The sequence below is a fragment of the Tachypleus tridentatus genome, unplaced genomic scaffold, assembly GCF_004210375.1.
Source record: "Tachypleus tridentatus isolate NWPU-2018 unplaced genomic scaffold, ASM421037v1 Hic_cluster_1, whole genome shotgun sequence".
NCBI classification, from domain to species: domain Eukaryota; kingdom Metazoa; phylum Arthropoda; class Merostomata; order Xiphosura; family Limulidae; genus Tachypleus; species Tachypleus tridentatus.
Window position 1 is genome coordinate 30,192,546 of NW_027467777.1, and position 288,358 is coordinate 30,480,903.

General features: G+C 32.8%; 3 protein-coding genes across 3 annotated transcripts; 1 reads left to right on the forward strand and 2 right to left on the reverse strand.

Annotated features, from left to right (window-relative positions):
• Window positions 1-24,196: 24,196 nt before the first annotated feature.
• Window positions 24,197-57,483, forward strand: LOC143241631 (uncharacterized). The gene is made up of 18 exons (XM_076484812.1): window positions 24,197-24,335; window positions 27,365-27,514; window positions 30,095-30,215; window positions 31,589-31,743; window positions 32,819-32,929; window positions 36,405-36,494; window positions 42,087-42,216; window positions 42,541-42,656; window positions 43,097-43,160; window positions 43,392-43,503; window positions 46,032-46,126; window positions 49,056-49,171; window positions 49,392-49,464; window positions 50,406-50,651; window positions 52,753-53,007; window positions 53,399-53,656; window positions 56,455-56,493; window positions 56,863-57,483. Exons 2-18 carry the CDS (start codon window positions 27,437-27,439, stop codon window positions 56,958-56,960), a joined length of 2,157 nt encoding a protein of 718 aa, XP_076340927.1. The 5' UTR covers window positions 24,197-24,335; window positions 27,365-27,436; the 3' UTR covers window positions 56,961-57,483.
• Window positions 57,484-66,948: 9,465 nt separating this feature from the next.
• Window positions 66,949-155,491, reverse strand: LOC143241781 (uncharacterized). The gene is made up of 24 exons (XM_076485013.1): window positions 155,318-155,491; window positions 144,848-144,928; window positions 144,410-144,501; window positions 142,442-142,571; window positions 141,579-141,718; window positions 139,919-140,018; window positions 137,173-137,330; window positions 106,659-106,799; window positions 105,790-105,877; window positions 102,241-102,392; window positions 100,057-100,164; window positions 98,578-98,667; window positions 96,757-96,889; window positions 96,230-96,345; window positions 94,186-94,249; window positions 92,960-93,086; window positions 92,072-92,175; window positions 86,962-87,080; window positions 86,661-86,709; window positions 86,028-86,291; window positions 85,216-85,461; window positions 84,557-84,812; window positions 73,601-73,681; window positions 66,949-67,559 (listed from the first exon to the last, which is right to left on the reverse strand). The coding sequence occupies exons 2-22, from the start codon at window positions 144,915-144,917 to the stop codon at window positions 84,691-84,693; spliced, it is 2,613 nt and encodes an 870-aa protein (XP_076341128.1). The 5' UTR covers window positions 144,918-144,928; window positions 155,318-155,491; the 3' UTR covers window positions 66,949-67,559; window positions 73,601-73,681; window positions 84,557-84,690.
• Window positions 155,492-162,636: 7,145 nt separating this feature from the next.
• LOC143241744 (SCY1-like protein 2) lies at window positions 162,637-237,175 on the reverse strand. Its single transcript, XM_076484969.1, has 17 exons — window positions 237,158-237,175; window positions 236,032-236,192; window positions 225,445-225,592; window positions 218,142-218,288; window positions 215,550-215,765; window positions 213,632-213,748; window positions 212,573-212,698; window positions 206,968-207,144; window positions 206,462-206,584; window positions 202,521-202,634; window positions 186,794-186,944; window positions 171,364-171,482; window positions 170,660-170,763; window positions 169,010-169,176; window positions 166,837-167,051; window positions 166,138-166,287; window positions 162,637-163,589 (listed from the first exon to the last, which is right to left on the reverse strand). Exons 1-17 carry the CDS (start codon window positions 237,173-237,175, stop codon window positions 163,566-163,568), a joined length of 2,277 nt encoding a protein of 758 aa, XP_076341084.1. The 3' UTR covers window positions 162,637-163,565.
• Between the last annotated feature and the right edge of the window lie 51,183 nt (window positions 237,176-288,358).

Sequence of the window (288,358 nt, forward strand, 5' to 3'; positions counted from 1 at the left end):
GCAGGTCTTTATAACGTGACATTACAAGGAACTATTCTCTTTCTAACAAACCTTGCAGGTCTTTATAACGTGACATTACAAAGAACTATTCTCTTTCTGACAAACCTTGGAGGTCTTTATAACGTGACATTACAAAGAACTATTCTCTTTCTAACAAACCTTACAGACCTTTAAAAGATGAAACTACAAAGAACTACTTTCTTTCTATAAAACCCTACAGTTCTGTATAACGTGACATTACAAAGAACTATTCTCTTTCCAACAAACCTTGCAGGTCTGTATAACGTGACATTACAAAGAACTATTCTCTTTCCAACAAACCTTGCAGGTCTTTATAACGTGACATTACAAAGAACTATTCTCTTTCCAACAAACCTTGCAGGTCTTATAACGTGACATTACAAAGAAATATTCTCTTTCTGACAAACCTTGGAGGTCTTTATAACGTGACATTACAAAGAACTATTCTCTTTCTGACAAACCTTGCAGGTCTTTATAACGTGACATTACAAAGAACTATTCTCTTTCTAACAAACCTTGCAGGTCTTTATAACGTGACATTACAAAGAACTATTCTCTTTCTGACAAACCTTGCAGGTCTCTATAACGTGACATTACAAAGAACTATTGTCTTTCCAACAAACCTTGCAGGTCTCTATAACGTGACATTACAAGGAACTATTCTCTTTCTAACAAACCTTGCAGGTCTTTATAACGTGACATTACAAAGAACTATTCTCTTTCCAACACACCTTGCAGGTCTTTATAACGTCACATTACAAAGAACTCTTCTCTTTCCAACAAACCTTGCAGGTCTTTATAACGTGACATTACAAAGAACTATTGTCTTTCCAACAAACCTTGCAGGTCTTTATAACGTGACATTTCAAAGAACAATTCTCTTTCCAACAAATCTTGCAGGTCTTTATAACGTGACATTACAAAGAACTACTTTCTTTCTATAAAACCCTACAGTTCTTTATAACGTGACATTACAAAGAACTATTTTTTCCAACAAACCTTGCAGGTCCTGATAACATGACATTACAAAGAACTATTATCTTAACAACAAACCTTGCAGGTCTTTATAACGTGACATTACAAGGAACTATTCTCTTTCTAACAAACCTTGCAAGTCTTTATAACGTGACATTACAAAGAACAATTCTCTTTCCAACACACCTTGCAGGTCTTTATAACGTGACATTACAAAGAAGTATTCTATTTCCAACAAACCTTGCAGGTCTCTATAACGTGACATTACAAAGAACTATTCTCTTTCCAACAAACCTTGCAGGTCTTTATAACGTGACATTACAAAGAACTATTCTCTTTCCAACAAACCTTGCAGGTCTTTATAACGTGAAATTACAAAGAACTATTCTCTTTCTAACAAACTTTGCAGGTCTTTAAAACGTGACATTACAAAGAACTATTCTCTTTCTAACAAACCTTGCAGGTCTTTATAACGTGACATTACAAAGAACTATTGTCTTTCCAACAAACCTTGCAGGTCTTTATAACCTGACATTACAAACAACTATTATCTTAACAACAAATCTTGCAGTTCTTTATAACGTGACATTACAAAGAACTATTCTCTTTCCAACAAACCTTGCAGGTCTTTATAACGTGACATTACAAAGAACTATTCTCTTTCCAACAAATCTTGCAGGTTTTTATAACGTGACATTACAAAGAACTACTTTCTTTCTATAAAACCCTACAGTTCTTTATAACGTGACATTACAAAGAACTATTTTCTTTCCAACAAACCTTGCAGGTCCTGATAACATGACATTTCAAAGAACTATTCTCTTTCCAACAAATCTTGCAGGTCTTTATAACGTGACATTACAAAGAACTACTTTCTTTCTATAAAACCCTACAATTCTTTATAACGTGACATTACAAAGAACTATTTTCTTTCCAACAAACCTTGCAGGTCCTGATAACATGACACTACAAAGAACTATTATCTTAACAACAAACCTTGCAGGTCTTTATAACGTGACATTACAAAGAACTATTCTCTTTCCAACAAACCTTACAGGTCTTTATAACGTGACATTACAAAGAACTATTGTCTTTCGAACAAACCTTGCAGGTCTTTATAACGTGACATTACAAGGAACTATTCTCTTTCTAACAAACCTTGCAGGTCTTTATAACGTGACATTACAAAGAACTATTCTCTTTCCAACACACCTTGCAGGTCTTAATAAACGTGACATTACAAAGAACTATTCTCTTTCCAACACACCTTGCAGGTCTTTATAACGTGACATTACAAAGAACTATTCTCTTTCCAACACACCTTGCAGGTCTTTATAACGTGACATTACAAAGAACTATTCTTTTCCAACACACCTTGCAGGTCTTTATAACGTGACATTACAAAGAACTATTCTCTTTCCAACAAACTTTGCATGTCTTTATAACGTGACATTACAAGGAACTATTCTCTTTCTAACAAACCTTGCAGGTCTTTATAACGTGACATTACAAAGAACTATTCTCTTTCCAACAAAGTTTGCAGGTCTCTATAACGTGACATTACAAGGAACTATTCTCTTTCTAACAAACCTTGCAAGTCTTTATAACGTGACATTAGAAAGAACAATTCTCTTTCCAACACACCTTGCAGGTCTTTATAACGTGACATTACAAAGAACTATTCTCTTTCCAACAAACCTTGCAGGTCTTTATAACGTGACATTACAAAGAACTATTCTCTTTCCAACAAACCTTGCAGGTCTTTATAACGTGATATTACAAGGAACTATTCTCTTTCTAACAAACTTTGCAGGTCTTTATAACGTGACATCACAAAGAACTATTCTCTTTCTAACAAACCTTGCAAGTCTTTATAACGTGACATTACAAAGAACTATTCTTTTTCCAACAAACCTTGCAGGTCTTTATAACGTGACATTACAAAGAACTATTCTTTTTCCAACAAACCTTACAGTTCTTTAAAACGTGACATTTTAAAGAAGTATTGTCTTTCCAACAAACCTTGCAGATCTTTATAACGTGACATTACAAGGAACTATTCTCCTTCTAACAAACCTTTCAGGTCTTTATAACGTGATATTACAAAGAACTATTGTCTTTCCAACAAACCTTGCAGGTCTTTATAACGTGACATAACAAAGAACTATTCTTTTTCCAACAAACCTTGCAGGTCTTTATAACGTGACATTACAAGGAACTATTCTCTTTCCAACACACCTTGCAGGTCTTTATAACGTGACATTACAAAGAACTATTCTATTTCCAACAAACCTTGCAGGTCTTTATAACGTGACATTACAAAGAACTATTCTCTTTCCAACAAACCTTGGAGGTCTTTATAACGTGACATTACAAAGAACTATTCTCTTTTCAACAAACCTTGCAGGTCTTTATAACGTGACATTACAAGGAACTATTCTCTTTCTAACAAACTTTGCAGGTCTTTATAACGTGACATTACAAAGAACTATTCTCTTTCTAACAAACCTTGTAGGTCTTTATAACGTGACATTACAAAGAACTATTATTTTTCCAACAAACCTTGCAGGTCTTTATAACGTGACATTACAAAGAACTATTCTTTTTCCAACAAACCTTACAGTTCTTTATAACGTGACATTACAAAGAAGTATTGTCTTTCCAACAAACCTTGCAGATCTTTATAACGTGACATTACAAGGAACTATTCTCCTTCTAACAAACCTTGCAGGTCTTTATAACGTGATATTACAAAGAACTATTGTCTTTCCAACAAACCTTGCAGGTCTTTATAACGTGACATAACAAAGAACTATTCTTTTTCGAACAAACCTTGCAGGTCTTTATAACGTGACATTACAAAGATCTATTCTCTTTCTAACAAATCTTGCAGGTCTTTATAACGTGACATTACAAAGAACTATTCTTTTTCCAATAACCTTACAGTTCTTTATAACGTGACATTACAAAGAAGTATTCTCTTTCCAACAAACCTTGTAGGTCTTTATAACGTGACATTACAAGGAACTATTCTCTTTCTAACAAACCTTGCAGGTCTTTATAACGTGACATTACAAAGAACTATTCTCTTTCTAACAAACCTTGCAGGTCTTTATCACGTGACATTACAAAGAACTATTCTTTTTCCAACAAACCTTGCAGGTCTTTATGACGTGACATTACAAAGAACTATTCTTTTTCCAACAAACCTCACAGTTCTTTATAACGTGACATTACAAAGAACTATTCTCTTTCAAACAAACCTTGCAGGTCTTTATAACGTGACATTACAAAGAACTATTGTCTTTCCAACAAACCTTGCAGGTCTTTATAACGTGACATTACAAGGAACTATTCTCTTTCCAACAAACCTTGCAGGTCTTTATAACGTGACATTACAAAGAAATATTCTATTTCCAACAAACCTTGCAGGTCTTTATAACGTGACATTACAAAGAACTATTCTCTTTCCAACAAACCTTGCAGGTCTTTATAACGTGACATTACAAAGAACTATTCTCTTTCCAACAAACTTTGCAGGTTTTTATAACGTGACATTACAAAGAACTATTCTCTTTCTAACAAACCTTGCAGGTCTTTATAACGTGACATTACAAAGAACTATTGTCTTTCCAACAAACCTTGCAGGTCTTTATAACCTGATATTACAAACAACTATTATCTTAACAACAAACCTTGCAGTACTTTATAACGTGACATTACAAAGAACTACTTTCTTTCTATAAAACCCTACAGTTCTTTATAACGTGACATTACAAAGAACTATTTTCTTTCCAACAAACCTTGCAGGTCCTGATAACATGACATTACAAAGAACTATTATCTTAACAACAAACCTTGCAGGTCTTTATAACGTGACATTACAAGGAACTATTCTCTTTCTAACAAACCTTGCAAGTCTTTATAACGTGACATTACAAAGAACAATTCTCTTTCCAACACACCTTGCAGGTCTTTATAACGTGACATTACAAAGAACTATTCTATTTCCAACAAACCTTGCAGGTCTTTATAACGTGACATTACAAAGAACTATTCTCTTTCCAACAAACCTTGGAGGTCTTTATAACGTGACATTACAAAGAACTATTCTCTTTCCAACAAACCTTGCAGGTCTTTATAACGTGACATTACAAAGAACTATTCTCTTTCTAACAAACCTTGCAGGTCTTTATAACGTGACATTACAAAGAACTATTCTCTTTCTAACAAACCTTGCAGGTCTTTATAACGTGACATTACAAAGAACTATTGTCTTTCCAACAAACCTTGCAGGTCTTTATAACCTGACATTACAAACAACTATTCTCTTTCCAACAAATCTTGCAGGTCTTTATAACGTGACATTACAAAGAACTACTTTCTTTCTATAAAACCCTACAGTTCTTTATAACGTGACATTACAAAGAACTATTTTCTTTCCAACAAACCTTGCAGGTTCTGATAACATGACATTACAAAGAACTATTATCTTAACAACAAACCTTGCAGGTCTTTATAACGTGACATTTCAAAGAACTATTCTCTTTCCAACAAATCTTGCAGGTCTTTATAACGTGACATTACAAAGAACTACTTTCTTTCTATAAAACCCTACAGTTCTTTATAACGTGACATTACAAAGAACTATTTTCTTTCCAACAAACCTTGCTGGTCCTGATAACATGACATTACAAAGAACTATTATCTTAACAACAAACCTTGCAGGTCTTTATAACGTGACATTACAAAGAACTATTCTCTTTCTAACAAACCTTGCAGGTCTTTATAACGTGACATTACAAAGAACTATTCTCTTTCCAACACACCTTGCAGGTCTTAATAACGTGACATTACAAAGAACTATTCTTTTCCAACAAACCTTGCAGGTCTTTATAACGTGACATTACAAAGAACTATTCTCTTTCCAACACACCTTGCAGGTCTTTATAACGTGACATTACAAAGAACTATTCTCTTTCTAACAAACCTTGCAGGTCTTTATCACGTGACATTACAAAGAACTATTCTTTTTCCAACAAACCTTGCAGGTCTTTATGACGTGACATTACAAAGAACTATTCTTTTTCCAACAAACCTTACAGTTCTTTATAACGTGACATTACAAAGAACTATTCTCTTTCTAACAAACCTTGCAGGTCTTTATAACGTGACATTATAAAGAACTATTGTCTTTCCAACAAACCTTGCAGGTCTTTATAACGTGACATTACAAAGAACTATTCTTTTTCCAACAAACCTTGCAGGTCTTTATAACGTGACATTACAAAGATCTATTCTCTTTCTAACAAATCTTGCAGGTCTTTATAACGTGACATTACAAAGAACTATTCTTTTTCCAACAAACCTTACAGTTCTTTATAACGTGACATTACAAAGAAGTATTGTCTTTCCAACAAACCTTGCAGGTCTTTATAACGTGACATTACAAAGAACTATTCTCTTTCTAACAAACCTTGCAGGTCTTTATAACGTGACATTACAAAGAACTATTCTCTTTCTAACAAACCTTGCAGGTCTTTATAACGTGACATTACAAAGAACTATTCTTTTTCCAACAAACCTTGCAGGTCTTTATGACGTGACATTACAAAGAACTATTCTTTTTCCAACAAACCTCACAGTTCTTTATAACGTGACATTACAAAGAACTATTCTCTTTCAAACAAACCTTGCAGGTCTTTATAACGTGACATTACAAAGAACTATTGTCTTTCCAACAAACCTTACAGGTCTTTATAACGTGACATTACAAAGAACTATTCTCTTTCCAACAAACCTTGCAGGTCTTTATAACGTGACATTACAAAGAACTATTCTTTTTCCAACAAACCTTGCAGGTCTTTATAACGTGACATTACAAGGAACTATGCTCTTTCCAACAAACCTTGCAGGTCTTTATAACGTGACATTACAAATCACTATTCTTTTTTCAACAAACCTTGCAGGTCTTTATAACGTGACATTACAAAGAACTATTCTTTTTCTCACAAACCTTGCAGATCTTTATAACGTGACATTACAATGAACTATTCTCTTTCTAACAAACCTTACAGGTCTTTATAACGTGACATTACAAAGAACTATTCTCTTTCCAACAAACCTTGCAGGTCTTTATAACGTGACATTACAAAGAACTATTCTTTTTCCAACAAACCTTGCAGGTCTTTATGACGTGACATTACAAAGAACTATTCTTTTTCCAACAAACCTTACAGTTCTTTATAAAGTGACATTACAAAGAACTATTGTCTTTCCAACAAACCTTGCAGGTCTTTATAACGTGACATAACAAAGAACTATTCTTTTTCCAACAAACCTTGCAGGTCTTTATAACGTGACATTACAAAGAACTATTCTTTTCCAACAAACTTTACAGTTCTTTATAACGTGACATTACAAAGAACTATTCTCTTTCAAACAAACCTTGCAGGTCTTTATAACGTGACATTACAAAGAACTATTGTCTTTCCAACAAACTATTGACATTCTTTCCAACAAACCTTGCAGGTCTTTATAACGTGACATTACAAAGAACTATTCTCTTTCCAACAAACCTTACAGTTCTTTATAACGTGACATTACAAAGAACTATTCTTTTTCAAACAAACCTTGCAGGTCTTTATCACGTGACATTACAAAGAACTATTCTCTTTCTAACAAACCTTACAGTTCTTTATAACGTGACATTACAAAGAACTATTCTCTTTCTCACAAACCTTACAGGTCTTTATAACGTGACATTACAAAGAACTATTCTCTTTCAAACAAACCTTGCAGGTCTTTATAACGTGACATTACAAAGAACTATTCTCTTTTTGACAAACCTTGCAGGTCTCTATAACGTGACATTACAAAGAACTATTCTCTTTCCAACAAACCTTGCAGGTCTTTATAACGTGACATTACAAAGAACTATTGTCTTTCCAACAAACCTTGCAGGTCTCTATAACGTGACATTACAAGGAACTATTCTCTTTCTAACAAACCTTGCAGGTCTTTATAACGTGACATTACAAAGAACTATTCTCTTTCCAACAAACCTTGCAGGTCTTTATAACGTGACATTACAAAGAACTATTCTCTTTCCAACAAACCTTGCAGGTCTTTATAACGTGACATTACAAAGAACTATTCTCTTTCCAACAAACCTTGCAGGTCTTTATAACGTGACATTTCAAAGAACAATTCTCTTTCCAACAAATCTTGCAGGTCTTTATAACGTGACATTACAAAGAACTACTTTCTTTCTATAAAACCCTACAGTTCTTTATAACGTGACATTACAAAGAACTATTTTCTTTCCAACAAACCTTGCAGGTCCTGATAACATGACATTACAAAGAACTATTATCTTAACAACAAACCTTGCAGGTCTTTATAACGTGACATTACAAAGAACTATTCTCTTTCCAAAAAATCTTGCAGGTCTTTATAACGTGACATTTCGAAGAACTATTCTCTTTCCAACAAACCTTACAGGTCTTTATAACGTGACATTACAAAGAACTATTCTCTTTCCAACAAACCTTGCAGGTCTTTATAACGTGACATTACAAAGAACTATTGTCTTTCCAACAAACCTTGCAGGTCTTTATAACGTGACATTACAAGGAACTATTCTCTTTCTAACAAACCTTGCAGGTCTTTATAACGTGACATTACAAAGAACTATTCTCTTTCTGACAAACCTTGGAGGTCTTTATAACGTGACATTACAAAGAACTATTCTCTTTCTAACAAACCTTACAGACCTTTAAAAGATGAAACTACAAAGAACTACTTTCTTTCTATAAAACCCTACAGTTCTGTATAACGTGACATTACAAAGAACTATTCTCTTTCCAACAAACCTTGCAGGTCTGTATAACGTGACATTACAAAGAACTATTCTCTTTCCAACAAACCTTGCAGGTCTTTATAACGTGACATTACAAAGAACTATTCTCTTTCCAACAAACCTTGCAGGTCTTATAACGTGACATTACAAAGAAATATTCTCTTTCTGACAAACCTTGGAGGTCTTTATAACGTGACATTACAAAGAACTATTCTCTTTCTGACAAACCTTGCAGGTCTTTATAACGTGACATTACAAAGAACTATTCTCTTTCTAACAAACCTTGCAGGTCTTTATAACGTGACATTACAAAGAACTATTCTCTTTTTGACAAACCTTGCAGGTCTCTATAACGTGACATTACAAAGAACTATTGTCTTTCCAACAAACCTTGCAGGTCTCTATAACGTGACATTACAAGGAACTATTCTCTTTCTAACAAACCTTGCAGGTCTTTATAACGTGACATTACAAAGAACTATTCTCTTTCCAACACACCTTGCAGGTCTTTATAACGTCACATTACAAAGAACTCTTCTCTTTCCAACAAACCTTGCAGGTCTTTATAACGTGACATTACAAAGAACTATTGTCTTTCCAACAAACCTTGCAGGTCTTTATAACGTGACATTTCAAAGAACAATTCTCTTTCCAACAAATCTTGCAGGTCTTTATAACGTGACATTACAAAGAACTACTTTCTTTCTATAAAACCCTACAGTTCTTTATAACGTGACATTACAAAGAACTATTTTCTTTCCAACAAACCTTGCAGGTCCTGATAACATGACATTACAAAGAACTATTATCTTAACAACAAACCTTGCAGGTCTTTATAACGTGACATTACAAGGAACTATTCTCTTTCTAACAAACCTTGCAAGTCTTTATAACGTGACATTACAAAGAACAATTCTCTTTCCAACACACCTTGCAGGTCTTTATAACGTGACATTACAAAGAAGTATTCTATTTCCAACAAACCTTGCAGGTCTCTATAACGTGACATTACAAAGAACTATTCTCTTTCCAACAAACCTTGCAGGTCTTTATAACGTGACATTACAAAGAACTATTCTCTTTCCAACAAACCTTGCAGGTCTTTATAACGTGAAATTACAAAGAACTATTCTCTTTCTAACAAACTTTGCAGGTCTTTAAAACGTGACATTACAAAGAACTATTCTCTTTCTAACAAACCTTGCAGGTCTTTATAACGTGACATTACAAAGAACTATTGTCTTTCCAACAAACCTTGCAGGTCTTTATAACCTGACATTACAAACAACTATTATCTTAACAACAAATCTTGCAGTTCTTTATAACGTGACATTACAAAGAACTATTCTCTTTCCAACAAACCTTGCAGGTCTTTATAACGTGACATTACAAAGAACTATTCTCTTTCCAACAAATCTTGCAGGTTTTTATAACGTGACATTACAAAGAACTACTTTCTTTCTATAAAACCCTACAGTTCTTTATAACGTGACATTACAAAGAACTATTTTCTTTCCAACAAACCTTGCAGGTCCTGATAACATGACATTTCAAAGAACTATTCTCTTTCCAACAAATCTTGCAGGTCTTTATAACGTGACATTACAAAGAACTACTTTCTTTCTATAAAACCCTACAATTCTTTATAACGTGACATTACAAAGAACTATTTTCTTTCCAACAAACCTTGCAGGTCCTGATAACATGACACTACAAAGAACTATTATCTTAACAACAAACCTTGCAGGTCTTTATAACGTGACATTACAAAGAACTATTCTCTTTCCAACAAACCTTACAGGTCTTTATAACGTGACATTACAAAGAACTATTGTCTTTCGAACAAACCTTGCAGGTCTTTATAACGTGACATTACAAGGAACTATTCTCTTTCTAACAAACCTTGCAGGTCTTTATAACGTGACATTACAAAGAACTATTCTCTTTCCAACACACCTTGCAGGTCTTAATAAACGTGACATTACAAAGAACTATTCTCTTTCCAACACACCTTGCAGGTCTTTATAACGTGACATTACAAAGAACTATTCTCTTTCCAACACACCTTGCAGGTCTTTATAACGTGACATTACAAAGAACTATTCTCTTTCCAACACACCTTGCAGGTCTTTATAACGTGACATTACAAAGAACTATTCTCTTTCCAACAAACTTTGCATGTCTTTATAACGTGACATTACAAGGAACTATTCTCTTTCTAACAAACCTTGCAGGTCTTTATAACGTGACATTACAAAGAACTATTCTCTTTCCAACAAAGTTTGCAGGTCTCTATAACGTGACATTACAAGGAACTATTCTCTTTCTAACAAACCTTGCAAGTCTTTATAACGTGACATTAGAAAGAACAATTCTCTTTCCAACACACCTTGCAGGTCTTTATAACGTGACATTACAAAGAACTATTCTCTTTCCAACAAACCTTGCAGGTCTTTATAACGTGACATTACAAAGAACTATTCTCTTTTCAACAAACCTTGCAGGTCTTTATAACGTCATATTACAAGGAACTATTCTCTTTCTAACAAACTTTGCAGGTCTTTATAACGTGACATCACAAAGAACTATTCTCTTTCTAACAAACCTTGCAAGTCTTTATAACGTGACATTACAAAGAACTATTCTTTTTCCAACAAACCTTGCAGGTCTTTATAACGTGACATTACAAAGAACTATTCTTTTTCCAACAAACCTTACAGTTCTTTAAAACGTGACATTTTAAAGAAGTATTGTCTTTCCAACAAACCTTGCAGATCTTTATAACGTGACATTACAAGGAACTATTCTCCTTCTAACAAACCTTTCAGGTCTTTATAACGTGATATTACAAAGAACTATTGTCTTTCCAACAAACCTTGCAGGTCTTTATAACGTGACATAACAAAGAACTATTCTTTTTCCAACAAACCTTGCAGGTCTTTATAACGTGACATTACAAGGAACTATTCTCTTTCCAACACACCTTGCAGGTCTTTATAACGTGACATTACAAAGAACTATTCTATTTCCAACAAACCTTGCAGGTCTTTATAACGTGACATTACAAAGAACTATTCTCTTTCCAACAAACCTTGGCAGGTCTTTATAACGTGACATTACAAAGAACTATTCTCTTTTCAACAAACCTTGCAGGTCTTTATAACGTGACATTACAAGGAACTATTCTCTTTCTAACAAACTTTGCAGGTCTTTATAACGTGACATTACAAAGAACTATTCTCTTTCTAACAAACCTTGTAGGTCTTTATAACGTGACATTACAAAGAACTATTATTTTTCCAACAAACCTTGCAGGTCTTTATAACGTGACATTACAAAGAACTATTCTTTTTCCAACAAACCTTACAGTTCTTTATAACGTGACATTACAAAGAAGTATTGTCTTTCCAACAAACCTTGCAGATCTTTATAACGTGACATTACAAGGAACTATTCTCCTTCTAACAAACCTTGCAGGTCTTTATAACGTGATATTACAAAGAACTATTGTCTTTCCAACAAACCTTGCAGGTCTTTATAACGTGACATAACAAAGAACTATTCTTTTTCGAACAAACCTTGCAGGTCTTTATAACGTGACATTACAAAGATCTATTCTCTTTCTAACAAATCTTGCAGGTCTTTATAACGTGACATTACAAAGAACTATTCTTTTTCCAATAACCTTACAGTTCTTTATAACGTGACATTACAAAGAAGTATTCTCTTTCCAACAAACCTTGTAGGTCTTTATAACGTGACATTACAAGGAACTATTCTCTTTCTAACAAACCTTGCAGGTCTTTATAACGTGACATTACAAAGAACTATTCTCTTTCTAACAAACCTTGCAGGTCTTTATCACGTGACATTACAAAGAACTATTCTTTTTCCAACAAACCTTGCAGGTCTTTATGACGTGACATTACAAAGAACTATTCTTTTCCAACAAACCTCACAGTTCTTTATAACGTGACATTACAAAGAACTATTCTCTTTCAAACAAACCTTGCAGGTCTTTATAACGTGACATTACAAAGAACTATTGTCTTTCCAACAAACCTTGCAGGTCTTTATAACGTGACATTACAAGGAACTATTCTCTTTCCAACAAACCTTGCAGGTCTTTATAACGTGACATTACAAAGAAATATTCTATTTCCAACAAACCTTGCAGGTCTTTATAACGTGACATTACAAAGAACTATTCTCTTTCCAACAAACCTTGCAGGTCTTTATAACGTGACATTACAAAGAACTATTCTCTTTCCAACAAACTTTGCAGGTTTTTATAACGTGACATTACAAAGAACTATTCTCTTTCTAACAAACCTTGCAGGTCTTTATAACGTGACATTACAAAGAACTATTGTCTTTCCAACAAACCTTGCAGGTCTTTATAACCTGATATTACAAACAACTATTATCTTAACAACAAACCTTGCAGTACTTTATAACGTGACATTACAAAGAACTACTTTCTTTCTATAAAACCCTACAGTTCTTTATAACGTGACATTACAAAGAACTATTTTCTTTCCAACAAACCTTGCAGGTCCTGATAACATGACATTACAAAGAACTATTATCTTAACAACAAACCTTGCAGGTCTTTATAACGTGACATTACAAGGAACTATTCTCTTTCTAACAAACCTTGCAAGTCTTTATAACGTGACATTACAAAGAACAATTCTCTTTCCAACACACCTTGCAGGTCTTTATAACGTGACATTACAAAGAACTATTCTATTTCCAACAAACCTTGCAGGTCTTTATAACGTGACATTACAAAGAACTATTCTCTTTCCAACAAACCTTGGAGGTCTTTATAACGTGACATTACAAAGAACTATTCTCTTTCCAACAAACCTTGCAGGTCTTTATAACGTGACATTACAAAGAACTATTCTCTTTCTAACAAACCTTGCAGGTCTTTATAACGTGACATTACAAAGAACTATTCTCTTTCTAACAAACCTTGCAGGTCTTTATAACGTGACATTACAAAGAACTATTGTCTTTCCAACAAACCTTGCAGGTCTTTATAACCTGACATTACAAACAACTATTCTCTTTCCAACAAATCTTGCAGGTCTTTATAACGTGACATTACAAAGAACTACTTTCTTTCTATAAAACCCTACAGTTCTTTATAACGTGACATTACAAAGAACTATTTTCTTTCCAACAAACCTTGCAGGTTCTGATAACATGACATTACAAAGAACTATTATCTTAACAACAAACCTTGCAGGTCTTTATAACGTGACATTTCAAAGAACTATTCTCTTTCCAACAAATCTTGCAGGTCTTTATAACGTGACATTACAAAGAACTACTTTCTTTCTATAAAACCCTACAGTTCTTTATAACGTGACATTACAAAGAACTATTTTCTTTCCAACAAACCTTGCTGGTCCTGATAACATGACATTACAAAGAACTATTATCTTAACAACAAACCTTGCAGGTCTTTATAACGTGACATTACAAAGAACTATTCTCTTTCTAACAAACCTTGCAGGTCTTTATAACGTGACATTACAAAGAACTATTCTCTTTCCAACACACCTTGCAGGTCTTAATAAACGTGACATTACAAAGAACTATTCTTTTTCCAACAAACCTTGCAGGTCTTTATAACGTGACATTACAAAGAACTATTCTCTTTCCAACACACCTTGCAGGTCTTTATAACGTGACATTACAAAGAACTATTCTCTTTCTAACAAACCTTGCAGGTCTTTATCACGTGACATTACAAAGAACTATTCTTTTTCCAACAAACCTTGCAGGTCTTTATGACGTGACATTACAAAGAACTATTCTTTTTCCAACAAACCTTACAGTTCTTTATAACGTGACATTACAAAGAACTATTCTCTTTCTAACAAACCTTGCAGGTCTTTATAACGTGATATTATAAAGAACTATTGTCTTTCCAACAAACCTTGCAGGTCTTTATAACGTGACATAACAAAGAACTATTCTTTTTCCAACAAACCTTGCAGGTCTTTATAACGTGACATTACAAAGATCTATTCTCTTTCTAACAAATCTTGCAGGTCTTTATAACGTGACATTACAAAGAACTATTCTTTTTCCAACAAACCTTACAGTTCTTTATAACGTGACATTACAAAGAAGTATTGTCTTTCCAACAAACCTTGCAGGTCTTTATAACGTGACATTACAAGGAACTATTCTCTTTCTAACAAACCTTGCAGGTCTTTATAACGTGACATTACAAAGAACTATTCTCTTTCTAACAAACCTTGCAGGTCTTTATCACGTGACATTACAAAGAACTATTCTTTTTCCAACAAACCTTGCAGGTCTTTATGACGTGACATTACAAAGAACTATTCTTTTTCCAACAAACCTCACAGTTCTTTATAACGTGACATTACAAAGAACTATTCTCTTTCAAACAAACCTTGCAGGTCTTTATAACGTGACATTACAAAGAACTATTGTCTTTCCAACAAACCTTACAGGTCTTTATAACGTGACATTACAAAGAACTATTCTCTTTCCAACAAACCTTGCAGGTGTTTATAACGTGACATTACAAAGAACTATTCTTTTTCCAACAAACCTTGCAGGTCTTTATAACGTGACATTACAAGGAACTATGCTCTTTCCAACAAACCTTGCAGGTCTTTATAACGTGACATTACAAATCACTATTCTTTTTTCAACAAACCTTGCAGGTCTTTATAACGTGACATTACAAAGAACTATTCTTTTTCTCACAAACCTTGCAGATCTTTATAACGTGACATTACAATGAACTATTCTCTTTCTAACAAACCTTACAGGTCTTTATAACGTGACATTACAAAGAACTATTCTTTTTCCAACAAACCTTGCAGGTCTTTATAACGTGACATTACAAAGAACTATTCTTTTTCCAACAAACCTTGCAGGTCTTTATGACGTGACATTACAAAGAACTATTCTTTTTCCAACAAACCTTACAGTTCTTTATAAAGTGACATTACAAAGAACTATTGTCTTTCCAACAAACCTTGCAGGTCTTTATAACGTGACATAACAAAGAACTATTCTTTTTCCAACAAACCTTGCAGGTCTTTATGACGTGACATTACAAAGAACTATTCTTTTTCCAACAAACTTTACAGTTCTTTATGACGTGACATTACAAAGAACTATTCTCTTTCAAACAAACCTTGCAGGTCTTTATAACGTGACATTACAAAGAACTATTGTCTTTCCAACAAACCTTGCAGGTCTTTATAACGTGACATTACAAAGAACTATTCTCTTTCCAACAAACCTTACAGTTCTTTATAACGTGACATTACAAAGAACTATTCTTTTTCAAACAAACCTTGCAGGTCTTTATCACGTGACATTACAAAGAACTATTCTCTTTCTAACAAACCTTACAGTTCTTTATAACGTGACATTACAAAGAACTATTCTCTTTCTCACAAACCTTACAGGTCTTTATAACGTGACATTACAAAGAACTATTCTCTTTCAAACAAACCTTGCAGGTCTTTATAACGTGACATTACAAAGAACTGTTGTCTTTCCAACAAACCTTGCAGGTCTTTATAACGTGACATCACAAAGAACTATTCTCTTTCTAACAAACCTTGCAGGTCTTTATAACGTGACATTACAAAGAACTATTCTCTTTCTCACAAACCTTGCAGGTCTTTATAACGTGACATTACAAAGAACTATTCTTTTTCCAACAAACCTTGCAGGTCTGTATAACGTGACATTACAAAGAACTATTCTCTTTCCAACAAACCTTGCAGGTCTTTATAACGTGACATTACAAAGAACTATTCTCTTTCCAACAAACCTTGCAGGTCTTATAACGTGACATTACGAAGAACTATTCTCTTTCTCACAAACCTTGCAGGTCTTTATAACGTGACATTACAAAGAACTATTCTCTTTCTCACAAACCTTGCAGGTCTTTATAACGTGATATTACAAAGAACTATTCTCTTTCTCACAAACCTTGCAGGTCTTTATAACGTGATATTACAAAGAACTATTCTCTTTCTCACAAACCTTGCAGGTCTTTATAACGTGACATTACAAAGAACTATTCTCTTTCTAACAAACCTTGCAGGTCTTTATAACGTGACATTACAAGGAACTATTCTCTTTCCAACAAACCTTGCAGGTCTTTATAACGTGACATTACAAAGAACTATTCTTTTTCCAACAAACCTTGCAGGTCTTTATAACGTGACATTACAAAGAACTATTCTCTTTCTCACAAACCTTGCAGATCTTTATAACGTGACATTACAATGAACTATTCTTTTTCTAACAAACCTTGCAGGTCTTTATAACGTGACATTACAAAGAACTATTCTCTTTCTCACAAACCTTGCAGGTCTTTATAACGTGACATTACAAAGAACTATTCTCTTTCTAACAAACCTTGCAGGTCTTTATAACGTGACATTACAAAGAACTATTCTCTTTCCAACACACCTTGCAGGTCTTTATAACGTGACATTACAAAGAACTATTCTCTTTCTAACAAACCTTGCAGGTCTTTATAACGTGACATTACAAAGAACTATTCTCTTTCTAACAAACCTTGCAGGTCTTTATAACGTGACATTACAAAGAACTATTCTCTTTCCAACAAACCTTGCAGGTGTTTATAACGTGACATTACAAAGAACTATTCTTTTTCCAACAAACCTTGCAGGTCTTTATAACGTGACATTACAAGGAACTATTCTCTTTCCAACAAACCTTGTAGGTCTTTATAACGTGACATTACAAAGAACTATTCTTTTTCCAACAAACCTTGCAGGTTTTTATAACGTGACATTACAAAGAACTATTCTCTTTCTCACAAACCTTGCAGATCTTTATAACGTGACATTACAAAGAACTATTCTCTTTCTAACAAACCCACAGGTCTTTATAACGTGACATTACAAAGAACTATTCTCTTTCTCAGAAACCTTGCAGGTCTTTATAACGTGATATTACAAAGAACTATTCTCTTTCTCACAAACCTTGCAGGTCTTTATAACGTGACATTACAAAGAACTATTCTCTTTCTAACAAACCTTGCAGGTCTTTATAACGTGACATTACAAAGAACTATTCTCTTTCTAACAAACCTTGCAGGTCTTTATAACGTGACATTACAAAGAACTATTCTCTTTCCAACAAACCTTGCAGGTCTTTATAACGTGACATTACAAAGAACTATTCTTTTTCCAACAAACCTTGCAGGTCTTTATAACGTGACATTACAAAGAACTATTCTCTTTCCAACAAACCTTGGAGGTCTTTATAACGTGACATTACAAAGAACTATTCTCTTTCCAACAAACCTTGCAGGTGTTTATAACGTGACATTACAAAGAACTATTCTTTTTCCAACAAACCTTGCAGGTCTTTATAACGTGACATTACAAGGAACTATTCTCTTTCCAACAAACCTTGCAGGTCTTTATAACGTGACATTACAAAGAACTATTCTTTTTCCAACAAACCTTGCAGGTCTTTATAACGTGACATTACAAAGAACTATTCTCTTTCTCACAAACCTTGCAGATCTTTATAACGTGACATTACAAAGAACTATTCTCTTTCTAACAAACCTTGCAGGTCTTTATAACGTGACATTACAAAGAACTATTCTCTTTCCAACACACCTTGCAGGTCTTTATAACGTGACATTACAAAGAACTATTCTCTTTCCAACACACCTTGCAGGTCTTTATAACGTGACATTACAAAGAACTATTCTTTCTGACAAACCTTGCAGGTCTTTATAACGTGACATTACAAAGAACTATTCTCTTTCTGACAAACCTTGCAGGTCTTTATAACGTGACATTGCAAAGAACTATTCTCTTTCTGACAAACCTTGCAGGTCTTTATAACGTGACATTACAAAGAACTATTCTCTTTCCAACACATTTTGCTGGTCTTTATAACGTGACATTACAAAGAACTATTCTCTTTCCAATACACCTTGCAGGTCTTTATAACGTGACATTACAAAGAACTATTCTCTTTCTGACAAACCTTGCAGGTCTCTATAACGTGACATTACAAAGAACTATTCTCTTTCTCACAAACCTTACAGGTCTTTATAACGTGACATTATAAAGAACTATTCTTTTTCCAACAAACCTTGCAGGTCTTTATAACGTGACATTACAAAGAACTATTGTCTTTCCAACAAACCTTGCAGGTCTTTATAACGTGACATTACAAAGAACTATTGTCTTTCCAACAAACCTTGCAGGTCTTTATAACGTGACATTACAAAGAACTATTGTTTTTCCAGCAAACCTTGCAGGTCTTTATAACGTGACATTACAAGGAACTATTCTCTTTCCAACAAACCTTGCAGGTCTTTATAACGTGACATTACAAAGAACTATTCTTTTTCCAACAAACCTTACAGTTCTTTATAACGTGACATTACAAAGAAGTATTCTCTTTCCAACAAACCTTGCAGGTCTTTATAACGTGACATTACAAGGAACTATTCTTTTTCCTATATCCATTTATAGATCTTTGTAACGTGAGCTCGTTGTCATCAATAAAGAACCCATTTGACGATCTGTGGATGGATAAAGAAGATGACCGCGTCATTCTCGGACCTTCAGCCATGTTTCGACATGCGTATCTCGAGTCAAAGAATGGTTATGTGGTACGTGAACGTTTCAATTTGAAATTTATAATGTTTAAACAGCAGGAGAGAGGAAATATGTAATTTTTTAGTGCATGTTAAAGAGAGAGATATACATTTGTATATGTTATTAAGTAAAGAGTTACGTCAATTGTGCGACGAAAATTAGTATAAAAACAGAAAACACATATATTAAATATGACATTCCAAGCTAAAAACAAAAAAGAATATGACAACTGCTAACCCTTTTCATTATTTATTAAATCATGGCGGGAAATGTCCGTTAGTTTTGAGATTTTACTTTTATGTTATAATCTCGTGATTTATATCTGTGTTTATTTTATATAAACACCTAATCTAGTGGACTGGTCTTTATGTCATAATCTCGTGATTTATATCTTGGTTTGGTTTATATAAACACCTGTTTCTACTGGACTGATCTTTATGTTATAATCTCGTGATTTATAACTTGGTTTGTTTTATATAAACAGCTGTTTTTAGTGGACTGATCTTTATGTTATAATCTCGTGATTTATATCATGGTTTGTTTTATATAAACACCTGTTTCTAGTGGACTGATCTTTATGTTATAATCTCGTGATTTATATTGGTTTGTTTTATATAAACAGCTGTTTCTAGTGGACTTATATTTATGTCATAATCTCGTGATTTATATCTTGGTTTGGTTTATATAAACACCTGTTTCTATTGGACTGATCTTTATGTTATAATCTCGTGATTTATATCTTGGTTTGTTTTATATAAACAGCTGTTTTTAGTGGACTGATCTTTATGTTATAATCTCGTCATTTATATCATGGTTTGTTTTATATAAACACCTGTTTTTAGTGGACTGATCTTTATGATATAATCTCGTGATTTATATCTTGGTTTATTTTATATAAACACCTAATCTAGTGGACTGGTCTTTATGTTATAATCTCGTGATTTATATCTTGGTTAGTTTTATATAAACACCTGTTTCTAGTGGATTGATCTTTATGTTATAATCTCGTGATTTATATCTTGGTTTGGTTTATATAAACAGCTGTTTCTAGTGGGCTGATCTTTATGTTATAATCTCGTGATTTATATCTTGGTTTGTTTTATATAAACACCTGTTTCTAGTGGACTGATATTTATGTCATAATCTCGTGATTTATATCTTGGTTTGGTTTATATAAACACCTGTTTCTACTGGACTGATCTTTATGTTATAATCTCGTGATTTATAACTTGGTTTGTTTTATATAAACAGCTGTTTTTAGTGGACTGATCTTTATGTTATAATCTCGTGATTTATATCATGGTTTGTTTTATATAAACACCTGTTTCTTGTGGACTGATCTTTATGTTATAATCTCGTGATTTATATTGGTTTGTTTTATATAAACAGCTGTTTCTAGTGGACTTATATTTATGTCATAATCTCGTGATTTATATCTTGGTTTGGTTTATATAAACACCTGTTTCTATTGGACTGATCTTTATGTTATAATCTCGTGATTTATATCTTGGTTTGTTTTATATAAACAGCTGTTTTTAGTGGACTGATCTTTATGTTATAATCTCGTCATTTATATCATGGTTTGTTTTATATAAACACCTGTTTTTAGTGGACTGATCTTTATGATATAATCTCGTGATTTATATCTTGGTTTGTTTTATATAAACACCTGTTTCTAGTGGATTGATTTTTATGTTATAATCTCGTGATTTATATCTTGGTTTATTTTATATAAACAGCTGTTTCTAGTGGTCTGATCTTTATGATATAATCTCGTGATTTATATCTTGGTTTGTTTTATATTAACACATGTTTCTAGTGGACTGATATTTATGTTATAATCTCGTGATTTATATCTTGGTTTGTTTTATATAAACAGCTGTTTCTAGTGGACTGATCTTTATCGAAGTTGTTTTCCTTTTCTTCACAGGATTATATGGGAAAAGTCGTTTTTGATGATAGAAACATGGTCGCAGATCAATGGAGAATCTGTCCTAATTCAAATACTCAAGTTGACTTCTATTTTCTTGGTAGGTAATCTTGGTACACTTCTATTTTTTCTAGGTAATTTTAGTACACTTCGATTTTATTGGTAGATAATCTTGGTATACTTCTATTTTTTGGTAGGTAATCTTGGTATACTTCTATTTTTTGGTAGATAATCTTGGTACACTTCTGTTTTTGTGGTAGGTAATCTTCGTAGAATTCAATTTTCTTGGTAGGTAATCTTGGTACACTTCTGTTTTTTTTTGGTAGGTAATCTTCGTACACTTCTATTTTTTGATATGTAATCTTGGTACGCTTCTATTTCTATAAAGATAAAATAAATTAATTTTGTTTTACCCAAGAGTCGAAAGTGGCCTGGTATTTAGGGATCCAACGTTCATGCCTTGTTATTACAAAAAAAATAGGAAGAAATCGAATACACAATTGGAAATCGTTTCTGCGTTATAAGAGTAACAGTCAATCTCCGCTATTCGGCTACAGGTGAATAATTTTAAAGCTAGTGTTAGGTTCTGTTGACTGTCTGCCTTCCATCTAGGCTGCGAGCTCAAACGTTTGGACAGTTAACAGAAATAGGTCATCTTAGGACGTACAATGTTAAAACTTGGAGTTCGACAAACGTTTGGACAGTTAACAGAAATAGGTCATCTTAGGACGTACAATGTTAAAACTTGGAGTTCGATTACTCGTAGTGAGCGGCGTGATGTTCGTTGTGTGGTTTTCATTGAGAAAACAACGACATTTGACGTGTGTCAGCATTAACATTATGGATCTACAAAACAACGACATTTGACTGTGTACGTGTGTCAGCATTAACATTATGGATCTACAAGAATAACATCTAGGAATCGATTCTTCCGAAGTGGACAGAATGCAGAAAGGTCAAGCTTTACATTAAGGACCTATCATAAACTTCTCCTGTGTTTTGTCCCGCTGTGAGTCAGTTGTAAGTTTAAGAACTTGAAATTATCCGAAGTTTGATTCTCCAAGGAAAAAAAAAGTCCATTGTTTAGCTGTGCATTGAAAATAGCAACAACAACTGAAACGCTTACAGCGCCACTATTGGTATTTCAAAGTATTAGCTCATAACGTTTATATTCCATGTATACATATATACACACAAACTGGTCAGTAAATCACACACTACTAGTCAGTAAATTACAATATATATATCATATACCACTGGTTAGTAAATTACAATATATATATATATATCACACCATTGGTTAGTAAATCACAAACCACTGGTCAGTAAACCATTGCCACGCTGCATTGATCATAATCGGCCCTCGAAAAATACGAAACTGTGCCTATATATATCAAGGAAATTGGGCCATTTTTGACGAAATAATGAATAATAATATTCTACATCTGTCCACCAAGTTTCATCAAAATCTGACCACTTTTGACAGAATAATGAAGAATAATATTCTACATCTGTCCACCAAGTTTCATCAAAATCTGACCATTGTTCACTTATTTATAGAGCACAAATATTGTAAACAAAATCCTCATCTTACCAGACAGGGATTTTTATTTTTATTTTCATGACACTGACCCTCCAAAAGCTAATTAATTCTAAGTTAGGTCACAGGTCAAATGTATATGAGCCCAAATTCGTTCTGCCGTTCACGAGAAATTTTGTTGACAAACAAACTAACACAGAGGTGAACACATAACCTCCGTCACCAATTAATAATGGTTTGTAGGTATAATGCAATACCACCAGATCAGTGGCGCCATCTCAGCAGAACTATACTTCAACGGTTATCTAAGTTGGGATTTTTACGAGCATATCTGCATTAGAATATATATCTCATAGTTACAAACATCTGAAGGGAATCGAATAACAACAAAAAATATAACAGTTTTTACTATGCAGTAAAACTATCTTACTTTGTGGAAACCAATACTTTTACTTGCTTTCACTATAGAGTAAAACTATCTTACTTTATGGTAACAAATACTTTTACTTATTTTTACTATGCAGTAAAACTATCTTACTTTGTGGAAACCAATACTTTTACTTGCTTTCACTATTGAGTAAAACTATCTTACTTTATGGTAACAAATATTTTTACTTATTTTTACTACGCAGTAAAACTATCTTACTTTGTGGAAACCAATACTTTTACTTGCTTTCACTATAGAGTAAAACTATCTTACTTTATGGTAACAAATATTTTTACTTATTTTTACTATGCAGCCCCCCGCTAGTACAGCGGTATGTCTCCGGATTTACAACGGTAAAATCAGGGGTTCGATTCCCCTCGGTGGGCTGAGCAGATAGCCCGATGTGGATTTGCTATAAGAAAAACACACATTTTACTATGCAATAAAACTATCTGACTTTATGGTATCCAGTATTGTTAATTGTTCTTATTATGCAGTAAAACTACCTTACTTCATAGTATCCAATAGTTTTACTTGTTTTTACTATGCAGTAAAACTATCTTACTTCATGGTATCCAATAGTTTTACTTGTTTTTACTATGCAGTAAAACTATCTTACTTTATGGTATCCAATAATTTTACTTGCTTTTATTATGCAGTAAAAGTACTTTACTTCATGGTATCCAGTAGTTTTACTTGATTGTATTATGCAGTAAAAGTACCTTACTTTATGGTACTCAATACTTTTTATTTACAGATCCTAATTGGAACAATCACCTAAACGACAAGAACTTACCGATACCTCTACGAGTCGTACTTCAAACTGAAAACGGTGGAAAACATCAAAAAAACAGTTCGAGTTTTTAAAGTTTATTCCGTTTGTTGAAAACTGGGATAAAACATTTCTGGTAATGTAGGATCGACAGTAAGAAATGAAACAGAATCTTCTGAACAGAATTGTGTTATAAAAGAATTAGAATGTTTTAAAAAAGTAAAAACAAAAATATATATATCATTTTAAATAATTAAAACAAAGTAAAAAAAGTAAACTTTTTCAGGTGTGAAACGTTTTATGAAAATGGTAGATTTTTATTGAGTGAAATCCTTTTGTTGTGATATTAAAGTTATTATTTGACTTCTACGAATGTCATGGTAACAAAAGAGTATGACAGAAAATACCCGTTTTTCAATTTACTAAACGGACCAAGAAGATAAATCCGTACAGATTGGAGTCTTCTTCATTAGAAGTACCAGATGAAATGTTCAGTTTTTGAATGCACTTAAGCTATTTGGATGAGAACGTGGGCTGCTCTAAACAAAACTTGCAAAATGGCCGCCAAAGAACGTAATACACAATAAATAAAGTAATGCACTTTAATCAGTTATTAATAAAGTAAATAACGCTGCACAACAAAGTGTTTGCTTCTTGAACACTGTTGGGTGTTCCTTATAAATGTTTGGCTGCTGATCACGAAAATCACATCCAAATTTGCCTATCACGTACCATTTCATCGAAATATTTAGTTTTGTCATGTTTTTTCCTTATATTTTTGTCCAAAAAATTTCGTTTCTGTAAGAGACCTATGAAGAATGTTTTGTGCAGTCTGGGCATGTCCAGGCATGAAATCAGGCCAGGTTGGAAGATGTTCTGTGGAAGTATGCAGCCCGGACATGCCTGTGCAGGACGTACCCAGCTTGACACCGTCTCAGCAGGCTATAAAAATGGCTTGCATACACAGATGCTGCTCATTGGATTAATATAGAACTTATAGTGTGTACGTATTGTTTCAGAATATAGCATTGCCCCAGTAGCACTGTAACAAGTAAGTTAGATGTTATGGATGTTTTACAGGACGATTGGTGTCAGTCAGAATGTCTTGTCAATGTTGTAACAGCCGCGATACATTCTGCTATATTTGTAGTGAGTATATGCTTGTTCATCAGAGACGCTCAATGACTGCTCTTGTGAAGAAAGTATATCATCTATACTTTGGCTGGAAAATTGATGATGAAGACCAAGAATGGGTGCTTCATATTTGTCATGTGACATGTGCTATCTGTTTGAAAGCTTGGCTCAGAGACACTTGAAAGACAATGCCGTTTGCTGTCCCCATGATATGGCTAGAACAGAAAGACCATGTGACGGACTGTTACTTCTGTTTGACTAATGTATCTGGTTTCTCTGCCAGAAATAAGAAGTCAATTGAATACCTTAATCTGCCTTCAGCAATGAGACCCGTACCACATGACGACAGTCTTCAAATTCCGAAACTACCAGAGGAATGGACCTTAGATGAACCAGATGAAGAAACTGCAATGAAGGGAACTGGCAGTGACATTGATCTGGATTTTGAACCGTGATCCTCATTTCATAACACAGTCAGAATTAAACAATCTAGTCAGAGATTTGGGTCTGTAAAAAGCCGAATTGCTGGGTTCGAGACTGCAGGAATGGTGTTTGCTGTCACCAGGTACGAAAATTTCTGTTTTCGAAGCCGCCAAAATGATATAACCATATTATTTGCACAAGTTGACAGTCTCTGTTTCTGTGTTGACATCGAAGGATTGTTCTCTACTTTGCGTTGTGACCATGACCTGCAAGAGTGGCGTCTCTTTATTGATTCATCAATATTAAGCCTCAAAACTGTTCAGTTACACAATGACAACGTTCACACTTCAATACCTGTTGGCTGTGCAGCACACATGAAAGAAACCTAAGAGAACATGAAAATGTTGCTGAAGCACATCCAGTACAGCAAGTACAACTGAAATATCTGAAAACTGGAGATCTGGAAGACGTTGCTCTGTTACTGGAACTGCAGCTCGGCTATACAAAGTACTGTTGTTTCATCTGTGAATGGAACAGTCGTGCCAAAGAGTCACATTATTCTAGACAGAGCTGGCCACTCTGTAAAAAGTTAGATTCATAATAGAAAAATGTGGCTCATGAACCGCTTGTCGACCCGGCAAAGATTTTTTTGCCTCCTCTTCACATAAAATCAGGACTTATGAAGAATTTTGTGAAAGCGATGAACAAAGAAGGTGAAGGTTTTCGTTATTTAAAACAGATGTTCCCAAGAATAACTGAGGCCAAGATCAAAGTGAGCATTTTTGTTGGCCCTCAGATCAGACATGTTATGAATGACAAGTGGTTAGTTGAGCCAGAAAAGATTGCCTGGAAAGCCTTCAAAGACATTGTTGACAATTTCCTTGGCAATTACAGAGCCCCACATTACACTCAGCTGTAGACAAACTTCTCAAAGCATACAAAACAATGACGAGCAACATGTCACTCAAGATTCATTTCCTCCACTCACACTTGGACTTCTTACCCGCACATCTCGGTGCTGTCAGTGACGAACACGATGAAAAGTTTTATTAGGACATTGCTAGAATGGAAAAACGATATCAGGGCAACTGGAATCCGTCAATACTTGTTGACTACTGTTGGACACTGCAACGTGATACACCGGACATTGAATACAAACGAAAATCAGGAGCAAAACACTTTTAATTATGTTAAACTTAATAACGTATTAGAAACATAAACGCAATTAAATATGTTATTGCCAGTAAACAGTTAACTGTTTGTTTCTCAGAGTTCCTACGTGATGAAACAAAACCAAAACTATATTTGTGTATACCCACCAGGTACCTGTTACAATCAGCAAAAACTTTTCAGGACGCAAATCTTTTCAAAAATTGTTGTGCAGTGTTATTATATAATTAGTGCTTTCTTTGTTTCCATAGCATGTTTATTAATTGTTTTTATCAAAGAAAACCACAAATGTTGTTATGACATGATATCTTGTTCTAGTATAAAACAAGGAAATAAGAGGACCACATATGATATAACTGATGTGTAAATCTAAGTTATATTCTGGTGATGATATTTTCTTACGTTTCATGAAATTTGATTGGTTTATGTACCTTCCAGATTCCAGTTGGTTTCGGGTGCCAGAGACTGGCAAAGGACTTAAAACAACCTGTTGATTTCTCGACAAAAGACATGTGGATTGAAGGAGAGTTGCTCTACACTATGAGAGAATCCACTGCAAACCCTTACAGCTACGCTACGACGTTTTTTGTAATTACTATATTCGTTTTTCTCTTAAATTCCACATTAGTAGTCCTAGTAAACACTGTGATGAAAAATTCAATTTATCACAAAGATTCTCAACGCTGTAACCCGATGGTTTTCTACAGGATGCTCTCTCACTTTCATCAGCTTGCTAACTAATAAAGAAAGTGCTCGGGTTACAGGTTGTGATGGAAGAGGAAAAATAACACGTCGAGAATTAGAGAGTTTTTAAACAATCAAAGTAATATTTTTATTTTATTGTAAAATAATTTCTTGTGGAACAGCTTCAGGTTCTGATAGATGGTTTATCAGTAACAACACTTCTGTGTTACAACATTCAGTGTAACATCCTTTTAACAGTCAACATTCCTATGTCACAACATTCAGTGTAACATCCTTTTAACAGTCAACATTCCTATGTCACAACATTCAGTGTAACATCCTTTTAACAGTCAACATTCCTATGTCACAACATTCAGTGTAACACCCTTTTAACAATCAACATTCCTATGTCACAACATTCAGTGTAACATCCTTTTAACAGTCAACATTCCTATGTCACAACATTCGGTGTAACACCCTTTTAACAATCAACATTCTTATGTCACAACATTCAGTGTAACATCCTTTTAACAGTCAACATTCCCGTGTCACAACATTCAGTGTAACACCCTTTTAACAGTCAACATTCCTATGTCACAACTTTCAGTGTAACATCCTTTTAACAGTCAACATTCCTATGTCACAACATTCAGTGTAACATCCTTTTAACAGTCAACATTCCCGTGTCACAACATTCAGTGTAACATCCTTGTAACATTCAACATTCCTGTGTCACAACTATCAGTGTAACATCCTTTTAACAGTCAACATTCCTATGTCACAACATTCAACGTAACATCCTTTTAACAGTCAACATTCCTGTGTCACAACATTCAGTGTAACATCCTATTAACAGTCAACGTTCCTGTGTCACAACTTTCAGTGTAACATCCTGTTACCAGTAAACGTTCCTATGTAATAACTTTTAATGTAACATCTTTTAATAGTCAATATTTGTATTTCACAATCTTCAATGTAACATGATATTGTAATATTACCTTCGTAAGACATCGCTACGTCTACTTAACATTGTTGTAATATCACCTTCGTAAGACATCACTATGTCTACTTAACATTGTTGTAATATAACCTTCGTAAGACATCGCTACGTCTTCTTAACATTGTTTTAATATCACCTTCGTAAGACATCGCTACGTCTACTTAACATTGTTGTAATATCACCTTCGTAAAACATCGCTACGTCTACTTAACATTGTTTTAATGTCACCTTCGTAAGACATCGCTACGTCTTCTTAACATTGTTGTAATATCACCTTCGTGAGACATCACTACGTCTACTTAACATTGTTGTAATATAGCCTTCGTAAGACATCGCTACGTCTTCTTAACATTGTTGTAATATCACCTTCGTAAGACATCGCTACGTCTACTTAACATTGTTGTAATATCACCTTCGTAAGACATCGCTACGTCTACTTAACATTGTTGTAATATCACTTTCGTAAGACATCGCTACGTCTACTTAACATTGTTGTAATGTCACCTTCGTAAGACATCACTACGTCTACTTAACATTGTTGTAATATCACCTTCGTAAGACATCACTACGTCTACTTAACATTGTTGTAATATCACCTTCGTAAGACATCGCTACGTCTACTTAACATTGTTGTAATATCACCTTCGTAAGACATCGCTACGTCTACTTAACATTGTTTTAATGTCATTTTCGTAAGACATCACTACGTCTACTTAACATTGTTGTAATATAACCTTCGTAAGACATCGCTACGTCTTCTTAACATTGTTGTAATATCACCTTCGTAAGACATCGCTACGTCTACTTAACATTGTTGTAATATCACCTTCGTAAGACATCGCTACGTCTACTTAACATTGTTGTAATATCACCTTCGTAAGACATCACTACGTCTACTTAACATTGTTGTAATATCACCTTCGTAAAACATCGCTACATCTACTTAACATTGTTGTAATATCACCTTCGTAAGACATCGCTACGTCTACTTAACATTGTTTTAATGTCACTTTCGTAAGACATCGCTACGTCTACTTAACATTGTTGTAATATCACCTTCGTAAGACATCACTGCGTCTACTTAACATTGTTGTAATATCACCTTCGTAAGACATCGCTACGTCTACTTAACATTGTTTTAATGTCACTTTCGTAAGACATCGCTACGTCTACTTAACATTGTTGTAATATCACCTTCGTAAGACATCACTACGTCTACTTAACATTGTTGTAATGTCACCTTCGTAAGACATCGCTACCTCTACAACTTATGAAGAGTGTTCTAGTATTACTTCCGTAATACACTGTTACATCTAATTTATTAAGACTGTTTTAGTGTTAACTTAATAAGACACTGTTAGGGTTAGTTTACACTATCAGAAAACGAGACAACGTTACCATTCAAGGTGATAAGTCTAGATGAAACACCTACTAAACTCTCCACGATATTTAAGCTGTCGAACTGAATAATATTTCTCTTCCAGGTGGCGTACGATCAGAAGTCTAAGCACTTAGCTCACTTCTACAATAAATGGGAAGAGGGCACTTCTTCTAAGCCAGTCCCTGTAAAATCAAATTTTATCGACGTATATGGCTTCAACGACAGTGAGATATCCTTTGATTTTACACATCAACACCTAAAGCAGTGTTACGTTTTGTAACTTTTGTTTTTAATGTTGTATAGAATGAAGGGTTGACTAACTAGGTACACATCAACACCTAAAGCAGTGTTACGTTTTGTAACTTTTGTTTTAATGTTGTATAGAATGAAGGGTTGACTAACTAGGTGCACATCAACACCTAAAGCAGCGTTACGTTTTGTAACTTTTGTTTTAATGTTGTATAGAATGAAGGGTTGACTAACTGGGCACACATCAACACCTAAAGCAGTGTTACGTTTTGTAACTTTTGTTTTAATGTTGTATAGAATGAAGGGTTGACTAACTGGGCACACATCAACACCTAAAGCAGTGTTACGTTTTGTAACTTTTGTTTTTAGTGTTGTATAGAATGAAGGGTTGAGTAACTGGGTGCACATCAACACCTAAAGCAGTGTTACGTTTTGTAACTTTGTTTTCAGTGTTGTATAAATTGAAGGTTTGAGTAACTGGGTACACATCAACACCTAAAGCATGTTACGGTTTGTAACTTTTGTTTTTAATGTTGTATAGAATGAAGGGTTGACTAACTAGGTACACATCAACATCTAAAGTAGTGTTACGTTTTGTAATTTTTGTTTTCAGTATTGTATAAATTGAAGGGTTGACTAACTAGGTACACATCAACACCTAAAGTAGTGTTACGTTTTGTAACTTTTGTTTTCAGTGTTGTATAAATTGAAGGATTGAGTAACATCAACACCTAAAGCAGTGTTACGTTTTGTAACTTTTGTTTTCAGTGTTGTATAAATTGAAGGGTTGAGTAACTGGTACACATCAACACCTAAAGCAGTGTTACGGTTTGTGACTTTTGTTTTTAATGTTGTATAGAATGAAGGGTTGACTAACTAGGTACACATCAACACCTAAAGTAGTGTTACGTTTTGTAACTTTTGTTTTCAGTATTGTATAACTTGAAGGGTTGAGTAACTGGACTGACAATTGATTTGTTTACCTTGTTTTTCATTTCTCATTTCTTGGATCAATTATTTGGAAAAAGTCCATTACGTCAGAGGTTTTCACGGAATATGCTTGTTGTAACACAATACAAGATATATATGTATTAAAATTTCAAGTTTTGTATCGTTTGTGTTATAATTAACCGTTGTTTTCTTATCTTTCTGGTCGCCTGTTTGCACTTTCTTATGACCTATAAGTTCCAACATGTCCATAAGTTAAGTTCTAAGCGAAACTGGTGAAAAGAAAATAACTGAACATAATGTTATATTCCCCTATTGGTTACGACGTCTTTTATTGTTATTCAAATGTGTTACAGTTTTATGTAATCGTATCTATATCTTTATTTTATGTCGTTTCTAGATGTGTTATATACAATCAACCAAGACTACGGCAACTGTTCTATGAAAAGAACAAACACGTATGTTCCAAAGGTGTACATGCCTCGTGGGAAAGAACTTATTCTAAGTAGTCCAGACTTTCTTGGCAGCAACGAAGGATTTCATTACTTTGGAGAGGTTTGTGTGTTGTTTGTTAGGATCTAAACTTCCAATTAGGTTTGTGTGTTGTTTGTTACGATTTAAACTTTAAATTAGGTTTGTGTGTTGTTTGTTACGATTTAAACTTTAAATTAGGTTTGTGTATTGTTTGTTACGATTTAAATTTCAGCTCAGGTTCGTAAACTGTTTGCTAGGATTTAAACTTTAACTCAGGTTCGTGTGTGTTTTGTTATGGTTTAAACTTTAACTCAGGTTCGTGTGTTATTTGTTGGGATTTAAACTTTAACTCAGGTTCCTGTGTTTTTTGTCAGGAGTTAAACTTTAAATTTGGTTTTGTGTTCTTTGTTAGGATCTAAACTTCCAATTAGGTTTGTGTGTTTTTCTTACGATTTAAACTTTAAATTAGGTTCATATGTGGTTTGTTAGGATTTAAACTTTAACTCAGTTTATCAATTTATCAGTTTTTAAAGTCTAACTCAGATTAGTGTGCTGTTTATTATTATTTTAAGTAAGGTTTGTATGTTTATTGTTAGGATTTAAACTTCAATTTGGGTTGGTGTGTTGTTTGTTAGGATTTAAACTTTAACTTAGTTTCGTGTGTTCTTTGTTAGGATTTCAACTTTAACTCAGGTTCGTGTGTTATTTGTTATGGTTTAAACTTTAACTCTGGTTCGTGTGTTGTTTCTTACGATTTAAACTTTAAATTAGGTTCATATGTGGTTTGTTAAGATTTAAACTTTAACTGTGGTTCAAATGTTGTTTGTTAAGATTTAAACTTTAACTGTGGTTCGTGTGTTGTTTGTTAATATTTAAACTTTAACTGTGGTTCATGTGTTATTGATGTTTTTCTTTATTATTTAAAGTTTAGCTTAGGTTTGTACATTATATCGGATTATTTTAGCCTGTTTTAAGACTACAAAGTTTACTTTTAATGGCAACATTTGTGACAACGGTAAGACCAAATTTTGTTCTATATTTATCTTAAAATATCTCTTCAACATAATATGTTTATTCATTAAACCAGCTAATCAGCTATTGTCTGATATTCAATATTTTAAAACAAAACAAGTGATAGAGTTGTTCTTCAATGTAGAGTGAAGAACGCAACATTCCTGTGTCAGTGTTTGAAAAGAAGGTAGAAGGCTTCTTACTAGGGCCTGGAATGAAGTCTGCTTTTGCTGTGATCACACGTTATTACACCAACGTAAGTATATAGTACAAGAAATCTGGTAATACTGTGAATAACTGTAAGGATCAGGTGGTTTATAATGTATGGATAACTGTAAGGATCAGGTGGTTTATAATGTATGGATAACTGTAAGGATCAGGTGGTTTATAATGTATGGATAACTGTAAGGATCAGGTGGTTTATAATGTATGGATAACTGTAAGGATCAGGTGGTTTATAATGTATGGATAACTGTAAGGATCAGGTGGTTTATAATGTATGGATAACTGTAAGGATCAGGTGGTTTATAATGTATAGATAACTGTAACAATCAGAAGGTTTATAATATATGGATAACTGTAAGGATCAGGTGGTTTATAATATATGGATAACTGTAACAATCAGAAGGTTTATAATATATGGATAACTGTAAGAATCAGAAGGCTTATAATATATCGATAACTGTAAGAATCAGAAGGTTTATAATGTATGGATAACTGTAAGAATCAGAAGGTTTATAATGTATGGATAACTGTAAGGATCAGGTGGTTTATAATGTATGGATAACTGTAAGGATCAGGTGGTTTATAATATATGGATAACTGTAAGGATCAGGTGGTTTATAATGTATGGATAACTGTAAGGATCAGGTTGTTTATAATGTATGGATAACTGTAAGGATCAGGTGGTTTATAATGTATGGATAACTGTAAGGATCAGGTGGTTTATAATGTATGGATAACTGTAAGGATCAGGTGGTTTATAATGTATGGATAACTGTAAGGATCAGGTGGTTTATAATGTATGGATAACTGTAAGGATCAGGTGGTTTATAATGTATGGATAACTGTAAGGATCAGGTGGTTTATAATGTATAGATAACTGTAACAATCAGAAGGTTTATAATATATGGATAACTGTAAGGATCAGGTGGTTTATAATATATGGATAACTGTAACAATCAGAAGGTTTATAATATATGGATAACTGTAAGAATCAGAAGGCTTATAATATATCGATAACTGTAAGAATCAGAAGGTTTATAATGTATGGATAACTTTAAGAATCAGAAGGTTTATAATATATGGATAACTGTAAGGATCAGGAGGTTTATAATATATGGATAACTGTAAGAATCAGAAGGTTTATAATGTATGGATAACTGTAAGGATCAGGTGGTTTATAATGTATGGATAACTGTAAGGATCAGGTGGTTTATAATATATGGATAACTGTAAGGATCAGGTGGTTTATAATGTATGGATAACTGTAAGGATCAGGTTGTTTATAATGTATGGATAACTGTAAGGATCAGGTGGTTTATAATATATGGATAACTGTAACAATCAGAAGGTTTATAATATATGGATAACTGTAAGAATCAGAAGGTTTATAATATATGGATAACTGTAACAATCAGAAGGTTTATAATATATGCATAACTGTAACAATCGGAAGGTTTATAATACATGGATAACTGTAAGAATCAGAAGGTTTATAATATATGGATAACTGTAAGAATCAGAAGGTTTATAATATATGGATAACTGTAAGAATCAGAAGGCTTATAATATATGGATAACTGTAAGAATCAGAAGGCTTATAATATATGGATAACTGTAAGAATCAGAAGGTTTATAATATATGTGGATAACTGTAAGAATCAGAAGGCTTATAATATATCGATAACTGTAAGGATCAGGAGGTTTATAATATATGGATAACTGTAAGAATCAGAAGGCTTATAATATATGGATAACTGTAAGGATCAGGAGGTTTATAATATATGGATAACTGTAAGAATCAGAAGGTTTATAATATACGGATAACTGTAAGAATCAGAAGGTTTATAATATATGGATAACTGTAAGAATCAGAAGGCTTATAATATATGGATAACTGTAAGGATCAGGAGGTTTATAATATATGGATAACTGTAAGGATCAGGAGGTTTATAATATATGGATAACTTTAAGAATCAGAAGGTTTATAATATATGGATAACTGTAAGGATCAGGAGGTTTATAATATATGGATAACTGTAAGAATCAGAAGGTTTATAATATATGGATAACTGTAAGAATCAGTTTATTATGTAATTTGCTTCCCACGAGCCTATGTTCAACTTTATTTTTGTATCAAATATAAATTCTTTAGTAAAATCTTAAACTTCAGTACTTAAACAGTAAGACGTTTGTTAAACAACAAAGTACCACATAATTTATAATGTGTTTTTTACACACACCCCAGTAAGACGTTTGTTAAACAACAAAGTACCACATAATTTATAGTGTGTTTCTTTACACACACCCCAGTAAGACGTTTGTTAAACAACAAAGTACCACATAATTTATAGTGTGTTTCTTTACACACACCCTAGTAAGACGTTTGTTAAACAACAAAGTACCACATAATTTATAGTGTGTTTCTTTACACACACCCTAGTAAGACGTTTGTTAAACAACAAAGTACCACATAATTTATAATGTGTTTCTTTACACACACCCCAGTAAGATGTTTGTTAAACAACAAAGTACCACATAATTTATAGTGTGTTTCTTTACCCACACCCCAGTAAGACGTTTGTTAAACAACAAAGTACCACATAATTTATAGTGTGTTTCTTTACACACACCCCAGTAAGACGTTTGTTAAACAACAAAGTACCACATAATTTATAGTGTGTTTCTTTACACACACCCTAGTAAGACGTTTGTTAAACAACAAAGTACCACATAATTTATAGTGTGTTTCTTTACACACACCCTAGTAAGACGTTTGTTAAACAACAAAGTACCACATAATTTATAATGTGTTTCTTTACACACACCCCAGCAAGACGTTTGTTAAACAACAAAGTACCACATAATTTATAGTGTGTTTCTTTACACACACCCCAGTAAGACGTTTGTTAAACAACAAAGTACCACATAATTTATAGTGTGTTTCTTTACACACACTCCAGTAAGACGTTTGTTAAACGTACTTTTCTAAATGTCTTTATTAAAATATTGTCTTAAGCTTTGTGAGTGGTACCTGTGAAATATAGAAAACTTAAAACAAAAAGAAGTCATCTCTAAGCTATTAAATTTTCCATTTATCTTTGATAGTTGAGCCACTGACCGATTTAAGTGTTTAGATACGTAATTTAAAATAAAGATTGGACAGACGAAATATTACTTCGTCTTATTTCCAAATATTTTGGTTAAGTACTTTTTCACGTGTGTTAATATCTTTGAAGATAACTGAAAGTTACCAAAAAAAATCGATATAAGTCAGCTGTTGCAACTTATAATGAAACGTCGTCAGACAAACACAGACGTTTTTTGTACTTACGTGGTACGGTTGCTCGTAAGAGCCGTGTTAAATAGGTTTCTGAACAGAGTAAGGTTTTTAGTATTAAGCATAAATGTTCCACATCCTTTCGGAGTGTGCACATAACATAGAAATATTTGTGTTAATGATTTGAAACAAGATTTGAACTGTCCAGATTCTTGTTTCGTTGTAACAGGATGAAGTTTGGTACGACAGTAACACCAGAGAACAGCAAGTGCCAATTCGAATCACTGTTCGGGTTTACAGCAAGGGGAATGTTGCACAGGTATGTTGAGTTTGATAACACAAGCAACATTTGTATTACACCTAAGTGAACATTTCAAAGTGAATATTATTTTTATACACAAACAAGCTGGAAGGTATGAAAATAGGAGACTGATGGTGTAAAGTAACGAGACTGACGGTGTGAAAATATAACTTATGGTGTGAAGATAGGAGACTGATGGTGTAAAGTAACGAGACTGACGGTGTGAAAATAAGACTTATGGTGTGAAGATAGGAGACTGATGGTGTGAAGTAACGAGACTGACGGTGGGAATATAAGACTTATGGCGTGAAGATAGGAGACTGATGGTGTGAAGTAACGAGACTGACGGTGTGAATATAAGACTTATGGTGTGAAGATAGGAGACTGATGGTGTGAAGTAACGAGACTGACGGTGTGAATATAAGACTTATGGTGTGAAGATAGGAGACTGTTGGTGTGAAGTAACGAGACTGACGGTGTGAATATAAGACTTATGGTGTGAAGATAGGAGACTGACGGTGTGAAGAAAGACTGAAGAGTCTGGCGTGTTAAAAAAGAATACTTGTCAGTTCGAGACTGTGAACAAATCGGACGTTAAATGTTTCCGTTAAATTCTCACTGAGGTTTTGGTCAGTTGATTTGTGTAATACCAGGACCGTTCAACAAACTTCAAGAAAATCACAAGACGGTTTCTCACGTCTAACCTTGAAAATAGTTATAATGACCTTGAAAAGGGTTTTGATAAGAGACTGTTCAGTAGGTGTTTACAACAAGAGACTGTTCAATAGGTGTTTACAACAAGAGACTGTTCAGTAGGTGTTTACAACAAGAGACTGTTCAGTAGGTGTTTACAATAAGAGACTGTTCAGTAGGTGTTTACAACAAGAGACTGTTCAATAGGTGTTTACAATAAGAGACTGTTCAGTAGGTGTTTACAACAAGAGACTGTTCAATAGGTGTTTACAATAAGAGACTGTTCAGTAGGTGTTTACAACAAGAGACTGTTCAATAGGTGTTTACAATAAGAGACTGTTCAGTAGGTGTTTACAACAAGAGACTGTTCAATAGGTGTTTACAACAAGAGACTGTTCAGTAGGTGTTTACAACAAGAGACTGTTCAATAGGTGTTTACAACAAGAGACTGTTCAGTAGGTGTTTACAACAAGAGACTGTTCAGTAGGTGTTTAGAATAATAGACTGTTCAGTAGGTGTTTACAACAAGAGACTGTTCAATAGGTGTTTACAACAAGAGACTGTTCAGTAGGTGTTTACAACAAGAGACTGTTCAGTAGGTGTTTACAACAACAGACTGTTCAGTAGGTGTTCAAAATAAAAGACTGTTTTACCTTTTCTTACATTTATTTGAAGCAAAAACTGTGGTTTGAATATCATTTCCTGGTAGTTGGATATAGTTGTTTAGATAGCTGAGAGTTCAATCTAGTCATTCAGTTAGATAGCTGACAGTTCAATCTAGTCATTCAGTTAGATATCTGACAGTTCAATCTAGTCATTCAGTTAGGTATCTGACAGTTCAATCTAGTCATTCAATTAGATATCTGACAGTTCAATCTAGTCATTCAGTTAGATAGCTGACAGTTCAATCTAGTCGTTCAGTTAGATAGCTAACAGTTCAATCTAGTCATTCAGTTAGATAGCTGACAGTTCAATCTAGTCATTCAGTTAGATAGCTGACAGTTCAATCTAGTCTTTCAGTTAGATAGCTTACAGTTCAATCTAATCTTTCAGTTAGATAGCTGACAGTTCAATCTAGCCATTCAGTTAGATAGCTGACAGTTCAATCTAGTCGTTCAGTTAGATAGCTGACAGTTCAATCTAGCCATTCAGTTAGATAGCTGACAGTTCAATCTAGTCACTCAGTTAGATAGCTGACAGTTCAATCTAGTCTTTCAATTAGATATCTGACAGTTCAATCTAGTCATTCAGTTAGATAGCTGACAGTTCAATCTAGTCATTCAGATAGCTGACAGTTCAGTTAGATAGCTGACAGTTCAATCTAGTCATTCAGTTAGATAGCTGACAGTTCAATCTAGTCATTCAGTTAGATAGCTGACAGTTCAATCTAGTCTTTCAGTTAGATAGCTTACAGTTCAATCTAATCTTTCAGTTAGATAGCTGACAGTTCAATCTAGCCATTCAGTTAGATAGCTGACAGTTCAATCTAGTCGTTCAGTTAGATAGCTGACAGTTCAATCTAGCCATTCAGTTAGATAGCTGACAGTTCAATCTAGTCACTCAGTTAGATAGCTGACAGTTCAATCTAGTCTTTCAATTAGATATCTGACAGTTCAATCTAGTCATTCAGTTAGATAGCTGACAGTTCAATCTAGTCATTCAGTTAGATAGCTGACAGTTCAATCTAGTCATTCAGTTAGATAGCTGACAGTTCAATCTAGTCTTTCAGTTAGACAGCTAACAGTTCAATCTAGTCTTTCAGTTAGATAGCTGACAGTTCAATCTAGTCTTTCAGTTAGATAGCTAACAGTTCAATATAGTCTTTCAGTCAGATAGCTGACAGTTCAATCTAGTCGTTCAGTTAGATAGCTGACAGTTCAATCTAGCCATTCAGTTAGATAGCTGACAGTTCAATCTAGTCACTCAGTTAGATAGCTAACAGTTCAATCTAGTCATTCAGTTAGATAGCTGACAGTTCAATCTAGTCTTTCAGTTAGATAGCTTACAGTTCAATCTAATCTTTCAGTTAGATAGCTGACAGTTCAATCTAGTCATTCAGTTAGATAGCTGACAGTTCAATCTAGTCTTTCAGTTAGATAGCTTACAGTTCAATCTAATCTTTCAGTTAGATAGCTGACAGTTCAATCTAGCCATTCAGTTAGATAGCTGACAGTTCAATCTAGTCGTTCAGTTAGATAGCTGACAGTTCAATCTAGCCATTCAGTTAGATAGCTGACAGTTCAATCTAGTCACTCAGTTAGATAGCTGACAGTTCAATCTAGTCTTTCAATTAGATATCTGACAGTTCAATCTAGTCATTCAGTTAGATAGCTGACAGTTCAATCTAGTCATTCAGTTAGATAGCTAACAGTTCAATCTAGTCATTCAGTTAGATAGCTGACAGTTCAATCTAGTCTTTCAGTTAGACAGCTAACAGTTCAATCTAGTCATTCAGTTAGATAGCTGACAGTTCAATCTAGTCATTCAGTTAGATAGCTGACAGTTCAATCTAGTCATTCAGTTAGATAGCTGACAGTTCAATCTAGTCTTTCAGTTAGATAGCTGACAGTTCAATCTAGTCTTTCAGTTAGATAGCTAACAGTTCAATATAGTCTTTCAGTCAGATAGCTGACAGTTCAATCTAGTCATTCAGTTAGATAGCTGACAGTTCAATCTAGTCATTCAGTTAGATAGCTGACAGTTCAATCTAGTCTTTCAGTTAGATAGCTGACAGTTCAATCTAGTCATTCAGTTAGATAGCTGACAGTTCAGTCTAGTCTTTCAGTTAGATAGCTGACAGTTCAATCTAGTCGTTCAGTTAGATAGCTAACAGTTCAATCTAGTCTTTCAGTTAGATAGCTGACAGTTCAATCTAGTCGTTCAGTTAGATAGCTAACAGTTCAATCTAGTCTTTCAGTTAGATAGCTGACAGTTCAATCTAGTCGTTCAGTTAGATAGCTGACAGTTCAATCTAGTCATTCAGTTAGATAGCTGACAGTTCAATCTAGCCATTCAGTTAGATAGCTGACAGTTCAATCTAGTCGTTCAGTTAGATAGCTGACAGTTCAATCTAGTCATTCAGTTAGATAGCTGACAGTTCAATCTAGTCATTCAGTTAGATAGCTGACAGTTCAATCTAGCCATTCAGTTAGATAGCTGACAGTTCAATCTAGTCATTCAGTTAGATAGCTGACAGTTCAATCTAACCATTCAGTTAGATAGCTGACAGATCAATCTAGTCATTCAGTTAGATAGCTGACAGTTCAATCTAGCCATTCAGTTAGATAGCTGACAGATCAATCTAGTCATTCAGTTAGATAGCTGACAGATCAATCTAGTCGTTCAGTTAGATAGCTAACAGTTCAATCTAGTCTTTCAGTTAGATAGCTGACAGATCAATCTAGTCGTTCAGTTAGATAGCTAACAGTTCAATCTAGTCTTTCAGTTAGATAGCTGACAGTTCAATCTAGCCATTCAGTTAGATAGCTGACAGATCAATCTAGTCGTTCAGTTAGATAGCTGACAGATCAATCTAGTCGTTCAGTTAGATAGCTGACAGATCAATCTAGTCATTCAGTTAGATAGCTGACAGATCAATCTAGTCGTTCAGTTAGATAGCTGACAGTTCAATCTAGTCATTCAGTTAGATAGCTGACAGATCAATCTAGTCGTTCAGTTAGATAGCTAACAGTTCAATCTAGTCGTTCAGTTAGATAGCTGACAGATCAATCTAGTCGTTCAGTTAGATAGCTGACAGATCAATCTAGTCGTTCAGTTAGATAGCTGACAGATCAATCTAGTCGTTCAGTTAGATAGCTGACAGATCAATCTAGTCATTCAGTTAGATAGCTGACAGATCAATCTAGTCGTTCAGTTAGATAGCTAACAGTTCAATCTAGTCGTTCAGTTAGATAGCTAACAGTTCAATCTAGTCGTTCAGTTAGATAGCTAACAGTTCAATCTAGCCATTCAGTTAGATAGCTGACAGATCAATCTAGTCGTTCAGTTAGATAGCTGACAGATCAATCTAGTCGTTCAGTTAGATAGCTGACAGATCAATCTAGTCATTCAGTTAGATAGCTGACAGATCAATCTAGTCGTTCAGTTAGATAGCTGACAGTTCAATCTAGTCATTCAGTTAGATAGCTGACAGATCAATCTAGTCGTTCAGTTAGATAGCTAACAGTTCAATCTAGTCGTTCAGTTAGATAGCTAACAGTTCAATCTAGTCGTTCAGTTAGATAGCTAACAGTTCAATCTAGCCATTCAGTTAGATAGCTGACAGATCAATCTAGTCGTTCAGTTAGATAGCTGACAGATCAATCTAGTCGTTCAGTTAGATAGCTGACAGATCAATCTAGTCATTCAGTTAGATAGCTGACAGATCAATCTAGTCGTTCAGTTAGATAGCTGACAGTTCAATCTAGTCATTCAGTTAGATAGCTGACAGATCAATCTAGTCGTTCAGTTAGATAGCTAACAGTTCAATCTAGTCGTTCAGTTAGATAGCTAACAGTTCAATCTAGTCGTTCAGTTAGATAGCTAACAGTTCAATCTAGTCGTTCAGTTAGATAGCTGACAGTTCAATCTAGTCGTTCAGTTAGATAGCTGACAGTTCAATCTAGTCTTTCACAAGTTTATTAGTGAAATTCTTTGAGAAAGTTTTTGTGTGTCACCATCACAGCACAATAATTATCAAAGAAAACAAAAGGTATTTTTGAGTTAAGTGTACTTATGCGAAACAAAGTTAAATAAAGTGTAAGTATTGCTGTTGCTAAGTGATAAAAAGTTTTATATTAATTACGCATAACGATGTTTTCCAATGTACAATGGGCATTCTTCTTGTATAATGTCTTATATTATAGTCTTATATAATATTATATAATATTATAATGTCTTATATTATAATATTTACAGTTGTCTGAAGTACTGACGTTCAATGTTGCTTACTTTTCCACCGAGTTGACCAGCGCAGAGAAACTGTTTGACGTTTCAAGCTGTTTTTTGGACAAGTCCATGTCCAGATGGTTCCAGATTAATTTCCCAGGTACGTAATGGCGTATCTGTCTATCTGCAAGCCTTTCTTGCTGTTTATATCTATCTGTCTGCCACCCTATTTGTCATTTGTAATTGCGTGCCTATTGATTTGTGTCTGTCTGTTTGTATCTGTCTTCCTCTGTCTATTTGTATCTACCTCTATATCTGTTTACATCTGTGTGTTTGCATCTGTTTCTCTCTTTGTCTGCCTCTTTCTGTCTGCTTATATTCAACTGTTCGTTTATAATTAGTTTAGTTATGACACACCTTCCTTCTAGGCCTCCATTTTGATGTGACAGTAGGTTCTTTAATCACTTCTTTCATGTTGTTTCAGTGGAAGCCTACAACATCTTCGTGTCAATGGGATACACAGGAGAGATTAAAGACACTTTTCTGAAGACAGTGAGAACTCTTACTGGGATATCCTCCTTACGAATCCCAAAAGTTCTGGTAAGTTGTGAACTTTCATCATAGCTTGTATTCACTATTATGACCCAAATAAGACAATGTATGGTCAAAACTAATCTTGCAATTATCATTATGTCTGAAATGTCCAATGACCTCAATGAGACATCTTATGGTCAAACTAACTTTATAATTATCATTATGTGTGAAATGTCCAGAAACAGAAAACTAGAGGTCAAGGAATAACTGATGATTATACACTATCCGTGCCTTGACCACCGTAGGGATCGAATCATGAATTTTAACCTTATAGCTCTCAAACTTACTCCTGAGCCCTCTGGTGGCATATTACTGTTGCTATATATATTATTATGTTTTTTGTTGGGGAAAATAATAGTACTCAAAAAGTTAAAAAAATACAGAAATATTTACGTTTTAACTTGCTTCTAATTAATTAAACGAATATTTTAACTTTAACTTCGTAGATTGATTTCGATAAAGACCAGATGTACGTCTCAGCACTGTTGTTGGAGAGACCTCCTTACTTTTGTAAGTAAACATATGTTAAAATGTATGTTTCTTTTCTCGTATTAATGCATACTTAAATAAATGACACCATTCAGAGAGTTGTATAGCATTTTAACATCTGGTTAAGTAACTAGGTTGTTAAGTTGTGTAGCTGAGTTAATGTCTCGTTAAGTAACTGGACTGGTAATATCTTAGCATATTGTTTCACTAGTAATCTCCTAGTCGCCATAATTAAATCGTATTTTGTTACAGATGACTTCAACGTGAATGAAAATAAACGTTTCAAATCTCCCACTTCGTCACTAGGACTGACCACCCCTCAGGATTGTGCTAAGAGCTGTCTAGAAAGCATTGAAATTTGCTGGTATGTCTGTTTCACGTCATATCCATGTGCTACCAAAGGATATTTGTTGGTATGTCTGTTTCACGTCATATCCATGTGCTTCCAAAGGATTTTGTTGGTATGTCTGTTTCACGTCATATCCACGTGCTTCCAAAGGATTTTTGTTGGTGTGGCTGTTTCACGTCTTATCCATGTGCTCACAAAGGATATTTGTTGGTATGTCTGTTTCACGTCCTATTCACGTGTTTACAAATGACTTTGTTGGTGTGGTTGTTTTACACGTCTATCCACGTGTTTACAAATGACTTTGTGGCTTTTGTTGGTATGCCTGTTTCACGTCTTATCCACGTGCTTATAAACAGCATGTTTGTTATGATATATACAAATGAATGTAAGTGTTATTCGATGGAAGAATGTGTTACTATGTTGAGTATAACCCTTCATAATGAAGTGGTCGGGACACCAGGGGCGGGGAGTAAATTTCAAATGACTTGTTATTTTTAAGTCTACTAGAAATCCATTACTTCACCGAACCCGGTGAACCAGGTTGACAAACACTGTAAAAATAACTTTATTTGTTAGTCATAAGGAATAAGATTTATTATTTTTCCAAATTTCTAGCTATGTTTGTATTTTTGCTTATAGTATAAAATACTTTATCGAATCTTCAAATAGGACCATTCAATTTGTTCATTGTTCAATAATACCAGTTGGTTCATTGTTACACAAGTTTGTTCACTGTTACACAACACTAGTTTGTTTATTGTTACACACCAACTTGTTCACTGTTACACAAGTTTGTTCATTGTTACACAACACTAGTTTGTTTATTGTTACACACCAACTTGTTCACTGTTACACAACACTAGTTTGTTTATTGTTACACACCAACTTGTTCACTGTTACACAACACTAGTTTGTTTATTGTTACACACCAACATATTCATTGTTACACAACACTAGTTTGTTTATTGTTACACACCAACTTGTTCACTGCTACACAACACTAGTTTGTTTATTGTTACACACCAACTTGTTCACTGTTACACAACACTAGTTTGTTTATTGTTACACACCAACTTGTTCACTGTTACACAACACTAGTTTGTTTATTGTTACACACCAACTTGTTCACTGTTACACAACACTAGTTTGTTTATTGTTACACACCAACTTATTCATTGTTACACAACACTAGTTTGTTTATTGTTACACACCAACTTGTTCACTGCTACACAACACTAGTTTGTTTATTGCTACACACCAACTTGTTCATTGTTACACAACACTAGTTTGTTTATTGTTACACACCAACTTGTTCACTGTTACACAACACTAGTTTGTTTATTGCTACACACCAACTTGTTCACTGTTACACAACACTAGTTTGTTTATTGTTACACACCAACTTGTTCACTGTTACACAACACTAGTTTGTTTATTGTTACACACCAACTTGTTCACTGTTACACAACACTAGTTTGTTTATTGTTACACAAGTTTGTTCATTGTTACACAACACTAGTTTGTTTATTGTTACACACCAACTTGTTCACTGTTACACAACACTAGTTTGTTTATTGTTACACACCAACTTGTTCACTGTTACACAACACTAGTTTGTTTATTGTTACACACCAACTTGTTCACTGTTACACAACACTAGTTTGTTTATTGTTACACAAGTTTGTTCTTTGTTACACAACACTAGTTTGTTTATTGTTACACACCAACTTGTTCATTGTTACACAACACTAGTTTGTTTATTGTTACACACCAACTTTTTCACTGTTACACAACACTAGTTTGTTTATTGTTACACACCAACTTGTTCACTGTTAACAGTTTTGTTATCTGAATTCCACTTTTAGTTGCTAACAAGTTTACTGTTCGTGTATTAAATCAGTGTCTACAATTTTTGTGTTACCTTTTTCAAGTTATCAAAATAATCTAAACCTAGAATCCAGAGTGAAATGTATCACAATAGAATGTGTAAAAACAGATATTATTTTACATAATCACTAGATTCTTTTCTCAGAGCCCAGTTTGTTCTTTGTATGCTATTCAGCACAAAGATAGCCATTGGGCTATCAGTGCTGTGCCCACCTCTAATATTGAAACCCGCTTTTAATGTTATAAGTCCACAGACTTATTGCTGAACTCCTGGGTGGCTTAACTTATTTTAATAGGTTACAAGAAACATAGTGGGTCAGTGGTAAGTATATGTGTTTACAACCCTGACATTTGTGTTTGATCCCTGACGGTGGACACAGCAGATGGTCAGTGTGGCTTTTCTGTAAAACAAAAACAGACAAGTGCAGGAGAGATAACCTTGAAAATAATCACTAGGTGGCGGTAGTAGCAATTAATGTGATTTTAGTTTAAATTTGTCAAACTCCGAAACGCGAGGTTTTCGCACTTTCAACCATACTGTAATATTTTTATTGTTTAAGGCTTGTATAAATATATCTAACTATACTTTAATCAGTGCACTAGCTTCATTCTTGTATCTCTGCAAGGTAAACATTTGTTTTTTGTTGTCATTCCAGGGGATTCTCCTACTGTGGAGTCACCTGTTACCTAACTTCTAAAACATATTCCGACAACGACTTGATTGAAGACAAAGACTGTAATGTTTATAAAAGTATGCATGTTTTAACAAAGTTATCGGTATATAAATCTAAGAATTCTATTTCTGTATCCTAGATGTCCAAACGATAGTTCTGTTCTGTTTATAGTTACTAGTTCATTTTATTGAGAATTTGGAACGTTAACATGGGTTTAATTACTTTTTATCCCCCATGTGCCCTACGTTAACATGGGTTTAATTACTTTTTATCCCCATGTGCCCTACGTTAATATGGGTTTAATTACTTTTATCCCCATGTGCCCTACGTTAATATAGGTTTAATTACTTTTATCCCCATGTGCCCTACGTTAATACGGGTTTAATTACTTTTATCCCCATGTGCCCTACGTTAATATGGGTTTAATTACTTTTATCCCTCATGTACCCTACGTTAATATGGGTTTAATTACTTTTATCCCCATGTGCCCTACGTTAATATGGGTTTAATTACTTTTATCCCCCATGTGCCCTACGTTAATATGGGTTTAATTACTTTTATCCCCATGTGCCTTACGTTAATATGGGTTTAATTACTTTGATCCTCATGTGCCCTACGTTAATATGGGTTTAATTACTTTTATCCCTCATGTGCCCTACGTTAATATGGGTTTAATTACTTTTATCCCTCATGTACCCTACGTTAATATGGGTTTAATTACTTTTATCCCCATGTGCCCTACGTTAATATGGGTTTAATTACTTTTATCCCCCATGTGCCCTACGTTAATATGGGTTTAATTACTTTTATTCCCATGTGCCCTACGTTAATATGGGTTTAATTACTTTGATCCTCATGTGCCCTACGTTAATATGGGTTTAATTACTTTTATCCCCATGTGTCCTACGTTAATATGGATTTAATTACTTTTATCCCCATCAGCCCTACGTTAATATGGGTTTAATTACTTTTATCCCCTGTGTGTCCTACGTTAATATGGGTTTAATTACTTTTATCCCCCGTGTGCCCTACGTTAATATAGGTTTAATTACTTTTATCACCATGTGCCCTACGTTAATATGGGTTTAATTACTTTTATCCCCCATGTGTCCTACGTTAATACGGGTTTAATTACTTTTATCCCTCATGCGTCCTACGTTAATACGGGTTTAATTACTTTTATCCCTCATGTGCCCTACGTTAATATGGGTTTAATTACTTTTATCCCTCATGTACCCTACGTTAATATGGGTTTAATTACTTTTATCCCCATGTGCCCTACGTTAATATGGGTTTAATTACTTTTTATCCCCATGTGCCCTACGTTAATATGGGTTTAATTACTTTTTATCGCCATATATGGATTACATCTCTTAAACCACCTGATCTGAACTTCTGAAACCACCTTCGTCATTTTCTTTCATTGAGAGACTCCGCACCATAAACACCTTGAACGTTTCGTGTAGTTTCTGCTACACTATTTCCTTTTTTAAACTCATAAAACATTATATGCCCAATGTGCTCCTCAGACACATCCATCTTCATAAAGGTTTATTTGATTAATGATTTGAAAAAGTGGAGTTAAGTTAGTTTCTTTTATTTGTCTGAACATTTTTATACACGTCCTACTACATATTTTATTATTAAAACCTTCTACAAACACAGAAACAACGATGCACTTTCTGTAATAGATTTTTGGACATTACTTATGGGATGACCTGATATATATACACATACATACATACATACACACACAATACATGGCTAAAAGTATGTGGACACCCCTTCTAATCAGTAGGTTCGACTATTTCAGCCACACCCGTTGCTAACAGGTGCATAAAATCAAGCATACAGCTATATAATCTCCATACACAAACATTGGTAGTGGAAAGTATCTTACTGTAGAGCTCGGTGTCTTTCAACGTGGCACTGTTATAAGATGCCACCTTTCCAACAAGTCAGTTCGTCAAATTTCTGCCCTGCTAAAGCTGCCCCGATCAACTGTAACTGCTGTTATTGTGAAGTGGAAACGTCTAGGAGCAACAACAACTCAGCCATGAAGCGGTAGGCTACACAACCTCACAGAACAGGACCGCCGAGTGCTGAAGCGCGTAAAATTCATTTGTCCATAGTTGCAACACTCACTACCAAGTTCCAAACTGCCTCTGGAAGCAACGTCAGCACAAAAACTGTTCTTCGGGAGCTTCATGAAATGGGTTTCCATGGCTGAGCAGCCACAAACAAGCCTAAGATTACCATGCGCAATGTCAAGTGTTGGCTGGAGTCGTGTAAAGCACACTGCCATTGGACTCTGGAGCAGTGGAAACATGTTCTCTGGAGTGATGAATCACGCTTCACTATTTGGCAGCTGACGGACGAATCTGGGTTTGGTAGATGCCAGGAGAACGCTATCTGCTTGAATGCAGTGAAGTTTTGTGGAGGAAGAATAATGGTCTGGGGCTGTTCTTCATGGTTTGGGCTAGGCTCTTTAATTCCAGTGAAAGAAAATCTTAATGCTATAGCATACAATGACATTCTAGAGAATTTTATGCTTCTAACTTTGTGACAACAGTTTGGGAAAGGCCCTTTTCTAATTCACCATGACAATACTCCTGTGCACAAAGCGAGGTCCATAAAAACATGGTTTGCCAAGGTTGGTGTGGAAGAACTTGACTGGCCTGCACTGAGCCCTGACCTCAACACTTTTGGGATGAATTGGAACGCCAACTGCGTGCCAAGCCTTCTGGTCTGTCATCAGTGCCTGGCCTCACATATGCTCCTGTGGCTGAATAGGAGCGAATTCCCGCAGCCATGTTTCAACATCCAGTGAAACGTCTTTCTAGAAGAGTAGAGGCTGTTGTAGCAGGGGGGACCAACTCCATATTAATGCCCGTAGATTTGGAAAGAGACGTTGAACAAGCACATATGGGTGTGATGGTCGGGTACAATACAAGTTTAGGTTTATATCATACGAATTTTATCATAATTCAAATTTTCTATAAACAGGAGTGATAAATCCAGAAAACACGACTCCAACATCGGATATGGTGATATCTCAACTGTACAATTTAGTATCTACTGGAAATTTATTCTTCTCCGTTAAACCCTCTGACAACGATATGGTAAGTTAGAACTTAAAGTGTTTTTGGTGAACTTAACGAATCTTTTCTGTTATATTTATTATTGAAAATCTGAACAAAATCGATATTTAATACTTAAAAAAATATATCTTTCGATCCTAAAGTTGCTCTGATAATTTTAATATTCTAAATACTTTGCTTATTTTTGTCATGGCAATTTGGAATTTTAGTATTTTAGGTTATATTTCATATTTTTTTGCAGATTACATACAAAGCCCTTGAGTTATTCAATGATTTAGCCTCGGGAATAAACGGTTTGGTGTATCGACCTTCAGGTGAGTGTTATTTTAGTTATGAAAACAAATGTGTTTGTGTGTTTGTTATTTAGTACGAAGATACACAAAGGGCTATTCGTTCTCTGCCCTTCGTGGTTATGGAAACCTTATGTTTAGTGCTATAAACCTCCCATAGTTATGAACAACCACAAGGAAGCTGTAAATAGGTACAAAACTGATTATCAATATATTTTGTTTCTAAGAAAAAAAATGTTAGGCCTAGCCAGCAGTCATGAAAACATTGTTTTATTTAAAGAAATTTGAGGCCTAGCCTGCAGTCATGGACAAAGTAGTTTTGGTTTGTATTGAAATTCACGCAAAGCTATGCGAGGGGTATCTTCGCTAGTCTTCCTTTATTTATCAGTGATACAGTGAGTAGAGGGAAGGTAGCTAGTCAATTCAATCCACTCTCAACTCTTAGGTTACTATCTTACCAATGAATAATCGGATTGACCATAAGATTTTAACGTCTCTTTGGCTGAAAGGACGAGCATCTTCGGTGTGACACGGATTTGAATTTATAACCCTAAAGTTGTGAGTCAAGCACTCTAATCACTTGGCCATGCCTGGAAGAAATTATCGTTCTTTATCTCTTAACTAAGAAACTGTTAGGCCTAGCTAACAGTCACAACACTCATTTTCCGTGTATCTTAAAAATATTAGGCCTCGCAAGTAGTCTTTAAAGTTCATTGTTCTTTGTCACTTCATTAAGTTTTAAGCGAACAAAGACATACTAAAATGATTTAATAATTACAAAATCAAGAGATGAAATGACACTGGGACTTTCATTTTCACTTGTAAAATCATTGTGTATCGGATAAGATACTCTTTACATGATACAAAGTAAGACGTTTCGTGTGGTTCTTGTATCAACTGTTTTGTTTTCTTGTAGTAACCATAAGATTTAATTTTGTGGGTATATCGTGTACTTTTTCTTATAGATGACCTAGACAGTAAATTCACGGTGTTCAAGTACACTAGTAAGTTTGACAAGAGCGAAGAACAAAACACGAAAGATGTGGGTAGAGTGTTTTTCGACGACTGCAAGAGAGCATGTGTTAATTTAGAAATGTGTGAGTCGTTATCTTTCTGTGGGTTAACGGGCGAATGTTTACTGAGCACCAAACATGGTAACGAAATTCCAGATGACCACATCAAGAAAGATAGCCAGTGTATCATTCTAACCCGTAAGTACTCAGCACTTATACATACCTGCCTAGTTATTTATATTCATATGTATTTATTTATCTTTATACATATATACTTATCTACGTACCTACCTACGCACACCTATCTACTTATCTATGTACCTACCTATGCACACCTATCTACTTATCTATGTACCTACCTATGCACACCTACCTACGTTTATGTACGCTTATTTCTGTGGTTATTCAGTCTTAAATCAAAATAAGAGAGACTTTGCATACTGATGTATTAAAATCAGTTATTGATGTGTTTAAATAAAAGTGATCCAGTTATAGCAGGTTTCAAACACATAGAAACAAACCTAAAACGTTTAGAAATGTTAGATCATAGTAAGGCCATTTCTAAGGAAACGAACTGGAAAAGAAACATTTAATAACTAGAAGTAAAATTATCCCAGATGTATTATTCTGGTAATTCTGAAACAACTGAATAAAACTGAATCAATCCTGTAATATTTGTGAAAGAAAAATAAAACTTAAAGAAATCGATTATTGTATATCCTATTTTATTCATGTTATATCAAACACCTTGTACACAAAATTATTATTAACAACTTACAAGAATATAGATGGTACAATAACTCAATAATTTATTATTATAAATTGTTATAAAGATTTTACTAAGGAAGATAAACCAAACTAGCGAGTTTCTTTGAAGGCTTAACAAGTTTACCCAAAAGTGCGATGGATTATCTAGTTGTTTCTTTAAAGCTGACAGAAATAATTGCTGTTTATCGATCATTAACAAAAGATAAGTCTTATGCAATTGTTAGGCCTAACCGTTGAGTAAAAAAGTCTCCATGTTCCTTTAAAGCTTATAGAAATAAGTGCTGTTTGTCAATTATTAACAAAAGTCTTCCGAAACTGTGTTAGACCTGACAGTTGAGTAAAAAAGTCTCTACGCCTACAAGCCTTTAACGCCTACAGAAATAATTACTATATTTTAATCATTCACAAAAGATAAGTTTCCTGGAGTTGTTAAGCCTAACAGTTAAGTGAAAAAGTCTACTTGTTCCTTTAATGCTTACAGAATTACCTGTTGTTTCTAAATTGTTACTAAAAGTTACGTTTTTTAGAACTATTAGGTCTAACAGTTGAGTGTTTAGTAAAATTTGGGCGTGAGACTAGCATTGACGGATTTTAAAAAATGACAACCATTATCACTTCTGTGTAGCGATTATAAAGTATTTTCTAAAGCTATAATAAACAGGATTAAATTTGTTTATGAGTCCATTAATTCAACAGAACCAGACTTACTCTGTTATATATCGATGAAGTAACCATAATGTACATGTTATACGTGATATAATAAATCTTGCAAACCAAAATAAGAAATGTTTGGCTATTGAAAATTCAAATTATTAAAAAAAAACATTTCACTGAATAAACTATACCTATCTAAAAAACAACAAAAACTGGTTTTGGTGAAATTATTACAAAAGTGATTGACGAAGCATAAAAAATGCCATATATTTGGCAGCTCACGTGTTGGTTTCAGCATTAACTATTTCTTTTAAGAGAAATATAAGATAAGAAGACACATTAATTTTAATATACGTGAATTAGCTGCAAAACATCTTTACAATTCAAGTACAAGACGAGTTCGTCGTAATAATCACTATTAATGTTTATTATTCAATAAATAATTATCTAGTTATGCTTACGATATGAATATTTACATCAGACAGGAGATAAAAATCAATACTCTTAAAAACGCAACAGAAACTTTAGGTATATTCCCCATCAAAGTCTTTTATACCTGCATTTATATCCGTCTCTCGATCGTTTGTGTTTATTTTAGGCCTAATTTAAAACAGTTACAGCTCTGAACGACCAAACCAATGTGATCTCTTATCCGCTTCTCACCTCACTTACCTCTAAGTGAATGTCGAAGTTAGTTTTCGTTCTTTGGTTAAGTTCATATAAATCTGTTAACAAATCATTACAGTTTTGATGACTGGCGAAACCATGGTCGGAAATAACTGAACTATTTTGAAACATACAGTTGTATCTTGTTTAACCATCGTTCTATAATAACAAATTTGTTCATTCTCGTTGTTTATTGTTCTGTGTAACCTAGGAAACTATGTCGTTTCTTATGAGAGGCTACCCGGCATAACCTCTGGGTCTAAACCCAAGAAATCACTGGCCATTAAAGACCTGAACAACTGTGCTAAAGCATGCAGTACAGAAAAAGACTTCGATTGCAAGTCATTTGATCACTGTCCGCAGTCGACAGAGAGCGACCTCACGTGTTTACTACATGAAACTCATTTCTTGGATGCGAAGGATACTTTTGTCGGTGATAAGGCCAGTGTGTGTGGTCATTATACACGTAAGTCTTTGTTCAGCTCTTGTTGGGTTCAAATTAATTAAACTGTAATTCTTGTTACATTATAGTCTGGGCTAACACTTCTAAAGTCTCTAATGCAACGGTTGTGGTGTTCATTTTTCTATATTGTGCTTTGTTACTTAACTTTCAGTACGTACCCGTTTCGCTATATTTTTGTGTAATTCGGTTCAGAAAATATGTATACTTTTGAGCCAAGGGTAGAAACTGCTAAAATGCTTTTAATTGGTGCTTTACTTTGTAAACTATGTCTTCTGGTTTATTATAGGAGATTATATATTATATGTCTTCTGGTTTATTATAGGAGATTATATATTATATGTCTTCTGGTTTATTATAGGAGATTATATATTATATGTCTTCTGGTTTATTATAGGAGATTATATATTTGATTTTAAAAAAACTGATGGGAAAAAAGAAAATGGCGCCAAAATAGTTGAATTACAGAATGTCACCGCCAAAGCCTGCGCAAAACAATGCGTTGACAATGCAGACTTCAACTGCCAGGGCTTTGACTTTTGCCAAGGAACACCCCTGGGTCAAAGTTCATGCTTCCTGATAGGAAAAGGGAACAGCAATCTGAAACTCATCGACGCACCTGTCTGCGCTCACTACGATTATCTGGGAGGAAATAGTTAGTTCATAACTGAGTTTTTTTATTGATAACGTCAGTGTTCTAATAATGGAATAAATAGCGATAATGTAACAGGTATTAGTAAACGTTTTACCAAACTTGATAACGTTAACCCGATCTGTCCTCATAAGTTCAGCCACAATATTTCAAATATTGACCTTTTACCTTTAGTTTCTATATGAATATAAAGAATTACCAACTTGTTACATTCAATTGACTTTTTAAGAGCTCCAGTGAACTTTGAACCCAAAATAATTATATTCCCCTATTGTATGAGTCTAACAACCACACCTTAACTACTATTACATGGTGGATAACACACCGAAAAACATACACAACTTCACTAAAACACTTCCTTAAAATGTTATCTTATGGCTAAAAGACCAAGGCAATAAACACTGAAAGAAGATACTTTAGTATAATTACTTTGACAACAGTTGAATTAAATAATTTATATTTTACAGTGATACCCTGATAAAACAAGAACTCTGTGGTTAAGATGGTATGATGTATGAACTCTGTGGGTAAGATGGTATGATGTAAGAACTCTGTGGTTAAGATGGTATGGTGTAAGAACTCTGTTGTTAAGATGGTATGGTGTAAGAACTCTGTTGTTAAGATGGTATGGTGTAAGAACTCTGTGGGTAAGATGGTATGATGTAAGAACTCTGTGGGTAAGATGGTATGATGTAGGAACTCTGTGGGTAAGATGGTATGATGTAGGAACTCTGTGGGTAAGATGGTATGATGTAGGAACTCTGTGGGTAAGATGGTATGATGTAAGAACTCTGTGGGTAAGATGGTATGATGTAAGAACTCTGTGGGTAAGATGGTATGATGTAAGAACTCTGTGGTTAAGATGGTATGATGTAAGAACTCTGTGGTTAAGATGGTATGATGTATGAACTCTGTGGGTAAGATGGTATGATGTAAGAACAATGTGGTTAAGATAGTATGATGTAGGAACTCTGTGGTTAAGATGGTATGATGTAAGAACTATGTGGGTAAGATGGTATGATGTAAGAACTCTGTGGTTAAGATGGTATGATGTATGAACTCTGTGGGTAAGATGGTATGATGTAAGAACAATGTGGTTAAGATAGTATGATGTAGGAACTCTGTGGTTAACATGGTATGATGTAGGAACTATGTGGGTAAGATGGTATGATGTAAGAACTATGTGGTTAACATGGTATGATGTAGGAACTATGTGGGTAAGATGGTATGATGTAAGAACTATGTGGTTAACATGGTATGATGTAGGAACTATGTGGGTAATATGGTATGATGTAAGAACTCTGTGGTTAAGATGGTATGATGTATGAACTCTGTGGTTAAGATGGTATGCTGTAAGAACTCTGTGGTTAAGATGGTATGCTGTAAGAACTCTGTGGGTAAGATGGTATGCTGTAAGAACTCTGTGGTTAAGATGGTATGATGTAAGAACTCTGTGGTTAAGATGGTATGATGTAAGAACTCTGTGGTTAAGATGGTATGATGTAAGTACTCTGTGGTTAAGATGGTATGATGTATGAACTCTGTGGGTAAGATGGTATGATGTATGAACTCTGTGGTTAAGATGGTATGATGTAAGAACTCTGTGGGTAAGATGGTATGATGTACGAACTCTGTGGTTAAGATGGTATGATGTACGAACTCTGTGGGTAAGATGGTATGATGTAAGAACTCTGTGGGTAAGATGGTATGATGTAAGAACTCTGTGGGTAAGATGGTATGATGTAGGAACTCTGTGGTTAAGATGGTATGCTGTAAGAACTCTGTGGTTAAGATGGTATGATGTATGAGCTCTGTGGGTAAGATGGTATGATGTAAGAACTCTGTGGTTAAGATGGTATGATGTAAGAACTCTGTGGGTAAGATGGTATGATGTAAGAACTCTGTGGGTAAGATGGTATGATGTAAGAACTCTGTTGTTAAGATATACGGATTAACTCCTGGACTTAATCAAATAATTGTGGAAAAACTGAATTAAATATTTCTGGATTGTTTGCTGAAAGTCGCTAACACGATTTTAGAATGGTAGGGTAGATAAACTGCACTTTTAATGTTGTAGTAGTAGATAAACAGCACCTTTAATGTTGTTGTAGTAGTAGATAAACAGCACCTTTAATGTTGTTGTAGTAGTAGATAAACAGCCGTTTAAGTGTTGTTGTAGTAGTAGATAAACAGCCGTTTAAATGTCGTGAATGTGTTTAAGATATTGGTGAGTGAAGATGTAACAGCGATTAAAATCCGGCGTGAAACTCTGTTTAAAATTGCTGTGTGTTAAAATATAAGCACGACCATCGTTACGAAAGATGGCCGGTTTATTGGGTTTTGCACACATAGTATGAGGAGTTTATTGGTTTTAAAATGCATTTTTTCTAAACTACTTAATCAATACCTTGCTTATGGGCTATGGCTTTATTGAAAAGATGAAAATTAAACCAATATAATATTAGTTTATCAGTTAATCTCGCTAATTATAGGGTTCCCAATGACACACAAGTCAAACAAAACATTAAGCATATAATCAATATATTAATTAATCTAACTAATTACTACTTTCGACCTGGAGCTTTTCACGTAGATAATAAGTAATGATAGAAAACAACAACATAAAATTATAATTACTTACGCTATATATGGTCCTACCGGTTGTAAATGGTATTAAACATTCAGATATATGAAGTTTTAAGCCTAATTGAGAAAAGCGTAGTTGTTCTGGCAAAGTGCCAACTAATAAAATAGTGAAATATATTTAAAAAGATGAATAAATAGTAATGTTCTTCTTTCAGGTGTTGGAACAGGTGACAAGAAAAAACGTTATTCGTCTGGTACGTGGAGATTTTGTGATAAAATGTTACACAGATATCACAAACTTTGCAACAAAGCGTATTTATTTGGAATTAATTAAGTAGATTTTAGGTTTTTGTTAATTTTTTTCATAACAACGCCGATTTATTTGTGATTATTTAACTGAATCCAGTTCTTAGTTAGAGTTTGAGACTAAATACCAACATATCCACATGTATCACTGTAAGTAATCAAGTTATAGGTGTTTTAGTAAACTAATACTTTTGTTTTGGGTCTATAAAATGTGCCAAAAGCACGTGAAAGTGTTACTAAGTAACTCAACCTTCACGTGCAGTCTTCAGTGTCCAACGTAATTGTTTTTTTTCTCTTTTTTTTTTTTTTATCTCTAGGCCTTGCAGCAGGTTTGTCCTTTTTCTTCATTGCTTTAGGAGCAGTTGTAGGAGTAGTTGCTTTCTATATGTATTCATCCAGGAGAGTTAAGAACTGAAACAGAGGAAAGTCCATCTTAAGTTCTCCGACGTTTGATCATTATCCGGCTGGTGTTGAAAGGCTTAAGAGAAGTGAGATGCTCAATTCACGTGCGCAATCCTACAATGTTATAATTTAAAATAAAACGTAAAAAAAAAACAACGGACTAGCAGCTACCATGACTGATTTGATCAATTACAGTTCTTTCTACAAAATTGTTTGCAACTGATTCTAGTTTGAGAAACACCGTTAACGAGAGTAACTTGGCAGAGAAAAAAATAATTCCTGTCTTGACGTCACTTTTCCTTCAATCATTCGGTTAAAATGAACTTCGTTGAGAAATAAATAACTTATAAAAATTGATGTGTTTAATCACATGTTATGTATATAAAAACGATTCTTTGATCACACATTTAAGGTTTAGATAAAAATCTCGTATTCTATTTGTAATTTCTTCCAGAAGATTGTCACTAGGTGTCACTAGCTGCGTGGAATGGACAAATGATTATTTCTTGTTATGAATAAAGAATTATTATTTTTTAGACTGGCAGTTGCTCACGTGAATTATAGTAAAACTACAATTTCACTTTTTTAACTTAACCAGCGTTATTATTAGATATATATTTAACATTAAAACTACACATAAACTAACATATCACATGCAGGTTAACAAAGTAAAGTTCTTTCAGATTAAATTAACCTCAGCTTTTCCATAAAACGTTTAAATGGAAGTATCAGTTTCTTTTAGAGATAACCTTGATTTGAGAAACATTTTTATTGACTAAAAATCCGGGTAAATTATTGTTTAGAAACTTGTAATGAAAAACGCAATCCTACCGGAAGTACGTAATATCTGATATAGTTTGATGATATCCGGGATGTCACATTGATGGCCTTTAACCAGAAACACGTAACAGATCGTAAAGTTTGGTGAAATCCGGGTGACAGATGAAATCAGTTGGAATGGTAGTGAGGTTAAGACAACTTTTATAGTGTGGTACTGGAGTAGTGGTGAGATTAAGATAAATTTCATAGTGTGTAGTTGGAATGGTGGTGAGGTTAAGACAACTTTTATAGTGTGTAGTAGGAGTTCTGGTGAGGTTAAGATAACCTTCATAGTGTGTGGTTGGAATGGTGGTGAGGTTAAGACAACTTTTATAGTGTGGTGTTGTAATTCTGGTGAGGTTAAGACAACTTTTATAGTGTAGTTGGAATGGTGGTGAGGTTAAGACAACTTTTATAGTGTGTAGTTGGAATGGTGTTGAGGTTAAGACAACTTTCACAGTGTGTAGTTGGAATGGTGTTGAGGTTAAGACAACTTTCATAGTGTGTAGTTGGAATGATACTGAGGTTAAGAAAACTTTTATAGTGTGTAGTTGGAATGGTTGTGAGGTAAAGACAACTTTTATAGTGTGTGGTTGGAGTAGTGGTGAGGTTAAGACAACTTTTATAGTGTGGTGTTGGAATGATGGTGAGGTTAAGACAACTTTTATAGTGTGGTACTGGAGTAGTGGTGAGATTAAGATAAATTTCATAGTGTGTAGTTGGAATGGTGGTGAGGTTAAGACAACTTTTATAGTGTGTAGTAGGAGTTCTGGTGAGGTTAAGATAACCTTCATAGTGTGTGGTTGGAATGGTGGTGAGGTTAAGACAACTTTTATAGTGTGGTGTTGTAATTCTGGTGAGGTTAAGACAACTTTTATAGTGTAGTTGGAATGGTGGTGAGGTTAAGACAACTTTTATAGTGTGTAGTTGGAATGGTGTTGAGGTTAAGACAACTTTCACAGTGTGTAGTTGGAATGGTGTTGAGGTTAAGACAACTTTCATAGTGTGTAGTTGGAATGATACTGAGGTTAAGAAAACTTTTATAGTGTGTAGTTGGAATGGTTGTGAGGTAAAGACAACTTTTATAGTGTGTGGTTGGAGTAGTGGTGAGGTTAAGACAACTTTCATAGTGTATAGTTGAAATGGTGGTGGGGTAAAGAAAATTTTTATAGTGTGGTGTTGGAATGCTGTTGAGATAACTTTCATAGTGTGTAGTTGGAATAGTGGTGAGGTTAAGACAACTTTTATAGTGTGGTGTTGGAATGATGGTGAGGTTAAGACAACTTTTATAGTGTGTAGTAGGAGTAGTGGGGAGGTGATGACAACTTTTATAGTGTTGTGCTGGAATGGTGGTGAGGTTAAGATAACTTTTATAGTGTGTAATAAGAGTAGTGTGGAGGTTATGACTACTTTTATAGTGTTGTGCTGGAATGGTGGTGAGGTTAAGAAAACTTTTATAGTGTGGTGTTGGAATGGTGGTTAGGTTAAGACAACTTTTATAGTGTGTAGTAGGAGTAGTGGTGAGGTTAAGACAACTTATAGTGTGTAGTTGGAGAAGTGGTGAGGTTATGGCAATATTTATCGTGTGGTGTTGGAATGGTTGTGAGGTTAAGACAACTTTTATAGTGTGGTGTTGGAATGGTTGTGAGGTGAAAACAACTTTTATAGTGTGTTGTTGGAACGGTGGTGAGGTTATGACAACTTTTATAGTGTGGTGTTGGAATTGTGGTGAGGTTAAGATAACTTTTATAGTGTGTAGTTGGAATGGTGGTGAGGTTAAGACAACTTTTATAGGGTGGTGTTGGAATGGTGGTAAGGTTAAGACACCTTTTATAGTGTGTAGTTGGAATGATGGTGAGGTTAAGACAACGTTTATAGTGTGTAGTCGGAATGGTTGTGAGGATAAGACAAATTTCATAGTGTACAGTTGGAATGGTGGAGAGGTTAAGACAACTTTTATAGGGTGGTGTTGGAATGGTGGTGAGGTTAAGACAACTTTTATAGTGTGGTGTTGGAATGGTGGTGATGTTAAGACAACTTTTATAGTGTGGTGTTGGATTAGTGGTGAGGATAAGATAACTTTCATAGTGTATAGTTGGAATATTGGTGAGGTTAAGACACCTTTTATAGGGTGGTGTTGGAATGGTGGTGAGGTTAAGACAACTTTTATAGTGTGGTGTTGGAGTAGTGGTGAGGTTACGATAACTTTCATAGTGTACAGTTGGAATGGTGGTGAGGTTAAGATAACATTCATAGCGTGTAGTTGGAATGCTGGTGAGGTTAAGACAACTTTTATAGTGTGGCATTGAAATGGTGGTGAGGTTAAGACAATTTTTATAGTGTGTAGTTGGAATGGTGGTGAGGTTAAGACAATTTTTATACTGTGGTGTTGGAATGGTCGTGAGGTTAAGATAACTTTTATAGTGTGTAGTAGGAGTAGTGGGGAGGATATGACAACTTTTATAGTGTTGTGCTGGAATGGTGGTGAGGTTAAGATAACTTTTATAGTGTGTAATAAGAGTAGTGTGGAGGTTATGACTACTTTTATAGTGTGGTGTTGGAATGGTGGTGATGTTAAGACAACTTTTATAGTGTGGTGTTGGAGTAGTGGTGAGGATAAGATAACTTTCATAGTGTATAGTTGGAATATTGGTGAGGTTAAGACACCTTTTATAGGGTGGTGTTGGAATGGTGGTGAGGTTAAGACAACTTTTATAGTGTGGTGTTGGAGTAGTGGTGAGGTTAAGATAACTTTCATAGTGTACAGTTGGAATGGTGGTGAGGTTAAGATAACATTCATAGCGTGTAGTTGGAATGCTGGTGAGGTTAAGACAACTTTTATAGTGTGGCGTTGAAATGGTGGTGAGGTTAAGACAATTTTTATAGTGTGTAGTTGGAATGGTGGTGAGGTTAAGACAATTTTTATACTGTGGTGTTGGAATGGTCGTGAGGTTAAGATAACTTTTATAGTGTGTAGTAGGAGTAGTGGGGAGGATATGACAACTTTTATAGTGTTGTGCTGGAATGGTGGTGAGGTTAAGAAAACTTTTATAGTGTGTAGTTGGAGTAGTGGTGAGGTTAAGATAACTTTAATAGTGTGTAGTTGGAATGGTGGTGAGGTTAAGACAACGTTTATAGTGTGGTGTTGGAATGATGGTGAGGTTAAGACAACTTTTATAGTGTGTAGTAGGAGTAGTGGGGAGGTGATGACAACTTTTATAGTGTTGTGCTGGAATGGTGGTGAGGTTAAGATAACTTTTATAGTGTGTAATAAGAGTAGTGTGGAGGTTATGACTACTTTTATAGTGTTGTGCTGGAATGGTGGTGAGGTTAAGAAAACTTTTATAGTGTGGTGTTGGAATGGTGGTTAGGTTAAGACAACTTTTATAGGGTGGTGTTGGAATGGTGGTGAGGTTAAGATAACGTTTATTGTGTGGTGTTGGACTGGTGATGAGGTTAAGAGGACTTTTATAGTGTGTAATTGGAATGCTGTTGAGATAACTTTCATAGTGTGTAGTTGGAATAGTGGTGAGGTTAAGACAACTTTTATAGTGTGGTGTTGGAATGATGTTGAGGTTAAGACAACTTTTATAGTGTGTTGTAGGAGTAGTGGTGAGGTTATGACAACTTTTATAGTTTGGTGTTGGAATGGTGGTGAGGTTAATACAACTTTAATAGTGTGGTGTTGGAATGGTTGTGAGTTCAAGACAACTTTTATAGTGTGGTGTTAGAACTATGGTGAGGTTAAGCCATCTTTTATAGTTTGCAGTTGGAACGGTGGTGATGTTATGACAACTTTTATAGTGTGGTGTTGGAATTGTGGTGAGGTTAAGATAACTTTCATAGTGTATAGTTGGAATGGTGGTGAGGTCAAGACAACCTTTATACTGTGTATTTGGAATGGTGGTGAGGTTAAGACGACTTTTATAGTGTGGTGTTGAACTGGTAGTGAGGTTAAGATAACTTTCATAGTGTGTAGTTGGAATGGTGGTGAGGTTAAGACAACTTTTATAGTGTTTAGTTGGAATGGTGGTGAGGTTAAGACAACTTTTATAGTTTGTGTTTGGAGTAGTGGTGAGGTTAAGATCACTTTCATAGTGTATAGTTGGAATGGTGGTGAGGTAAAGACAATTTTTATAGTGTAGTGTTTGAATGGTGGTTAAGTTAAGATATATTTCATAGTGTACAGTTGGATGGTGGTGAGGTTAAGACAATTTTTATAGTGTGTAGAAGGAGTGGTGGTGATGTTAAGATAACGTTCATAGTGTGCAGTTGGAATGGTGGTGAGTTTAAGACAAGTTTTATATTGTGTAGTAGGAATAGTGGTGAGGTTAAGATAATTTTTATAGTGTGTAGTTTTAGTAGTGGTGAGGTTCAGATAACTTTCATAGTGTGTAGTTGGAATGATGGTAAGGTTAAGACAAATTTTATAGTGTGTAGTTGGAATGCTGGTGAGGTTAAGACAACTTTTATAGTGTGGTGTTGGTATGCTGGTGAGGTTAAGACAACTTTTATAGTGTGTAGTTGGAATGGTGGTGAGGTTAAGACAACTTTTATAGTGTGTAGTTGGAATGGTGGTGAGGTTAAGACAACTTTTATAGTGTGTAGTTGGAGTAGTGATGAGGTTCAGACAACTCTCATAGTGTGTAGTTGGAATGGTGGTGAGGTTAAGACAACTTTTATAGTGTGTAGTTGGATTAGTGGTGAAGTTAAGACAACTTGTATAGTGTGTAGTCGAGATAGTGGTGAGGTTAAGACAACTTTTATAGTGTGTAGTCGGGATAGTGGTGAGGTTAAAACATTACCTTGAAAAGCATTTGTTTCCATTTTTAGATACTTGTACTTTCTGTAAAAATTCAGGTAATTGAATATACTTCTGTAAAATTCTTGAATACTCGTCTGTAAAAAGTCAGGTTATTATACTCGTACTTTGTGTAAAAATTCAGGTTATTGTACTCGTACTTTCTGTAAAAGTCAAATTATTGAATATTGTACTTTCTGTAAGGTTATTGACTACTCGTACTTTCTGTAAAATTCAGGTTATTGAATACTCGTACTTTCTGTAAAAGTCAGGTTATTGACTACTGTACTTTCTGTAATACGTCAGGTTATTGAATACTGTACTTTCTGTAAAAGTCAGGTTATTGAATACTCGTACTTTCTGTAAAAAATTCAGGTTATTGACTACTTGTACTTTCTGTAAAAGTCAGGTTATTGACTACTTGTACTTTCTGTAAAACGTCAGGTTATTGAATACTCGTACTTTCTGTAAAACGTCAGGTTATTGAATACTGTACTTTTTGTAAAACGTCAGGTTATTGAATACCTGTACTTTCTGTAAAAATGTGAGGTTATTGAATACTTGTATTTTCTGTAAAAGTCAGGTTATTGAATACTGTACTTTCTGTAAAAGTCAAGTTATTGAATATTCATTACTCTGTGTAAAATCAGGTTATTGAATACTCGTACTTTCTGTAAAAGTCAGGTTATTGACTACTTGTACTTTCTGTAATACGTCAGGTTATTGAATACTCGTACTTTCTGTAAAACGTCAGGTTATTGAATACTTGTACTTTCTGTAAAAAGTCAGGTTATTGAATACTCGTACTTTCTGTAAAAATTCAGGTTATTGACTACTCGTACTTTCTGTAAAAAGTCAGGTTATTGACTACTTGTACTTTCTGTAATACGTCAGGTTATTGAATACTCGTACTTTCTGTAAAACGTCAGGTTATTGAATACTCGTACTTTTTGTAAAACGTCAGGTTATTGAATACTCGTACTTTCTGTAAAATGTCAGGTTATTGAATACTTGTATTTTCTGTAAAAAGTCAGGTTATTGAATACTCGTACTTTCTGTAAAAAAGTCAGGTTATTGAATATTCTGTACTTTCTGTAAAAATTCAGGTTATTGAATACTTGTACTTTCTGTAAAAATTCAGGTTATTGAATACTCGTACTTTCTGTAAAAATTCAGGTTATTGACTACTCGTACTTTCTGTAAAAAGTCAGGTTATTGACTACTTGTACTTTCTGTAATACGTCAGGTTATTGAATACTCGTACTTTCTGTAAAACGTCAGGTTATTGAATACTTTTGTAAAACGTCAGGTTATTGAATACTCGTACTTTCTGTAAAACGTCAGGTTATTGAATACTCGTACTTTCTGTAAACGTCAGGTTATTGAATACTCGTACTTTCTGTAAAACGTCAGGTTATTGAATACTCGTACTTTCTGTAAAAAGTCAGGTTATTGAATACTCGTACTTTCTGTAAAACGTCAGGTTATTGAATACTCGTACTTTCTGTAAAACGTCAGGTTATTGAATACTCGTACTTTCTGTAAAACGTCAGGTTATTGAATACTTGTACTTTCTGTAAAACGTCAGGTTATTGAATACTCGTACTTTCTGTAAAACGTCAGGTTATTGAATACTCGTACTTTCTGTAAAACGTCAGGTTATTGAATACTCGTACTTTCTGTAAAAATTCAGGTTATTGAATACTCGTACTTTCTGTAAAACGTCAGGTTATTGAATACTCGTACTTTCTGTTAAACGTCAGGTTATTGAATACTCGTACTTTCTGTAAAAAGTCAGGTTATTGAATACTCGTATTTTCTGTAAAACGTCAGGTTATTGAATACTCGTACTTTCTGTAAAAAGTCAGGTTATTGAATACTCGTACTTTCTGTAAAAAGTCAGGTTAGTGAATACTCGTACTTTCTGTAATACGTCAGGTTATTGAACTCGTACTTTCTGTAAACGTCAGGTTACTTTACTCTGTAAACGTCAGGTTATTGAATACTCGTACTTTCTGTAAAACGTCAGGTTATTGAATACTCGTACTTTCTGTAAAACGTCAGGTTATTGAATACTCGTACTTTCTGTAAAACGTCAGGTTATTGAATACTCGTACTTTCTGTAAAACGTCAGGTTATTGAATACTCGTACTCGTATTTTCTGTAAAACGTCAGGTTCTGTACTTTCTGTAAAAGTCAGGTTATTGAATACTCGTACTTTCTGTAAAAGTCAGGTTATTGAATACTCGTACTTTCTGTAAAACGTCAGGTTAGTGAATACTTGTACTTTCTGTAAAACGTCAGGTTATTGAATACTGTACTTTCTGTAAAACGTCAGGTTATTGAATACTCGTACTTTCTGTAAAACGTCAGGTTATTGAATACTCGTAATTTCTGTAAAACGTCAGGTTATTGAATACTCGTACTTTCTGTAAAACGTCAGGTTATTGAATATTCGTACTTTCTGTTAAACGTCAGGTTATTGAATACTCGTACTTTCTGTAAAAAGTCAGGTTATGGAATACTCGTTCTTTCAGTAATAAGTCAGGTTATTGAATACTTGTACTCTCTGTATAAAGCTGGTTTATCGGATACTTGTTTTTCGAAATTAAATTTCAGAGTTTCTCGATCATACATGGTTTTGAAGCGTTATAAATACAGAGAAACCTTAGAATTTTTCGTTACAGCTACAATAGTTCAAAGTTTCCTGGTTCTTAGCTATAAGCTAGAAAGCTTTGAACACAAGAATTTAAGGTTTAATCCCAGTTGAAAGGCAGTATGAAACCTTGTTCTAAAATTTAGAAAACGAATAAATGAAAAGTTGATGGTGTGTGTAGCATTGCTCTTAGAAATAAATTCTACAAATAGTTCTGGATTTGTAGTTTTATGGACTACAGAAGCTGAACACGCGATACTAAAACGATCGTGGAAACTCACCATGTCGTTACAGTCCACGTCGCCAGGTCTGGTCATTCTCAAAATGATGACCGTGATCCTGACAACAGTCCTGCAACGTAATCCACATCGGAAAAAGTCCCCGTCGTAAGAGTTTCATGTCCAAAAGATAAAGCACATTATTTATCTCTGAATTTTTTTCAATAATTAGTGTCGTGTAAAAGAACGACATTTTACCATTTCAGTCGTCTGATTACACAGAAATCCATAGGCGTTGCATACAGCGACGTGATATTTGTATCAGATAAGAATATATCCAGCTGCTTGAGGTATGCAACGGTTATATTTATATGTTGTAGAAGCAGCCTGTGGATGAGTGAGTTGTATCATTTTTTCCGGACGGAGGTCTTGGCCACGAAGATGACTTTCGCGACGGGCATTTGAATTCATGGTGAGAACCTGTTATCAGACATTTACCCCGACTACATTATGACTTGTTGCACGATTCATAATTTATGGTCGTGACACCCTAAGCTGATCCATATTCTTTTGTTTTTCAATACCATTATATGGAAATTCTGTAGTCACTGATTTGAGCAGATAACCAATCTTCATGATTTCAATATAGGAATATTTTGTGTCAGAAAGGGCTGTTATGTGTCCTCCCATGAACGATCAGTTTCCTGATACATCACACCTCTATTTACAAAACACCAAGCAAAATCATTAAATATACATTTGATACATTCTGCCCCACCCCGACTTTATAATAATTGTGTAGCTTTCTGGTGAAATAATGACTTCCATATTCAAAACTTTGAATTTGGTACGTCATTGTTCTTCTTACCTAAGGCATTCACATTTCTGACAGTCCTTAATATATCAATAAAGTACGCCCGTGGTGGGCACAACGCGGAGAGCCCAATTAGTTTTGCTGTTAAGCTCAAAGTTACACAATGAGTTGTTTGTGTCGTGTTCGCTTTGGGTATCGAAACTTGAACCTTTAGGGTCACGAGCTCTCGAGCTTATGAAACAGATATTCTTATCGGTTAACTACTTACGTCAGAAGATTGTCTTTAGTAACGAAATATCACGTGTCGAGATAATTCATTATTTTTCGTAAACTCACCTAGGTTATTTCAATATTTACCATTGTGACGTTTCTAGAGTTTGAAATTTGTGATTAATAAATTATTATATATCAACTCATTTTATAATTTTGGGTCTTTATGAATTATTTTCTCCCCTTAAAATAATACATTTACTTCGTGATGAGGAGAAACCCACTAGAAGTAAAAATGTATCTCAGGACGGCTGGTGTGGGTTTTAACACTCGCTAATAAAACAGAAAATAACGTTTCGGCCACCTTAGGCTATCTTCGAAACGTTGTTCTCTGCTTTATTAGTAAAAGTGTTAATATCCACACCAGCCGTCCTGAAATAAAATTTATTTACTTATTAATAATAAAAACCAGACACAAAATAAAGAAATAACAAATTATGATAATTTATTTATCATCACTCGGGTATTTTTTTTAAAATCTGAATAAATAATTCAGTACAACTTAATATATATGTATATATATATATATATATAGTTCCAATTTCTCTTAAACAGAATTAAATAATTACCTCCATAACTCAGTTAAAAACACATTATTTTTACGTATAATTAGGTGGTGAAGTGACAAGAGATGATTGTGGTTCTGATGTGTTGTTTGGAAGTGTCTTCAGAGTTTTAACGTTCACGTAACTGTTAAGAACATTTGTGCAAAACAATGAAACATTAATATTTCAAGTTTTGTTTTCTATAAAGGCAACATACACCTAGCTAAGTAAAATCTTTAAACGAAGTATTTACTTACTAAGTACCGGTATTCCTAGTAGCTTTTCGAAACAAAAATTAAAGGCGTTGTCAGTTTAATAAACACATGTTAAGTGTAAGACGTTGTGTCTAAGCCTCACTATTCACAAATTTCACAGACATTCCAACTCCTGGATTCTTTCGATTCTTATAAAACGAATAAACAAAAAATACGCAGATCCCTAAAACAGCCCCGAGAAGCAGCATCCCGATTAATAGGGCGGCTAGTCCTCCTGTTGGGAAAAAGATAAGTTATTAGAAACCGCATCTAAAGTTAAAATATCACAAAATAAGGCTAACATTTCATTCTGACAAAATTTCAAAATACACACTAGAAATTTTTGAGAAGCGTCATCGCATGGGTCAATTCAGGAAACGGTAAATAGGCTTAACATATAGAATTAGAATTCATTAGACTGTGGCCAACACACCAGAACATCATTAGACTGTGTCCATGTGAGCACAACACACCAGAACTACAATACAATTAGTTTAGTTCTTTTGTGTAACGCCAGGAAAACGGGATGCTCTGTTTGTGAAACTGTTAAAATTAACAGGTAATTCAAAATTACTGTCCTTTACTGAGTACTTCAGCTAAGACAAATGTTTTTCTGTAAGGTGTCATTATAATTATCGGATTAGATACAACGTCTAACTGAAAGTTTTTATTGTAACTATCGGATTAGATACAACGTCTAACTGAAAGTTTCTATTGTAACTATCGGATTAGATACAACGTCTAACTGAAAGTTTCTATTGTAACTATCCGATTAGATACAACGTTTAACTGAAAGTTTGTTTGTAACTATCGGATTAGATACAACGTCTAACTGAAAGTTTCTATTGTAACTATCCGATTAGATACAACGTCTAACTGAAAGTTTCTATTGTAATTATCGGATTAGATACAACGTCTAACTGAAAGTTTCTATTGTAACTATCCGATTAGATACAACGTCTAACTGAAAGTTTCTATTGTAACTATCGGATTAGATACAACGTCTAACTGAAAGTTTCTATTGTAACTATCCGATTAGATACAACGTCTAACTGAAAGTTTCTATTGTAATTATCGGATTAGATACAACGTCTAACTGAAAGTTTCTATTGTAACTATCCGATTAGATACAACGTCTAACTGAAAGTTTCTATTGTAACTATCGGATTAGATACAACGTCTAACTGAAAGTTTCTATTGTAACTATCGGATTAGATACAACGTCTAACTGAAAGTTTCTATTGTAATTATCGGATTAGATACAACGTCTAACTGAAAGTTTCTATTGTAATTATCGGATTAGATACAACGTCTAACTGAAAGTTTCTATTGTAACTATCCGATTAGATACAACGTCTAACTGAAAGTTTCTATTGTATTATCGGATTAGATACAACGTCTAACTGAAAGTTTCTATTGTAATTATCGGATTAGATACAACGTCTAACTGAAAGTTTCTATTGTAACTATCCGATTAGATACAACGTCTAACTGAAAGTTTCTATTGTAACTATCGGATTAGATACAACGTCTAACTGAAAGTTTCTATTGTAATTATCGGATTAGATACAACGTCTAACTGAAAGTTTCTATTGTAACTATCCGATTAGATACAACGTCTAACTGAAAGTTTCTATTGTAACTATCGGATTAGATACAACGTCTAACTGAAAGTTTCTATTGTAACTATCCGATTAGATACAACGTCTAACTGAAAGTTTCTATTGTAACTATCGGTTAGATACAACGTCTAACTGAAAGTTTCTATTGTAACTATCGGATTAGATACAACGTCTAACTGAAAGTTTCTATTGTAATTATCGGATTAGATACAACGTCTAACTGAAAGTTTCTATTGTAACTATCGGATTAGATACAACGTCTAACTGAAAGTTTCTATTGTAATTATCGGATTAGATACAACGTCTAACTGAAAGTTTCTATTGCAATTATCGGATTAGATACAACGTCTAACTGAAAGTTTCTATTGTAATTATCGGATTAGATACAACGTCTAACTGTTTGTTTGTTTGTTTTGGAATTTCGCACAAAGCTACTCGAGGGCTATCTGTGCTAGCCGTCCCTAATTTAGCAGTGTAAGACTAGAGGGAAGGCAGCTAGTCATCACCACCCACCGCCAACTCTTGGGCTACTCTTTTACCAACGAATAGTGGGATTGACCGTCACATTATAACGCCCCCACGGCTGGGAGGGCGAGCATGTTTGGCGCGAACCCGCGACCCTCAGATTACGAAGCGCACGCCTTAACGCGCTAGGCCATGCCAAGCCTCAACGTCTAACTGAAAGTTTCTATTGTAACTATCGGATTAGATACAACGTCTAACTGAAAGTTTCTATTGCAATTATCGGATTAGATACAACGTCTAACTGAAAGTTTCTATTGTAACTATCAGATTAGATACAACGTCTAACTGAAAGTTTCTATTGCAATTATCGGATTAGATACAACGTCTAACTGAAAGTTTCTATTGTAACTATCGGATTAGATACAACGTCTAACTGAAAGTTTCTATTGTAATTATCGGATTAGATACAACGTCTAACTGAAAGTTTCTATTGTAATTATCGGATTAGATACAACGTCTAACTGAAAGTTTCTATTGCAATTATCGGATTAGATACAACGTCTAACTGTTTGTTTGTTTGTTTTGGAATTTCGCACAAAGCTACTCGAGGGCTATCTGTGTAGCCGTCCCTAATTTAGCAGTGTAAGACTAGAGGGAAGGCAGCTAGTCATCACCACCCACCGCCAACTCTTGGGCTACTCTTTTACCAACGAATAGTGGGATTGACCGTCACATTATAACGCCCCCACGGCTGGGAGGGCGAGCATGTTTGGCGCGAACCCGCGACCCTCAGATTACGAAGCGCACGCCTTAACGCACTAGGCCATGCCAAGCCTCAACGTCTAACTGAAAGTTTCTATTGTAATTATCGGATTAGATACAACGTCTAACTGAAAGTTTCTATTGTAACTATCAGATTAGATACAACGTCTAACTGAAAGTTTCTATTGCAATTATCGGATTAGATACAACGTCTAACTGAAAGTTTCTATTGTAATTATCGGATTAGATACAACGTCTAACTGAAAGTTTCTATTGCAATTATCGGATTAGATACAACGTCTAACTGAAAGTTTCTATTGTAATTATCGGATTAGATACAACGTCTAACTGAAAGTTTCTATTGTAACTATCGGATTAGATACAACGTCTAACTGAAAGTTTCTATTGCAATTATCGGATTAGATACAACGTCTAACTGAAAGTTTCTATTGTAACTATCGGATTAGATACAACGTCTAACTGAAAGTTTCTATTGTAATTATCGGATTAGATACAACGTCTAACTGAAAGTTTCTATTGCAATTATCGGATTAGATACAACGTCTAACTGAAAGTTTCTATTGCGATTATCGGATTAGATACAATGTGTAACTGAAATGTTCTATTGTTATTATCGGATTAGAGGTAAAGTTTAACTCTTTTGTCGGTACGTTAAGATTAGTAATATTGTATTACTATTGTCAGTAGATAAAATAAGTAATATTGTGTTACTATTGTCAGTAGATAAAGTAAGTAATATTGTATTACTATTGTCAGTAAATAAAGTAAGTAATAATGTATTACTATTGTCAATAGATAAAGTATGTAATATTGTATTACTATTGTCAGTAGATAAAGTAAGTAATATTGTATTACTATTGTCAGTAGATAAAGTAAGTATTAATGTATTACTATTGTCAGTAGATAAAGTAAGTATTAATGTATTACTATTGTCAGTAGATAAAGTAAGTAATATTGTATTACTATTGTCAGTAGATAAAGTAAGTAATATTGTATTACTATTGTCAGTCGATAAAGTAAGTAATATTGTATTACTATTGTCAGTAGATAAAGTAAGTAATATTGTATTACTATTGTCAGTCGATAAAGTAAGTAATATTGTTTTACTATTGTCAGTAGATAAAGTAAGTGATATTGTATTACTATTGTCAGTCGATAAAGTAAGTAATATTGTTTTACTATTGTCAGCAGATAAAGTAAGTAATAACGTATTACTATTGTCAGTAGATAAAGTAAGTAATAATGTATTACTATTGTCAGTAGATAAAGTAAGTAATAATGTATTACTATTGTCAGTAGATAAAGTAAGTAATATTGTATTACTATTGTCAGTCGATAAAGTAAGTAATATTGTATTACTATTGTCAGTCGATAAAGTAATATTGTATTACTATTGTCAGTCGATAAAGTAAGTAATATTGTATGACTATTGTCAGTAGATAAAATAAGTAATATTATGTTACTATTGTCAGTAGATAAAGTAAGTAATATTGTGTTACTATTGTCAGTCGATAAAGTAAGTAATATTGTATTACTATTGTCAGTAGATAAAGTAAGTAATAATGTATTACTATTGTCAGTAGATAAAGTAAGTAATAATGTATTACTATTCTCAGTAGATAAAGTAAGTAATAATGTATTACTATTGTCAGTAGATAAAGTAAGTAATAATGTATTACTATTGTCAGTAGATAAAGTAAGTAATATTGTATTACTATTGTCAGTAGATAAAGTAAGTAATATTGTATTACTATTGTCAGTAGATAAAGTAAGTAATAATGTATTACTATTGTCAATAGATAAAGTAAGTAATATTGTATCACTATTGTCAGTAGATAAAGTAAGTAATATTGTATTACTATTGTCAGTAGATAAAGTAAGTAATAATGTATTACTATTGTCAGTAGATAAAGTAAGTAATATTGTATTACTATTGTCAGTAGATAAAGTAAGTAATATTGTATTACTATTGTCAGTCGATAAAGTAAGTAATATTGTTTTACTATTGTCAGTATGATATTGTATTACTATTGTCAGTCAGATAAAAGTAAGTAATATTGTATTACTATTGTCAGTCGATAAAGTAAGTAATATTATGTTACTATTGTCAGTCGATAAAGTAAGTAATATTATGTTACTATTGTCAGTAGATAAAGTAAGTAATATTGTGTTACTATTGTCAGTCGATAAAGTAATTAATATTGTATTACTATTGTCAGTAGATAAAGTAAGTAATATTGTATTACTATTGTCAGTAGATAAAGTAAGTAATATTATGTTACTATTGTCAGTAGATAAAGTAAGTAATATTGTGTTACTATTGTCAGTAGATAAAGTAAGTAATATTGTATTACTATTGTCAGTAGATAAAGTAAGTAATAATGTATTACTATTGTCAGTAGATAAAGTAAGTAATATTGTATTACTATTGTCAGTAGATAAAGTAAGTAATATTGTATTACTATTGTCAGTCGATAAAGTAAGTAATATTGTTTTACTATTGTCAGTATGATATTGTATTACTATTGTCAGTAGATAAAGTAAGTAATATTGTATTACTATTGTCAGTCGATAAAGTAAGTAATATTATGTTACTATTGTCAGTCGATAAAGTAAGTAATATTATGTTACTATTGTCAGTAGATAAAGTAAAGTAATATTGTGTTACTATTGTCAGTCGATAAAGTAATTAATATTGTATTTTATTGTCAGTAGATAAAGTAAGTAATATTGTATTACTATTGTCAGTAGATAAAGTAAGTAATATTATGTTACTATTGTCAGTAGATAAAGTAAGTAATATTGTGTTACTATTGTCAGTAGATAAAGTAAGTAATATTGTGTTACTATTGTCAGTAGATAAAGTAAGTAATATTGTATTACTATTGTCAGTAGATAAAGTAAGTAATATTGTGTTACAATTGTCAGTAGATAAAAGTAAGTAATATTATTGTTTACCTATTGTCAGTAGATAAAAGTAAGTAATATTATGTTACTATTGTCAGTAGATAAAGTAAGTAATATTGTGTTACTATTGTCAGTAGATAAAGTAAGTAATATTGTGTTACTATTGTCAGTAGATAAAGTAAGTAATATTGTTTTACTATTGTCAGTAGATAAAGTAAGTAATATTGTGTTACTATTGTCAGTAGATAAAGTAAGTAATATTGTTTTACTATTGTCAGTAGATAAAGTAAGTAATATTGTCGGTATTCTGAATTACTAAAAAACTTTTATAATGTCTGCCATTTTAACTCTTTACACTGGCCATGTTATTTATTAAAGTTTTAGTTACATTTTTAGGTTTAGGTTTACTAACTTTTATCACAAACTCATGTCTTCCAACATATCTCTACTTCTAATCAACCTTATGCCCACATGAAAACTGTTGACAAATTCCACTCACCTCCAGAGTAACCGGAAGTATCTGGTTTGTCGTCTTTTTCACTTCCTTTTTTAGTGTTCCAATCATTCACAGCGTCTCTCTCTAATAAACCAAAAAACCTTAAATATAAGAGCTGGGTCTTCAATAAAATCTAACAATACAATAAGAAGAAAACCAACACACCAAACAAACGATATTTTAATACAACAATACAGTAAGAAGAAAATCAATACACCAAACAAACGATATTTTAATACAACAATACAGTAAGAAGAAAATAAATACACCAAACAAACGATATTTTAATACAATACAGTAAGAAGAAAACCAATACACCAAACAAACGATATTTTAATACAACAATACGGTAAGAAGAAAACCAATACACAAAACAAACGATATTTTAATACAACAATACGGTAAGAAGAAAACCAATACACCAAACAAATGATATTTTAATACAACAATACAGTAAGAAGAAAACCAACACATCAAACAAACGATATTTTAATACAACAATACAGTAAGAAGAAAACCAACACACCAAACAAAGGATATTTTAATACAACAATACAGTAAGAAGAAAACCAACGCATGAAACAAACGATATTTTCATACAACAACACAGCAAAAAGAAAACCAATATACCAAACAAAGGATATTAAATACAACAGTACAGTAAGAAGAAAACCAATATACCAAACAAAGGATATTTTAATACAACAGTACAGTAAAAAGAAAACCAATATACCAAACAAAGGATATTTTAATACAACAATACAGTAAGAAGAAAACCAATATACCAAACAAAGGATATTTTAATACAACAATACAGTAAGAAGAAAACCAATATACCAAACAAAGGATATTTTAATACGACAATACAGTAAGAAGAAAACCAACACACCAAACAAAGGATATTTTAATACAACAGTACAGTAAGAAGAAAACCAATATACCAAACAAAGGATATTTTAATACAACAATACAGTAAGAAGAAAACCAATATACCAAACAAAGGATATTTTAATACAACAATACAGCAAGAAGAAAACCAATATACCAAACAAAGGATATTTTAATACAACAGTACAGTAAGAAGAAAACCAATATACCAAACAAAGGATATTTTAATACAACAATACAGTAAGAAGAAAACCAATATACCAAACAAAGGATATTTTAATACAACAATACAGTAAGAAGAAAACCAATACACCAAACAAACGATATTTTAATACAACAATACGGTAAGAAGAAAACCAATACACCAAACAAACGATATTTTAATACAACAATACGGTAAGAAGAAAACCAATACACAAAACAAATGATATTTTAATACAACAATACAGTAAGAAGAAAACCAACACATCAAACAAACGATATTTTAATACAACAATACAGTAAGAAGAAAACCAACGCATGAAACAAACGATATTTTAATACAACAATACAGCAAGAAGAAAACCAATATACCAAACAAAGGATATTTTAATACAACAGTACAGTAAGAAGAAAACCAATATACCAAACAAAGGATATTTTAATACAACAATACAGTAAGAAGAAAACCAATATACCAAACAAAGGATATTTTAATACAACAATACAGTAAGAAGAAAACCAATATACCAAACAAAGGATATTTTAATACAACAATACAGTAAGAAGAAAACCAATATACGAAACAAAGGATATTTTAATACGACAATACAGTAAGAAGAAAACCAACACACCAAACAAACGATATTTTAATACAACAGTACAGTAAGAAGAAAACCAATATACCAAACAAAGGATATTTTAATACAACAATACAGTAAGAAGAAAACCAACGCATGAAACAAACGATATTTTAATACAACAATACAGCAAGAAGAAAACCAATATACCAAACAAAGGATATTTTAATACAACAGTACAGTAAGAAGAAAACCAATATACCAAACAAAGGATATTTTAATACAACAATACAGTAAGAAGAAAACCAATATACCAAACAAAGGATATTTTAATACAACAATACAGTAAGAAGAAAACCAATATACCAAACAAAGGATATTTTAATACAACAATACAGTAAGAAAAAAAACCAACACACCAAACAAACGATATTTTAATACAACAGTATAGTAAGAAGAAAACCAATATACCAAACAAAGGATATTTTAATACAACAATACAGTAAGAAGAAAACCAATACACCAAACAAACGATATTTTAATACAACAATACAGTAAGAAGAAAACCAATACACCAAACAAACGATATTTTAATACAACAATGCAGTAAGAAGAAAACCAACACACCAAACAAACGATATTTTAATACAACAATACGGTAAGAAGAAAACCAATACACAAAACAAACGATATTTTAATACAACAATACAGTAAGAAGAAAACCAACACACCAAACAAACGATATTTTAATACAACAATACAGTAAGAAGAAAACCAACACACCAAACAAACGATATTTTAATACAACAATACAGTAAGAAGAAAACCAACACACTAAACAAACGATATTTGAATACAACAATACAGTAAGAAGAAAACCAACACACCAAACAAACGATATTTGAATACAACAATACAGTAAGAAGAAAACCAACACACCAAACAAACGATATTTTAATACAACAATACAGTAAGAAGAAAACCAACACACCAAACAAACGATATTTTAATACAACAATACAGTAAGAAGAAAACCAACACACCAAACAAACGATATTTTAATACAACAATATAGGAAGAAGAAAACCAATATACCAAACAAACGATATTTTAATACAACAGTACAGTAAGAAGAAAACCAATATACCAAACAAACGATATTTTAATACAACAGTACAGTAAGAAGAAAACCAATATACCAAACAAAGGATATTTTAATACAACAATACAGTAAGAAGAAAACCAATATACCAAACAAAGGATATTTTAATACAACAATACAGTAAGAAGAAAACCAATATACCAAACAAAGGATATTTTAATACAACAATACAGTAAGAAGAAAACCAACACACCAAACAAAGGATATTTTAATACAACAGTACAGTAAGAAGAAAACCAATATACCAAACAAAGGATATTTTAATACAACAATACAGTAAGAAGAAAACCAACGCATGAAACAAACGATATTTTAATACAACAATACAGCAAGAAGAAAACCAATATACCAAACAAAGGATATTTTAATACAACAATACAGTAAGAAGAAAACCAATATACCAAACAAAGGATATTTTAATACAACAATACAGTAAGAAGAAAACCAATATACCAAACAAAGGATATTTTAATACAACAATACGGTAAGAAGAAAACCAATATACCAAACAAAGGATATTTTAATACAACAATACAGTAAGAAGAAAACCAATACACCAAACAAACGATATTTTAATACAACAATACGGTAAGAAGAAAACCAATACACAAAACAAATGATATTTTAATACAACAATACAGTAAGAAGAAAACCAACACATCAAACAAACGATATTTTAATACAACAATACAGTAAGAAGAAAACCAACACACCAAACAAACGATATTTTAATACAACAATACAGTAAGAAGAAAACCAACGCATGAAACAAACGATATTTTAATACAACAATACAGCAAGAAGAAAACCAATATACCAAACAAAGGATATTTTAATACAACAGTACAGTAAGAAGAAAACCAATATACCAAACAAAACCAATATACCAAACAAAGGATATTTTAATACAACAGTACAGTAAGAAGAAAACCAATATACCAAACAAATGATATTTTAATACAACAATACAGTAAGAAGAAAACCAACACATCAAACAAACGATATTTTAATACAACAATACAGTAAGAAGAAAACCAACACACCAAACAAAGGATATTTTAATACAACAATACAGTAAGAAGAAAACCAACGCATGAAACAAACGATATTTTAATACAACAATACAGCAAGAAGAAAACCAATATACCAAACAAAGGATATTTTAATACAACAGTACAGTAAGAAGAAAACCAATATACCAAACAAAGGATATTTTAATACAACAGTACAGTAAGAAGAAAACCAATATACCAAACAAAGTATATTTTAATACAACAATACAGTAAGAAGAAAACCAATATACCAAACAAAGGATATTTTAATACAACAATACAGTAAGAAGAAAACCAATATACGAAACAAAGGATATTTTAATACGACAATACAGTAAGAAGAAAACCAACACACCAAACAAACGATATTTTAATACAACAGTACAGTAAGAAGAAAACCAATATACCAAACAAAGGATATTTTAATACAACAATACAGTAAGAAGAAAACCAACGCATGAAACAAACGATATTTTAATACAACAATACAGCAAGAAGAAAACCAATATACCAAACAAAGGATATTTTAATACAACAGTACAGTAAGAAGAAAACCAATATACCAAACAAAGGATATTTTAATACAACAATACAGTAAGAAGAAAACCAATATACCAAACAAAGGATATTTTAATACAACAATACAGTAAGAAGAAAACCAATATACCAAGCAAAGGATATTTTAATACGACAATACAGTAAGAAAAAACCAACACACCAAACAAACGATATTTTAATACAACAGTATAGTAAGAAGAAAACCAATATACCAAACAAAGGATATTTTAATACAACAATACAGTAAGAAGAAAACCAATACACCAAACAAACGATATTTTAATACAACAATGCAGTAAGAAGAAAACCAACACACCAAACAAACGATATTTTAATACAACAATACGGTAAGAAGAAAACCAATACACAAAACAAACGATATTTTAATACAACAATACAGTAAGAAGAAAACCAACACACCAAACAAACGATATTTTAATACAACAATACAGTAAGAAGAAAACCAACACACCAAACAAACGATATTTTAATACAACAATACAGTAAGAAGAAAACCAACACACCAAACAAACGATATTTTAATACCACAATACAGTAAGAAGAAAACCAACACACTAAACAAACGATATTTGAATACAACAATATAGGAAGAAGAAAACCAATATACCAAACAAACGATATTTTAATACAACAATACAGTAAGAAGAAAACCAACACACCAAACAAACGATATTTGAATACAACAATATAGGAAGAAGAAAACCAATATACCAAACAAACGATATTTTAATACGACAATACAGTAAGAAGAAAACCAATACACCAAACAAACGATATTTTAATACAACAATACGGTAAGAAGAAACCAACACACCAAACAAACGATATTTTAATACAACAATACAGTAAGAAGAAAACCAACACATCAAACAAACGATATTTTAATACAACAATACAGTAAGAAGAAAACCAACACACCAAACAAACGATATTTGAATACAACAATATAGGAAGAAGAAAACCAATAAACCAAACAAACGATATTTTAATACGACAATACAGTAAGAAGAAAACCAACACACCAAACAAACGATATTTGAATACAACAATACAGTAAGAAGAAAACCAACACACCAAACAAACGATATTTGAATACAACAATACAGTAAGAAGAAAATTAACACACCAAACAAACGATATTTGAATATAACAATATAGGAAGAAGAAAACCAATATACCAAACAAACGATATTTTAATACAACAATACGGTAAGAAGAAAACCAACACACCAAACAAACGATATTTTAATACAACAATACAGTAAGAAGAAAACCAACACACCAAACAAACGATATTTTAATACAACAATATAGGAAGAAGAAAACCAATATACCAAACAAACGATATTTTAATACAACAGTACAGTAAGAAGAAAACCAATATACCAAACAAAGGATATTTTAATACAACAGTACAGTAAGAAGAAAACCAATATACCAAACAAAGGATATTTTAATACAACAATACAGTAAGAAGAAAACCAATATACCAAACAAAGGATATTTTAATACAACAATACAGTAAGAAGAAAACCAATATACGAAACAAAAGATATTTTAATACGATAATACAGTAAGAAGAAAACCAACACATTAAACAAACGATATTTTAATACAACAGTACAGTAAGAAGAAAACCAATATACCAAACAAAGGATATTTTAATACAATAATACAGTAAGAAGAAAACCAACGCATGAAACAAACGATATTTTAATACAACAATACAGCAAGAAGAAAACCAATATACCAAACAAAGGATATTTTAATACAACAGTACAGTAAGAAGAAAACCAATATACCAAACAAAGGATATTTTAATACAACAATACAGTAGGAAGAAAACCAATATACCAAACAAAGGATATTTTAATACAACAATACAGTAAGAAGAAAACCAATATACCAAGCAAAGGATATTTTAATACGACAATACAGTAAGAAAAAACCAACACACCAAACAAACGATATTTTAATACAACAGTACAGTAAGAAGAAAACCAATATACCAAACAAAGGATATTTTAATACAACAATACAGTAAGAAGAAAACCAATACACCAAACAAACGATATTTTAATACAACAATACAGTAAGAAGAAAACCAATACACCAAACAAACGATATTTTAATACAACAATGCAGTAAGAAGAAAACCAACACACCAAACAAACGATATTTTAATACAACAATACGGTAAGAAGAAAACCAACACACCAAACAAACGATATTTGAATACAACAATACGGTAAGAAGAAAACCAACACACCAAACAAACGATATTTTAATACAACAATACAGTAAGAAGAAAACCAACACATCAAACAAACGATATTTTAATACAACAATACAGTAAGAAGAAAACCAACACACCAAACAAACGATATTTGAATACAACAATATAGGAAGAAGAAAACCAATACACAAAACAAACGATATTTTAATACAACAATACAGTAAGAAGAAAACCAACACACCAAACAAACGATATTTTAATACAACAATACAGTAAGAAGAAAACCAACACACCAAACAAACGATATTTTAATACAACAATACAGTAAGAAGAAAACCAACACACCAAACAAACGATATTTTAATACAACAATACAGTAAGAAGAAAACCAACACACTAAACAAACGATATTTGAATACAACAATATAGGAAGAAGAAAACCAATATACCAAACAAACGATATTTTAATACAACAATACAGTAAGAAGAAAACCAACACACCAAACAAACGATATTTTAATACAACAATACAGTAAGAAGAAAACCAACACACCAAACAAACGATATTTGAATACAACAATATAGGAAGAAGAAAACCAATATACCAAACAAACGATATTTTAATACGACAATACAGTAAGAAGAAAACCAATACACCAAACAAACGATATTTGAATACAACAATACGGTAAGAAGAAAACCAACACACCAAACAAACGATATTTTAATACAACAATACAGTAAGAAGAAAACCAACACATCAAACAAACGATATTTTAATACAACAATACAGTAAGAAGAAAACCAACACACCAAACAAACGATATTTGAATACAACAGTATAGGAAGAAGAAAACCAATATACCAAACAAACGATATTTTAATACAACAATACAGTAAGAAGAAAACCAACACACCAAACAAACGATATTTTAATACAACAATACAGTAAGAAGAAAACCAACACACCAAACAAACGATATTTTAATACAACAATACAGTAAGAAGAAAACCAACACACCAAATAAACGATATTTCAATACCACAATACAGTAAGAAGAAAACCAACACACTAAACAAACGATATTTGAATACAACAATACAGTGAGAAGAAAACCAACACACCAAACAAACGATATTTGAATACAACAATACAGTAAGAAGAAAACCAACACACCAAACAAACGATATTTTAATACAACAATACAGTAAGAAGAAAACCAACACACCAAACAAACGATATTTTAATACAACAATAGAGTAAGAAGAAAACCAACACACCAAACAAACGATATTTGAATACAACAATATAGGAAGAAGAAAACTAATATACCAAACAAACGATATTTTAATACAACAATACGGTAAGAAGAAAACCAACACACCAAACAAACGATATTTTAATACAACAATACGGTAAGAAGAAAACCAACACACCAAACAAACGATATTTTAATACAACAATACAGTAAGAAGAAAACCAACACACCAAATAAACGATATTTGAATACAACAATATAGGAAGAAGAAAACCAATACACAAAACAAACGATATTTTAATACAACAATACAGTAAGAAGAAAACCAACACACCAAACAAACGATATTTTAATACAACAATACAGTAAGAAGAAAACCAACACACCAAACAAACGATATTTTAATACAACAATACAGTAAGAAGAAAACCAACACACCAAATAAACGATATTTCAATACCACAATACAGTAAGAAGAAAACCAACACACTAAACAAACGATATTTGAATACAACAATATAGGAAGAAGAAAACCAATATACCAAACAAAGGATATTTTAATACAACAATACAGTAAGAAGAAAACCAACACACCAAACAAACGATATTTTAATACAACAATACAGTAAGAAGAAAACCAACACACCAAACAAACGATATTTGAATACAACAATATAGGAAGAAGAAAACCAATACACCAAACAAACGATATTTTAATACGACAATACAGTAAGAAGAAAACCAATACACCAAACAAACGATATTTGAATACAACAATACGGTAAGAAGAAAACCAACACACCAAACAAACGATATTTTAATACAACAATACAGTAAGAAGAAAACCAACACACCAAACAAACGATATTTGAATACAACAATATAGGAAGAAGAAAACCAATATACCAAACAAACGATATTTTAATACGACAATACAGTAAGAAGAAAACCAACACACCAAACAAACGATATTTTAATACAACAGTACAGTAAGAAGAAAACCAATATACCAAACAAAGGATATTTTAATACAACAATACAGTAAGAAGAAAACCAATACACCAAACAAACGATATTTGAATACAACAATACAGTGTGAAGAAAACCAATATACCAAACAAAGGATATTTTAATACGACAATACAGTAAGAAGAAAACCAACACACCAAACAAACGATATTTTAATACAACAGTACAGTAAGAAGAAAACCAATACACCAAACAAACGATATTTTAATACAACAATACGGTAAGAAGAAAACCAACGCATGAAACAAACGATATTTTAATACAACAATACAGTAAGAAGAAAACCAATACACCAAACAAACGATATTTTAATACAACAATACAGTAAGAAGAAAACCAATATACCAAACAAACGATATTTTAATACAACAATACGGTAAGAAGAAAACCAACGCATGAAACAAACGATATTTTAATACAACAATACAGTAAGAAGAAAACCAATACACCAAACAAAGGATATTTTAATACAACAATACAGTAAGAAGAAAACCAACACACGAAACAAACGATATTGTAATACAACAATACAGTAAGAAGATAACCAACACACCAAACAAACGATATTTTAATATTACAATAGAGTAAGAAGAAAACAAACATAATAAAAACAGGGTATTTTACAAAATTAATACAACAATACAGTAAGAAGGAAACAAACATAATAAAAACAGGGTATTTTACAAAATTAATACAACAATACAGTAAGAAGGAAACAAACATAATAAAAACACGATATTTTACATAATTAATACAACAATACAGTAAGAAGGAAACAAACATAATAAAAACACGGTATTTTACATAATTAATACAACAATACAGTAAGAAGGAAACAAATATAATAAAAACACCGTATTTTACATAATTAATACAACAATACAGTAAGAAGGAAACAAACATAATAAAAACACGGTATTTTACATAATTAATACAACAATACAGTAAGAAGGAAACAAACATAATAAGAACACGGTATTTTACATAATTAATACAACAATACAGTAAGAAGGAAACAAACGTAATAAAAACACGGTATTTTGCATAATTAATACAACAATACAGTTAGAATGAAACAAACATAATAAAAACACGGTATTTTGCATAATTAATACAACAATACAGTAAGAAGGAAACAAACGTAATAAAAACACGGTATTTTGCATAATTAATACAACAATACAGTTAGAATGAAACAAACATAATAAAAACACGGTATTTTGCATAATTAATACAACAATACAGTTAGAATGAAACAAACATACTAAAAGAGATAAGAAAAGATGAGAAAACTCGTGAATCGTGTATTAACTGATGTTAATCTTGATCGTAGAGGGCTCTTCAGTCTGATACATGAGATTATTAATTTAAACTGTTGTTTAAAAACGGGTTCTCAACAGAATTTATGTCATATATATGTTAAAACGGTTCATTTGGGTTGAGAAAATATTTTACATAGAGGAGCGAACAACGTTTCGACCTTCTTTGGTCTTCGTCAAATATTTTCTTAACCCAAACGAGCCGTTTTTACATTTATATTTCTCTACAAGTGGGTTTTCTCGACATCACTGAGAATTTACGTCATTTAAATAAGTAATATATAGTAATAATTTGTAACACATTCAGAGTTAAAACATTTAAATATATCGTATGATTGGCTTTAGTTTTAAGAAAGTGGGATAAAAAAAGAGAAGATATGGATGGAAATCTTACACAAAATAGGCTTAGCTCTTGTTTTAGTTTTATCGTGATGTTTTAAAAAGAACTTGAATTTCTCATGTTTTGCTCTGGTGATCTCATGCACATTAGCGCACGTGCCTTTGTCTCTCGTCTTGGTGTGTAAAGTTTATTTTGCGTTTGAAATACTGGCAACAAAGTTATTCTACACAAACGTTCATCCGATATTACGATGGGGTCAAAAGAGAAACAGAACCAACCAGAGAAAACAAATGTTATTTCGCTTAACACTACTTACTAGCAAAGTGCTGGCACTTGACAGAATCTTTAGTCTTAATTCCAGGGCTTGTCAAAGTTTTCGAAGTGAGAGAACATTCAGCATAGGTGGTGTCCTTCTCAGACTCGGAAGGACAGTAATTGAATGACTTGCAGTTATATTCTGGCTGTTCGGAACATAAGCGCGCATTCTTCGAGGGTTAGCGATGAGAACACCTTACTGTCTTTATCGTCTATAAGGGTGCGGCCCATATCTAGGTAGTCCGCTATAAATTTTGCTGAAAAAAAAAAAATGTAAGAGTACTGCAGAACATATGGAAACAAATAATTTAGTTCCCTTATCTCACGATAGGGTACGAAACTATCGTCAAGTAAAAATTAAGCACAGTAAAGACCACCTGGTGTTCGTTGTAATTAGTTAAAATGATCTGAACCGAAACTACGTTTTATAGTCTAGTAAGATATTTCTCCACCAGAGGTCTTGACTCGAGACTATTACAGACTTCATATACATATATAAACATTTGTTACCTTATTCAGAATCAATACATATATTTCTATTTGTTTTTTAAATATTTGTATAAATACTTTCGAGGTTCGTTAGCACTAGTGCTAGGTTTAGTTTTATGAGAAATCAAATTCAACAGTCACATAAAGACTGGCCAATAGCTGTTTACTCACCAGCATAATGGGAACAAGTGGCCTTGGCTGTCACCATATTGGATGGATCAATGTCTAACACGTGTTTTTTATGAAGAATACAAGTGATTTTGTCTTCACAATATTCAAACCCCCGGCACCTAAACTCTGTCTCGGACCGGCACATCTTAGCACATTCCTCAGGGGAACTGGCTCCATCAACAGTCTTGTCCCCTCCGGTGAGAAACACTTTCCCCTCGTACTTGTCGTAAAACATTAGATAATTTCCTGAAGTAAGGAGATTTATTTAAAACAAACTGAACAACGAGTTATCTCTCGTGTTCTGTTAACATCTGATATTAAACAACTCATGTATCTCACACGTTTCGATTAGTCCTTTAGAAAATGCCGTCATGTGTCGTGTTTCTCTCTTTTGTTTTTCTAGACGTGCAAGTTAAATACAAACATTTTTGAGAGTTTCAGTCTGTGTTCCCAACATTAAGCGCAGTATTAAAGATATACATATTGTAGGTTACAGGCTTTACATGTGAATAGAACGTTACGACGTGGAACACTTATTGAACAGAACGTAACGATGTGAAACACTTATTGAACAGAACGTAACAATCAGGCGACAAGACTTGAGAATTACTGCCTAATGTATATACTAATTTAACAGTTTAAAGACTTACGGCTAAGCCTAACAAATTTTTAAATATAACATACTAATTTAACAGTTCAAAGATTGACAGCTAAGCCTAACTCGGTCGTAGGTTTACTGCACAATGTGTATTGATCTAACAGTACGAAAATTGACAGCTAAGACTAACGTGGATGACGTTTTCGCAACCTACTTGAGTACACTTCACAATGGGTGTTAGTTTCGAGGTTCTTTTCGTCATCTTCGTTGTCTTTTCTGATCAGGACAGAGGAGATTCGACAAGTTCTGTCTTTGTCCGTGGCACAGTAGGAAAAGCTGCTACAGACGAGAGAGGTCGCTTCTCGACATCTCTTGAAGCAGTCGGCCCTAGTTCCCACGTTCCCCAAATCTCTCGTGGTTTGAGAGTATCCATCTAACTGGTAGTCCTCAGCTACGGTAATGTAAGTTTCGTCTTTAACTGTGAAAGAAAAGATAGTTCGTCAAATAAAGAGAGAGAAATTATAACATTTTTTTTTCAAGTAGATGGAACACGTTTTGTAAGAGAGAAGTATGCATGCGAAATAGCACAGTAAACCAAGCCAGGAGGCGCATCTACAACCATCGTTCCCAAACCCTTGTTTTCAAGTTTTACCGAAGTTAAATGTAAATAATAAGGTTTCCGGTGTTTCTATAATCACAAATATGTTAAAATCAAATACAGAATTTTAAGTTTACGCAACCCATCTGGTTAAACCTAAAACAAACGTGTTTAACACGTGATTTATTTTGTTAAGTACAGTAATTAGTAGAACCAGAGAAAATGAAATAAACCTCTAACGATACTTACAACGATAATAACCAGAGTTTCTAATAACAGACGTTACTTTATAGTCAACCTGTGGAAACAAAGAAAAATAAAGGATATTTTTAGAACTACACGAATGTTATTATGTGTAATAATCAACAAATAGTGTAGAACTAAAAGTCTTGTCACAGTAGTACTCGTTAAGATGAGGCATTCATTTGTTCTGCATTGGAGAGACCAATGAGATTTTAAAGAAATGGTTTATTTTATCAGAAAGTATTTTCAGCTGATTCTCTGCACTGCGTCCATTGACCTGATGTGTCTGAAATATTGAAATACTCACCGAATCATCAGAGGTGGGCGGTGTGATTCTTACTATAAAACTTTTATTTACAGAAGTCTCCAGGTTCTTAAGGGCTTCCTCGTTTGTCGACTGGAAAACCACAGCATCGGAGACAGCCCCTGTTACACAAAAAAATCAGTTGTAATTGACAGAATTGAAAAAAGTAATTAATTTGTAACAAGCGACAGTAAATCACATGGCCAAGTGGTTAAGGCGCTCGACTCATAATCCGAGGGTCACGGGTTCGAATCCCCCTCACACCAAACATGTTCTCTATCAGCCATTGGGGACGTTATAATGTGACGTTCAGTCCCACTCTTCGTTGGTAAAAGAGTAGCCCATCAGATGGCGGTGGGTGGTGATGACTAGCTGCCTTCCCTCTAGTCTTACACTACTAAATTAGGGATGGATAGCGCAGATATGTCCGGTGTGGCTTTGCTTAGAGCTGAAAAAAACAAACATTAATCCTGCTATTAACATGGTTTAGGTTTACGTAAGAATAGTGTAAGATAACATTTTATCTATATCCAGTTTGTTGTACTTTGTTACCGATGAGGTCTATCGCTAATAGCAGAATCCATGAGGCTTGTCTGTTGAATTACGTGTACAATTACAAACGTAAAACCGTATACGTACATATAAATACATTTTTTGTGAGAGTAGGAGTTGCGACCTCTATCTTTTTGTACTAAAACTCACAATACCCCCTAGTCCCCAATCTTCGTTTCATGCACGTGTTTGCGACTACTCACTCAGACTATGAAAGAGAAAAACTAGGTACTGATATGTTTCTCAGTTTTCTAGTTGAACAGTTAGGATGAAAGTGAACAGGAACATGACTGTAAGAAACAACAGTTTTCTAGTTGAACAGTTAGGATGAAAGTGAACAGGAACATGACTGTAAGAAACAACAGTTTTCTAGTTGAACAGTTAGGATGAAAGTGAACAGGAACATGACTGTAAGAAACAACAGTTTTCTAGTTGAACAGTTAGGATGAAAGTGAACAGGAACATGGCTGTAAGAAATAAAACAACGTGTAGCACAACATATAATTACGTCACTTTTTTTTTTAAATAATAAAGGACGTCAAACAAAACCCGAAAAATTGGCAAAAAATACACGAAACTTGTTCAAGTGGTTTCGTTATCTTCAATATTTTAAGAAACCTTGGTTGTCCGTACGTTCGTGAAAAGCTGTGCACGCAGACAAAGCTCAACATTCACTTGTAAAATGACGATATAACAGACATGAATAATATTGATGTCAAATTTTATTTCACAAGCAGGATATTCTACACTAAATGTTTAGTAGTTAATGTCATTCATGTTTCAAAATGTGACGTAACTTGAATAAAAAAATGTAGATTTAACCGTATGTTACTGTTGAGTGATGCTTAGCCTGAATGAAATACTGAACTAGTACATGTAACAGTTATGAATTTAATAATGAATTTATATTCAATCAAAAAGCACAGCTATGAGCCTCGAGATGATACCGAACTATGCCAACATTTTTATGGAAGAAGGAGACGAAACTTTTGGAAAACTACACAGACAAACCAACGTTTTGGAGACGCTACATCGAGGACTTTATTTTTATTTGGGTAGAAGACAAAAGATTCATTACTTTAACAGACATATTAACACCTTCTACAAGTATATTAAATTTACTCCAGACTGTCCACTACCTAAAGTTTCTGTATGTAACCCTCATATTATAACGAAGATGTTCCACATACTGATTTGTATCGAAATCCAACGGATAAACCCCAGTCCTGACATAATCAAAGCTGTCACCATCCGCACACAACATTACATTCAATCAAGTACTAGATTAAAGAAGATATGCTCTTACAGTAAGAACTGTGAATATTTTATTAATTCGTTGAGAAAGCTAACAATATACCATGTACATCTATCCTGAAACAATGTCCGAAAACCAGTTATTCTCGTGTTCCATTAGTTATTACCTATCAACTATCTACCCTGGACACTGAAGAACCACTTTCACCTCCTTCGACTTAATGATTAAAATCTATTTTTACAGAAGTTCCTGTCGTCTCTTTCAGAAAGAAATACAAAACAAACAAACTTTGTATTCACATTTAGTTCACGATAAAGTAAACTCTAATCCGACACCAGGTGGAAGTCAACCTTTCAATAACAAGTGATGAGGAACCTGCGAGTTCATGTAGGAAACATAATTTTCCGATAAAGACAACCAAACTCATTCAAAATCACCAATTACATAAACAGTTCTAAGAAAAATATTTATTTAATCCAATGTTGAAAATGTAAGTCTCAGTATGTAGGTCAAACCAAAACAACTATACCGAAACGTTTCAATAACCATAAGTCAACAATAAAAACACTTTAACATGCGTGGACACTGTCTTGAATATAGTGAACGTGTGTGTCTCGAGACAAATGTTGCATCTAACAGAAATAGGGAAGTTAAGGAAACTTATTAGATAGCACTGTTAAATACTGTAATACCAAGTGGTATCACTCAAGTGGTATATTATATAGATAAATATATATATATATGTCTTGTTCCGTTATTTAGTTTTAATTTTCTTTCTATTGATTATTTTGATTTTATCTTTATAGAAATTAAATAACAGTTCTTAAAACTATTATGAACATTACACAAAACTAAACCCGACACAAATAACTCTGGGTTAAGATTGTTTAGTTCTTAAGCCTAACTCGTATTGAACATTCGGTTTACGTGACATCTTACATATTTCATCATTCAGTAAACAAAACTTTTTATTCTTCCAAAGAAGACGAACAATCAACTATTTGAAAGATTTGAGGTTTGAGTGTCGTTTTGAAAACATTATAAGTTTTGTAGCTGATTCTGTGTGCTGACTACTTAACCTGAAAAACACAAGTTACTTCCCGTGATGGACAGTCAAGTACTTATGTCACATAAAACATGTAAGTAGGGTAACTTAGAAACATAAGATTGTTCATTGAGTTAAACAAAGGTGAACATTTATTTCAAAGTTTCTAACTTAATACCAGTGTGTAAATTACGCAATATCACCTCATTCTTTAGAGGTTAGCTATGAATGAATATATCCATGAGAGTCTATTAAGTCGATATGAATCATGTTAGCTATGAATGAATATATTCATGAGAGTCTATGAGTCGATATGAATCATGTTAGCAATGAATGAATGTATTCACGAGAGTGTATTGAGTCGATAAGAATCATGTTAGCTATGAATGAATGTATTCACGAGAGTCTATTCAGTCGATATGAATCATGTTAGCTATGAATGAATGTATTCACGAGAGTCAATGTGTCGACATGAATCATGTTAGCTATGAATGAATGCATTCACAAGAGTCTATTCAGTCGATATGAATCATGTTAGCTATGAATGAATGTATTCACGAGAGTCTATTTAGTCGATATGAATCATGTTAGCTATGAATGAATGTATTCACGAGAGTCTATTTAGTCGATATGAATCATGTTAGCTATGAATAAATATATTCATGAGAGTCTATTCAGTCGATAAGAATCATGTTAGCTATGAATGAATGTATTCATGAGAGTCTATTCAGTCGACATGAATCATGTTAGCTATGAATAAATGTATTCACGAGAGTCTATTTAGTCAACATGAATCATGATAGCTATGAATAAATGTATTCACGACAGTCTTTTCAGTCGATATGAATCATGTTAGCTATGAATAAATATATTCACGAGAGTCTATGAGTCGATATGAATCATGTTAGCTATGAATAAATGTATTCACGAGGGTCTATGAGTCGACATGAATCATGTATACAATATAATGTTACAATGTTGAATATGATACAATTCTACTATACGTTGTACTCACAAAAGTTAGACAAAAATTAAAATATTGAAATATATCATTACCACTAACAACTGGTGTAATAAAACATGATAAACTGTAAATGTATCATTACCACTAACAACTGGTGTAATAAAACATGATAAACTGTAAATGTATCATTACCACCAACAACTGGTGTAATAAAACATGATAAACTGTAAATGTATCATTACCACTAACAACTGGTGTAATAAAACATGATAAACTGTAAATGTATCATTACCACTAACAACTGGTGTAATAAAACATGATAAACTGTAAATGTATCATTACCACTAACAACTGGTGTAATAAAACATGATAAACTGTAAATGTATCATTACCACTAACAACTGGTGTAATAAAACATGATAAACTGTAAATGTATCATTACCACTCAACAACTGGTGCAATAAAACATGATAAACTGTAAATGTATCATTACCACTAACAACTGGTGTAATGAAACATGATAAACTGTAAATGTATCATTACCACTAACAACTGGTGTAATAAACCATGATATACTGTAAATGTATCATTACCACTAACAACTGGTGTAATAAAACATGATAAACTGTAAATGTATCATTACCACTAACAACTGGTGTAATAAAACATGATAAACTGTAAATGTATCATTACCACTAACAACTGGTGTAATAAAACATGATAACTGTAAATGTATCATTACCACTAACAACTAGTGTAATAAAACATGATAAACTGTAAATGTATCATTACCACTAACAACTGGTGTAATAAAACATGATAAACTGTAAATATATCATTACCACTAACAACTGGTGTAATAAAACATGATAAACTGTAAATATATCATTACCACTAACAACTGGTGTAATAAAACATGATAAACTGTAAATATATCATTACCACTAACAACTGGTGTAATAAAATATAAAGGGCCTGGCATGGCCTAGCGCTTCGTAATCTGAGGGTCGCGGGTTCGCGCCCGAGTCGCGCCAAACATGCTCGCCCTCCCAGCCGTGGGGGCGTTATAATGTGACGGTCAATCCCACTTTTCGTTGGTAAAAGAGTAGCCCAAGAGCTGGCGGTGGGTGGTGATGACTAGCTGCCTTCCCTATAGTCTTACACTGCTAAATTAGGGATGGCTAGCACAGATAGCCCTCGAGTAGCTTTGTGCGAAATTCCAAAGAAAAAAAAATTAAAACATAATAAACTGTAAAGCGATAATTTTTTTATAATCCTAAAAGTTCCCTTTACTTACGTATATAGAAATCACAGTTTTTATAATTTCCAATCGGATCACCCCACTCTTCAGTCAAATCTTTAGAATTGAGGAAACACTGGTGGTCACAATAATGGATCGACCTGTGATCGAACAGCGACAGACAATTAACATTTCTTTTAATTTAGTCATACAGCTATTAAGCCTAAATACGAAGTGTTAACAAAGAGATAATTCAGGAAAATATAGAATGTAAAAACAGCAAAGGAAAGGCTTAAGATACGTTAAGCTTATTTAACTACCGAATCCAGTTGTTTGTTATGACAAATCGTGAGGAATATTTCTTCACCTAGTTATTTTAATTTATTTAAGATTTGTATTTAGAAGACTCAAACAATGTTGCATTTTTGTTGACTTATTTAATTGCATACGTTAAAATATTTACCAGTTTAAATAAGTATTTACATGAGCTTACGCGATGAAATTTTAATAAAACTTCTACTAATTTCACAAGCAGCCATTTTGTTTCTATCTTAAATTCCAGTTGTGGATTAGATATAGGATGAATAGGGAGTCATTCTGTTTATAGATGGCGTAGTTTATGATGTAGTTAATGCTTAACAGAACTTTTCTTTGGAAGAAAAACAGTTGACTAAAATACACATTAGAGGGCTTCAGATTTTTCTAGATTTGTTTCTAACTGCTCATGTCAATTGTTTTAGCTAACGTTTGTTGCACGTTTCTAAAGCACCGCAGCACATCAGCCATCAAAATTCAGCCTTAAGTCTGAAGGCTTACGACAATAAAAGTAAATTTTCAGTTAATAACATCCAAACGAAGTGTTATATCAGTAACTTGAAAATGTTTCTGTTTTGTTTTTTTTTCACTCATTTCCAGTTGTTTCTACAAATTGCACATGACACTAACTTGCACAGTGGTGATTTTTCCTGAAGACACTTTGTTGCACATTCATCTATGTTTTCTACTCTTCCTGCGTCTTTCTCTGTCTTTCTTGGTATACGGAAGCTATCAACATCAAAGAGGGAGAATCCAGCTGTAAGAAATAAATAATACAATAAATTAATTTGAAATAAAACCACTTTTCAAAGTGTTTATTTATAGGGGGAGCCTCTTGATACCAGCTTTAAAATGTTTATTTATAGGGGGAGCCTCTTGATACCAGCTTTAAAATGTTTATTTATAGGGAGAGCCTCTTGATACCAGCTTTAAAATGTTTATTTATAGGGGTAGCCTATTGATACCAACTTTAAAATAGTTTAAGATTAACCTATGGCCTAGCGCGTTAAGGCGTGCGCTTCGTAATCTGAGGGTCGCGGGTTCGCGCCCGAGTCGTGCCAAACATGCTCGCCCTCCCAGCCGTGGGGGCGTTATAATGTGACGGTCAATCCCACTATTCGTTGGTAAAAGAGTAGCCCAAGAGTTGGCGGTGGGTGGTGATGACTAGCTGCCTTCCCTCTAGTCTTACACTGCTAAATTAGGGACGGCTAGCACAGATAGCCCTCGAGTAGCTTTGTGCGAAATTCCAAAAACATTAAAAAACATTATTAAGATTAACCGTTATTTTGTAAATTAGGTCAACGTGGTTATATGTAAGAAAAATGAGCCAAAGTGAATAGCAACATGCCAAATGCTATAACCACCATATGCAGTAACGAAGGGGCCTTTCGTGTAACACCAGAGGTCTTCAGGCCGGCTGGAATGTCGCAGACATAGACACTATTTGTATAAATAAACTATTTGACAACAACTGTCACAGTGTGGAATTCTGAAGTGTGAGTTTTCATTAGTCGAATTAATTACTAAAAATTAAAAAGTTACGAAAATATTTAAATAAATACAACTGATGTTTCTGATCCATCATGCCCACTTCTCTTACAGTAAATATGGTTTTAATAAGTGACAACTAAGATAACCTCAGTGAATACACTCTTCATTTCTGTTTCTCATGCTTTATCTCCAAATTCAACGAACTGTGTTTTTAAGATTACCATGTTTAGTTCAAAGGAAAACGATTTGAAAATTCGCTGTTTACTTTATAATAAATAGGATAATCATAAAGAATTATACTACACACAAAGACAAAATTTATGCTTATTAAAGTGAATTTTCTTAAAGATGTTTTCATAACTTACTTAGAGATGGTGGCTTCTCTAAGAGTAAAACGCTCACTAGAATAGATGTTTCAGAGTAATCCGCCTGGAAGTAAAGAAACAAAAATAAGATGTGATGACAATCAGAGACCCCTACAATTGAGGCCTAATGTTTAACAACTAACTGAGGGAAAGACAACCAGCCTGCAGCAAATGCTGCCATCAGAGCTTTAAGACAATTAATAGGAATGAATTACATTTTTATAACGCGCCGACGTCTCGAACTTTGCATTTTGACACACAAAAGAACGTAGGCCAGACGGACGTAATGACCACTCCCCATTCGTATATACGTTCTTACTAATCGTACGCCTATCTTCAAGGTGATTTAGTCGTAGCTTTACATAAATATAATTTGAATAACCGTATTTAAATTGGCATAGCACGGGGTTCGAATCTGTTTTGCCTGCTCTGGAGTCCAACGCTCTAACACAGGGTCGGTCTACGGACTATGACAGAATATACGAAACGTGGGTGATGACAAATAAAAATAAGTCATCGTAACATTGGGTCACTAATACTGTCCTGTTACTATTGTTATTAAATGTTCTACCTTTATTATTATTATAACCTGGTCACACGTGAAAGGGTGGAGCTTGAAACGTAGACCTTCTGTACTGGTAGTCTAACCACTTAGCCACCCCCACCCCGCTTACGTAACTAAATAACGTTCCAAGTGTAGTAAACAAAAGTTACATATCGATTTACAAAGAATGAAATTCTTCTCTTAACACAGGTATATTTCAAATTTAAACAGCAGGTAAAACAACTGAATACACTTTCTTAAATATTAGCGTGTTATCATTAAGAAATAATAAACACATAACACTTGGACAGATAGATATGAGTACAGGAATTGAGATATAGAAATAATAAACACATAACACTTGGACAGATTGATATGAGTACAGGAATTGAGACATAGAAATAATAAACACATAACACTTGGACAGATAGATATGAGTACAGGAATTGAGATATAGAAATAATAAACACATAACACTTGGACAGATAGATATGAGTACAGGAATTGAGATATAGAAATAATAAACACATAACACTTGGACAGATAGATATGAGTACAGGAATTGAGATATAGAAATAATAAACACATAACACTTGGACAGATAGATATGAGTACATGAATTGAGATATAGAAATAATAAACACATAACACTTGGACAGATAGATATGAGTACAGGAATTGAGATATAGAAATAATAAACACATAACACTTGGACAGATAGATATGAGTACAGGAATTGAGATATAGAAATAATAAACACGTAACACTTGGACAGATAGATATGAGTACAGGAATTGAGATATAGAAATAATAAACACATAACACTTGGACAGATAGATATGAGTACAGGAATTGAGATATAGAAATAATAAACACGTAACACTTGGACAGATAGATATGAGTACAGGAATTGAGATATAGAAATAATATACACGTAACACTTGGACAGATAGATATGAGTACAGGAATTGAGACATAGAAATAATAAACACATAACACTTGGACAGATAGATATGAGTACAGGAATTGAGATAAAGAAATAATAAACACGTAACACTTGGACAGATAGATATGAGTACAGGAATTGAGATATAGAAATAATAAACACATAACACTTGGACAGATAGATATGAGTACAGGAATTGAGATATAGAAATAATAAACACATAACACTTAGACAGATAGATATGAGTACAGGAATTGAGATATAGAAATAATAAACACATAACACTTGGACAGATAGATATGAGTACAGGAATTGAGACATAGAAATAATAACACATAACACTTAGACAGATAGATATGAGTACAGGAATTGAGATATAGAAATAATAAACACGTAACACTTGGACAGATAGATATGAGTTCAGGAATTGAGATATAGAAATAATAAACACATAACACTTGGACAGATAGATATGAGTACAGGAATTGAGATAAGTCTTTTTTTCTTGTCTACAAGTATTGATACACACGTTATGATCAACACGACATAGTTACCCTTAAAAATGGAAGTCTAATCGGTGACACCCTCATATCCGCCGCTAGAAGGATGACCAGGTAAGTTCGAAACAGTTGGTCATTCATCTCCGCAATGGCTACTTTATTTCTGTCCACTGTTAGGAGCAGAGTCGAAAAAATTATATCTTTTAGGAATTTGGTTAAAAAAAACAACTGATTCCGAACTGTTAAAACTTAAGGTATTTAATTAACTTTCTGCCAATGTAAAAAATAATCGTTTGTTGTTAATGACGTAATAAGTAAAATACTTTAAAAACATTCTCCATGTCAGTTTCATCATTCAAATTTAAGACAATTTTCAATACCAAGTTTATTTTACAATTAATTTATTATAGAACAGACTTGTTTTACATTCAAGTGTTGTAGAAAAATGTCTAACTTATTTTGTCGACATATTGTTAAGTGAAAAAAATATATTTAAGGTAAAACATTGTAGGATTTATTGAAAAATGGGGTGTTATATTGACACCAAACACTGCTTGAAAACTGATACAAGATGTACTTACACTCAAAGATCACTTGGAAGTACTCCATGTCGTCCTCAAACTCACAGTCCTCAATATTAAACTTCTCAAAGAGTTTTAAGTCAACGCCACTGTCTCGGAAAGCAAACATATTGTACTGTTCTTTAAACGTCGGCTGGAACAAAAATAAAACACAAACATTTTGTATTGGAAATGGAGTGAGTGGTGATAAGAAATGATGGATAACATACGTGTACCAGCTTCTGAGAAGCAGAAGGCTTAAAAATCGGTCTTAAGTATTTATACGACCTAATTTTTTCTCGAGGAAACATCTGAATAAAACAAGGTGTAGGTAACATTAAGAATAAAATATTATAGTTGCTGAGATAAAGGTAATTAGAACAAAACCCAAATAAAATCGTCTTTTAGATATTTGCGAAAAAAAAATCATTTCTAGCGTAATTATTTTTAAACGTTACTGAGAACATGACGAATAACGATAGAAGTTTCTCGAAGTATTGTTAAATATACAAGGTGCGGGTTAGAATTGAATAATGGCTGCCATATTAGGATAAATCGACTACCAATGTTTGATTTTTTTTTTTCTGCTTTTTCGGTGGTAATCGTAGATGTTTACCATTACGAAATGTATATCAGGGTAACTAGACAACAAATATATTACCTGTTGCTTACGCCCTCTGTGATATTAGAATAACAACACACAATTTGATATTTTGTAAATATATTATTTAATTCTTTACGTATTTATACCAAAGCTTGATTTCATTTGTTCTAATTTTGCGCAAAGCTATACGGGGTATATCTGCGCTAGCCCTTCATAACTTAGCAGTGAAAGAATAGACGAAAAGCAGCTAGTCATCGCCACTCACCGCCAACCCTTCGGCTACTCTTTTACCAAGGAACAGTAGGATTCATGATCAATTTATAATGTCCCCACGACTGAAAGTACGAGCATGTTTGGCAGGACGGGGATCGAACGTGCGACCCTCAGGTTGCGAGGTAAACGACCTAACCACTTGGCAATGCCGAGCCTTATGGCGAAGCTACTAATACCATCTGCCGCTGTCTATAATTTGAGCTGCTGACTGGAGGGTAGGTAGCCAATCAGCAGTGCCCTATCACTTACAATACAAATCAAGGAACTGACTGTCGTTTTTAGAACGCACTCCAAAGCATAAAGTGAGTCTGTCTGTTTTAGCGCAAATATGAAATAAGTCTCGCCACCAAGAGAAATGATGTCCCTGATTTTGACGTTGAAAGTCCGTAAATTTATTGTTAACCTGCTTGAGGTGTATAAAGTTTGGGAATATTTTATGTATTCGAACCCGCATAATCAGCCCAATAATAAAAGCTTTTCAAAGGGCTAGCCCATATCGTTTTCACCAAAGTATTATTCGTCTATTTTAAATTAACAAGAAATGACAACCAGTAAAGAAGGCCTAACGTATCAAACATTTGAAGTCCCTCTATTAGTCATTTCCAGTAAACTAGGCCTAACGTATCAAACATTTGAAGTCCCTCTGTTTTATTAACTCAATACTTTGAGAAACATTTGAGAATAACTAGTTAAACTTAGTCAAAATATATATTTCAAAATAACACGATTTCTTAGCCTGTTGATAGGAAGTTTAAATTATTTTTCATATTGTTTTGTTACTTTATATTTGAAGTAAGGAAAATACACTCGTTTGTATTATTCACCAAACGTAACTGTACTATGAAACAAAACGTAACTGTTCTATGAAACAACTCATAACATGCAACAGAGTATAAACAGAGAACATTGACTTAGTTTGCTCATACAAACATCCATAAAGAACCTGGAATTAAAAGAATCTTTACCTCAGCATTGTCTTTTTCGTAGCCTGTTATCTGGTAACGAACTGGTTTTTGGTATTGGGGAATACCGTTTACCACTGACTGCCACCATTGCTGAAAGAAAATGAAAAATATAAATAATTGCAAGGACAATTTTTAAAATTAAAGATTTGGTATCTTTTACACTAAGATACAATTACAACAGGTTGTGTAGGGAAACCTGATGACATTGTGTAAAGATGTAGAATATTAACCTGATGACATTGAGTAAAGATGTAGAATATTAACCTGATGACATGGTGTAAAGATATAGAATATAAACCTGATTACATTGTGTAAAGATATAGAACATTAACCTGATGACATTGTGTAAAGATGTAGAATATTAACCTGATGACATTGAGTAAGGATGTAGAATATTAACCTGATGACATTGTGTAAAGATGTAGAATATTAACCAGATGACATTGAGTAAGGATGTAGAATATTAACCTGATGACATTGTGTAAAGATGTAGAATATTAACCTGATTACATTGTGTAAAGATATAGAATATTGACTTGATGACATTGTGTAAAGATATAGAATATTAATCTGATTACATTGTGTAAAGATATAGAATATTAACCTGATGACATGGTGTAATGATATAGAATATTAACCTGATGACATGGTGTAAAGATATAGAATATTAACCTGATGACATGGTGTAAAGATATAGAATATTAACCTGATCACATTGTGTAAAGATATAGAATATTAACCTAATGACATGGTGTAAAGATATAGAATATTAACTTGATGACATTGTGTAAAGATATAGAATATTAAGGCTACTCTTTGCTACCCAGATTATATTGACCCTGAGATATTCTCGAGAAAATTATTCTATAGATCTTTGGAATTTTGTGTTCCTGATTTATCAGTGACTAAGGAAAAGCAAACAGTAAACACCAGCTCTGGGTTAATCTTTTAACAACGAATAGTAGAACTGAAGGTTATGATACAACATTCCCACGAGTGAGAGGGCGAGCATGTAGGGTTCGTGACCCGTTTATAAACTGGGATATAAGTGACTTACTGACCAGGCCATGCCAGTTCAGTATAAAATATTTTGATATTTAAATATAAATCTATCTAAAATGTCTGATCTGAAATATCCCACAAAATTGTAGCTAAGCCTAATTATTACTATTATTAGAGATAACAACAGACAACAACAAACTGTTAATGGTTATCGTATTATACATGTCTAAATCAGTCCCTTACTGACGTGTAAAATATCAGAAACCTAGAATCTGTGATAGTACTTCTAAAGAAACATTTAAATAACTTTACAGCCAAGGATATTATATTTTCATTATTTTTTGTTATACGCAATCAACGTAATATTACTTAGTTAAGCCTACTATTGTTAAGTTATTTTAATACCTCGAGCTTAAAGTAAAGAGAGCTTCTTCTAACAGGCAGTAAGATAGATTAATTTTCTCGGAATTTACTTACCGTCATGAAGTAATAAGTGAGGACATATTTCACATAAGTTTTATCTCCTATGGTTACATTCCTTGCAACACTTTCCCATACGTCACATCTTATTCCCCGTATAAAGTCCTAAAGCAAAGATACGAAACCAGGTAATTACCGAACACATCTAGTTGATGAACAACACAATGTACCAGTAAAAACCAGTTACACAACACATATAGTTGATAAACAACACAATGTACCAGTAAAAACCAGTTACACAGCACATATAGTTGATGAACAACACAATGTACCAGTTATAACTAGTTACACAACACATCTAGTTGATGAACAACACAATGTACCAGTTATAACTAGTTACACAACACACCTAGTTGATGAACAACACAATGCACCAGTTATAACTAGTTACACAACACACCTAGTTGATGAACAACACAATGTACCAGTTATAACTAGTTACACAACACATCTAGTTAATGAACAACACAATGTACCAGTTATAACCAGTTACACAACACATCTAGTTGATGAACAACACAATGTACCAGTTATAACTAGTTACACAACACATCTAGTTGATGAACAACACAATGTACCAGTTATAACTAGTTACACAACACACCCAGTTCATGAACAACACAATGTACCAGTTATAACTAGTTACACAACACATCTAGTTGATGAACAACACAATGTACCAGTTATAACTAGTTACACAACACATCTAGTTGATGAACAACACAATGTACCAGTAAAAACCAGTTACACAACACATATAGTTGATAAACAACACAATGTACCAGTAAAAACCAGTTACACAGCACATATAGTTGATGAACAACACAATGTACCAGTTATAACTAGTTACACAACACATCTAGTTGATGAACAACACAATGTACCAGTTATAACTAGTTACACAACACACCTAGTTGATGAACAACACAATGCACCAGTTATAACTAGTTACACAACACACCTAGTTGATGAACAACACAATGTACCAGTTATAACTAGTTACACAACACATCTAGTTAATGAACAACACAATGTACCAGTTATAACCAGTTACACAACACATCTAGTTGATGAACAACACAATGTACCAGTTATAACTAGTTACACAACACATCTAGTTGATGAACAACACAATGTACCAGTTATAACTAGTTACACAACACACCCAGTTCATGAACAACACAATGTACCAGTTATAACTAGTTACACAACACATCTAGTTGATGAACAACACAATGTACCAGTTATAACTAGTTACACAACACACCTAGTTGATGAACAACACAATGTACCAGTTATAACTAGTTACACAACACACCTAGTTGATGAACAACACAATGTACCAGTTATAACTAGTTACACAACACACCTAGTTGATGAACAACACAATGTACCAGTTATAACTAGTTACACAGCACACCTAGTTGATGAACAACACAATGCACCAGTTATAGCTAGTTACACAACACATCAAGTTAATGAACAACACAATGCACCAGTTATAACTAGTTACACAATACACCTAGTTGATGAACATCACAATGTACCAGTTATAACTAGTTACATAACACATCTAGTTAATGAACAACACAATGTACAAGTTATAACTAGTTACACAACACACCTAGTTGATGAACAACACAATGTACCAGTTATAACTAGTTACACAACACACCTAGTTGATGAACAACACAATGTACCAGTTATAACTAGTTACACAACACACCTAGTTGATGAACAACACAATGTACCAGTTATAACTAGTTACACAACACACCTAGTTGATGAACAACACAATGTACCAGTTATAACTAGTTACACAATACACCTAGTTGATGAACAACACAATGTACCAGTTATAACTAGTTACAAAACACATCTAATTGATGAACAACACAATGTACCAGTTATAACTAGTTACACAATACACCTAGTTGATGAACAACACAATGTACCAGTTATAAGTAGTTACACAACACATCTAATTGATGAACAACACAATGTACCAGTTATAACTAGTTACATAATACACCTAGCTGATGAACAACACAATGTACCAGTTATAACTAGTTACACAACACATCTAGTTAATGAACAACACAATGTACCAGTTATAACCAGTTACACAACACATCTAGTTAATGAACAACACAATGTACCAGTTATAAGTTTTCAACTTACGTATCCAATGTGATAGTAATTTCTGTCCAGAGACAAGAACTCGGTGCTATTTTTCAAACTTCCCAAGAAACCTAACCCATACTTCTCTGCTGGCGAGTTCGTGATAGGCCCACGAGTACAACTTTTCTCCTTGTTAATGTTGTATGAAATACCTGTCAAGAATGTGGTGATATTAAGAACAAAAGTTTTTAATTTTCCCATCTGTGTAAAATTTGTACTACAGTATTGGCTTACGAGTCAGAAAATATCTTTAGGTTTATACTCTGAGAAGAAATAACTGTGAAAAACAATGTTTGACTGTATAACGTATCATCTTTTGCTTCACGAGTTGTTTGTCATTTATCAGTTCATTGTAAAGTGAAACAGCTTCCTTCACGAGTTGTTTGTCATTTATCAGTTCATTATAAAGTGAAACAGCTTCCTTCACGAGTTGTTCGTTATTTACTAATTCATTATAAAGTGAAACAGCTTCCTTCACGAGTTGTTTGTCATTTATCAATTCATTGTAAAGTGAAACAGCTTCCTTCACGAGTTGTTTGTCATTTATCAGTTCATTATAAAGTGAAACAGCTTCCTTCACGAGTTGTTTGTCATTTACCAGTTCATTATAAAGTGAAACAGCTTCCTTCACGAGTTGTTCGTTATTTACTAATTCATTATAAAGTGAAACAGCTTCCTTCACGAGTTGTTTGTTATTTACTAATTCATTATAAAGTGAAACAGCTTCCTTCACGAGTTGTTTGTCATTTACTGGTTCATTGTAAAGTGAAACAGCTTCCTTCACGAGTTGTTTGTTATTTACTAATTCATTATAAAGTGAAACAGCTTCCTTCAAGAGTTGTTTTTTAATAAAATTCTTACGAAAAAAACATACTTTAGATGTAGATGTTATTTGATTATGAACAAAACATACTTTAGATGTAGATGTTATTTGATTATGAACAAAACATACTTTAGATGTAGATGTTATTTGATTATGAACAAAACATACTTTAGATGTAGATGTTATATGATTATAAACAAAACATACTTTAAATGTAGATGTTATTTGATTATAAACAAAACATACTTTAGATGTAGATGTTATTTGATTATAAACAAAACATACTTTAGATGTAGATGTTATTTGATTATAAACAAAACATAATTTAGATGTAGATGTTATTTGATTATGAACAAAACATACTTTAGATGTAAATGTTATTTCATTATGAACAAAACATACTTTAGATGTAGATGTTAATTGATTATGAACAAAACATACTTTAGATGTAGATGTTAATTGATTATGAACAAAACATACTTTAGATGTAGATGTCATTTGATTATGAACAAAACATACTTTAGATGTAGATGTTATTTGATTATAAACAAAACATACTTTAGATGTAGATGTTATTTGATTATAAACAAAACATACTTTAGATGTAGATGTTATTTGATTATAAACAAAACATACTTTAGATGTAAATGTTATTTGATTATAAACAAAACATACTTTAGATGTAGATGTTATTTGATTATAAACAAAACATACTTTAGATGTAGATGTTATTTGATTATAAACAAAACATACTTTAGATGTAGATGTTATTTGATTATAAACAAAACATACTTTAGATGTGGATGTTATTTGATTATGAACCAAACATACTTTAGATGTAGATGTCATTTGATTATGAACAAAACATACTTTAGATGTAGATGTCATTTGATTATGAACAAAACATACTTTAGATGTAGATGTTATTTGATTATGAACAAAACATACTTTAGATGTAGATGTTATTTGATTATGAACAAAACATACTTTAGATGTAGATGTTATTTGATTATAAACAAAACATACTTTAGATGTAGATGTTATTTGATTATAAACAAAGCATACTTTATATGTAGATGTTATTTGATTATGAACAAAGCATACTTTATATGTAGATGTTATTTGATTATGAACAAAACATACTTTAGATGTAGATGTTATTTGATTATGAACAAAACATACTTTAGATGTAGATGTTATTTGATTATGAACAAAACATACTTTAGATGTAGATGTCATTTGATTATGAACAAAACATACTTTAGATGTAGATGTCATTTGATTATGAACAAAACATACTTTAGATGTAGATGTTATTTGATTATGAACAAAACAAACTTTAGATGTAGATGTTATTTGATTACAAACAAAACATACTTTAGATGTAGATGTTATTTGATTATAAACAAAACATACTTTAGATGTAAATGTTATTTGATTACAAACAAAACATACTTTAGATGTAGATGTTATTTGATTATAAACAAAACATACTTTAGATGTAGATGTTATTTGATTATAAACAAAACATACTTTAGATGTAGATGTTATTTGATTATGAACCACACATACTTTAGATGTAGATGTCATTTGATTATGAACAAAACATACTCTAGATGTAGATGTTATTTGATTATGAACAAAACATACTTTAGATGTAGATGTTATTTGATTATGAACAAAACAAACTTTAGATGTAGATGTTATTTGATTACAAACAAAACATACTTTAGATGTAGATGTTATTTGATTATAAACAAAACATACTTTAGATGTAAATGTTATTTGATTGTGGACAAAACATACTTTAGATGTAGATGTTATTTGATTATAAACAAAACATACTTTAGATGTAGATGTTATTTGATTATGAACTAAACATACTTTAGATGTAGATGTTATTTGATTATGAACAAAACATACTTTAGATGTAGATGTCATTTGATTATAAACAAAACATACTTTAGATGTAAATGTTATTTGATTATAAACAAAACATACTTTAGATGTAGATGTTATTTGATTATAAACAAAACATACTTTAGATGTAGATGTTATTTGATTATAAACAAAGCATACTTTATATGTAGATGTTATTTGATTATGAACAAAGCATACTTTATATGTAGATGTTATTTGATTATGAACAAAACATACTTTATATGTAGATGTTATTTGATTATGAACAAAACATACTTTAGATGTATATGTTATTTGATTATGAACAAAACATACTTTAGATGTAGATGTCATTTGATTATGAACAAAACATACTTTAGATGTAGATGTCATTTGATTATGAACAAAACATACTTTAGATGTAGATGTTATTTGATTATGAACAAAACAAACTTTAGATGTAGATGTTATTTGATTACAAACAAAACATACTTTAGATGTAGATGTTATTTGATTATAAACAAAACATACTTTAGATGTAAATGTTATTTGATTACAAACAAAACATACTTTAGATGTAGATGTTATTTGATTATAAACAAAACATACTTTAGATGTAGATGTTATTTGATTACGTACAAAAACATACTTTAGATGTGGATGTTATTTGATTATGTAGAAAACATACTTTAGATGTAAATGTTATTTGTTAACAGTAAATGCTCATGAAATACATATGTTAAAAATGAAATAATGTTAAAGATTTTTTTCGAGCACAAGAGTTTTAACAGGTCTAATATGGAATGATAAGTGACGAGGGTTCTCACCTGTGTTGAAATCTTGTATTTCTACCTCCAGTCCATCATCCCCCCAAGTGTCAAAACGTACCAACTTTAATAGACTGTCGAAATATACCTAGATGGAAAGGAATGTCTTATGAATGGAATACCAAGTACATTTCAAATATTATATTTTTACAACATGAACGACATGCTATCTGTTACCAACACATGGGTTAAACGGACAGACCAGGAAAACAAGCAGTAAATAAAACCTGTCCCTGAATGTCTGACTCCAACCAAATAGCAGTAGTGTCTGTCATGTTTATAACACTCCTAAGGTTAAAAATCCAGAACGTGCTCAACGCCATATCGTGTATTCGAACTTTGAACCTTTGATATGTAGTTTTCATTTATCGTTATAACGTGGGGAGTAGAGGCAATAAAAACAAACAATAGCAATCTCATATGATTAGGTGTATATACATTAACTTTACCAACTTGTCAACTATTGTTAGTTCTGTACAAAATGTATTTGTAAAATGGATACAATGGACTTCTAACAATAGTTTTGGACCAGAAGACGAAGACGTGTTTTAATAATAACCAAACCTGTTGCTTATTCTGTTACTTTCTGGTTATTAAACCCCTAACGACGTTTTCAACACACACCATTTTTAGAAGACAATGACCGACTTGTTCAGATTCAAACCTCAAAGTTTACACAAATTAAATGTGTAACATTACAGAGACTTTTCCTTTTATCCCTCTATGAGGAAAGAATCAAACAAAAACAGTCCATGTATGTCGACAGTACCATACAAAAATGTACGATAGTCGAGCCTCTCAAGTGTGGGTGATGTTGACGCACTGGCCATCTTCATAGAGTGTATAATGATGTAAACAACCTTCCTTACCCTGTAAAGATGGATGAAGGACTTCAAGCTGTCTTCGTGTTCTTTCAAATTATATTCCTCTCCCATATAAAATACCTTGGAACCAAACTTTGGTAGCTTTTTTACGTTTCTACGCCCCGGGCACCCAATACCGACTGGAGGCTGAAAAGAAAAAAAAATATATTTAAATTTGAATATTGCGCCAGGATATATAATATCCAGATATCAGTTTATCTGAAACATCACACTAAGATAACCAGTATCTAGACGTACGTTTAGGTGGTTTCCACATATTGTAAACAGCACTGGAATTTTTCTAGACAAATAACACTTTATAAAAGTCTCTTTTGTTCTTTCTCGATACATTTAAAACAATGGCCTGGCATGGCCAAGCGCGTAAGGCGTGCGACTCGTAATCCGCGGGTTCGCGCCCGCGTCGCGCTAAACTAGCTCGCCCTCCCAGCCGTGGGGGCGTATAATGTTACGGTGAATCCCACTATTCGTTGGTAAAAGAGTAGCCCAAGAGTTGGCGGTGGGTCGTGATGACTAGCTGCCTTCCCTCTAGTCTTACACTGCTAAATTAGGGACGGCTAGCACAGATAGCCCTCGAGTAGCTTTGTGCGAGATTCCAAAAAAATTAAAACAAACAAACAATAATTAAGATGACGTAAACGCACGTGATAGTTTAACAATTTACCTTCTGTGATCATACAAAGTTACACGTATTTTCAGTAGATGTGTTGTACAGAATTTTTGCTTTAAATTCCAAACTTCAAGGCAATTCATCAAGAAATGCGCGACACAAAATCTCCAATTTTGACAGGAATTGTTTTTCCTGATTTTTTCTTCGCACGGAAAGTGAGGATATTTTACTTCGTAGAAAAACTACATCTAATATTTATTAATATTTTTTAAATCTCAATTTTATTAGTCTACAGGCAGGAATTTCATTTGCTGTAAATAAAAGTCACGTGTGCAAAAACCACTCACATTTCACCAAGAGTTTACGCATGCCTATGCGCAACGCACGTGAGCTATCGATGTGACATCTTTATTACAGCTTTAGCACACAGTAAAAGTTGACCATTTCTATTTTTTGTCATTCGGATTAAAGACGGCTGATTCAGAGTAGTAAAACTATATATAGTGTGAAGACGTGAGTACTGGTTAGGCCAAACAAACCATATGAGCAGCTTGAACCTCACGTTTTCATACGGATAAAGGGTTGTTATTGAATTTTATATTGTCATCTTTTCAACACAAATTTACCAACTTTTACAAACTGTTACTCATTATTTAGTATCATTTGATATTAATGTATGTAATGACACTTGATAGAGCTGTACTGAGTATATGCAGTTGAAAACAAGAAACTGTTAAAATGATTTCCATGGGGTTTGCCATAAAGAACGTTATTAACAATGTTTTAGAAAGGACAACCTTCCATCATACAACGTGGTTGGTTCTGTAAAGTATACGATTGTTCCGAATAATAGGGTTAGCATCGTAAAGCTAATATTGGTTACTGTCGGATGTCACTTTCTCTGGTTTGTTGGTGAACTGACAAGAAGTCATGATATCTAAATCAAAAACAGGTGTGAAAACAAGGCTCGATTCAAAATGATTTATTGTGTAACTTAAAAAGATACAGTAAATATTCGTTAATTAGTTAGTATTGCTAACTGTGACAAGTATGTGGGTTAAACAAACTGTCTGGTCCAGCTAGCTAATTATTAACTACTGTAAAACCCATATCAAGTCATACGTGGAGTTACCAGTTTGGGCCCCAATTTTGATTACATTACTTAAGTCACGTCGAATCGCTTTTTAGGTGCATTTATTTTTTCACATCTAAAGATGCTTTTGATAAGAGTCGATATTTGCGTCCTATCGTGTACAACCTTGCTTTATATCTTGTATACATTTTGTAGTGTCCCTAGTTCTACCATTATACGCCCACTAGTGGCACAGCGGTATTTTTACAACTTTAGAAACCCGTTTAACGGTTGAACATCGCACTGCTTACATAACTTCACCCATGTACCCTTGAACGTGATGACTTATACCTAACTGAATAACACTGAAACAGAACAAATAACTACGACCACCCATTTCAAATAACACGATTAACCTTCTAAAAAAACTCACTTTCTCGAAAAGTTTGTAAAATGATAATAAAAACAGATCTATAATAGTGATAGCACAAAAGAAACGTCGGTAGGAAAAGCACAAGTGAGGCACAGCTTTGTATGCAGTGAAACAAGAAACAAGCCAGTCTTTCTACTTAAAAAGGTGAGGCATAGCTTTGTCTGTAATGAAACATGGAATTAGAAACAAGCCAGTCTTTCTACTTAAAAAGGTGAGGCATAGCTTTGTCTGTAGTGAAACATGAAACAAGAAACAAGCCAGTCTTTCTACTTAAAAAGGTGAGGCATAGCTTTGTCTGTAATGAAACATGGAATTAGAAACAAGCCAGTCTTTCTACTTAAAAAGGTGAGGCATAGCTTTGTCTGTAGTGAAACATGAAACACGAAACAAGCCAGTCTTTCTACTTCAAAAGGTGAGGCATAGCTTTGTCTGTAGTGAAGCATGAAATAAGAAACAAGCCAGTCTTTCTACTTAAAAAGGTGAGGCATAGCTTTGTGTGTAGTGAAACATGAAACAAGCCAGTCTTTCTACTTAAAAGGTGAGGCATAGCTTTGTATGTAGTGAAACATGAAACAAGAAAAAAGCCAGTCTTTCTACTTAAAAAGGTGAGGTACAGCTTTGTATGTAGTGAAACATGAAATAAGAAACAAGCCAGTCTTTCTACTTAAAAAGGTGAGGCATAGCTTTGTCTGTAGTGAAACATGAAACAAGAAACAAGCCAGTCTTTCTACTTAAAAAGGTGAGGCATAGCTTTGTGTGTAGGGAAACATGAAACACGAAACAAGCCAGTCTTTCTACTTAAAAAGGTGAGGCATAGATTTATCTGTAGTGAAACATGGAATTAGAAACAAGCCAGTCTTTCTACTTAAAAAGGTAGGCATAGCTTTGTCTGGAGTGAAACATGAAACAAGAAACAAGCCAGTCTTTCTACTTAAAAAGGTGAGGCACAGCTTTGTCTGTAGTGAAACATGAAATAAGAAACAAGCCAGTCTTTCTACTTAAAAAAGGTGAAGCATAGCTTTGTGTGTAGTGAAACATGAAACAAGAAACAAGCCAGTCTTTCTACTTAAAAAGTTGAGGCACAGCTTTGTCTGTAGTGAAACATGAAACAAGAAACAAGCCAGTCTTTCTACTTAAAAAGGTGAGGCATAGCTTTGTATGTAGTGAAACATGAAACAAGAAACAAGCCAGTCTTTTTACTTAAAAAGGTGAGGCATAGCTTTGTCTGTAGTGAAACATGGAATTAGAAACAAACCAGTCTTTCTACTTAAAAAAGGTGGGGCATAGCTTTGTCTGTAGTGAAACATGAAACAAGAAACAAACCAGTCTTTCTACTTAAAAAGTTGAGGCATAGCTTTGTCTGTAGTGAAACATGAAACAAGAAACAAGCCAGTCTTTCTACTTAAAAAAATGAGGCATAGCTTTGTCTGTAGTGAAACATGAAATAAGAAACAAGCCAGTCTTTCTACTTAAAAAGGTGAGGCATAGCTTTGTCTGTAGTGAAACATGAAACAAGAAACAAGCCAGTCTTTCTACTTAAAAAGGTGAGGCATAGCTTTCTCTGTAGTGAAACATGAAATAAGAAACAAGCCAGTCTTTCTACTTAAAAAGGTGAGGCTTAGCTTTGTCTGTAGTGAAACATGAAACAAGCCAGTCTTTCTACATAAAAAGGTGAGACATAGCTTTGTGTGTAGTGAAACATGAAACAAACCAGTCTTTCTACTTAAAAAGGTGAGGCATAGCTTTGTGTGTAGTGAAACATGAAACAAGAAACAAGCCAGTCTTTCTACTTAAAAAGGTGAGGCATAGCTTTGTGTGTAGTGAAACATGAAACAAGAAACAAGCCAGTCTTTCTACTTAAAAAGGTGAGGCATAGCTTTGTCTGTAGTGAAACATGAAATAAGAAACAAGCCAGTCTTTCTACTTAAAAAGGTGAGGCTTAGCTTTGTGTGTAGTGAAACATGAAACAAGCCAGTCTTTCTACTTAAAAAGGTGAGGCATAGCTTTGTGTGTAGTGAAACATGAAACAAGCCAGTCTTTCTACTTAGAAAGGTGAGACATAGCTTTGTGTGTAGTGAAACATGAAATAAGAAACAAGCTAGTCTTTCTACTTAAAAAGGTGAGGCATAGCTTTGTCTGTAGTGAAACATGAAACAAGAAACAAGCCAGTCTTTCTACTTAAAAAGGTGGGGAATAGCTTTGTGTGTAGTGAAACATGAAACAAGAAACAAGCCAGTCTTTCTACTTAAAAAGGTGAGGCATAGCTTTGTGTGTAGTGAAACATGAAATAAGAAACAAGCCAGTCTTTATACTTAAAATAGGGAGGCATAGCTTTGTGTGTAGTGAAACATGAAACAAGAAACAAGCCAGTCTTTCTACTTAAAAAGGTGAGGCATAGCTTTGTGTGTAGTGAAACATGAAACAAGAAACAAACCAGTCTTTCTACTTAAAAAAGTGAGGCATAGCTTTGTGTGTAGTGAAACATGAAACAAGAAACAAACCAGTCTTTCTACTTAAAAAGGTGAGGCATAGCTTTGTGTGTAGTGAAACATGAAATAAGAAACAAACCAGTCTTTCTACTTAAAGAGGTGAGGCATAGCTTTGTCTGTAGTGAAACATGAAACAAGAAACAAGCCAATCTTTCTACTTAAAAAGGTGAGGCATAGCTTTGTGTTTCGTGAAACATGAAACAAGAAACAAGCCAGTCTTTCTACTTAAAAAGGTGAGGCATAGCTTTGTGTGTAGTAAAACATGAAATAAGAAACAAGCCAGTCTTTCTACTAAAAAGGTGAGGCTTAGTTTTGTCTGTAGTGAAACATGAAACAAGAAACAAGCCAGTCTTTCTACTTAAAAAGGTGAGGCGCAGCTTTGTCTGTAGTGAAACATGAAACAAGAAACAAGCCAGTCTTTCTACTTAAAAAGGTGAGGCATAGCTTTGTCTGTAGTGAAACATGAAACAAAAAACAAGCCAGTCTTTCTACTTAAAAAGGTGAGGCATAGCTTTGTCTGTAGTGAAACATGAAATAAGAAACAAGCCAGTCTTTCTACTTAAAAAGGTGAGGCATAGCTTTGTGTGTAGTGAAACATGAAACAAGCCAGTCTTTCTACTTAAAAAGGTGAGGCATAGCTATGTGTGTAGTGAAACATGAAACAAGCCAGTCTTTCTACTTAAAAAGGTGAGGCATAGCTTTGTGTGTAGTGAAACATGAAACAAGAAACAAGCCAGTCTTTCTACTTAAAAAGGTGAGGCATAGCTTTGTGTGTAGTGAAACATGAAACATGAAACAAGCCAATCTTTCTACTTAAAAAGGTGAGGCATAGCTTTGTCTGTAGTGAAACATGAAACAAGAAACAAGCCAGTCTTTCTACTTAAAAAGGTGAGGCATAGCTTTGTATGTAGTGAAACATGAAACAAGAAACAAGCCAGTCTTTTTACTTAAAAGGTGAGGCATAGCTTTGTCTGTAGTGAAACATGGAATTAGAAACAAGCCAGTCTATCTACTTAAAAAGGTGAGGCATAGCTTTGTCTGTAGTGAAACATGAAACAAGAAACAAGCCAGTCTTTCTACTTAAAAGGTGAGGCATAGCTTTGTCTGTAGTGAAACATGAAACAAGAAACAAACCAGTCTTTCTACTTAAAAGGTGAGGCATAGCTTTGTCTGTAGTGAAACATGAAATAAGAAACAAGCCAGTCTTTCTACTTAAAAAGGTGAGGCATAGCTTTGTCTGTAGTGAAACATGAAACAAGAAACAAGCCAGTCTTTCTACTTAAAAAGGTGAGGCATAGCTTTGTCTGTAGTGAAACATGAAATAAGAAACAAACCAGTCTTTTTTACTTAAAAGGTGGAGGCATAGCTTTGTCTGTAGTGAAACATGAAACAAGCCAGTCTTTCTACTTAAAAAGGTGAGACATAGCTTTGTGTGTAGTGAAACATGAAACAAACCAGTCTTTCTACTTAAAAAGGTGAGGCATAGCTTTGTCTGTAGTGAAACATGAAATAAGAAACAAGCCAGTCTTTCTACTTAAAAAGGTGAGGCTTAGCTTTGTGTGTAGTGAAACATGAAACAAGCCAGTCTTTCTACTTAAAAAGGTGAGGCATAGCTTTGTGTGTAGTGAAACATGAAACAAGCCAGTCTTTCTACTTAGAAAGGTGAGACATAGCTTTGTGTGTAGTGAAACATGAAATAAGAAACAAGCTAGTCTTTCTACTTAAAAAGGTGAGGCATAGCTTTGTCTGTAGTGAAACATGAAATAAGAAACAAGCCAGTCTTTCTACTTAAAAAGGTGAAGCATAGCTTTGTGTGTAGTGAAACATGGAACAAGAAACAAGCCAGTCTTTCTACTTAAAAAGTTGAGGCACAGCTTTGTCTGTAGTGAAACATGAAACAAACAAACCAGTCTTTCTACTTAAAAAAGGTGAGGCATAGCTTTGTATGTAGTGAAACATGAAACAAGAAACAAACCAGTCTTTCTACTTAAAAGGTGAGGCATAGCTTTGTCTGTAGTGAAACATGGAATTAGAAACAAACCAGTCTTTCTACTTAAAAAGGTGAGGCATAGCTTTGTCTGTAGTGAAACATGAAACAAGAAACAAGCCAGTCTTTCTACTTAAAAAGGTGAGGCATAGCTTTGTCTGTAGTGAAACATGAAACAAGAAACAAGCCAGTCTTTCTACTTAAAAAAATGAGGCATAGCTTTGTCTGTAGTGAAACATGAAATAAGAAACAAGCCAGTCTTTCTACTTAAAAAGGTGAGGCATAGCTTTGTCTGTAGTGAAACATGAAACAAGAAACAAGCCAGTCTTTCTACTTAAAAAGGTGAGGCATAGCTTTGTCTGTAGTGAAACATGAAACAAGAAACAAACCAGTCTTTCTACTTAAAAGATTGAGGCATAGCTTTGTCTGTAGTGAAACATGAAATAAGAAACAAGCCAGTCTTTCTACTTAAAAAGGTGAGGCTTAGCTTTGTGTGTAGTGAAACATGAAACAAGCCAGTCTTTCTACTTAAAAAGGTGAGGCATAGCTTTGTGTGTAGTGAAACATGAAACAAGCCAGTCTTTCTACTTAGAAAGGTGAGACATAGCTTTGTGTGTAGTGAAACATGAAATAAGAAACAAGCTAGTCTTTCTACTTAAAAAGGTGAGGCATAGCTTTGTCTGTAGTGAAACATGAAACAAGAAACAAGCCAGTCTTTCTACTTAAAAAGGTGGGGAATAGCTTTGTGTGTAGTGAAACATGAAACAAGAAACAAGCCAGTCTTTCTACTTAAAAAGGTGAGGCATAGCTTTGTGTGTAGTGAAACATGAAATAAGAAACAAGCCAGTCTTTCTACTTAAAAAAGGAGGCATAGCTTTGTGTGTAGTGAAACATGAAACAAGAAACAAGCCAGTCTTTCTACTTAAAAAGGTGAGGCATAGCTTTGTGTGTAGTGAAACATGAAACAAGAAACAAACCAGTCTTTCTACTTAAAAAAGTGAGGCATAGCTTTGTGTGTAGTGAAACATGAAACAAGAAACAAACCAGTCTTTCTACTTAAAAGGTGAGGCATAGCTTTGTGTGTAGTGAAACATGAAATAAAGAAACAAACCAGTCTTTCTACTTAAAGAGGTGAGGCATAGCTTTGTCTGTAGTGAAACATGAAACAAGAAACAAACCAATCTTTCTACTTAAAAAGGTGAGGCATAGCTTTGTGTTTCGTGAAACATGAAACAAGAAACAAGCCAGTCTTTCTACTTAAAAAGGTGAGGCATAGCTTTGTGTGTAGTGAAACATGAAATAAGAAACAAGCCAGTCTTTCTACTAAAAAGGTGAGGCTTAGTTTTGTCTGTAGTGAGTGAAACATGAAACAAGAAACAAGCCAGTCTTTCTACTTAAAAAGGTGAGGCGCAGCTTTGTCTGTAGTGAAACATGAAACAAGAAACAAGCCAGTCTTTCTACTTAAAAAGGTGAGGCATAGCTTTGTCTGTAGTGAAACATGAAACAAAAAACAAGCCAGTCTTTCTACTTAAAAAGGTGAGGCATAGCTTTGTCTGTAGTGAAGCATGAAATAAGAAACAAGCCAGTCTTTCTACTTAAAAAAGGTGAGGCATAGCTTTGTGTGTAGTGAAACATGAAACAACCCAGTCTTTTACTTAAAAAGGTGAGGCATAGCTTTGTGTGTAGTGAAACATGAAACAAACCAGTCTTTCTACTTAAAAGGTGAGGCATAGCTTTGTGTGTAGTGAAACATGAAACAAGAAACAAACCAGTCTTTCTACTTAAAAGGTGAGGCATAGCTTTGTGTGTAGTGAAACATGAAACAAGAAACAAACCAATCTTTCTACTTAAAAGGTGAGGCATAGCTTTGTCTGTAGTGAAACATGAAACAAGAAACAAACCAGTCTTTCTACTTAAAAGGTGAGGCATAGCTTTGTATGTAGTGAAACATGAAACAAGAAACAAACCAGTCTTTTTACTTAAAAGGTGAGGCATAGCTTTGTCTGTAGTGAAACATGGAACAAGAAACAAACCAGTCTTTCTACTTAAAAGGTGAGGCATAGCTTTGTCTGTAGTGAAACATGAAACAAGAAACAAACCAGTCTTTCTACTTAAAAGGTGAGGCATAGCTTTGTCTGTAGTGAAACATGAAACAAGAAACAAACCAGTCTTTCTACTTAAAAAAGGTGAGGCATAGCTTTGTCTGTAGTGAAACATGAAATAAGAAACAAACCAGTCTTTCTACTTAAAAGGTGGAGGCATAGCTTTGTCTGTAGTGAAACATGAAATAAGAAACAAACCAGTCTTTCTACTTAAAAGGTGAGGCTTAGCTTTGTCTGTAGTGAAACATGAAACATGAAACAAACCAGTCTTTCTACTTAAAAGGTGGGGACATAGCTTTGTGTGTAGTGAAACATGAAACAAACCAGTCTTTCTACTTAAAAAGGTGAGGCATAGCTTTGTGTGTAGTGAAACATGAAACAAGAAACAAGCCAGTCTTTCTACTTAAAAAGGTGAGGCATAGCTTTGTCTGTAGTGAAACATGAAATAAGAAACAAGCCAGTCTTTCTACTTAAAAAAAGGTGGGGGCATAGCTTTGTGTGTAGTGAAACATGAAACAAGCCAGTCTTTCTACTTAAAAAGGTGAGGCATAGCTTTGTGTGTAGTGAAACATGAAACAAGCCAGTCTTTCTACTTAGAAAGGTGAGACATAGCTTTGTGTGTAGTGAAACATGAAATAAGAAACAAGCTAGTCTTTCTACTTAAAAAGGTGAGGCATAGCTTTGTCTGTAGTGAAACATGAAATAAGAAACAAGCCAGTCTTTCTACTTAAAAAGGTGAAGCATAGCTTTGTGTGTAGTGAAACATGGAACAAGAAACAAGCCAGTCTTTCTACTTAAAAAGTTGAGGAACAGCTTTGTCTGTAGTGAAACATGAAACAAGAAACAAACCAGTCTTTCTACTTAAAAGGTGAGGCATAGCTTTGTATGTAGTGAAACATGAAACAAGAAACAAACCAGTCTTTTTTACTTAAAAGGTGAGGCATAGCTTTGTCTGTAGTGAAACATGGAATTAGAAACAAGCCAGTCTTTCTACTTAAAAAGGTGAGGCATAGCTTTGTCTGTAGTGAAACATGAAACAAGAAACAAGCCAGTCTTTCTACTTAAAAAGGTGAGGCATAGCTTTGTCTGTAGTGAAACATGAAACAAGAAACAAACCAGTCTTTCTACTTAAAAGGTGAGGCATAGCTTTGTCTGTAGTGAAACATGAAATAAGAAACAAACCAGTCTTTCTACTTAAAAGGTGAGGCATAGCTTTGTCTGTAGTGAAACATGAAACAAGAAACAAACCAGTCTTTCTACTTAAAAGGTGAGGCATAGCTTTCTCTGTAGTGAAACATGAAACAAGAAACAAACCAGTCTTTCTACTTAAAAGGTGGGAGGCATAGCTTTGTCTGTAGTGAAACATGAAACAAACCAGTCTTTCTACTTAAAAGGTGAGGCATAGCTTTGTGTGTAGTGAAACATGAAACAAACCAGTCCTTCTACTTAAAAAGGTGAGGCATAGCTTTGTGTGTAGTGAAACATGAAACAAGAAACAAGCCAGTCTTTCTACTTAAAAAGGTGAGGCATAGCTTTGTGTGTAGTGAAACATGAAACAAGAAACAAACCAGTCTTTCTACTTAAAAGGTGAGGCATAGCTTTGTCTGTAGTGAAACATGAAATAAGAAACAAGCCAGTCTTTCTACTTAAAAAGGTGAGGCATAGCTTTGTGTGTAGTGAAACATGAAACAAGAAACAAACCAGTCTTTCTACTTAAAAGGTGAGGCATAGCTTTGTGTAGTGAAACATGAAACAAACCAGTCTTTCTACTTAGAAAGGTGAGGCATAGCTTTGTGTGTAGTGAAACATGAAATAAGAAACAAGCCAGTCTTTCTACTTAAAAGGTGAGGCATAGCTTTGTCTGTAGTGAAACATGAAACAAGAAACAAACCAGTCTTTCTACTTAAAAGGTGGGGCATAGCTTTGTGTGTAGTGAAACATGAAACAAGAAACAAACCAGTCTTTCTACTTAAAAGGTGAGGCATAGCTTTGTGTGTAGTGAAACATGAAATAAGAAACAAACCAGTCTTTCTACTTAAAAGGGGAGGCATAGCTTTGTGTGTAGTGAAACATGAAACAAGAAACAAACCAGTCTTTCTACTTAAAAAAGGTGAGGCATAGCTTTGTGTGTAGTGAAACATGAAACAAGAAACAAACCAGTCTTTCTACTTAAAAGGTGAGGCATAGCTTTGTGTGTAGTGAAACATGAAACAAGAAACAAACCAGTCTTTCTACTTAAAAGGTGAGGCATAGCTTTGTGTGTAGTGAAACATGAAATAAGAAACAAACCAGTCTTTCTACTTAAAAAGGTGAGGCATAGCTTTGTCTGTAGTGAAACATGAAACAAGAAACAAACCAGTCTTTCTACTTAAAAGGTGAGGCATAGCTTTGTGTGTAGTGAAACATGAAACAAGAAACAAACCAGTCTTTCTACTTAAAAGGTGAGGCATAGCTTTGTGTGTAGTGAAACATGAAATAAGAAACAAACCAGTCTTTCTACTTAAAAGGTGAGGGCATAGCTTTGTCTGTAGTGAAACATGAAACAAGAAACAAACCAGTCTTTCTACTTAAAAGGTGAGGCATAGCTTTGTCTGTAGTGAAACATGAAACAAGAAACAAACCAGTCTTTCTACTTAAAAGGTGAGGCATAGCTTTGTGTGTAGTGAAACATGAAACAAAAAACAAACCAGTCTTTCTACTTAAAAGGTGGAGGCATAGCTTTGTCTGTAGTGAAACATGAAATAAGAAACAAACCAGTCTTTCTACTTAAAAGGTGAGGCATAGCTTTGTGTGTAGTGAAACATGAAACAAACCAGTCTTTCTACTTAAAAGGTGAGGCATAGCTTTGTGTGTAGTGAAACATGAAACAAGCCAGTCTTTCTACTTAAAAAGGTGAGGCATAGCTTTGTGTGTAGTGAAACATGAAACAAGAAACAAACCAGTCTTTCTACTTAAAAGGTGAGGCATAGCTTTGTGTGTAGTGAAACATGAAACATGAAACAAACCAGTCTTTCTACTTAAAAGGTGAGGGCATAGCTTTGTCTGTAGTGAAACATGAAACAAGAAACAAACCAGTCTTTCTACTTAAAAGGTGAGGCATAGCTTTGTATGTAGTGAAACATGAAACAAGAAACAAGCCAGTCTTTCTACTTAAAAAGGTGAGGCATAGCTTTGTCTGTAGTGAAACATGGAATTAGAAACAAGCCAGTCTTTCTACTTAAAAAGGTGAGGCATAGCTTTGTCTGTAGTGAAACATGAAACAAGAAACAAGCCAGTCTTTCTACTTAAAAAGGTGAGGCATAGCTTTGTCTGTAGTGAAACATGAAACAAGAAACAAACCAGTCTTTCTACTTAAAAGGTGAGGCATAGCTTTGTCTGTAGTGAAACATGAAATAAGAAACAAACCAGTCTTTCTACTTAAAAGGTGAGGCATAGCTTTGTCTGTAGTGAAACATGAAACAAGAAACAAACCAGTCTTTCTACTTAAAAGGTGAGGCATAGCTTTGTCTGTAGTGAAACATGAAATAAGAAACAAACCAGTCTTTCTACTTAAAAGGTGGGGCATAGCTTTGTCTGTAGTGAAACATGAAAAAAGCCAGTCTTTCTACTTAAAAAGGTGAGACATAGCTTTGTGTGTAGTGAAACATGAAACAAACCAGTCTTTCTACTTAAAAAGGTGAGGCATAGCTTTGTGTGTAGTGAAACATGAAACAAGAAACAAACCAGTCTTTCTACTTAAAAGGTGAGGCATAGCTTTGTCTGTAGTGAAACATGAAACAAGAAACAAACCAGTCTTTCTACTTAAAAGGTGAGGCATAGCTTTGTGTGTAGTGAAACATGAAACAAACCAGTCTTTCTACTTAAAAGGTGAGGCATAGCTTTGTGTGTAGTGAAACATGAAACAAACCAGTCTTTCTACTTAAAAGGTGAGGCATAGCTTTGTGTGTAGTGAAACATGAAACAAGAAACAAACCAGTCTTTCTACTTAAAAGGTGAGGCATAGCTTTGTCTGTAGTGAAACATGAAACAAGAAACAAACCAGTCTTTCTACTTAAAAGGTGGGGCATAGCTTTGTGTGTAGTGAAACATGAAACAAGAAACAAACCAGTCTTTCTACTTAAAAGGTGAGGCATAGCTTTGTGTGTAGTGAAACATGAAACAAGAAACAAACCAGTCTTTCTACTTAAAAGGTGAGGCATAGCTTTGTGTGTAGTGAAACATGAAACAAGAAACAAACCAGTCTTTCTACTTAAAAGGTGAGGCATAGCTTTGTGTGTAGTGAAACATGAAACAAGAAACAAACCAGTCTTTCTACTTAAAAGGTGAGGCATAGCTTTGTGTGTAGTGAAACATGAAACAAGAAACAAACCAGTCTTTCTACTTAAAAAAGGTGAGGCATAGCTTTGTGTGTAGTGAAACATGAAATAAGAAACAAACCAGTCTTTCTACTTAAAAGGTGAGGCATAGCTTTGTCTGTAGTGAAACATGAAACAAGAAACAAACCAGTCTTTCTACTTAAAAGGTGAGGCATAGCTTTGTCTGTAGTGAAACATGAAACAAGAAACAAACCAGTCTTTCTACTTAAAAGGTGAGGCATAGCTTTGTCTGTAGTGAAACATGAAACAAACCAGTCTTTCTACTTAAAAGGTGAGAGGCATAGCTTTGTCTGTAGTGAAACATGAAACAAACCAGTCTTTCTACTTAAAAGGTGAGGCATAGCTTTGTGTGTAGTGAAACATGAAACAAGAAACAAACCAGTCTTTCTACTTAAAAGGTGAGGCATAGCTTTGTGTGTAGTGAAACATGAAACAAGAAACAAACCAGTCTTTCTACTTAAAAGGTGAGGCATAGCTTTGTCTGTAGTGAAACATGAAACAAGAAACAAACCAGTCTTTCTACTTAAAAGGTGAGGCATAGCTTTGTGTGTAGTGAAACATGAAACAAGAAACAAACCAGTCTTTCTACTTAAAAGGTGAGGCATAGCTTTGTGTGTAGTGAAACATGAAATAAGAAACAAACCAGTCTTTCTACTTAAAAGGTGAGGCATAGCTTTGTCTGTAGTGAAACATGAAACAAGAAACAAACCAGTCTTTCTACTTAAAAGGTGAGGCATAGCTTTGTCTGTAGTGAAACATGAAACAAGAAACAAACCAGTCTTTCTACTTAAAAGGTGAGGCATAGCTTTGTCTGTAGTGAAACATGAAATAAGAAACAAACCAGTCTTTCTACTTAAAAGGTGAGGCATAGCTTTGTGTGTAGTGAAACATGAAACAAACCAGTCTTTCTACTTAAAAGGTGAGGCATAGCTTTGTGTGTAGTGAAACATGAAACAAACCAGTCTTTCTACTTAAAAGGTGAGGCATAGCTTTGTGTGTAGTGAAACATGAAACAAGAAACAAACCAGTCTTTCTACTTAAAAGGTGAGGCATAGCTTTGTGTGTAGTGAAACATGAAACAAGAAACAAACCAGTCTTTCTACTTAAAAAGGTGAGGCATAGCTTTGTCTGTAGTGAAACATGAAACAAGAAACAAACCAGTCTTTCTACTTAAAAGGTGAGGCATAGCTTTGTGTGTAGTGAAACATGAAACAAGAAACAAACCAGTCTTTCTACTTAAAAGGTGAGGCATAGCTTTGTGTGTAGTGAAACATGAAATAAGAAACAAACCAGTCTTTCTACTAAAAGGTGGGGCATAGCTTTGTCTGTAGTGAAACATGAAACAAGAAACAAACCAGTCTTTCTACTTAAAAGGTGAGGCATAGCTTTGTCTGTAGTGAAACATGAAACAAGAAACAAACCAGTCTTTCTACTTAAAAGGTGAGGCATAGCTTTGTCTGTAGTGAAACATGAAACAAAAAACAAACCAGTCTTTCTACTTAAAAGGTGAGGCATAGCTTTGTCTGTAGTGAAACATGAAATAAGAAACAAACCAGTCTTTCTACTTAAAAGGTGAGGCATAGCTTTGTGTGTAGTGAAACATGAAACAAACCAGTCTTTCTACTTAAAAGGTGAGGCATAAAGTGAAACATGAAACAAGCCAGTCTTTCTACTTAAAAAAGGTGAGGCATAGCTTTGTGTGTAGTGAAACATGAAACAAGAAACAAACCAGTCTTTCTACTTAAAAGGTGAGGCATAGCTTTGTGTGTAGTGAAACATGAAACAAGAAACAAACCAGTCTTTCTACTTAAAAGGTGAGGCATAGCTTTGTGTGTAGTGAAACATGAAACAAGAAACAAACCAGTCTTTCTACTTAAAAGGTGAGGCATAGCTTTGTGTGTAGTGAAACATGAAACAAGAAACAAACCAGTCTTTCTACTTAAAAGGTGAGGCATAGCTTTGTGTGTAGTGAAACATGAAACAAGAAACAAACCAGTCTTTCTACTTAAAAGGTGAGGCATAGCTTTGTGTGTAGTGAAACATGAAAATAAAAACAAGCCAGTCTTTCTACTTAAAAGGTGAGGCATAGCTTTGTCTGTAGTGAAACATGAAACAAGAAACAAACCAGTCTTTCTACTTAAAAGGTGAGGCATAGCTTTGTGTGTAGTGAAACATGAAACAAGAAACAAACCAGTCTTTCTACTTAAAAGGTGAGGCATAGCTTTGTGTGTAGTGAAACATGAAACAAGAAACAAGCCAGTCTTTCTACTTAAAAAGGTGAGGCATAGCTTTGTGTGTAGTGAAACATGAAACAAGAAACAAGCCAGTCTTTCTACTTAAAAAGTTGAGGCATAGCTTTGTGTGTAGTGAAACATGAAACAAGAAACAAGCCAGTCTTTCTACTTAAAAGGTGAGGCATAGCTTTGTGTGTAGTGAAACATGAAACAAGAAACAAACCAGTCTTTCTACTTAAAAGGTGAGGCATAGCTTTGTCTGTAGTGAAACATGAAACAAGAAACAAACCAGTCTTTCTACTTAAAAGGTGAGGCATAGCTTTGTGTGTAGTGAAACATGAAACAAGAAACAAACCAGTCTTTCTACTTAAAAGGTGAGGCATAGCTTTGTCTGTAGTGAAACATGAAACAAGAAACAAACCAGTCTTTCTACTTAAAAGGTGAGGCATAGCTTTGTCTGTAGTGAAACATGAAATAAGAAACAAACCAGTCTTTCTACTTAAAAGGTGAGGCATAGCTTTGTCTGTAGTGAAACATGAAACAAGAAACAAACCAGTCTTTCTACTTAAAAGGTGAGGCATAGCTTTGTCTGTAGTGAAACATGAAACAAGAAACAAGCCAGTCTTTCTACTTAAAAAGGTGAGGCATAGCTTTGTCTGTAGTGAAACATGAAACAAGAAACAAACCAGTCTTTCTACTTAAAAGGTGAGGCATAGCTTTGTGTGTAGTGAAACATGAAACAAACCAGTCTTTCTACTTAAAAGGTGAGGCATAGCTTTGTGTGTAGTGAAACATGAAACAAACCAGTCTTTCTACTTAAAAGGTGAGGGCATAGCTTTGTGTGTAGTGAAACATGAAACAAGAAACAAACCAGTCTTTCTACTTAAAAGGTGAGGCATAGCTTTGTCTGTAGTGAAACATGAAACAAGAAACAAACCAGTCTTTCTACTTAAAAGGTGAGGAATAGCTTTGTGTGTAGTGAAACATGAAACAAGAAACAAACCAGTCTTTCTACTTAAAAGGTGAGGCATAGCTTTGTGTGTAGTGAAACATGAAACAAGAAACAAACCAGTCTTTCTACTTAAAAGGTGAGGCATAGCTTTGTGTGTAGTGAAACATGAAATAAGAAACAAACCAGTCTTTCTACTTAAAAGGTGAGGCATAGCTTTGTGTGTAGTGAAACATGAAACAAAAAAACAAACCAGTCTTTCTACTTAAAAGGTGAGGCATAGCTTTGTCTGTAGTGAAACATGAAACAAGAAACAAACCAGTCTTTCTACTTAAAAGGTGAGGCATAGCTTTGTGTGTAGTGAAACATGAAACAAGAAACAAACCAGTCTTTCTACTTAAAAGGTGAGGCATAGCTTTGTGTGTAGTGAAACATGAAACAAGAAACAAACCAGTCTTTCTACTTAAAAGGTGAGGCATAGCTTTGTGTGTAGTGAAACATGAAACAAGAAACAAACCAGTCTTTCTACTTAAAAGGTTGAGGCATAGCTTTGTGTGTAGTGAAACATGAAACAAGAAACAAACCAGTCTTTCTACTTAAAAGGTGAGGCATAGCTTTGTGTGTAGTGAAACATGAAACAAGAAACAAACCAGTCTTTCTACTTAAAAGGTGAGGCATAGCTTTGTCTGTAGTGAAACATGAAACAAGAAACAAACCAGTCTTTCTACTTAAAAGGTGAGGCATAGCTTTGTGTGTAGTGAAACATGAAACAAGAAACAAACCAGTCTTTCTACTTAAAAGGTGAGGCATAGCTTTGTCTGTAGTGAAACATGAAACAAGAAACAAACCAGTCTTTCTACTTAAAAGGTGAGGCATAGCTTTGTCTGTAGTGAAACATGAAACAAGAAACAAACCAGTCTTTCTACTTAAAAGGTGAGGCATAGCTTTGTCTGTAGTGAAACATGAAACAAGAAACAAACCAGTCTTTCTACTTAAAAGGTGAGGCATAGCTTTGTCTGTAGTGAAACATGAAACAAGAAACAAACCAGTCTTTCTACTTAAAAGGTGAGGCATAGCTTTGTCTGTAGTGAAACATGAAATAAGAAACAAACCAGTCTTTCTACTTAAAAAGGTGAGGCATAGCTTTGTGTGTAGTGAAACATGAAACAAACCAGTCTTTCTACTTAAAAGGTGAGGCATAGCTTTGTGTGTAGTGAAACATGAAACAAACCAGTCTTTCTACTTAAAAGGTGAGGCATAGCTTTGTGTGTAGTGAAACATGAAACAAGAAACAAACCAGTCTTTCTACTTAAAAGGTGAGGCATAGCTTTGTGTGTAGTGAAACATGAAACAAGAAACAAACCAGTCTTTCTACTTAAAAGGTGAGGCATAGCTTTGTGTGTAGTGAAACATGAAACAAGAAACAAACCAGTCTTTCTACTTAAAAGGTGAGGCATAGCTTTGTGTGTAGTGAAACATGAAATAAGAAACAAACCAGTCTTTCTACTTAAAAAGGTGGAGGCATAGCTTTGTGTGTAGTGAAACATGAAACAAGAAACAAACCAGTCTTTCTACTTAAAAGGTGAGGCATAGCTTTGTGTGTAGTGAAACATGAAACAAGAAACAAACCAGTCTTTCTACTTAAAAAGGTGAGGCATAGCTTTGTGTGTAGTGAAACATGAAACAAGAAACAAACCAGTCTTTCTACTTAAAAGGTGAGGCATAGCTTTGTGTGTAGTGAAACATGAAATAAGAAACAAACCAGTCTTTCTACTTAAAAAGGTGAGGCATAGCTTTGTCTGTAGTGAAACATGAAACAAGAAACAAACCAGTCTTTCTACTTAAAAGGTGAGGCATAGCTTTGTGTGTAGTGAAACATGAAACAAGAAACAAACCAGTCTTTCTACTTAAAAGGTGAGGCATAGCTTTGTGTGTAGTGAAACATGAAATAAGAAACAAAGCCAGTCTTTCTACTAAAAGGTGAGGCATAGCTTTGTGTGTAGTGAAACATGAAACAAAAAACAAACCAGTCTTTCTACTTAAAAGGTGAGGGCATAGCTTTGTCTGTAGTGAAACATGAAATAAGAAACAAACCAGTCTTTCTACTTAAAAGGTGAGGCATAGCTTTGTGTGTAGTGAAACATGAAACAAACCAGTCTTTCTACTTAAAAGGTGAGGCATAGCTTTGTGTGTAGTGAAACATGAAACAAACCAGTCTTTCTACTTAAAAGGTGAGGCATAGCTTTGTGTGTAGTGAAACATGAAACAAGAAACAAACCAGTCTTTCTACTTAAAAGGTGAGGCATAGCTTTGTGTGTAGTGAAACATGAAACAAGAAACAAACCAGTCTTTCTACTTAAAAGGTGAGGCATAGCTTTGTCTGTAGTGAAACATGAAACAAGAAACAAACCAGTCTTTCTACTTAAAAGGTGAGGCATAGCTTTGTATGTAGTGAAACATGAAACAAGAAACAAACCAGTCTTTTTACTTAAAAAGGTGAGGCATAGCTTTGTCTGTAGTGAAACATGGAATTAGAAACAAGCCAGTCTATCTACTTAAAAAGGTGAGGCATAGCTTTGTCTGTAGTGAAACATGAAACAAGAAACAAGCCAGTCTTTCTACTTAAAAAGGTGAGGCATAGCTTTGTCTGTAGTGAAACATGAAACAAGAAACAAGCCAGTCTTTCTACTTAAAAAGGTGAGGCATAGCTTTGTGTGTAGTGAAACATGAAATAAGAAACAAACCAGTCTTTCTACTTAAAAGGTGAGGCATAGCTTTGTCTGTAGTGAAACATGAAACAAGAAACAAACCAGTCTTTCTACTTAAAAGGTGAGGCATAGCTTTGTCTGTAGTGAAACATGAAATAAGAAACAAGCCAGTCTTTCTACTTAAAAAGGTGAGGCTTAGCTTTGTCTGTAGTGAAACATGAAACAAGCCAGTCTTTCTACTTAAAAAGGTGAGACATAGCTTTGTGTGTAGTGAAACATGAAACAAACCAGTCTTTCTACTTAAAAAGGTGAGGCATAGCTTTGTGTGTAGTGAAACATGAAACAAGAAACAAACCAGTCTTTCTACTTAAAAGGTGAGGCATAGCTTTGTGTGTAGTGAAACATGAAACAAGAAACAAACCAGTCTTTCTACTTAAAAGGTGAGGCATAGCTTTGTGTGTAGTGAAACATGAAATAAGAAACAAACCAGTCTTTCTACTTAAAAGGTGAGGCATAGCTTTGTGTGTAGTGAAACATGAAACAAACCAGTCTTTCTACTTAAGAAAGGTGAGGCATAGCTTTGTGTGTAGTGAAACATGAAATAAGAAACAAACCAGTCTTTCTACTTAAAAGGTGAGGCATAGCTTTGTGTGTAGTGAAACATGAAACAAGAAACAAACCAGTCTTTCTACTTAAAAGGTGAGGCATAGCTTTGTGTGTAGTGAAACATGAAACAAGAAACAAACCAGTCTTTCTACTTAAAAAGTTGAGGGCATAGCTTTGTGTGTAGTGAAACATGAAACAAGAAACAAACCAGTCTTTCTACTTAAAAGGTGAGGCATAGCTTTGTGTGTAGTGAAACATGAAACAAGAAACAAACCAGTCTTTCTACTTAAAAGGTGAGGCATAGCTTTGTCTGTAGTGAAACATGAAACAAGAAACAAACCAGTCTTTCTACTTAAAAGGTGAGGCATAGCTTTGTCTGTAGTGAAACATGAAACAAGAAACAAACCAGTCTTTCTACTTAAAAGGTGAGGCATAGCTTTGTCTGTAGTGAAACATGAAACAAGAAACAAACCAGTCTTTCTACTTAAAAAAGGTGAGGCATAGCTTTGTCTGTAGTGAAACATGAAATAAGAAACAAACCAGTCTTTCTACTTAAAAGGTGAGGCATAGCTTTGTCTGTAGTGAAACATGAAACAAGAAACAAACCAGTCTTTCTACTTAAAAGGTGAGGCATAGCTTGTGTGTAGTGAAACATGAAACAAGAAACAAACCAGTCTTTCTACTTAAAAGGTGGGGCATAGCTTTGTGTGTAGTGAAACATGAAACAAACCAGTCTTTCTACTTAAAAGGTGAGGCATAGCTTGTGTGTAGTGAAACATGAAACAAGAAACAAACCAGTCTTTCTACTTAAAAGGTGAGGCATAGCTTTGTGTGTAGTGAAACATGAAACAAGAAACAAACCAGTCTTTCTACTTAAAAGGTGAGGCATAGCTTTGTGTGTAGTGAAACATGAAATAAGAAACAAACCAGTCTTTCTACTTAAAAGGTGAGGCATAGCTTTGTGTGTAGTGAAACATGAAACAAGAAACAAACCAGTCTTTCTACTTAAAAGGTGAGGCATAGCTTTGTGTGTAGGTGAAACATGAAACAAACCAGTCTTTCTACTTAAAAGGTGAGGCATAGCTTTGTGTGTAGTGAAACATGAAACAAGAAACAAACCAGTCTTTCTACTTAAAAGGTGAGGCATAGCTTTGTGTGTAGTGAAACATGAAACAAGAAACAAACCAGTCTTTCTACTTAAAAGGTGAGGCATAGCTTTGTGTGTAGTGAAACATGAAACAAGAAACAAACCAGTCTTTCTACTTAAAAGGTGAGGCATAGCTTTGTGTGTAGTGAAACATGAAACAAGAAACAAACCAGTCTTTCTACTTAAAAGGTGAGGCATAGCTTTGTGTGTAGTGAAACATGAAACAACATGAAACCAACCAGTCTTTCTACTTAAAAGGTGAGGCATAGCTTTGTGTGTAGTGAAACATGAAACAAGAAACAAACCAGTCTTTCTACTTAAAAGGTGAGGCATAGCTTTGTGTGTAGTGAAACATGAAACAAGAAACAAACCAGTCTTTCTACTTAAAAAAAGGTGAGGCATAGCTTTGTCTGTAGTGAAACATGAAACAAGAAACAAACCAGTCTTTCTACTTAAAAGGTGAGGCATAGCTTTGTGTGTAGTGAAACATGAAACAAGAAACAAACCAGTCTTTCTACTTAAAAGGTGGGGCATAGCTTTGTGTGTAGTGAAACATGAAATAAGAAACAAACCAGTCTTTCTACTTAAAAGGTGAGGTCTGTAGTGAAACATGAAACAAGAAACAAACCAGTCTTTCTACTTAAAAGGTGAGGCATAGCTTTGTCTGTAGTGAAACATGAAACAAGAAACAAACCAGTCTTTCTACTTAAAAGGTGAGGCATAGCTTTGTGTGTAGTGAAACATGAAACAAAAAACAAACCAGTCTTTCTACTTAAAAGGTGAGGCATAGCTTTGTCTGTAGTGAAACATGAAACAAGAAACAAACCAGTCTTTCTACTTAAAAGGTGAGGCATAGCTTTGTGTGTAGTGAAACATGAAACAAACCAGTCTTTCTACTTAAAAGGTGAGGCATAGCTTTGTGTGTAGTGAAACATGAAACAAGAAACAAACCAGTCTTTCTACTTAAAAGGTGAGGCATAGCTTTGTGTGTAGTGAAACATGAAACAAGAAACAAACCAGTCTTTCTACTTAAAAAGGTGAGGCATAGCTTTGTCTGTAGTGAAACATGAAACAAGAAACAAACCAGTCTTTCTACTTAAAAGGTGAGGCATAGCTTTGTCTGTAGTGAAACATGAAACAAGAAACAAACCAGTCTTTCTACTTAAAAGGTGAGGCATAGCTTTGTCTGTAGTGAAACATGAAACAAGAAACAAACCAGTCTTTCTACTTAAAAGGTGAGGCATAGCTTTGTCTGTAGTGAAACATGAAACAAGAAACAAACCAGTCTTTCTACTTAAAAGGTGAGGCATAGCTTTGTCTGTAGTGAAACATGAAACAAGAAACAAACCAGTCTTTCTACTTAAAAGGTGAGGCATAGCTTTGTGTGTAGTGAAACATGAAACAAGAAACAAACCAGTCTTTCTACTTAAAAGGTGAGGCATAGCTTTGTGTGTAGTGAAACATGAAACAAGAAACAAACCAGTCTTTCTACTTAAAAGGTGAGGCATAGCTTTGTGTGTAGTGAAACATGAAACAATGAGGAAACAAGAAACAAACCAGTCTTTCTACTTAAAAGGTGAGGCATAGCTTTGTGTGTAGTGAAACATGAAACAAGAAACAAACCAGTCTTTCTACTTAAAAGGTGAGGCATAGCTTTGTGTGTAGTGAAACATGAAACAAGAAACAAACCAGTCTTTCTACTTAAAAGGTGAGGCATAGCTTTGTGTGTAGTGAAACATGAAACAAGAAACAAGCCAGTCTTTCTACTTAAAAGGTGAGGCATAGCTTTGTCTGTAGTGAAACATGAAACAAGAAACAAACCAGTCTTTCTACTTAAAAGGTGAGGCATAGCTTTGTGTGTAGTGAAACATGAAACAAGAAACAAACCAGTCTTTCTACTTAAAAGGTGAGGCATAGCTTTGTGTGTAGTGAAACATGAAACAAGAAACAAACCAGTCTTTCTACTTAAAAGGTGAGGCATAGCTTTGTGTGTAGTGAAACATGAAACAAGAAACAAACCAGTCTTTCTACTTAAAAGGTGAGGCATAGCTTTGTGTGTAGTGAAACATGAAACAAGAAACAAACCAGTCTTTCTACTTAAAAGGTGAGGCATAGCTTTGTGTGTAGTGAAACATGAAACAAGAAACAAACCAGTCTTTCTACTTAAAAGGTGAGGCATAGCTTTGTGTGTAGTGAAACATGAAACAAGAAACAAACCAGTCTTTCTACTTAAAAGGTGAGGCATAGCTTTGTGTGTAGTGAAACATGAAACAAGAAACAAACCAGTCTTTCTACTTAAAAGGTGAGGCATAGCTTTGTGTGTAGTGAAACATGAAACAAGAAACAAACCAGTCTTTCTACTTAAAAGGTGAGGCATAGCTTTGTGTGTAGTGAAACATGAAACAAGAAACAAACCAGTCTTTCTACTTAAAAAGGTGAGGCATAGCTTTGTGTGTGTAGTGAAACATGAAACAAGAAACAAACCAGTCTTTCTACTTAAAAGGTGAGGCATAGCTTTGTGTGTAGTGAAACATGAAACAAACCAGTCTTTCTACTTAAAAGGTGAGGCATAGCTTTGTGTGTAGTGAAACATGAAACAAGCCAGTCTTTCTACTTAAAAAAGGTGAGGCATAGCTTTGTGTGTAGTGAAACATGAAACAAGAAACAAACCAGTCTTTCTACTTAAAAGGTGAGGCATAGCTTTGTGTGTAGTGAAACATGAAACAAGAAACAAACCAGTCTTTCTACTTAAAAGGTGTGAGGCATAGCTTTGTCTGTAGTGAAACATGAAACAAGAAACAAACCAGTCTTTCTACTTAAAAGGTGAGGCATAGCTTTGTGTGTAGTGAAACATGAAACAAGAAACAAACCAGTCTTTCTACTTAAAAAAGGTGAGGCATAGCTTTGTCTGTAGTGAAACATGAAACAAGAAACAAACCAGTCTTTCTACTTAAAAGGTGAGGCATAGCTTTGTCTGTAGTGAAACATGAAACAAGAAACAAGCCAGTCTTTCTACTTAAAAAGGTGAGGCATAGCTTTGTCTGTAGTGAAACATGAAATAAGAAACAAGCCAGTCTTTCTACTTAAAAAGGTGAGGCATAGCTTTGTGTGTAGTGAAACATGAAACAAGAAACAAACCAGTCTTTCTACTTAAAAGGTGGAGGCATAGCTTTGTCTGTAGTGAAACATGAAACAAACCAGTCTTTCTACTTAAAAGGTGAGGCATAGCTTTGTGTGTAGTGAAACATGAAATAAGAAACAAACCAGTCTTTCTACTTAAAAGGTGAGGCATAGCTTTGTGTGTAGTGAAACATGAAACAAGAAACAAACCAGTCTTTCTACTTAAAAGGTGAGGCATAGCTTTGTGTGTAGTGAAACATGAAACAAGAAACAAACCAGTCTTTCTACTTAAAAAGGTGAGGCATAGCTTTGTGTGTAGTGAAACATGAAACAAGAAACAAGCCAGTCTTTCTACTTAAAAAGGTGAGGCATAGCTTTGTGTGTAGTGAAACATGAAACAAGAAACAAGCCAGTCTTTCTACTTAAAAAGGTGAGGCATAGCTTTGTGTGTAGTGAAACATGAAACAAGAAACAAACCAGTCTTTCTACTTTAAAAAGGTGAGGCATAGCTTTGTGTGTAGTGAAACATGAAACAAGAAACAAACCAGTCTTTCTACTTAAAAGGTGAGGCATAGCTTTGTGTGTAGTGAAACATGAAACAAGAAACAAACCAGTCTTTCTACTTAAAAGGTGAGGCATAGCTTTGTGTGTAGTGAAACATGAAACAAGAAACAAACCAGTCTTTCTACTTAAAAGGTGAGGCATAGCTTTGTGTGTAGTGAAACATGAAACAAGAAACAAACCAGTCTTTCTACTTAAAAAAGTGAGGCATAGCTTTGTGTGTAGTGAAACATGAAACAAGAAACAAACCAGTCTTTCTACTTAAAAAGGTGAGGCATAGCTTTGTGTGTAGTGAAACATGAAACAAGAAACAAACCAGTCTTTCTACTTAAAAGGTGAGGCTTAGCTTTGTCTGTAGTGAAACATGAAACAAGAAACAAACCAGTCTTTCTACTTAAAAGGTGAGGCATAGCTTTGTGTGTAGTGAAACATGAAACAAGAAACAAACCAGTCTTTCTACTTAAAAGGTGAGGCATAGCTTTGTCTGTAGTGAAACATGAAACAAGAAACAAACCAGTCTTTCTACTTAAAAGGTGAGGCATAGCTTTGTGTGTAGTGAAACATGAAACAAGAAACAAACCAGTCTTTCTACTTAAAAGGTGAGGCATAGCTTTGTCTGTAGTGAAACATGAAACAAGAAACAAACCAGTCTTTCTACTTAAAAAAGGTGAGGCATAGCTTTGTCTGTAGTGAAACATGAAACAAGAAACAAACCAGTCTTTCTACTTAAAAGGTGAGGCATAGCTTTGTGTGTAGTGAAACATGAAACAAGAAACAAACCAGTCTTTCTACTTAAAAGGTGAGGCATAGCTTTGTGTGTGTAGTGAAACATGAAACAAGAAACAAACCAGTCTTTCTACTTAAAAGGTGAGGCATAGCTTTGTGTGTAGTGAAACATGAAACAAGAAACAAGCCAGTCTTTCTACTTAAAAAGGTGAGGCATAGCTTTGTGTGTAGTGAAACATGAAACAAGAAACAAACCAGTCTTTCTACTTAAAAAAGTGAGGCATAGCTTTGTGTGTAGTGAAACATGAAACAAGAAACAAACCAGTCTTTCTACTTAAAAGGTGAGGCATAGCTTTGTGTTGTAGTGAAACATGAAACAAGAAACAAACCAGTCTTTCTACTTAAAAGGTGAGGCATAGCTTTGTGTGTAGTGAAACATGAAATAAGAAACAAGCCAGTCTTTCTACTAAAAAGGTGAGGCTTAGCTTTGTCTGTAGTGAAACATGAAACAAGAAACAAACCAGTCTTTCTACTTAAAAGGTGAGGCATAGCTTTGTCTGTAGTGAAACATGAAACAAGAAACAAACCAGTCTTTCTACTTAAAAGGTGAGGCATAGCTTTGTCTGTAGTGAAACATGAAACAAGAAACAAACCAGTCTTTCTACTTAAAAGGTGAGGCATAGCTTTGTCTGTAGTGAAACATGAAATAAGAAACAAACCAGTCTTTCTACTTCTAAAAAAGGTGAGGCATAGCTTTGTGTGTAGTGAAACATGAAACAAACCAGTCTTTCTACTTTAAAAAAGGTGAGGCATAGCTTTTGTGTGTAGTGAAACATGAAACAAGCCAGTCTTTCTACTTAAAAAGGTGAGGCATAGCTTTGTGTGTAGTGAAACATGAAACAAGAAACAAGCCAGTCTTTCTACTTAAAAGGTGAGGCATAGCTTTGTGTGTAGTGAAACATGAAACAAGAAACAAACCAGTCTTTCTACTTAAAAGGTGAGGCATAGCTTTGTGTGTAGTGAAACATGAAACAAGAAACAAACCAGTCTTTCTACTTAAAAAGGTGAGGCATAGCTTTGTGTGTAGTGAAACATGAAACAAGAAACAAACCAGTCTTTCTACTTAAAAAGGTGAGGCATAGCTTTGTGTGTAGTGAAACATGAAATAAGAAACAAGCCAGTCTTTCTACTTAAAAAGGTGAGGCATAGCTTTGTCTGTAGTGAAACATGAAACAAGAAACAAGCCAGTCTTTCTACTTAAAAAGGTGAGGCATAGCTTTGTCTGTAGTGAAACATGAAACAAGAAACAAGCCAGTCTTTCTACTTAAAAGGTGAGGCATAGCTTTGTCTGTAGTGAAACATGAAACAAGAAACAAACCAGTCTTTCTACTTAAAAGGTGAGGCATAGCTTTGTCTGTAGTGAAACATGAAACAAGAAACAAACCAGTCTTTCTACTTAAAAAAGGTGAGGCATAGCTTTGTGTGTAGTGAAACATGAAACAAACCAGTCTTTCTACTTAAAAGGTGAGGCATAGCTTTGTGTGTAGTGAAACATGAAACAAACCAGTCTTTCTACTTAAAAGGTGAGGCATAGCTTTGTGTGTAGTGAAACATGAAACAAGAAACAAACCAGTCTTTCTACTTAAAAGGTGAGGCATAGCTTTGTGTGTAGTGAAACATGAAACAAGAAACAAACCAGTCTTTCTACTTAAAAGGTGAGGCATAGCTTTGTCTGTAGTGAAACATGAAACAAGAAACAAGCCAGTCTTTCTACTTAAAAGGTGAGGCATAGCTTTGTGTGTAGTGAAACATGAAATAAGAAACAAACCAGTCTTTCTACTTAAAAGGTGAGGCATAGCTTTGTGTGTAGTGAAACATGAAATAAGAAACAAACCAGTCTTTCTACTTAAAAGGTGAGGCATAGCTTTGTGTGTAGTGAAACATGAAATAAGAAACAAGCCAGTCTTTCTACTTAAAAGGTGAGGCATAGCTTTGTGTGTAGTGAAACATGAAACAAACCAGTCTTTCTACTTAAAAGGTTGAGGCATAGCTTTGTGTGTAGTGAAACATGAAACAAGAAACAAACCAGTCTTTCTACTTAAAAGGTGAGGCATAGCTTTGTGTGTAGTGAAACATGAAACAAGAAACAAACCAGTCTTTCTACTTAAAAGGTGAGGCATAGCTTTGTGTGTAGTGAAACATGAAACAAGAAACAAGTCAGTCTTTCTACTTAAAAGGTGAGGCATAGCTTTGTGTGTAGTGAAACATGAAACAAGAAACAAACCAGTCTTTCTACTTAAAAGGTGAGGCATAGCTTTGTGTGTAGTGAAACATGAAACAAGAAACAAGCCAGTCTTTCTACTTAAAAGGTGAGGCATAGCTTTGTGTGTAGTGAAACATGAAACAAGAAACAAACCAGTCTTTCTACTTAAAAAAGGTGAGGCATAGCTTTGTGTGTAGTGAAACATGAAACAAGAAACAAACCAGTCTTTCTACTTAAAAGGTGAGGCATAGCTTTGTCTGTAGTGAAACATGAAACAAGAAACAAACCAGTCTTTCTACTTAAAAAAGTGAGGCATAGCTTTGTGTGTAGTGAAACATGAAACAAGAAACAAGCCAGTCTTTCTACTTAAAAGGTGAGGCATAGCTTTGTGTGTAGTGAAACATGAAATAAGAAACAAGTCAGTCTTTCTACTTAAAAAGGTGAGGCATAGCTTTGTGTGTAGTGAAACATGAAACAAGAAACAAGCCAGTCTTTCTACTTAAAAAGGTGAGGCATAGCTTTGTGTGTAGTGAAACATGAAACAAGAAACAAACCAGTCTTTCTACTTAAAAAGGTGAGGCATAGCTTTGTGTGTAGTGAAACATGAAACAAGAAACAAACCAGTCTTTCTACTTAAAAGGTGAGGCATAGCTTTGTGTGTAGTGAAACATGAAACAAGAAACAAACCAGTCTTTCTACTTAAAAAGGTGAGGCATAGCTTTGTCTGTAGTGAAACATGAAACAAGAAACAAGCCAGTCTTTCTACTTAAAAAGGTGAGGCATAGCTTTGTGTGTAGTGAAACATGAAATAAGAAACAAGCCAGTCTTTCTACTAAAAAGGTGAGGCTTAGCTTTGTCTGTAGTGAAACATGAAACAAGAAACAAGCCAGTCTTTCTACTTAAAAAGGTGAGGCATAGCTTTGTCTGTAGTGAAACATGAAACAAGAAACAAGCCAGTCTTTCTACTTAAAAAGGTGAGGCATAGCTTTGTCTGTAGTGAAACATGAAACAAGAAACAAGCCAGTCTTTCTACTTAAAAAAGGTGAGGCATAGCTTTGTCTGTAGTGAAACATGAAACAAAAGAAACAAACCAGTCTTTCTACTTAAAAGGTGAGGCATAGCTTTTTGTGTGTAGTGAAACATGAAACATGAAACAAGAAACAAACCAGTCTTTCTACTTAAAAGGTGAGGCATAGCTTTGTGTGTAGTGAAACATGAAACAAGAAACAAACCAGTCTTTCTACTTAAAAGGTGAGGCATAGCTTTGTGTGTAGTGAAACATGAAACAAGAAACAAACCAGTCTTTCTACTTAAAAGGTGAGGCATAGCTTTGTGTGTAGTGAAACATGAAACAAGAAACAAACCAGTCTTTCTACTTAAAAAAAAGGTGAGGCATAGCTTTGTGTGTAGTGAAACATGAAACAAGAAACAAACCAGTCTTTCTACTTAAAAAGGTGAGGCATAGCTTTGTGTGTAGTGAAACATGAAACAAGAAACAAACCAGTCTTTCTACTTAAAAGGTGAGGCATAGCTTTTTTGTGTAGTGAAACATGAAACAAGAAACAAACCAGTCTTTCTACTTAAAAGGTGAGGCATAGCTTTGTGTGTAGTGAAACATGAAACAAGAAACAAACCAGTCTTTCTACTTAAAAGGTGAGGCATAGCTTTGTGTGTAGTGAAACATGAAACAAGAAACAAACCAGTCTTTCTACTTAAAAGGTGAGGCATAGCTTTGTGTGTAGTGAAACATGAAACAAGAAACAAACCAGTCTTTCTACTTAAAAAGGTGAGGCATAGCTTTGTCTGTAGTGAAACATGAAACAAGAAACAAACCAGTCTTTCTACTTAAAAGGTGAGGCATAGCTTTGTGTGTAGTGAAACATGAAACAAGAAAAAAGCCAGTCTTTCTACTTAAAAGGTGAGGCATAGCTTTGTGTGTAGTGAAACATGAAATAAGAAACAAACCAGTCTTTCTACTTAAAAGGTGAGGCATAGCTTTGTCTGTAGTGAAACATGAAACAAGAAACAAACCAGTCTTTCTACTTAAAAGGTGAGGCATAGCTTTGTGTGTAGTGAAACATGAAACAAGAAACAAACCAGTCTTTCTACTTAAAAAGGTGAGGCATAGCTTTGTGTGTAGTGAAACATGAAACAAAAAAACAAACCAGTCTTTCTACTTAAAAGGTGAGGCATAGCTTTGTCTGTAGTGAAACATGAAACAAGAAACAAACCAGTCTTTCTACTTAACAAAAAAGGTGAGGCATAGCTTTGTGTGTAGTGAAACATGAAACAAGAAACAAACCAGTCTTTCTACTTAAAAGGTGAGGCATAGCTTTGTGTGTAGTGAAACATGAAACAAGAAACAAGCCAGTCTTTCTACTTAAAAAGGTGAGGCATAGCTTTGTGTGTAGTGAAACATAAAACAAGAAACAAGCCAGTCTTTCTACTTAAAAAGGTGAGGCATAGCTTTGTGTGTAGTGAAACATGAAACAAGAAACAAGCCAGTCTTTCTACTTAAAAGGTGGAGGCATAGCTTTGTGTGTAGTGAAACATGAAACAAGAAACAAACCAGTCTTTCTACTTAAAAGGTGAGGCATAGCTTTGTGTGTAGTGAAACATGAAACAAGAAACAAACCAGTCTTTCTACTTAAAAGGTGAGGCATAGCTTTGTCTGTAGTGAAACATGAAACAAGAAACAAACCAGTCTTTCTACTTAAAAAGGTGAGGCATAGCTTTGTGTGTAGTGAAACATGAAACAAGAAACAAGCCAGTCTTTCTACTTAAAAAGGTGAGGCATAGCTTTGTGTGTAGTGAAACATGAAATAAGAAACAAGGCAGTCTTTCTACTTAAAAAGGTGAGGCATAGCTTTGTGTATAGTGAAACATGAAACAAGAAAGAAGCCAGTCTTTCTACTTAAAAAGGTGAGGCATAGCTTTGTGTGTAGTGAAACATGAAACAAGAAACAAGCCAGTCTTTCTACTTAAAAAGGTGAGGCATAGCTTTGTGTATAGTGAAACATAAAATAAGAAACAAGCCAGTCTTTCTGCTAAAAAGAATTTCTTAACATGAAAATCTCTACTAACAAACTATATTACACGCTTTGTCTGTTAAACCATACCTGAAAAGTTCTCAAGTCACGTACAAACGGTAAATATCCAACAAAATCGAGAACCTGAGAAAAATCTTTGGCTTCTTCAATGTTATTATCTTTTGTAGTGACTGAAATTCTGACAGGTGTGGACATATTCATCCCAAAGGCAGGGTTCCACGATGGTACTGTAAGAAATATTGAAAACAGAATTCTATTTGTCCACACAGTGACTGTTTAAATATATTATAACGAACTTCGATTCAAGTGTAATTAAATGCTATTTACAATGTCAAACAAGAGAAATAAGCAAATGATTTGTAATATGTATTAATTAATAGTGATTACCATGATTTATTTAACAGTGATTACAATGTTTTACTTAACAGTGATTACAATGCTTTACTTAACAGTGATTACAATGCTTTATTCAACAGTGATTACAATGTTTTACTTAACAGTGATTACAATGCTTTACTTAACAGTGATTACAATGTTTTACTCAACACTGATTACAGTGATTACAATGTTTTACTCAACAGTGATTACAATGCTTTCAACAGTGATTACAATGCTTCAACAGTGATTCAACAGTGATTACAATGCTTTACTCAACAGTGATTACAATGTTTTACTCAACAGTGATTACAATGCTTTACTTAACAGTGATTACAATGTTTTACTCAACAGTGATTACAATGTTTTACTTAACAGTGATTACAATGTTTTACTCAACAGTGATTACAATGTTTTACTCAACAGTGATTACAATGCTTTTTGACAGTGATTACAATGTTTTTAACAGTGATTACAATGTTTTACTCAACAGTGATTACAATGTTTTACTCAACAGTGATTACAATGTTTTACTCAACAGTGATTACAATGCTTTACTTAACAGTGATTACCATGCTTTACTTAAAAGTGATTACAATGCTTTACTCAACAGTGATTACCATGCTTTACTCAACAGTGATTACCATGCTTTACTCAACAGTGATTACACTCAACAATTACCATGCTTTACTCAACAGTGATTACCATGCTTTACTTAACAGTGATTACAATGTTTTACTCAACAGTGATTACAATGCTTTACTCAACAGTGATTACAATGCTTTATTCAACAGTGATTACAATGTTTTACTCAACAGTGATTACAATGCTTTACTTAACAGTGATTACAATGTTTTACTTAACAGTGATTACAATGCTTTACAGTGAACATGTGATTACTCAACATGCTTTGCTTTACTTAACAGTGATTACAATGTTTTACTCAACAGTGATTACCATGCTTTACTTAACAGTGATTACAATGTTTTACTCAACAGTGATTACAATGCTTTACTTAACAGTGATTACAAAGTTTTACTCAACAGTGATTACAATGCTTTACTTAACAGTGATTACAATGTTTTACTCAATAGTGATTACAAAGTTTTACTCAACAGTGATTACCATGCTTTACTTAACAGTGATTACAATGTTTTACTCAACAGTGATTACAATGTTTTACTCAACAGTGATTACAATGTTTTACTCAACAGTGATTACCATGCTTTACTTAACAGTGATTACAATGTTTTACTCAACAGTGATTACCATGCTTTACTTAACAGTGATTACAATGCTTTACTCAACAGTGATTACAATGCTTTACTTAACAGTGATTACAATGTTTTACTCAACAGTGATTACAATGCTTTACTCAACAGTGATTACCATGCTTTACTCAACAGTGATTACCATGCTTTACTCAACAGTGCTTACAATGTTTTACTCAACAGTGATTACAATGCTTTACTTAACAGTGATAACAATGTTTTACTCAACAGTGATTACAATGCTTTACTTAACAGTGATTACAATGTTTTCTTAACAGTGATTATAATGTTTTACTTAACAGTGATTACAGTGCTTTACTTAACAGTGATTATTGTGTTTTACTGAACAGTGATTACAATGCTTTACTTAACAGCGATTACAATGCTTTACTTAACAGTGATTACAATGCTTTACTCAACAGTGATTACAGTGCTTTACTTAACAGTGATTACCATGCTTTACTTAACAGTGATTACAATGCTTTACTTAACAGTGATTACCATGCTTTACTTAACAGTGATTACAATGTTTTACTTAACAGTCATTACCATGCTTTACTCAACAGTCATTACAATGTTTTCTTAACAGTGATTATAATGTTTTACTTAACAGTGATTACCATGCTTTACTCAACAGTGATTACCATGCTTTACTTAACAGTGATTACAATGTTTTACTTAACAGTGATTACAATGCTTTACTAACAGTCAACAGTGATTACCATGCTTTACTTAACAGTGATTACAATGTTTTACTTAACAGTGATTACAATGCTTTACTCAACAGTCATTACAATGCTTTACTTAACAGTGATTACCATGTTTTACTTAACAGTGTCATTACAATGTTTTCTTAACAGTGATTACAATGTTTTACTTAACAGTGATTACAATGCTTTACTTAACAGTGATTACAATGCTTTACTTAACAGTGATTACAATGCTTTACTTAACAGTGATTACAATGTTTTACTTAACAGTGATTACAATGCTTTACTCAACAGTGATTACAATGTTTTACTTAACAGTGATTAACTTGGTTTACTTAACAGTGATTACCATGCTTTACTGAACAGTCATTACAATGCTTTACTCAACAGTGATTACCATGGTTTACTTAACAGTGATTACCATGCTTTACTTAACAGTGATTACCATGCTTTACTTACCACTGAAATCGTATGTTATGGTTAAATTTGGGTTATTTGGATCTGTATGTGACCACCTATTAGTGTTAATACCTCGTACGATGCCATTGCCCAAAAATTCCTGTTAAAAGAGAAGGCAATGAGAGTAATGTGATATACAATTTATATTAGAGATGTTTTATTACAGAAATAAATAAATAAATTATTACATTTATAGATTTGAAAGTTTATTTACCCATATGTTTTATTACTTAGACTTTCGGTTAAGATTTTATTTGTTCCTATTAAATACATTTAAGTATTTTACCTACTGAGCGATAGGCCATATTGGCCGTGATATACAACACTTTTAAAGTGCTATCTCGCATTGTTTTCATGAGATGTTCGTATATGGCTGACAAATATAACGTTGTTACAATTATATCTCTTTGTGTGTTTTGCATTGTCTCAAAGGGACTAATTAATAGAGAGGGTTTAGTGGATTAAATCATCAACGATTTCAATTAAGCAAATGAAGATAGTTATTGATATAAAGTCGCAATGAAACGGAATGAATAAGAACTACATTTTACCATTGTTTGCTATTATTTGGGTCATGTAAACCTAGCGAAAACTGATCGCTTTACAGAAGGGCGTGTGGCACTCCTTTCAGACTAAAAATACTTATACCTTCAGGTCAAAAAGAAGTGTTTAGATTGGGCATGTAAATATTATTCCTTGTACTTCATGGCAATGGAAAACAAAAATCAACTAGGGTACCAAGACAATTGAAAAAGAAACTCGTAACATGTTATACTACAGCTGTGTTAAACAAAGAATAGCATCTGTACAACACACAGGACAGTAAGAAAAGTCATTCTCGTACCCCAGACTACAAACCCAACACAATGAAGAAGGATCTGTCTTCAAACGCAATCAACAAGATATGGATTGTTGATCGAGATGCGGCTGCTAGTCGTACCCTCCACTCAACCAGATGTAGAATTGACATTTGTGTTATTCTTTATGAAGAAATATTAGTCAAATCGTTGGATTCAATGCCCTTTAATTTATGTGCAATAGGATTGCTTAAATAAACACTGATGAATCCTAGTCTTCGTACATTAAACATATTATGAGAAACCTGCAGGAACGAGTGGTACCGTTTGGACATGAAAGTATTACCAGCAATCTTTTACAATAGAAAGAACGCTGCAGGACTATTGTCAATATGCGTGGCTGTCAGATAGACCACGAACAGATGTGACGACACATGGCGTGTGACAACATGGTGGACCCTAAAATAGTTTTAATATTAAGTATGTGTAACCATCTGTAACTATAGAAGTAAGGGTACTCATCGTATTTTAAGAAAAAGTTTGTTTGTTTGTTTGTTTGTTTTGAATTTCGCGCAAAGTTACACGAGGGCTATCTGCGCTAGCCGTCCCTAATTTAGCAGCGTAAACTGGAGGGAAGGTAGCTAGTCATCACCACCCACCGTCAACTATTGGGCTACTCCTTTACCAACGAATAGTGGGATTGATCGTCACATTATAACATCCAAACGGCTGTAAGGGCGAGCATGTTTAGTGCGAGGGAATTCGAACCCGCAACCTTCAGGTTGCGAGTCGAGTGTCTCATCCACCTGGCGGTGGCGGGCCGATCTTATGATAGACAAACAGCTTTTCACTTTTTTACTTACTGGTTTGTAGTTTACAGCGTTTAGAAGCATTGCTGTAGGACCAATCAACAGCTGGTCAGAATCATTGTCCAGCCATCCTAGATATAATGCTTCATAGTAGAATAAGGAACTTATAATATTCTTGACATCACAGGTATATTCTGCAAAACAAAACACACGATTTTCTGATAAAGACAAAGTGGAAATTAATAAATTTGCAAAATGTGGAAATTAATAAATTTGCAAAATATGCAAATTAAGAGTCATTGTGTATAATATTTGTTTAAAAATGACCAATTTTACATTTCAGGTGCTAAAACTTAGAATATACTAATTAATCTGTTGGTTAATTACGCTTTAACACGACCTTTTCGGTCGTAATTCAAATAATACTTTACGAAGTCCAAATGGCTTCGGAGACTTAGGTCAGTCTTAAATTCTTATATAACATTAATATTGTAAAACTATCTTTCTGAGAATGATTATAATTTTAAATGATCAAATAGTTACTTAAATAACAGCCAGTAAGATATATTTGAACGAGCTACAAATAAAATGGGATACATTATAGTTTCCAAATACACCAATCATTTGCTATGTTGATCCCAACAAGAAATACGAACATACTTCTCGAGGCGCACGTGTTTAGAGTCGTGACATCAGAACGGATGATATTACAAAATAAGTCTAAAGTTAATAAACATTATTCATCTATTCACAAGTTAATCCACAAATTTCTTGGGCAAGTCCGTTATTACAGTAAAAACTTCCCTTTCTTTGAAAAACAACAACAATAAATCATAGTAGTCACTTTCAGAGAAACAAAACAGCGCGTAAAATAATGCAAGTTTAACACTAAAGAAGTCTTTGGTGTTTCAACTTACCTGCAACTGTAATCAGCTGCCTTGTCTCGTTGTCGTAGAACATCGATTCACTTTTCCCATCCATAAGGAAGTTTAATCTCCCTCGTTTTAGCCACGCATCGTAGTACTCTGAGACGTACGCTGTCAAGTTCTAACAAAATATAAAACAGGCGAATTTAGATTTGGTTCGAATTTCGCGCCAAACTGCACGAGAACTACCTGCGTTAGCTACCTCTAATTTTGTTGTGACAGATTATAACGAAGGCAACTACTCGTCACCACTCACCGCCAACTCTTGGGCTACTCTTTTACTAACTAATTATAGAATTGACCGTCACGTCATAACGCCCCACTAGTGAAAAGATGAGCATGTTTGGTGGAACGGGGATTCGAACCATCGACCTACAGATTACGAATTGAACACCCTAACCATCTGGCATGAATTTAGACTAAGAAAATATCGTTTTGTACCTTGCATTATAATTATTTTTTCCATACCTTACGCAGATCACAAGTTACATTAATGGCACTAGTTCAAGATGATTCAACCTGTGACAACAATGAACTGAAGCTAGTAGCATTTTAGGGCTTGCGTATGACCTGAAGCTTTGTTTGTTTGTTTTGGAATTTCGCACAAAGCTACTCGAGGGCTATATGCGCTAGCCGTCCCTAATTTAACACTGTAAGACTAGAGGGAAGGTAGCTAGTCATCACCACATACCGCCAACTCTTGGGCTACTTTTTTACCAACGAATAGTGGGATTCACCGTCACATTATAACGCCCCCACGGCTGAAAGGGCGAGCATCTTTGGCGCGACGCGGGCGCGAACCCGCGGCCCTCGGATTACAAGTCGCACGCCTTACGCGCTTGGCCATGCCAGGCCGACCTGAAGCTACTAGCATTTTAGGGCTTGCGTATGCCAACATGGCCGGAAAGTAAAATGCATCCTCATTTGATATTGCACGTGTTGATTAAAATATTTTACTTTTTCGTACCTTCAGTATACATCAATTGAACTGGATTATTGAAATTGCCTAGAGGTAAAGGAAGAGGCACAGGTTGGAGAGGCATCCATCCCTCAAAGGGTTTTGTCAGGCTGTTACAGCCGAATATCAGGAATGACTGCCACTTTAATAACGCGCCTACAGCTGGAAGTCTGAAAAACATTTTCTCAGGTCTCGAATCTTTAGCCTTTCGGTCAATCAACCCGACCATCAGACCGTACTCGACCAATAGAAATAATGAATTTGTTCTTTCGTCATTTCAGTGAGCACGCGATTAAAATGTTCACCAGATGTGCTTAAAATATCAACAGGAATACTAGTTTTGTTATAGCAATATAGTTGAATAGAATTGTGTATCGTAATGATAAATACAGTTGCATAAAGTAGGCTTAACTCATGTTAGGATTATTCCCTTTTTAATGCTGGTTTTAGTAAAATGTGTAATCGTATGTTTTCTTATAGCAAAGCCACATCGGGCTATCTTCCGAGTCCATCTAGGGGAATCAAGCCCCTGATTTTAGCGTTGTAAATTCATAGAATTACCGCTGTACCAACGTGGGACTTTAGTAAAATGTCCTAAAATCATAAAAAAAAAGTTTATACCATCAGAAAACTTTGAATGTCGGAAGAAACCTTTATAAAATCCTTGTTGTGCTTCAAGAGCTTTGTCTTTTAAATCAGCGCCTCTTTTTTTATAAATGAGAAATTATTAAATCGGTTTCCTGCAAAATATTGTTCGTTAGCAAAATAAAAAATAATAATTTATTGGTACAAGTAATTTGCTACGCTAGCGCTATCTAGTGTGAAAATGGTTGTTGACTGGTTTCTAGAAGACCCGTGAGAATAATACAAGGGTTTTATTATCAAATACAAGACATGAACACTAGCCTTGAATCAATAGAAATACGTAATCTGTAGTTAATACAAAAAATAATAATAACAGTATTTCTACAAAGTTTTGCGTATTATGTACTAATATTTACCTCAGGGATTTTGGTTATTTCTACCGTAGACTCATAAGAGCCATACATGAATTTGCTGAGGTCTGGAAAATTTGGTTGTTCTTGCAGACGACCTAAGCGAGTGAACGAAAAGGGACCGTTTCAGTAATAAAATATACAAATAAATATTTGACTGACTAAATTATTATTATTTAAATCAGTTGCTACGTTAGTGTGTAAAATGGAAACTAGTTAGTTTAAATGACACGGATACAAACAAATTAACGTATTTTAAGTTTGCGTTCGTTTTTTTTTTATTTTTACTTTGAATAATAAAGAAAACAATAACCAAATGTGTTTGAACTACAAATATAGTTTTAGCTGTTTAACAGTATTGTTTTCTATAACTTTCGTGGTTTAAATGAACACCCTGAGACTACTTTACATTTTTAATAAACTTAAGTTAGTAAAATCACTCACCTTGAAATTGTTCTGTCCATGAAAAAAATACAACTAGGAGAAGAACCCCTCTAACCACTGACGGAAACATTTTAATGTAATCTGAAAAATAGAGTCAGTCGGAGAAATTTTAAAACAATAATTCTGTCGGTGTTCTAAAATATTATTAGACACTTCCACCTGTATGTGTATATGTTTGTATCTATCTATCTACGATCATAATCATAAAATATTTGAGCCATAAACCAAAACACATTAACATAATTTTTTTTTTTTTGCAAATACGCTGCACATTTTTAATGAAAGTGATCCTAGGGTACAAACTACAACGTGGGATTATAAAATGTATCCTAGTCTCGCATAAGAAAATTAGAAATTAGGAGAAAGATTTGGGTGCTCAAGCCCACAACTCCCCACATCTATATCACCCTTCACTGCTTGCAGACAGTTCTGAGAAGGTTACTACTCTCCCAAGTTAAAATAAGAATAAGAAAAAAGATAAAAACACAAACAAATGAAAAAAAGGTGCTGACGTCTGGTGGTAAATAAGGTAAAACGTACTTCTTGGAGTTAGAATTCCCAATTTTTAATTTATTATACACGATAACACTACAAGGAACGAAATACAAAGTACATAGAAACATGTACAACAATGAAATAACAAAAACAATTAAGTGTACAATATATACAGCTATGTGAAAGAATATGATAATCACAAAACGATATGGGATGCCAGGAGGAAACATCTGTGGACTGGGTGGGATCCTTACAGATTAGCGTAATTAACCCATCCAGCGTTCCTGGAGGCATGGACCCACGGGTCAGACAGCTGATAAAAAGTCTAACGAAAAGTGGTCTGATAACATGGCGATAAAATTCCATTAGTAGTCCATCTGATCTCACACATTACCAAATGGCATGGACCAGATAGCCCCCCCCCTCGAGCATTCACCCAGTGTAATTGGCTTCACAAAAGTCGTCAGACCATTATAGATTGAGTGTGGGCAAGAACTGAGTGATGTCTCGCTACATATCTTCGTCCACGGGCGAAGCCGAATATAGTGGGCTATAGTAGTTAAAGAACATGTTGAGAATGTCGATAATGTCCGAGGACATCTGACCATCCTCCCTCAACAGACTGGAGTTATATTTAGACATCTCCAATGCAACATACAGAGGAACTTCAGTAACACGCGGGGCACTTTATCACACAAGAGTCACCATCGTGTCCAAACACGAAACATTTTGGCATTGAGGAGTGCTGCAACTCCACGACAAGTGACCTTAGAGGTCACAGCGACGATACATACTGCGCATGCCAGGGTATTTCACCATGACAGCAAATCCATTGATCTTGACAAAAGTTTGAGGATGTTTCATGTTGAATCACATCCTCATGTTACCGGTACACACTTCAGGGAGAGTCTGGTAGCACATCCTCATGTTACCGGTACACACTTCAGGGAGAGTCTCGTAGCACATCCTCATGTTACCGGTACACACTTCAGGGAGAGTCTCGTAGCACATCCTCATGTTACCGGTACACACTTCAGGAAGAGTCTGGTAGCACATCCTCATGTTACCGGTACACACTTCAGGGAGAGTCTGGTAGCACATCCTCATGTTACCGGTACACACTTCAGGAAGAGTCTGGTAGCACATCCTCATGTTACCGGTACACACTTCAGGAGAGTCTGGTAGCACATCCTCATGTTACCGGTACACACTTCAGGGAGAGTCTGGTAGCACATCCTCATGTTACCGGTACACACTTCAGGAAGAGTCTGGTAGCACATCCTCATGTTACCGGTACACACTTCAGGAAGAGTCTAGTAGCACATCCTCATGTTACCGGTACACACTTCAGGGAGAGTCTGGTAGCACATCCTCATGTTACCGGTACACACTTCAGGGAGAGTCTAGTAGCACATCCTCATGTTACCGGTACACACCTCAGGGAGAGTCTGGTAGCACATCCTCATGTTACCGGTACACACTTCAGGGAGAGTCTGGTAGCACATCCTCATGTTACCGGTACACACTTCAGGAAGAGTCTGGTAGCACATCCTCATGTTACCGGTACTCACTTCAGGGAGAGTCTAGTAGCACATCCTCATGTTACCGGTACACACCTCAGGGACAGTCTGGTAGCACATCCTCATGTTACCGGTACACACTTCAGGGAGAGTCTGGTAGCACATCCTCATGTTACCGGTACACACTTCAGGGAGAGTCTAGTAGCACATCCTCATGTTACCGGTACACACTTCAGGGAGAGTCTGGTAGCACATCCTCATGTTACCGGTACACACTTCAGGGAGAGTCTGGTACTACATCCTCATGTTACCGGTACACACTTCAGGGAGAGTCTGGTAGCACATCCTCATGTTACCGGTACACACTTCAGGAGAGTCTAGTAGCACATCCTCATGTTACCGGTACACACTTCAGGGAGAGTCTGGTAGCACATCCTCATGTTACCGGTACACACTTCAGGAAGAGTCTGGTAGCACATAATCATGTTACCGGTACACACTTCAGGGAGAGTCTGGTAGCACATCCTCATGTTACCGGTACACACTTCAGGGAGAGTCTAGTAGCACATCCTCATGTTACCGGTACACACTTCAGGGAGAGTCTGGTAGCACATCCTCATGTTACCGGTACACACTTCAGGGAGAGTCTGGTAGCACATCCTCATGTTACCGGTACACACTTCAGGAAGAGTCTGGTAGCACATCCTCATGTTACCGGTACACACTTCAGGGAGAGTCTGGTAGCACATCCTCATGTTACCGGTACACACTTCAGGGAGAGTCTAGTAGCACATCCTCATGTTACCGGTACACACCTCAGGGAGAGTCTGGTAGCACATCCTCATGTTACCGGTACACACTTCAGGGAGAGTCTCGTAGCACATCCTCATGTTACCGGTACACACTTCAGGGAGAGTCTCGTAGCACATCCTCATGTTACCGGTACACACTTCAGGGAGAGTCTAGTAGCACATCCTCATGTTACCGGTACACACTTCAGGAAGAGTCTGGTAGCACATCCTCATGTTACCGGTATACACCTCAGGGAGAGTCTAATAACACTCGTGTTCAATTTTTAGAACCACCCATACTGACGCAGTCCTGACGCAATTGCGTCATGGGGTAATTCATAAGGTGCAGAACTTAAAGTCAACCGCTTGATGTTTTGTCCCACCAGCTCAACATGGGTGGAGGTCCTGTGAAAGGTCAAGTCATCTAGGGTCACTAGTTTTTGAGCAACGGCGGGGAAGGCAGTAACGCTACGTAGTGTCCACCACTAAAATGTTGTAAACACACGAGGACATTACCTCCGAGTTGACCACACACAACGTCAATAACCGCTGACGGCAGAAAGTCCTCGAACCACAAAACGAGTCGACCGCGGCTGAACGTAATAAGACCGAATGGTCGCAGCCATGCTGACCAACTTGGAATTTAAAATCTTCACTAAAGTATATTAAAATAATAACTCGCGAGATTTGTCACGGATAGGGTCAAAAATAGTACGACTGCAAATAACAAAAACACAGACAATAATGGAGAATAATAACACAGGAACAAAAACACAGACAACAATGGAGAATAATAACACACAAACAAAAACACAGACAATAATAGAGAATAATAACACAGGAACAAAAACACAGACAACAATACAGAATAATAACACACGAACAAAAACTCAGACAACAAGGGAGAATAATAACACACGAACAAAAATACAGACAACAATGTAGAATAATAACACAGAAACAAAAACACAGTCAACAATAGAGAATAATAACACAGGAACAAAAACACAGACAATAATGGAGAATAATAACACAGGAACAAAAACACAGACTACAATAGAAAATAATAACACACGAACAAAAACACAGACAATAATGGAGAATAATAACACACGAACAAAAACACAGACAATAATGGAGAATAATAACACAGGAACAAAAACACAGACAATAATAGAGAATAATAACACAGGAACAAAAACACAGACAATAATGGAGAATAATAACACACGAACAAAAACATAGACAACAATAGAGAATAACACGAACAAAAACATAGACAATAATGGAGAATAATAACACAGGAACAAACACACAGACTACAATAGAGAATAATAACACAGGAACAAACACACAGACTACAATAGAGAATAATAACACACGAACAAAAACACAGACAATAATGAAGAATAATAACACAGGAACAAAAACACAGACAACAATGGAGAATAATAACACACAAACAAAAACACAGACAATAATAGAGAATAATAACACAGGAACAAAAACACAGACGACAATAGAGAATAATAACACACGAACAAAAACACAGACAATAATAGAGAATAATAACACAGGAACAAAAACACAGACAATAATGGAGAATCATAACAGAGGAACAAAAACACAGACAATAATGGAGAATAATAACACAGGAACAAAAACACAGACAACAATGGAGAATAATAACACACGAACAAAACATAGACAATAATGGAGAATAATAACACAGGAACAAAAACATAGACAATAATGGAGAATAATAACACAGGAACAAAAACACAGACAATAATAGAGAATAATAACACAGGAACAAAAACACAGACAATAATGGAGAATAATAACACACGAACAAAAACATAGACAACAATAGAGAATAACACGAACAAAAACATAGACAATAATGGAGAATAATAACACAGGAACAAACACACAGACTACAATAGAGAATAATAACACAGGAACAAACACACAGACTACAATAGAGAATAATAACACACGAACAAAAACACAGACTACAATAGAGAATAATAACACAGGAACAAACACACAGACTACAATAGAGAATAATAACACACAAACAAAAACACAGACAATAATGAAGAATAATGACACAGGAACAAAAACACAGACAATAGTGGAGAATAATAACACACAAACAAAAACACAGACAATAATAGAGAATAATAACACACGAACAAAAACAAAATTCTCAGTGATGAAATACTTGAACTAATTACATGATAAAACACAGCTACATGTCTCCATAGAGAAGTACTAATTAACACAACACCAGCAAAGTAATAATAATAATAGTAGTAGTAATAATAATAGTAGTGGTAATAATAATTAAATAGTGGCAGGTATTCCGATTTACGTCTCAGAAAGAAACTGAAAGTAATAGAAGGCGCTCAGAAAGGACTTTTACTGGGCTAGTGATTAATAGTTAAGCCTAAAGAATTTTAAGTTTATGAGATTATGCTGCAGGCTGGTGACGTAGGTCCGGTGGTGGTCTGCGAGAGGTTAAATATTGACCTTGAAAAAACCAAAACCAAGATGCTAGGGATCTGTAGATCCAAAGGCCCCAGAATTTGCTGTGGGGGAAAACGGGAGTCCCCTGAGAAAATCCACATTCATGATCAGGACGCCAAATAATTTACCTTGACCGTGCTCGGAAGCTGCTAGAAAGGAAATCATGGTTAGTAAAGCTTTAAGGAAAAACACACACACACAAACATGTGAATTAAAACAATGATGGATCATAATATCGGTCTGAAGCACCAGGAGGATATAAATAGGCCGCTCGTGGATATAAAACTGAGTGATCTGTTCTATCTGTATCGATGAGTCGTTCTATTTCTGTCTGGGACGATTTGTGTCTTCTTACTGAACGTATTGTTGATGTTTGTTGTGACTTCACGCGTCTGTGGTCTTAACGTAAGTCTGGTTTGTGGCTGTATTCTTCGGATTAGGTCTCTGTTGAAGATTAATGTCAACATTGGTCAGAGTATCCTCGTCTTTCTTCTTAGATATGCTGCTGGCAGCAGAGATAGTAGGCATCAGTTTAGTTTACTGGACGAGGGCTACTCTGGTTGACATGTTGGAGTTGGTCGACGCCGAGGACGTTCAGCGCTAAAATGAAAATAATGTGAGTCCGTGATTGAGTATATAATGACCTTCCTGTTTATGCTGAGTCACGACTTTTACCAAATGAGTTGGTAAGCCTGTGGTCTTGGAGTGGATTCTGTGGGCTGCGTGAAGTTTCCTGAACATGTTGTATTTCGACTGAGGTTATGGAAATACGACATTATTAATGAATACTGAGTACATGTTACTGGAAGTTTTAATGGGACAGCACTGGACGTTGATGCTTGCATTCCACGGTTTACATAGATAAGTATGGTCCTAAAGTGTAGAAGGCTGGATTAATATACCTCCTCGAAAAAGGATTCTTGTTTTCCTAGGATCGACTGAGACGTTAGGTTTATGCTGGTCAATGAAGGCTCTAATCTGGCGAGGGGAGAAGTCCATCGGTAATCCGTTAAGAATTACTGGGAATACGGATGATGTTGACGTAGAAGGAAGCTTGTACGATGAAGGCAACGTAACATTCACACGTCCGAACATTTAAGGAATCAAATACATATGTGGCTCAAGGTGTACATCCGCATAAAGTAGTGCCGAGTTCTTAGATGACCTTATTTTTAACTAAAAATAATTTTAATAGAATTTCTCTGATATCACTTTTTTGTATTTATTTAATACATTTTTGTATTTATTACAGAATAATCTAATAATTTTATCTAAAATTTCTTTATTAAATCCATTAACTATTATAATTTGTATCAGTATGTCAACAACGTGAGTAAAATATTGTAATTTATTACAAATGTTAGAATATCTGAATATATGTGAAGTTGTAATGTTTATAATAGATGGATATGGTGCATTACTATGTAAGAAGGGTAAACCATAAATTGGAAAATCAAAATATTTTCTTTTGTCAAAAATATTCATCAATCACTTTAACTTCTAAATCTAAATAATGTACTTTTATATCAGAAATTAAAGTATTTTATATTACTAATTATGTTGTATAAATAGTGTCAGTAACATTATATATTTCAGAATTATTTATGCTAATTAAATCATCAATATATCTATAAGTTAAAGTATCTGGATTTGTATAGTTTTAAATAAATATATTTTCATAGTAATATAAATAAATAAATATAAATTTGCTGCACAAGTTGAAGAGTTAGCTACCATTGAAACTCCTATCACTTATTTAAAAACCTGTTTATCTAAAAATATATAATTATTATAAATACAGAAACTTAATATATCTTTTATGTTTTATTTTCTTTCTTCCAGTTCTATAAAAGGATAACAGTATTGTTCTATTAATGTCTTTAAAATAAAGATTAAACCTTTTAATGGTATATCATCATTCTACCATTAAATTCCATCTAGGAACATAGGGCCGCAATCGCTTGCGGATTTTTCAACAAGTATTTAAGTGAGTAGGTTGTTAGCCCACTGCGACTCGGGCGCGAACCCGCGACCCTCAGATGACGAAGCGCACGCCTTAACGCGCGAGGCCATAAATTAACATCATCTACATTTAAATTAGCTAAAAGAATTTTATAATTATATATTAATAGATCAATTGGTACTTCATATTTATAACTGGTAGTAGATCTTAAGTTTTTAAAAGGAAAAACAATATTGTTTATATCTTGATGAATAGTTGTGGAAATCTGTAAATTGTTAAATATTTTATGTCTATAATTAATTATCAAATATGAATATTTTACTTCGTGTTTCAAAACTCGAAACATCAGTAACTTTTAAATGATATTTAATTAAGTGTTTTCATGATCATTTCAAAAGTTATATTTATTTATTACATTAATTAATACTTTTATTTTAGGAAGATTAAATTAATAAATGTTTTTAAACAATATTTTATGTGTACTAATGCTAGTACAAAGACTATTATCTAAATAACTAGAATAGTTTATGTGTACTAATGCTAGTACAAAGACTATTATCTAAATAACTACAATAGTTTATGTGTACTAATGCTAGTACAAAGACTATTATCTAAATAACTACAATAGTTTATGTGTACTAATGCTAGTACAAAGACTATTATCTAAATAACTACAATAGTTTATGTGTACTAATGCTAGTACAAAGACTATTATCTAAATAACTACACAATTCCAAAACCTTGGATACATTTTATAACGTTGTAATTTGTTCCTTAGGAACCATGTTTTCAAAAAACGTGCAGCGTATTTAAAACTTTGTTAATATGTTTTAATTTATAGTTTGAATATTTTATGGTTATAATTAATCATAGGATTTATTGTTTGTAACGCAGATCTTCCTCGTGATTTTGTTTATTCATTAAATTTCATTTAGATATAAATTGTTTCATTTCACTAAAATCTATCTATCCATGTATATGTATCTATCTATATGTATGTATCTATTTATGTATGTATCTACCTATATATATATGTATGTATGTATGTATGTATCTACTGATTTATATGTATGTATCTATTTATGTATGTATCTACCTATCTATATGTATGTATGTATGTATCTACTGATTTATATGTATGTATCTATTTATGTATGTATCTACCTATCTATATGTATGTATGTATGTATCTACTGATTTATATGTATGTATGTGTGTATCTACCTATCTATATGTATGTATGTATCTATGTATATGTATGTATCTACCTATCTATATGTATGTATGTATCTATGTATATGTATGTATCTACCTATCTATATGTATGTATGTATCTATGTATATGTATGTATCTACCTATCTATATGTATGTATGTATCTATGTATATGTATGTATCTACCTATCTATATGATTGTATGTATCTATGTATATGTATGTATCTACCTATTTATATGTATGTATGTATCTATGCATATGTATGTATCTACCTATCTATATGTATGTATGTATCTACCTATATATATGTATGTATGTATCTATGTATATATATGTATCTACCTGTGTATATGTATATATCTATCTATATGTATGTAAGTATCTATCTATGTATATGTAGTATCTACCTGTGTATATGTATATATCTATCTATATGTATGTAAGTATCTATCTATGTATATGTATGTATCTACCTGTGTATATGTATATATCTATCTATATGTATGTAAGTATCTATCTATGTATATGTATGTATCTACCTGTGTATATGCATATATATCTATCTATATGTATGTATCTATCTATGTATATGTATGTATCTACCTGTGTATATGTATATTTATTTATCTATATGTATGTAAGTATCTATCTATGTATATGTATGTATCTACCTGTGTATATGTATATATATATCTATATGTATGTAAGTATCTATCTATGTATATGTATGTATCTACCTGTGTATATGTATATCTATCTATCTATATGTATGTATCTATCTATGTATATGTATGTATCTACCTGTGTATATGTATATATCTATCTATATGTATGTAAGTATCTATCTATGTATATGTACGTATCTACCTAAATTGAAACAAAATCAAAAGGAAGAACTAGATGAGAAACAACAAATCCAAAGTTAGTTTATCATAACTTGAAAACAAGTCAAAACAAAAATCAAACAAAGTTGTGCTAAATGAAAGTGTTCTAGAGATGTAAAATGTACCCTAGGTTTGGGAGGTGACTTAAGAAGTAGGACCCACATTGCGGCGGGAATACACCATCTATTAATCGTAATCTCTGTTCGCCCTCTACTCTAGCCGTCTTTAACAGAGCAGTGAGGGTGATAGGGTGATAGCACTGATAGGGTGAGCATGTTCAGTAACGGGACACGAACCCAGGACCTATAGATTCTGAGCCGAGTGCCGTAATTCTTTTGCTACAGACTTTCAGACATATTGCACAAAGTTCGAAAATCCTGACTTACGTAACGTTTGTAAGGTTATTTAGTAAGTGGGTCAATAGAACATGGCTAGTTTTGTTTCCTGTAGATTTGGTGGGGGTGGGTGTGAGTGTCGAAAAATATGTGTAGGTGTGGGTGTATATTATCTAAAATAAAACAAAGTGTTATATCAATTAATATATCCGTGATATTATATTCTATAGTTCTAAAAATCTTAACTTCCTTTAGTTTGGTCATTTTTCATGACTACACTGTGACTTGGTGGTAAGTGATATAACCCTACACTGTGACTTGGTGGTAAGTGATATAACCCTACACTGTGACTTGGTGGTAAGTGATATAACCCTACACTGTAACTTGGTGGTAAGTGATATAACTAGTTAATGGTCTAATCCTGTGGCATCAGGAGAAATCTTAACTTATATGATTGTAGATATCATAGAAAAATAGCTTCTTAACTTCGATTATTAAACGTTTAAGGTGTTTGATAAGAGTGCTGTTTTTATTCAAAAGCCAATTAAGTTTTGTATTAAACATGTTTTTATTATTAAATCCTTGAAAACGACAAAACGTAGAAGCGCACTATGTTTAATACAATGTTAAACATTTACATAAACTAGTGTAACGTCAGTCCTATATCTCACTAAAAGCTTTACTGGAGTAATTAATAATACTCTAATAGAACAGGATGGAAAGAGTGACCTTACTTGGAGATAGAACAGGACGGAAAGTTGGCTTTACTTGAAGGATCTTGGCCGTTAGCAAAGTAGAAAAATTCGCTGAGCCGAACTTAAAGAAATATTTACGACTAGATAAAAACAAGTCTCTGATCCAACATTTAGAGCTAAACCTGGAGATGTTTACTCTAGAACTAAGACTGCGTTTTTAGAAGACAGAGGGCTAATCAGAGAAAACATGTGATCAGCCCAAAACGCCCATTAAGATCTTTGGACCAGCTATCGAGGGGAGGTAACCAGCTAAGATAATCTACAACAGAGAGTGGATTTCGAACCACCGCCGATCGACATTTGAAAGACAAGAAAGATACGATACGACTATCTCTATAGAACAATGGAGTTGTTATGTTTGGTTCAAAGGTGGCGTTCTGAAACTTATGGAAGAGCAACGAAAAAACAAATTAACAAATAATTTTTCAATATATAGAGAACAGTAAAGGTTTAAAGTTTCAGTTGTGTAAGTTCCATAATTTAACTAAACAATCGTTCAATAAAACAGCTATATTTTGTAATATCATATTCTTAGATAACCCAGTATTGTTTAACTTGTAATCCTACATGTGGCTGTACTGAAACCTTTCTGTTTTGGGAGAATTCACGAATATTTAATTACTTTATACACTTTAAGTAACTATTATATATCTCTAGGTTTACGGTATTTAAATAATACCATTCAAATTACAAATTTTAGTTTATAAATCTTATTTGGGGGGGATAACCTAGAGATATTAGGTTTTAAATTTTTCAAGTGCTTAAATTATATTTGTAAGTTTATTGTTTTTACTTAATATTTCAATGGTTTTTTATATTTGATTGTGTTAATGTTGACTACAGAATTACGGAAAACCGAGACAGTTGCACGTTTCATAAATACATCATTTAATACGAACATTGCCCTGTGATGGTCGTGATGTTTTTGTAAAACACACAACTGTCTTGTTTTTATTTAATCTGTGATCATATATTCTAAATGTCAATTATATAATATTGATTATTTATACTGTTTTGAATATTTATTGTATACTTAAGGTTTAAAACTTCATAACAAGTTATTTTGCAACTTCAATTTTGATCTAATATCAATACATCAGCTAGGACTACAAATACATCCTACCAGGTGAGACGTTAAAAACAGTTTAACAGATTTTTAGACACTGTGCCATAAAAGCAGTTTATAATCAAACTCTTGATAAAGTACTTTAAGAATGATTTATGGCACTTAGTGCCATCTATTGGCCACTTAATTTACAACTATCTTAAGTTTTTTTTTTTTAATTTCTCAAACGTATCGGTTAGGAATAGATTTTTCAAAGTGAAATTGATGAAGGTTCGGTTACGACGAATTAATATAAACATTGATGTAAGATGTGCAGTAAATATTTAAATTTTGAAGATAAATTTTCCAACGATCATTTGATACTCAGAACAGAGAGAAAACGTTAGCAATACGATCGTTACACAGGCTGATGACCTGTCAACTAAAGTCAACACATTTTGCTCCCACTGACTAAATAAACGACAATCTAACTGTTAGGACCACATGATGTAACCATCTCCAGTTGATGAAAGAATTAGCTATTGTTAGGACCACATGATGTAACCATCTCCAGCTGATGAAAGGATTAGTTATTGTTAGGACCACATGATGTAACCAACTCCAGCTGATGAAAGGACTAGTTATTGTTAGGACCACATGATGTAACCATCTTCAGCTGATGAAAGGATTAGTTATTGTTAGGACCACATCATGTAACCATCTCCAGCTGATGAAAGAATTAGTTATTGTTAGGACCACATGATGTAACCATCTCCAGCTGATGAAAGAACTAGTTATTGTTAGGACCATATGATGTAACCATCTTCAGCTGATGAAAGGATATGTTATTGTTAGGACCACATGATGTAACCATCTCCAGCTGATAATAGAATTAGTTATTGTTAGGACCACATCATGTAATCATCTCCAGCTGATGAAAGGATTAGTTATTGTTAGAACAACATGATGTAACCATCTCCAGGTGATGATAGAATTAGTTATTGTTAGGACCACATCATGTAATAATCTCCAGCTGATGAAAGGATTAGTTATTGTTAGGACAACATGATGTAACCATCTCCAGGTGATAATAGAATTAGTTATTGTTAGGACCACATCATGTAATCATCTCCAGCTGATGAAAGGATTAGTTATTGTTAGAACAACATGATGTAACCATCTCCAGGTGATAATAGAATTAGTTATTGTTAGGACCACATCATGTAATCATCTCCAGCTGATGAAAGGATTAGTTATTGTTAGGACAACATGATGTAACCATCTCCAGCTGATGATAGAATTAGTTATTGTTAGGACCACATCATGTAACCATCTCCAGCTGATGAAAGGATTAGTTATTGTTAGGACAACATGATGTAACCATCTCCAGCTGATGATAGAATTAGTTATTGTTAGGACCACATCATGTAACCATCTCCAGCTGGTGAAAGAATTAGTTATTGTTAGGACCACATCATGTAACCATCTCTAGTTGGGAAAAGATTAGTTATTGTTAGGACAACATGATGTAACTATCTCTAGTTGGGAAAAGGGTAATGTAATGGATAAGAATCTATGTTTATTTATTAACATGTGATAATCTTGTAGACATCAAGCTAAAACTTGGCTAAATGCTAACTTTATAAAACCGTAAATACCAGAAGCCACAAGTAATGTTGTGAAGTTTTTATTTATAAATTTATCGATTTCAATGTTTTAAAACCTGATAAAGTTGTTTCTGTAAGTCGCGTCTGTTTAAGTATGGTGATGCGTGACAGGTGGACGTTATAATATAGAAACAGTGATCTTTATTCTTTGTATCTGACCTTAAGAGCACGTGACAGATGGACGTTATAATATAGAAACAGTGATCTTTATTCTTTGTATCTGACCTTAAGAGCACGTGACAGATGGACGTTATAATATAGAAACAGTGATCTTTATTCTTTGTATCTGACCTTAAGAGCACGTGACAGATGGACGTTACAATATAGAAACAGTGATCTTTATTCTTTGTATCTGACCTTAAGAGCACGTGACAGATGGACGTTACAATATAGCAACAGCGATCTTTATTCTTTGTATCTGACCTTAAGAGCACGTGACAGATGAACGTTACAATATAGAAAGAGTTATCTTTATTCTTTGTATCAGAATTAAGAGCACGTGACAGATGGACGTTACAATATAGAAACAGTGATCTTTATTCTTTGTATCCGAATTAAGAGCACGTGACAGATGGACGTTACAATATAGAAACAGTGATCTTTATTCTTTGTGTCTGACCTTAAGAGCACGTGACAGATGGACGTTATAATATAGAAACAGTGATCTTTATTCTTTGTATCTGACCTTAAGAGCACGTGACAGATGGACGTTAATATATAGAACTGGTCAGCTTATCCCTGACCATTTATAAGTAGATATAACGACACCTTTATTTTTTCAGATTACAAACGAACCTGATTGGTTAAAAGTGTCAGCTTGAAGTTGTGAGCCTTAAGTTATCTTTGATACAAATAGTTGGATACTAAGTTAGTAAATAAAACCAAAAAGATTCAGCTATCATAAATAATTATTCACTTGTGTAACAGAACTTGCCAATTAAGCTGAACTATGCACAAAATTATGGGGGTGTGAGAGAGAATTGGGGAGTAGTCTCCACTGTTAGAATACACGCAATATTCACAATAATACAGACAGAATTTGTTGTACCTATCCACCAAGCATACAAACACTCTGGTCCCAAATTCGGCCCATGGTGGTATCTATATGAAACACTTCTAACGATAAATAAATTAACAGAATATAAAAACAAAACGTATATCCCGTTTCTGATCTTTTAAAAATATACTTTTTTCAATTTGTAGACAGTTTCTCATCAGTTTTGAAAACGACAGTGTAAAGAACTTAACTAATAAACTGGTGTAGAACACCATGTAATAAACTGGTGTAGAACACCATCTAATAAACTGGTGTAGACCATCATGTAATAAACTGGTGTAGAACACCACATAATAGACTGGTGTAGAACACTACATAGCAGACTGGTGTAGACCATCATGTAATAAACTGGTGTAGAACACTATATAATAGACTGGTGTAGAACACCATATAACATAATTCTACATTGAGCTATGTGTGCTATGACCGTCTAAGAGCACTGAAACTTCCAAACTAGTCGTAAAAATAATTAGGTAACAAAAGAGGTTACGTTATATTCATTTTATAGGTTAAGTATTTTTGTTTAGAAGAAACCTTTAAGACAGTAACACTTCCTGTGTCATGCTGATGTTTCATCAGTATCAACAAGCACGAGCTCTGAGAGATAACTGTCATTACGTTCAGAAGAAAAAAAACATTTTATTTTGATACATGTCTCATTAATATGGGATTTCATGTTTGGAATCAAGAGATGTCTGACTATTTTATAATGGTGTGAGATGATTGGTTAAATGTTAAGAGTGTCGCACAGTGACCTAATACTGACAGAATGGTATATTGAGTCTTCTAACAGATCAGTATAATCTAACAAGTCACAGAGTGACCTAATACTGACAGAATGGTATATTGAATCTTCTAACAGATCGGTATAATCTAACAAGTCACAGAGTGACCTAATACTGACAGAATGGTATATTGAGTCTTCTAACAGATCAGTATAATCTAACAAGTCACAGAGTGACCTAATACTGACAGAATGGTATATTGAATCTTCTAACAGATCAGTATAATCTAACAAGTCACAGAGTGACCTAATACTGACAGAATGGTATATTGAGTCTTCTAACAGATCAGTATAATCTAACAAGTCACAGAGTGACGATAATACTGACAGAATGGTATATTGACTCTTCTAACAGATCAGTATAATCTAACAAGTCACAGAGTAACTTAATACTGACAGAATGGTGTACTGGGTCTTGTAACATATCAGTATAATCTAACAAGTCACAGAGTGACGATAATACTGACAGAATGGTATATTGAGTCTTCTAACAGATCAGTATAATCTAACAAATCACAGAGTGACCTAATACTGATAGAATGGTGTACTGGGTCTTGTAACATATCAGTATAATCTAACAAGTCACAGAGTGACCTAATACTGACAGAATGGTATATTGAGTCTTTTAACATATCACTATAATCTAACAAGTCACAGAGTGACCTAATACTGATAGAATGGTATATTGTTGTAACAGATCACTTTTATTCATCAAGTCACTGTGCCGTAACTGGTCACAAAATGAGTCTCACTCAAGGTAAACATTCAATCCAGTTCATGAACCTTCTGTGTTATTTGGTTATTCGTCTTTCCCATCTTTTTACAAACTACAACATTGTTTAACTCAGAAGTTCAGTAGAAAATATAATTAAACCAGGTTATGTTTTCTCATCCAGGTTAGTGAAGTTACACTAGTTAATTTAACTACTGTGTGCTATAGTTATATAGGTTGTCATAATGTATCGTACTTGTACCTAGAGATTTATGTATTTTCTTTATTATCATTAAGGGTTAATTATTACATATACTTTTGTGCTCAGTAATAAATATGTTTACAGTAAGTCGCTTTTTAAATATTATAGTTTTATATTGGACATCCTTCATTCTAATTTCTCACGTGCCATTCGTGATGACAAGAAACCCACTTGAAGTAAAAATATATCTCAGGATGTGTGGTATGGGTGTTAACACTTACTAATAGAGCAGAGAACAACGTTTTGACCTTCTTCGGTCATCTTAAGGTCGAAACGTTGTCCTCTGCTTTATTAGTAAAAGTGTTAATACCCATACCAGCCGTCCTGTGCTATATTTTCACGTGTCTGTTTGTTGTTATGCGCTGAGCTGTACATTGGGCTATCTGTGCTGTGCCCACGACTTGTAAGAAGGGACTTCTATTCATTTCAATATGGAGGCTACAGTGTGTTTCATTTCTATCGTCTTGTTACTTTGATCTAATAAAACATTCAATTCAGTTTAAAATTTACCGACTTACTGACAGTATAAACGAAAGATAAAATAATTTTAAAATTTTAATGTCTTCGCAGAAGTATTTGTTTCTTTATAAGGACAGACCACAATAATTATAAAGTTTTATTTCAGAGATAAATAATACATCGTTACAGATATGAGAAATAAACCACATGGTAAACCGAAATATACATTCATTTTATAGAGTTTTCCATAAGAAAAAACGAACCTAGTTCCCAACGCTGACGTTTAAACCTCAAATTAAACTGTTCCTTTGATCAATGAAGGTCTGTACGTATCATTAAACAGTTTATTTGAAGAGTAAAAAAAACCAGATTACATTTGTTTCAAGCAATATGAAATAATTAACGTTTCTAAGTGGAACCCTTGAATAGCAAAGCTAAACGTTAATACATACAGCGTTGTAAAAACACACAATAGGAAATTAGAAGTGATTTGGTAAAAACACACAGTTAATACAAGGACTGTAGAAGTGACTTGGAAAAGAAACACAATTCACACTAGGACAGTAGTGATTTAGAAAATAAACACAATTCACACTGGGACAAGAGAAGTGATTTAGAAAATAAACACAATTCACACTAGGACAGTAGTGATTTAGAAAAGAAACACAATTCACACTAGGACAGTAGTGATTTAGAAAATAAACACAATTCACACTAGGACAGTAGTGATTTAGAAAATAAACACAATTCACACTAGGACAGTAGTGATTTAGAAAATAAACACAATTCACACTAGGACAGTAGTGATTTAGAAAATGAACACAATTGACACTAGGACAATAGTGATTTAGAAAATAAACACAATTCACACTAGGACAGTAGTGATTTAGAAAATAAACACAATTCACACTAGGACAGTAGTGATTTATAAAATAAACACAATTCACACCACGACAAGAGAAGTGACTTGGAAAATAAACACAATTCACACTAGGACAGTAGTGATTTAGAAAATAAACACAATTCACACTAGGACAAGAGAAGTGATTTAGAAAATAAACACAATTCACACTAGGACAGTAGTGATTTAGAAAAGAAACACAATTCACACTAGGACAGTAGTGATTTAGAAAATAAACACAATTCACACTAGGACAGTAGTGATTTAGAAAAGAAACACAATTCACACTAGGACAGTAGTGATTTATAAAATAAACACAATTCACACCACGACAAGAGAAGTGACTTGGAAAATAAACACAATTCACACTAGGACAGTAGTGATTTAGAAAATAAACACAATTCACACTAAGACAGCAGTGATTTATAAAATAAACACAATTCACACTAGGACAGTAGTGATTTATAAAATAAACACAATTCACACTAGGACAGTAGTGATTTAGAAAACAAACACAATTCACACTAGGACAGTAGTGATTTATAAAATAAACACAATTCACACTAGGACAATAGTGATTTATAAAATAAACACAATTCACACCACGACAAGAGAAGTGACTTGGAAAATAAACACAATTCACACTAGGACAGTAGTGATTTAGAAAATAAACACAATTCACACTCGGACAAGAGAAGTGATTCAGAAAATAAACACAATTCACACCAGGACAAGAGAAGTGACTTGGAAAATAAACACAATTCACACTAGGACAGTAGTGATTTAGAAAATAAACACAATTCACACTAGGACAAAAGAAGTGATTCAGAAAATAAACACAATTCACACTAGGACAGTGGTGATTTAGAAAATAAACACAATTCACACTCGGACAAGAGAAGTGATTTAGAAAATAAACACAATTCACACTAGGACAAGAGAAGTGATTCAGAAAATAAACACAATTCACACTAGGACAGTGGTGATTTAGAAAATAAACACAATTCACACCAGGACAATAGAAGCGACTTGGAAAAGAAACACAGTTAACATTAGACTAATAGTAGTAAGACAATGGATATGTAAAACAAACAGTGAAAATAGTTCAACTGTCAAGTTTTGTTTGTTCATATTTGTATACTGTTAGCTTTTCGTTATCCACATAATGTTTGACACCAGCTGGGAAAGTTCCGAATCTAGGGAACATACGACTATCAGAAAATGTTCATATTTTGTATTATATATTGAATTTGTCAGACGAAGGAAATAAACGATACGTTAGGATGAGTTTAAGCTGTCTTTTATCTACGTGGACCAGCAGTGACTTCGCATTTTCGTTTTCATTTACTGGAAAACAGGTGATACTGTTAAGAGGAATTGAAAAGAACAATGAGTTTGGTTGTAGAATATTTAAAATTAATAAAATATGCACTTTTTAGTGATTAATTTGGTTGTAGAATATTTAAAATTAATAAAATATGCACTTTTTTAGTGATTAATTTGGTTGTAGAATATTTAAAATTAATAAAATATGCACTTTTTTAGTGATTAATTTGGTTGTAGAATATTTAAAATTAATAAAATATGCACTTTTTTAGTGATTAATTTGGTTGTAGAATATTTATTTTGGCAAGAACTCCTTTATAAAACCGAAACCATTAGAAGGATCTAGAACGTTATTGTTGGTGGAGTGTAGTTTGAGTTAATATGACATTCTGTACTAATTAATAAATAGTTTGTATGGTACTTCAGAGTTTAAAACGACATGGTTACATTCTGTACTAGTTAATAAATAGTTTGTATGGTACTTCAGAGTTTAAAACGACATGGTTACATTCTGTACTAGTTAATAAATAGTTTGTCTGGTACTTCAGAGTTTAAAACGACATGGTTACATTCTGTACTAGTTAATAAATAGTTTGTCTGGTACTTCAGAGTTTAAAACGACATGGTTACATTCTGTACTAGTTAATAAATAGTTTGTCTGGTACTTCAGAGTTTAAAACGACATGGTTACATTCTGTACTAATTAATAAATAGTTTGTATGGTACTTCAGAGTTTAAAACGACATGGTTACATTCTGTACTAGTTAATAAATAGTTTGTCTGGTACTTCAGAGTTTAAAACGACATGGTTACATTCTGTACTAATTAATAAATAGTTTGTATGGTACTTCAGAGTTTAAAACGACATGGTTACATTCTGTACTAGTTAATAAATAGTTTGTCTGGTACTTCAGAGTTTAAAACGACATGGTTACATTCTGTACTAGTTAATAAATAGTTTGTCTGGTACTTCAGAGTTTAAAACGACATGGTTACATTCTGTACTAGTTAATAAATAGTTTGTCTGGTACTTCAGAGTTTAAAACGACATGGTTACATTCTGTACTAATTAATAAATAGTTTGTATGGTACTCCAGAGTTTAAAACGACATGGTTACATTCTGTACTAGTTAATAAATAGTTTGTCTGGTACTTCAGAGTTTAAAACGACATGGTTACATTCTGTACTAATTAATAAATAGTTTGTCTGGTACTTCAGAGTTTAAAACGACATGGTTACATTCTGTACTAATTAATAAATAGTTTGTCTGGTACTTCAGAGTTTAAAACGACATGGTTACATTCTGTACTAGTTAATAAATAGTTTGTCTGGTACTTCAGAGTTTAAAACGACATGGTTACATTCTGTACTAATTAATAAGTAGTTTGTCTGGCACTTCGGAGTTTAAAACGACATGGTTACATTCTGTACTACTTAATAAATAGTTTGTCTGGCACTTCGGAGTTTAAAACGACATGGTTACATTCTGTACTAATTAATAAATAGTTTGTCTGGTACTTCAGAGTTTAAAACGACATGGTTACATTCTGTACTACTTAATAAATAGTTTGTCTGGTACTACAGAGTTTAAAACGACATGGTTACATTCTGTACTAGTTAATAAATAGTTTGTCTGGTACTTCAGAGTTTAAAACGACATGGTTACATTCTGTACCAATTAATAAATAGTTTGTCTGGTACTTCGGAGTTTAAAACGACATGGTTACATTCTGTACTACTTAATAAATAGTTTGTCTGGTACTTCGGAGTTTAAAACGACATGGTTACATTCTGTACCAATTAATAAATAGTTTGTCTGGTACTTCGGAGTTTAAAACGACATGGTTACATTCTGTACCAATTAATAAATAGTTTGTCTGGTACTTCGGAGTTTAAAACGACATGGTTACATTCTGTACTACTTAATAAATAGTTTGTCTGGTACTTCGGAGTTTAAAACGACATGGTTACATTCTGTACTAATTAATAAATAGTTTGTCTGGTACTTCGGAGTTTAAAACGACATGGTTACATTCTGTACTAATTAATAAGTAGTTTGTCTGGTACTTCAGAGTTTAAAACGACATGGTTACATTCTGTACTACTTAATAAATAGTTTGTCTGGTACTTCGGAGTTTAAAACGACATGGTTACATTCTGTACTAATTAATAAATAGTTTGTCTGGTACTTCGGAGTTTAAAACGACATGGTTACATTCTGTACTACTTAATAAATAGTTTGTCTGGTACTTCGGAGTTTAAAACGACATGGTTACATTCTGTACTAATTAATAAATAGTTTGTCTGGTACTTCGGAGTTTAAAACGACATGGTTACATTCTGTACTAATTAATAAATAGTTTGTCTGGTACTTCGGAGTTTAAAACGACATGGTTACATTCTGTACTAATTAATAAATAGTTTGTCTGGTACTTCGGAGTTTAAAACGACATGGTTACATTCTGTACTAATTAATAAATAGTTTGTCTGGTACTTCGGAGTTTAAAACGACATGGTTACATTCTGTACTAATTAATAAGTAGTTTGTCTGGTACTTCAGAGTTTAAAGTGTGGGTGGTACTTACAACACCCGATCCGATCTGTTTCAGCAGGCTAGTTGATGACCCCGCAGAGGTCACTCCTCCTCCAACACTTTCATAGAGGGCTGTGGCCGAGTATCGTCTGCCACCTTGACTAGTTGTTGTCAGGTGGTCTACTCCTAAAGTCGTTAGTGTCTGGGAAATAAGTCAGAGAAATAGTGGTTATATTCAAAGAGGTGAAACAAGACAACCAAACTTAAGTAAAATAATACAAAGTAATATACATATATTGCACCCTTCTAAAACCACAGTTGCTCCAGATTGCTATGAGTTCACGCTATAATTCAGATACGGAACCAATTAAAGAGTTGCACGGATTTCCGGAACCAATCGCTTTGTGCCACTGATTTTAAGAACCAATTAAATAGTGATATGGATTTCAAACAAAGCTGCTTCTCAGTGGCCAATTCCACGAGCACATAAAACTGAGCTCTTCTTATTGGCCAGTTATAGTTGAACTACATGTCAGCCGCTTCTCATTGGCCAATTTCACAAACAAATCAAACTTAATAGCTTCTTATTGGTCAGTTTCTACTTACCTTAACTAACAACTGATAATTTAACAGTTTCTCCTTTTTAATCTGAAGATGACCTAGGAAGGTCGAAATATTGTTTTCTGTTTTATTAGTACAAGTGTTAATATCCGACGTTCTGAGATACATTAACAGTTCCCGATTTACCCACCTTGGGCGTTGTGAAAGTAAGGTTGATGTCCTGTGTGTTAGCACTAGAGTGACGCCTCGTTTGTAAGTTTCCAGCGCTGGGACCACGAGACAAATGACTTTCTGGGCTAGAGGGCGCTACTAAAATTCTCGGTGGTTGAATGGTGTTGTCCGAGTGCCGTCGTCCTGGCAACGCTGCTTGAACACGCAGCAGGTTAGAATCTGGAGATGACGTAGCTGAGAAACATAACATCGATATAAAAACATTGTGTATCTAAATGTATCACTATTGGTTGGAATAGTAACCAATGGAAACAATCCAAGTGTTAACGTTAATTATTTAGTTTTAATCTAGGTGTTAACGTTATTGGTGTAGTTCTATAAAATAGTTTGTGGTAGTTCTTACATCTAATAACTGACAAACAAAATAAACTTCGTTTGAAGTTTCTCAAATGGAAAACGAATTACAATAAAAGGAAAACTTACGATGTTATAGTTTTAATTTTTTTCTTTCCATTTTCCATCATGGCAGTGTCGATCCATCTTTCTTAGAAGAAAACCAAAGGAAACCGCAATAAATAATCGAATACAACGAGGTCGAGAATGCGTTTCATTAATGTTGGACCTGTATGTAAGTTATGTGCTCGACCTGTTGACTACCAAGTATTTCAGTTGCTACAATACAATTCTTATGCTTCTTCATTTTGTAACTTCTTTCGTGACGCCATTTTGGATCGAAAGTGAAACAATTTGTCAGTAGGTCAAATGCATGTATGGTGCTGACATCTAGCGTTGAAGTTAGGTATTATTGAGAACGAATTAACTCGTTCGTGGCGCTGTGTTACCGATCGGCTTGGACGAGTTATCTCGTCTACGGCACTAAACAGGATAAACTAATAGATTTTTGTTGCATCTGGGGTTTTTCAAGCATTGTGGACACTTTACTGTCATAAATCAACCAGACAGAAACTTTTCTTAAAGTCAAACGGACTTTCGTAGATTTGTGCAGCGTTCACTTCACGTGCATGAGGCAAATGTATTTATTCTTCAGACAAGTTTTCACGAGAACTTGGTTGCATAGCAACGTTTATTTTGCCTAGCACGTGATCTTTTTTTACTTCATTGTAGCAATGTTGAGATGGTCCACGGTCCACTGTGAAGCACGTTTCTGAAGCAAACCTAGGGACCACGTGCTCTCGGATTTACTACCTAAGCACGCTAATTCTTGGCCACGCCTACTTCTACGGAACATTACGTTCGTCATATCTGACAAATCTCGTATTAGACGTTTTCAAAACCTACGTTCTGGGTTTAATACAATGTCAACATTTAAGAATCTGGCTATTTCTTGGATAATTAAAACAAAATGTTTCCCATTTAAAAACAAACAGACAAACAAATGTTTTTTGACCGTACACACACATACCTCTATCATTTTGTTTAACACATTTTGACACCAAAGTATCAAAGACCTATAGTCCTGTTCACGTACATTGAGATAAGACCTTGATACACAAGGAGTAACAAACTTTACACAACTTTAATATTTTCTAGTTATTTCATGTAGTTAGGCCTAAAAATCATGTTTTTGTAAAGCGGTTAGGGACTAAACATTACGCTTTTGTAATGCGGTTAGATCTAAATACCAGGTTTTTGTAATGCAGTTAACGCTTAATAACCATGTTTTTTGTTATACGGTTAGGACCCAATAATCATGTCTTTATAAAATGGTTAGGCCTAAAAATCATGTTTATGAAACAGTAATGAATGGATAGCACAAAAATAAAGGAGAAACATTTCGCAATCTTCATTCGCACGACGATCCGAACGGAAAATTTTCAGACGTCTAATCCAATAAAAATATGTAATTGTTTTCAATCAATAAACCGACGTCTTGTGAATTAATTTGAAAAAAATTCAGATCACGAGAACAATAAACCTTTGAACCTATAAAGACAACATACAACATTTAAGTTAGAAGCAAAATAAAGAATCATGGAGTTAGGGTACCGAGAGAAAATGAGCTGATACAGGTTCGAAATCATGTCGAGGGCATGGAAAGATCAGGTTATTGTTAGTGATACACAACTCGTTGTTACACATCTGTTTTACTGACGGACGTATGTTAGCGAAGAGTGCTTCATAAAGCAGCTATGGCTATAAAAATTACTTAAGACGAAATTCTATTTACTCACTTGAATTGTTAAAAGCTTCCTGTATTACGTCTTCCATGCTCATGGAAGTTCGTCTGGAATCTAATCGTAGAGAAGGAGGTCGTTGAGGGTAACCAATGTTCTGGACGACTGAAGGAGGACGTTGAGGGTAACCAATGTTCTGGTCGACTAGATGGTTTGATGGGTTTCTAAGTATTACAGATATTTTTAATTTGATTCGTGTACAAATATAAGTGTGAAAACATTACTGTGATTAATTTTAAAGCTATATTTATTGTGACAGATACGAATAATCGTTGATGTGAGAAAGATATGACCATCAAATAAAGAGATATATCGTTTTCTACACAATATTTTCAATACTTTTTTAAAGTGTGGACTGTAAAACTGAAGAACATAAACGTTCAATATAATGGCAAACAAAGATAACATTCTCGACTGTTTTAGAAACGGTGAAAGTACAGGTGGGAACTACAAATATTGTTAGCTGCGTGAAAAACGATGGAAGTAAGGCTTAAGAACAGAAACTGTATTAACTACATTAAACACATGGCAGTAAGGTTTAAGAACAGAAACAGCTTCAACTACATTAAAAACATGACAGTAAGGCTTAAGAACAGAAACAGTATTAACTACATTAAAACATGACAGAAAGGCTTAAGAACAGAAACACTATTAACTACATTAAATCATGGCAGAAGGGTTAAGAACAGAAACACTATTAACTACATTAAAAACATAACAGTAAGGCTTAAGAACAGAAACACTATTAGCTACATTAAATCTTGACAGAAGGCTTAAGAACAGAAACACTATTAACTACAGTAAAAACATGGAAGTATGGCTTAAGAATATAAACACTATTAACTACATTAAAAACATAACAGTAAGGCTTAAAAACAGAAACACTATTAACTATATTAAAAACATGACAGTAAGGCTTAAGAACAGAAACACTATTAACTACATTAAAAACATGGAAGTAAGGCTTAAAAACAGAAACACTATTAGCTACATTAAATCATGACAGAAGACTTAAGAACAGAACCAGCTTCAACTACATTAAAAACATGACAGTAAGGCTTAAAAACAAACACTATTAACTACATTAAAAACATGGAAGTAAGGCTTAAAAACAGAAACACTATTAACTACAGTAAAAACATGGAAGTATGGCTTAAGAATATAAACACTATTAACTACATTGAAAACATAATAGTAAGGCTTAAAAACAGAAACACTATTAACTATATTAAAAACATGACAGTAAGGCTTAAGAACAGAAACACTATTAACTACATTAAAAACATGAAAGTAAGGCTTAAAAGCAGAAACACTATTAGCTACATTAAAAAACATTACAGTAAGGCTTAAAAACAGAAACACTATTAACTACATTAAAAACATGGAAGTAAGGCTTAAAAACAGGAACACTTAACTACACTAAAAACATTGAAGTAAGGCTTAAAAACAGAAACACTATTAACTACATTAAAACATAACAGTAAGGCTTAAAAACAGAAACACTATTAACTACATTAAAAACATGGCAGTAAGGTTTAAGAACAGAAACGCTCTCAACTAATTTGAAAACGATAGTAGGAAGGCTTACGAACAAATTCAATTTAAAAAGGAGTAATATTATTTTGTTATGTTTAACCAAAAACTTACTCTTCTATGGATGGTGTTGTAAGTTTCTCTAGTTTTATCTTATTTTTCTGGCTTTTGCTGACATGATCCAACATCTCTTGTAATAGTTCTACGAGTGTTGTAAACTGGAGAAGAACAAAGGAGTTTCTCTAAGATCTACCATGAAAAGAGGTTGATTTCGTTTGTACTGTTCATCAGAATGCACTCGGAGAAATGCGGTTTCGTGTCTGCACCCCTTACACAAGTCTTAGAAATGGAGGGCATTACAAGAAATATTTAAACACACTGATTTAAAAAACTGTTTTTATTTCAGTTTTTTCCATAAAATTATCAGGTCCACAGCATTAAATCCATAGACCAAAATGACACTTTGTTATTAATGTATGATAAAGAGTAAAAAATGTTCTCTTTCACAATGTTCCCCTTTAACACATCAGTTAATTTGTCGTTAGTTTAATACATCAGTTAATATGTCGTTAGAACTTCTGAATCGAAACTACAAATAATCACTTGGAGAAACTTCAGTTTTCAGAGATGAATGTTTAAAACTATTAACAAACAAATCGATTATTATTGATGATATTTTCGTAAGGTCACTTTGTAGTTAGCACGAAAGTTTATTTTATTCACAAAGATCTATATATATATATTGATTATTTGTTATAAATAATTACCTTATTTAAGTCCTGGACTATCTACCACCGGTATGAGAATTAGTTAGTTACCTGATCCAACTTAAGTCCTGGACTGACAGTTACTGGAATAAGAGCTGGCATGACCTTTGTTGCTAGGAGATTGACTGTAAGGCCATAACGCTTATCTCCAAGCATATGTTTGTATATTCCTTGAAATAAACAACAAAAGTCTGAATATTTATTTTACATAAATTTCTTGATGAATCGTTTTTAGAAATATCAAACGAAGAAATGTTTCTAGATTTATGTATTACATAAATATTATTCACAAATATTTCAAGATATGTATCCTATATTAACATTATGAAAACATATTTATTTATATATGTCTACATTAATATCTCATTTATCAATTTATCTATCATCCCCACCGGTTCTACAGACCTTAAACTATATATTAAATTTGGCCCGGCATGGCCAAGCGTGTTAAGGCGTGCGACTCGTAATCTTGGGGTCACAGGTTCGCATCCCCGTCGCGCCAAACATGCTTGCACTTTCAGCCGTGGGGGCATTATAATGTTACGGTCAATCCCACTATTCGTTGTTAAAAGAGTAGCCCAAGAGTTGGCAGTGGGTGGTGATGACTAGTTGCCTTCCCTCTAGTCTCACACTGCTATATTAGGGACGGCTAGCACAGATAGCCTTCAAGTAGCTTTGTGCGAAATTCAAAAACAAAACTATATTAAATAAAGTCTACTTGCAGCTAAAGACTGCTCAAACCTAAATGATTCATAAATCTCGTTAGACGTAAAATAGTTCTAAATTTCATGCGTAATTCACTAAATAAACTAATGATTATGTTATATTACAATATAATTGAAGTAATATACTTTTCATACTTCGCTGTAGGAGGAACAAGTTATTCCAAAATGTTCGTACTTGAATATTAAATGATGAATGTTCACGTTCATAACTAAATTTCGAATTCCCCATTATCAATATATTGTTCACATTAGGAAAATATTGTTCACATTATGAATATATTGTTCACATTATCAATATATTGTTCACATTATGAATATATTGTTCACATTATGAATATACTATTCACATTATCAATATACTATTCACATTATCAATATATTGTTCACATTATGAAAATATTGTTCACATTATCAATATATTGTTCACATTATGAATATATTGTTCACATTATCAATATATTGTTCACATTATGAAAATATTGTTCACATTATGAATATATTGTTCACATTATGAATATATTGTTCACATTATGAATATATTGTTCACATTATCAATATACTATTCACATTATCAATATATTGTTCACATTATGAAAATATTGTTCACATTATCAATATATTACACATTATCAATATATTGTTCACATTATGAAAATATTGTTAACATTAAGAATATATTGTTAACATTAAGAATATATTGTTCACATTATCAATATATTGTTCACATTATGAAAATATTGTTCACATTATGAATATATTGTTCACGAGGAAATGTCTCTACAAATATATTATATGTTGATATCACGAACAAATATTACTAGATATATTCTACAATAATATTAGGAATATTATATGTTGATATCACGAACAAATATTACGAGATATATTCTACAATAATATTAGGAATATTATATGTTGATATAACGAACAAATATTACGAGATATATTCTACAATAATATTAGGAAGAAAAAGGTTTACAAATTAATACCAAGTAATGAACAAATATGTTATTAATTAATATCATTAACAAATTTGTTTTGAATTAGGCACAAAGCTACACAATGGGCTCTCTGTGCTCTGCACACCACGTGTATGAAACCCGGATTTTAACGTTCTGAGTCCGCAGACATACCGCTGAGCCAATGAGGGGCATCATTAACAAATGCATATATATTCTATATTAACGTAACATACGAATAATTCTAGATATAGATATTCTAAATTAATATCATGAAAAACTACATAAATATATATTCTATATCAACGTAATGAACAAATATTTATGTATATATATATATATCCTAAATTAATATCATGAAGAAATATACCTAGATTAATTGTATTGTATGAAAAATCGTCCCATAATGTAATCAATGAATACGATACTAATAAGGTGATGAGGCTTCTTACCAGATGTGTCAATGATCACTAGTAAGGTGATGAGGCTTCTTACTAGATGTGTTAATGATCACTAGTAAGGTGATGAGAATTCTCACTAGATGTGTTATTATCAGTAGTAAGATGATGAGAATTCTCACTAGATGTGTTAATGATCACTAGTAAGGTGATGAGAATTCTCACAAGATGTGTTAATGATCACTACTAAGGTGATGAGGCTTCTCACTGGATGTGTTAATGATCACTAGTAAAGTGATGAGGCTTCTCACTAGATGTGTTAATGATCACTAGTGAGGTGATGAGGCTTTTCACTAGATGTGTTAATGATCACTAGTAAGGGGATGAGGCTTTTCAGTAGATGTGTGAATCATCACTACTAAGGTGATGAGGCTTCTCACTAGATGTGTTAATGATCACTAGTAACGTGATGAGAATACTCACTAAATGTGTTAATGATCACTAGTAAGGTGATGAGACTTCTCACTAGATGTGTTAATGATGACTAGTAAGGTGATGAGAATACTCACTAGATGTTTTAATGATCACTAGTAAGGTGATGAGGCTTCTCACTAGATGTGTTAATGATCACTAGTAAGGCGATAAGGATTTTCACCACATCTGTTAATGATCACTAGTAAAATGATGAGGCTTCTCACTAGATGTGTTAATGATCAGTAGTAAGGTGATGAGGCTTCTCACTAGATGTGTTAATGATAACTAGTAAGGTGATGAGGCTTCTCTCTAGATGTGTTAATGATCACTAGTAAGGTGATGAGGCTTCTCACTAGATGTGTTAATGATAACTAACAAGGTAATGAGGCTTCTCACTAGATGTGTTAATGATACTAGTAAGGTGATGAGGTATCTCACTAGATGTGTTAATGATCACTAGTAAAATGTTGAGGCTTCTTACTAGATGTGTTAATGATCACTAGTAAGGTGATGAAAATTCTCACTACATGTGTTAATGATCACTAGTAAGGTGATGAGGCTTCTCACTAGATGTGTTAATGATCACTAGTAAGGTGATGAGGCTTCTCACTATATGTGTTAATGATCACCAGTGAGGTTTTGAGGATTTTCACTAGATGTGTTAATGATCACTAGTAAGGTGATGAGGCTTCTCACTAGATCTGTTAATGATCACTAGTAAGGTGATGAGAATTCTCACTAGATGTGTTATTATCAGTAGTAAGATGATGAGAATTCTCACTAGATGTGTTAATGATCACTAGTAAGGTGATGAGAATTCTCACAAGATGTGTTATTATCAGTAGTAAGATGATGAGGCTTCTTACTAGATGTGTTAATGATCACTAGTAAGATGATAAGGATTATCACTAGATGTGTTAATGATCACTACTAAGGTGATGAGGCTTCTCACTGGATGTGTTAATGATCACTAGTAAAGTGATGAGGCTTCTCACTAGATGTGTTAATGATCACTAGTGAGGTGATGAGGCTTTTCACTAGATGTGTTAATGATCACTAGTAAGGGGATGAGGCTTCTCAGTAGATGTGTTATTATCAGTAGTAAGATGATGAGGCTTCTCACTAGATGTGTTAATGATCACTAGTAAGATGATAAGGATTATCACTAGATGTGTTAATGATCACTACTAAGGTGATGAGGCTTCTCACTAGATGTGTTAATGATCACTAATAACGTGATGAGAATACTCACTAGATGTGTTAATGATCACTAGTAAGGTGATGAGACTTCTCACTAGATGTGTCAATGATGACTAGTAAGGTGATGAGAATACTCACTAGATGTTTTAATGATCACTAGTAAGGTGATGAGGCTTCTCACTAGATGTGTTAATGATCACTAGTAAGGCGATAAGGATTTTCACTAGATCTGTTAATGATCACTAGTAAGGTGATGAGGCTTCTCACTAGATGTGTTAATGATAACTAGTAAGGTGATGAGGCTTCTCTCTAGATGTGTTAATGATCACTAGTAAGGTGATGAGGCTTCTCACTAGATGTGTTAATGATAACTAGCAAGGTAATGAGGCTTCTCACTAGATGTGTTAATGATACTAGTAAGGTGATGAGGTATCTCACTAGATGTGTTAATGATCACTAGTAAAATGTTGAGGCTTCTTACTAGATGTGTTAATGATCACTAGTAAGGTGATGAAAATTCTCACTACATGTGTTAATGATCACTAGTAAGGTGATGAGGCTTCTCACTAGATGTGTTAATGATCACTAGTAAGGTGATGAGGCTTCTCACTATATGTGTTAATGATCACCAGTGAGGTTTTGAGGATTTTCACTAGATGTGTTAATGATCACTAGTAAGGTGATGAGGCTTCTCACTAGATGTGTTAATGATGACTAGTAACGTGATGACAATGCTCACTAGATGTGTTAATGATCGCTAGTAAGGTAATGAGGCCTCTCACTAGATGTGTTAATGATCACTAGTAAGGTGATGAGGCTTCTCACTAGATGTGTTAATGATCACTAGTAAGGCGATGAGAATTCTCACTAGATGTGTTATTATCAGTAGTAAGATGATGAGAATTCTCACTAGATGTGTTAATGATCACTAGTAAGGTGATGAGAATTCTCACAAGATGTGTTAATGATCACTACTAAGGTGATGAGGCTTCTCACTGGATGTGTTAATGATCACTAGTAAAGTGATGAGGCTTCTCACTAGATGTGTTAATGATCACTAGTGAGGTGATGAGGCTTTTCACTAGATGTGTTAATGATCACTAGTAAGGGGATGAGGCTTCTCAGTAGATGTGTGAATCATCACTACTAAGGTGATGAGGCTTCTCACTAGATGTGTTAATGATCACTAGTAACGTGATGAGAATACTCACTAAATGTGTTAATGATCACTAGTAAGGTGATGAGACTTCTCACTAGATGTGTTAATGATCACTAGTAAGGTGATGAGAATACTCACTAGATGTTTTAATGATCACTAGTAAGGTGATGAGGCTTCTCACTAGATGTGTTAATGATCACTAGTAAGGCGATAAGGATTTTCACCACATGTGTTAATGATCACTAGTAAAATGATGAGGCTTCTCACTAGATGTGTTAATGATCAGTAGTAAGGTGATGAGGCTTCTCACTAGATGTGTTAATGATAACTAGTAAGGTGATGAGGCTTCTCTCTAGATGTGTTAATGATCACTAGTAAGGTGATGAGGCTTCTCACTAGATGTGTTAATGATAACTAACAAGGTAATGAGGCTTCTCACTAGATGTGTTAATGATACTAGTAAGGTGATGAGGTATCTCACTAGATGTGTTAATGATCACTAGTAAAATGTTGAGGCTTCTCACTAGATGTGTTAATGATCACTAGTAAGGTGATGAAAATTCTCACTACATGTGTTAATGATCACTAGTAAGGTGATGAGGCTTCTCACTAGATGTGTTAATGATCACTAGTAAGGTGATGAGGCTTCTCACTATATGTGTTAATGATCACCAGTGAGGTTTTGAGGATTTTCACTAGATGTGTTAATGATCACTAGTAAGGTGATGAGGCTTCTCACTAGATCTGTTAATGATCACTAGTAAGGTGATGAGAATTCTCACTAGATGTGTTATTATCAGTAGTAAGATGATGAGAATTCTCACTAGATGTGTTAATGATCACTAGTAAGGTGATGAGAATTCTCACAAGATGTGTTATTATCAGTAGTAAGATGATGAGGCTTCTTCACTAGATGTGTTAATGATCACTAGTAAGATGATAAGGATTATCACTAGATGTGTTAATGATCACTAGTAAGGTGATGAGGCTTCTCACTAGATGTGTTAATGATCACTAGTAAAGTGATGAGGCTTCTCACTAGATGTGTTAATGATCACTAGTGAGGTGATGAGGCTTTTCACTAGATGTGTTAATGATCACTAGTAAGGGGATGAGGCTTCTCACTAGATGTGTTATTATCAGTAGTAAGATGATGAGGCTTCTCACTAGATGTGTTAATGATCACTAGTAAGATGATAAGGATTATCACTAGATGTGTTAATGATCACTACTAAGGTGATGAGGCTTCTCACTAGATGTGTTAATGATCACTAATAACGTGATGAGAATACTCACTAGATGTGTTAATGATCACTAGTAAGGTGATGAGACTTCTCACTAGATGTGTCAATGATGACTAGTAAGGTGATGAGAATACTCACTAGATGTTTTAATGATCACTAGTAAGGTGATGAGGCTTCTCACTAGATGTGTTAATGATAACTAGTAAGGTGATGAGGCTTCTCTCTAGATGTGTTAATGATCACTAGTAAGGTGATGAGGCTTCTCACTAGATGTGTTAATGATAACTAGCAAGGTAATGAGGCTTCTCACTAGATGTGTTAATGATACTAGTAAGGTGATGAGGTATCTCACTAGATGTGTTAATGATCACTAGTAAAATGTTGAGGCTTCTTACTAGATGTGTTAATGATCACTAGTAAGGTGATGAAAATTCTCACTACATGTGTTAATGATCACCAGTGAGGTTTTGAGGATTTTCACTAGATGTGTTAATGATCACTAGTAAGGTGATGAGGCTTCTCACTAGATGTGTTAATGATGACTAGTAACGTGATGACAATGCTCACTAGATGTGTTAATGATCACTAGTAAGGTAATGAGGCCTCTCACTAGATGTGTTAATGATCACTAGTAAGGTGATGAGGCTTCTCACTAGATGTGTTAATGATCACTAGTAAGGTGATGAGGATTTTCACTAGATGTGTTAATGATCACTAGTAAGGTGATGAGGCTTCTCACTAGATGTGTTAATGATCACTAGTAAGGAGATGAGACTTCTCACTAGATGTGTTAATGATCACTAGTAAGGTGATGAGGCTTCTCACTAAATGTGTTAATGATCACAAGTAAGGTGATGAGAATTCTCACTAGATGTGTTAATGATCACTAGTAAGGTGATGAGGCTTCTCACTAGATGTGTTAATGATCACTAGTAAAGTGATGAGAATTCTCACTAGATATGTTAATGATCACTAGTAACGTGATGACAATTCTCACTAGATGTGTTAATGATCACTAGTAAGGTGATAAGGCTTCTTACTAAATGTGTTAATGATCACTAGTAAGGTGATGATGCTTTTCAATAGATGTGTTAATGATCAATAGTAAAGTGATGAGGATTTTCACTAGATGTGTTAATGATCACCAGCAAGGTGATGAGACTTCTCACTAAATTTGTTAATGATCACAAGTAAAGTGATGAGGCTTCTCACTAGATGTGTTAATGATCACAAGTAAGGTGATGAGGTTTCTCACTAGATGTGTTAATGATCACTAGTAAGGTGATGAGGATTCTCACTAGATGTGTTAATGATGACTAGTAACGTGATGAGAATACTCACTAGATGTGTTAATGATCACAAGTAAGGTGATGAGGCTTCTCACTAGATTTGTTAATGATAACTACTAAGGTGATGAGGCTTCTCACTAGATGTGCTAATGATCACTAGTAAGGTGATGAGGCTTCTCACTACATGTGTTAATGATCACTAGTAAGGTGATGAGGCTTCTCACTAGATGTGTTAATGATCACTAGTAACGTGATGACAATTCTCACTAGATGTGTTAATGATCGCTAGTAAGGTGATGAGGCTTCTCACTAGATATGTTAATGATCACAAGTAAGGTGATGAGGCTTCTCACTAGATGTGTTAATGATCACTAGTAAGGTGATGAGGCTTCTCACTAGATGTGTTAATGATCACCAGTGAGGTTTTGAGGATTTTCACTAGATGTGTTAATGATCACTAGTAAGGTGATGAGGCTTCTCACTAGATGTGTTAATGATAACTAGTAACGTGATGAGAATACTCACTAGATGTGTTAATGATCACTAGTAAGGTGATGAGGCTTCTCACTAGATGTGTTAATGATCACTAGTAAGGCGATAAGGATTTTCACTAGATGTGTTAATGATAACTAGTAAGGTGATGAGGCTTCTCTCTAGATGTGTTAATGATCACTAGTAAGGTGATGAGGCTTCTCACTAGATGTGTTAATGATAACTAGTAAAATAATGAGGCTTCTCACTAGATGTGTTAATGATACTAGTAAGGTGATGAGGTCTCTCACTAGATGTGTTAATGATCACTAGTAAGATGTTGAGGCTTCTTACTAGATGTGTTAATGATCACTAGTAAGGTGATGAAAATTCTCACTACATGTTTTAATGATCAGTAGTAAGGTGATGAGGCTTCTCACTAGATGTGTTAATGATCACTAGAAAGGTGATAAGGCTTCTTACTAAATGTGTTAATGATCACTAGTAAGGTGATGAGAATAATCACTAGATATATTAATGATCACTAGTAAGGTGATGAGAATAATCACTAGATATATTAATGATCACTTATAAGGTGATGAGGCTTCTCACTAGATGTGTTAATGATCACTAGTAAGGTGATGAAACTTTTCAATAGATGTGTTAATGATCAATAGTAAAGTGATGAGAATTTTCACTAGATGTGTTAATGATCACCAGTAAGGTGATGAGACTTCTCACTAAATTTGTTAATGATCACTAGTAAAGTGATGAGGCTTCTCACTAGATGTGTTAATGATCACTAGTAAGGTGAACAGGCTTCTCACTAGATGTGTTAATGATCACTAGTAAGGTGATGAGGCTTTTCACTAGATGTGTGAATCATCACTATTAAGGTGATGAGGCTTCTCACTAGATGTGTTAATGATCACTAGTAACGTGATGAGAATTATCACCAGATGTGTTAATGATCACTAGTAAGGTGATGAGGCTTCTCACTAGATGTGTTAATGATCACTAGTAAGGTGATGAGGCTTCTCACGAGATGTGTTAATGATCACTATTAAGGTGATGAGGCTTCTTACTAGATGCGTTAATGATCACTAGTAAGGTTGATGAGGCTTCTCACTAGATGTGTTAATGATCACTAGAAAAGTGATCAGGATTCTCACTAGATGTGTTAATGATCACCAGTAAGGTGATGAGACTTCTCACTAAATTTGTTAATGATCACTAGTAAAGTGATGAGGCTTCTCACTAGATGTGTTAATGATCACTAGTAACGTGATGACAATTCTCACTAGATGTGTTAATGATCACTAGTAAGGTGATGAGGCTTCTTACTAGATGTGTTAATGATCACTAGTAAGGTGATGAGGATTTTCACTAGATGTATTAATGATCACAAGTATGGTAATGAGACTTCTCACTAAATTTGTTAATGATCACTAGTAAAGTGATGAGGCTTCTCACTAGATGTGTTAATGATCACTAGTAAAGTGATGACAATTCTCCTAAATGTGTTAATGATCACTTGTAACGTGATGAGAATTCTCACTAGATGTGTTAATGATCACTAGTAAGGTGATGAGGCTTTTCACTAGATGTGTTAATGATCAATAGTAAAGTGATGAGGATTTTCACTAGATGTGTTAATGATCACCAGTAAGGTAATGAGACTTCTCACTAAAGTTGTTAATGATCACTAGTAAAGTGATGAGGCTTCTCACTAGATGTGTTAATGATCACTAGTAAGGTGATGAGACTTCTCACTAGATTTGTTAATGATCACTAGTAAAGTGATGAGGCTTCTCACTAGATGTGTTAATGATCACAAGTAAGGTGATGAGGTTTCTCACTAGATGTGTTAATGATCACTAGTAAGGTGATGAGGCTTTTCACTAGATGTGTTAATGATCAATAGTAAAGTGATGAGGATTTTCACTAGATGTGTTAATGATCACCAGTAAGGTAATGAGACTTCTCACTAAATTTGTTAATGATCACTAGTAAAGTGATGAGGCTTCTCACTAGATGTGTTAATGATCACTAGTAACGTGATGACAATTCTCACTAGATGTGTTAATGATCACTAGTAAGGTAATGAGGCTTCTTACTAAATGTGTTAATGATCACTAGTAAGGTGATGAGGATTTTCACTAGATGTGTTAATGATCACTAGTAACGTGATGACAATTCTCACTAGATGTGTTAATGATCACTAGTAAGGTGATGAGGCTTCTTACTAAATGTGTTAATGATCACTAGTAAGGTGATGAAGATTTTCACTAGATGTGTTAATGATCACCAGTAAGGTAATGAGACTTCTCACTAAATTTGTTAATGATCACTAGTAAAGTGATGAGGCTTCTCACTAGATGTGTTAATGATCACTAGTAAAGTGATGACAATTCTCCCTAGATGTGTTAATGATCACTTGTAACGTGATGAGAATTCTCACTAGATGTGTTAATGATCACTAGTAAGGTGATGAGGCTTTTCACTAGATGTGTTAATGATCAATAGTAAAGTGATGAGGATTTTCACTAGATGTGTTAATGATCACCAGTAAGGTAATGAGACTTCTCACTAAATTTGTTAATGATCACTAGTAAAGTGATGAGGCTTCTCACTAGATGTGTTAATGATCACTAGTAACGTGATGACAATTCTCACAAGATGTGTTAATGATCACTAGTAAGGTGATGAGGCTTCTTACTAAATGTGTTAATGATCACTAGTAAGGTGATGAGGATTTTCACTAGATGTGTTAATGATCGATAGTAAGGTGATGAGGCTTCTCAATAGATGTGTTAATGATCACTAGTAAGGTGATGAGGCTTCTCACTAGATGTGTTAATGATCACTAAAAAGGTGATGAGGTTTCTCACGAGATGTGTTAATTATCACTATTAAGGTGATGAGACTTTTTACTAAATGTGTTAATGATCACTAGTAAGGTGATGAAGCTTCTCACTAGATGTGTTAATGATCACTAGTAAGGTGATGAGAATTCTCACTAGATGTGTTAATGATAACTTGTAACGTGATGAGAATTCTCACTAGATAAGTTAATGATCACTTATAAGGTAATGAGGCTTCTTACTAGATGCGTTAATGATCACTAGTAAGGTTATGAGGCTTCTCACTAGATGTGTTAATGATCACTAGAAAAGTGATCAGGATTCTCACTAGATGTGTTAATGATCACCAGTAAGGTGATGAAACTTCTCACTAAATTTGTTAATGATCACTAGTAAAGTGATGAGGCTTCTCACTAGATGTGTTAATGATCACAAGTAAGGTGATGAGGTTTCTCAATAGATGTGTTAATGATCACTAGTAAGGTGATGAGGCTTCTCACTAGATGTGTTAATGATGACTACTAACGTGATGAGAATACTCACTAGATGTGTTAATTATGACTACTAACGTGATGAGAATACTCACTAGATGTGTTAATGAAAACTTGTAACGTGATGAGAATCTTCACTAGATATGTTAATGATCACTTATAAGGTGATGAGGCTTCTCACTAGATGTGTTAATGATCACTAGTAAGGTGATGAGAATTCTCACTAGATGTGTTAATGATAACTTGTACGTCATGAGAATTCTCACTAGATATGTTAATGATCACTTATAAGGTAATGAGGCTTCTCACTAGATGTGTTAATGATCACTAGTAAGGTGATGAGGCTTTTCACAAGATGTGTTAATGATCAATAGTAAAGTGAAGAGGATTTTCAATAGATGTGTTAATGATCACCAGTAAGGTGATGAGACTTCTCACTAAATTTGTTAATTATCACTAGTAAAGTGATGAGGCTTCTCACTAGATGTGTTAATGATCACTAGTAAGGTGATGAGGCTTCTCACTAGATGTGTTAATGATCACTAGTAAGGTGATGAGAATTCTCACTAGATGTGTTAATGATAACTTGTAACGTGATGAAAATCCTCACTAGATATGTTAATGATCACTTATAAGGTGATGAGACTTCTCACTAGATGTGTTAATGATCACTAGTAAGGTGATGAGGCTTTTCACTAGATGTGTTAATGATCAATAGTAAAGTGATGAGGATTTTCACTAGATGTGTTAATGATCACCAGTAAGGTGATGAGACTTCTCACTAAATTTGTTAATGATCACTAGTAAAGTGATGAGGCTTCTCACTAGATGTGTTAATGATCACTAGTAAGGTGATGAGGTTTCTCACTAGTTGTGTTAATGATCACTAGTAAGGTGATGAGAATTCTCACTAGATGTGTTAATGATGACTACTAACGTGATGAGAATACTCACTAGATGTGTTAATTATGACTACTAACGTGATGAGAATACTCACTAGATGTGTTAATGAAAACTTGTAACGTGATGAGAATCTTCACTAGATATGTTAATGATCACTTAAAAGGTGATGAGGCTTCTCACTAGATGTGGTAATGATCAATAGTAAAGTGAAGAGGATTTTCACTAGATGTGTTAATGATCACAAGTAAGGTGATGAGGTTTCTCACTAGATGTGTTAATGATCACTAGTAAGGTGATGAGGCTTCTCACTAGATGTGTTAATGATGACTACTAACGTGATGAGAATACTCAGTAGATGTGTTAATGATCAGGAGTAAGGTGATGAGGCTTCTCACTAGATGTGTGAATCATCACTATTAAGGTGATGAGGCTTCTCACTAGATGTGTTAATGATCACTAGTGAGGTGATGAGGCTTCTCACTAGATGTGTTAATGATCACTAGTAAGGTGATGAGGCTTCTCACTAGATGTGTTAATGATCACTATTAAGGTGATGAGTCTTCTCACAATATGTGTTAATTATCACTATTAAGGTGATGAGGCTTCTGACTAGATGCATTAATGATCACTAGTAAGGTTATGAGGCTTCTCACTAGATGTGTTAATGATCACTAGTAAAGTGATAAGGCTTCTCACTAGATGTGTTAATATCACAAGTAAGGTGATGAGGTTTCTCACTAGATGTGTTAATGATCACTAAGAATGTGATGAGGCTTCTCACTAGTTGTGTTAATGATCACTAGTAAGGTGATGAGGCTTCTCACTAGATGTGTTAATGATGACTACTAAGGTGATGAGAATACTCACTAGATGTGTTAATGATCAGTAGTAAGGTGATGAGGCTTCTCTTTAGATGTGTTAATGATCACTAGAAAGGTGATGAGGCTTCTTACTAGATGTGTTAATGAAAACTAGTAAGGTAATGAGGCTTCTCACTAGATGTGTTAATGATCACTAGTAAGGTGATGAGAATTCTCACTAGATGTGTTAATGATCACTTGTAACGTGATGAGAATTCTCACTAGATGTGTTAATGATCACTAGTAAGGTGATGAGGCTTCTCACTAGATGTGTTAATGATCACTATTAAGGTGATGAGTCTTCTCACAATATGATGAGGCTTTTCACTAGATGTGTTAATGATCAATAGTAAAATGAAGAGGATTTTCACTAAATTTGTTAATTATCACTAGTAAAGTGATGAGGCTTCTCACTAGATGTGTTAATGATCACTAGAAAAGTGATGAGGCTTCTCACTAGATGTGTTAATGATCACTAGTAAGGTGATGAGAATTCTCACTAGATGTGTTAATGATAACTTATAACGTGATGAGAATCCTCACTAGATATGTTAATGATCACTTATAAAACGATGAGACTTCTCACTAGATGTGTTCATGATCACTAGTAAGGTGATGAGGCTTTTCACTAGATGTGTTAATGATCAATAGTAAAGTGATGAGGATTTTCACTAGATGTGTTAATGATCACCAGTAAGGTGATGAGACTTCTCACTAAATTTGTTAATGATCACTAGTAAAGTGATGAGGCTTCTCACTAGATGTGTTAATGATCACAAGTAAGGTGATGAGGTTTCTCACTAGATGTGTTAATGATCACTAGTAAGGTGATGAGGCTTCTCACTAGATGTGTTAATGATGACTACTAACGTGATGAGAATACTCAGTAGATGTGTTAATGATCAGGAGTAAGGTGATGAGGCTTCTCACTAGATGTGTTAATGATCAGGAGTAAGGTGATGAGGCTTCTCACTAGATGTGTTAATGATAACTACTAAGGTGATGAGGCTTCTGTCTAGATGTGTTAATGATCACTAGTGAGGTGATGAGGTTTCTCACTAGATGTGTTAATGATCACTAGTAAGGTGATGAGAATTCTCACAATATGATGAGATGTGTTAATGATCACTAGTAAGGTTATGAGGCTTCTCACTAGATGTGTTAATGATCACTAGTAAGGTGATGAGAATTCTCACTAGATGTGTTAATGATCACTTGTAACGTGATGAGAATTCTCACTAGATATGTTAATGATCACTTATAAGGTGATGATGCTTCTCACTAGATGTGTTAATGATCATTAGTAAGGAGATGAGGCTTTTCACTAGATGTGTTAATGATCAATAGTAAAGTGATGAGGATTTTCACTAGATGTGTTAATGATCACCAGTAAGGTGATGAGACTTCTCACTAAATTTGTTAATGATCACTAGTAACGTGATGAGAATTCTCACTAAATGTGTTAATGATCACTAGTAAGGTGATGAGGCTTCTCACGAGATGTGTTAATTATCATTATTAAGGTGATGAAGCTACTTACTGGATGCGTTAATGATCACTAGTAAGGTTATGAGTCTTCTCACTAGATGTGTTAATGATCACTAGAAAAGTGATCAGGATTCTCACTAGATGTGTTAATGATCACCAGTAATGTGATGAGACTTCTCACTAGATATGTTAATGATCACTAAGATGGTGATGAGGCTTCTCACTTGTTGTGTTAATGATCACTAGTAAGGTGATGAGGCTTCTCACTAGATGTGTTAATGATAACTAGTAAGGTAATGAGGCTTCTCACTAGATGTGTTAATGATCAATAGTAAAGTGATGAGGATTTTCACTAGATGTGTTAATGATCACTAGTAAGGTGATGAAGCTTCTCGCGAGATGTACTAATTATCACTATTAAGGTGATGAGGCTTCTTACTAGATGCGTTAATGATCACTAGTAAGGTTATGAGGCTTCTCACTAGATGTGTTAATGATCACTAGAAAAGTGATCAGGATTCTCACTAGATGTGTTAATGATCACCAGTAAGGTGATGAGACTTCTCACTAAATTTGTTAATGATCACTAGTAAAGTGATGAGGCTTCTCACTACATGTGTTAATGATCACTAGTAAGGTAATGAGGCTTCTCACCAGATGTGTTAATGATCACTAGTAAGGCGATGAGGTTTCTCACCAGATGTGTTAATGATCACTAGTAAGGTGATGAGGATTTTCACTAGATGTGTTAATTATTAAAAAATTACTATTGAAGATATCAGTAATCATTTGAAAGGCATCTAGGGATTTTTGTATTAACTTGGAATCAGGTCTGCGATTCTAGTATCTTCCTTTAGTTTCTGTTAAGACCTACCAATTGCACAAACAATAGGATATTCATTTACGTTCTAAACTACGAATAAATTATTTAATATTATTTTGAAAATACCACTTACTTACTACGGGCATCAATATGAGTGGGTCGTGAAGTTTCGCTTTATTTAGCATTGGTAGAACCTCATCCAAGATGTCTGTTTTCTCCAGCTTATCTATTATCTTCTCAATACACATCAAAGCGTTTGCTTGGACATGGACAACAGAATCTTCCTATAGAGTGAGAAAATATCTCGTGAGTAAATCCACAAAAAACACAAACATTGATATCAAAGTTCAATTTAGAAACACTCGATGAATATTATCCATATTTAATGAAAGACGAACGTCATAAAAACTACATCATAGTTGTTCAAAACATCAAAAACCATGAGCATATTGGTTAAACCGTACATCATAGTTATCAAAAGAAACACCAAGAACCATAAGAATGTTAGTTAATCCTTACATCATAGTTATCAAAAGAAACACCAAGAACCATGAGAATGTTAGTTAAACCTTACATCATAGTTATCAAAAGAAACACCAAGAACCATGAGAATGTTAGTTAAACCTTACATCATAGTTATCAAAAGAAACACCAAGAACCTTAAGAATGTTAGTTAAACCTTTCATCACAGCTATCAAAAGAAACACCAAGAACCATGAGAATGTTAGTTAAACCTTACATCATAGTTATCAAAAGAAACACCAAGAACCATGAGAATGTTAGTTAAACCTTACATTATAGTTATCAAAAGAAACACCAAGAACCTTAAGAATGTTAGTTAAACCTTACATCATAGTTATCAAAAGAAACACCAAGAACCATGAGAATGTTAGTTAAACCTTACATTATAGTTACCAAAAGAAACACCAAGAACCATGAGAATGTTAGTTAATCCTTATATCATAGCTATCAAAAGAAACATCAAGAACCATGAGAATATTAGTTAAACCTTACATCACAGCTATCAAAAGAAACATCAAGAACCATGAGAATGTTAGTTAAACCATACATCATAGCTATCAAAAGAAACACCAAGAACCATGAGAATGTTAGTTAAACCTTACATCATAGCTATCAAAAGAAACACCAAGAACCATAAGAATGTTAGTTAAACCTTACATCACAGCTATCAAAAGAAACACCAAGAACCATGAGAATGTTAAACCTTACATCGTAGCTATCAAAAGAAACATCAAGAACCTTGAGAATGTTAGTTAAACCTTATATCAAAGCTATCAAAAGAAACACCAAGAACCATGAGAATGTTAGTTAAACCTTACATCATAGTTATCAAAAGAACATCAAGAACCATGAGAATATTAGTTAAACCTTACATCATAGCTATCAAAAGAAACACCAAGAACCATGAGAATATTAGTTAAACCTTACATCATAGCTATCAAAAGAAACACCAAAAACCATAAGAATATTAGTTAAACCTTACATCATAGCTATCAAAAGAAACATCAAGAACCATAAGAATGTTAGTTAAACTTTACATCGTAGCTATTAAAAGAAACACCAAGAACCATGAGAATGTTAGTTAAACCTTACATCGTAGCTATCAAAAGAAACATCAAGAACCATGAGAGTGTTAAACCTTATATCATAGTTATCAAAAGAAACATCAAGAACCATAAGAATGTTAGTTAAACCTTACATCATAGTTATCAAAAGAAACACCAAGAACCATGAGAATGTTAGTTAAACTTACATCGTAGTTATCAAAAGAACCACCAAAACCATGAGAATGTTAGTTAAACCTTACATCACAGCTATCAAAAGAAACACCAAGAACCATGAGAATGTTAAACCTTACATCGTAGCTATCAAAGAAACATGAAGAACCATGAGAATGTTAGTTAAACCTTACATCATAGTTATCACAAGAAACACCAAAAACCACCAGAATGTTAGTTAAACCTTACATCGTAGCTATTAAAAGAAACATCAAGAACCATGAAAATGTTAAACATTACATCATAGCTGTCAAAAGAAACATCAAGAACCATAACAATGTTAGTTAAACTTTACATCACAGCTATCAAAAGAAACGCCAAGAACCAAGAGAATGTTAGTTAAACCTTACATCGTAGCTATCAAAAGAAACATCAAGAACCATGAGAATGTTAGTTAAACCTTATATCAAAGCTATCAAAAAAAACACCAAGAACCATGAGAATGTTAGTTAAACCTTACATCATAGTTATCAAAAGAAACACCAAAAACCATGAGAATGTTAGTTAAACCTTATATCAAAGCTATCAAAAGAAACACCAAGAACCATGAGAATATTAGTTAAACCTTACATCATAGTTATCAAAACAAACACCAAAAACCATGAGAATATTAGTTAAACCTTACATCGTAGCTATCAAAAGAAACATCAAAAACCATGAGAATGTTAAACCTTACATCATAGTTATCAAAAGAAACACCAAGAACCATGGGAATGTTAGTTAAACCTTACATCATAGTTATCAAAAGAAACACCAAGAACCATGAGAATGTTAGTTAAACATTACATCATAGCTGTCAAAAGAAACATCAAGAACCATAACAATGTTAGTTAAACTTTACATCACAGCTATCAAAAGAAACGCCAAGAACCAAGAGAATGTTAGTTAAACCTTACATCGTAGCTATCAAAAGAAACATCAAGAACCATGAGAATGTTAGTTAAACCATACATCATAGCTATCAAAAGAAAAACCAAGAACCATGAGAATGTCAGTTAAACCTTACATCATAGCTATCAAAAGAAACACCAAGAACCATAAGAATGTTAGTTAAACCTTACATCACAGCTATCAAAAGAAACACCAAGAACCATGAGAATGTTAAACCTTACATCGTAGCTATCAAAAGAAACATCAAGAACCATGAGAATGTTAGTTAAACCTTATATCAAAGCTATCAAAAGAAACACCAAGAACCATGAGAATGTTAGTTAAACCTTACATCATAGTTATCAAAAGAAACACCAAGAACCATGAGAATATTAGTTAAACCTTACATCATAGTTATCAAAAGAAACACCAAAACCATGAGAATATTAGTTAAACCTTACATCACAGCTATAAAAAAACATTAAGAACCATGAGAATATTAGCTAAACCTTACATCATAGCTATCAAAAGAAACATCAAGAACCATGAGAATGTTAAACCTTACATCGTAGCTATCAAAAGAAACATCAAAAACCTTGAGATTGTTAGTTAAACCTTATATCAAAGCTATCAAAAGAAACATCAAGAACCATGAGAATGTTAGTTAAACCTCACATCATAGTTATCAAAAGAAACATCAAGAACCATGAGAATATTAGTTAAACCTTACATCATAGCTATCAAAAGAAACACCAAGAACCATGAGAATATTAGTTAAACCTTACATCATAGCTATCAAAAGAAACACCAAAAACCATAAGAATGTTAGTTAAACCTTACATCATAGTTATCAAAAGAAACACCAAGAACCATGAGAATGTTAGTTAAACCTTATATCAAAGCTATCAAAAAAAACACCAAGAACCATAAGAATGTTAGTTAAACTTTACATCGTAGCTATTAAAAGAAACACCAAGAACCATGAGAATGTTAAACCTTACATCGTAGCTATCAAAAGAAACATCAAGAACCATAAGAATGTTAGTTAAACCTTACATCATAGCTATCAAAAGAAACATCAAGAACCATAAGAATGTTAGTTAAACTTTACATCGTAGCTATTAAAAGAAACACCAAGAACCATGAGAATGTTAGTTAAACCTTACATCGTAGCTATCAAAAGAAACATCAAGAACCATGAGAATGTTAAACCTTATATCATAGTTATCAAAAGAAACATCAAGAACCATAAGAATGTTAGTTAAACTTACATCGTAGTTATCAAAAGAACCACCAAAAAACATGAGAATGTTAGTTAAACCTTACATCACAGCTATCAAAAGAAACACCAAGAACCATGAGAATGTTAAACCTTACATCGTAGCTATCAAAAGAAACATGAAGAACCATCAGAATGTTAATTAAACCTTACATCATAGTTATCACAAGAAACACCAAAAACCACCAGAATGTTAGTTAAACCTTACATCGTAGCTATTAAAAGAAACATCAAGAACCATGAAAATGTTAAACCTTACATCATAGCTGTCAAAAGAAACATCAAGAACCATAACAATGTTAGTTAAACTTTACATTACAGCTATCAAAAGAAACACCAAGAACCATGAGAATGTTAAACCTTACATCGTAGCTATCAAAAGAAACATCAAGAACCTTGAGAATGTTAGTTAAACCTTATATCAAAGCTATCAAAAGAAACACCAAGAACCATGAGAATGTTAGTTAAACCTTACATCATAGTTATCAAAAGAACATCAAGAACCATGAGAATATTAGTTAAACCTTACATCATAGCTATCAAAAGAAACACCAAGAACCATGAGAATATTAGTTAAACCTTACATCATAGCTATCAAAAGAAACACCAAAAACCATAAGAATATTAGTTAAACCTTACATCATAGCTATCAAAAGAAACATCAAGAACCATAAGAATGTTAGTTAAACTTTACATCGTAGCTATTAAAAGAAACACCAAGAACCATGAGAATGTTAGTTAAACCTTACATCGTAGCTATCAAAAGAAACATCAAGAACCATGAGAGTGTTAAACCTTATATCATAGTTATCAAAAGAAACATCAAGAACCATAAGAATGTTAGTTAAACCTTACATCATAGTTATCAAAAGAAACACCAAGAACCATGAGAATGTTAGTTAAACTTACATCGTAGTTATCAAAAGAACCACCAAAAACCATGAGAATGTTAGTTAAACCTTACATCACAGCTATCAAAAGAAACACCAAGAACCATGAGAATGTTAAACCTTACATCGTAGCTATCAAAAGAAACATGAAGAACCATGAGAATGTTAGTTAAACCTTACATCATAGTTATCACAAGAAACACCAAAACCACCAGAATGTTAGTTAAACCTTACATCGTAGCTATTAAAAGAAACATCAAGAACCATGAAAATGTTAAACATTACATCATAGCTGTCAAAAGAAACATCAAGAACCATAACAATGTTAGTTAAACTTTACATCACAGCTATCAAAAGAAACGCCAAGAACCAAGAGAATGTTAGTTAAACCTTACATCGTAGCTATCAAAAGAAACATCAAGAACCATGAGAATGTTAGTTAAACCTTATATCAAAGCTATCAAAAAAAACACCAAGAACCATGAGAATGTTAGTTAAACCTTACATCATAGTTATCAAAAGAAACACCAAAAACCATGAGAATGTTAGTTAAACCTTATATCAAAGCTATCAAAAGAAACACCAAGAACCATGAGAATATTAGTTAAACCTTACATCATAGTTATCAAAACAAACACCAAAACCATGAGAATATTAGTTAAACCTTACATCGTAGCTATCAAAAGAAACATCAAAAACCATGAGAATGTTAAACCTTACATCATAGTTATCAAAAGAAACACCAAGAACCATGGGAATGTTAGTTAAACCTTACATCATAGTTATCAAAAGAAACACCAAGAACCATGAGAATGTTAGTTAAACATTACATCATAGCTGTCAAAAGAAACATCAAGAACCATAACAATGTTAGTTAAACTTTACATCACAGCTATCAAAAGAAACGCCAAGAACCAAGAGAATGTTAGTTAAACCTTACATCGTAGCTATCAAAAGAAACATCAAGAACCATGAGAATGTTAGTTAAACCATACATCATAGCTATCAAAAGAAAAACCAAGAACCATGAGAATGTCAGTTAAACCTTACATCATAGCTATCAAAAGAAACACCAAGAACCATAAGAATGTTAGTTAAACCTTACATCACAGCTATCAAAAGAAACACCAAGAACCATGAGAATGTTAAACCTTACATCGTAGCTATCAAAAGAAACATCAAGAACCATGAGAATGTTAGTTAAACCTTATATCAAAGCTATCAAAAGAAACACCAAGAACCATGAGAATGTTAGTTAAACCTTACAACATAGTTATCAAAAGAAACACCAAGAACCATGAGAATATTAGTTAAACCTTACATCATAGTTATCAAAAGAAACACCAAAAACCATGAGAATATTAGTTAAACCTTACATCACAGCTATAAAAAAAACATTAAGAACCATGAGAATATTAGCTAAACCTTACATCATAGCTATCAAAAGAAACATCAAGAACCATGAGAATGTTAAACCTTACATCGTAGCTATCAAAAGAAACATCAAAAACCTTGAGATTGTTAGTTAAACCTTATATCAAAGCTATCAAAAGAAACATCAAGAACCATGAGAATGTTAGTTAAACCTCACATCATAGTTATCAAAAGAAACATCAAGAACCATGAGAATATTAGTTAAACCTTACATCATAGCTATCAAAAGAAACACCAAGAACCATGAGAATATTAGTTAAACCTTACATCATAGCTATCAAAAGAAACACCAAAAACCATAAGAATGTTAGTTAAACCTTACATCATAGTTATCAAAAGAAACACCAAGAACCATGAGAATGTTAGTTAAACCTTATATCAAAGCTATCAAAAAAACACCAAGAACCATAAGAATGTTAGTTAAACTTTACATCGTAGCTATTAAAAGAAACACCAAGAACCATGAGAATGTTAAACCTTACATCGTAGCTATCAAAAGAAACATCAAGAACCATAAGAATGTTAGTTAAACCTTACATCATAGCTATCAAAAGAAACATCAAGAACCATAAGAATGTTAGTTAAACTTTACATCGTAGCTATTAAAAGAAACACCAAGAACCATGAGAATGTTAGTTAAACCTTACATCGTAGCTATCAAAAGAAACATCAAGAACCATGAGAATGTTAAACCTTATATCATAGTTATCAAAAGAAACATCAAGAACCATAAGAATGTTAGTTAAACTTACATCGTAGTTATCAAAAGAACCACCAAAAACATGAGAATGTTAGTTAAACCTTACATCACAGCTATCAAAAGAAACACCAAGAACCATGAGAATGTTAAACCTTACATCGTAGCTATCAAAAGAAACATGAAGAACCATCAGAATGTTAATTAAACCTTACATCATAGTTATGACAAGAAACACCAAAAACCACCAGAATGTTAGTTAAACCTTACATCGTAGCTATTAAAAGAAACATCAAGAACCATGAAAATGTTAAACCTTACATCATAGCTGTCAAAAGAAACATCAAGAACCATAACAATGTTAGTTAAACTTTACATTACAGCTATCAAAAGAAACGCCAAGAACCAAGAGAATGTTAGTTAAACCTTACATCGTAGCTATCAAAAGAAACATCAAGAACCATGAGAATGTTAGTTAAACCTTATATCAAAGCTATCAAAAGAAACACCAAGAACCATGAGAATGTTAGTTAAACCTTACATCATAGTTATCAAAAGAAACACCAAAAACCATGAGAATGTTAGTTAAACCTTATATCAAAGCTATCAAAAGAAACATCAAGAACCATGAGAATGTTAAACCTTACATCATAGTTATCAAAAGAAACACCAAGAACCATGGGAATGTTAGTTAAACCTTACATCATAGTTATCAAAAGAAACACCAAGAACCATGAGAATGTTAGTTAAACATTACATCGTAGCTATCAAACGAAACACCAAGAACCATAAAAATGTTAGTTAAACCTTACATCATAGTTATCAAAAGAAACACCAAGAACCATGAGAATGTTAGTTAAACTTACATTATAGTTACCAAAAGAAACACCAAGAACCATGAGAATGTTAGTTAAACCTTATATCATAGCTATCAAAAGAAACACCAAGAACCATGAGAATATTAGTTAAACCTTACATCATAGCTATCAAAACAAACACCAAAAACCATGAGAATATTAGTTAAACCTTATATCGTAGCTATCAAAAGAAACATCAAGAACCATGAGAATGTTAAACCTTACATCATAGTTATCAAAAGAAACACCAAGAACCATGGGAATGTTAGTTAAACCTTACATCATAGTTATCAAAAGAAACACCAAGAACCATGAGAATGTTAGTTAAACCTTACATCGTAGCTATCAAACGAAACACCAAGAACCATAAAAATGTTAGTTAAACCTTACATCATAGTTATCAAAAGAAACACCAAGAACCATGAGAATGTTAGTTAAACTTACATTATAGTTACCAAAAGAAACACCAAGAACCATGAGAATGTTAGTTAAACCTTATATCATAGCTATCAAAAGAAACATCAAGAACCATGAGAATATTAGTTAAACCTTACAACATAGCTATCAAAAGAACCATCAAGAACCATGAGAATATTAGTTAAACCTTACATCACAGCTATCAAAAGAAACATCAAGAACCATGAGAATATTAGTTAAACCTTACATCACAGCTATCAAAAGAAACATCAAGAACCATGAGAATGTTAGTTAAACCATACATCATAGTTATCAAAAGAAACACCAAGAACCATGAGAATGTTAGTTAAACTTACATTATAGTTACCAAAAGAAACACCAAGAACCATGAGAATGTTAGTTAAACCTTATATCATAGCTATCAAAAGAAACACCAAGAACCATGAGAATATTAGTTAAACCTTACATCGTAGCTATCAAAACAAACACCAAAAACCATGAGAATATTAGTTAAACCTTACATCGTAGCTATCAAAAGAAACATCAAGAACCATGAGAATGTTAAACCTTACATCATAGTTATCAAAAGAAACACCAAGAACCATGGGAATGTTAGTTAAACCTTACATCATAGTTATCAAAAGAAACACCAAGAACCATGAGAATGTTAGTTAAACCTTACATCGTAGCTATCAAACGAAACACCAAGAACCATAAAAATGTTAGTTAAACCTTACATCATAGTTATCAAAAGAAACACCAAGAACCATGAGAATGTTAGTTAAACTTACATTATAGTTACCAAAAGAAACACCAAGAACCATGAGAATGTTAGTTAAACCTTATATCATAGCTATCAAAAGAAACATCAAGAACCATGAGAATATTAGTTAAACCTTACAACATAGCTATCAAAAGAACCATCAAGAACCATGAGAATATTAGTTAAACCTTACATCACAGCTATCAAAAGAAACATCAAGAACCATGAGAATATTAGTTAAACCTTACATCACAGCTATCAAAAGAAACATCAAGAACCATGAGAATGTTAGTTATACCTTACATCATAGTTATCACAAGAAACACCAAAAACCACCAGAATGTTAGTTAAACCTTACATCGTAGCTATTAAAAGAAACATCAAGAACCATGAAAATGTTAAACATTACATCATAGCTGTCAAAAGAAACATCAAGAACCATAACAATGTTAGTTAAACTTTACATCACAGCTATCAAAAGAAACGCCAAGAACCAAGAGAATGTTAGTTAAACCTTACATCATAGTTATCAAAACAAACACCAAAAACCATGAGAATATTAGTTAAACCTTACATCGTAGCTATCAAAAGAAACATCAAAAACCATGAGAATGTTAAACCTTACATCATAGTTATCAAAAGAAACACCAAGAACCATGGGAATGTTAGTTAAACCTTACATCATAGTTATCAAAAGAAACACCAAGAACCATGAGAATGTTAGTTAAACATTACATCATAGCTGTCAAAAGAAACATCAAGAACCATAACAATGTTAGTTAAACTTTACATCACAGCTATCAAAAGAAACGCAAGAACCAAGAGAATGTTAGTTAAACCTTACATCGTAGCTATCAAAAGAAACATCAAGAACCATGAGAATGTTAGTTAAACCATACATCATAGCTATCAAAAGAAAAACCAAGAACCATGAGAATGTCAGTTAAACCTTACATCATAGCTATCAAAAGAAACACCAAGAACCATAAGAATGTTAGTTAAACCTTACATCACAGCTATCAAAAGAAACACCAAGAACCATGAGAATGTTAAACCTTACATCGTAGCTATCAAAAGAAACATCAAGAACCATGAGAATGTTAGTTAAACCTTATATCAAAGCTATCAAAAGAAACACCAAGAACCATGAGAATGTTAGTTAAACCTTACATCATAGTTATCAAAAGAAACACCAAGAACCATGAGAATATTAGTTAAACCTTACATCATAGTTATCAAAAGAAACACCAAAACCATGAGAATATTAGTTAAACCTTACATCACAGCTATAAAAAAAACATTAAGAACCATGAGAATATTAGCTAAACCTTACATCATAGCTATCAAAAGAAACATCAAGAACCATGAGAATGTTAAACCTTACATCGTAGCTATCAAAAGAAACATCAAAACCTTGAGATTGTTAGTTAAACCTTATATCAAAGCTATCAAAAGAAACATCAAGAACCATGAGAATGTTAGTTAAACCTCACATCATAGTTATCAAAAGAAACATCAAGAACCATGAGAATATTAGTTAAACCTTACATCATAGCTATCAAAAGAAACACCAAGAACCATGAGAATATTAGTTAAACCTTACATCATAGCTATCAAAAGAAACACCAAAACCATAAGAATGTTAGTTAAACCTTACATCATAGTTATCAAAAGAAACACCAAGAACCATGAGAATGTTAGTTAAACCTTATATCAAAGCTATCAAAAAAAAACACCAAGAACCATAAGAATGTTAGTTAAACTTTACATCGTAGCTATTAAAAGAAACACCAAGAACCATGAGAATGTTAATCCTTACATCGTAGCTATCAAAAGAAACATCAAGAACCATAAGAATGTTAGTTAAACCTTACATCATAGCTATCAAAAGAAACATCAAGAACCATAAGAATGTTAGTTAAACTTTACATCGTAGCTATTAAAAGAAACACCAAGAACCATGAGAATGTTAGTTAAACCTTACATCGTAGCTATCAAAAGAAACATCAAGAACCATGAGAATGTTAAACCTTATATCATAGTTATCAAAAGAAACATCAAGAACCATAAGAATGTTAGTTAAACTTACATCGTAGTTATCAAAAGAACCACCAAAAAACATGAGAATGTTAGTTAAACCTTACATCACAGCTATCAAAAGAAACACCAAGAACCATGAGAATGTTAAACCTTACATCGTAGCTATCAAAAGAAACATGAAGAACCATCAGAATGTTAATTAAACCTTACATCATAGTTATCACAAGAAACACCAAAAACCACCAGAATGTTAGTTAAACCTTACATCGTAGCTATTAAAAGAAACATCAAGAACCATGAAAATGTTAAACCTTACATCATAGCTGTCAAAAGAAACATCAAGAACCATAACAATGTTAGTTAAACTTTACATTACAGCTATCAAAAGAAACGCCAAGAACCAAGAGAATGTTAGTTAAACCTTACATCGTAGCTATCAAAAGAAACATCAAGAACCATGAGAATGTTAGTTAAACCTTATATCAAAGCTATCAAAAGAAACACCAAGAACCATGAGAATGTTAGTTAAACCTTACATCATAGTTATCAAAAGAAACACCAAAAACCATGAGAATGTTAGTTAAACCTTATATCAAAGCTATCAAAAGAAACATCAAGAACCATGAGAATGTTAAACCTTACATCATAGTTATCAAAAGAAACACCAAGAACCATGGGAATGTTAGTTAAACCTTACATCATAGTTATCAAAAGAAACACCAAGAACCATGAGAATGTTAGTTAAACATTACATCGTAGCTATCAAACGAAACACCAAGAACCATAAAAATGTTAGTTAAACCTTACATCATAGTTATCAAAAGAAACACCAAGAACCATGAGAATGTTAGTTAAACTTACATTATAGTTACCAAAAGAAACACCAAGAACCATGAGAATGTTAGTTAAACCTTATATCATAGCTATCAAAAGAAACACCAAGAACCATGAGAATATTAGTTAAACCTTACATCATAGCTATCAAAACAAACACCAAAAACCATGAGAATATTAGTTAAACCTTACATCGTAGCTATCAAAAGAAACATCAAGAACCATGAGAATGTTAAACCTTACATCATAGTTATCAAAAGAAACACCAAGAACCATGGGAATGTTAGTTAAACCTTACATCATAGTTATCAAAAGAAACACCAAGAACCATGAGAATGTTAGTTAAACCTTACATCGTAGCTATCAAACGAAACACCAAGAACCATAAAATGTTAGTTAAACCTTACATCATAGTTATCAAAAGAAACACCAAGAACCATGAGAATGTTAGTTAAACTTACATTATAGTTACCAAAAGAAACACCAAGAACCATGAGAATGTTAGTTAAACCTTATATCATAGCTATCAAAAGAAACATCAAGAACCATGAGAATATTAGTTAAACCTTACAACATAGCTATCAAAAGAACCATCAAGAACCATGAGAATATTAGTTAAACCTTACATCACAGCTATCAAAAGAAACATCAAGAACCATGAGAATGTTAGTTAAACCATACATCATAGTTATCAAAAGAAACACCAAGAACCATGAGAATGTTAGTTAAACTTACATTATAGTTACCAAAAGAAACACCAAGAACCATGAGAATGTTAGTTAAACCTTATATCATACCTATCAAAAGAAACACCAAGAACCATGAGAATATTAGTTAAACCTTACATCGTAGCTATCAAAACAAACACCAAAAACCATGAGAATATTAGTTAAACCTTACATCGTAGCTATCAAAAGAAACATCAAGAACCATGAGAATGTTAAACCTTACATCATAGTTATCAAAAGAAACACCAAGAACCATGGGAATGTTAGTTAAACCTTACATCATAGTTATCAAAAGAAACACCAAGAACCATGAGAATGTTAGTTAAACCTTACATCGTAGCTATCAAACGAAACACCAAGAACCATAAAAATGTTAGTTAAACCTTACATCATAGTTATCAAAAGAAACACCAAGAACCATGAGAATGTTAGTTAAACTTACATTATAGTTACCAAAAGAAACACCAAGAACCATGAGAATGTTAGTTAAACCTTATATCATAGCTATCAAAAGAAACATCAAGAACCATGAGAATATTAGTTAAACCTTACAACATAGCTATCAAAAGAACCATCAAGAACCATGAGAATATTAGTTAAACCTTACATCACAGCTATCAAAAGAAACATCAAGAACCATGAGAATATTAGTTAAACCTTACATCACAGCTATCAAAAGAAACATCAAGAACCATGAGAATGTTAGTTAAACCATACATCATAGCTATCAAAAGAAACACCAAGAACCATGAGAATGTTAGTTAAACCTTACATCATAGGTATCAAAAGAAACACCAAGAACCATAAGAATGTTAGTTAAACCTTACATCACAGCTATCAAAAGAAACACCAAGAACCATGAGAATGTTAAATCTTACATCGTAGCTATCAAAAGAAACATCAAGAACCTTGAGAATGTTAGTTATACCTTATATCAAAGCTATCAAAAGAAACACCAAGAACCATGAGAATGTTAGTTAAACATTACATCATAGTTATCAAAAGAAACATCAAGAACCATGAGAATATTAGTTAAACCTTACATCACAGCTATCAAAAGAAACATCAAGAACCATGAGAATATTAGTTAAACCTTACATCACAGCTATCAAAAGAAACATTAAGAACCATGAGAATATTAGTTAAACCTTACATCATAGCTATCAAAAGAAACATTAAGAACCATGAGAATATTAGTTAAACCTTACATCATAGCTATCAAAAGAAACACCAAAAACCATAAGAATGTTAGTTAAACCTTACATCATAGCTATCAAAAGAAACATCAAGAACCATAAGAATGTTAGTTAAACTTTACATCGTAGCTATTAATAGAAACACCAAGAACCATGAGAATGTTAGTTAAACCTTACATCGTAGCTATCAAAAGAAACATCGAGAACCATGAGAATGTTAAATTTTATATCAAAGCTATCAAAAGAAACACCAAGAACCATGAGAATGTTAGTTAAATCTTACATCATAGTTATCAAAAGAAACATCAAGAACCATGAGAATGTTAGTTAAACCTTACATCATAGTTATCAAAAGAAACACCAAGAACCATGAGAATGTTAGTTAAACCTTACATCGTAGCTATCAAACGAAACACCAAGAACCATAAAAATGTTAGTTAAACCTTACATCATAGTTATCAAAAGAAACACCAAGAACCATGAGAATGTTAGTTAAACCTTATATCATAGCTATCAATAGAAACATCGAGAACCATGAGGATATTAGTTAAACCTTACATCATAGCTATCAAAAGAACCATCAAGAACCATGAGAATATTAGTTAAACCTTACATCACAGCTATCAAAAGAAACATCAAGAACCATGAGAATATTAGTTAAACCTTACATCACAGCTATCAAAAGAAACATCAAGAACCATGAGAATGTTAGTTAAACCATACATCATAGCTATCAAAAGAAACACCAAGAACCATGAGAATGTTAGTTAAACCTTACATCATAGCTATCAAAAGAAACATCAAGAACCATAAGAATGATAGTTAAACCTTACATCGTAGCTATCAAAAGAAACATAAAGAACCCTGAGAATGTAAATTAAACCTTACATCATAGCTATCAAAAGAAACATCAAGAATCATGAGAATGTTAGTCAAACCTTACATCATAGCTAACAAAAGACACACCAAGAACCATGAATATGTCAGTTAAACATTACTTGAGGGGGTTATTTTGTATCATGCCTTATGAATTCTATCTACTAAGTATAAAATATATTTCGTATATAAGAAATGTTTGTTATATCTTAACCCCTACTTTGGCCTTAGAAATATCAGTTGAATGAACTCACATTTAAATGTTTATAACCTGACCAAACCATTTAATAACGAATCAACCAAAATTGTATTAATACATATTTATACTTGGGTTAGTTATAAATTAGTTTATTCATATTTTAAGCAGTTAGAAATTACTGTAGTAAAAGTTGAACTAACTAGAAATTAATGTTACTACAAAATTAGTAGCTGGTGAATTCATAACACGATGTAACACAATTTTTGTTACTGGATAGTATGTGTTATATCTTATTTGCTTATGTTGTAAATGTACAGAAAATGACCATTATTCCCTTTAAACTTTGCTTTTGTGACCTGGATAATGAAATTTAAAAGTAAATCTATTTTCTTTGTAAAAATAGGCAAATATGCACATTTTCATTTACATAAAGTCTGAATAAAACAACATATGAATCAAGATTTACATGTATTTATACTAAAGTTATATAAAACTGTTTAGAAGTGAGTAGTTTTTCGAGATTTGCAACTGTAATGTAAATCACTTTCACGTATCAGCTCCCCACATATAGTCTCTTATTACGTTTTCGTTATACGCTCGCAGGTCACAAAAGCAAACTTTGAAGAGAAAAATTGGTATTTTCCATTAACTTTAGGCATAAGCAGTTGGGAAATAACACTTTCTGCGCAGGAACATAGTGTATTTGAACACAGTAGTAATTAGTTTATATATATATACGAAGCAACAAGAATTTATCGAATTAACCTTTGAACCAATTAGAAATTTGCATATTACTATTTGAACTAATCAAGAATTAATGTATTGATATTTGAACCAATTACAAATTAGTGTATTAATACTTAACAATTTATTAATTAACATCATCATCACGCAGCTATTGCTGAACCCTGGAGCTTACTTATGTCACGATTACTAAACATGAATTAGCTGACTTAAATTCACTTTATAAAACTACCAAACCTTTGTTCCAGAGTGATTATCAAAGAACTGTTTTGTTCTTGGAAGAACAGTTTTCCTCACAGCGTTCTCATCTAAATATCCCGCCACTTGTGACAGCGCGTGAAGTGCTGCACTCTATGGAAAACAAAACACAAATTACTAGGTTATAGACCAGGAGTGGTGATGTTTAGACTCATGTGAACAGAAGAGAACCACAACAACAATATTTCTCAAACTCCTGTCGTAAAAACACCATAAATATTTAATAGATACCGCTACATCTGTGTTAAATACCACAACAGCTGTATTAAATACCACATCAACTGTGTTAAATACCACAACATCTGTGTTAAATACACATCAACTGTGTTAAATACCACAACAGCTGTGTTAAATACCACATCAACTGTGTTAAATACCACAACAACTGTATTAAATACCACATCAACTGTGTTAAATACCACAACAGCTGTAGTAAATACCACAACAGCTGTGTTAAATACCACATCAACTGTGTTAAATACCACATCAACTGTGTTAAATACCACAACAGCTGTATTAAATACCACAACAGCTGTATTAAATACCACATCAACTGTGTTAAATACCACATCAATTGTGTTAAATACCACAACAGCTGTACTAAATACCACATCAACTGTGTTAAATACCACAACAGCTGTGTTAAATACCACATCAACTGTGTTAAATACCACATCAACTGCATTAAATACCACAACATCTGTGTTAAATGCCACATCAACTGTGTTAAATACCACAACAGCTGTATTAAATACCACATCATCTGTGTTAAATACCACATCAACTGTGTTAAATACCACATCATCTGTGTTAAATACCACAACATCTGTGTTAAATACCACATCAACTGTGTTAAATACCACAACATCTGTGTTAAATACCACATCAACTGTGTTAAATACCACAACAGCTGTGTTAAATACCACATCAACTGTGTTAAATACCACAACAGCTGTGCTAAATACCACATCAACTGTGTTAAATACCACAACAGCTGTATTAAATACCACATCATCTGTGTTAAATACCACATCAACTGTGTTAAATACCACATCATCTGTGTTAAATACCACAACATCTGTGTTAAATACCACATCAACTGTGTTAAATACCACAACATCTGTGTTAAATACCACATCAACTGTGTTAAATACCACAACAGCTATATTAAATACCACAACAACTGTGTTAAATACCACATCAACTGTGTTAAATACCACATCAACTATGTTAAATACCACAACAGCTGTAGTAAATACCACAACAGCTGTATTAAATACCACATCAACTGTGTTAAATACCACAACAGCTGTGTTAAATACCACATCAACTGTGTTAAATACCACAACAGCTGTGCTAAATACCACATCAACTGTGTTAAATACCACATCGACTGTGTTAAATACCACAACAGCTGTATTAAATACCACATCGACTGTGTTAAATACCACAACAGCTGTGTTAAATACCACATCAACTGTGTGAAATACCACATCAACTGGGTTAAATACCACAACATCTGTGTTAAATACCACATCAACTGGGTTAAATACCACAAAAGCTGTATAAAATACCACATCAACTGTGTTAAATACCACAACAGCCGTATTAAATACCACATCAACTGTGTTAAATACCACAACAGCTGTATTAAATACCACATCAACTGTGTTAAATACCACATCAACTGTGTTAAATACCACGACAGCTGTGTTAAATACCACAACATCTGTGTTAAATACCACATCAACTGTGTTAAATACCACAACAGCTGTATTAAATACCACAACAGCTGTATTAAATACCACATCTGTGTTAAATACCACAACATCTGTGTTAAATGCCACATCAACTGTGTTAAATACCACAACAGCTGTATTAAATACCACATCATCTGTGTTAAATACCACATCAACTGTGTTAAATACCACATCATCTGTGTTAAATACCACAACATCTGTGTTAAATACCATATCAACTGTGTTAAATACCACAACATCTGTGTTAAATACCACATCAACTGTGTTAAATACCACAACAGCTATATTAAATACCACAACAACTGTGTTAAATACCACATCAACTGTGTTAAATACCACATCAACTATGTTAAATACCACAACAGCTGTAGTAAATACCACAACAGCTGTATTAAATACCACATCAACTGTGTTAAATACCACAACAGCTGTGTTAAATACCACATCAACTGTGTTAAATACCACAACAGCTGTGCTAAATACCACATCAACTGTGTTAAATACCACATCGACTGTGTTAAATACCACAACAGCTGTATTAAATACCACATCAACTGTGTTAAATACCACAACAGCTGTGTTAAATACCACAACATCTGTGTTAAATACCACATCAACTGTGTTAAATACCACAACAGCTGTATTAAATACCACATCAACTGTGTTAAATACCACAACAGCTGTATTAAATACCACATCAACTGTGTTAAATACCACAACATCTGTGTTAAATACCACATCAACTATGTTAAATACCACAACAGCTGTAGTAAATACCACAACAGCTGTAGTAAATACCACATCAACTGTGTTAAATACCACATCAACTGTGTTAAATACCACAACAGCTGTGTTAAATACCACATCAACTGTGTTAAATACCACAACAGCTGTGCTAAATACCACATCAACTGTGTTAAATACCACAACAGCTGTATTAAATACCACATCATCTGTGTTAAATACCACATCAACTGTGTTAAATACCACATCATCTGTGTTAAATACCACAACATCTGTGTTAAATACCACATCAACTGTGTTAAATACCACAACATCTGTGTTAAATACCACATCAACTGTGTTAAATACCACAACAGCTATATTAAATACCACAACAACTGTGTTAAATACCACATCAACTGTGTTAAATACCACATCAACTATGTTAAATACCACAACAGCTGTAGTAAATACCACAACAGCTGTATTAAATACCACATCAACTGTGTTAAATACCACAACAGCTGTGTTAAATACCACATCAACTGTGTTAAATACCACAACAGCTGTGCTAAATACCACATCAACTGTGTTAAATACCACATCGACTGTGTTAAATACCACAACAGCTGTATTAAATACCACATCGACTGTGTTAAATACCACAACAGCTGTGTTAAATACCACATCAACTGTGTGAAATACCACATCAACTGGGTTAAATACCACAACATCTGTGTTAAATACCACATCAACTGGGTTAAATACCACAAAAGCTGTATAAAATACCACATCAACTGTGTTAAATACCACAACAGCCGTATTAAATACCACATCAACTGTGTTAAATACCACAACAGCTGTATTAAATACCACATCAACTGTGTTAAATACCACATCAACTGTGTTAAATACCACATCAACTGTGTTAAATACCACGACAGCTGTGTTAAATACCACAACATCTGTGTTAAATACCACATCAACTGTGTTAAATACCACATCAACTGTGTTAAATACCACATCAACTGTGTTAAATACCACGACAGCTGTGTTAAATACCACAACATCTGTGTTAAATACCACATCAACTGTGTTAAATACCACATCAGCTGTATTTCGTCTGGGTCACATTTGAATAGAAACACTCATATGATGCACAATCCGTCTGTTAGTTAAAACCCGATGTATATTGTTTAACCAACTCTGTATTATGATGCACCGTCTGTCCGTTTGTTAAATCCAACAGATTTAGTCTCTTTATATGGTAAGTTTGAAACCATGGAAATAAGAAAGCACACAACTTTTTATTAATATTATAAGTTACACTATCACCAAACCGTAGCTAAGAGTCGTTTCAGAAACACGAGAACGGTCATTCGCCCTGTGTAACAGTAAAGCTGTTATTATGGGAATTATATAGTATTTGAGGCCTACTTGGATTTGTGGTGTTGTCGAATCGAAGGCGGTATATATCAGAGGCAAGATGTCTGACTTGATGTCATCTTTTGATGTTTTCTTCATTATTACATCCAAGTGTTCTAAAAGAGTGACACTGGCCTGAAAAAGTAAAAATAAAACTTAATATAAACCAGTATAGGTACTTAAACTTATCCGTATAGCATGCTCTTATTTGTTAACATTTAGGCTTTTCTGTTTAAATATTGAGGTATGCATCACGTGCTTTGTGTGTAAAATGTGACGTATTGTACGGTACATCACGGGCAAAGAGAAAGGCTTACTTCGAGCAGAAAGAATTATCTTGTACATACAGAAATAAAGTAGTTCTTATATCTTGAAATCTGATCTTTCCAAATATCATTTGATTTAAAGTCATTTGCTATAAACTTATTTTAGTCCATCAGTGTTTATAAAGTAACAATATTTAATAATCATTAACACGTCCTTCTAGCCTAATTTTACTTTAGTTGATAGTTCCATACCTGGACCGATTTGGGCATTCCGAACACACTTCGGAAGGTCGGAAGAATAAGTGTCTGGTATTGGTCAAATGAGCTTTCTTCTATCACGAAGAGGAGGGGCTTGAGTGCTGCCGCTAGAACCTCGGACGACTGAAGTTCCGAGCTGAGAGATGGCAAAACGTGCTGATACCAAAGTTTCTGTTGCAAATAAAATAAAAGGCGAAACCGGTTTTTCTAGAACAAAATATATAAAATACAGCACTCGATGAAAACAAGACAGAAAGATGGCGATTTGGACGAGCTGGAAAATGGTTGTTGTTGGCTTTTCGGAAACGCATGAAGCGAGTGAGTTTCGTTTCACGAGAAGCGTGTTTATTCACTCGAACAACAGTTAACCACAAGTGTTTAACTTAATTTTAATGAAACCTGAGCAGGAGAAACGTGATTTGTAGATGTCATGTTTTATTATGAATTGTTTGAGATTAAATAGATTAACGACTGTTTGTCTATGAATTTCGCGCAAAGCTACACGAGGGCTGTCTGCGCTAGCCGTCCCTAATTTAGTAGTGTAAGATTAGAGGGAAGGCAGCTAGTCATCACCACCCAACTCTTTTATCAAGGAATAGTGGGATCGACCGTCACATTATAACGCTTCCACAGCTGAATTAACGACTGTGACTTTATATTTTGCAAATAATAATAAATCAATAAAAATAAACAAAATTAGAAATATAAAAATATAAAGAAGTTTCATAAAAGCACCACATTAGGAATTTTCACTGTTCTAGTTTTATCAACAAGTTACATATCACTTCGTTAGGACTGATTATAGGTTATTTCACTTGTATATTTTTTAGTTAGGATTAATTTTTGATTTTTCACTTGTATATTTTTTAGGTGGGGCTGATTTTAAATTAATTCACTTGTACATATTTAGTTGGGAGTGATTTTCAGGTACTTAGAGTTTATTAGGCTGTATTCGTTAAGGAGGAAGTGTTATATGTCTGACACTGCTCTACAGAGTACGGTTTTCATACTATAGTTTTCTGGGGCTCCATGAAGAAATTTTAAAATGTTAATAATATTTTCTAAAACTATAAAATTGAATCAGAATACAATGTACAAAAAGGTAAAATGTATCTTTAATATAACAGGTTTATCGCGTATTAGGCCTTTTAAAATCTTTTCTGCCTAACGCCTGACGATTCTATTCAGCTTAGAGGAAGTTCTCGCGGTGAAAGTGTTAGTTCAATCTCGGTTAATTCGACAGTGGCGCCACTGGTTGCTAGTAGATATGGCACCATCTGAAGATCGCATGTGTGATTGGAGATGCAAGATAGCCTAGCAATCTTCGTATGAAACATCGGTCAGCCCTGAGTAGTGATGCCGACTGTCTTTTAAAAACCAGATCTGGATTAGCGGCTAAATCTCGAACAAAACGAAGCATGACGTCACAACTGAAACTTGTCCATATTTGAAACATTGTGATGTAATTAGATGCAGTGTCCATTGTTTGAATTTCAAGGTATATTTATATAAAGTATAATTATACTTATGTTTATAATTGGTAATTTTTACGTTAGATTAGATTTGTTGTAGTTTAATTAGACAAACTTGGCACCAATGTGCTCTATGACGTTTGTTTACTTTTGTTTCCTTTTGCTCTAGATTTAGACGCACATCAGAACTGGCTTAATATTTTGTTATTAGGTTTAAAGATTTCTGTTAAAAACAATAAAAATGTAAAAATAATAGGTTTTCCTTTCTTTTATAAAACTATATTATTCTAGTGACTTAGTCTTTTTATCCATAAATCTTTATCTCTGACTTCGTTATGACATCACTGATCTTAGGTCAGAAGGTCATTGTGTGATGATAAAACTCAAGTGCTTGAACGAGTTTTCATTAAGAAGCTATTTTATGTCCGTGAAAATACTTCTGAAGTGCCAAAGATATAACAGTACGTTTGTAGACAAATTAATAATTAGTTGTCACCTTTATAATGGACAAGTTGCTGAAGATCAGTAATAAATATGATACGTGTAAATATCTTCCTAAGCCTAGTAGGCCTAGTACTAATTTATCGGCGTTATTTTCGTGTGCAGCACTTCAACGCAGAATGATACAAGAAGTAGTGAAACAAGAAATAAAATGAAGTTTTATTTAATATGGTTTTACATGGACAGGTAATGAAGATGGACCTAGTGGGTTGAATGTGGAACAGTGGTGAGTAACAGTAGTAACAGCTAATTGTTAGCCTATTGTTGTCGTCAAGTTAACCCTAACTGTGTACTAGTCGGCTGGAGAGAAGGTAGCAGCTGACAGCTAGTTCTTAGCCTATTGTTATCGTCAAGTTATCAAAATTCCGAATATTTCAAAAGAAAGTGTTTGTAATTACATGCAAGGAAGCCTACATTTCGTTCGTTTGTCCGTCAGGACAACAAAGATGTTCTTATTGCTTCATATCGTGTTATTTACCGTATTGCAAAAGCACGTGAAGTTCATACAATAGCAGGAGATTTGATAAAACCATGCGCAAAAGATTTGGTACAGTGCACGATTGATGTGAAATTTCTTAAAAACATTAGCTCTGTACCCATTTCTGACAATTCGGTTTCTCAAAGAATCGATGATATGTCAACAAATTGCTTAACGGAGTTAATACGGCGAGTGAAAACGAGTCCAACTTTTTCGCTTCAGATGGATGAATCAACAGATATCGCAGGTTATGCGATGTTGTTTGTTTTTGTTCGATGTACTCACGAAGCTAGTTTTGAAAAAGTCATGCTTATTTGCAAACCTTTGCCTACTCAAACAACAGGCGAAGAAATATTTAAACTGATGGATTTATTTATGAAGAATATGAGACCTAATGGCAGCGCTGCTCAAGTATTTGCACTGATGGGGCTGCAGCTATGATTGGAAAATTTTCAGGCGCAGTGGCACGTATAAAAAATAAAAACCCTGACATCGAGAGTATCCACTGCTGTCTTCATAGTCATGCACTCGCAATGAAACGAATCCCAGAAGACTTAATAGAGGTATTGAGTGATGTCATAAAAATAATGAATTTTTTTAAAATCAAGACCACTCAATGCGAGGATCTTCAGTTTACTCTGTGAGGATATGGGAAGTTTGTATAAACATTTGCTGCTTCATACTGAAGTCAGATAGCTTTCTCGGTTTTACGAACTGCGTAAGAACATAGGTTTCTTTTTATCTGAATGCCATTTTGAACTTACGTACAAATTAAGGGACAAATGCTGGATACAGAAAGTGGCTCACCTTTCGGACTATTTGCCTGTCTAAATGAAATAAATGCTACAATGCAGGATAAAATACTTCAAAGCTCAGAGTAAAATGGAAGCGCTTTAATGTAAGCTAAAGTTTTGGTATGAATGTGTACACACTAAGAACAAAATTTATGTAAAAAGAAATTACACAAGTTTGGATTCAAATTGCGATGGAATATCCTGAAATATATAACAGAACGTTGAAAATGTTGATGCGTTTTCCAAGAACGTAACTTTGTGAGCAATCATTTTCACTGTATACAGCTATAAAGATCAATTTTACAAAGAGGCTAAATACTGAAGATTATTCGCGTTTATAGGTAATAACCATAACTCAAAATATTGAATTACTTTGTGAACAAAAGCAAGCCACGGGTAAATAATTAAGTACACTGCATTTTACTCATCTAAATTTGTTTAGCAGAAATTACTAAACGAGTAAGTAGAAGTAAAACCTTTACTTTAAATACTGATGTTTTTATATTATAACAGCTTGAAGTAAACTTTATCTGGTGATAGTGATCGATTGTTTCTATTTTTAGTGTATTTTTTTATTTTCTCACTCTGATGTGAAACTCCATAGTTTAAAAAGTTTTGGAACCCCTGCTATAGAAAGCTATATTAACCTTCGTAGCCACAGATCATTAAATACATTACAGGTTAAGTTAACCCTAACTGTGTACTAGTCGGCTGGAGAGAAGGTAGCAGCTGACAGCTAATTCCTAGCCTATTGTTATCGTCAATTTAACACTAACTCTGTACTAGTCGGCTGGAGACAAGATAGCAGCTAACAGCTAATTGTTAGCCTATTGTTGTCGTCAAGTTAACCCAAACTGTGTACTAGTCGGCTGGAGAGCAGGTAGCAGCTGACAGCTAACTTTTAGCCTATTGTTATCGTGAAGTTAATCCTAACTGTGTACTAGTCGGCTTGAGAGAAGGTAGCAGCTAACAGCTAATTCTTATCCTATTGTTATCGTTAAGTTAAACCTAACTGTGTACTAGTCGCTTGGAGAGAAGGTAGGAGCTGACAGCTAATTCTTAGCCTATTGTTATCGTTAAGTTAACCCTAACTGTGTACTAGTCGCCTGGAGAGAAGGTAGCAGCTGACAGATAATTCTTAGCCTATTGTTATCGTCAAGTTAACACTAACTCTGTACTAGTCGGCTGGAGAAAAGATAGCAGCTAACAGCTAATTTTTAGCCTATTGTTGTCGTCAAGTTAACCCTAACTGTATACTAGTCGCCTGGAGAGAAGGTAGCAGCTGACAGCTAATTCTTAGCCTATTGTTATCGTTAAGTTAACCCAAACTGTGTACTAGTCGGCTGGAGAGCAGGTAGCAGCTGACAGCTAATTCTTAGCCTATTGTTGTTTTCAAGTTAACCCTAGCTGTGTACTCGTCGGCTGGAGAGAAGGTAGCAGCTGACAGCTAATTGTTAGCCTATTGTTATCGTCAAGTTAACCCTAACTGTGTACTAGTCGGCTGGAGAGAAGGTAGCAGCTGACAGCTAATTGTCAGCCTATTGTTATCGTCAAGTTAACCCTAACTGTGTACTAGTCGGCTTGAGAGAAGGTAGCAGCTGACAGCTAATTCTTAGCCTATTGTTATCGTCAAGTTAACCCTAACTGTGTACTAGTCGGCTGGAGAGAAGGTAGCAGCTGACAGCTAATTGTCAGCCTATTGTTATCGTCAAGTTAACCCTAACTGTGTACTAGTCGGCTGGAGAGAAGGTAGCAGCTGACAGCTAATTGTCAGCCTATTGTTATCGTCAAGTTAACCCTAACTGTGTACTAGTCGGCTTGAGAGAAGGTAGCAGCTGACAGCTAATTCTTAGCCTATTGTTATCATCTCTTTTTTCATTTCGTACTTATCGTAGAAGAATACGGTGTTCATTCTGTACTGATCGTACAAGAATACGGGGCAAGATTATGTAGCAACAGGACGGTAACCATGGATCCTCAATCAAGAATGAAAATTACATCTAGGGTATTTATATTAAAGTGATATTTATATCTTTTTATAACAGATTATATCTAAACCTGCGTTTTGAACAGTGAGACATCAAGCCATGAAACTGGTAAGAAAATGAACAAAGGAAAGTTAAGAACAACAGGAAGTTTAACAATAGTTTCATTTGTATCCAAGTTGGAAACTCGTACGTGTTTTGGTTTTATATATGTATCGATTTTCAGGCAGGTGGGCTACTTACTTGTTTATGTTAAGCACAAGAGATAATCTTTACCTCACTGTAGAGGACAGATGGAGTACACGAAATGTTTACTACGTTTGCACAATATAATTAGCTATAACACTGTGTGAGCGTAGTAAATCTTACCCTCGGTATGTTAGGAAGCGCCCCCTTGAGACTGTGATAGAAATGAGACTTGTGCGTGGTGTCCTTCATATGAATGGCGTCCAGATATTGAAGAACATAAACTGAAGGGTCCATAAAGTATTTTATCTGAAAAGAAAATCGTTTTTATATAAGATTTTAAGTTTACAGCTCTCCAACCCCAAAACACAAACTAGAAAGTTTTTAAATATGTTCCCCTAGTTAGTTTTAAATAAGTTCCCTCTAGTCGACGTGGTGTGTCGTTTTTCCTTTGCAAGACATTGAACCTCAAAATTAATGTAGAGAGCACAAATATTAGCGTCCTCTCATCAAGTGTCAATACTGATATTAAACATCTTAGGCCTAACATGGCTCCATGTAGTTCTTTTGGCTTTTTGGCAAATTTCCAATGAGACATGTACAATATGTTTGCCCTTAAGTAATTTGTTACAATATATATGTTGTATTCAAACAGATGTTTTTGAAAGTATATTTAGATAAACATAGATTTTAATACAATTATTATAACAATCAATCAGGCCTTTAACAAACTCCATCTTTCTAGAGTGTCACCACTGTCTACATTTCTTTACTTATTCTCTTTAACTCATTGCCTAATTCGCGTATGAATACATCGTTACAAATTAAAGACTTATTTCTTGTTGCAGTAATTTTATAACAGTGATCTCAGCGTCCTCTAGTAATAGATTAAATAACTCTTGATAGATGTGATAAGAAGAATCGAAACTTCTTAGCTTTTGCAGTAAACCCAAAAGAGTTTGTTCTTTTCTCTATTTTGGAAACCAGTTTTAAAGAAATTCCATAAAAATATTTTTCATAACGAAGTGAAAGTAAAGTTAAATGAGTGACTTTAAGCCTGACAAACGATACTAGAACTGTTTATAACAAGTTAATATTTCATTCTCTTCGTTAATCTAATGGCTTCCATCCTAGATAATACAATATGCTCATTTTTTATAGTATTTAGAGCGACGTCTATTAGATGGAGGGCGAAATAAATAAGTTGGACGAAACAGTGACCAAAACAAAAGTAAGAAGTACCATGGTAAAGTCCTGAGAACTGGCACGTTGTGTGGGGTCAATATTAAGTACACTTTGGACAGGTTCCTGTAGATGGTGTGGTATTCTATCCAGTAGTTCGGTCAAGTTCTGTTCTAGCTGGGGAAAATAAAACTTCCTAAGACTTTTGTGAAGTAAAACGGTCACCATAGTGAATATAGACACTCGATTAAAGAAGTGAAACGGTCAACATAGTGAATATAAACAATGAGTGTTACCACAGTGAACATAAACAATGAATTTTGATTCTATGTGACACAACGATGCATACATTAGATTCATACATCTAACTGAGAAAGATATAGACCCCGATTTTAGTACTTACATTTTTGTTTAATATCCAGTTAACTAACTACACACAAACTGTAAGGTCCGTATTAATCTAGGAAATAATTTGAACTAATAAACATAATATATTATATCAACAACAAGTCTTTAGGATTAACAAGACGTGCAACATATTCAAGAATTAAAGTGATCTAATTAACATAATATATTATATCAACAACAAGTCTTTAGGATTAATAAGACGTGCAACATATTCAAAAATTAAGGTGATCTAATTAACATAATATATTATATCAACAACAAGTCTTTAGGATTAATAAGACGTGCAACATATTCAAGAATTAAGGCGATCTAATTAATATAATATATTATATCCAACAACAAGTCTTTAGGATTAATAAGACGTGCACCAGTATTCAATAATTAAGGTGAGCTAATTAACATAATATATTATATCCAACAATAAGTCTTTAGGATTAATAAGACGTGCAACATATTCAAAAATTAAGGTGAGCTAATTAACATAATATATTATATCCAGCAACAAGTCTTTAGGATTAATAAGACGTGCACCAGTATTCAATAATTAAGGCGAGCTAATTAACATAATATATTATATCCAACAATAAGTCTTTAGGATTAATAAGACGTGCAACATATTCAAGAATTAAGGTGATCTAATTAACATAATATATTATATCCAACAACAAGTCTTTAGGATTAATAAGACGTGCAACATATTCAATATTAAGGTGAACTAATCAACATAATATATTAAACTGAACAGTAAATCTCTAGAATTAATAAAACGTGCCATAACATTCCAGAAATAATTTGAGGTATTTAACATAATAAATCACATCCAGTAACGATCCTTTATCAGTAAGGGGTTAGACAGTATTAACAAAAAATAAGCGAATTTACACAGTAAGTTATATCCATATTTATGTGAGTTTTCTTTAACATTTATTTTTTTTTTAGTTTTCTTTAACATTTAGTTTTTTTTAATTTTAAAAGAAATATTAATGAGTTGATCAAACGACGTGGCGTCTATAGAGGAAGAGAAATAATAGTTTGATTATGTGTAATCATAAGTAATAAATAAACATGGGATAATACGTTTCACTATCTCAATCTTGAAGAAACCATATAGATTCTCTTAGAAAGTAAGTAAAATAGAAACAAAATAGAGAAACATATGTAAGACTGATATAATCAGGTTTAATACAAACATATCGTAAAAACTAACCGATTCAAATTTTCTGGAAGTACACATATATATATATATATATACACGATTTTTTTTATTTATTTAGTTCTATAGATTTTTGGCTGGAGAATCTCGACTGTTTGTTATTTAAATCAGGTCAACAGGAACACGAAAATAGCATAAAGCACGCGTGCACATCAAAAAATAAAAATATACAAATTATTTCTGAACCTCAACCTATTTGGAAGAATGTGATTTAGGCCTAGTCTAATAGTTGACACGTAAAAGAACGTCGTTTTAGTCAAACAGTCTTAACTAACGATAATATAATATTTGTATGCTCTTGTTTGATTCGTCTGGGTACAAGAGTATGTGTAAAGTAAGACTCGTAATTGGTTCTACCAAGTCTAGCTGCTTGCTGTAAGTAGTGGTACTCAGGTTGGCTTCAATAAGCGATCGTCCATTATTAAAGACAGAACATATCAGTAACCCAAAGGAGAACATGTCGCTGTACGGCGAACACATTGATGAAAACTGGATTTCCGGGGCAGTGAAGTCTAGGTCCGGTTGTCCCATTTTTGGTAACTTAGACGTGAAAGGTTGGCAAGGCACAGCAGTCTGTAAGAAATAAGCAATGAATACAATTTGTTTTATCGAAATCAAAACCTAAATTAAAATCTTTAAAAAATACAGTTTTAGGAAAAACACTATCGCCAGCTTAAAAGTTGGACTTATCACGTATAAAAACAATTGATTATTAGAATTGCAAATATATTTGAATTAAGATCAAATACGATATGGCGATCCTAGAGCCATCTATCGAGCGCTGTAATAGAGACAATTCAAAGTTTAAAATTAATAAGGAACATCAACTATCATTCGATCATATTTAAGACAAAAATAAACTGACAAAGTGTAAGCAGAAAATAAATAATTTATTAATGTTAGGGTTAAGAAAATACGAAGCTCAAAGGTTAGGGTGGAAGGTAAGAAATCAGACAATAATCACACCTAGAAAACTATTAAGTATTCTATGTATCGTTAGAATGGTTATAATTTAAGAACAAGTTTTAAGAATTTATTATATGGTTTATATGTATACGAAAGGTTTTATATATATTACCAGATGTGAGACAAACTACTGAGAAAATCTGAAATCTTCCTAAAACCACTGACATAGTGGACGTTACAAACACGAAGTGCATTAGAAAGACGGGGTCTTCTATAAATTACACTACTATATAACGTATATTGTTATACACAAACGTTAAAGAGGCTGTCTTCTACAAACCTATTATATCATAGAATGTTTTCGCAGTTTAAGGATATTAAACGAATAAATATCTTAATAGGTAAAGTAAGGTCCAGTTTAATCTGCACTTTAATCTGTTGTTACACGCTCTCTAGTGTACTTTATGAATTCCATCCCAGATTGTCCATGTGTAAGATTGGTAATAAACGAACTACTAATTGGTTGGATTGAGTTGATTGACTGTCGTAATTATTTCACATTTCAGAACTGAATACAGCAAAATAACTCTTTTTGTAGAACAGTATGGCACCACGTGGTGATATTAAGCAAGACTTTTTTTGATGTCGTTACATAAGACCTGGATTCATATTTCATTCTATTACAGCATGTGATTTTAAAGGGTGAAACCAGATGAGGGGTGCTAAGGCCACAATATTTCTTTTACAATATTCGAAAATGGATCTGCTCTACGTGTTATCATCTGACCATGATGGATCTGATCTAAGGGTTATCATCTGACCATGATGAATCTGCTCTATGGGTTACCATCTGATCATGATAGATCTGCCCTAAGGGTTATCATCTGATCATGATGGATCTGCTCTAAGGGTTACCATCTGATCATGATAGATCTGCCCTAAGGGTTATCATCTGATCATGGTGGATCTGCTTTAAGGGTTACCATCTGATCATGATAGATCTGCCCTAAGGGTCATCATCGGATAATGGTGGATCTGTTTTAAGAGTTATCATCTGATCATGGTGGATCTGCTCTACAGGTTATCAACTGATTCTGAAACAGAAAAACATGGACGAAACTTATCGGAACATTATAAATAAACCTGTTCTGTGTTCATGACACTTTAGTTTAAACAGATCAACGGAAACTTCACATACAAACAGCGATATTTAATGTTTCCAGTGTTCCTGGGGTCAGCTAGTAATCCGGTTTCATCAGTTAACATGTAGACGATTCGGTTATGATTCTATTCCGTCTGAAACCAAATGAAATATACAAGGTATTCTCTCATATCACTCTCAAACTTTCAGTACCTATATTGTCGCCTTGGGCCTAATTACAGAGATAATTAGCTGCTGCAGCCACAAATAGCTCAGTAACAGAACATAATAACAGGACACTTTACAAGACAGCGCTCTTAAAGAAAGTGCTCATTGTTTTTTCGTCAGAACTGACGTATCGCAGCTACTTGACCAACAAACGTGAAGAGATCATTAGGTGTACAGTTCCCATGATACTTTAGTTACGCCCAGATCTTCGGAAGGCCTTTATCGTTTTCAGATATATATAGTACCAGGATTACTTCTTATAATAACTTCAGAGGTAAGCGTTACACGTATCTCTAGCAATATCCTTCACAATTAAATGTTACACGTATCTCTAGTTATTTCTCTCGTAATCAAATAACAGAACCTACTGTTAGTTATGATAAAATAAACTACAATACGTCTTATTGACAATCTAAATTGTACTTTTAAACTCTGAGCTAGGATGTGAGAAATGTTTTCAACCAAAGAAACGTAGTGTGACAAATTTAGATGAAGTTTTCTTTTCCAATTAAACACAAACATATCTAACAGTTTCAAACTCTGGAAACAGCAGTATAATACACTAAGTTAGATAAATCTTGAGGGTAAAGAAACACATTAAACCTGAATGTAACTACTACGTCATCAACAAAATCAACTCACGTGACCTAGTTCTATTGAAACTGAAAACTCACCATAGGATCTGTTTCATTGCATCTCTCGGTGAACTCGAGACCTGCCAGTTTCCAGGTTCCTCGTTTATTTATTATTACTGACTGCGGGCAAACATTTCTATGGATAAGTTTACAGGAATAGTGGAGGAAAGACAGTCCTTCGGCGAGCTAATAATGAGAAGTAATGGTAAATATATAGTTTGTGCTCGTTTTCATTGAGGTTTTACGAATGTATCATGGGCACGAGTGTTTTGTATGACCCGTTTGTTGTTGTTCATCCTCTGACGTCGACATTTTCTGTGGTCCACACACTTAACGACAATTCAAACCACAACACACAATCTATTTTACTACTGGAAGAACACTGAAGACAAAATTGAATAGAATGAGTCAGGGGGACAAATATACATCTTAATAGTATTTGGACGTTAAAGGAAAAGTGAAGAAAACTGAAGGAGTTGTTGTTCCGTTGGCTCTGATGAGACCTAAATGCCACAACGTTGGCTGAAATAAAATATTTATTATATCAATATTCGGAGAGTAAAGTGCTTATAAGTACTGACGAAGCATTAACATGATATCAGAAGAAAGGGAGATAAACTTCCTTACAAGAAAACTCTTAACACGTTTGTGTAAAGTTTAGGAAACGGTTCAGGAAGTAGTCTGTTTTACTTCCTCTATATCCGGAAGTGTTTTAATGTGCACTTGACAGATTTATTGGTTTTATAAAAATAAGTCACATCATGTAATAAACTGATAAAAAACAAATATTTATTGTTTCCTTGTAAAAACGGCTCGTTTGGGTTGAAAACATTTTTTACGTAGAGGAGCGAACAACGTTTCGACCTTCTTCGGTCATCGTCAGGTTCACAAAGAAAGGAAGAGGTAACTGACCGGAAGTGGGTTTTGTCGACATCACTGTTGTTTCCTTGCTTCAGTGGAAAGCTACACAATCGGATCTCTATGCTTAACTCAGAACAGTGAGTCGAACCCTGAATTTTAACCTTGTACGTCAGATTGTTTTGTTGGTTTGAATTTCGCGCAAAGTTACACGAGGGCTATTTGCGCTAGCCGTCCCTAATTTAGCAGTGCACAACTAGAGGGAAGGCAGCTAGCCATCACCACCCACCGACAATTCTTGGACTACTCTTTTACCAACAAATAGTAGGATTTACCGTCACATTATAACGCCCCACGACTGACAGGGCGAGCATGTTTGGTGTGACGGAGATTCAAACCCGCAACCCTCAGGTTAAGCTGACCATGTCGGCCCGTTTGTACGTCAGAAAGCTTACTGCTGACTCACAAAGGGGCGGAATGCGGTTTGAAGCTCTTCCTATGAATTAATATTGATAACATACTAATTATAATTACTGTATTGTTTATACACTTAGGCCTTAGTTCTCATGTTTAGTTTTGTTGTCAGTTTGTCTTATATTGTCAGATTTCATGACGTTCAGGATAATTATACTGATCCAACTTAGTTTTTAACTTTAGTTTTGAGGAAATATTCAGAATATTCACGGAACAGAAGTCATTCCGGCAAAAAATAAAAAACAATAAAAAACTCAACAAGTATTTCTGCTGATCCGATTAGACAAGTAGGAAAAGAATTATAAACAAAGGTAAAAATAAAAGAACCCCTACTTGTACAACAACTAAAACTAATATAAAGAAACACCGTTGTATCTATAGTAATTAATAACTTAACATCTAATCTCTTTTAGCTGTTTGACAAATGTGAATAAATATTTCTAGTCAGCTCCTCTAAGAAAGTTTAGAACACGCACAGGATGCACATAAATACGTTGAATGACATACACAACCTTGTACAAAGATATATGGAACTATCTGCTTTAGAAGACTTTGAACACAGCTTTTCGACCCCACCATTACACTTGAATTATCATTTGCATAGCCTATCAGGTTTTTAAATGGGATTCCATGTTTTTCAAAATAATATACCATAGAATTGTAAATGCCTTGGGCAGAACAGCAATTGATTTCCAAATGAGTTATAAACTTGTCAACTGTTTTTTTGAATAATGGCTGTCATAAAATCTAGCTATTATAACAAGTTGTTTTTTTTGTGTGGATACATCTGTACTTTTATCAATAATTAATGAAAATTTAATATTCTTTAATTGTGATATAATAATTTCCAAATATTCCTCACCAATGTTCCTTTTGTTCTTGTACACTTACTTCCCTTAACAAATTTAGAATCAGGGCATGCACTAGATAGAAAGTCTGGAAGATGATCTAGTGTTAAAATTAGGATATTGTGTTCTGCGACAACACAAACGCACACATTTTCAGTTCAGTGGAAGCCACTTGAGACAAGCTGCGTGAAGAAGGCCGTAAGAAATTAGTTACTTTGGAAGTCTGGGCACTTGTTTTAATATTTTTTCATTTTAAATGTTTTTTTACTGTCTAGATGTTTCTCAACTATGGTAACACTCCCAGATAAGTCACAACTACATATTTCACGAAATGACTTATTTAAGTTTTTCGAACTTAAGACTAAAACAACTAAACTCAGGATTATTAAGACATTTTTGTGTCAACTGACGTTTCTGTTCGTAACTAGGCCTAAGTAGGCTTACTTTCTTACATGGATTTTCTACTATATCACTATACTCATCATTCCTTTTCTCAGCCATTATGATCTGTGGGTTAGGTTAAATATAAATTAAAGAAAATTATTAAAATTAAATAAAACACAAATTTAAAGTTAAACATTATGCTGTAAACGAATACTGACACTTACGAGTCACAACTCACGGAATCATAACAACAGTTACAGTATATGAAAACAACACAAAGATCCACGGTTGGACCACCATTGTCTGAAGTTATCTTGCGCCTGCGCAATGAGCCCTTATAAAGTATATTCAAACATTTAGTTTTTGTTTTGTTTTGGAATTTCGCACAAAGCTACTCGAGGGCTATCTGTGCTAACCGTCCCTAATTTAGCAGTGTAAGACTAGAGGGAAGGCAGTTAGTCATCACCACCCACCGCCAACTCTTGACTACTCTTTTACCAACGAATAGTGGGATTGACCGTCACATTATACATCCCCACGGCTGGGAGGGTGAGCATGTTTAGCGCGACGCGGGCGCGAACCCGCGACCCTCAGATAACGAGTCGCCCGCCTTACGCGCTTGGCCATGACAGGCCCATATAGAAGACAATACACTTGAAAATCTTTTACCGGCCATACAACAGGTAAATTAGCAAAATTTACTAAATTTATAAAACAGAACCAAAATTACCAAATTCGGCAACCTTATTATCAACTTTCGCTTTCTTAACCTGAAGATGACCTAAGAAAGTCAAAACGTTGTTCTGTAGTTTATTTTAATAGAAGTTTTAATACCCATACCAGCTGTCTTGAGATACAAGTGTTTCTACTGGTCCGACTGGACGAGGGTCAACTGTATTATCTTCTTTCTTAACACTTGTCAAACTCATTATGTTACACTTAACTTTGCTCAAACATCTTAGTTTGTAATATCTCGTCAAACTAAGCCTATTCAACTTGACTGTTTTAGTTCGTTATGTCTCATCAAACTGAACCTCATCAACTTAGCTCGCTTATATGTCAGCTTGTAAGTCTCATGAAACTAACCCTAACCAAAAACAAATAGATTTCCTAATACTTTATCATATTACTAAATAAACACTTTAGTGATGCCTATGAACAAACTTTTTAAAACGAAACATTTAAGCTGTTATTACGCACTAAGCTAAACAATGAAATATCTAACAAGAGACCCAAATTTTAGCGTTGTAAACCTGCAGACTTAACGTTGAGGAAATAGAAGGTTGGTTTAGTTCTTGTTAAATACAAAGCTAACAAAATGTGCTGCTCTGCGTGCTCTGCCCGCCACGGATATGGAAACTAGAAGTTTAGGGCAGCAAACCTACAGATTTACCGCTATATTTTGTTTTTAATTTCGCACAAAGCTACGCGAGGGCTATCTGTCCCTAATTTAGCAGTGTAAGACTAGAGGGAAGGCAGCTAGTCATCACCACTCACTGCCAACCCTTGGGCTACTCTTTTACCAACGATAGTGGGATTGGCCGTACATTATATTTTCCCCAGGCCTGAAAGGGCGAGCATGTTTGGTGTGACGAGGATTTGAACCCGCGACCCTCAGATTACGAGTCGAGGTGATTTAACCCACCTGGCCATACAAGGTGTGTGTAAACCACTGAAGACCAATGTGAATAAGTTTAGTTGAATTAAGTTACGTTCTTTTAGATCAATGTTTTTGTTTTGTTTTTGCAAAATGTTTGTTACATAATCTACTTTCTCTCACGATCTGATATACAAACGTAAGTGAAACAGACAGTTTAAAGAAAATGGAATTCATTCGATCTAAAGTATTACATTTTTTTCAATATTTGATTATATTCATCGCCAGATGGCAATGCTAATCAGATTGTCCATTAATTGCAGGATGTCACAATCATTTCATTTTGTTATAGGCATTATGTATACAAATTAATACAAACACCCTTTGATCACCAGCTGTGTCTTTAAGAATACATTATTTTCTAATCAGCATACGAGGGAAAATGAAAAAACAACAACAAGTTTACTCTTGTAAAGGGAGACTTCAGGAAATATTTAGTTTGTTTTGAATTTCACGCAAAGCTACACGAGGGCTAGATGCACTACACAGCCCTAATTTAGCAGTGTAAGATTAGAGGGAAGGCAGCTATTAATCACCACCCACCGCCAACTCTTGGGCAACTCTTTTACCAACGCATAGTGGGATTGACTGTAACTTTATAATGCCCCCACGGCTTAAAAGGCGAGCTTGTTTGGTGTGACGGGGATTCGAACCAGCGACCCTCAGATTATAAGTCGAGTGCCAGGTTTTTTTGCCCTAAAGCGAACAAATAAACGATATTGAAATGTAATAATAAAGCTATATGAATACTATACTGTGAACCCAAAATAAAATGGATTTCAATCTTTCACCTCAGTTCACTTTTATCCTGCTGTTTAAATTATCGAGTGACGTTAGATATTAAAACGGTGAAATGTCGAAGAAATCTGAGCCATACAAGTGATGTCAAGAAAACCCACTTGTAGAGAAATATATATGTAAAAACGGCTCGTTTGGGTTGAGAAATATTTTACATAGAAGAGCGAACAACGTTTCGACCTTCTTCGGTCATCGTCAGGTTCACAAAGAAAGAAAGAGGTAACTGACCGGAAGCTGACCACATGTTTGGAAGGGTTTGTGTTACTGAGTGTCGGAATGTAGAGAGCGGTGTTAGATGTTTGAATATATAATTTTATATTATTTATTTTATTATATTTAATATAGGTATAAAGGCGTTTCTTTATATTGGTTTATTTTGGGTTTAAGTTGTTGTATAAACACAACATAACCATAGAAAACACTCAAATACTAAATAAAGAAACAAACATAAACAAACGCAAAATTAAAGAAGCCTTACTTATACAACAACTTATTATTATATTATTAATATAATAATATTAAGACTAACAATATAATAATATGGAACTTCAGATACAACATTGTTATGTATAAACTAGTAACATTCAGATAAATAAATATGTAACTTGAGATACAACACTGTTATGTATAAACTGGTAACATTCAGATAAATAAATATGTAACTTCAGATACAACATTGTTATGTATAAACTAGTAACATTCAGATAAATAAATATGTAACTTCAGATACAACATTGTTATGTATAAACTGCTTTATGTAGTTTTTGGAATAGTTTAATTTTTAAAGACAATTTTTCTTGCGAATTTAATTATCAGATTTCACTATTTAGAGAATCATACGCTAGGTGGAGTAATTAAAGGAAAAATAAAAACAATGGATGACTTTAATTTATGTTAAAAAATGAAATTTCCAGCATCTTTCTTGTTTACGAAAGATTAAATTTTCTTTTTAAAAATAATTTAATTTCTCGTTATTAGTGTTAACTTCATCATCTTCCTTTCTCTCGACGTACACGTTACGTTTCGCCTGTCTCTAATAAATTGTCTACTTCTATACGGATGTAATCAGTTGTTTGTCACAGTAAAAACAACCTCATGTAATTAACACTCGTTTTATGAAACGATTTTTTTTATTTGAATTAAACTTTTATTAAAAAGCCGCTCGTGGATATAACATAATCATCTCGTTATAAACTTATTAAATGAGTAGCCTAATCGAATTATGAATATTGTCGTTTTTATGAGAAACAGCTGTAGATGAGTAACGTCATGGAGGTCATCGGGTTGTCAAGAGAATGTTTGGTTTATTTTTTCATGCATCGTTGTAAACGTTTCCTTCTCGGTACAATGTAGCCGATGGGGAAGAGTGTACGTGAAAATGTGTTAGGGATATTTTTATTTCAAAAGTAGTTAATCATACGTAAAAGTAAAACTATACCTTAGTGTTTACATAAAACACAGGTGACACCTGGGGGTTGATTTAAAAAGGCATACTAATTAATTTACAAAAACAGGTATGATAAATGATCGTAAACAAATGATGAATTTTAGGATGTTCAGCTTTCACATTAAACGAAAAATGAGCAAAGAATACAAAATTGTCTTACAGAGGTCACTGATTCCAGGATCTAGATTAATTGAGAAAGGTCAAACAGTGTTTAGATTATTTCTCTGTCTGTTTTAATTTTGAATCCTGTTTTAATGCCACTGAGAGAGACATCGATAATGGAATGACTGGGTTGTTTCAAGAGTTGAGCAACAGGAAGATGTTTGGTGTTAATGGAAGATTTATGGTTGTTGCAATGTTCTCTAAGAGTTGTTTGTGTATGATTGCATTTTTACACTATTTAAGATAAATGGTATCTTGTGTTACACAACTAATTTCTTTGGTTTTACGTAAAGCTCTCGTCACCGGCGACATTGTAATGGACAAGGAGATATATAGTAAATATTTCCTGGAAAATGGATAACCTTCATGACGTCACTAATCTTCCTTTATTTATCGCTCATTCGATCACCCCACTATTCCCTGTTTACTCTTGAAGCAGAAAGGTTCACTTTTCTAAAATGCTCGGGTTGAAGAAATTTTATCACCAGGTGTCAACATAGCCACGATATTGGTGATATAACTGGGACCTAATTAACATAATTGTGATATAAACATAAAATAAGTTTAGTAATTTAATACATTTACTTTCAAGCGTAGAATTAGAACGTAAAAATAACAAAAATAATTTTCCATTCAGATATATTGTTTATATATTGTTTTTTGTATCTCTTTTCACGAATAAGTAAAAAAAATTGCGGGAAAAATAAGACAAACCTGAAGGAGGCCATATTTAATCTCTAGTGGTAAGAAACTGTATTCTTTGGTGGCAGATGGTAATGTCTGAGGCAGTCTTTCTTCGAGATATCCCAGAACGTTGGCAAGACTCCCCGTCACTGGTTCTGCCGCAAACGCAAGAGTATAGCTAGAAAACGTACAAAATACACGAATCAATGGAGAGAGACGTACCTGGAGAGATTCTGTTATCCAATTGTCATCTGCTTTATTTTATACGGTCTAGTAAAGCTTTGCAGTTTTGTTTTTGAATTTCGCGCAAAGCTACACAAGGACTATCTGCGCTAGCCGTCCTTAATTTAGCAGTGTAAGACTAGAGGGAAAGTAGCTAGTCATCGCTACCCACCGCCAACTCTTGGGCTACTCTTTTACCAACGAATAGTGGGATTGACTGTGACATTATAACACCCACACAGCTGGAAGAGCAAGCATGGTAGGTGTAACGGAGATTCGAACCCACCACTCTCAGATTGCGAGTCAAGTGCCCTAACCACCAGGCCATAACGAGCCCAAGCTTGGCGGTATAACCATCAGGTAAGACTTATCCATTTAAAGAAAAACAAATATTAAAACGAATATTTTAATTAACGATACGTCATGTTATCTTCTTGGAACATTTGTTTTGTGTTATATATATATATATATATATATATTATCATAAATCTGTTTATAAGATAATCTCAGAAGAGAGGAAGTAGTGAACGAAATTTTGGTTTGAAACTGAGTTTAACGCCAGACAAATGAAACTTAATCGAAGCTTTTTTTACACTAATGATGACCACTGATGACCACTGCATGACCCTTTTATAGTATTGAAAGTGAGCATGACCTTTTCATGACTTCAGTGAATATCAGACCCTTGTCTCAACGAATAATCATGAATATCAGACCCTTGTCTTACCAATAATCATGAATATCAGACCCTTGTCTCAACCAATAATCATGAATATCAGACCCTTGTCTTAACCAATAATCATGAATATCAGACCCTTGTCTTACCAATAATCATGAATATCAGACCCTTGTCTCAACCAATAATCATGAATATCAGACCCTTGTCTCAACCAATAATCACATTTTTATGTTACGTTCATAGCGCACAAAAGGTTCCAAAGTTCAAAGGAAGCTTTTGTTTCTGGGTCAAGGTAATCCGAACCAGGAAACTTTGAATTCCCAATCCGAACACAATAAAGACTAGACCACGTTAGGTTTACATGTCTATAAGATCTACAGTATCTAGAACATAGTTTTAGTATTTAAACAGCAATGATTTTACTGTCTTGAAATTTTTACATGTATCACAGTAATTCCAGAATCTGAAAATGATATCCACATTTCTTCATCATGTACAGATTTTTCACAAAACATCATATCTACTTTTACACAAGTGAATCATTTCCATTGAAATCAGGTCACATTTTGTTGTACTCAAAATGTTCATAACCACTGGCAGTAGATTTCTCTAGGTCAATCACGACGTGACAACCTTATTGATTGTTCTAGGAACACACAGCTAGTATATGAACGGTGAATGGACAACATGACGTGTCATTTCTGGATAGTATTTGTTTGTACGTACACTTTGATATTATGTTTTTTTTTCTTTTCAACATTACTTGTTCATTGCTATGGCAACAAGGTTGTATAAATGATCCAAACTTTCTCTTATATTTGTTGTAAGGTTGATCTAATTAAGATGGTTTTTCTTCCCGATTTGTCAAACTTAACTGCCTAATTATATAGTTCAACAAATGTATGTTATTATTACTGAATGGTGTTGAATATTTTGATCGCACGAGGCTTAGAAAATTGGCTCTGAAATTTTTCTGCTAACGACATCGGTTAAAGTTCTATTAATAAAAGAATCAGACAATAATCCGACCACTTTTTATCAAATAATTCGACCGAACATGTTGTGTACTGACGTTAATCTAATAAAGGGACGATTTTCTTAGGTTCTTTCGTCACGAAAAGAGAAACAGTGGAATAATAAATAGAGAATTTGGTCACTATGACAACAGATAATAACAACAAATTGTCTTTGTTGCCAAACAAAATGAAACTATAATTCAGTATTTTGATTTTTTCTTTAAAAATCCCGGTGAAAAACGAAGTTTTAAATTAAAAGTAGTAATGTGAAAACAAGTCTAGAATTTGATACAAAATTTACGGTTTGGTTATAAATTATCACGTTTAATTGGTTCATCTTGAATTTCATTTATCAGTGCATATTGGTTGAATATCTCTGATACTTGGACTTAGTCAGTCTGATGTCACCAGTTTCTCACTCTAGTCTTCCTTTTGAAATCTAGTTTCTCACAACTGTCCAGTTTCACAAAAATTTTGTACTTATTTTACCTAATTCGTAAAACCACAAAATAAATCCTTCAGTTCGTGGATGATTTGTTTCTATTACTCAGTGAGTTCTGATTTATCCAGTTTGTGAACTTCTTTGTTGGTCAATGTTTAACCATTAATGTGATTCTATCCTTTGGTCTTCTCTGAAAAAACTACATCTGTTTCCAGTCTCTGAAGGTCGTAACTAAAAACTACATCTGTTTCCAGTCTCTGAAGGTCGTAACTAACGACTACATCTGTTTCCTAAATCTTTCTTCATGATACCGAGCGAATAGTTTAGCAACTTTTAACCCTAATGTTGATTCGTTAAAAAATCTTTTCTTTTTATTCGGAGGACGCTTTTATAATTATTAAAACATTTAGCTTCAACGGTCTGGTTCTCTTAACAGAAAGTCTGAAAATACTTGAGTAAATTCTAAAATTATTTATCACACTATATCCAGTTTATAGTTACACCCAGTCTTTAGTCTTGTCAGTCTTTGGTTATATCCAATCTTTAGTTTTATCAGTCCTTGGTTACATCCAATCTTTAGTTTTGACAGTCCTTGGTTATATCCAGTCTTTAGTTTTGTCAGTCCTTGGTTATATCCAGTCCTTAGTTTTGTCAGTCCACGGTTATGTCCAGTCTTTAGTTTTGTCAGTTTTCGGTTATATCCAATCTTTAGTTTTGTCAGTCCTTGGTTATATCCAGTCTTTAGTTTTGTCAGTCCTTGGTTATATCCAGTCTTTAGTTTTGTCAGTCCACAGTTATATCCAGTCTTTAGTTTTGTCAGTTTTTGGTTATATCCAATCTTTAGTTTTGTCAGTCCACGGTTATATCCAGTCTTTAGTATTGTCAGTCCTTGGCTACATCCAGTCTTTAGTTTTGACAGTCCTTGGTTATATCCAGTCTTTAGTTTTGACAGTCCTTGGTTATATCCAGTCTTTAGTTTTGTCAGTCCTTGGTTATATCCAGTCCTTAGTTTTGTCAGTCCATGGTTATATCCAGTCTTTAGTTTTGTCAGTCCTTGGTTATATCCAGTCTTTAGTTTTGTCAGTCCACGGTTATATCCAGTCTTTAGTTTTGTCAGTCCTTGGTTATATCCAGTCTTTAGTTTTGTCAGTCCTTGGTTATATCCAGTCTTTAGTTTTGTCAGTCCTTGGCTACATCCAGTCTTTAGAGTTTTGTCAGTCCTTGGCTACATCCAGTCTTTAGAGTTTTGTCAGTCCTTGGCTACATCCAGTCTTTAGTTTTGTCAGTCCTTGGTTATATCCAGTCTTTAGTTTTGTCAGTCCTTGGTTATATCCAGTCTTTAGTTTTGTCAGTCCTTGGTTATATCCAGTCTTTAGTTTTGTCAGTCCTTGGTTATATCCAGTCCTTAGTTTTGTCAGTCCATGGTTATATCCAGTCTTTAGTTTTGTCAGTCCTTGGTTATATCCAATCTTTAGTCTTGTTAGTCCTTGGTTATATCGAGTCTTTAGTTTTGTCAGTCCTTGGTTATATCCAGTCTTTAGTTTTGTCAGTTTACATCCAGTCTTTAGTTTTGTCAGTCCTTGGCTACATCCAGTCTTTAGTTTTGTCAGTCCGCGGTTATATCCAATCTTTAGTTTTGTCAGTTTTTGGTTATATCCAATCTTTAGTTTTGTCAGTCCTTGGCTACATCCAGTCTTTAGTTTTGTCAGTCCTTGGTTATATCCAGTCTTTAGTTTTGTCAGTCCTTGGCTACATCCAGTCTTTAGTTTTGTCAGTCCTTGGTTATATCCAGTCTTTAGTTTTGTCAGTCCTTGGCTATATCCAGTCCTTAGTTTTGTCAGTTTTTGGTTATATCCAGTCCTTAGTTTTGTCAGTCCATGGTTATATCCAGTCTTTAGTTTTGTCAGTCCTTGGTTATATCCAATCTTTAGTTTTGTTAGTCCACGGTTATATCGAGTCTTTAGTTTTGTCAGTCCACGGTTATATCCAGTCTTTAGTTTTGTCAGTCCTTGGTTATATCTAGTCTTTAGTTTTGTCAGTCCTTGGCTACATCCAGCCTTTAGTTTTGTCAGTCCTTGGCTACATCCAGTCTTTAGTTTTGTCAGTCCTTGGCTACATCCAGTCTTTAGTTTTGTCAGTCCTTGGTTATATCTAGTCTTTAGTTTTGTCAGTCCTTGGTTATATCCAGTCTTTAGTTTTGTCAGTCCTTGGTTATATCCAGTCTTTAGTTTTGTCAGTCCTTGGTTATATCCAGTCTTTAGTTTTGTCAGTCCTTGGTTATATCCAGTCTTTAGTTTTGTCAGTCCTTGGTTATATCCAGTCTTTAGTTTTGTCAGTCCTTGGTTATATCCAGTCTTTAGTTTTGTCAGTCCTTGGTTATATCCAGTCTTTAGTTTTGTCAGTCCTTGGTTATATCCAGTCTTTAGTTTTGTCAGTCCTTGGTTATATCCAGTCTTTAGTTTTGTCAGTCCTTGGTTATATCCAGTCTTTAGTTTTGTCAGTCCATGGTTATATCCAGTCTTTAGTTTTGTCAGTCCTTGGTTATATCCAGTCTTTAGTTTTGTCAGTCCACGGTTATATCCAGTCTTTAGTTTTGTCAGTCCTTGGTTATATCCAGTCTTTAGTTTTGTCAGTCCTTGGCTACATCCAGTCTTTAGTTTTGTCAGTCCTTGGTTATATCCAGTCTTTAGTTTTGTCAGTCCTTGGTTATATCCAGTCTTTAGTTTTGTCAGTCCTTGGTTATATCCAGTCTTTAGTTTTGTCAGTCCTTGGTTATATCCAATCTTTAGTTTTGTCAGTCCTTGGTTATATCCAGTCTTTAGTTTTGTCAGTCCTTGGTTATATCCAGTCTTTAGTTTTGTCAGTCCTTGGCTATATCCAGTCCTTAGTTTTGTCAGTTTTTGGTTATATCCAGTCTTTAGTTTTGTCAGTCCTTGGTTATATCCAGTCTTTAGTTTTGTCATTCCTTGGTTATATCCAGTCCTTAGTTTTGTCAGTCCTTGGTTATATCCAGTCTTTAGTTTTGTCAGTCCTTGGTTATATCCAGCCTTTAGTTTTGTCGGTCCTTGGCTACATCCAGTCTTTAGTTTTGTCAGTCTTTGGCTACATCCAGTCTTTAGTTTTGTCAGTCCTTGGTTATATCCAGTCTTTAGTTTGTCAGTTTTCGGTTATATTCAATCTTTAGTTTTGTCAGTCCTTGGTTATATCCAGTCTTTAGTTTTGTCAGTCCTTGGTTATATCCAGTCTTTAGTTTTGTCAGTCCTTGGCTACATCCAGTCTTTAGTTTTGTCAGTTTTTGGTTATATCCAGTCTTTAGTTTTGTCAGTCCTTGGTTATATCCAGTCTTTAGTTTTGTCATTCCTTGGTTATATCCAGTCTTTAGTTTTGTCAGTCCTTGGTTATATCCAGTCTTTAGTTTTGTCAGTCCTTGGTTATATCCAGTCTTTAGTTTTGTCAGTCCTTGGTTATATCCAGTTTTTAGTTTTGTCAGTCCTTGGTTATATCCAGTTTTTAGTTTTGTCAGTCCATGGTTATATCCAGTATTTAGTTTTGTTAGTCCATGGTTATATCCAATCTTTAGTTTTGTTAGTCCACGGTTATATCGAGTCTTTAGTTTTGTCAGTCCACGGTTATATCCAGTCTTTAGTTTTGTCAGTCCTTGGTTATATCTAGTCCTTAGTTTTGTCAGTACTTGGCTACATCCAGTCTTTAGTTTTGTCAGTCCTTGGTTATATCCAGTCTTTAGTTTTGTCAGTCCTTGGTTATATCCAGTCTTTAGTTTTGTCAGTCCGCGGTTATATCCAGTCTTTAGTTTTTTCAGTCTTTGGTTATATCCAGTCCTTAGTTTTGTCAGTCCATGGTTATATCCAGTCTTTAGTTTTGTCAGTCCTTGGTTATATCCAATCTTTAGTTTTGTTAGTCCACGGTTATATCGAGTCTTTAGGTTTGTCAGTCCACGGTTATATCCAGTCTTTAGTTTTGTCAGTCCTTGGTTATATCCAGTCTTTAGTTTTGTCAGTCCTTGGGTACATCCAGTCTTTAGTTTTGTCAGTCTTGGTTATATCCAGTCTTTAGTTTTGTCAGTCCATGGTTATATCCAATCTTTAGTTTTGTTAGTCCACGATTATATCGAGTCTTTAGTTTTGTCAGTCCATGGTTATATCCAGTCTTTAGTTTTGTCAGTCCTTGGTTATATCCAATCTTTAGTTTTGTTAGTCCACGGTTATATCGAGTCTTTAGTTTTGTCAGTCGACGGTTATATCCAGTCTTTAGTTTTGTCAGTCCTTGATTATATCCAGTCTTTAGTTTTGTCAGTCCTTGGCTACATCCAGTCTTTAGTTTTGTCTGTCCTTGGTTATATCCAGTCTTTAGTTTTGTCAGTCCTTGGTTATATCCAATCTTTAGTTTTGTCAATCCTTGGTCTTTAGTTTTGTCATCCTTGGATATATCCAGTCTTCAGTTTTGTCAGTCCTTGGTTGTATCCAGTCTTTAGTTTTGTCAGTCCTTGGTTATATCCAGTCTTTAGTTTTGTCAGTCCTTGGCTACATCCAGTCTTTAGTTTTGTTAGTCCACGGTTATATCGAGTCTTTAGGTTTGTCAGTCCACGGTTATATCCAGTCTTTAGTTTTGTCAGTCCTTGGTTATATCCAGTCTTTAGTTTTGTCAGTCCTTGGGTACATCCAGTCTTTAGTTTTGTCAGGCCTTGGTTATATCCAGTCCTTAGTTTTGTCAGTCCATGGTTATATCCAATCTTTAGTTTTGTTAGTCCACGATTATATCGAGTCTTTAGTTTTGTCAGTCCATGGTTATATCCAGTCTTTAGTTTTGTCAGTCCTTGGTTATATCCAATCTTTAGTTTTGTTAGTCCACGGTTATATCGAGTCTTTAGTTTTGTCAGTCGACGGTTATATCCAGTCTTTAGTTTTGTCAGTCCTTGGTTATATCCAGTCTTTAGTTTTGTCAGTCCTTGGCTACATCCAGTCTTTAGTTTTGTCTGTCCTTGGTTATATCCAGTCTTTAGTTTTGTCAGTCCTTGGTTATATCCAATCTTTAGTTTTGTCAATCCTTGGTTATATCCAATCTTTAGTTTTGTCAATCCTTGGATATATCCAGTCTTCAGTTTTGTCAGTCCTTGGTTGTATCCAGTCTTTAGTTTTGTCAGTCCTTGGTTATATCCAGTCTTTAGTTTTGTCAGTCCTTGGCTACATCCAGTCTTTAGTTTTGTCTGTCCTTGGTTATATCCAGTCTTTAGTTTTGTCAGTCCTTGGTTATATCCAATCTTTAGTTTTGTCAATCCTTGGATATATCCAGTCTTCAGTTTTGTCAGTCCTTGGTTGTATCCAGTCTTTAGTTTTGTCAGTCCTTGGTTATATCCAATCATTAGTTTTGTCAATCCTTGGTTATATCCAGTCTTTTTATCACGTGAATGTTTCTTTTTTCTCGTTATTTTCTTTTAAAAGTCATTGATTTTAAAAGTCAGTGATTTCTTTTGTTTGGGTAAAGAAATAATTGATTTTTTTTATCGTGTACGTGGAACTCGTTCATCATTCTGGTTACCATAGAAACTAACACCATATTTCACGCGGATTGTGGATCAGAGTAAAAATTATCGCATGGACTTTAATGGCGAAGAAAAAGTACATACGGTGTACATGTGAGGGTGGGTTATGTTGCAACATGTTGAATGTTACAACATGTCTCTGTAAACATTATGAATTACAATACATTAGTTTACCTTACATAAAATAAAATATCATTCGTATCAAAGATATCATGTATGAACTAATATATCTGTAAACTAACCAAAACATGAACTACAATATTTTAATCAATGACGTCATAATGAGAACCATCACATTTGAACCAGTAACGTCTTACTTAAATACATTATTAATGTGTGTACTGTCTCCAGTTTAACAGCCGTCAAGGGATGAGGTCTGGACTTGCTTTAGTTGTATGAGGAAGTCTGGAAGTAATCCTGAGATGAGGCAGGATTTATATAATCTCTGCAAGAATCTTACTTATCGTCAAGTAATGGTCTAGGTGGCGCCACTTTAACTATAGCAGTGACGTCACTGGCGGCTTGGAAGACTAAATTGACGGATGTAAAAATGTTGATTTTTATGTGGAAGTCGATAACCGCCAAAGGTTGTTCTACTTATCACTTGAAGTAGATGACATCAAAAAGGTCTTAAAGATCAGGCTTCGATTTTGTTTTGTCTCACAAAATCAATGTCGTTAAATCCCCTAAACCTAAATTACGGTCCGTCAGAGTTCAGTAGCCGTGTCGTATCTCCCACTACACTGAAGCATCAGTACCGAAACATTAGATGTAGCATTATGTCATTTTAAGTTCATATACTAGAGACGTGGGTAAACATTAATACAAAACACAACACTATAAGTATTTATAGCAATTTCTGTAGAGCACTTAACACTATATAAAGACTAAACACTTTTAATATAATAAAAGTTAACACTTCATTACAGCTTAACACTTAATAAAACTAAACACTTTATGAAAACTGAACACTTTATAACAGTTTAACATTTAATAAAACCAAACACCTTATAACAGTTTAACAATTCATTACAGCTTAACACTTAATAAAACTAAACACTTTATGAAAACTAAACACTTTATGACAGTTTAACATTTAATAAAACTAAACACTTTATAAAAACTAAGCACTTTATAACAGTTTAACATTTAATAAAACCAAACACCTTATAACAGTTTAACAATTCATTACAGCTTAACACTTAACAAAACTAAACACTTTTTAACACCATAACACTTTATAAAACTAAAAACTTTATTACAGCTTAACATTTAATAAAAACTAAACACTTTATAACAGTTTAATACTTCATAAAAACTAAACACTTTTTTACATTACTTTATAAAAACTAAATACTTTATAACAGTTTAATACTTTATAAAAACTAAACACTTTATTACAGTACTTCATAAAAACTAAACACTTTATTACAGTACTTTATAAAAACTAAACACTTTATTACAGTACTTTATAAAAACTAAACACTTTATAACAGTACTTTATAAAAACTAAACACTTTATAACAGTTTAATACTTTATAAAAACTAAACACTTTATTACAGTACTTTATAAAAACTAAACACTTTATTACAGTACCTTATAAAAACTAAATACTTTATAACAGTTTAATACTTTATAAAAACTAAACACTTTATTACAGTACTTTATAAAAACTAAATACTTTATAACAGTTTAATACTTTATAAAAACTAAATACTTTATAACAGTACTTTATAAAAACTAAATACTTTATAACAGTTTAATACTTTATAAAACTAAACACTTTATTACAGTACTTTATAAAAACTAAATACTTTATAACAGTTTAATACTTTATAAAAACTGAACACTTTATTACAGTACTTTATAAAAACTAAACACTTTATAACAGTTTAATACTTTATAAAAACTAAACACTTTATTACAGTACTTTATAAAAACTAAATACTTTATAACAGTTTAATACTTTATAAAAACTAAACACTTTATTACAGTACTTTATAAAAACTAAACACTTTATAACAGTTTAATACTTTATAAAAACTAAACACTTTATTACAGTACTTTATAAAACTAAACACTTTATAACAGTTTAATACTTTATAAAAACTAAATACTTTATAACAGTACTTTATAAAAACTAAATACTTTATAACAGTTTAATACTTTATAAAACTAAACACTTTATTACAGTACTTTATAAAAACTAAATACTTTATAACAGTTTAATACTTTATAAAAACTAAACACTTTATTACAGTACTTTATAAAAACTAAACACTTTATAACAGTTTAATACTTTATAAAAACTAAACACTTTATTACAGTACTTTATAAAAACTAAACACTTTATAACAGTTTAATACTTTATAAAAACTAAACACTTTATTACAGTACTTTATAAAAACTAAATACTTTATAACAGTTTAATACTTTATAAAACTAAACAACTTGTGACAACTTAATTCTTTGTGACAGCTTTTTATCACTTAACATTTTGAAACAGCTTAGAGCGTTATAATCACCTAAAAATTTAACACAACGTAACACATTAATAACACTTTCATCGTTTGGAGACTCACCAGCCTCTACTATATCAGGGAAATTGGGATTTTCTTTGTCATTGTACTAGCATCAGAACAAACTTACCAATTAATAACTCTTATATCTCTCTTAGGTTTGTCTCAAATTTCTCACCTGGACTCTTCAATCGGATGATAGAAAGTCAAGTATTTCGGGTGTTTCAGTTTGTCCAGTTGACGGACACTGAACCTTAAGATTTCTGTAATGGTTTCTTTTCGTTTCGGTTTGTGTAGTTTATCTGCTACTCGCTTTTCAAAGACGAAAATCGACGCTTCCTGTAAAAAAAAAAAAAGACATTAACACAATAACAGCTGATAAAACAACTTCTGACTCGTTTTAATAGTTTTAACAACAGTATATTCTAGCAACTTGTATCAAGTGTTAATTGTGATTAGTGTGACATGACCTGGTGGTTAGAGGAGGTTCGACTCGCAAAGTGCGAGCGTTATAATGTATCAGTCAATCCCACTATTCGTGGTATCAATTAGCCCAAGAATCAGCGGTGAGTGGAGTCAGCTTTTCGTCTAGTCTAGCTAGCTTCGGACGACAAACTGTTTTAACAATAACAGCCTGTATTGAATGTAGATATTATCTTTATTTTAAAATTAGTGTAGGACTTGATCAACTTTACTTTATTATTATTTATGCCTCACGATTCCATGAAGGAACATAGGGCCGCAATCTCTTGAGGATTCATTAACAGGCTGGTTTTTTAAGTGAGTAGATTATTAGCCCATCGCACAACCCGCAAACCAGGAGGAGAAAACTTAGCCGTCCCTAATTTTGCAGTGTAAGACAAGAGGTAAGCTAGTCATCACCATCCACCGCCAACTCTTGGGCTACTCTTTTACTAACGAATAGTGGGATTGACCGTCACATTATAACGCCCCCACGGCAGAAAGGTCGAGCATGTTTAGCGCGAATGAGATGCGAACCCGTGACCCTCGGATTACGAGTCGCACGCCTAACGCGCTCGGCCATGCCGGACGCCAACTTTACTTTATCCGAATTAAACTTTAGTGTCGGACCGGATCGACTTTACCTTGTCTATATTCAACATTAGTGTAGGACCAGATCAACCTTACCTTGTCTATATTCAACATTAGTGTAGGACCAGATCAACCTTACCTTGTCTATATTCAACATTAGTGTAGGACCAGATCAGCCTTACCTTGTCTAGGACCAGATCGACCTTACCTTGTCTATATTCAACATTAGTGTAGGACCAGATCAACCTTACCTTGTCAATATTCAACATTAGTGTAGGACCAGATCAACCTTACCTTGTCTATATTCAACATTAGTGTAGGACCAGATCAACCTTACCTTGTCTATATTCAACATTAGTGTAGGACCAGATCAACCTTACCTTGTCTATATTCAACATTAGTGTAGGACCAGATCAACCTTACCTTGTCTATATTCAACATTAGTGTAGGACCAGATCAACCTTACCTTGTCTATATTCAACATTAGTGTAGGACCAGATCAACCTTACCTTGTCTATATTCAACATTAGTGTAGGACCAGATCAACCTTACCTTGTCTATATTCAACATTAGTGTAGGACCAGATCAACCTTACCTTGTCTATATTCAACATTAGTGTCGGACCAGATCAACCTTACCTTGTCTATATTCAACATTAGTGTAGGACCAGATCAACCTTACCTTGTCTATATTCAACATTAGTGTAGGACCAGATCAACCTTACCTTGTCTATATTCAACATTAGTGTAGGACCAGATCAACCTTACCTTGTCTATATTCAACATTAGTGTAGGACCAGATCAACCTTACCTTGTCTATATTCAACATTAGTGTAGGACCAGATCAACCTTACCTTGTCTATATTCAACATTAGTGTCGGACCAGATCGACCTTACCTTGTCTATATTCAACATTAGTGTAGGACCAGATCAACCTTACCTTGTCTATATTCAACATTAGTGTAGGACCAGATCAACCTTACCTTGTCTATATTGAACATTAGTGTCGGACCGGATCGACCTTACCTTGTCTATATTCAACATTAGTGTAGGACCAGATCAACCTTACCTTGTCTATATTCAACATTAGTGTACCTTACCAGATCAACCTTACCTTGTCTATATTCAACATTAGTGTAGGACCAGATCAACCTTACCTTGTCTATATTCAACATTAGTGTAGGACCAGATCAACCTTACCTTGTCTATATTGAACATTAGTGTAGGACCAGATCAACCTTACCTTGTCTATATTCAACATTAGTGTAGGACCAGATCAACCTTACCTTGTGTATATTCAACATTAGTGTAGGACCAGATCAACCTTACCTTGTCTATATTGAACATTAGTGTCGGACCGGATCAACCTTACCTTGTCTATATTCAACTTTAGTGTCGGACCAGATCAACCTTACCTTGTCTATATTCAACATTAGTGTCGGACCAGATCAACCTTACCTTGTCTATATTCAACATTAGTGTAGGACCAGATCAACCTTACCTTGTCTGTATTCAACATTAGTGTAGGACCAGATCAACCTTACCTTGTGTATATTCAACATTAGTGTAGGACCAGATCAACCTTACCTAATCCGTATTTATAAGCAAACTATCATTCACCAAAATATTTGTTTCCTATGATCAAATGTTAAGACTACTGACAGATCAATATAAAGTTAAGTAACTGATGAACTCACGCGTACTATGTCAGTATCAAGAACTGATGAACTAGCACGTGTTTTGTCAGTATTGAGAACTGATGAACGTTACGTCACATGTTATGTCAGTATCAGTAACTGAAGAATGTTATGTCACATGTTATGTCAGTATCAGTAACTGATGAATGTTATGTCACATGTTATGTCAGTATCAGTAACTGAAGAACGTTATGTCACATGTTATGTCAGTATCAGTAACTGATGAACGTTATGTCACATGTTATGTCAGTATCAGTAACTGAAGAATGTTATGTCAGTATCAGTAACTGATGAACGTTATGTCACATGTTATGTCAGTATCAGTAACTGAAGAATGTTATGTCAGTATCAGTAACTGATGAACGTTATGTCACATGTTATGTCAGTATCAGTAACTGATGAACGTTATGTCACATGTTATGTCAGTATCAGTAACTGAAGAATGTTATGTCACATGTTATGTCAGTGTCAGTAACTGAAGAACGTTATGTCACATGTTATGTCAGTATCAGTAACTGATGAACGTTATGTCATATGTTATGTCAGTATCAGTAACTGAAGAATGTTATTTCAGTATCAGTAACTGATGAACGTTATGTCACATGTTATGTCAGTATCAGTAACTGATGAACGTTATGTCATATGTTATATCAGTATCAGTAACTGAAGAACGTTATGTCACATGTTATGTCAGTATCAGTAACTGATGAACGTTATGTCACATGTTATGTCAGTATCAGTAACTGATGAACGTTATGTCACATGTTATGTCAGTATCAGTAACTGAAGAATGTTATGTCACATGTTATGTCAGTATCAGTAACTGAAGAATGTTATGTCACATGTTATGTCAGTATCAGTAACTGAACAACGTTATGATACATATCAGATTACACGTACCGCATAAATTATAACAACTCCATGAAAACTGAGTTTAACTTTGTCTTGATTTTGTTGTCTTACAGGAGAGACTGCCTATAAAGATGTGTTGTCTTACAAGATAGACTGCCTATAAAGATGTGTTGTCTTACAGGATAGACTGCCTATAAAGATGTGGTTGTCTTATAAGATAGACTGCCTATAAAGATGTGGTTGTCTTATAAGATAGACTGCCTATAAAGATGTGGTTGTCTTATAAGATAGACTGCCTATAAAGATGTGGTTGTCTTACAAGATAGACTGCCTATAAAGATGTGGTTGTCTTATAAGATAGACTGCCTATAAAGATGTGGTTGTCTTATAAGATAGACTGCCTATAAAGATGTGGTTGTCTTACAAGATAGACTGCCTATAAAGATGTGGTTGTCTTATAAGATAGACTGCCTATAAAGATGTGGTTATCTTACAAGATAGACTGCCTATAAAGATGTGGTTGTCTAACAAGATAGACTGCCTATAAAGATGTGGTTGTCTTACAAGATAGACTGCCTATAAAGATGTGGTTGTCTTATAAGATAGACTGCCTATAAAGATGTGGTTGTCTTACAAGATGGACTGCCTATAAAGATATGGTTATCTTACAAGATAGACTGCCTATAAAGATGTGGTTGTCTTACAAGATAGACTGCCTATAAAGATGTGCTGTTATCCAGAACTGTAGAGAAACATCACGTTTCCAGGGAAGGTGTTAAATGGAAAGACATTCACAGTGACCAGTTTCATAAATCCGTATTAGAGGTTTAGTCCGAAAGTAATCAAAGAGACGTTGATGTCCATGTAACAGTTTTCGTTGGGGCTGTGAGTGTTAAATGAAGATTAGTGTTGGTCATCAGAACTGAGACAGTTCCCTGTCACAGAAAATAAACAGAGATTCGTTGTTACACTGAACTATATATAGAATGATTATTTGTTATAAGGTGGTATGTAAACAACGCTTTTTTGTTATATGATCGTAATGAAAGAAACGATTCTTTGTTACAAGGTTGTAAATAGACAACGATTCTTTGTTACAAGGTTGTAAATAGACAACGATTCTTTGTTACAACGTGGTATGTAGACAACGATTCTTTGTTACAAGGTTGTAAATAGACAACGATTCTTTGTTACAACGTGGTATGTAGGCAACGGTTCTTTGTTACAAGGTTGTAAATAGACAACGATTCTTTGTTACAAGGTTGTAAATAGACAACGATTCTTTGTTACAACGTGGTATGTAGACAACGGTTCTTTGTTACAAGGTTGTAAATAGACAACGATTCTTTGTTACAAGGTTGTAAATAGACAATGAATCTTTAATACAAGGTGGTACATAGACAATGAATATTTGTTACAAGGTGGTACATAGACAATGAATATTTGTTACAAGGTGGTAAATAGACAATGAATATTTGTTTCAAGGTTTTACATATACAATGAATATCTGTTACAAGGTGGTACATAGACAATGAATATTTGTTACAAGATGGTATGTAGACAATGAATATTTGTTACAAGGTGGTACATAGACAATGAATATTTGTTACAAGGTGGTATGTAGACAACGGCTCTACCTTATAGTGTGATTTGGGCAAGTTAGACATCAAGCATCGGACACTGGTTTGAGCTCTAGATTCACATACACGAGACCGGATAACATAAATAGATTCGGTTTTGTCCTTCGGGAAGTTTTCATTGAAGACGGTTATCTCTGTAGTTTTGTTGTTTGATATTCTTCTTAACATAACGATCCGACATATGACAAAGAAAACACAAACTCCTAGTGACTTAGCTATTAACTTTACGCACCTACCTCGATCAAGTATCCAGACAATAATTAATTTCTAGGTTTTACTTAATAATCCATAGTTCACATTGGTAAACAATTACACTGCTGGTGTCAGTGAAACATAGTTCACATTGGTAAATAATTACACTGCTGATGTCAGTAAACCAAAGTTCACATTGGTAAATAATTACACTGCTGATGTCAGTAAACCAAAGTTCACATTGGTAAATAATTACACTGCTGATGTCAGTAAACCAAAGTTCACATTGGTAAATAATTACACTGCTGGTGTCAGTGAAACATAGTTCACATTGGTAAATAATTACACTGCTGATGTCAGTAAACCAAAGTTCACATTGGTAAATAATTACACTGCTGGTGTCAGTGAAACATAGTTCACATTGGTAAATAATTACACTGCTGATGTCAGTAAACCAAAGTTCACATTGGTAAATACTTACACTGCTGATGTCAGTAAACCAAAGTTCACATTGGTAAATACTTACACTGCTGGTGTCAGTGAAACATAGTTCACAATGGTAAATAATTACACTGCTGATGTCAGTAAACCAAAGTTCACATTGGTAAATAATTACACTGCTGATGTCAGTAAACCAAAGTTCACATTGGTAAATAATTACACTGCTGGTGTCAGTGAAACATAGTTCACATTGGTAAATAATTACACTGCTGATGTCAGTAAACCAAAGTTCACATTGGTAAATAATTACACTGCTGATGTCAGTAAACCAAAGTTCACATTGGTAAATAATTACACTGCTGGTGTCAGTGAACCAAAGTTCACATTGGTAAATACTTACACTGCTGGTGTCAGTGAAACATAGTTCACAATGGTAAATAATTACACTGCTGATGTCAGTAAACCAAAGTTCACATTGGTAAATAATTACACTGCTGATGTCAGTAAACCAAAGTTCACATTGGTAAATAATTACACTGCTGGTGTCAGTGAAACATAGTTCACATTGGTAAATAATTACACTGCTGATGTCAGTAAACCAAAGTTCACATTGGTAAATAATTACACTGCTGATGTCAGTAAACCAAAGTTCACATTGGTAAATAATTACACTGCTGGTGTCAGTGAACCAAAGTTCACATTGGTAAATAATTACACTGCTGGTGTCAGTGAACCAAAGTTCACATTGGTAAATAATTATATTGCTGGTGTCAGTAAACCAAAGTTCACATTGGTAAATAATTACACTGCTGGTGTCAGTAAACCAAAGTTCACATTGGTAAACAATAATATTGCTGGTGTCAGTAAACCAAAGTTCACATTGATAAACAATTACACTGCTGATGTCAGTAAACCAAAGTTCACATTGGTAAATAATTACACTGCTGGTGTCAGTGAACCAAAGTTCACATTGGTAAATAATTACACTGCTGGTGTCAGTGAACCAAAGTTCACATTGGTAAATAATTATATTGCTGGTGTCAGTAAACCAAAGTTCACATTGGTAAATAATTACACTGCTGGTGTCAGTAAACCAAAGTTCACATTGGTAAATAATTATATTGCTGGTTTCAGTAAACCAAAGTTCACATTGATAAACAATTACACTGCTGGTGTCAGTAAACCAAAGTTCACATTGGTAAATAATTACACTGCTGGTGTCAGTGAAACATAGTTCACATTGGTAAATAATTACACTGCTGGTGTCAGTGAACCAAAGTTCCCATTGGTAAATAATTATATTGCTGGCGTCAGTAAACCAAAGTTCACATTGGTAAACAATTATATTGCTGTTGTCAGTGAACCAAAGTTCACATTGGTAAACAATTATATTGCTGTTGTCAGTGAACCAAAGTTCACATTGGTAAACAATTACACTGTTGGTTTCAGTAAACCAAAGTTCACATTGGTAAACAATTATATTGCTGGTGTCAGTAAACCAAAGTTCACATTGGTAAACAATTACACTGCTGATGTCAGTGAACCAAAGTTCACATTGGTAAATAATTACACTGCTGGTGTCAGTGAACCAAAGTTCACATTGGTAAACAATTACACTGCTGGTGTCAGTGAACCAAATTTCACATTGGTAAATAATTACACTGCTGGTGTCAGTAAACCAAAGTTCACATTGGTAAATAATTACACTGCTGGTGTCAGTGAAACATAGTTCACATTGGTAAATAATTATATTGCTGGTGTCAGTAAACCAAAGTTTACATTGGTAAATAATTACACTGCTGGTGTCAGTGAACCAAAGTTCACATTGGTAAATAATTACACTGCTGGTGTCAGTGAACCAAAGTTCACATTGGTAAATAATTACACTGCTGGTGTCAGTGAAACATAGTTCACATTGGTAAATAATTACATTGCTGGTGTCAGTAAACCAAATTTCACATTGGTAAACAATTACACTGCTGGTGTCAGTGAGCCAAAGTTCACATTGGTAACACAATTACACTGCAGGTGTCAGTGAAACAAAGTTCACATTGGTAAACAATTACACTGCTGGTGTCAGTAAACCAAAGTTCACATTGGTAAATAATTATATTGTTGGTGTCAGTGAACTATAGTTCACACTGGTAAACAATTACACTGCTGGTGTCAGTGAACCAAAGTTCACATTGGTAAATAATTACACTGCTGGTGTCAGTAAACCAAAGTTCACATTGGTAAATAATTACACTGCTGGTGTCAGTGAACCAAAGTTCACATTGGTAAATAATTATATTGCTGGTATCAGTGAACCAAAGTTCACATTGGTAAATAATTATATTGCTGGTGTCAGTAAACCAAAGTTCACATTGGTAAATAATTACACTGCTGGTGTCAGTGAACCAAAGTTCACATTGGTAAATAATTATATTGCTGGTGTCAGTAAACCAAAGTTCACATTGGTAAATAATTACACTGCTGGTGTCAGTGAACCAAAGTTCACATTGGTAAATAATTATATTGTTGGTGTCAGTAAACCAAAGTTCACATTGGTAAACAATTATATTGTTGTTGTCAGTGAACCAAAGTTCACATTGGTAAATAATTATATTGCTGGTGTCAGTAAACCAAAGTTCACATTGGTAAATAATTACACTGTTGGTGTCAGTGAACCAAAGTTCACATTGGTAAATAATTACACTGCTGGTGTCAGTGAACCAAAGTTCACATTGGTAAATAATTACACTGCTGGTGTCAGTGAAACATAGTTCACATTGGTAAATAATTACATTGTTGGTGTCAGTAAACCAAATTTCACATTGGTAAACAATTACACTGCTGGTGTCAGTGAGCCAAAGTTCACATTGGTAACACAATTACACTGCAGGTGTCAGTGAAACAAAGTTCACATTGGTAAACAATTACACTGCTGGTGTCAGTAAACCAAAGTTCACATTGGTAAATAATTATATTGTTGGTGTCAGTGAACTATAGTTCACACTGGTAAACAATTACACTGCTGGTGTCAGTGAACCAAAGTTCACATTGGTAAATAATTACACTGCTGGTGTCAGTAAACCAAAGTTCACATTGGTAAATAATTACACTGCTGGTGTCAGTGAACCAAAGTTCACATTGGTAAATAATTATATTGCTGGTATCAGTGAACCAAAGTTCACATTGGTAAATAATTATATTGCTGGTGTCAGTAAACCAAAGTTCACATTGGTAAATAATTACACTGCTGGTGTCAGTGAACCAAAGTTCACATTGGTAAATAATTATATTGCTGGTGTCAGTAAACCAAAGTTCACATTGGTAAACAATTATATTGCTGTTGTCAGTGAACCAAAGTTCACATTGGTAAATAATTATATTGCTGGTGTCAGTAAACCAAAGTTCACATTGGTAAACAATTATATTGCTGTTGTCAGTGAACCAAAGTTCACATTGGTAAACAATTACACTGCTGGTGTCAGTAAACCAAAGTTCACATTGGTAAACAATTATATTGCTGGTGTCAGTAAACCAAAGTTCACATTGGTAAACAATTACACTGCTGATGTCAGTGAACCAAAGTTCTCATTGGTAAATAATTACACTGCTGGTGTCAGCGAACCAAAGTTCACATTGGTAAACAATTACACTCCTGGTGTCAGTAAACCAAAGTTCACATTGGTAAACAATTACACTGCTGGTGTCAGTAAACCAAAGTTCACATTGGTAAACAATTACACTGCTGGTGTCAGTGAAACATAGTTAACATTGGTAAATAATTACACTGCTGATGTCAGTAAACCAAAGTTCACATTGGTAAATAATTATACTGCTGGTGTCAGTGAACCAAAGTTCACATTGGTAAATAATTACACTGCTGGTGTCAGTAAACCAAAGTTCACATTGGTAAATAATTACACTGCTGGTGTCAGTGAACCAAAGTTCACATTGGTAAATAATTATATTGCTGGTATCAGTGAACCAAAGTTCACATTGGTAAATAATTATATTGCTGGTGTCAGTAAACCAAAGTTCACATTGGTAAATAATTACACTGCTGGTGTCAGTGAACCAAAGTTCACATTGGTAAATAATTATATTGTTGGTGTCAGTAAACCAAAGTTCACATTGGTAAATAATTACACTGCTGGTGTCAGTGAACCAAAGTTCACATTGGTAAATAATTATATTGCTGGTGTCAGTAAACCAAAGTTCACATTGGTAAACAATTATATTGCTGTTGTCAGTGAACCAAAGTTCACATTGGTAAATAATTACACTGCTGGTGTCAGTGAACCAAAGTTCACATTGGTAAATAATTATATTGCTGGTATCAGTGAACCAAAGTTCACATTGGTAAATAATTATATTGCTGGTGTCAGTAAACCAAAGTTCACATTGGTAAATAATTACACTGCTGGTGTCAGTGAACCAAAGTTCACATTGGTAAATAATTATATTGCTGGTGTCAGTAAACCAAAGTTCACATTGGTAAATAATTACACTGCTGGTGTCAGTGAACCAAAGTTCACATTGGTAAATAATTATATTGCTGGTGTCAGTAAACCAAAGTTCACATTGGTAAACAATTATATTGCTGTTGTCAGTGAACCAAAGTTCACATTGGTAAATAATTATATTGCTGGTGTCAGTAAACCAAAGTTCACATTGGTAAATAATTACACTGCTGGTGTCAGTGAACCAAAGTTCACATTGGTAAATAATTACACTGCTGGTGTCAGTGAACCAAAGTTCACATTGGTAAATAATTACACTGCTGGTGTCAGTGAAACATAGTTCACATTGGTAAATAATTACATTGTTGGTGTCAGTAAACCAAATTTCACATTGGTAAACAATTACACTGCTGGTGTCAGTGAGCCAAAGTTCACATTGGTAACACAATTACACTGCAGGTGTCAGTGAAACAAAGTTCACATTGGTAAACAATTACACTGCTGGTGTCAGTAAACCAAAGTTCACATTGGTAAATAATTATATTGTTGGTGTCAGTGAACTATAGTTCACACTGGTAAACAATTACACTGCTGGTGTCAGTGAACCAAAGTTCACATTGGTAAATAATTACACTGCTGGTGTCAGTAAACCAAAGTTCACATTGGTAAATAATTACACTGCTGGTGTCAGTGAACCAAAGTTCACATTGGTAAATAATTATATTGCTGGTATCAGTGAACCAAAGTTCACATTGGTAAATAATTATATTGCTGGTGTCAGTAAACCAAAGTTCACATTGGTAAATAATTACACTGCTGGTGTCAGTGAACCAAAGTTCACATTGGTAAATAATTATATTGCTGGTGTCAGTAAACCAAAGTTCACATTGGTAAACAATTATATTGCTGTTGTCAGTGAACCAAAGTTCACATTGGTAAATAATTATATTGCTGGTGTCAGTAAACCAAAGTTCACATTGGTAAACAATTATATTGCTGTTGTCAGTGAACCAAAGTTCACATTGGTAAACAATTACACTGCTGGTGTCAGTAAACCAAAGTTCACATTGGTAAACAATTATATTGCTGGTGTCAGTAAACCAAAGTTCACATTGGTAAACAATTACACTGCTGATATCAGTGAACCAAAGTTCTCATTGGTAAATAATTACACTGCTGGTGTCAGCGAACCAAAGTTCACATTGGTAAACAATTACACTCCTGGTGTCAGTAAACCAAAGTTCACATTGGTAAACAATTACACTGCTGGTGTCAGTAAACCAAAGTTCACATTGGTAAACAATTACACTGCTGGTGTCAGTGAAACATAGTTAACATTGGTAAATAATTACACTGCTGATGTCAGTAAACCAAAGTTCACATTGGTAAATAATTATACTGTTGGTGTCAGTGAACCAAAGTTCACATTGGTAAATAATTACACTGTTGGTGTCAGTAAACCAAAGTTCACATTGGTAAATAATTACACTGCTGGTGTCAGTGAACCAAAGTTCACATTGGTAAATAATTATATTGTTGGTATCAGTGAACCAAAGTTCACATTGGTAAATAATTATATTGCTGGTGTCAGTAAACCAAAGTTCACATTGGTAAATAATTACACTGCTGGTGTCAGTGAACCAAAGTTCACATTGGTAAATAATTATATTGCTGGTGTCAGTAAACCAAAGTTCACATTGGTAAATAATTACACTGCTGGTGTCAGTGAACCAAAGTTCACATTGGTAAATAATTATATTGCTGGTGTCAGTAAACCAAAGTTCACATTGGTAAACAATTATATTGTTGTTGTCAGTGAACCAAAGTTCACATTGGTAAATAATTATATTGCTGGTGTCAGTAAACCAAAGTTCACATTGGTAAACAATTATATTGCTGTTGTCAGTGAACCAAAGTTCACATTGGTAAATAATTATATTGCTGGTGTCAGTAAACCAAAGTTCACATTGGTAAACAATTATATTGCTGTTGTCAGTGAACCAAAGTTCACATTGGTAAACAATTACACTGTTGGTTTCAGTAAACCAAAGTTCACATTGGTAAACAATTATATTGCTGGTGTCAGTAAACCAAAGTTCACATTGGTAAATAATTACACTGCTGGTGTCAGTAAACCAAAGTTCACATTGGTAAATAATTACACTGCTGGTGTCAGTGAAACATAGTTCACATTGGTAAATAATTATATTGCTGGTGTCAGTAAACCAAAGTTCACATTGGTAAATAATTACACTGCTGGTGTCAGTGAACCAAAGTTCACATTGGTAAATAATTACACTGCTGGTGTCAGTGAACCAAAGTTCACATTGGTAAATAATTACACTGCTGGTGTCAGTGAAACATAGTTCACATTGGTAAATAATTACACTGCTGGTGTCAGTAAACCAAATTTCACATTGGTAAACAATTACACTGCTGGTGTCAGTGAGCCAAAGTTCACATTGGTAACACAATTACACTGCTGGTGTCAGTGAACCAAAGTTCACATTGGTAAACAATTACACTGCTGGTGTCAGTAAACCAAAGTTCACATTGGTAAATAATTATATTGCTGGTGTCAGTGAACTATAGTTCACACTGGTAAACAATTACCCTGCTGGTGTCAGTGAACCAAAGTTCACATTGGTAAATAATTACACTGCTGGTGTCAGTAAACCAAAGTTCACATTGGTAAATAATTACACTGCTGGTGTCAGTGAACCAAAGTTCACATTGGTAAATAATTATATTGTTGGTATCAGTGAACCAAAGTTCACATTGGTAAATAATTATATTGCTGGTGTCAGAAACCAAAGTTCACATTGGTAAATAATTACACTGCTGGTGTCAGTGAACCAAAGTTCACATTGGTAAATAATTATATTGCTGGTGTCAGTAAACCAAAGTTCACATTGGTAAATAATTACACTGCTGGTGTCAGTGAACCAAAGTTCACATTGGTAAATAATTATATTGCTGGTGTCAGTAAACCAAAGTTCACATTGGTAAACAATTATATTGCTGTTGTCAGTGAACCAAAGTTCACATTGGTAAATAATTATATTGCTGGTGTCAGTAAACCAAAGTTCACATTGGTAAACAATTATATTGCTGTTGTCAGTGAACCAAAGTTCACATTGGTAAACAATTACACTGCTTGTGTCAGTAAACCAAAGTTCACATTGGTAAACAATTACACTGCTGGTGTCAGTAAACCAAAGTTCACATTGGTAAACAATTACACTGCTGGTGTCAGTGAAACATAGTTAACATTGGTAAATAATTACACTGCTGATGTCAGTAAACCAAAGTTCACATTGGTAAATAATTATACTGCTGGTGTCAGTGAACCAAAGTGCACATTGGTAAATAATTACACTGCTGGTGTCAGTAAACCAAAGTTCACATTGGTAAATAATTACACTGCTGGTGTCAGTGAACCAAAGTTCACATTGGTAAATAATTATATTGCTGGTATCAGTGAACCAAAGTTCACATTGGTAAATAATTATATTGCTGGTGTCAGTAAACCAAAGTTCAAATTGGTAAATAATTACACTGTTGGTGTCAGTGAACCAAAGTTCACATTGGTAAATAATTATATTGCTGGTGTCAGTAAACCAAAGTTCACATTGGTAAACAATTATATTGCTGTTGTCAGTGAACCAAAGTTCACATTGGTAAATAATTATATTGCTGGTATCAGTGAACCAAAGTTCACATTGGTAAATAATTATATTGCTGGTGTCAGTAAACCAAAGTTCAAATTGGTAAATAATTACACTGCTGGTGTCAGTGAACCAAAGTTCACATTGGTAAATAATTATATTGCTGGTATCAGTAAACCAAAGTTCAAATTGGTAAATAATTACACTGCTGGTGTCAGTGAGCCAAATTTCACATTGGTAACACAATTACACTGCTGGTGTCAGTGAACCAAAGTTCACATTGGTAAACAATTACACTGCTGGTGTCAGTAAACCAAAGTTCACATTGGTAAATAATTATATTGCTGGTGTCAGTGAACTATAGTTCACACTGGTAAAAAATTACCCTGCTGGTGTCAGTGAACCAAAGTTCACATTGGTAAATAATTACACTGCTGGTGTCAGTAAACCAAAGTTCACATTGGTAAATAAGTACACTGCTGGTGTCAGTGAACCAAAGTTCACATTGGTAAATAATTATATTGCTGGTATCAGTGAACCAAAGTTCACATTGGTAAATAATTATATTGCTGGTGTCAGAAACCAAAGTTCACATTGGTAAATAATTACACTGCTGGTGTCAGTGAACCAAAGTTCACATTGGTAAATAATTATATTGCTGGTGTCAGTAAACCAAAGTTCACATTGGTAAATAATTACACTGCTGGTGTCAGTGAACCAAAGTTCACATTGGTAAATAATTATATTGCTGGTGTCAGTAAACCAAAGTTCACATTGGTAAACAATTATTTTGCTGTTGTCAGTGAACCAAAGTTCACATTGGTAAATAATTATATTGCTGGTGTCAGTAAACCAAAGTTCACATTGGTAAACAATTATATTGCTGTTGTCAGTGAACCAAAGTTCACATTGGTAAACAATTACACTGCTTGTGTCAGTAAACCAAAGTTCACATTGGTAAACAATTACACTGCTGGTGTCAGTAAACCAAAGTTCACATTGGTAAACAATTACACTGCTGGTGTCAGTGAAACAAAGTTAACATTGGTAAATAATTACACTGCTGATGTCAGTAAACCAAAGTTCACATTGGTAAATAATTATACTGCTGGTGTCAGTGAACCAAAGTTCACATTGGTAAATAATTACACTGCTGGTGTCAGTAAACCAAAGTTCACATTGGTAAATAATTACACTGCTGGTGTCAGTGAACCAAAGTTCACATTGGTAAATAATTATATTGCTGGTATCAGTGAACCAAAGTTCACATTGGTAAATAATTATATTGCTGGTGTCAGTAAACCAAAGTTCAAATTGGTAAATAATTACACTGTTGGTGTCAGTGAACCAAAGTTCACATTGGTAAATAATTATATTGCTGGTGTCAGTAAACCAAAGTTCACATTGGTAAACAATTATATTGTTGTTGTCAGTACCAAAGTTCACATTGGTAAATAATTATATTGTTGGTATCAGTGAACCAAAGTTCACATTGGTAAATAATTATATTGCTGGTGTCAGTAAACCAAAGTTCAAATTGGTAAATAATTACACTGCTGGTGTCAGTGAACCAAAGTTCACATTGGTAAATAATTATATTGCTGGTGTCAGTAAACCAAAGTTCACATTGGTAAACAATTATATTGCTGTTGTCAGTGAACCAAAGTTCACATTGGTAAACAATTACACTGCTGGTGTCAGTAAACCAAAGTTCACATTGGTAAACAATTATATTGTTGTTGTCAGTGAACCAAAGTTCACATTGGTAAACAATTACACTGTTGGTTTCCAGTAAACCAAAGTTCACATTGGTAAATAATTATATTGCTGGTGTCAGTAAACCAAAGTTCACATTGGTAAACAATTATATTGTTGTTGTCAGTGAACCAAAGTTCACATTGGTAAATAATTATATTGCTGGTGTCAGTAAACCAAAGTTCACATTGGTAAACAATTATATTGCTGTTGTCAGTGAACCAAAGTTCACATTGGTAAATAATTATATTGCTGGTGTCAGTAAACCAAAGTTCACATTGGTAAATAATTACACTGCTGGTGTCAGTGAACCAAAGTTCACATTGGTAAATAATTATATTGTTGGTGTCAGTAAACCAAAGTTCACATTGGTAAACAATTATTTTGTTGTTGTCAGTGAACCAAAGTTCACATTGGTAAATAATTATATTGTTGGTGTCAGTAAACCAAAGTTCACATTGGTAAATAATTACACTGCTGGTGTCATTAAACCAAAGTTCACATTGGTAAATAATTATATTGTTGGTATCAGTGAACCAAAGTTCACATTGGTAAATAATTATATTGCTGGTGTCAGTAAACCAAAGTTCAAATTGGTAAATAATTACACTGCTGGTGTCAGTGAACCAAAGTTCACATTGGTAAATAATTATATTGCTGGTGTCAGTAAACCAAAGTTCACATTGGTAAACAATTATATTGCTGTTGTCAGTACCAAAGTTCACATTGGTAAATAATTATATTGTTGGTATCAGTGAACCAAAGTTCACATTGGTAAATAATTATATTGCTGGTGTCAGTAAACCAAAGTTCAAATTGGTAAATAATTACACTGCTGGTGTCAGTGAACCAAAGTTCACATTGGTAAATAATTATATTGCTGGTGTCAGGAAACCAAAGTTCACATTGGTAAACAATAATATTGCTGTTGTCAGTGAACCAAAGTTCACATTGGTAAACAATTACACTGCTGGTGTCAGTAAACCAAAGTTCACATTGGTAAACAATTATATTGCTGTTGTCAGTGAACCAAAGTTCACATTGGTAAACAATTACACTGTTGGTTTCAGTAAACCAAAGTTCACATTGGTAAATAATTATATTGCTGGTGTCAGTAAACCAAAGTTCACATTGGTAAACAATTATATTGCTGTTGTCAGTGAACCAAAGTTCACATTGGTAAATAATTATATTGCTGGTGTCAGTAAACCAAAGTTCAAATTGGTAAATAATTACACTGCTGGTGTCAGTGAACCAAAGTTCACATTGGTAAATAATTATATTGCTGGTGTCAGTAAACCAAAGTTCACATTGGTAAACAATTATATTGCTGTTGTCAGTACCAAAGTTCACATTGGTAAATAATTATATTGCTGGTATCAGTGAACCAAAGTTCACATTGGTAAATAATTATATTGCTGGTGTCAGTAAACCAAAGTTCAAATTGGTAAATAATTACACTGCTGGTGTCAGTGAACCAAAGTTCACATTGGTAAATAATTATATTGCTGGTGTCAGTAAACCAAAGTTCACATTGGTAAACAATTATATTGTTGTTGTCAGTGAACCAAAGTTCACATTGGTAAACAATTACACTGCTGGTGTCAGTAAACCAAAGTTCACATTGGTAAACAATTATATTGTTGTTGTCAGTGAACCAAAGTTCACATTGGTAAACAATTACACTGTTGGTTTCAGTAAACCAAAGTTCACATTGGTAAATAATTATATTGCTGGTGTCAGTAAACCAAAGTTCACATTGGTAAACAATTATATTGCTGTTGTCAGTGAACCAAAGTTCACATTGGTAAATAATTATATTGCTGGTGTCAGTAAACCAAAGTTCACATTGGTAAACAATTATATTGCTGTTGTCAGTGAACCAAAGTTCACATTGGTAAATAATTATATTGCTGGTGTCAGTAAACCAAAGTTCACATTGGTAAACAATTACACTGCTGATGTCAGTGAACCAAAGTTCACATTGGTAAACAATTACACTGCTGGTGTCAGTGAACCAAATTTCACATTGGTAAATAATTACACTGCTGGTGTCAGTAAACCAAAGTTCACATTGGTAAATAATTACACTGCTGGTGTCAGTGAAACATAGTTCACATTGGTAAATAATTATATTGCTGGTGTCAGTAAACCAAAGTTCACATTAGTAAATAATTACACTGATGGTGTCAGTGAACCAAAGTTCACATTGGTAAATAATTACACTGCTGGTGTCAGTGAACCAAAGTTCACATTGGTAAATAATTACACTGCTGGTGTCAGTGAAACATAGTTCACATTGGTAAATAATTACACTGCTGGTGTCAGTAAACCAAATTTCACTTTGGTAAACAATTACACTGCTGGTGTCAGTGAGCCAAAGTTCACATTGGTAACACAATTACACTGCTGGTGTCAGTGAACCAAAGTTCACATTGGTAAACAATTACACTGCTGGTGTCAGTAAACCAAAGTTCACATTGGTAAATAATTATATTGCTGGTGTCAGTGAACTATAGTTCACACTGGTAAACAATTACACTGCTTGTGTCAGTAAACCAAAGTTCACATTGGTAAACAATTACACTGCTGGTGTCAGTAAACCAAAGTTCACATTGGTAAACAATTACACTGCTGGTGTCAGTGAAACATAGTTAACATTGGTAAATAATTACACTGCTGATGTCAGTAAACCAAAGTTCACATTGGTAAATAATTATACTGCTGGTGTCAGTGAACCAAAGTTCACATTGGTAAATAATTACACTGCTGGTGTCAGTAAACCAAAGTTCACATTGGTAAATAATTACACTGCTGGTGTCAGTGAACCAAAGTTCACATTGGTAAATAATTATATTGCTGGTATCAGTGAACCAAAGTTCACATTGGTAAATAATTATATTGCTGGTGTCAGTAAACCAAAGTTCAAATTGGTAAATAATTACACTGCTGGTGTCAGTGAACCAAAGTTCACATTGGTAAATAATTATATTGCTGGTGTCAGTAAACCAAAGTTCACATTGGTAAACAATTATATTGCTGTTGTCAGTACCAAAGTTCACATTGGTAAATAATTATATTGCTGGTATCAGTGAACCAAAGTTCACATTGGTAAATAATTATATTGCTGGTGTCAGTAAACCAAAGTTCAAATTGGTAAATAATTACACTGCTGGTGTCAGTGAACCAAAGTTCACATTGGTAAATAATTATATTGCTGGTGTCAGTAAACCAAAGTTCACATTGGTAAACAATTATATTGCTGTTGTCAGTGAACCAAAGTTCACATTGGTAAACAATTACACTGCTGGTGTCAGTAAACCAAAGTTCACATTGGTAAACAATTATATTGCTGTTGTCAGTGAACCAAAGTTCACATTGGTAAACAATTACACTGTTGGTTTCAGTAAACCAAAGTTCACATTGGTAAATAATTATATTGCTGGTGTCAGTAAACCAAAGTTCACATTGGTAAACAATTATATTGCTGTTGTCAGTGAACCAAAGTTCACATTGGTAAATAATTATATTGCTGGTGTCAGTAAACCAAAGTTCACATTGGTAAACAATTATATTGCTGTTGTCAGTGAACCAAAGTTCACATTGGTAAATAATTATATTGCTGGTGTCAGTAAACCAAAGTTCACATTGGTAAATAATTACACTGCTGGTGTCAGTGAACCAAAGTTCACATTGGTAAATAATTATATTGCTGGTGTCAGTAAACCAAAGTTCACATTGGTAAACAATTATTTTGCTGTTGTCAGTGAACCAAAGTTCACATTGGTAAATAATTATATTGCTGGTGTCAGTAAACCAAAGTTCACATTGGTAAATAATTACACTGCTGGTGTCATTAAATCAAAGTTCACATTGGTAAATAATTATATTGCTGGTATCAGTGAACCAAAGTTCACATTGGTAAATAATTATATTGCTGGTGTCAGTAAACCAAAGTTCAAATTGGTAAATAATTACACTGCTGGTGTCAGTGAACCAAAGTTCACATTGGTAAATAATTATATTGCTGGTGTCAGTAAACCAAAGTTCACATTGGTAAACAATTATATTGCTGTTGTCAGTACCAAAGTTCACATTGGTAAATAATTATATTGCTGGTATCAGTGAACCAAAGTTCACATTGGTAAATAATTATATTGCTGGTGTCAGTAAACCAAAGTTCAAATTGGTAAATAATTACACTGCTGGTGTCAGTGAACCAAAGTTCACATTGGTAAATAATTATATTGCTGGTGTCAGGAAACCAAAGTTCACATTGGTAAACAATAATATTGCTGTTGTCAGTGAACCAAAGTTCACATTGGTAAACAATTACACTGCTGGTGTCAGTAAACCAAAGTTCACATTGGTAAACAATTATATTGCTGTTGTCAGTGAACCAAAGTTCACATTGGTAAAAACAATTACACTGTTGGTTTCAGTAAACCAAAGTTCACATTGGTAAATAATTATATTGCTGGTGTCAGTAAACCAAAGTTCACATTGGTAAACAATTATATTGCTGTTGTCAGTGAACCAAAGTTCACATTGGTAAATAATTATATTGCTGGTGTCAGTAAACCAAAGTTCAAATTGGTAAATAATTACACTGCTGGTGTCAGTGAACCAAAGTTCACATTGGTAAATAATTATATTGCTGGTGTCAGTAAACCAAAGTTCACATTGGTAAACAATTATATTGCTGTTGTCAGTACCAAAGTTCACATTGGTAAATAATTATATTGCTGGTATCAGTGAACCAAAGTTCACATTGGTAAATAATTATATTGTTGGTGTCAGTAAACCAAAGTTCAAATTGGTAAATAATTACACTGTTGGTGTCAGTGAACCAAAGTTCACATTGGTAAATAATTATATTGCTGGTGTCAGTAAACCAAAGTTCACATTGGTAAACAATTATATTGTTGTTGTCAGTGAACCAAAGTTCACATTGGTAAACAATTACACTGCTGGTGTCAGTAAACCAAAGTTCACATTGGTAAACAATTATATTGTTGTTGTCAGTGAACCAAAGTTCACATTGGTAAACAATTACACTGTTGGTTTCAGTAAACCAAAGTTCACATTGGTAAATAATTATATTGCTGGTGTCAGTAAACCAAAGTTCACATTGGTAAACAATTATATTGCTGTTGTCAGTGAACCAAAGTTCACATTGGTAAATAATTATATTGCTGGTGTCAGTAAACCAAAGTTCACATTGGTAAACAATTATATTGCTGTTGTCAGTGAACCAAAGTTCACATTGGTAAATAATTATATTGCTGGTGTCAGTAAACCAAAGTTCACATTGGTAAACAATTACACTGCTGATGTCAGTGAACCAAAGTTCACATTGGTAAACAATTACACTGCTGGTGTCAGTGAACCAAATTTCACATTGGTAAATAATTACACTGCTGGTGTCAGTAAACCAAAGTTCACATTGGTAAATAATTACACTGCTGGTGTCAGTGAAACATAGTTCACATTGGTAAATAATTATATTGCTGGTGTCAGTAAACCAAAGTTCACATTAGTAAATAATTACACTGATGGTGTCAGTGAACCAAAGTTCACATTGGTAAATAATTACACTGCTGGTGTCAGTGAACCAAAGTTCACATTGGTAAATAATTACACTGCTGGTGTCAGTGAAACATAGTTCACATTGGTAAATAATTACACTGCTGGTGTCAGTAAACCAAATTTCACTTTGGTAAACAATTACACTGCTGGTGTCAGTGAGCCAAAGTTCACATTGGTAACACAATTACACTGCTGGTGTCAGTGAACCAAAGTTCACATTGGTAAACAATTACACTGCTGGTGTCAGTAAACCAAAGTTCACATTGGTAAATAATTATATTGCTGGTGTCAGTGAACTATAGTTCACACTGGTAAACAATTACCCTGCTGGTGTCAGTGAACCAAAGTTCACATTGGTAAATAATTACACTGCTGGTGTCAGTAAACCAAAGTTCACATTGATAAATAAGTACACTGCTGGTGTCAGTGAACCAAAGTTCACATTGGTAAATAATTATATTGCTGGTATCAGTGAACCAAAGTTCACATTGGTAAATAATTATATTGCTGGTGTCAGAAACCAAAGTTCACATTGGTAAATAATTACACTGCTGGTGTCAGTGAACCAAAGTTCACATTGGTAAATAATTATATTGCTGGTGTCAGTAAACCAAAGTTCACATTGGTAAATAATTACACTGTTGGTGTCAGTGAACCAAAGTTCACATTGGTAAATAATTATATTGTTGGTGTCAGTAAACCAAAGTTCACATTGGTAAACAATTATATTGTTGTTGTCAGTGAACCAAAGTTCACATTGGTAAATAATTATATTGCTGGTGTCAGTAAACCAAAGTTCACATTGGTAAACAATTATATTGCTGTTGTCAGTGAACCAAAGTTCACATTGGTAAACAATTACACTGCTTGTGTCAGTAAACCAAAGTTCACATTGGTAAACAATTACACTGCTGGTGTCAGTAAACCAAAGTTCACATTGGTAAACAATTACACTGCTGGTGTCAGTGAAACATAGTTAACATTGGTAAATAATTACACTGCTGATGTCAGTAAACCAAAGTTCACATTGGTAAATAATTATACTGCTGGTGTCAGTGAACCAAAGTTCACATTGGTAAATAATTACACTGCTGGTGTCAGTAAACCAAAGTTCACATTGGTAAATAATTACATTGCTGGTGTCAGTGAACCAAAGTTCACATTGGTAAAATAATTATATTGCTGGTATCAGTGAACCAAAGTTCACATTGGTAAATAATTATATTGCTGGTGTCAGTAAACCAAAGTTCAAATTGGTAAATAATTACACTGCTGGTGTCAGTAAACCAAAGTTCACATTGGTAAACAATTATATTGCTGTTGTCAGTGAACCAAAGTTCACATTGGTAAACAATTACACTGCTGGTGTCAGTAAACCAAAGTTCACATTGGTAAACAATTATATTGCTGGTGTCAGTAAACCAAAGTTCACATTGGTAAACAATTACACTGCTGATGTCAGTGAACCAAAGTTCACATTGGTAAATAATTACACTGTTGGTGTCAAAGCGAACCAAAGTTCACATTGGTAAACAATTACACTCCTGGTGTCAGTAAACCAAAGTTCACATTGGTAAACAATTACACTGCTGGTGTCAGTAAACCAAAGTTCACATTGGTAAACAATTACACTGCTGGTGTCAGTGAAACATAGTTAACATTGGTAAATAATTACACTGCTGATGTCAGTAAACCAAAGTTCACATTGGTAAATAATTATACTTCTGGTGTCAGTGAACCAAAGTTCACATTGGTAAATAATTACACTGCTGGTGTCAGTAAACCATTAATGAGAAAAGTAAATGGTAAAGAAATTAATCATCTCGTCTCTGGTCCGTATGAAACGAGATACGAGTTTTGTGATGTCTTGGAATATGAGAAAACGGTTCTTGCGGTTAGATGTATATTGAATATAACCTATCCAGAATATTATAGGATGTGACAGATGTTGTAAATGAAATGAACAATTCCATATTTAACAATCTTCTAATTTATATATACATATATATAACGTTTTTCTCTCTCGTTTGTGAACGTAATGATCTATACAAAAAAATATTTCGAATAGAAAGAACGTTTACATCAGAAAGGAAAATAAAACACTATAACTATACATTAAACTTGGTGTTGGACTCATTTTGGTATGTTCTAAACTGTCATTCTTAAAGTTTTATTTAGGAATTCATTTTATTAATGTCGTAGGAACTTCAAATTGTTTTAACGTGAAGTTGTTTGGGCTGTTACTAAGTCGAAAGCTAGACAATGGGCTAAGGCTAACTGTGCTCTGCCCACTACTGGTATCGAAACCCGGGCACTAGTAGTATAAATCTGCAGACATACAACTGGTGGGTTAAAGTGAACTCCAAAGCTAAGTATTGATTCTACTGTTCTCCTGCCGTAAATAATATAAGTTACTCCAGTGACTTGTTATTATTTTTGTTGTATTTTGAATATTGGTTTTTTTATGATCCCATGTTTGAGTTTTTCAACAGATTTTATAAAGACTAAAAATAGAGTTTATTTCATAACCTTTGTCCTGAGATGACCAAGTGGTTCTGGACACTGACTCCCAATCCGAGGGTTGCGGGTTCGAATCCCCGTCCCACCGAACATGCTCGCCCTTTCAACCATTGGAGCATTATAAAGTGACAGTTAATCCCACAATTCTTTGGTAAAAGAGTAGCCCAAGAGTTAGCGGTGGGCGGTGATGACCAGTTTCCTTTTCTCTAATCTTACACTACTAAATTAGGAACAACTAGCGCAGACAGCCCTCGTTTAGCTTTTGCGCGAAATTGAAAAAAAAAACAAAGAAAGATATGTAGCCCTTGACAGACCAACAAATAAAGAGAAACTCGCACATTTCGCAACTTTTGAGAGTTGAGTACTTTGTTGACGGGAGATGGTAGGCAACTTTGACTGTCGACATGCTACATCTTGAGTGATATGCACTGTGTCTGTACCTTTCTTATTTCTCAAACCTTTCTAGTTTGAGAACAAAAATGGCTAATTAGAAATATGATGATTCCAGAAGTTTTATTTGTAACTGTAACAGAAGGGATTCCACGTGCTCGTAGCGGCACCACCGTAAACATATTAATAGCTGGTTTGTTCTTTTCATGTGATCAAACGTGAGTTCAATCCTGTAATGAATGCGTTTCCCACGTCCTCCACTGAGAGAAATTCGCTAAGTGCTCAAACTATTATTGAGGCGTTGGAGCGTTAGAGTTTTGCTACCACGGAAACGAAGTGAGCGTTCATTATTTGTTGTAAATATAGGTAAATTACAAAAGGTTTGTGCAAACAGTAACTGCATATCGGAGTTTTCTACTGTTTATCGGATTGTCTCAGAATTTCGTTCAAAGCTACTCAATGGCACATCTGTGCCAATCTTTCATACCTTTAAACTTATAGGCTAGAAGGAAGGCAACTAGTCAGTCTCAGCCACCGCCAATTCTTGGGTCAGTTTTGTCTGATGAAACAATAGGGTTTGACAGTCCTTCTTGTAACCCACTCACAGACTTAAAATGCGGATTTTGTTGTATAACAGCAATAGCAAAAACCACTATTCTGTGAGACCATAGTAGTCTAAAAGTTGGCGGTGGGTGCTGCTAACGGCTATGAGAAGGTAATTCTTGTGTAGGTTTTGAAAATTAAAGAAATAAGCAACCCTTTAAACAGAAGAATAAAATAGATCTCTGTTTACACAGAGTGTATTATTATAAATCTCTTATAAACAGTTACATTTATCAAGTGTTATACAGACTGTATTATTATAAATCTCTTATAAACAGTTACATTTATCAAGTGTTATACAGACTGTATTATTATAAATCTCTTATAAACAGTTACATTTATCGAATATTATACAGACTGTATTATTATAAATCTCTTATAAACAGTTACATTTATCGAATGTTATACAGACTGTATTATTATAAATCTCTTATAAACAGTTACATTTATCAAGTGTTATACAGACTGTATTATTATAAATCTCTTATAAACAGTTACATTTATCAAGTGTTATACAGACTGTATTATAATAAATTTCTTATAAACAGTTACATTTATCGAATGTTATACAGACTGCATTATTATAAATCTCTTATAAACAGTTACATTTATCGAATGTTAAACAGACTGCATTATTATAAATCTCTTATAAACAGTTACATTTATCGAATGTTATACAGACTGCATTATTATAAATCTCTTATAATCAGTGATGACGAGAAATCACTTGTTGAGATGTTATATAAAAACGGCTCGTTTGGGCTGAGAAAACACTTTACATAAAAGAGCGAACAACGTTTCGACCTTCTTCGGTCATCGTCAGGTTCACGTGAACCGAAGAAGGTCGAAACGTTGTTCGCTCTTCTATGTAAAGTGTTTTCTCAGCCCAAACGAGCCGTTTTTGCATATAAATTTCTCTTATAAACAGTTACATTTATCGAGTGTTATACAGACTGTATTATTATAAATCTCTTATAAACAGTTACATTTATCGAGTGTTATACAGACTGTATTATTATAAATCTCTTATAAACAGTTACATTTATCGAATGTTATACAGACTGCATTATTATAAATCTCTTATAAACTGTTACATTTATCAAAAGTTATACAGACTGTATTATTATAAATCTCTTATAAACAGTTACATTTATCGAATGTTATACAGACTGTATTATTATAAATCTCTTATAAACAGTTACATTTATCGAGTGTTACACAGACAGTATTATTATAAATCTCTTATAAACAGTTACATTTATCGAATGTTATACAGACTGCATTACTATAAATCTCTTATAAACAGTTACATTTATCGAATGTTATACAGACTGTATTATTATAAATCTCTTGTAAACAGTTACATTTATCGAATGTTATACAGACTGTATTATTATAAATCTCTTATAAACAGTTACATTTATCGAATGTTATACAGACTGTATTATTATAAATCTCTTGTAAACAGTTACATTTATCGAATGTTATACAGACTGTATTATTATAAATCTCTTATAAAGAGTTACATTTATCGAATGTTATACAGACTGTATTATTATAAATCTCTTATAAACAGTTACATTTATCGAGTGTTATACAGACTGTATTATTATAAATCTCTTATAAACAGTTACATTTATCAAGTGTTATACAGACTGTATTATTATAAATCTCTTATAAACAGTTACATTTATCGAGTGTTATACAGACTATATTATTATAAATCTCTTTTAAACAGTTACATTTATCGAATGTTATACAGACTGTATTATTATAAATCTCTTATAAACAGTTACATTTATCGAATGTTATACAGACTGTATTATTATAAATCTCTTATAAACAGTTACATTTATCGAATGTTATACAGACTGTATTATTATAAATCTCTTGTAAAACAGTTACATTTATCGAATGTTATACAGACTGTATTATTATAAATCTCTTATAAACAGTTACATTTATCGAATGTTATACAGACTGTATTATTATAAATCTCTTATAAACAGTTACATTTATCGAGTGTTATACAGACTGTATTATTATAAATCTCTTATAAACAGTTACATTTATCAAGTGTTATACAGACTGTATTATTATAAATCTCTTATAAACAGTTACATTTATCGAGTGTTATACAGACTATATTATTATAAATCTCTTTTAAACAGTTACATTTATCGAATGTTATACAGACTGCATTATTATAAATCTCTTATAAACAGTTACATTTATCGAATGTTATACAGACTGTATTATTATAAATCTCTTATAAACAGTTACATTTATCGAATGTTATACAGACTGTATTATTATAAATCTCTTATAAACAGTTACATTTATCGAATGTTATACAGACTGTATTATTATAAATCTCTTATAAACAGTTACATTTATCGAGTGTTATACAGACTGTATTATTATAAATCTCTTATAAACAGTTACATTTATCAAGTGTTATACAGACTGTATTATTATAAATCTCTTATAAACAGTTACATTTATCGAATGTTATACAGACTGTATTATTATAAATCTCTTATAAACAGTTACATTTATCGAGTGTTATACAGACTGTATTATTATAAATCTCTTATAAACAGTTACATTTATCGAATGTTATACAGACTGTATTATTATAAATCTCTTATAAACAGTTACATTTATCGAATGTTATACAGACTGTATTATTATAAATATCATATAAACAGTTACATTTATCGAGTGTTATACAGACTGTATTATTATAAATCTCTTATAAACAGTTACATTTATCGAATGTTATACAGACCGTATTATTATAAATCTCTTATAAACAGTTACATTTATCGAGTGTTATACAGACTGTATTATTATAAATCTCTTATAAACAGTTACATTTATCGAATGTTACACAGACTGCATTATTATAAATCTCTTATAAACAGTTACATTTATCGAATGTTATACAGACTGTATTATTATATATCTCTTATAAACAGTTACATTTATCGAATGTTATACAGACTGTATTATTATAAATCTCTTATAAACAGTTACATTTATCGAGTGTTACACAGACTGTATTATTATAAATCTCTTGTAAACAGTTATATTTATCGAATGTTATACAGACTGCATTATTATAAATCTCTTATAAACAGTTACATTTATCGAATGTTATACAAACTGTATTATTATAAATCTCTTGTAAACAGTTACATTTATCGAGTGTTATACAGACTGTATTATTATAAATCTCTTATAAACAGTTACATTTATCAAGTGTTATACAGACTGTATTATTATAAATCTCTTATTAACAGTTACATTTATCGAGTGTTATACAGACTGTATTATTATAAATCTCTTATAAACAGTTACATTTATCGAGTGTTATACAGACTGCATTATTATAAATCTCTTATAAACAGTTACATTTATCGAGTGTTATACAGACTGTATTATTATAAATCTCTTATAAACAGTTACATTTATCGAATGTTATACAGACTGTATTATTATAAATCTCTTATAAACAGTTACATTTATCGAATGTTATACAGACTGTATTATTATAAATCTCTTGTAAACAGTTACATTTATCGAGTGTTATACAGACTGTATTATTATAAATCTCTTATAAACAGTTACATTTATCGAATGTTATACAGACTGTATTATTATAAATGTCTTATAAACAGTTACATTTATCAAGTGTTATACAGACTGTATTATTATAAATCTCTTATAAACAGTTACATTTATCGAATGTTATACAGACTGTATTATTATAAATCTCTTATAAACAGTTACATTTATCGAATGTTATACAGACTGTATTATTATAAATCTCTTATAAACAGTTACATTTATCGAGTGTTATACAGACTGTATTATTATAAATCTCTTATAAACAGTTTCATTTATCGAATGTTATACAGACTGTATTATTATAAATCTCTTATAAACAGTTACATTTATCGAGTGTTATACAGACTGTATTATTATAAATCTCTTATAAACAGTTACATTTATCGAGTGTTATACAGACTGTATTATTATAAATATCTTATAAATAGTTACATTTATCGAATGTTATACAGACTGCATTATTATAAATCTCTTATAAACAGTTACATTTATCGAATGTTATACAGACTGTATTATTATAAATCTCTTATAAACAGTTACATTTATCGAATGTTATACAGACTGTATTATTATAAATCTCTTATAAACAGTTACATTTATCGAGTGTTACACAGACTGTATTATTATAAATCTCTTATAAACAGTTACATTTATCGAATGTTATACAGACTGCATTATTATAAATCTCTTATAAACAGTTACGTTTATCGAATGTTATACAGACTGTATTATTATAAATCTCTTATAAACAGTTACATTTATCGAATGTTATACAGACTGCATTATTATAAATCTCTTATAAACAGTTACATTTATCGAATGTTATACAGACTGTATTATTATAAATCTCTTATAAACAGTTACATTTATCGAGTGTTATACAGACTGTATTATTATAAATCTCTTATAAACAGTTACATTTATCGAATGTTATACAGACTGCATTATTATAAATCTCTTATAAACTGTTACATTTATCAAAAGTTATACAGACTGTATTATTATAAATCTCTTATAAACAGTTACATTTATCGAGTGTTATACAGACTGTATTATTATAAATCTCTTATAAACAGTTACATTTATCGAGTGTTATACAGACTGTATTATTATAAATCTCTTATAAACAGTTACATTTATCGAGTGTTATACAGACTGTATTATTATAAATCTCTTATAAACAGTTACATTTATCGAATGTTATACAGACTGTATTATTATAAATCTCTTATAAACAGTTACATTTATCGAATGTTATACAGACTGTATTATTATAAATCTCTTATAAACAGTTACATTTATCGAATGTTATACAGACTGTATTATTATAAATCTCTTATAAACAGTTACATTTATCAAGTGTTATACAGACTGTATTATAATAAATTTCTTATAAACAGTTACATTTATCGAATGTTATACAGACTGCATTATTATAAATCTCTTATAAACAGTTACATTTATCGAATGTTAAACAGACTGCATTATTATAAATCTCTTATAAACAGTTACATTTATCGAATGTTATACAGACTGCATTATTATAAATCTCTTATAATCAGTGATGACGAGAAACCCACTTGTTGAGAAATTTATATGCAAAAACGGCTCGTTTGGGCTGAGAAAACACTTTACATAAAAGAGCGAACAACGTTTCGACCTTCTTCGGTCATCGTCAGGTTCACGTGAACCGAAGAAGGTCGAAACGTTGTTCGCTCTTCTATGTAAAGTGTTTTCAGCCCAAACGACTGTTTATTATAAATTCTCTTATAAACAGTTACATTTATCGAGTGTTATACAGACTGTATTATTATAAATCTCTTATAAACAGTTACATTTATCGAGTGTTATACAGACTGTATTATTATAAATCTCTTATAAACAGTTACATTTATCGAATGTTATACAGACTGCATTATTATAAATCTCTTATAAACTGTTACATTTATCAAAAGTTATACAGACTGTATTATTATAAATCTCTTATAAACAGTTACATTTATCGAATGTTATACAGACTGTATTATTATAAATCTCTTATAAACAGTTACATTTATCGAGTGTTATACAGACTGTATTATTATAAATCTCTTATAAACAGTTACATTTATCGAATGTTATACAGACTGCATTATTATAAATCTCTTATAAACAGTTACATTTATCGAATGTTATACAGACTGTATTATTATAAATCTCTTGTAAACAGTTACATTTATCGAATGTTATACAGACTGTATTATTATAAATCTCTTATAAACAGTTACATTTATCGAATGTTATACAGACTGTATTATTATAAATCTCTTATAAACAGTTACATTTATCGAATGTTATACAGACTGTATTATTATAAATCTCTTATAAACAGTTACATTTATCGAATGTTATACAGACTGTATTATTATAAATCTCTTATAAACAGTTACATTTATCGAATGTTATACAGACTGTATTATTATAAATCTCTTATAAACAGTTACATTTATCGAGTGTTATACAGACTGTATTATTATAAATCTCTTATAAACAGTTACATTTATCGAATGTTATACAGACTGTATTATTATAAATCTCTTATAAACAGTTACATTTATCGAATGTTATACAGACTGTATTATTATAAATCTCTTATAAACAGTTACATTTATCGAATGTTATACAGACTGTATTATTATAAATCTCTTATAAACAGTTACATTTATCGAATGTTATACAGACTGTATTATTATAAATCTCTTATAAACAGTTACATTTATCGAATGTTATACAGACTGTATTATTATAAATCTCTTATAAACAGTTACATTTATCGAATGTTATACAGACTGTATTATTATAAATCTCTTATAAACAGTTACATTTATCGAGTGTTATACAGACTGTATTATTATAAATCTCTTATAAACAGTTACATTTATCAAGTGTTATACAGACTGTATTATTATAAATCTCTTATAAACAGTTACATTTATCGAGTGTTATACAGACTGTATTATTATAAATCTCTTATAAACAGTTACATTTATCGAATGTTATACAGACTGTATTATTATAAATCTCTTATAAACAGTTACATTTATCGAATGTTATACAGACTGTATTATTATAAATCTCTTATAAACAGTTACATTTATCGAATGTTATACAGACTGTATTATTATAAATCTCTTATAAACAGTTACATTTATCGAATGTTATACAGACTGTATTATTATAAATCTCTTATAAACAGTTACATTTATCGAATGTTATACAGACTGTATTATTATAAATCTCTTATAAACAGTTACATTTATCGAGTGTTATACAGACTGTATTATTATAAATCTCTTATAAACAGTTACATTTATCAAGTGTTATACAGACTGTATTATTATAAATCTCTTATAAACAGTTACATTTATCGAATGTTATACAGACTGTATTATTATAAATCTCTTATAAACAGTTACATTTATCGAGTGTTATACAGACTGTATTATTATAAATCTCTTATAAACAGTTACATTTATCGAATGTTATACAGACTGTATTATTATAAATCTCTTATAAACAGTTACATTTATCGAATGTTATACAGACTGTATTATTATAAATCTCTTATAAACAGTTACATTTATCGAATGTTATACAGAGTATTATTATAAATCTCTTATAAACAGTTACATTTATCGAATGTTATATAGACAGTTACATTATAAATCGACAGTTATGTTATACAGACTGTATTATTATAAATCTCTTATAAACAGTTACATTTATCGAATGTTATACAGACTGTATTATTATAAATCTCTTATAAACAGTTACATTTATCGAATGTTATACAGACTGTATTATTATAAATCTCTTATAAACAGTTACATTTATCGAATGTTATACAGACTGTATTATTATAAATCTCTTATAAACAGTTACATTTATCGAATGTTATACAGACTGTATTATTATAAATCTCTTATAAACAGTTACATTTATCGAATGTTATACAGACTGTATTATTATAAATCTCTTATAAACAGTTACATTTATCGAGTGTTATACAGACTGTATTATTATAAATCTCTTATAAACAGTTACATTTATCGAGTGTTATACAGACTGTATTATTATAAATCTCTTATAAACAGTTACATTTATCGAGTGTTATACAGACTGTATTATTATAAATCTCTTATAAACAGTTACATTTATCGAGTGTTATACAGACTGTATTATTATAAATCTCTTATAAACAGTTACATTTATCGAGTGTTATACAGACTGTATTATTATAAATCTCTTATAAACAGTTACATTTATCGAGTGTTATACAGACTGTATTATTATAAATCTCTTATAAACAGTTACATTTATCGAATGTTATACAGACTGTATTATTATAAATCTCTTATAAACAGTTACATTTATCGAGTGTTATACAGACTGTATTATTATAAATCTCTTATAAACAGTTACATTTATCGAATGTTATACAGACTGTATTATTATAAATCTCTTATAAACAGTTACATTTATCGAATGTTATACAGACTGTATTATTATAAATCTCTTATAAACAGTTACATTTATCGAGTGTTATACAGACTGTATTATTATAAATCTCTTATAAACAGTTACATTTATCGAATGTTATACAGACTGTATTATTATAAATCTCTTATAAACAGTTACATTTATCGAGTGTTATACAGACTGTATTATTATAAATCTCTTATAAACAGTTACATTTATCGAATGTTATACAGACTGTATTATTATAAATCTCTTATAAACAGTTACATTTATCGAATGTTATACAGACTGTATTATTATAAATCTCTTATAAACAGTTACATTTATCGAGTGTTATACAGACTGTATTATTATAAATCTCTTATAAACAGTTACATTTATCGAATGTTATACAGACTGTATTATTATAAATCTCTTATAAACAGTTACATTTATCGAATGTTATACAGACTGTATTATTATAAATCTCTTATAAACAGTTACATTTATCGAATGTTATACAGACTGTATTATTATAAATCTCTTATAAACAGTTACATTTATCGAATGTTATACAGACTGTATTATTATAAATCTCTTATAAACAGTTACATTTATCGAATGTTATACAGACTGTATTATTATAAATCTCTTATAAACAGTTACATTTATCGAATGTTATACAGACTGTATTATTATAAATCTCTTATAAACAGTTACATTTATCGAATGTTATACAGACTGTATTATTATAAATCTCTTATAAACAGTTACATTTATCGAATGTTATACAGACTGCATTATTATAAATCTCTTATAAACAGTTACATTTATCGAGTGTTATACAGACTGTATTATTATAAATCTCTTATAAACAGTTACATTTATCGAATGTTATACAGACTGTATTATTATAAATCTCTTATAAACAGTTACATTTATCGAATGTTATACAGACTGTATTATTATAAATCTCTTATAAACAGTTACATTTATCGAGTGTTATACAGACTGTATTATTATAAATCTCTTATAAACAGTTACATTTATCGAATGTTATACAGACTGTATTATTATAAATCTCTTATAAACAGTTACATTTATCGAGTGTTATACAGACTGTATTATTATAAATCTCTTATAAACAGTTACATTTATCGAATGTTATACAGACTGTATTATTATAAATCTCTTATAAACAGTTACATTTATCGAATGTTATACAGACTGTATTATTATAAATCTCTTATAAACAGTTACATTTATCGAATGTTATACAGACTGTATTATTATAAATCTCTTATAAACAGTTACATTTATCGAATGTTATACAGACTGTATTATTATAAATCTCTTATAAACAGTTACATTTATCGAATGTTATACAGACTGTATTATTATAAATCTCTTATAAACAGTTACATTTATCGAATGTTATACAGACTGTATTATTATAAATCTCTTATAAACAGTTACATTTATCGAATGTGTTATACAGACTGTATTATTATAAATCTCTTATAAACAGTTACATTTATCGAATGTTATACAGACTGTATTATTATAAATCTCTTATAAACAGTTACATTTATCGAAACGTTATTGTTATACAGACTGTATTATTATAAATCTCTTATAAACAGTTACATTTATCGAATGTTATACAGACTGTATTATTATAAATCTCTTATAAACAGTTACATTTATCGAGTGTTATACAGACTGTATTATTATAAATCTCTTATAAACAGTTACATTTATCGAATGTTATACAGACTGTATTATTATAAATCTCTTATAAACAGTTACATTTATCGAATGTTATACAGACTGTATTATTATAAATCTCTTATAAACAGTTACATTTATCGAATGTTATACAGACTGTATTATTATAAATCTCTTATAAACAGTTACATTTATCGAATGTTATACAGACTGTATTATTATAAATCTCTTATAAACAGTTACATTTATCGAATGTTATACAGACTGTATTATTATAAATCTCTTATAAACAGTTACATTTATCGAATGTTATACAGACTGTATTATTATAAATCTCTTATAAACAGTTACATTTATCGAATGTTATACAGACTGTATTATTATAAATCTCTTATAAACAGTTACATTTATCGAATGTTATACAGACTGTATTATTATAAATCTCTTATAAACAGTTACATTTATCGAATGTTATACAGACTGTATTATTATAAATCTCTTATAAACAGTTACATTTATCGAATGTTATACAGACTGTATTATTATAAATCTCTTATAAACAGTTACATTTATCGAATGTTATACAGACTGTATTATTATAAATCTCTTATAAACAGTTACATTTATCGAATGTTATACAGACTGTATTATTATAAATCTCTTATAAACAGTTACATTTATCGAATGTTATACAGACTGTATTATTATAAATCTCTTATAAACAGTTACATTTATCGAATGTTATACAGACTGTATTATTATAAATCTTTATAAACAGTTACATTTATCGAATGTTATACAGACTGTATTATTATAAATCTCTTATAAACAGTTACATTTATCGAATGTTATACAGACTGTATTATTATAAATCTCTTATAAACAGTTACATTTATCGAGTGTTATACAGACTGTATTATTATAAATCTCTTATAAACAGTTACATTTATCGAATGTTATACAGACTGTATTATTATAAATCTCTTATAAACAGTTACAATCGAATGTTATACAGACTGTATTATTATAAATCTTTATAAACAGTTACATTTATCGAATGTTATACAGACTGTATTATTATAAATCTCTTATAAACAGTTACATTTATCGAGTGTTATACAGACTGTATTATTATAAATCTCTTATAAACAGTTACATTTATCGAATGTTATACAGACTGTATTATTATAAATCTCTTATAAACAGTTACATTTATCGAATGTTATACAGACTGTATTATTATAAATCTCTTATAAACAGTTACATTTATCGAATGTTATACAGACTGTATTATTATAAATCTCTTATAAACAGTTACATTTATCGAATGTTATACAGACTGTATTATTATAAATCTCTTATAAACAGTTACATTTATCGAATGTTATACAGACTGTATTATTATAAATCTCTTATAAACAGTTACATTTATCGAATGTTATACAGACTGTATTATTATAAATCTCTTATAAACAGTTACATTTATCGAATGTTATACAGACTGTATTATTATAAATCTCTTATAAACAGTTACATTTATCGAATGTTATACAGACTGTATTATTATAAATCTCTTATAAACAGTTACATTTATCGAATGTTATACAGACTGTATTATTATAAATCTCTTATAAACAGTTACATTTATCGAATGTTATACAGACTGTATTATTATAAATCTCTTATAAACAGTTACATTTATCGAATGTTATACAGACTGTATTATTATAAATCTCTTATAAACAGTTACATTTATCGAATGTTATACAGACTGTATTATTATAAATCTCTTATAAACAGTTACATTTATCGAATGTTATACAGACTGTATTATTATAAATCTCTTATAAACAGTTACATTTATCGAGTGTTATACAGACTGTATTATTATAAATCTCTTATAAACAGTTACATTTATCGAATGTTATACAGACTGTATTATTATAAATCTCTTATAAACAGTTACATTTATCGAGATGTTATACAGACTGTATTATTATAAATCTCTTATAAACAGTTACATTTATCGAAGTGTTATACAGACTGTATTATTATAAATCTCTTATAAACAGTTACATTTATCGAGTGTTATACAGACTGTATTATTATAAATCTCTTATAAACAGTTACATTTATCGAAGTGTTATACAGACTGTATTATTATAAATCTCTTATAAACAGTTACATTTATCGAATGTTATACAGACTGTATTATTATAAATCTCTTATAAACAGTTACATTTATCGAGTGTTATACAGACTGTATTATTATAAATCTCTTATAAACAGTTACATTTATCGAAGTGTTATACAGACTGTATTATTATAAATCTCTTATAAACAGTTACATTTATCGAATGTTATACAGACTGTATTATTATAAATCTCTTATAAACAGTTACATTTATCGAATGTTATACAGACTGTATTATTATAAATCTCTTATAAACAGTTACATTTATCGAGTGTTATACAGACTGTATTATTATAAATCTCTTATAAACAGTTACATTTATCGAATGTTATACAGACTGTATTATTATAAATCTCTTATAAACAGTTACATTTATCGAATGTTATACAGACTGTATTATTATAAATCTCTTATAAACAGTTACATTTATCGAATGTTATACAGACTGTATTATTATAAATCTCTTATAAACAGTTACATTTATCGAATGTTATACAGACTGTATTATTATAAATCTCTTATAAACAGTTACATTTATCGAATGTTATACAGACTGTATTATTATAAATCTCTTATAAACAGTTACATTTATCGAATGTTATACAGACTGTATTATTATAAATCTCTTATAAACAGTTACATTTATCGAATGTTATACAGACTGTATTATTATAAATCTCTTATAAACAGTTACATTTATCGAATGTTATACAGACTGTATTATTATAAATCTCTTATAAACAGTTACATTTATCGAATGTTATACAGACTGTATTATTATAAATCTCTTATAAACAGTTACATTTATCGAATGTTATACAGACTGTATTATTATAAATCTCTTATAAACAGTTACATTTATCGAATGTTATACAGACTGTATTATTATAAATCTCTTATAAACAGTTACATTTATCGAATGTTATACAGACTGTATTATTATAAATCTCTTATAAACAGTTACATTTATCGAATGTTATACAGACTGTATTATTATAAATCTCTTATAAACAGTTACATTTATCGAATGTTATACAGACTGTATTATTATAAATCTCTTATAAACAGTTACATTTATCGAGTGTTATACAGACTGTATTATTATAAATCTCTTATAAACAGTTACATTTATCGAATGTTATACAGACTGTATTATTATAAATCTCTTATAAACAGTTACATTTATCGAGTGTTATACAGACTGTATTATTATAAATCTCTTATAAACAGTTACATTTATCGAGTGTTATACAGACTGTATTATTATAAATCTCTTATAAACAGTTACATTTATCGAATGTTATACAGACTGTATTATTATAAATCTCTTATAAACAGTTACATTTATCGAGTGTTATACAGACTGTATTATTATAAATCTCTTATAAACAGTTACATTTATCGAGTATACAGACTGTATTATTATAAATCTCTTATAAACAGTTACATTTATCGAATGTTATACAGACTGTATTATTATAAATCTCTTATAAACAGTTACATTTATCGAATGTTATACAGACTGTATTATTATAAATCTCTTATAAACAGTTACATTTATCGAGATGTTATACAGACTGTATTATTATAAATCTCTTATAAACAGTTACATTTATCGAGTGTTATACAGACTGTATTATTATAAATCTCTTATAAACAGTTACATTTATCGAGTGTTATACAGACTGTATTATTATAAATCTCTTATAAACAGTTACATTTATCGAGTGTTATACAGACTGTATTATTATAAATCTCTTATAAACAGTTACATTTATCGAATGTTATACAGACTGTATTATTATAAATCTCTTATAAACAGTTACATTTATCGAATGTTATACAGACTGTATTATTATAAATCTCTTTATAAACAGTTACATTTATCGAATGTTATACAGACTGTATTATTATAAATCTCTTATAAACAGTTACATTTATCGAATGTTATACAGACTGTATTATTATAAATCTCTTATAAACAGTTACATTTATCGACATGTTATACAGACTGTATTATTATAAATCTCTTATAAACAGTTACATTTATCGAGTGTTATACAGACTGTATTATTATAAATCTCTTATAAACAGTTACATTTATCGAGTGTTATACAGACTGTATTATTATAAATCTCTTATAAACAGTTACATTTATCGAAGTGTTATACAGACTGTATTATTATAAATCTCTTATAAACAGTTACATTTATCGAATGTTATACAGACTGTATTATTATAAATCTCTTATAAACAGTTACATTTATCGAATGTTATACAGACTGTATTATTATAAATCTCTTATAAACAGTTACATTTATCGAATGTTATACAGACTGTATTATTATAAATCTCTTATAAACAGTTACATTTATCGAATGTTATACAGACTGTATTATTATAAATCTCTTATAAACAGTTACATTTATCGAGTGTTATACAGACTGTATTATTATAAATCTCTTATAAACAGTTACATTTATCGAGTGTTATACAGACTGTATTATTATAAATCTCTTATAAACAGTTACATTTATCGAGTGTTATACAGACTGTATTATTATAAATCTCTTATAAACAGTTACATTTATCGAATGTTATACAGACTGTATTATTATAAATCTCTTATAAACAGTTACATTTATCGAATGTTATACAGACTGTATTATTATAAATCTCTTATAAACAGTTACATTTATCGAATGTTATACAGACTGTATTATTATAAATCTCTTATAAACAGTTACATTTATCGAGTGTTATACAGACTGTATTATTATAAATCTCTTATAAACAGTTACATTTATCGAATGTTATACAGACTGTATTATTATAAATCTCTTATAAACAGTTACATTTATCGAATGTTATACAGACTGTATTATTATAAATCTCTTATAAACAGTTACATTTATCGAATGTTATACAGACTGTATTATTATAAATCTCTTATAAACAGTTACATTTATCGAATGTATATACAGACTGTATTATTATAAATCTCTTATAAACAGTTACATTTATCGAATGTTATACAGACTGTATTATTATAAATCTCTTATAAACAGTTACATTTATCGAATGTTATACAGACTGTATTATTATAAATCTCTTATAAACAGTTACATTTATCGAATGTTATACAGACTGTATTATTATAAATCTCTTATAAACAGTTACATTTATCGAATGTTATACAGACTGTATTATTATAAATCTCTTATAAACAGTTACATTTATCGAGTGTTATACAGACTGTATTATTATAAATCTCTTATAAACAGTTACATTTATCGAATGTTATACAGACTGTATTATTATAAATCTCTTATAAACAGTTACATTTATCGAGTGTTATACAGACTGTATTATTATAAATCTCTTATAAACAGTTACATTTATCGAATGTTATACAGACTGTATTATTATAAATCTCTTATAAACAGTTACATTTATCGAATGTTATACAGACTGTATTATTATAAATCTCTTATAAACAGTTACATTTATCGAATGTTATACAGACTGTATTATTATAAATCTCTTATAAACAGTTACATTTATCGAAGACTGTTATACAGACTGTATTATTATAAATCTCTTATAAACAGTTACATTTATCGAGTGTTATACAGACTGTATTATTATAAATCTCTTATAAACAGTTACATTTATCGAGTGTTATACAGACTGTATTATTATAAATCTCTTATAAACAGTTACATTTATCGAGTGTTATACAGACTGTATTATTATAAATCTCTTATAAACAGTTACATTTATCGAGTGTTATACAGACTGTATTATTATAAATCTCTTATAAACAGTTACATTTATCGAATGTTATACAGACTGTATTATTATAAATCTCTTATAGTTAAACAGTTTACATTTATCAGAATGTTATACAGACTGTATTATTATAAATCTCTTATAAACAGTTACATTTATCGAATGTTATACAGACTGTATTATTATAAATCTCTTATAAACAGTTACATTTATCGAATGTTATACAGACTGTATTATTATAAATCTCTTATAAACAGTTACATTTATCGAATGTTATACAGACTGTATTATTATAAATCTCTTATAAACAGTTACATTTATCGAATGTTATACAGACTGTATTATTATAAATCTCTTATAAACAGTTACATTTATCGAATGTTATACAGACTGTATTATTATAAATCTCTTATAAACAGTTACATTTATCGAATGTTATACAGACTGTATTATTATAAATCTCTTATAAACAGTTACATTTATCGAATGTTATACAGACTGTATTATTATAAATCTCTTATAAACAGTTACATTTATCGAATGTTATACAGACTGTATTATTATAAATCTCTTATAAACAGTTACATTTATCGAGTGTTATACAGACTGTATTATTATAAATCTCTTATAAACAGTTACATTTATCGAATGTTATACAGACTGTATTATTATAAATCTCTTATAAACAGTTACATTTATCGAGTGTTATACAGACTGTATTATTATAAATCTCTTATAAACAGTTACATTTATCGAATGTTATACAGACTGTATTATTATAAATCTCTTATAAACAGTTACATTTATCGAATGTTATACAGACTGTATTATTATAAATCTCTTATAAACAGTTACATTTATCGAATGTTATACAGACTGTATTATTATAAATCTCTTATAAACAGTTACATTTATCGAATGTTATACAGACTGTATTATTATAAATCTCTTATAAACAGTTACATTTATCGAATGTTATACAGACTGTATTATTATAAATCTCTTATAAACAGTTACATTTATCGAATGTTATACAGACTGTATTATTATAAATCTCTTATAAACAGTTACATTTATCGAATGTTATACAGACTGTATTATTATAAATCTCTTATAAACAGTTACATTTATCGAATGTTATACAGACTGTATTATTATAAATCTCTTATAAACAGTTACATTTATCGAGTGTTATACAGACTGTATTATTATAAATCTCTTATAAACAGTTACATTTATCGAATGTTATACAGACTGTATTATTATAAATCTCTTATAAACAGTTACATTTATCGAGTGTTATACAGACTGTATTATTATAAATCTCTTATAAACAGTTACATTTATCGAATGTTATACAGACTGTATTATTATAAATCTCTTATAAACAGTTACATTTATCGAATGTTATACAGACTGTTATACAGATCTGTACTTATTATAAATCTCTTATAAACAGTTACATTTATCGAATGTTATACAGACTGTATTATTATAAATCTCTTACTTATAAACAGTTACATTTATCGAATGTTATACAGACTGTATTATTATAAATCTCTTATAAACAGTTACATTTATCGAATGTTATACAGACTGTATTATTATAAATCTCTTATAAACAGTTACATTTATCGAATGTTATACAGACTGTATTATTATAAATCTCTTATAAACAGTTACATTTATCGAATGTTATACAGACTGTATTATTATAAATCTCTTATAAACAGTTACATTTATCGAATGTTATACAGACTGTATTATTATAAATCTCTTATAAACAGTTACATTTATCGAATGTTATACAGACTGTATTATTATAAATCTCTTATAAACAGTTACATTTATCGAATGTTATACAGACTGTATTATTATAAATCTCTTATAAACAGTTACATTTATCGAATGTTATACAGACTGTATTATTATAAATCTCTTATAAACAGTTACATTTATCGAATGTTATACAGACTGTATTATTATAAATCTCTTATAAACAGTTACATTTATCGAGATGTTATACAGACTGTATTATTATAAATCTCTTATAAACAGTTACATTTATCGAATGTTATACAGACTGTATTATTATAAATCTCTTATAAACAGTTACATTTATCGAATGTTATACAGACTGTATTATTATAAATCTCTTATAAACAGTTACATTTATCGAATGTTATACAGACTGTATTATTATAAATCTCTTATAAACAGTTACATTTATCGAATGTTATACAGACTGTATTATTATAAATCTCTTATAAACAGTTACATTTATCGAATGTTATACAGACTGTATTATTATAAATCTCTTTATAAACAGTTACATTTATCGATTTATCGAATGTTATACAGACTGTATTATTATAAATCTCTTATAAACAGTTACATTTATCGAATGTTATACAGACTGTATTATTATAAATCTCTTATAAACAGTTACATTTATCGAATGTTATACAGACTGTATTATTATAAATCTCTTATAAACAGTTACATTTATCGAATGTTATACAGACTGTATTATTATAAATCTCTTATAAACAGTTACATTTATCGAATGTTATACAGACTGTATTATTATAAATCTCTTATAAACAGTTACATTTATCGAAATGTTATACAGACTGTATTATTATAAATCTCTTATAAACAGTTACATTTATCGAATGTTATACAGACTGTATTATTATAAATCTCTTATAAACAGTTACATTTATCGAATGTTATACAGACTGTATTATTATAAATCTCTTATAAACAGTTACATTTATCGAATGTTATACAGACTGTATTATTATAAATCTCTTATAAACAGTTACATTTATCTACAGACTGTATTATTATAAATCTCTTATAAACAGTTACATTTATCGAGTGTTATACAGACTGTATTATTATAAATCTCTTATAAACAGTTACATTTATCGAATGTTATACAGACTGTATTATTATAAATCTCTTATAAACAGTTACATTTATCGAATGTTATACAGACTGTATTATTATAAATCTCTTATAAACAGTTACATTTATCGAATGTTATACAGACTGTATTATTATAAATCTCTTATAAACAGTTACATTTATCGAATGTTATACAGACTGTATTATTATAAATCTCTTATAAACAGTTACATTTATCGAATGTTATACAGACTGTATTATATAAATCTCTTATAGTTAATTTATCGAATGTTATACAGACTTATAAACAGTTACATTTATCGAATGTTATACAGACTGTATTATTATAAATCTCTTATAAACAGTTACATTTATCGAATGTTATACAGACTGTATTATTATAAATCTCTTATAAACAGTTACATTTATCGAATGTTATACAGACTGTATTATTATAAATCTCTTATAAACAGTTACATTTATCGAATCTGTTATACAGACTGTATTATTATAAATCTCTTATAAACAGTTACATTTATCGAATGTTATACAGACTGTATTATTATAAATCTCTTATAAACAGTTACATTTATCGAGTGTTATACAGACTGTATTATTATAAATCTCTTATAAACAGTTACATTTATCGAATGTTATACAGACTGTATTATTATAAATCTCTTATAAACAGTTACATTTATCGAATGTTATACAGACTGTATTATTATAAATCTCTTATAAACAGTTACATTTATCGAGTGTTATACAGACTGTATTATTATAAATCTCTTATAAACAGTTACATTTATCGAATGTTATACAGACTGTATTATTATAAATCTCTTATAAACAGTTACATTTATCGAATGTTATACAGACTGTATTATTATAAATCTCTTATAAACAGTTACATTTATCGAATGTTATACAGACTGTATTATTATAAATCTCTTATCAGTGTCCCGCAGACTGTATTATTATAACATTTATCGAGTTAAATGTTATACAGACTGTATTATTATAAATCTCTTATAAACAGTTACATTTATCGAATGTTATACAGACTGTATTATTATAAATCTCTTATAAACAGTTACATTTATCGAATGTTATACAGACTGTATTATTATAAATCTTTTATAGTTACATTATAAATCTCTTATAAACAGTTACATTTATCGAATGTTATACAGACTGTATTATTATAAATCTCTTATAAACAGTTACATTTATCGAATGTTATACAGACTGTATTATTATAAATCTCTTATAAACAGTTACATTTATCGAATGTTATACAGACTGTATTATTATAAATCTCTTATAAACAGTTACATTTATCGAATGTTATACAGACTGTATTATTATAAATCTCTTATAAACAGTTACATTTATCGAATGTTATACAGACTGTATTATTATAAATCTCTTATAAACAGTTACATTTATCGAATGTTATACAGACTGTATTATTATAAATCTCTTATAAACAGTTACATTTATCGAATGTTATACAGACTGTATTATTATAAATCTCTTATCGTTACATGTTATCGAGTGTTATATTATTATAAATCTCTTATAAACAGTTACATTTATCGAATGTTATACAGACTGTATTATTATAAATCTCTTATAAACAGTTACATTTATCGAATGTTATACAGACTGTATTATTATAAATCTCTTATAAACAGTTACATTTATCGAATGTTATACAGACTGTATTATTATAAATCTCTTATAAACAGTTACATTTATCGAATGTTATACAGACTGTATTATTATAAATCTCTTATAAACAGTTACATTTATCGAGTGTTATACAGACTGTATTATTATAAATTTATAAACAGTTACATTTATCAGATGTTATACAGACTGTATTATTATAAATCTCTTATAAACAGTTACATTTATCGAATGTAAACAGTTTATTATAAATCTCTTATAAACAGTTACATTTATCTGTACTTATTATAAATCTCTTATAAACAGTTACATTTATCGAATGTTATACAGACTGTATTATTATAAATCTCTTATAAACAGTTACATTTATCGAATGTTATACAGACTGTATTATTATAAATCTCTTATAAACAGTTACATTTATCGAATGTTATACAGACTGTATTATTATAAATCTCTTATAAACAGTTACATTTATCGAGTGTTATACAGACTGTATTATTATAAATCTCTTATAAACAGTTACATTTATCGAATGTTATACAGACTGTATTATTATAAATCTCTTATAAACAGTTACATTTATCGAATGTTATACAGACTGTATTATTATAAATCTCTTATAAACAGTTACATTTATCGAATGTTATACAGACTGTATTATTATAAATCTCTTATAAACAGTTACATTTATCGAATGTTATACAGACTGTATTATTATAAATCTCTTATAAACAGTTACATTTATCTGTTATACAGACTGTATTATTATAAATCTCTTATAAACAGTTACATTTATCGAATGTTATACAGACTGTATTATTATAAATCTCTTATAAACAGTTACATTTATCGAGTGTTATACAGACTGTATTATTATAAATCTCTTATAAACAGTTACATTTATCGAATGTTATACAGACTGTATTATTATAAATCTCTTATAAACAGTTACATTTATCGAATGTTATACAGACTGTATTATTATAAATCTCTTATAAACAGTTACATTTATCGAATGTTATACAGACTGTATTATTATAAATCTCTTATAAACAGTTACATTTATCGAATGTTATACAGACTGTATTATTATAAATCTCTTATAAACAGTTACATTTATCGAGTGTTATACAGACTGTATTATTATAAATCTCTTATAAACAGTTACATTTATCGAGTGTTATACAGACTGTATTATTATAAATCTCTTATAAACAGTTACATTTATCGAATGTTATACAGACTGTATTATTATAAATCTCTTATAAACAGTTACATTTATCGAATGTTATACAGACTGTATTATTATAAATCTCTTATAAACAGTTACATTTATCGAATGTTATACAGACTGTATTATTATAAATCTCTTATAAACAGTTACATTTATCGAATGTTATCTGTATTATTATAAATCTCTTATGTTATACAGACTGTATTATTATAAATCTCTTATAAACAGTTACATTTATCGAATGTTATACAGACTGTATTATTATAAATCTCTTATAAACAGTTACATTTATCGAATGTTATACAGACTGTATTATTATAAATCTCTTATAAACAGTTACATTTATCGAATGTTATACAGACTGTATTATTATAAATCTCTTATAAACAGTTACATTTATCGAATGTTATACAGACTGTATTATTATAAATCTCTTATAAACAGTTACATTTATCGAGTGTTATACAGACTGTATTATTATAAATCTCTTATAAACAGTTACATTTATCGAATGTTATACAGACTGTATTATTATAAATCTCTTATAAACAGTTACATTTATCGAGTGTTATACAGACTGTATTATTATAAATCTCTTATAAACAGTTACATTTATCGAATGTTATACAGACTGTATTATTATAAATCTCTTATAAACAGTTACATTTATCGAATGTTATACAGACTGTATTATTATAAATCTCTTATAAACAGTTACATTTATCGAATGTTATACAGACTGTAGTTATTTATCGAATGTTATACAGACTGTATTATTAAATCTCTTATAAACAGTTACATTTATCGAATGTTATACAGACTGTATTATTATAAATCTCTTATAAACAGTTACATTTATCGAATGTTATACAGACTGTATTATTATAAATCTCTTATAAACAGTTACATTTATCGAATGTTATACAGACTGTATTATTATAAATCTCTTATAAACAGTTACATTTATCGAATGTTATACAGACTGTATTATTATAAATCTCTTATAAACAGTTACATTTATCGAGTGTTATACAGACTGTATTATTATAAATCTCTTATAAACAGTTACATTTATCGAATGTTATACAGACTGTATTATTATAAATCTCTTATAAACAGTTACATTTATCGAGTGTTATACAGACTGTATTATTATAAATCTCTTATAAACAGTTACATTTATCGAATGTTATACAGACTGTATTATTATAAACATTTATAAACAGTTACATTTATCGAAGTGTTATACAGACTGTATTATTATAAATCTCTTATAAACAGTTACATTTATCGAATGTTATACAGACTGTATTATTATAAATCTCTTATAAACAGTTACATTTATCGAATGTTATACAGACTGTATTATTATAAATCTCTTATAAACAGTTACATTTATCGAGTGTTATACAGACTGTATTATTATAAATCTCTTATAAACAGTTACATTTATCGAATGTTATACAGACTGTATTATTATAAATCTCTTATAAACAGTTACATTTATCGAATGTTATACAGACTGTATTATTATAAATCTCTTATAAACAGTTACATTTATCGAATGTTATACAGACTGTATTATTATAAATCTCTTATAAACAGTTACATTTATCGAATGTTATACAGACTGTATTATTATAAATCTCTTATAAACAGTTACATTTATCGAATGTTATACAGACTGTATTATTATAAATCTCTTATAAACAGTTACATTTATCGAATGTTATACAGACTGTATTATTATAAATCTCTTATAAACAGTTACATTTATCGAATGTTATACAGACTGTATTATTATAAATCTCTTATAAACAGTTACATTTATCGAGTGTTATACAGACTGTATTATTATAAATCTCTTATAAACAGTTACATTTATCGAATGTTATACAGACTGTATTATTATAAATCTCTTATAAACAGTTACATTTATCGAATGTTATACAGACTGTATTATTATAAATCTCTTATAAACAGTTACATTTATCGAATGTTATACAGACTGTATTATTATAAATCTCTTATAAACAGTTACATTTATCGAATGTTATACAGACTGTATTATTATAAATCTCTTATAAACAGTTACATTTATCGAATGTTATACAGACTGTATTATTATAAATCTCTTATAAACAGTTACATTTATCGAATGTTATACAGACTGTATTATTATAAATCTCTTATAAACAGTTACATTTATCGAATGTTATACAGACTGTATTATTATAAATCTCTTATAAACAGTTACATTTATCGAATGTTATACAGACTGTATTATTATAAATCTCTTATAAACAGTTACATTTATCGAATGTTATACTGTATTATTATAAATCTCTTATAAACAGTTACATTTATCGAATGTTATACAGACTGTATTATTATAAATCTCTTATAAACAGTTACATTTATCGAATGTTATACAGACTGTATTATTATAAATCTCTTATAAACAGTTACATTTATCGAATGTTATACAGACTGTATTATTATAAATCTCTTATAAACAGTTACATTTATCGAATGTTATACAGACTGTAGTTATTTATAATGTTATCTGTATTATTATAAATCTCTTATAAACAGTTACATTTATCGAATGTTATACAGACTGTATTATTATAAATCTCTTATAAACAGTTACATTTATCGAATGTTATACAGACTGTATTATTATAAATCTCTTATAAACAGTTACATTTATCGAGTGTTATACAGACTGTATTATTATAAATCTCTTATAAACAGTTACATTTATCGAATGTTATACAGACTGTATTATTATAAATCTCTTATAAACAGTTACATTTATCGAATGTTATACAGACTGTATTATTATAAATCTCTTATAAACAGTTACATTTATCGAATGTTATACAGACTGTATTATTATAAATCTCTTATAAACAGTTACATTTATCGAATGTTATACAGACTGTATTATTATAAATCTCTTATAAACAGTTACATTTATCAGAATGTTATACAGACTGTATTATTATAAATCTCTTATAAACAGTTACATTTATCGAATGTTATACAGACTGTATTATTATAAATCTCTTATAAACAGTTACATTTATCGAATGTTATACAGACTGTATTATTATAAATCTCTTATAAACAGTTACATTTATCGAATGTTATACAGACTGTATTATTATAAATCTCTTATAAACAGTTACATTTATCGAATGTTATACAGACTGTATTATTATAAATCTCTTATAAACAGTTACATTTATCGAATGTTATACAGACTGTATTATTATAAATCTCTTATAAACAGTTACATTTATCGAATGTTATACAGACTGTATTATTATAAATCTCTTATAAACAGTTACATTTATCGAGTGTTATACAGACTGTATTATTATAAATCTCTTATAAACAGTTACATTTATCGAATGTTATACAGACTGTATTATTATAAATCTCTTATAAACAGTTACATTTATCGAATGTTATACAGACTGTATTATTATAAATCTCTTATAAACAGTTACATTTATCGAATGTTATACAGACTGTATTATTATAAATCTCTTATAAACAGTTACATTTATCGAATGTTATACAGACTGTATTATTATAAATCTCTTATAAACAGTTACATTTATCGAGTGTTATACAGACTGTATTATTATAAATCTCTTATAAACAGTTACATTTATCGAATGTTATACAGACTGTATTATTATAAATCTCTTATAAACGTTACATTTATCGAATGTTATACAGACTGTATTATTATAAATCTCTTATAAACAGTTACATTTATCGAATGTTATACAGACTGTATTATTATAAATCTCTTATAAACAGTTACATTTATCGAATGTTATACAGACTGTATTATTATAAATCTCTTATAAACAGTTACATTTATCGAATGTTATACAGACTGTATTATTATAAATCTCTTATAAACAGTTACATTTATCGAATGTTATACAGACTGTATTATTATAAATCTCTTATAAACAGTTACATTTATCGAATGTTATACAGACTGTATTATTATAAATCTCTTATAAACAGTTACATTTATCGAGTGTTATACAGACTGTATTATTATAAATCTCTTATAAACAGTTACATTTATCGAGTGTTATACAGACTGTATTATTATAAATCTCTTATAAACAGTTACATTTATCGAATGTTATACAGACTGTATTATTATAAATCTCTTATAAACAGTTACATTTATCGAGTGTTATACAGACTGTATTATTATAAATCTCTTATAAACAGTTACATTTATCGAATGTTATACAGACTGTATTATTATAAATCTCTTATAAACAGTTACATTTATCGAATGTTATACAGACTGTATTATTATAAATCTCTTATAAACAGTTACATTTATCGAATGTTATACAGACTGTATTATTATAAATCTCTTATAAACAGTTACATTTATCGAATGTTATACAGACTGTATTATTATAAATCTCTTATAAACAGTTACATTTATCGAATGTTATACAGACTGTATTATTATAAATCTCTTATAAACAGTTACATTTATCGAATGTTATACAGACTGTATTATTATAAATCTCTTATAAACAGTTACATTTATCGAATGTTATACAGACTGTATTATTATAAATCTCTTATAAACAGTTACATTTATCGAATGTTATACAGACTGTATTATTATAAATCTCTTATAAACAGTTACATTTATCGAATGTTATACAGACTGTATTATTATAAATCTCTTATAAACAGTTACATTTATCGAATGTTATACAGACTGTATTATTATAAATCTCTTATAAACAGTTACATTTATCGAATGTTATACAGACTGTATTATTATAAATCTCTTATAAACAGTTACATTTATCGAATGTTATACAGACTGTATTATTATAAATCTCTTATAAAACAGTTACATTTATCGAGTGTTATACAGACTGTATTATTATAAATCTCTTATAAACAGTTACATTTATCGAATGTTATACAGACTGTATTATTATAAATCTCTTATAAACAGTTACATTTATCGAATGTTATACAGACTGTATTATTATAAATCTCTTATAAACAGTTACATTTATCGAGTGTTATACAGACTGTATTATTATAAATCTCTTATAAACAGTTACATTTATCGAATGTTATACAGACTGTATTATTATAAATCTCTTATAAACAGTTACATTTATCGAATGTTATACAGACTGTATTATTATAAATCTCTTATAAACAGTTACATTTATCGACTGTATCTCTTATACAGACTGTATTATTATAAATCTCTTATAAACAGTTACATTTATCGAATGTTATACAGACTGTATTATTATAAATCTCTTATAAACAGTTACATTTATCAGTTACATTTATCGAATGTTATACAGACTGTATTATTATAAATCTCTTATAAACAGTTACATTTATCGAATGTTATACAGACTGTATTATTATAAATCTCTTATAAACAGTTACATTTATCGAATGTTATACAGACTGACTGTATTATTATAAATCTCTTATAAACAGTTACATTTATCGAGATGTTATACAGACTGTATTATTATAAATCTCTTATAAACAGTTACATTTATCGAATGTTATACAGACTGTATTATTATAAATCTCTTATAAACAGTTACATTTATCGAATGTTATACAGACTGTATTATTATAAATCTCTTATAAACAGTTACATTTATCGAAGTGTTATACAGACTGTATTATTATAAATCTCTTATAAACAGTTACATTTATCGAATGTTATACAGACTGTATTATTATAAATCTCTTATAAACAGTTACATTTATCGAATGTTATACAGACTGTATTATTATAAATCTCTTATAAACAGTTACATTTATCGAATGTTATACAGACTGTATTATTATAAATCTCTTATAAACAGTTACATTTATCGAATGTTATACAGACTGTATTATTATAAATCTCTTATAAACAG

Coding starts and splice junctions, on each gene's coding strand:
- LOC143241781 (XM_076485013.1), bottom strand. CDS start 144,917: ATGTTTCCGTCAGTGGTTAGAGGGGTTCTTCTCCTAGTTGTATTTTTT. Junction 87,081..92,071: donor AAACTGTGATTTCTATATAC/GTAAGTAAAGGG, acceptor TTTGTGTAACAG/GGGCTGTCTCCGATGCTGTG. Junction 86,292..86,660: donor AAACTCTGGTTATTATCGTT/GTAAGTATCGTT, acceptor TTTCTTTCACAG/TTAAAGACGAAACTTACATT.
- LOC143241631 (XM_076484812.1), top strand. CDS start 27,437: ATGTGGATTGAAGGAGAGTTGCTCTACACTATGAGAGAATCCACTGCA. Junction 27,515..30,094: donor GCTACGCTACGACGTTTTTT/GTAATTACTATA, acceptor TTTCTCTTCCAG/GTGGCGTACGATCAGAAGTC. Junction 49,465..50,405: donor TTTGGTGTATCGACCTTCAG/GTGAGTGTTATT, acceptor TTTTTCTTATAG/ATGACCTAGACAGTAAATTC.
- LOC143241744 (XM_076484969.1), bottom strand. Junction 206,585..206,967: donor GAATGCCCAAATCGGTCCAG/GTATGGAACTAT, acceptor TTACTTTTTCAG/GCCAGTGTCACTCTTTTAGA. Junction 169,177..170,659: donor ACAACACCATCCATAGAAGA/GTAAGTTTTTGG, acceptor TGTAATACTTAG/AAACCCATCAAACCATCTAG.